At 39.5% G+C, this 288,358-nt stretch overlaps 6 protein-coding genes across 24 annotated transcripts; 2 read left to right on the plus strand and 4 right to left on the minus strand.

Annotated features, from left to right (window-relative positions):
- Positions 1 to 4,068: 4,068 nt before the first annotated feature.
- Positions 4,069 to 50,469, minus strand: PTPN21 (protein tyrosine phosphatase non-receptor type 21). 5 transcript variants are annotated; one of them, XM_083836489.1, is made up of 20 exons: positions 49,690 to 50,469; positions 45,897 to 46,151; positions 42,274 to 42,646; positions 33,306 to 33,475; positions 31,091 to 31,188; positions 28,370 to 28,437; positions 27,830 to 27,900; positions 26,826 to 26,913; positions 26,499 to 26,587; positions 25,839 to 25,926; positions 25,047 to 25,126; positions 23,069 to 23,129; positions 22,520 to 22,604; positions 19,330 to 20,795; positions 16,857 to 16,994; positions 14,104 to 14,325; positions 12,751 to 12,879; positions 12,203 to 12,437; positions 11,511 to 11,671; positions 4,069 to 10,673 (listed from the first exon to the last, which is right to left on the minus strand). In XM_083836489.1, the coding sequence occupies exons 3-20, from the start codon at positions 42,451 to 42,453 to the stop codon at positions 10,545 to 10,547; spliced, it is 3,558 nt and encodes a 1,185-aa protein (XP_083692615.1). In that variant the 5' UTR covers positions 42,454 to 42,646; positions 45,897 to 46,151; positions 49,690 to 50,469; the 3' UTR covers positions 4,069 to 10,544. The 5 variants fall into 5 exon arrangements, with proteins under 5 accessions (XP_083692615.1, XP_083692616.1, XP_083692614.1 ...); XM_083836490.1 differs by lacking the exon at positions 45,897 to 46,151; XM_083836488.1 differs by lacking the exon at positions 49,690 to 50,469 and having other exon boundaries at positions 45,897 to 48,781.
- Positions 50,470 to 50,618: 149 nt separating this feature from the next.
- On the plus strand, positions 50,619 to 75,183 carry ZC3H14 (zinc finger CCCH-type containing 14). Of its 2 annotated transcripts, none has more exons than XM_083836494.1 (17): positions 50,619 to 50,735; positions 51,311 to 51,353; positions 54,201 to 54,315; positions 57,355 to 57,395; positions 57,756 to 57,951; positions 58,255 to 58,675; positions 60,579 to 60,739; positions 61,972 to 62,072; positions 63,926 to 64,081; positions 65,542 to 65,616; positions 66,099 to 66,255; positions 67,933 to 68,156; positions 69,487 to 69,607; positions 70,386 to 70,522; positions 71,561 to 71,655; positions 72,464 to 72,570; positions 73,226 to 75,183. In XM_083836494.1, the coding sequence occupies exons 1-17, from the start codon at positions 50,700 to 50,702 to the stop codon at positions 73,230 to 73,232; spliced, it is 2,193 nt and encodes a 730-aa protein (XP_083692620.1). In that variant the 5' UTR covers positions 50,619 to 50,699; the 3' UTR covers positions 73,233 to 75,183. The 2 variants fall into 2 exon arrangements, with proteins under 2 accessions (XP_083692620.1, XP_083692621.1); XM_083836495.1 differs by lacking the exon at positions 50,619 to 50,735 and adding an exon at positions 50,777 to 51,048.
- EML5 (EMAP like 5) lies at positions 74,057 to 186,841 on the minus strand. Of its 7 annotated transcripts, none has more exons than XM_083836484.1 (42): positions 186,419 to 186,839; positions 164,843 to 165,002; positions 161,903 to 162,001; positions 161,227 to 161,295; positions 159,315 to 159,500; positions 151,645 to 151,780; positions 147,430 to 147,631; positions 146,170 to 146,307; positions 145,523 to 145,779; positions 142,214 to 142,426; positions 140,216 to 140,383; positions 139,465 to 139,571; positions 138,960 to 139,078; positions 131,582 to 131,768; positions 129,746 to 129,851; positions 128,643 to 128,736; positions 126,283 to 126,383; positions 124,217 to 124,419; positions 123,684 to 123,795; positions 122,113 to 122,240; positions 121,095 to 121,236; positions 119,155 to 119,307; positions 118,179 to 118,310; positions 116,947 to 117,035; positions 115,987 to 116,163; positions 114,772 to 114,973; positions 113,929 to 114,055; positions 100,515 to 100,593; positions 99,509 to 99,638; positions 98,897 to 98,995; positions 96,761 to 96,781; positions 93,736 to 93,909; positions 92,065 to 92,273; positions 89,815 to 89,969; positions 89,057 to 89,171; positions 88,397 to 88,585; positions 88,032 to 88,204; positions 86,601 to 86,763; positions 85,747 to 85,850; positions 83,901 to 84,054; positions 82,999 to 83,099; positions 74,057 to 82,686 (listed from the first exon to the last, which is right to left on the minus strand). In XM_083836484.1, the coding sequence occupies exons 1-42, from the start codon at positions 186,613 to 186,615 to the stop codon at positions 82,650 to 82,652; spliced, it is 5,907 nt and encodes a 1,968-aa protein (XP_083692610.1). In that variant the 5' UTR covers positions 186,616 to 186,839; the 3' UTR covers positions 74,057 to 82,649. The 7 variants fall into 7 exon arrangements, 6 of the variants coding, with proteins under 6 accessions (XP_083692610.1, XP_083692609.1, XP_083692608.1 ...); XM_083836483.1 differs by having other exon boundaries at positions 88,032 to 88,201; positions 89,812 to 89,969; XM_083836482.1 differs by having other exon boundaries at positions 89,812 to 89,969.
- A 12,429-nt stretch (positions 186,842 to 199,270) lies between these two features.
- Positions 199,271 to 244,183, plus strand: TTC8 (tetratricopeptide repeat domain 8). Of its 4 annotated transcripts, XM_083836504.1 has the most exons (15): positions 199,272 to 199,451; positions 208,693 to 208,722; positions 212,288 to 212,408; positions 216,752 to 216,815; positions 216,968 to 217,127; positions 217,985 to 218,074; positions 221,853 to 221,897; positions 228,114 to 228,199; positions 230,736 to 230,823; positions 233,901 to 234,011; positions 236,068 to 236,207; positions 237,580 to 237,754; positions 239,059 to 239,181; positions 241,466 to 241,549; positions 243,494 to 244,183. In XM_083836504.1, the coding sequence occupies exons 1-15, from the start codon at positions 199,338 to 199,340 to the stop codon at positions 243,608 to 243,610; spliced, it is 1,548 nt and encodes a 515-aa protein (XP_083692630.1). In that variant the 5' UTR covers positions 199,272 to 199,337; the 3' UTR covers positions 243,611 to 244,183. The 4 variants fall into 4 exon arrangements, with proteins under 4 accessions (XP_083692631.1, XP_083692630.1, XP_083692633.1 ...); XM_083836505.1 differs by lacking the exon at positions 221,853 to 221,897 and having other exon boundaries at positions 199,271 to 199,451; XM_083836506.1 differs by lacking the exon at positions 212,288 to 212,408 and having other exon boundaries at positions 199,309 to 199,451.
- Positions 244,184 to 265,878: 21,695 nt separating this feature from the next.
- Positions 265,879 to 267,528, minus strand: LOC310899838 (uncharacterized protein). Of its 3 annotated transcripts, none has more exons than XM_083836778.1 (3): positions 267,372 to 267,528; positions 267,161 to 267,212; positions 265,879 to 266,958 (listed from the first exon to the last, which is right to left on the minus strand). In XM_083836778.1, exons 1-3 carry the CDS (start codon positions 267,522 to 267,524, stop codon positions 266,123 to 266,125), a joined length of 1,041 nt encoding a protein of 346 aa, XP_083692904.1. In that variant the 5' UTR covers positions 267,525 to 267,528; the 3' UTR covers positions 265,879 to 266,122. The 3 variants fall into 3 exon arrangements, with proteins under 3 accessions (XP_083692904.1, XP_083692903.1, XP_083692902.1); XM_083836777.1 differs by having other exon boundaries at positions 267,161 to 267,215; XM_083836776.1 differs by having other exon boundaries at positions 267,161 to 267,528.
- A 14,462-nt stretch (positions 267,529 to 281,990) lies between these two features.
- LOC310900774 (uncharacterized protein) lies at positions 281,991 to 283,392 on the minus strand (the record flags this gene model as incomplete). 3 transcript variants are annotated; one of them, XM_083839219.1, is made up of 3 exons in its annotated part: positions 281,991 to 282,826; positions 283,029 to 283,080; positions 283,240 to 283,392. In XM_083839219.1, the coding sequence occupies 3 exons, from the start codon at positions 283,390 to 283,392 to the stop codon at positions 281,991 to 281,993; spliced, it is 1,041 nt and encodes a 346-aa protein (XP_083695345.1). The 3 variants fall into 3 exon arrangements, with proteins under 3 accessions (XP_083695345.1, XP_083695344.1, XP_083695343.1); XM_083839218.1 differs by having other exon boundaries at positions 283,029 to 283,083; XM_083839217.1 differs by having other exon boundaries at positions 283,029 to 283,392.
- Positions 283,393 to 288,358: the final 4,966 nt, after the last annotated feature.

The raw sequence follows: 288,358 nt of genomic DNA on the forward strand, positions 1-288,358 counted from the left end.
AGGAGTAGCCTCTACAACCAGAAATTCAGCTTGGAGGCATTTGGCACCCTGCATTTTCCTGATGTTTAGCACAAGCAAGACCAGAGATGACACAGCTTAGGTTTGGGAGCTGACTATGGGGCTTCCCAAACGCTGGACACAATCATCTCAGATAAGAATTGTAAAAGAAAGATTGCAGAGCTCCTCAAGCTCTGATCTGTTTGCCTTTCCTCAGAAACAAATGTGGACGGTGTGTCCTCCCCTCCCAACTTCAGAATCTCCCAGCTTTGCACAAGGGCTTTCCACTCACGTGTAGTCTTCTGAGGGTCCCCACTGTGACTTTCTATGGCATGCATTTTCTTCACGACTCTTCAATATTTGAACTTCTCAGAGCCTCTGGTTCACTTCATAGCACAATCAGATCTCCCCAAAGGGCTCTTGGGCACAACACCCCCTTCATGACCAGCTCCCTGTGGCCAGAGCCTTTACCCAAAGACGCATCTGACAGGTGAGAAACCAGCCCCCGCCACCAAGAAGCACCCACACGGACACCACACTCCAGTCACAAAGCTATGGGGCAGGTCAGAAACGGGCCAGGCTATCTCACAGTCAAAGTCACCTTCACAGGGATCAAGGCAATTCACCCGGTAATATTGGTGCAGTATTTCCAGTTTCCTTCAACAACGTAAATTAGCCTCAGTTCTGCTTATTTGACATTATTTAAATACCAGCGTCGTGCAGAGGGATAAGGCTGACCTTCTGTCCTGAAAACACCCTCAAACAAAGCACTTCCAGCTTGATGGCATAAATGCACTGAAAGTGCTAAAATCACCTTGGCAGCCCTCCTAACAGCAGGGCACTAAGGACAAATTTTGCTCTCAGTGCAGGGAGAGCACACAGTCAGCAATGCTCCTCGTCTTGGGCAGATTGTTTCTTAGCAGAGCACCAGAGCTACCCCCCTCATACCTGCTGTTTGCCCTCCTATTGCTCCTCTGATTAGGGTGGCTGTGCACCAGCTCCTTCTGTCCTTTAAAGCCTAAGAGCAACTTGGGAAGAAGGCAAACCCTTCATCAACCATCTAAGTTTGTTTCTATTTTTGATGAACAACTGTTTTCCTCCTCTTTTCTAATTACACTTTGATTCTGACTACTAATGCAGTGTTTCCCCTCTCCTTATGAAGGAGAAAACAGAGGTCCCCTTTTGGTCAGGGCGCTGCTACTTCTCTTTTTCAAGCCAGAAGTAACCACCAAAGAAAAACCACTCAAATTTGCTGATTATTGTAGCTGCTCTACCTCTCCAAGAGAGCTTTCAGGACCACTAGAATCAGGAAATAAAAATAATTTTGTATTGATAGTATGTCAGTGAAAGGACGGGCTTTCCTTAAACAGGAAAAATGAGGCAGTACAATTCCCTAAGATTCATAGTTTCAAATTAAATTGCCTCCCAAAATTCAGGGAGAGAAGTGAATATTTGGTGACTGATTGAACGTAAAGTGATGGAGACCTACAGCTCCTGGCTTTCCAAAGACAACCTATATTTTTGAAATACAGGGTTAGCACCAGCTACTTATAAAGGCTCAGAGACGGTCAGCTGAGAGCAAATGAAATTATTTTTATATTGTTATGGCGCAGGAAACTCGGATAAATCCTGATAAATCTGTTAAAATAATATCTTAAACATTATCAAAAAAACAAACAACAACAACAACAACAAAATAAAACTGTCTTCAACCTTCCTGAAGTTTTTTTGCTAAAGGTTTTGACAATGGAAAGACATTTTTGGCTTCAATCAGTCATGAATAGCATGGTATGTAGGCAGGAGACATCAGATACACATATGCACACACCGAAGTATGCGGTTCCTTCAAATCACTGATTATCAGCATTAACCAGGCTTGACAGGGGCTTTCTTCATAGGTACTTAACACCAGTGAAAATTCTTCATCTGCCTCTGGGCATGATAATTCCAGGTCTGTTCGTGGAAGGATTTGATGTCCTTCTAAATTTACGTAAGGCACATGATTGTCATTTTAGAAATGGCTAATAATAATAATAATAAACTGAACTAACAATCTTATATTAAGAAACCTCATCTGCAAGCCCTCCAAATATTTTTTGGTTATTTCGTTTATTACAGCAGATACCTAAAATCCACAGAAAAAGCAGGGCAGTAAATAATAATGGTTAGTATGTTGGGGACGGCAAATGTTTGGCTAAAATGTAGGTATCTGTCTGCAGGACTGTCATGCAGATCTTCATGCAGAGCCACTGCTACGTGGCTCTGAAAAGCAAAGGTGTTTTGCGATAAAATAGTCCCAGGGCCACCCATTTCCTACTTACTCTTGGTTTTTCTTTGAATTAACGAGGCTACTTCAAAGCAACTGTAGTAATGACAGAACTAGACTTTCACTATCAGAACAAGCATTTCCCTAAGCACTTACGCTCCCCTGAAACCACAACACTGCCGTCACGTACAAGTGCTGACCACAGAAGGTTCACCTTGCCCAAGAGCCGAGAGAAATTACAGCAACACAGGGTACCTTGCTTCGTTCAGAGCTGATGAACATCCGTCTTTCATCCAGTTCTCACTCAGCTCCAACTCTCCTGCAACAGCTTCCCCCTTTTGGTACCTGCATCACTGACATCATACTTGTGAACTGCGGCCCTCCGCCAGCAGTTCTCTGGCTGCTGTAGGTAAACTGGCAACAACTTCGTGGCGCTGTGCAGCTTCTGTCTTCATGCAGAATCCAGCCTTCTGGGGATGTTCGTAGCAATATTGGAAGAGAGAAAACACAAATTTATATGTTGTCATCGATAACTGAAATGTGTTTAAAAAACAAACCAAAGCCGTATCCTGAATAGAGCAACTGTCCCACACAAAACCTCCAGCTAGTACCTAGCATCACTGAGTTTCGCACAGACTTCACCTATCTACAGCCATGCTAGATTTAAACAGCCCTAACAGCAGAAGGAGAGCTACTTCAGCTCTCCTGAGTCTCACCTGGTTGAGGAACCTCTCCTATTAGCTCCCCGTAGCTCCTCTTGTACCAAGTCCTCAAGCTCCCACCCAAGGAACATGCCAGCTGCCTGTGCCAGACCCCAGAATCGCTATCAGCCAGCTCTGGCCACCATGAGGCTCTGCTGGCAATTTTGCAGTGGCTGGAAAATAACAGCTACAGTCCAAAAGGTTAGAGTAATTTTAGATCTAGGGGAAATTTTGGTTTCTAAGAGACCTTTCCCTCAGGTCCAAAACCAGTACAAATAATAGGTTTGATCAGAATTGCTGAGTGCTTTTTACCATATGCCTAGGACCCTGAGAAGTCATGCTTTCCTCTTGATTTTGGATTCATGCCAAGTAAAAGCATTTTGCACACACTGAACATTGCACAGGACATTCCCCAGGACTTGGGAATTGATCAGACAAGTATATAGATGGTTGGTAAGTTATCTTACCATTAGTGGGTTAATGCCATCAAACTGAGCATGTCTGGAAGACAAATTCTTATTAAAAGACTAGTATTTCCTGAAATAGGTAAGTAGGCAGCGTATTCGGAGTTTAGCAAAGACAAGGGGTATGCAACTGTCCGGTGTGCAATTGCAGCATCCAGCATACAATTCACCCATCATCTTGTGCCTTTTGTATCACCTCCCTTTTTGACTAAATATCAATTACAAAAGGAAGAAACTTCACTATTAAGTATTGCTAGCAGCTCCAATGATACAAAGTATACAGTAGATTGTTTCTTTTCTCACCTGCTTTTGGAATGGGTTTTTCAACTTGTGAAACATTTTTATCCCTCCTCTGCTTAAAGGTAAAAGAGAAATCGAATCTTTAGTACTAAAAAAGTCCTTTGAAAATGCAAAAATATGTAAAATGATGATAGAGTATCAGTCACAAAACCTTCCTGCCGCAAAGATGAGAACCATTAGTATCTGACAGTGTAAGTTTTATCTTCATATTAAAATGCAAGACAGCACTTGCAGAGCTTTGACATCTTTGTGTATGGAAGGTGAAGTCTCAGGCTAGGGCTGCGCATTAAAATTAAGTTCACTGATTTTTCTTTTAATAATGGAACAATAAAAACTCATAGTTGCTTCAAATATTTATTTTCATGGCAAAAATAGACTATTATATATTCATTTCACATATATTACATTCAGTAATACAAGCTTTTCTGTCTATGAAACACAATTTGTACATTGTTTTACAAACCAATTTCAGTTTTACAAGAATTAAAGCTGTTTTGATTATACATTTTTACAGTATTGGTGGCAAGACAGCAAAAATAGACGTGTTAACCACTAGCTTAGTACTAGAAAATAATACTTGAAAATTCATGTAGCTACTGTTTAAATAAAGTCCCATTTAAATCCTCACATATTGGCTCAAACGAAAATGGAAGAAAACAGAGCCAGATCCTGTATTGCTCTGACAGCAAGGACTCAGTCCTACACAACCGCTGAAAGGACTTCAAACACAACTTGCTTTAGGTGAAAGAAGAGATTTCAGCAACATGCAGGAGTGTACATACTGATCTGCAAGTTCAAGTCTCTAAAATTTCCACCTAAGTCTCCCCAGATCATCCATAAAGAGGACACAGGGATTTGGGGTATTTCAAAGCAACTTAAGGAAATATCTTTGTAAAGAGACAGCATGTACACCTTGTCTGCCAGAATTATTCAGGATTAGCAATGTGACAGACTGGAGGATTTTACATGTTATTTTCCTATCAAGTTTCCTATCATTTTAAAAATGAACAGTGTTTGCGAAGTCTTTAAATACTTTAAAATCCCCTATTTTTTTTTTCTTAAATATTTCCACATGGAAAAACAGCATTTAAATTCCCTTTTTAAAGGTGAGGCGCCTTCTGAAACTGTGCTTGTAAAAGTAACAATTTGGTAGTTTTGATTGCCGCCTATCTGAAATAAAACAACATTACGGTGTCTACAGACTTGCTCTCTAACTTGCCACACGCTGGATCAGTTGTAAACTCTGTTAATTCTTTGCACTTTATTTCTGCCTTCGTTCCCCAGTTAGAGCTGAAGAATGGACTTCTAAAGAGCAAATACACTGGAGGTTATTCTTTACCACTAAATGCAGCATCATGTGGAAAACAGCAAAGAACAGAATCAAAGGTCATTTAGCAACTGTTTTTTGAAATGCTCATAGAAATTAAGATTTTTTTTTTTTTTTACAGTCCTTGTAGACCTTAAGGTAACGTATGTGATGCCAGCAAAACGCACCAAGTTAGCTGGTCCCCAATCGGATCTTAGTAAGAAATCTTTTTTACAGACATATTTGCAAAAGCTGTTGAAAGTTTAAGATATTTTCCTATACCCTAGCACAGTATTAGAGATTCTCTGAAGTTTTAATATCAGTGTATGGCAAATGCTGCACTGCAACATATTTGTAAGCACATGTTAAAACTCCACATTTCAAGGACCTGACTTTCAACCCAACCTTAACCAGGTCTAATTCACGCCTGCAGTAAACACCTAAATGCATTCACAAATTACTTAAACTTCCAAACAGTCTAACCTGCATCCATTAGAAATTATCAGTGCAAATTTGCATGTATGCTTATTCACCCTGCAGTTTGCACATGGAAAACCAGAGACCACGGTTCGAAAATCTGACCTTTAATGAGTAAACAGAAACTGAGCTGACAGATTACATTGCATCTATTTGGAAAAGAATATGTTTAAAAATAACACAGCTTCTGAAAAAATATTTGGAGTTTCAAAAATCACATTTTAAAAAGCCTGTAAAAATAACACCTATGACTACATGCTCACTTACCCTACTATGCCATGAAAAACATACCATATGAATCAAACCCTTCTAGCAGTTCTGCTGTGGATACAACATGTTCCAAATCCTCCTCCAAATGCCTTCAGTCACTCCTCAAATCCATGCTCTCTAGTTCCAACATTTTGTACTTTCAAAGGAGAATTTCTTCCAAGCTATCTCAGCTACTTTTCCTTTTAATGCTCTAGTTTCATGTATGCACATTCCTGCTGCATTCTTTTGGTTAATTCTTGTAATCTGTATTTAAATTTAAAGTAGACGTGAATATTCATGCTTTAAGGGCTCAAACTTTCACTGGCAATAAGCATTTTTTAATTCCCACAGTATCAAGAAGAACTGCAGGAATTTTGCGTCTTGCAGGACTGGGCTCTGGTTTTGCATGAGTTTTAAATATTGGGAAAAAAAACAACCACCTAAAGCATGGAATTATTAGCAATTGAACTGTTGTTCCTTTTAAATTAGTAATTTGAGCTAACTACTGCAGTATAGTAATGAGTTCACTATTTTAATTCCAGGGTTTTAGTAACACTACTGGTATTAAAACCGAGGTCCCATTACACAGCTAACTTGTATGATAAACAACCCTGCAGTTCCCAAGTTTGGTCCAAAGGCCATTGAAAACTATGAGCCACTCAACTTTAACAGCTGCTCCAACAAGAAAAATGTACCAGCAGCCTCTGGTAGCCTTAGTTATTGGATTTAAGAAGCTATTTTTGGAGAAAACTGCTCCAAATGTAATCCACTAAAAAAAAATAAAAATACACAAGATTACAAGAGGAGCCAAAAAATACATACTTTCTCAAAATGCCAAGAATTTTTCCATTTTAGCACACATTTTAATCTTAGTTATTATTAATTTACTTTTATATATATATATAAAAATGTTAATGATAATTTAGAACAACTTTTCATCATCCACAGAAATTACAGGAACTCTGCCTTGCTCACCTGCTTTTAGTTACTTACATTTATAAATCTAAACTGTATTGCCCTGCAGTTGTAGTTTTTACCATTCAGTTGTGCACAATGAGAGCAATGCTAAGGCATAAAAGTTGTGCTGCTAGTGGAGACCACATTCCTACGTGCAGCAGAAAAAGGACAGCACTGTTCTGCACACTGCAGCAACGCAACGCAGAACTCCAACTTGTAGCACGGATCTTCTCCATCACAGGACGAGTGAGACGTGCTTTGCAGCCTACAGCAAAGCCTGCTAAGTCAGCGTCACCTTTGCAATCAACAGGGCTTTGAATTTTGTTTTTAGAGAAGAGCTGTGGGCCCAAGAATACAAAGATTCACTGGGCAAACAAATCTCTCCTCACTGCAAGCAAGACAGAAATCAAGTGTCAGAAGCCCTTACTACAGTTCATAGGTTCTTCTCCTGACTTCATAGAATTTGATCCTAAAAGGCATTTTCCACCTAGCCCACAAAAGACAGTCTGTCTCCTGGCAGTACTATAGCACCTGTATTTATCCCTGAGAACTCTGGCATTCCTAGACACCTACATCTTGCTCTTCATCATCTACTTCAGGAATAGCTTCACGGAACTTTTCCACTAAAAAAAGTCAACTCAAATTTTACGTGATAATTATCTGGTTTCCTCCCCATCCAAACAGAAGCATATTTGGCAAAACGGACAGGCTTATAGGGGAATTTTAAGATTTTGACAGAAAGATCCACCTGCAGCTAAGGCTGTGACTAGATTTGGGCAATGAATTTTCTTAAAATGTCCAACACTTTACAAAGCATCCAGCGCAACTACGTGTAAAAAGCATCCCTTTCAAGGCTCAGAACAGCTAAAAACTGAATGTTCTTTTAAAAGAAGTTATCTGAGAATCTAAACAATGCTTTTAAATTAAATTAGTTTTATTACAGGAGGTTGTGGAGTTTCATTTCTTTTGGTGTCTTCAGAAGAGAAACTGCTCATTTTTAATGCTCACTTGGAGACATATGCTTACATATAAAAACAATCCTGCTATCTTCAGTGGGAAAATTCAAATGAAGTCAATGCAGAAATGTACTGCTGATGGACAGATCTGAAAGCTGAAGTGGAGGAGGTAGCAGTGTTATTGCTTAAAAATATCAGAACTGACTACCAGCTTAGAGAGTGACCACCTCTAAAAGTGAACTCAGTTCCTCTCAGCAAGACAGAAGACAGAACCAAAAGAAAAGACTTTCAACCTCAAAGACCTCAACCACCTCAGAAGCCACCACACAAATTTGGAATTAAATTGCTTATTTTAATTGCTCTTTTTAATGCTTTAAATCTGATGTAACGGCTGAATCGATAGAAAGCGTCTCTTGAAGTTGTGGCCATATATAATTTCATTAAAAGCTGCAGGTATCATGTTATGAGCACAGTTCAAACTTTGGAAACGGTACCAGCTACATTCTAGAGTGTACCTTTCCACTCACAAATATTTCTGAAGACTTAGGTGAACTGTGGTAAAAAAGAAAAGAAAAAAAGCAATGTTTTTAAACACAGGGCACAATACAAACAGACCAAATATCTTTGTTTCTTTCACTGATACTTCTCTTACCACAGATGCATCGAATTGGTTTGCTTGCAAGACTATATATAGGAATCAGTCTTCAGTAGCTGGTGTCCTCTGGAATAAGGCAGTGTTCCTTCCAGTTTTACATCTGGTAGTTAATACTTGCTAGGCACTTCATAGTTACAAAAAGAACATTTTCCCCCATCTAAAAATATTCAATCTTATTGCTACTGAGAGTAGAACAATTTGGACTGTCTGAAAGACGACCAAATGCACTAGCTGAATATTATAGTGTATTTTAAACCAGTACATGTCTATAGAACGACATATTAGCACAAAGTCATTTGGACCTTGTGTTTATCTTTATACAAGTAGCTTATTACAAAGGAAATTGAGGCAACCTATTTATGACTATTTTAATTAATGCTTTGAGAGGACAATCATTGCTTTGAAGAGGGGGGTGTGGTGGGGTAATTATTCATAATAGTTTCCAAGCCCTTGAGGCAGGTCAGAAAAAAACAACATCACTTCACCAGTGAAAAAAAATCACTTTCAGTCTCATTTCATTTCGTTAAGCAGGTATCATGAGAAATTGATATTTAAACACACCTGCAGACTGGTCTACTATAAGGTTTTTTGGAATTGTACCAGATACCTAAGAACAAATAGCTCACTTTTGTATAGGGATTTTCAACTCAGCATCTCAAAACACTTGAAAAGGCAGGTAAAACCACACTGTCCCCATTTTAAAAACACAGACAAAAGAGTATTCAGGGATACCATCATTAGACCAGACCCACACTAGTCAGGGACAATACAACTAGCGGAGGCAGGATATCTTCAGATCCATGCCACAAGCACTGACTGCCAGCTGTACAGTTACCAAAATACCCACATCTCCAGTGTTACCTCAAAGAGTTCTTACATTCTGCAGGCATTCTCAAATGGCCCCTGTGAACATTCTTCATCGCAACGCTGCACACCATTAGCAAAACCTGTTCTAGCACTAACAAAATAATCTGAAGGATTCTACAGAAACTTCCAGTGCTTTAAAGGCTCTCCTGACTGGGAACATAAACATTTTTAATGGTCATCTTTGCACTGTGTAAACCAGCAATCATAGCTGCCACACCTCCTCCATTATGTGTTACACGATCATTCCCGCTTCACCACTATGCACCTTCTTACTCCAATTTTGGTTCTCTCACTTCATCAGCTTTAAAGGCTCTTCCTAAAATAACAGGTTAGTAACGGCGTATTACCATATGAAACAATATATGATTATAGTTTCTATGTTTAACTACATAAATAACAGAGCAAAAAAAAGTGCTTAAAACATTTGCATCCACTTTGATTTCAGCCAGTAAAATCAAACTGTCCTCTAAATATATGAATAATACTGTATATGTACTTTCTCTCATCCATTTCTTTCCAAGACGTTTGTAGATAATTATAATATTTTTCCCCTGCTTGTTGCCTACAACTCCATAGGTAAACTTGCTTCTACTTAAATGGAAATTATCAACAGTTAACTTGATTGTTCACCTGTAAGTTTTATTACACAGCACTCTACAACTACCTATTACCCTAGTACTCTCTGCACAATTTTTCAGTTCAAGCATTGTCAATTCTCTCCTCTGAAAATATAACTGTGTTTAAAAAGTTGTTTAAAAAAAAATACAAAAATAACTGCCCTTAAAGCAACCACTTAAAGTATGTAAGAACTGCTAGTTCTGCTAAGTAAACCAGAGGAAACCGAAAGTTCATTTTAAAAAATACAGGTGTACTGCTCTAAATATAAAATTGAAAGCAGAATGAAACTGTATAAGACCTTGACATTCCCAAGGAGCAGGTTTCTCTCCCCATGTGCATCCACATATTTTAGCTTTTGCACAGTTAACTACATTTAAAAAAAAAAAAAAAAAAAAGTTAGTACAATTGTGCCATGTACTTCCATTCTGTAAGATATTTATTTTGCCCAAAGTAACACCACTCTAAAAAACGTTCCCAAGTACTCCAGACCAGTACAAGTAAAATCATTCCCTAATATGGCTGCAGCTGAACATGGGAAGAATTTAGTCCAGCGAAGATCCTGCTTTGCAAGGACTGTTACATTGACTTGCATTTAACAGTCACATACCAGCCCTAAAAGGTAACTGTGTGATTCATCATACAAAGAAAAAAACAGTGGGAGCAGGTCTGCCTGGACAACTGTAATTTTCTTTCTGTAAACTCTTGCAGTGTCCCTTAGGAAGTGGAAGGGATTATATAAGTCTTGAGCTTTTGAGAAATTGAATGAGAACTCCATAGACAAAAGTGTACTGAGAAAGAGTCTGCACCATCATCATTCTCTGCTGCCTCAACATGTCCAGCACTCGTGGGATGTCCAGCATCTGGAGGAAGAGAACAAACGGTTACAAGTAACTGGTAAGCAAGGAGACTCGCTCATCCTCTCTCAGCAGAGAGATTCAAGACAGTATCAGTGATCTGGGGACTGAATCAGCTGCTCTAATTTCAGCTCTGATAATTCAGCCCATACCTACAGTATGGGCTTCATTGCGCTGCTGACCTCGCCTACCTTAGCTTCCTCATCTGTGAAATATTTGCGTATCTCATGGGGTATGTGGGTCCTCACAAATCTAATAACTGCAAAAGTCTGTCACAGCGTTAGGATAAGGAAACAATAGACGGAACAATCAATTTGTTGAGTTTCAGGCAGCACATAATGTTACCAATTGCTTTACAACTGCTCACTTCTAGCTAAAGGCTGATAGGACTAGGTTTTATTTTATTAAACTACCACTTTGTCCTCCACTGAGACTTGTACTGCAAGTACTATTACACTTAGGAAGAAAAATGCTTAATAGCAAGCACAAGAGACTGACTACAAACATGTTTTTGAACATTAACTATTAAAACTAAGGCATGAAGTGGTAAAGCCAAGGCAACATCCTGAAACATGCTCTGTAGCCCAGGGCATACCTTGTTCCACTCAGTGATTCAACATCCTAACTGAGCATTCCAAGTGTGTAAGTGGGCAACCATAGAAGATTATTAACTTCTGTTAAATTGCCAAAAGCGCTTTCAACCATAATTTTAAGGGCTCTTCCAAAGGCCACATCTTGGGAAAGCTCAGATGAACAGCCATAAAATACTTATTAGGCAGATTATTTACTCTTCTACTACCTAACATTATTGAAAACATGAGGAAAAAAAAAAAAAGAGATCACCTCATTGTGTTCCAAGCAGGCAATCATGATCTCTGACAGTATGACCACTCCTGTTCGTCCTACACCTGCACTGCAATGCACCAGCACGGGAGGATTAATGTTTTTAGGATCTGCAGTGCTGTTCGTATGGCGCCGCACTGACTGGATCTCTTCCAAGTATGCTATTAAGTTGAACAACATAAGAATGACAAATTTAGGAAATAAAGTTCCATAAGCCATGCTATTACACTGCACAACCATTGGAAAAGTAGTAATTTAACAAATGACATTCCACAGAAAAATTATACATTATATACATCACAAGTCATAACCCAACCAGAGCAATACAGATATGCGAAAATCATCCAACTTTTCTATGGATTCCCTTGTTCCCCTATCCCCCACCAAAAACAGCTTGTGGCCATCTTGCTATTGCTGGCACATATTCAAATGTGTGACATTTAGTATAATTATGTTTTAACCTAGATGAACTTTAGTAAATTATGTATTTTGCTTTAGATTGAAATAGTCACTTTAACAAACTGGCAGGTGTACTCCCACCAGAAATACAATTCAGCATATCTTACCAGTGTGAAGACACCTTTTGCAGCAGAGTGCTTGGCATAGCTATCAAAAGCTAATTCATGTTTAGCAGACATATTAGGTGGTATAAAAACAACAACAACAACAACAAGCTATTAAATAAAACTTACAGAGAAATCCCTTTAAATCCTCTGGACAGCCATGCTCTGGCCAGTCAGTGTACTGCAAATGCCAAACTGTTCTCTCCTGTCCCGTGAGAAGATGTTTAATCTTCAAACCCGTAGTTGCATAGCAGCCTGAGTCAGTACGGAATCGTGTGGTAATCTTAAATCTTCCATATGTCACAGTGTTGTGCCTTGAGCCAAGACGTGGCCAATATCTGAAGCTTTTTTCTCTCCCGCTTTCCTTAAAAGCAAAACACCTCCTTAACAACAAACATGAAAGCACTCATATAACAAATGTTCCTTTAACAACTGTATTTCTCCTCTATAAACTGCTACTACAGTGTTCTGGCTTTTCACTGAATAAACCTATTTTCCACAGGAAAGAGTCTGCAAATTTAGAGCTTTCTGCCAAGAAAAACAATACAGAGTGGCAAGGGGTCACCAGAAAATTATCTTTAATCTGTTTGTTGGAGCAAAGATCCCCTTACTCTAATGGATCAGAACAAAATCATTGCATAAGTTTCTGGGATAGACCCGACTGGGTCTGTACTCACTTCCTCTGCTGTCACCATAGCTATAATGGCAATTCCTTGTTCCCAGATCATCTGCCAGAAATCCTGGCATGTATTCTGCAAAGGGCCCTGTGTAGCAATGTAATCCCACTCCATGCCACCAACTGAGATCTGTAAGAAGAAATAAACTCGATTACTAATCATTTAAAACCCTTTCTCAGTTCCTACGTCAGCCATTTAAAGATGCACAAACTGAAACAGACAGCAACACTGCAGAAGTAAGACACTGTGATTTGTAACTGCCTCCCATTTTTTAGCTGCACCTTGCCACATCAGATCAAGAGAAACAATGTTTAAAATTATATAAGCACATAGCTAAATAAATGTATTTTACATGATAAGCATAAATTTTCTTTACTTATTTGTACATTATATTTCTTTTTTTTTGTGAATTTAAGGTATCCTGGCCAATTTGGGTTTAAAGAAGCTTTCATACCCTGATGAGGCAAATGCTATTATGCACACCAGGAGAAGTCAGTATTAGCTGAAGTTTCCTCAAAATGTTATTTTACTTCAGAAAGGTCAGAAGAGTTACTCAAAATTTGGAAATGAGTTGAAATATAGAAACTATGGTACCACACCAGGGAAGAATCAGATTTATAAAGAAGATAATAAAACAACTATAACAACTACTCAAGTAATAAAAACTCTCTTAGTTGCACTTTAGTAAGTAGATTGAAAATGAATGAACTGCCTCGTAGGTTCTTGAGGTCACCCTGCAAACTTCTTTTTTTTTTTTTTTTTTAATTCCTGCAAACTGTTTTTAATAAAGTTTAAAGAACTAAAGCTGGGGAAAAGGGTCATCCAAAAATTATGAAAGAGCAGAATTCCCTCTGGCTCCATCTGTTCCTCTAACCATCAAAAAAAAAAAAAAACCTTAAGCAGGGAGCCAGACTACTGCATGTTGTGGATCTAGCCTGAGAACGAGAAGAGGATGAAATAATTAGTATTGTCACTGCAGTTCTAAAATGTCGTAATCATTGCAAAGAATCACAATTTATTTAAAAGTTATCTGCCTTCTTAATTACGGGAAGAATGGACATGCCTTCTATTAGTACCAATCAGGAGAGAGATGGAAGAGATGGGAGAGAGACAATCAATATAAAAGATCTGTTCAGTATAGAAGTGAAAGCCAGAAGACCTCTCCAATAATTAATTAACCCTCTACTATTCTTCTAAGTAGCGGGGAAAAACAGGTTCCCTCTTTCCCCACAGAAACCTCTGGAGAGGGAGGGAAGGATTCTTAGTCATCTGACAGAACCAAAATTAATTGCCAAATCCATTTTTATTTACCATATAAACTGGAAAAAAAATCTCCAACAGTCTTTCTCTCACCTTGATATGAGATGCATTGATGTAACCCGTGTTATTTTCTTTGGTTGGGACTAGTTCTACTCTGGTATCATCATAAGGAAGGACGTCCTGGAAGCGGTTTCTCTCAGCATTTTCAGGAAGCCGAGCTATTGAGCACTCACCATCTATAAGTCTTTTCTTCTGAATGCGCTCATATTCAGTAAACACCATCCCCTGCTCTAACCGTTGTTCCAGAACTTTACACTAAAAGACAGAACAAAGATAACCACACGAAGTCACATTCTCACGCAAGTCTATTTTAACAGAATTCATGAAGGATAAAGTGTATGTATTTTCCTCTCCTATATACTTTTGCAATGCTTTTTGCAAGCTATTAGTGGTTTTACATGCATACCAGAACAAATTAGAAGCAATTCTAACTAGCAGGATTTTTTTTCAAGTGAAAACTATCTAAAAATCCTGTTATCTTTCACTAAGTCACAAAGACTATGGATATTAATGGTAAAAAACAAAAACTACTTAGTTTCTATAAAGACAACCTAGATGGAAAATAAATATTGGATCAAACCAGGTGGTTATACTACAGTACAAACTGCCTCAAATACATTTGAACAAGACATACTCATTAATCATCCTGCTCAATATAGCACATTGGATTAAATCATTTGAAAAATCTCATTTAACTGTATAGCCCAAAAAATGAAGTCAAATTTAATGTTTAGATGGAGGAAGAACTCCACAGACGTAAAACAAAATGTTTGCCTCATTCGATGAATTTATCATTCACCTCCAGTACTCCACATTTTCTTAGGCTGAAGATATTAAACGTTGAAGACAGCTGTAAATCCTTCTTAGAACCTCCTGCTGCAGCTCAGATATAAAACAAGGATTTTTTTCTACTAGTACAATTCAATCTGTTTTATTTAATTAGCCCACCAAAAGATTTATTCTTTCAAAACCAAGTTCTTTCTAAATCATAAGACACTTCTGGAATTTCAACATCTCTTTGCCAACAATAATTAGAGGAAAAATATGTAAGATTTCAGCCAGAAAATTTCATCTATGTCACATGTCCCCAGCCTCTCTCAGCAACTGCTCTGCGGTATCAGATCAGAAAAGTATCCTGTATCAAATAACTCTGATGCCAAATGCTGCAGAGGAAGGTGTAAAACCTCCATCATATGCAATTTACACTTCAGTACATTAATTGTCCAAACTCCTTTAAATCTTTAGGCTAAGTTTCCTCATTTAAACTAATAGCAACATGAAGCTGAGCAATGAAAGAGGCATCGAAGCAACTATAAAGTCTTTGTCTTCTCGAAATATCTGTAGTTTGGACTTTCTTTCATGTCACGTCTGATTTGTATTGCCTCTTCTCCACAGCTTTAGGAATCACTCCCATTTCGTGGTATCTATTCTTCCTCTACATGACTGCCTGAAGAGAAGGTGTAGTGACTTCCGTCCTCCTCATAACTTGACTTTACAGTTTCTGCTTTTCCCTTAGCACTTTGGAAAAAACTAGCTGAATAGTAATATGGCTGAATTAAAGGAAGGTCAGTCAAGGAAGAGATGATAGATACAAGAAAGAGGAAATAACTAACATAGGTACTAAATGTAGAAGAGTATTTCAATAACACAATGTTAATTTCTTTTATCCCTTACCATCTTTAAGGAGTATATACAGTTCAAAAAGCCGTTTCAACATAGCTAAAGTTAACAGTCAAATCTCTCTCCTAGAGATCTCAGTCCAAGCCTTCAAAATCCAAGACTGAATTCCTACTATGTAACTTGAAACTAATTTTCTTGGCCTGTTCCTTAAAACTGCAGCTGGTGAGAGCGTGACCGTTCCCTTCTGGTCCTAATCTTGCTCCGTGACTGTCAGCAAATTGAGGTAGATGGAGGTCTGCAGCTGAGGATGCCCGACCATGCTCAGAACCAGATTCCAGAGAGACCACTGGCTGCAATATATATACAATAATCACCGCAGACCTTGTTGTCTCTAGTTGCTCCCCAGTTTTATGTGTGATGACAGCATTGTTCTAAATAGCCCTTCACAGGCTGGATATTGACTATGTTTCACGCTTTTTTGTGCCCATTTAATGGTATATGAGGCAGGCTGAAGTATGTTTATTGACGTTGGTTACCTGACATAAGTAAATGAAGTCTTACATTTCTCAAAGAATGATCCTGTTCTAGAACCTGACGTCCTCTCAGTGATCTGAGATCATTTAATGGATTTAAAATTTCAGCAGATCACACAAGTTCCATCTATACTTTCAGGCATCCACCTGAGGAAAACATAAAGTCACTCTGCACAAGCTGTACCCTGAGGATGCAATTTAACTGCACAATTTGTTGTAAAAACTGTATAAATTACTAGTCGTTACAATCAAGTTCATGCTCACACTAGGAATTTTAAATTTAATCTATTTGCATTCTGGAAAATAACTCAAAAATTAAAAGAGGAAACAGAAAGACTTGGCATAAAAATGTAACAGTAGATGCTAGTTAATTTGCTCTACTTCCTAAGAACAAACTCTAACTAGAATCACTGTCATCTTAAATCTTAAAGAAAAATCTGAGTTACACCCAATACTTCTAGCAGTGACTTAGCAAGCAAAAGTTTCAGTCTTCGTTTTGTTTCTATTCTCAGTGTTTGAGTTACTCTGAATCTGACACATTTTGAAGTTGACATAAAGCATCACTCATATGCAATTCATTTTGAAAAATTATTAGTGTAAAAGAGAAATCAAGCATGAAAAACTTCACCATACTCGTTCATCATTTGTTGCTCTTGTTGACTCTTCTTTCCCCTCATCTGGCAGAGGCATTCTAGTCAAAGTTAGTCCATTCAGGGCAGCTAGCTTTAGAGGCCCTATTTTTTTTGCATCAGTTTTATTCTTTTTCATACCCTGCAAAAGAAAAGCTAGAACTTACGAATATTCTTAAACAGCTGATGAAGTTACCAACCAGAACCCAGATGAGTCCCATTTAGCAAAGGGTACTTCTTTGACCCCTTCTGCAAACAGCTCTGACCCTTTTTTGATAAGCACTGCAGTGAGAGATTAGGGTGGTGGGACTACATTCCTCCAAGGACACAACACAAGTCTGTCTTCATTCCAGACAGGTTAATGAAACTGCATGAGAATGACAAATATTGTTCCCTACAAAGCTGACAACTGAGGGTGTGAGGCAGTTACTCTGGATAAGTAACATTCTTGGACAGAACTAGAACCACTATCCAACCAATAAATACATAAATAGTTCTTTACTGGACTATACAATTTGCAGACACTTTTTTTCCCTACAAGTGGGCATTAGAATGAGACTACACCTTTAAGATATCTGGATATAATAAAATGTTTGACTACATTTACAACAAGTTGCACATACAAAACATGAACACAGGACTATGGGCACATCTGAACCCTGAAGCAGACTGTGAATCTAAACTACTATAGTGATTACTATAGTGATTACTATAGTGATTATTTGAGAGAAATATAAATGGGAGATTTTTATGAAATAAATTCAGATGATTCTTTCAGAAAGCATAAGTGAGAAAAAAATATCATTCTTGCAGTTGCTCAGCTTGGTTGTTAAAAAAAAAAAAAAAAAACACAACACTGAAAATATGGGTGAATATGCTGCCTGAACAGTGAGCGATGCTTCTGAAAGCCGAATGGAGTAAGGAATACAAAGACAAAGCTAAGAGGATGAGACTGCATTTTAAAGTGAACACAAACACAACACTAAGAGCTCATTGGGAAGCAAAATGCATAAAGAGTGGTAGGAGACACTTCTGTTACCAGGTAATACATCTCAACAGCGAATACAAAATGGCATTTTTATATCCTGCAAGAGCACTCTGAAACATTACTGAAATAGAAAGTAATTTACTGAATAATTACAGTGAAAAAGTTTTAATATCAACTTTGTATCAAAAGATAAGTATTTACATAGCTATCAGAAGGAAAAGGCAGGGTATGATTTTGGTAGACTCAGTGTCTGAAAATAAATCTTTTAGAGAAAAAAATACAGAGTATATCTAAATGTGAATACAAGAAGTTATCACCTTTTTTCTTCCTATATCCACATAACACAGGAGGAAGGAGATTAAAAAAAAAATAAAATTAAATGAATCGAAGCTGATGAAGATTAATTTCATAGTGTTCAGCTCCATATATATAAGAAGTCTGACACAAAAAAATACAAGTACAGTAACTATTTAAATACGTCATTTACTCTACATTAGCTTTTGAAGCATCAGCTCTGGCAGTTACTACAGCAGCACACATTGTGTAGTAGGTCCACTGCAGTCCAATTTGTGCAGAAAACTATTCGACACTAACTCAGGCAGGCAAAGTTAGCCACAATCAAATTTAAAAAAAGGCAAAATAATAATAAAAATGGTCTTCCTCTATTAGGGTGTGAAATATGATACTGTCTGCATAAAACTAAAGAAAGTGAGTAGTAAAGACTGTGAGTGAAATCATACAGTCCCAAATAGGCCTTGGGGTTCCTATGAAGTAGGAATTATAGAAAAAGGGAAAGTTGCAGTTGTTCAATTTATTTTGTTTAATGGCTTCATAAGGTTGTAGTAGGATAAAGGGGCATTACAAGCAAGAAGTAACTTCAGTGAGATAAAACCAGCTTAAAGGCAAAGCAAAAGGGAAAAGACATGAAAAGAGGAAGGAATGAAGGAAAGAAAAGAAGAGAATACCAGGGAAGAATTTACTGCCTGATGTGTCAGATTACACTCTCAGGTCAGAATAAGAGTGTAAACGAATCAAAAATGTAAACATTCAGCTACATCTGATTTTTCAGTGAGGGAAATTCTAATATTAGAAAGCTTGTAGCAGAATGCAAACAGTTGGTTTTGTTCCAGATAAGGATAGGTAGGGCAGAATTTGGGATCTAGAACTGACTTTAAAATAGATAATTCTCCTGTTGCTAGGTAGCTTACGTGTGTCAGAAGGAGGGAGGCTGCACACTTGGATTTGTGTGGGAGGACTCTACCAAACTGAATTCAGGCGTGGCAGAGAAGGAGAAAGATAAAAGATAACTAAACAAAGTTAATGAGAGAAAATAGAAAAATAAAGATAAAGCAGCTTTAATTCACACATTTCAAATACATCTCTCAGGTTGATTAAAAAACAGTAACAAAAACACTTAAACAAAAACCCCACACAACTCTGGTCACAGAACAATTTGAAACACAAACCAAGAGAAATAATATCCACTTACACCTAGCGGGGGAAGGCCTTCCACAATATTCTTCTTCCCAGACAAAAGATCAGACACAGGTCTCTTCTTTATCGAATCCTTCCTGACTCTGTATCTCCCTGACGTTGTAAGGTCAGATTCTGACATAGATGGCATAAGCAGTCCTTCCCCTCTTCTCTGTACCTGGCTTTCTACTAATAAATGAACCGGGCTCATTTCTTTTATTCTCTTTTCTGTCTCTGTAATATGTAATTTAGGCTCAAGAATATGCAAAGGGCCAGCAGACGAAGCAACAGAGCTATAGGGGTAGTTGAGTACAGGATCATGAGAATAACCACCCATTATGGATGAAAGTTGGGTTTGATCTTCAGGGAGAGGAGAGAGACTAGTACTAGCTTTGTTTTCTTCTTCAAATTCTTCTTCTTCTTCACTACTGTGAATCAGCATAGTGGCATCTGAAAGGGTTTTCTTATGGTCACAGCTCACACCTTCATCTTGCTCATTTTCTTTTTGTTTTGTTCTCTCCATCAGAATGTTGGGCTGTGACCCTTCCGAGATAACTCTTGGAAGAGCCACATCCGCTGCAGATGCTGACATGGTCCTCTCTTTTATTCTTATTCCTTCAAAGCTGGGAGTCAAGCCTGCTATTTCAATACTGTTCCTTTTCTGCAGCTGAGCATGGCGTGCCGATGTTAGAGGTTCACTGACTTCCTGTAGAGAATGTGCCACAGGCAGGCTGTCTTCCTGAAATGTCTGGACAGAATGATGCACTCGCCTTGTGATAAGATCCGGGTTGCTGCTGCTAATGTAGATATGTCGGGAAAGGTCCGGAGTACTATTTGCAGGTCTTGGGTATGGGTATGGGGGAGGAGGTCGATAGACTTGGGTCTTCATTATATTTGGTGCTGGATAATCCTGAGCCTGGAGCTGCACGTTTGTCAGCTCAGGCACACTGACTGCCCCAACAACCGGGCGCTTTTCAGCGGGATAGGGATAGGGGGACTGGCTATGGAAACTGTAGTTCAGGTTAAATGGGTAATGGTTAGATTGCGGGGAAGTGAAGTGTGCATGTTCTCTTATTTCAGGTTGACTGTAAACCAAGGCATCAGGCCTGCTGTAGGCATACGTATTGCTGATGTTGAGATTTCTCATTGAATGACTCTGCCTATCTGTGTGCACCATTCCCCTTTTGAGCTGTCTCATCACGGTTTCATAGTCTGGTGTGGGCCGATAAGAAGGTGGTATTAGTGCGCTGTGTCTGTGCGATGGGACATAATCAGTCCTGAGGACATCGCTTCCAGTAATGCTTGGGTTAGAGGACATAGGGGACGGCTGCAAGTAATGCTGTGGATTATTCAGGGAGTTTGTGCTATGTGCACTATAGACACTACCATTGCGGATTCGACCACTGTAGTCATGAGGGGCTCTATCCAAGCTAGTCTGAGAGTGACAGTAGTATCCATTCTGATTGCTCACAAAGAGGTTATCTGAAAGTAAAGTTTAAGAACAAGCTTTATGTCCAACACCTTGAACAATAAAGATATTCTCTATTAAGATGTAGCTGAGGCTTAAGATTTTCAAAATCTCAAGTTGTTCTTAGCTATGTCTTGAATTGGGAAGAGAAAAAAGCAGCTTTTTTGGTGTTGTTGATACTAGAGGTATATACAACAGAATGAACTGGTATGTTCATTTAGATGATGCAAACTCCTACTGGAAAACATTATCTCAGTTTAAGGATGGCTTTCTTCAGTTTAGGATAGGTGTCCTAAGTTTAATTCTAAGTTAAACAAATCTATATCATATTGTAAACCATTCTAATTGAAAGTAAGAACAGACATTTACACCAAGGTTTGTACTAACCCCATGAGATCAGCTTAAATTGAAAGAAAACAAACACACAAACAAACACACAAACACCCCCTCTCCTCTTCAAAACACTCTCAGGTCATAAGTAGATATAGACCTTTAGTATATATTAGCCCAAGACCTTTAAAAAAAATCAATTTAACATTTCTGCAGAAAATTTGGACACAGTTTAAACAACAACTATGTATTGTTTGCACATTAACATGTACCCACTCTGGTGGGTAAAGAAAATGTTTTAATAGTTTATGTACAATATACATTTAATAGTTTAACAATTACTTCATTGGATGTACAATTTGCCAAGCTTCAGAAAAGAACAATTAAGTCATTGTTTAGATGCCTCTCATGACCTAACACCAAGTTCATCATTGCACACTTACGTTACTGAATTGCGTAACAGCCAAAAAATCTTCTGTTTGTTAAAAATAACATTCAGAAGTAGGGTCTGTGCGTTAGAAATTACGAAGCATGACAGCATTCACTGTGTCCAGCAATGATTCCAACACCATATTGGAAACAATTCGGGTACATTCTGAATCTACATATCTGTACCTTTATGAATATTCATGCAACCATTTACATTGAAAATGTGCTCATTCCCTTACCAATGAGTTATTATGAGTATTTTTTGATTTAGCTGACTTGTAGGACTGGAAGGTCCCAATCAAAACTGAGGCAACTTTGCAAAAGATGAGATTAACCTCTCTAGGGAAGCAACTTTGTAAATTACAGACATTATTTGTAACCATCAAAAAAGCAGAGAAAGCAGCCATGATTCCACTGTGAAACGGCTTAGATTAGGAGTGTGCATTCCTTGAAATTTTTTTTTTCCTTTTTTTAAACAAATGTTCTCAGTAAACAGTTCTCAGCCTTTCAATTCCCAACCACCATGTAGTCTAGCAAACTCAGAGAGAAACTCAACTCATCCTACATCCTGTTTTTAAGCAGCTATTAAGATCAATATTGACAAGGATCTCAGAATGCCATATCATACCAGTTTAGTACATAAACCCAAAAAACCTAGTCAGTTAAATTCATGCAAGGGACCACAATCAACAGTTGCTGTATTTGCTGTCATAACTACCTTTTCTCATATCCCACTTTTCGCATCAGCCCACACACAGAGTAGCAGCAAGCACTTTAATGAGTGTTGCCATGCAAACCTGACCCATGGTCAGCCTGTAAATTTTGTCCAGCTCTAGCTAAATAGCTAAAAAACACAAATTACAGCATTCACCCTCTAACGCGGTGGGCTTCATGAAATTTAAATCACAAGATCTGTCTGTTTTCCACCTTGTTTAAAATTATTCAAGAATTAGAAATTTTCAAATCTGCTACAGATTACCTTGGGAGGATGCATATGGTTCAGTATAATGACCGTTGTAATGCAGCTGAGGTGGTGGAGGCATCATGTAAGCTTGAGGCTTGGGCTAAGAGAGAATGTTATTATTATTTAAAGAATTCAAGATTTATTTTAAATACAGAATTCTTGAAATGTACATGCATGCACAGGCACAGAGTCTAAGTCTTAAAACACTTCTCTAAATCTTCAAATAAGTTTCTCCTGAGAGGTCACACAAGAAATATATTTGAAAAAAACACAAAACCAAACAACCCAAGATACCTTGCCATCTGAGATATAGGAGAGTCTCTAAGAGACAAAGCAGTCACTCTAAAAATAGAAGTGTTTAAAATATTTTTCACTGTAATTAGTTTAATTCCATTATTCAGATGTTTTATACCAGCTTTTTCTACAAGTCAGAAACAGTTTCTCACTTAGTAGACACTCGTCTTCTTCACTGCTCATCTTACTTCACTGAAGGAAAGTAATGTCTGTTTCATAGTCAATTTAAATCAATAAAAATGCAAATATGAAACTATTTGCTCTCCTTACCATAGACATCCTGGAGGAAGACCGCCTTCTAACAGGATTCACTGTAACAGGCTGGGTTTGCCTACAGAAGAAATATTATGGTGAGAAATTATTCTTAACAACACCAAGACTTATTTCAAACCTTGGAAAGTGCCTGCAAGGTCACTTAAAATCACTCTGCATTTCTTGGAGCTTTGTTAAACAATCCTTACAACGGTCTGAAAACGGAAGAGCTTGGCGCATAAACCACCATTGCTACTAGCAGAATCCTTTACATGAAGCATAAAAAGAAGGTGGCCCTGAAGCTGTGCAACAGGGCAGAAGGGGCCTAGTTCCAAATTTGAACCCCATGGGTAATCTCATACTAAAAGTTCCCTGTTCTACAAGACCATACATAAAGTTGTTTACAAGGGGTCCTTAATATTTGCAACATTAGAGAAACTAAAAAGCATGACTATAGTGCAATTTATATGCTCTAGTTTAGCTAACGTTAATAACTTTTTATAATTTTTGTAGTGCCTCCATGGTGGACTGTTCAGAAACCTTAAGCTCCTTTTCCCTCATCCTATAATGCACCTGTACTCTGCATCCTGCAGCAAGACAGAGGTCAAAAAAATTGCAGAGTTTCACAAATGCAGGAACTAACAGATTTTGGAAAGAAAGATGGTTTTTCAGCTCACCCTTTGGGAAGTGAAGGACGAGAAAGAATTGGAAAGCGTGGAAGGGAAAGAATGAGGGAAGATTTCTGAGAGCCCTCCTCAGGTGGAGAGTCCAGGGAATCTCTAAAGACAAGGTACATACAGATAAAGAAAAAAAAAAAAGCCTGAACTTAATACAGGCATGCATAAGACAGTTTTCAGCAGCAGGACCAGATGATAGAACGTTATAGAATAGAGATTATCAGAAAGTTTTTTTGAGGACTTTTCCTATTAATAAAACCATGTTGTGGTGAAAGGGTCAAAAGCAGAGAGTCATCATAAAGACTGACATTCAATACAGAACTACAGAACTCTATAGAACTGACATCATTCAGAATGCAATGCACAAGTCCCACAAATGCACCACTTCTACCAACACTTCTCAGTCCTCTCAAAAGGCAGCCAAGCTTACAAGTTTAGAGATACAGGGGCTATTTTACTCCAAATTAATCTTACTCTTCTAAGATGAGCTAGCATTAACCATGCTAGGGAGTCATCTGTGGTGCAAAATATTCCATTATCTTTCCAGCAGCCACAGAAAATTTTGCATCAGCACCTCCATAGATAGGTCGTTGGAGGCCTACGTACAAAGAGGAGGAATGGTGCATTTGGAAATCACTTTTTTCTTTTTATGCCAGGCTGTTCAGTGGGTCTAATTCTCTATTTTTGGCTGAAGTAACTTAACTGAGGGAAATCTGTACCAGTGGAGAAGAGTAGCTCAAATTCCACCCCTTGATTTACAAGTTGGAGACCAGCCCATTTAAATTTAATTTGATGAATTGTATTAAATTTACTTCGCACTAGTGCTACTTGAGCTATACAAATTCCATGGATATCCGAAGGACCACATACCTCTCAGCTGTCAATCCAGCACATTTCAGGAGTGCTTCACATACACTTCCCGCCCTTTTAAAGGCCTTCAGAGTGTCCTTTCAGAGCAGTTCACCCAAACACAGGCCAAACCCAATCCCAGTGATTCCAGCAAACATTCTAGCAATAGTAGCCTCCAAGGCAACTAACGTCTGTCACTGCACTGAGATCCAACAGCAGGGGCCAAACATTACTACTTTTGGTAAGATTTTCAGCGTTTAATATTGTCCTCCACTATGAACCACACTAAAGTGTAAGTTTGAGAAATTGATGACAAAAATTTTCTCAAAAACGATTAGGGAAAAAATACAAGTCATTAATTAGTATAATCTAAAAAGGACAGTATAGACATTACAGAGATTATAATAGACTTCTTTCTCCCCATGGGAGTTTCAAGGGCACCAAGAGTTCTGCTAATGTATTCTACTTACAGGCTGCATTTATTTAGTCTGTAAAATTTGTGTCTAGCTACACACATCCTCCACACATATTTTGCTGTTTCCATATCTTCCTGCCAAAAAAACAAAAACAAAATTTGCACATTAGACAAAATATGCATATCCATCACTTGCTCTCATAGAAGCCACTGAAATCTTTAAGATTAAATTGGTATTATCTGATTTTGTTTAAATTAACTTCATTGAAGTCATCAGATTTTCTCTAAAATCATATTTTGCAGGCCTAAACATACGCTTTAGCCTGACAATTTTATTAGATTTATGAAAGCTGAAAGAAACCTTTTGTTGTAGATATCTACTATAGCACAAACACATTTTGTAGTGTATACATATGATGCCATCAGATTCAACAGCTGCCTTCTTCACAAAGGCAAGTGCTAGATGCTACATGAACTTGATTCTGCAAAGCACATCGTGGCCCATTCCAGCACAGCTCTAAGAACATGCTCATCTTTAAATGCCGCCGACCCAACATTTTAAGAAAACATGCTATAAATTTTACTGGAATGGATGAAAATATTTATGACCACCTGAACAAACCTTGTCAACGTACTACACATAAAAGGTCAGATTTAATGCCTTCTCCTTTCTGAAGCACTTTCCCTTAGAAAGCTAACCAGAGGCCAGATTATTACATTTGACTCACTCATATAATTCAAAGCTGCTAAACATATAAAAATAATTCATAGAACAAAAATTAGCAGTCAATTTGTGGCTTTATTTACTGATGTCTTAATGAAAAAAATCAAAAAAAAATTCACTCACAGTTTGGAATTGGATTGTCTCTTCTTTGTTTGCCAGCTCTAATGCGAAAAAGGATTTGTTGTGAGACATGTTGGCAATGTCATGCCACCTGCAGACAAAAGGGACAGAACATGACTTGCAAGCCCTGATTTTCAAACCATGGAAAATGCAGCTGAATTACAGAAGCTGTGTCTACAATTTAACTGGCACAACATTAAGTAACAGGCTAACTAAAACAATGTACGAATTCAAAATACTGACACAAATTTTATCATGTAACTCTTCTCTATTTCTTTTCTATATAATATTTGAACGGAATTATTGGATACTTTCCCAAGTGAATATTGCTAAGTAAACTGATGTGTACATCTTAGGACTTAAGATGTTGCGTTCATAGTTGCTCCTTTTGGACTCAATAAGTGTTTTGCAATGGACTGCATATTACACATTCATCTCTTAGAATTACTCCAGTTTAAAGGGATTAATCCTACAGTCAATACATGGAAAAATTTCAATGAAATTCAGTATTAATTGTACTGTAAGGACTACAGGACTATGTCTAGGTTTATCAAATGAATAAGCACACACCATATCTAAGAAACATCCATGCTAGTGAGGCACATACACAAAATGTTATTTATAAAATATTACAAATATATTTTAATAAAGAACAACACCAACCTAAATACAACAGGAGGCCGGCCATTTTTATGCTTCACAAAGATACCATCAAGGCATGCTCCAATGAATATGTCACTTCCTTGGCTGTCCTGTAAGAAGTTGCAAAAAAAAATACACACAAACAGAAAAAAAGTCTTTGAGAGCAAAGCTGCACGAGAAGCAACTAGTTTTACAATTTTGGAGGAGAGGAAGCGTGTGTGTTTTGTTTTGGTGGGGATGAGGAGGACAGGCTTATTGTTTGTTTATTTGCTCTTATTTTTGGCAGTAAGGAACCCTTTTTACATAGGGAAGAAAAGCAACTGAGACAAAAATCAGCGCCCCATTTACCTTTGCAGGGTAGGTCTCTTCACCATAGCCATCCATTCTCTCTACTTCTTGCATATATAACATTTCTGCATCAGGAGGAGTAAGGCCTCTATGAAAATTAAAACAACGAGAACATGATCAGCTAGTACAGTCAATAATCAAAAATCATGCTTGTTTTACTCTGAATGTCACTGTTAAAGCTTCAGAAACACCCCCAAAACACCCAGGCAACCATCTAGACAAACTGCTTCCATCTGTACCAATGGCTGATGTACTTGTCTCAGCCGTTTGATCTCAAAGATGACATTATCTCTACCTGAAAAATCTGTCACTCATTCTTATGTCTCTCAATACTTTTTCAATCATAATTCTCTCCATTCGTTCACTTTCTCTTCATGTCATGCAGACTGTTTTTCCTTTGCTGAGCCTTAACCATTTAATGTGGTTGCCAAAACATTTCAGAGATAAAGGGATTTGAAATTCTCAAACCTCTGTTTTAAAATAATACCAAAAAAAAAAAACAAAAAACACATCAGTATTATTAACATAGTCACAAACACTTTTGACTGATAACTTGACAACAGAGAATTTAACTTTCCTTTGTCTTGGACCATCGAATTTAGATGCCTTTTACTTAGACCATAAGCATTCTGGCATGGTGACTGTCTCTACACTTCTGTTGCTCAAAGTACCTGCCAGCGTTGTTCATTGAGAAACCTCTTTACTGGGGTCAGCAACTTCATGTTGTAAACAAGTTTCAGAAACATTATACTGGTTAAGTCACAAAATTTACTTCTGTCCCATATTTTTAATTTTCAAGCAAAATCTTCTCCTTCATTTTAGCAGTTGTTAGTTCTGTTGTCTTTTCACTTTCATTCAGCAAAAATTTGTATTTTAACACAACTGTATCAGTGCAAAGCTCATTTAAATGAGAGGTGAAATTAGTTCAACTGCCTCCTGAGATACCCAACTTACTGAGCAATCATATTAAAAAATTAAGCAATAAAGAGTTCTGGAAACGTTACCTGTATTTCTGATGTAGCAAGGCAACTTTCTGTGTCGCTTCTTCCAATATTTTTTCTTCTTGTAGCCAACCCTTAATGTAAGATAGCATTTATAGAATGAACTACAAAATGTTCTATAAAATAAAGAAACTAGAGCCATTTTACACAGAGAAACCAACCCTTCACTCTAATTTTGGAGCTTAGATGCTGGATATTAGCCCAAATAAAGCCAAAAAGTACAAACTGTTTTGAAGTGGTTTTACTCACTTTCCTGTCTCTATTCCAACCTTCTTTTCAGTATAATATACAATAAAACTGAAAAGATCCTGCAACATCTTTGCTTCTGTACAATATACTATACCACATCTCACTCCAGCCTCAGAGAAAACTTCTTCTGAATTTGACTATCTTGGGAGCAGTAAACTAGATGGATCACGGCATCTTTAATAATGATTTGTATATATCAGTCTGGTATTGGGCTTCAGTACATAGGAGGGCTCTTCATAACACAGTGTATATGTGTTCAGCAATGCCAAAAAAGAATTTAAAGGAAGTACTTACCACTGGAAACAAAGCAAATCTTTGAAGAAACTCCTGAGATTCATACTGATCATAGTCTCCAAAATCAGCTAGGAAAAAAAAAAGTCTTGGATTCACACATTTGTAACAAAATAATTCAATACCCAATTAATTGCAGAAGGATCTCCAAGTAGCAAATCCCCATCCTATTGAACTATGATCTGAAAGTAAAGCAATGGAAGACACTAACCAGTAATGTTTATGAAGAGGAAAAGTAAAAATACACTCCATCTTTTTACCAGAAAAAATGATGAGACTCCTCATGGATACAAAAGGAGAAGAAATGATAAAACAAATACTGCTGCTCCAAGTTCCTTAGCTCCTTGGGTTTTTATTTGGTTGTTTTTTAATCACAGAACAGTTGAGGTTGGAAAGGGCCTTGAGACTACTCTCTCCCCCTGCCCAAGCAAGTCAGCTCCAGCAGACTGTCTCAGGGCCTTCTCCAGTCAGAGTCTGAATACAGAGGACGGAGACTTCACAGCTTCTCTGGGCAACCTGTTCCCATGTCTCACCTCTCTCACAGAACTAAACATTATGTTTAGATGAAAATGCATGTATTTCAATTTGTGCCCATTGCCTCTTATCCTGTCCATGAGTACCACTGAAAAGAGCCTGGCTCTATCTTCCTTACTCTCTCTTGTCTGATACTTGATTATAGACAACTGCACTCGCAGCACAGAGCTGACAAGCTGTTCTCACCACTGGGTCCTGAGTGGCTGGAGCACCCTGGACACTGCAGTTTCTGCTCACCAGCCTTGAACAGCTCCCTGCACAAAGACATGCAGAAAGTGGGACATAGAAGCTTTGACTTTCCTGATTCAAAGGTATGCTCAGAAAGGACGTACTAAAAGCGCTGATTTTATGTCACGCCAAAGGGCATTCCAAAGAATTTGTTGTTACGTTTCCAAGAAAAAAGGAGCCAACATTTCAAAGAAAGTAGTTTAAACCAGAAAAGTTATGTACAGTCTCAAAAGAGAAACTGTTCTAAGGAATAACAGTCTGCAGGGAACAGTTTTTCCAAACCATATAAACATAATTTCCAAGTACACGGACCTTATTTACATTATCACAGATTCTCCCCTATAATGGTATAACTATAGTGACATTTAGGAATCTAATTTTTATTATGCATTAATGATTACTATGCAAGTTATTCATGATCAAAGGGGAGAACTTGTGACACACTAGACCAACTAAGCACTTGAGATAAAGCAATGCTTAGAAGCAGCCTATTGTAATTATTTCAAACAAATCATTCTTGAAATCAGTTCACTTAAAACAGCAAACAACTGCTTCTGTTAGTTCACTAGCTAAAATTAACTGACCTACCTTGTATAAGCTACTTCAGTCATTGGAGTGCATTAATTTAGAACCTGCACTTTTTCTAAGTTGTTTTTTTCATCACATTATCAACACATGCAGTTCTCTACCCAAGACTGAAAGAGGAACGTGTAAGCTAAAAGGATAAATATTTTCCATCTGGAAAGAGGATTATATCGAAAGATTTCTGTAAACAACTTACTGAGCAGAGAGACATTTACACTGTCCAAAGATATGAAAATAATGAAGTAAGATTTTGCCAGTTGAAGACTATTAAATCCTGGCGTGGATTAAACAGATTCACTGTTATATAAACAAGGCACTAACATTATTAATACTACTCCGCTGGTAACTATATTTTCAGAAAAACATCCTCACAATCTTTAATATGACACTACCAAAACACATAATTAAAACAAAACAACACAACAACAAAAAACCACCACTAAGTTGCGTGTACTGGCAGTGACTAAGTCCTCCTCAATTTTGGCAGTTTTATAATTGCTCCTAGATATACTGAAGTGGCATCCACATCATGTCCGCTGGAGTGAAGCAATATACAAACACAACAAAGCTGCTGCCATTAAAACCTGTTAACATGAGAGATTTAAGATTGAACAAGTAGGTTAGCAGGGAACACCAGACATGATCAGAACTCACAGACTGAGGACTGCTGATTTTTTATGTACTTTATCCCCTTAGACCCTAATGAGGAAAAGTAGCCATTTTCACGGAGGTATCAGAGAAAGGGATCTTCAGGAAAGATTTGAACATAGGAATTGTTAACAGCCTGGTGTACTAACTTGAAATAATCTTTGGTGTTGGGATACTTGGGACAAGAAGTGGAGATACTAGCACTACTCTACATTCAGATTTGCTTATTCATTAAAATATGTCCCTTTCTCTTGTGACAATGTCAGAATAAAGAGTCTTCAGTAACACAGATGAAAGCTCTGCTGGTGTTAGCAGACAGGTAGAGCTCTTGCTCCCAAAGGAATTCAGATGTCCAGGTTAAACCCAACTCCTGAAAATACATGTCAGATACCCAGGTACACTTCCGAGGGCTGTGCAGAAATACCAGCAAGTGCTGGGCCACTGATCCCACTGTTCCCCTCCCCAGCCCACACTTTGGGTGATGAAGTTCTAAGGAGCAAACCTTTCTTACCCTACTGAATGGAACTGCTGCTGTGTTTGTAAGGCTGCCGACTGAAAACAAAAATGTGCTTCATAGAAATGGAACGTATACTGGAAGCAACTACCTCTTGCATTTTTATTACAGCAAGGAAAGAGCTCTATAAGCAATAAACAGAAAGCGTGCAATAGAAAATACACCACCACATTTCCAAAGTAACACTAGCTAATTGGCATAATTGCCTTACTTACCTTGAACAGCTAAACCAGCCAAATGTATTGCTTGTTCTAGTGTGCAAGGAATGTTACCCTCCAAGATATCTTTCTTTAATTGCAAATAATACTGATACCTACATGGAAAAAAAAGAAAAAAAGAAAAAGCTAACATCGGCTTCTTAATTTCAAGAGACTACAGATTAACATGCCTTCATTTCCAGTTCCTCTCTGCATTCACTAGTCTGTGCAGAGGACTGTCTTCCTCATCATTCAGACCCAGTATTTTATGGTCTTTATCAACTTTTCCCTTCACTTACCTGCTGCAGAATCCAATCCTGCTCTGTCTTAAATCAAAGAATGTCCACAATTTCTGTCTACTAGCATAACCTCAAAATTGTTTATTTTTGTCTTGCCTCCTTAATATCCTTACCATCTCTTCTTTACAACGTCCAGTGCACTGTTGCTGCATTTCTGCATTCCCTTCGAATAAATCAAATATGCACATCCCTTCCATCACAATAGTTACTTCCATTTCTGCATTACAACTCCTGGGTACTCACTTGCGAGGCACCACACTTTTTTTTCCTTTAATCTGACCTTTTCCTGGGTCATCTCTTGAACATGCAAGCACTACTAGGTGTACCATTTGTCCACAGCCTGAACCACTATTTTCTTTAATTATTCTGGCGCTTTCGGCCAACCATGGTGCACCCTATCTTAGCTAATATACGTTACCCCCAAACACCCCAAGACTTTCAAATGCCAGTACAGCCACACAGACTTGGCCAAGAAGGACATTTGTCTTCTGTAAGTCTAGTTTCAAAAGCTTCTTAACTTCTTCATATTGTATGTTAACTGTTGCGAAGTAAAGCTTTAACACTGAGAACACAGAAGCACATGCCACTCACATGCCAAAAGACAGATCTCTTCCTTCACTAAACTGTTAAATTCTGTGACGTTTTATAAATATTGTTTAGACTTTTCCTCGCTCCTACTTCAAAAAAAAGCACTATGCCACATGACACCAGATAATATCCTTATATAAAACACACAAAAATAGCTGGAACCAAACCCGAGCCTTAAAAAAAAAAAAAAAAAAAAAAAAGGAAGGAAAAAGTCACAGCACATCGAGGCACTTGGGAAAAGAAATCTTCACCAGGCAAAATATAGAACATAGGCTCTTTCCATAGGACAGCTATTGAAAGCAGACATACAGACCAAGGATCATGACACTACCTGACAAGAGGGCAAATACTATCTCTTTTGTTTGTGATGCTCCTCTTCCTGGTACACACTAAACGTACCATTTGCTTAAAGATGCTCAATTTCATTTATATTGAAAAGGCCTGGAAAAAATCCTCCAACACACAGATTTCTCTGAAACTAATCCAGACTCTCACTATTGTAAATTAAAGCAAGTGCCATCCTCTAGGACATGAGTGCAAGGCTGCCATGTAAACTCTTGCAAACACACTGCAAAATTGCTGTTAAAGCTCCAGCATAATCACCACATTCTTTGAATAAGTGCCAGAGAAGAATAATAAACGTTTTTTCAGGCAATGTTTGTAATCTAGTTACTGGTTTAATACTCACTTGTCTGTTAATAATGAAATCAGAACAACTAGAGACTTTAAGACACCAGGCATCCATGTATGGGCCCATAGGACTACTTGGCTAGTACACATGCTCAGCTTGATACTTCCTCTGCAGTTAGCACCATTGGTGGGATGTTCTCCAGATTCACAGTACGAATGGATACATGATAGCAAAGCTAATATCCATCTTTGTTGCCCAGTGAAAGTCAAAAACGATAAATTCAGGCTTAGCCAGAAGTTTGCCAATACAGCTGGTAAGTACCAGAAAGTACTGAGAGCAAAATAGGGAAAAGATCTGCATGTCCTTTCCACGGGTTGGACTTCCCCCAAAGCAATCTATTGCTCTTCAAAACAAAGTAAGAGACTGACATGAAGAGACTAAAACAGTTAAAAATCTGACCATGCCGAGTATTCCTATTATCAAGAACAGGTTTGAATAGATTCCTAAGACCACTGAAAAGTTCATTCTTTGCTTAGTTTATAACGTATTTTAAATAATCAAAAGGGAAATAAATATGCAATTGGAACATAAATTCTGCCTAAAGTAATAATTTCAGTATCTAGAAAGGTTGGGGAGGGGAAGCAGACAATTTGTACATGAACTATACATTTTAGAATGCTGAAAACAAAATTACAGGCACGTGTAAGAAGTTTACCTGGTAATCTCCTGCTGAAGCTGAGAGACAGTAGGCACATAGAACACTACTCCAAAATACACAGTGGGCTCCAAGGCATATTTGTCCAGCTGCTTTTTCAGAGGCTTGTCCAAATCTACCCATCTGCGCTGGTTCTGCTTGTTGTAATACCACAGGCTGAAATACGTAATCTGAAAGAGAGGCATTTCAGTGATGAAACAAAGCTAAATAGATAAATGTGTTAGATAAAATACACTGCTACCTAGAAATGAAAACTTGAAAACACTAAAGCTGTAGGTTATTCAAAACCTAGAGAACCAGAGAGACATTTAATATCAAAACCAGGCGTCACTTCCAGATAAACAATCCATGTATGCACAGGCCCATCCCTAAAATGCTACTAAAACTGGTCTTTCATTTGCAAGCAGTCCCTGCCCCAGCTGGGGCAGCTCACAGATGTTAGCAGTAAGCATTCACGTGTAACGGGGAAATTGAGGGAAGCGAGGAAGACAAACAGAATAAACACACAGGACTGGGAAGAGCAGAGTAAGGCGTGTCTGACGAACCAGATGCTGAAGGACAAAAGGGCACAGGACAAGTGGTCAATCAAAGACAAGCTCATTAAAGCACACCTATGGCTATGGTTCATCCCACTGAGCACGAAAACGAGCAGCTAAAGCAGCAATCTACCTTGCTTGAACAGACAACTCTTGCCCACACAAAGACATGACGCAAATTGAAGCACGAGCTGGAACAGACTGCCCCGAGCAGCTGAGGGATGTCCTTCCCTGGGATGTGAGCAGGCAACTTCCTGAGCACCACAATCTACCTTTGATTAGACAACACAATTTGCTTTGAAAGGGAGTTGGACCAGACTATTTAAGTGATTTTTGTTTTCTCAATGCTTAAAAAACTGAATTAAAATGATCATTGCAGTCTAATTGGAGAATCAATATGAAGAAGATAAAAAAAAAAATGCTAGAATGAAGGCTCCTGTGTAACCTTAGTTGAGATTCCTTCTGCAAGTTGTAAGACAGCTCTGGTCCCACTTGATAAATACACAGGCCGTAATACAAGCATTGAGTTAGGTTAGAACTGTTCACAGAAGAGTGGCAGTTTTTCAGTCCAGTGAAAGATGTGTGGAGCAAAGGTAGTTTGATAGACAGGAAACAGCTTCATGGTTAGGAAAGTTTAAAAACCTCCACAGAGCAGCAGATTCCATTCCCATGTCATAAACAGTTCTCTTGTAAAGCTGATTCCTTAAGATCCCTTAAGATGTTAAAATTGTAACAGTAGTGCCACAGAAACTCCACTCCAGAAAGGAATGCTTGTAAAAAAGGTGTATTTCTCTTTCATTACAAGACTTCTCACACTGCAGACACACACAGGAGCCAAAGTGAGGCTGTAATTCTGATGCTGTGTAAACCCCAAGTGCTAAGGATGTAATTTAAACACAAAGCAAGAGGGTCAGTGAACAAGAGGACCACCAATAAAACCAGCTAAAGCTGAACCATCCACCACGAGGTGCTGGACCTCCCTGGCTACAAAGAGGTGAGAAAAAGCAAGCCCACTGCATGGGCCCGGTCAGCAGGTAACTGAGTGCCAGACCCAAAACCTCGACCGCAGCCTCCGGGTGTGAGCAGAAGCCGAGCAGACACCGAAGCCAAACAGCAACAGGACCTACAGAAGTACGCCATCAAAGCTGAAAGATTTCTATAAAAGCTACCAGGTAAACACTTCTGGAAACCAGCTAAACATTTGTAAGCAACCCTCGGAGTAAGTTTCAGCTGCAGCCCTGGTGTATTTAAGCCTCAAAGAAACACCGAGTTGTAACAGAAAGGAAAAGAGAGAATGAGCACAAAGGCTGGTAACAGCACTGCTGTTTCATACTCTCCAAATTAAGATACTCCTGCTTCTACAACCTCAAGTTTAAACTTATTTTTAAGCCATGACGATCGCTTGTGCTGGTCCATTTCTGTAAAATACTGACCTTACCTACACGCAGAACTGAGTTGTTACTGGCACCGGACTAAGGAAAATGTTTCCCCATTTTAAAATCATACTCTGGAATCCAGCATATCTTTAAACAAGATTTTTCTGTCATGGTATTTTCCCTTAAAAACTCCTCCAGTTTGGATTATCAAAAATAAATAAAATACAAGCCAAGGTAAACACCGTGGCCCAAAACCCGTCCTATGACTTGTATGCAAATCTTTCATTTGACTTCAAGGGCAGAACTTGATCCTGTGAATTTTCAGAAGAACTCAGGCACCCTGGAATACTTGCACTGATTAAAATAGAATCCATTTTTATTCATTGCTAAAACATTTTATTAGTAGTAGCACAGGACAACACCCAATTCTAGAAAAGAATGTAATGACACAATTCCTAAAATATGTTAAGCTGTTAAGATTAACACTATTTCAAGGTTCATTTATTTTAGCGACTTATTCATCACCCAACCCCTTTGAAGAAAGTCAAATATAAATAAAAGGGACTTACCATTTCTGCTGTTGCTTTCTACCTAGCTGCCTTCTGCCACTACAGACAGCAACGTTAAGCCTTTTTGTATAATATTTCAGGAGTTACCAAGAACACAAAACTGTGAGAAGCCCGACATGGTGGCACAGCGGGCAGGGCTGCGGGTTGGTGGTGGGGGACAGGTGCCCCCATGGGCTACGAGCAGCTCCATCAGCCACGCTGCCACACAACGGCACCGCTGCAGGAGACCATTCGGTCTTTCTGCTCCATGTCTGAGGGGAGCCCGACAAATGGGGACGATGAGTCTCAGGAAGAGACTAGGGTAAAATCTTACTGTTATCTCCAGTGGCCGGATCGTGGGGTAGAGGGGAGGCAGAGCCAGGCTCTTCTGGGGAAGGGTTTCCAGCGAGGGGCACTGCAGTGGTGGGATGCAGCGGGCACAAGGTGCAGTGTGGGACATCCCCATCAGATCAGGGAAGAAATTTCACAATGAGATAGCCGAGCACTCCAAGAGGTAGCCCAAAGACATGTCCAATCTCCATCCTCAGAGAACTCAAACTCGCCCCGAGCCACCCAGTCCAAGCCGGCCCCTCTGTGAGCAGAGGGTAGGACACGCAGCCCTCCGAGGTGCCTCCTGACCCGAGCCTTTATGGGATTCTGTCAGTACAGAACCAGTGCGGAGAAAGGAACAACCTACTGAACACATCTTGCATGTAAATAACATATTTCTTTAGAATTGTATGTTATCCTTCAGCAACACTTTAAGAAAAGAGCTTTAGATCTTTATATTCTCACGTTTCCACATCAGTATTGAGCACGCCTTGTTACTGCTCAACCATTTTATAATTTGAAATGGAATCAGTGACAGAGCCCTTCTTCCCTGCACCGACAGCCTGGTATTAGTTAGCTATAATTAGCTGCTGTATTTCATTTTATTTTCCTTAAAATGGACTGGTCTCATCCCTAACATAATTCCACTCCATTTGGCTGTAATCTAAACATCATTTATACCTATCAGTTATTCTCTTCAGCACCTTCGCAAAGTTTTAATATAGAATCTCAGCATCTATTTCGGTCACAACTTACAATATCTAGAAAAGAAATCTGAATGACAAATGCGTATGTCAGATATCAAGTGTGGAATAATCTCACTTGAACTTAACAGCACCTGTTATCATCCCCAGATCTGATTGTGCCTCCTGCCTGCAGCAGCACAACGCATCAGGAAAAGTTATATTCTCTAGGATTTTGAGATAAAACTACTACTGCCATCTTTTACACTATTATTCTCTATAGATCCTCACATTAAGAAAAAAAATACTTTTTTTTAGGTGTTTTTCCTTCTTTACATGGGTACAAACAAATAAAACAAGCCCTAAGACTTTCCTGAAGAGAATGCTGAAAACACTGTCTCATTACTGAACATAAGCACTGCAGCCAGAGTTAAAAATCCCGGTTAGCCCACGGACTCCACTGCGTCTCGCTTTATCGTATGCTTAGATACAAAACAGCCCCTGCCATCAGAATATCGCAGTTTAAATGAACTGCTTTCAGAAGAGCTGGGTCAATAATCTTGTACTGTGCACCACGGCCAGATGCCAAGTGAGAGCTTTACTCTATGTCCAACGTTAAGACCTGCAGGAGACAAAAGGCCCCGAAAAATCTCCAGAAACTTTCCTCTTATCACAGCAGACAACGCCCTCCATAAATCTGCCCAATCCTTAGTGGAGAAAGGTTTTGGAGCAGCCTGCACTGTCCAGCGCACAAGATGCAAGACTTCTTGGAAGCAGTGGAAAAAGAAACCTCCAAGTCTTGCCACGTACCTGCCACCGAACGGAAAGTCGCACCCCTTGCATACCTGCTCACTGGCCTCATTAAAATAAATAAATAAATAAATAAATAAATAAACTCGTTTTCCCATCTTGAAGCTACTCACTTCAGGGCACTTTGGCTTATCCTATCTTTGTTGTCCTGACAGGATTTTCAACTGGAGCTGCCCGTAGGGAGGATTCAGCAGGAGAACGCAGGGAGAAGTCCACCTGAAGCCTTTGCTCTCTCACACAGCAAACCTCTTCTCCAGCACAGCCTGCCCCAGCCCTCGCAACGACTGCTCCAAACCATATAGGAGTAGTCAGGAGAAAATCACAAATGCTATTTAAACAAAGCAGCTGCAAATTACAGCTTAAATCAATATTGCAGGGATAAGAAATAAATAAAAAAAATTGTTTTGATTTGAAAAAATCATCATTGATTTTTTAAAATCAATAGTTTGCAAGGTAATCTGGCATTTTAATTTACTCAAATTAAAACACTGCAAAAATCACAACAATGCGTTTTTACCCCTTTCAAATATCCTGAATAAACGGATTTCCTCTGACAGGCAAGGCAGATTTTACTCATCAGTATGTTAGACAAAAATAAATTGGCTAATCTACAAGCTAAAGAGCAATACCTACCTAGCGCATACAAGAACTTATATCCCATCAAGACACATTTTCATCTCTTGCAGAAACAGGCCAGCTTTCAATCAACACGGTCCGAAAACTTAGAAACGTACTTTTTTTCTGTAAATCATGTTACTTTTTTCCACCTCTGAGAAGGATGGACTCACATACGTGCTGTTGACTCACACCTCATACAGCATAGATGTTAGAGCAAGTGTCACATTCACACGCACTGGACTCTGAAATCCTGATTCCTTTACAAGTGGGAAAATCAAAATCTCAAAGTAGTGTAAAAATACTAAACAACAAACCAACATGCCTGCTTCAGAAATAACAAAATCCTTTACTATCAAAATTAGTATAAAACTATACTGCTAATCACAGGGATTCAGACAGGGAAAAAATACATATAAGTGGTTTATGCAAATTCTGACCCCACTTTATTAAAAAAGCTACAGAAGTCAGGGGTAACATTTCCTAATTGCCACTAAGGCTTTCATGGAAAAAAAAATAATTTTGTGGTGCTCAGAGTAATAAGCTAGACTGAACATAAATGATATACCTTAATGCATGGGTTTTTTTCCTTCAGAAAAAGGAAGAGCTAAAGTAATTGGACTGAAGGCAAGTGCTGTTGTTTTTTTTTTAGCAATCTGACTGCTCATCCTTCTTTGCCCCTAAATTATGATTTCAGCACATTTAAAATTAATATATGTTTTAGATGGAGTCAATTTTGTTTTTCAAGTAATTTGTGCTTTTTTATATTAATGAGATTACACACTGAAGACTTGTGTTTTATATGCATTCCTCCACGATCATTTCTTTTCCTTTCCTAACGTTCCTAAGCAAAATTTCATTCCGAGAGTCAGCCATTAACAGTTCAACGATCAGCCCTTCTTGCTTTATTTCTCTAAGCACTAGCCAAAATTTTGTCAGCCTTAGATACAAGGCATAAACATTATTATGTCAGTGACCCCTCCGTCACTACTTGGCCCAACTTTTATTTGCCAGTCAATATGCTTACTAATACATACACATGCAAGAGTGTTTATGGCTGCATTTGGTTTTATTTTGAAAACACCGTTTACCTAAGTAAACACACATTTAATAAACCACCACACTGAATTAAAGGTATTTTTATGTGTTTTCTCCAAACAAGAGCTGATACTTTGGACTTCAGAGCAAAGTGTTACAGAACACTGCAGCACTGTTTCAGAACTTCCAAGTTCTTCAGAGTCTGGATAACCTTGATTCAGTCTTTGCCATTCATGTCCAAAACAAACACAGGAATTTGCATAGACACCACGCATACTTCACAAAGAAGTTCCCTATCTTCTTTTTATATCATTAATTCTTGTACTGGTGTACTCTCTACCACACATCTGCACTTAAGTCAGGTTCTGCTTCCACACACTAGCAGAGTTTGCCCCTTTATTCTGGTATAGAAGTGTTATTAGAAAACAGAATTAAAAGAAGATCCAGCAAGAGAGGTAAATCAGTTGTAACATCTCCTGCCAAATATCTATAGATGCCTACCTGTATTAACGTTTAAAACACATTTTTATATTTTCAAGTACCTGATTTGTGTACTCATGCCCTAAATGCAACATGTGCAGTGTTATACATACTTTTCAAGTTGGTTAACAATCAGAGCTCTCAGCACTTTTTCAAAACTTGCAATTCCAGAATGGTTTTCTGCAACAAATACACAGCTTTTTGTATAAATAGAGTTTGGTTGCGGTCCTCTCACAGGATAAAGGACAGGCTGTACTACAAAGGGTCAGTAACTTATGTTCCCTCACCCTCTGTCTTCTTTCCCCAGTTCCTCAGTTTGAGAGGGCTGGATTACATACCCATTGCTGATGAGTCACATTCTGGGAATACCAGATATTCTTCTTAGTTTAATACAGTCACTTCACTTTTTTGCAAAGCTTGCCATTCAGTAACAAAACTGACAACATGCTTAGACTTTCTGAACTTGGAAATGAAGAAGTATTAATTGGAAAACAGAAAGAAAAAAGTGTTTAGCTACACACAGCATAATTTGAAGACCACTATTTAAAATAAAGTGAGATCTGTTAAAACAAATATCTTGAAAGGTGGCACAGCACTAAGAATAAGCCATTCAGTTCACCACCTAAACTCAGTGACTACAGACTACACCACAGAGAAAGAGACTTCTGTAAATTTTACCATTCAATGTCTAAATAGGTACAGACTCCACTCATACCTCCTGCAATAAACTGCTCTGAGGGTGCATGGGAACTGCAGAGCCCGTATACAGTAATCTGAAACTGATGCCTTGATTTTCTTAACTGAGTTAAATCTCAGTGCTTAAATGAACAGTCATATTCTCTTGTTTACCACTTTCAAGTCACATGTTAAAAGGTGTGTAGTGCATTAACAATACAGAGCATTTTATAGAAAGTTCTTTGTATTTCACAGCATCGATAATACTGTTTTTGCAGTTAGAAGTAAATGCTAAGCAATTTTTTCTTCCTGAAAACTTCGTACTAAGCAAGTGGTCAGAAATGCTCCCGGTATCTGCTTGGCAAATCCGACTAAAGGCAAAACAACATTTCTTGAATGCAAGCTATGGAAAGTAATTTATATCCCTACTTTCCATTCCCTTTTATTGCAACACATTTTCCTGCCAAAATAATCCATGCAAGAATGCATGACCAAAAGAATCTGCTCAGAGTTCAGTAGTGTAGTGTCAACTCCCTTAGTCTGATATATGACCCTTAATTGAGAGAACTGCCAGCCCTTTTTTTTTTTTTTTTTTTTAAATCAGATTTTAGGAGTAGCTCCAGAGAAAGAGATAATGAAGAACTGTTGAAAAAAGCATGCATCTCCAATGCTTTGTAAATAGTTCAGTAAAAGCTGGCAGTCATTGTTCAGGAAGACAAAGCCTTCGCATTTTGCAAACCAAATATAGTCAAGGTCTTTACCTTCTGTTGACTTACCAGCGACATCCAAAAATCGATAGATAAAATTGACATACTCCACTCAAACACAACTACTGAATTCTAGATACACGATACCCGATGTGTTCTAAGTAAATGCTAAGGCTATGAGAGTAGTTAGATTTTTCTTTTTCTAGAAAGAGCAAGAAAACAAAAGTGAAGTCACGCTGCCCTACAGAACTTTTCCTCAATAATTGTACAATTAAAGAATATTTGGACAATCTAGAAGAAACCATACTGGAACTGAGAACATACACAGTAAACAAACAGAGATGAATGGATTCGCACCTTTTTCATTTATTTATTATTCTCCAAACGGGAAAAAAAAAATCTGAAAACAACTGACTGTACGGAGCATTTCCTACCAAGGAATTCTACAGTAACACATGCTGTGTACAGTAATAAATGCTTGCAGAATAATCACTGTATGTGTGGGAGAAGAGTAAATTTCAGTTGCAAAAGCATCCTTCAAAATACCTAGCAAGAAATTGGAGGGGGGGGAAGCTGTTATACAGATACATACGGATACAGATGGTGCAGACCATGTTTCTCCATGGGGACAGACATCAATAAATGATTATATGCTTGCTCAAAGGCATGGCCTGCAAACGAGTTTGCGGTAGGTATGTGAACTAACAACATAAGTAGTTTGTCACTGGTACGCACTTCACACTTGTGCTTCAGGTTCTATTCACAGTACTAATCCATCAGAAATATATGCACACAAATAGCAGTCTCTTTCATATCCTAATCTAAAAGTTGCTTAGGCAGAAATTAGGTGCTGATATTTTTTTAAATGACATTTTCAGCATTGTCACATTGAAAAACAACCACAACTGTGGCTTTGTTTATCTTTCTAAGCTGTTCACTGCCACTTCTCACATGTTGTTCCCTTGGGACCTACTCTAGCTCTGTAACGTAAGTTTTGCAACTGTTCTAGACCAATCCATGTCCCTCTCAAGACCAGAATGTGAAGAAACAAGGGGTACAAGGAATAGCTGTTCCAGTAAACAAACTGATTGCCCCAAAGGGTAAGGATTCACCACACAGGTCATCTAACACCAGAGACAAAGGTATACCTTAACTTGACAGTTCTCTTACCTCCCGCAATTCAAGCCTCTGAGCCACTGCTTCGAGACTTTCCTGGCCCGTGCTTTCCACAGATAGTGTGAACTCCACAAATTCATTGTTGAGCAGCTGGATCCGAGCCACCAAGCAACTCTTGCTGGATACTGTGTAACGTCGAGTTCGTTTCAATTTTAACCCAAAAGGTAGAGGCATCTTCTTCTTCCACACCGATGGTTAGAGATAAAAAGCTACCACCACCACGGACTTGAGAGAGGAAAAGTAGCGATCTCCTCTCAAAAAGTAAGGAGCTGTAAAGTCTCCAAAAATCAACCAGCAGCAGCAGTATCCATTAAAGACAAGCGAGTTTTCCACCAGGATAAAAGTAGAGGGGGCATCCACTGGAATCCTAGTAAGGAGCAAAGGAGAAAGAAAACATACATGAATCAGAAAAAAAAAATTTGACTGAAAGTGGAATGGAAACGAGGGAAAACAACATGTATATATGTTTTTTAAATCTAAATAGTCAGTCTACTTCTCCAAAATGCGGAGCTGTTATGTATTCAAATAATCAAATAAACACCAGAGTTTCTGGTTTTTCCACAGACTACAGCAGTCTTTGGCAAGTTTTGTTTTGTTTTGAACTTGCAAGTAAATAATGAGTGTCGATTAAATGCGGATTAAATGCCTTAAAATAGGAAGTATTTCTAAGCGGAATTGATATTTAAATGAAAGACCTCTAGAAAGTCCAAGTTGCCAAAGGTACTTGTAACGTTGAAGAAAAAAAAACAGCAGCCCAGCATTATTTTCCGAGGAGCATGCAGCCTCAGCCCCTATCTGTTGGATTAAGCACAAAACCAAGCCCCATAAAAGATTACAGGGAAAAAAAAAAAAAGAGAGAGAGAGAGAGAGAAGAAAGGCAGGAAGAGAGGTATTAAACCTCACACCTTAGCCATTTCCTACCAGACAATTAAAATCCAATTCCTCTAATTTTCCCTGAATTACAGCTAGTTGAACCATTACTGCTTATGCTAAACTGCTGTACCACGTTTGAGGTTACGGTTTGCCTCACCAACAGAGTACGCCAACTCTGAAAACAAATTATTTTCTAGTTTTTCCCTAAAAAAACAAACCGGCAACGCACTTCTTCCAAGTGGAAAGGTTCCCCGCCTTTTGCAAACACCCTCACACCTGCTCTCCTGTCAGCTCCGCGCTGTGCACGGACCTCGCCTTTCCCCTCTCTCAAGCGTTTACTTTTCACTCGCACCCCCGATTAAGAAACACGTCGCTCTTACAGGTTTACACACCACGTGCACAGGAAAAACACGGGCTAAAAAAAGCTTTTTCCTCAGAAGTAGGCACGTTCAGGGCGGCTGCCGCGGCCCGCCTGGGCGCTGGGGCTGCTACCGCACCGCGCCAAGGCGCTCCAGCCAGGCGGGGGGAGCCACGGCCGCCTTGGGGCGGGGGGGGGGGGGGGGGGGGACGACGGGGAATGCTCCCACAGCGACGAGCCCCGGGGCTCGGGGCGATGGCCCCATCGGGAAGATGGCCCACCCGGCCCCGGCCACCGGGACCCAGAGGCTTTCAGCCCCGGCAGCCTTGCCCGGTGCCGGGCTGGGGCCGGTGCCGGGCTGACGGCGCCCCCGCCGCGCATTGCCAGGGCTCCGTGGCGGGAGGGCCGCCTCTGGTGGCAGCGCCGCCTCGGAGATAAAAGCCGTTGTAATTAGAAAAAAAACACAAAACAAAACGCTTTTTTTTTTTTTTCTTCAGGCTGGTATGTTCGTAAGGCATTTTAAAAGGCGTAGTTTGATTTCTGAGGACTTTTCTCAGGTAAGGATAACGTGAATATATCCATTTGTTTGGGATGGGGGGTTCACTAATCTTCCTAGCACACCTGGTTTTAAACTCAAAGGTATAAACAGCTAGATAGTCCCACAATGTTTGCATATTTATGTGCATACCTAGAAATTTAATGGTATTCAACACAACCGCAGGCTCTCTGGGTTGAAACTTTCTTTCCAGACCCCATCCTCCCTTCTTTTAAGCACCACGGCCAAGAGGAAGGCGCTGGAGTAGGAGGCAGCATGGCATTTGTCCTCGGTGACACCTTTGCAGCTCTACTACTTCAAAGGATGACCAGAAGCAGACTTCATGACCATGCTTCTAACAATCTGGAGGCACTTTTACCACTGCACACAGTCCCTAACCTCAACAGATACTATCTAAAATCTTAATTACAACTGATTGAATGATGAAAAAAGAAATAATCCAAACACCACTGGATTTATTTTTAGTTGAGGCTACAGAACACATAACAACTGACAGCAACAAGTTTCCCTGAAAAAATTAGGGATACGCACGGCTCCTCACTTGATTACTTGCTCTGCACGTTGATCCTCCAAATCCAGCCCCCGAGAGCAGCATGTGGGAAATGCTCCACAGACAGAAGCTTTTAGTTTCCTGCCCACTGCCAGCAGAATCTCGCACTGGGTTTATTCCTGGCAGTGAAACTTTTGGCTGACTGACCTTAGCTCACTTCCCCAGGGCCCATTTTCCAATACATTCTGTGCACAATTACGCACATTTTCTTTGGTGCTACAGCGATGTGCAAAATCGACTTATTCATCTTTTTGAAAGCTGCAGTCACAAGTGCAGTGCTGTTTTAACCTCAGTTTTACGTACTGAACATAAAAGACTTTGAAACTCTTATATCCCTATCAGGCCTTTAGAAAAGTACCCAAAGACCATGGAAAAAATATCAGGAAGCAGTGGCTGACCTGACAGGTGAAATTCACAAGCCACCTAAACACTGACTTTAGGCAATCTGAGACTTTCAGTTATTTCTCTGTGCACACAGGTAGCAATGCAAGCATAGGGAGAAAGTTTAGATCAGAATTTTCAGAACATGCAAAGCACGCTCGGCAATACTAGGTGCTCTCGTACTTGCGTTCTGTAATGTTTTAAGTTAGGATACATCTGCATTGTTATAAAGCTACTTTAGCAAACAGGAACTACAGTCTGCCAGAAGTTGCAAGCCCAGTTGACTCTCTAAAATAACAAGCCTTTTTTTAGCAAGCCTGGAATTTTCATGCAACAAGTAAAAATGTCTTTCATGGCCAAACTGTACATTTATATTTCAGCACAAATGTAGTTTTAAAAATGCTATATTAGAATTTCAGCAACATGCTCATGACTGAAGCACAATTACTGAGCGCTGTGGTATCTTCCCCTTTACCTACATCTCCCACTTCCCATTTTCCCCTCAATAACTGGCATTTTACTCTACAAGAATTTTCAAACAGCCTGCATGAATGACAGCATGTGAAATAAAACTGCAACATATGATGATAAAATAGGGTTCCTATTATTTCAAATGCTCAAAATACGTATATTTAGTTCAGAGATATTTGAGGAGCCAAAAAAAAAAAATCAGAATACTCCACCCTCCCCTTGTTTTACCAGTTAATCTTTGACATGACTTTTGGACTAAAAGAGCAGCAATAAGTGCAGCAGATCTCAAACTTCCCCTGCCTCCAGAAGCACAGAGCTCTACAGCCTTCACTTTCCCAAAAGTAAATGCTTGAAACTCCTCAATCTTACAGTACACAGCACAGAAGATCGCCCGCTATGTTTTACTGTGCCTGCTGTTTTCCCATTACCTTTTGCTGCGATCCAAAGACACCGAGTCTCCTTTCACATACGTGTAGCTGAAGAAAAACCAGAGCGCTCTGAGACTTCTTCTTGCGGAGCCATCTCATCTGTGTTCCTTGGGGACTGACTTACTGTGTTCCTCTCGTACAAAACAGCTGCTATCTCGGCTAACCCACCTTCTTCTCAGATCACTCATAGTGAAAACATTCCTCACTTCCTGTCTCAAAAAACTTGCTCTGGATATCATTCCACTGGGTAAAGAGCTGGGGGTGGAAGAAAATATTGCAACAAAATAAACCTGTGCCAGCCAGCGCCTCGGACAGCCTCTTTCATGTAATGCTGTGCTGCGGGAGCACAAAATCGCGTTCTCTGGAATATTTTCAAATCGCCTGTCTCTGTGTGCCTGTGTGTGTGTGCATTTAATTTCTTTTCCTGGAGGCGTTCCCCTCGCTCTATCCATGCGGAAGGATACGCTGAAAGAATTAAAGCGAAGGCCCGTATGCTTGCAGCCCATTACCTCAGAGAGTTGGAATGCCTGGCAGGGAGAATGTCAGCAATGAACAGCTGCTTCGCTGGCTACAGGGGCATTACAGAAATAGGGGTTACAACAAATAGCAGGCAATCCTTGCTTTTTTAATCATATGATCATTTATTTTAAGCCTTTCCAATTAAGGCAAATGTCTTCCAAAAAAAATCCATTGGTCTGTTGTTGTTGTTGTTGTTTGTTTTTGTTTTTTTGTCTTTTTATTTTTATTTTTTTACACAGCTTGGAAATATTTTCAGGGTTTAATCCACATGTGCCATACTAAGTGACCTATGCACATACATTTATGTCTGCAGCTAAAAACAGAAGTCCTTGCAAAGTTTCAGCTGTTTGCAATATACACAGCAAGAATATGCAGACTAAAAGGCTAACCTCTCAGCCCTTGCTCAGACACAAAAACTCCCAAAGGCACCAGTAGAAATTATTAATAATAACTGCCTTATCAAGCATTAAGTGCATATTAATTCAGTAATATTTATAGTGTTTAACGAATGGAATCATCATGTAGGGGGCTGTACCCTGGTCCTACAAATCTATGTGGACCTGAAAATAAATCAGCAATTGTATGCCATCTAGAATTTTAAGGTTCTTCACTTTGTGTGAGCCAGGCAAAAGTATATACAAACTTGAAACAGGTGAGGGATGAGGAAAAAGATAAAACGAGTATGTGAATGCTGATTCACAACTGTAAAACTTAGAAAGTATTTTGGTAATGTAAAGCGAACAAACATGCTACTCTCTGAGCAAGTCTAACTTGCAGATCTACTATGCAAACTATGTTAGTACTGTGTTACTTGGGAGGACACTAATCTGAGCTGAAATATGTAGGCAATTTTGTACTATGATGAATTCTTTCAAGTTATTTCTCTTAAACACAGCAGTTTTCTCTTAGAGATGACTCTGATCAGGGAAATAGCTCTTTTTCCTCTCATACACAAACCATAGTTACAATGAACAGTCCAAGCCAAAAAAAGAACTCATTCAGAGGAATCTTATACTGAGTAAAAGAAACTAACTTTGAGCTAAACTAAATGGACACCCTTTTCTAAAGTTATCCACTACAGGCCAGAAATGTAGCTACTTGCCTGAGAAAACTGGCCAGTACAATGCATAACAAATTCAAGCCATGAAAATTCAGTGTAACAGAGGTGACTCCTATTTCTAAACAATTCACACTGGAAACAATGTCTCAATGCTCTTATCTGTTCCATTTCCTATTCTAAATCTTGATCACACCCATTTCCTGCCTGATTCTCTGCCTGGAAGTTACATTTATTAGAGTTTTCTAGCTTGGCATAGTTACTTCTTGCTGTATTTTCTCTTTTGCATTTACGTTGAAGACACACCATCTTAAAGACAGGTAGGATATTGCCAATATGTTCCTCTAGAGCTTACATTTTCTGTTTTTGAAGCTCATCAAAACTTTATTCCTGAGCTCCATTTTTAAATTCTGCTTTCTATAACCCCAATTTGTACAGAAAAACACAAAGTTAGGATACTTTCTCCATTTTGCCCTTTCTGTCTCATGTTTTGCCCCATCAACTCTCTATTACCTGCTTTGCTCCACCTTTTGAGACAAATGTGTCCATGAAAACACGATGATCTTTTATACAGACACATCAATGAGACAGAGCCTGATTGTCTCAGGGCACTATACTGTGTTTCTGCTTCTCCCTTTCAATCCCTCGTCAACTTCCATGATGTGCATGGCTAGAAACACCTACGTTCTTTGCTGTACTCATTTCTTTGCTCTCTTGTTGAACCTATGGGAGAAAGAGACTAATGCCCTACAGATGAATACTGCAGCCCTTCTAAAAGGAGATGGAAAAGTTTCTGCCTACTGGATTGAGTAACACCTGCCCATAGTGGAACAGGGATAATCCCAGTTTGAGCTTATTGACATCTTCCCTTTTGGACAGTTCTGATTTTTTTTCCATTCTGGTTCGAAGCTGTGATTGCAGTTGAGCATATCAGTCAACAGGGTGAAGGTTGATGCAAATATTCACCTTGGTCTGATTCTGGGAACTTTGCCCTAACTAAAAAGAAAGAGAGAAACTTGGAAGTGAGCCCAATAGGAAGCAGCATCAGCCGCTCTCCAGGCAGAAAAGTGGTATGCATGTATGTTTTCCTCAGCCTAGTGGAGAATTATCCATTTGTGATAAAAGTACAAGATAGTCCAGAAACAGTTCCCAGGAGCTAAACTATTCCCAAGGGCTATTCCCAGGATGCTAAAACAATGAAGAATTCATGTAGAAAAATATCTTAATTTACTCACTAGCCATGCAAAACAGTGACTTCATGAACTGCAAAGACAGAATACGTCTGACTCTACATGTGATTCTTAAAGGTATTCTCTAAACAAATTCACTTTATTTATCACTTCTATGTTTTGGCTCTGTGAAAGTTCCCTGTTTTTCATCATTCCTTTTATTATTTGTAAAAAACTGAAGAGAGAGCTGGGCCTTGATACATCATTACATGCTTCTTGAAGGTAAAAAGAAACAAGGTGGAACAAATAGAAAAATAAGCATACAAGTTCTAGAAAAATAAGCATACAACAGGTCTACTGCATGCTTGAAGCCTGAAATTTCATGCTTGCAAGGTTTATTTTTACATATAAGGCACTGTAAAATGTTCTACCAAATAACTAATTAATAAAAGTGGACAGTTTTCCTACACATTATACAGTGCTGAACTTGAAGCAGTGAGCTTCTGTTATTAGTCAGAAAAGATGCTTTTTTTGAACATATTTTTGTGAATTTATAAATAAATCTATTAATTAGTTGATGAATATATTTAATCCATATTTATGTCATTCAGTAATTTTCCATTCCAATAATAAAGTAATGCAACATATTTGAAATCTTAACAGAGCAAAATGTATCTGTTAAAGGTTAAAATGGAATGTCATAATTAGGCTATTCTGTTACTCATTGTACCTCACTGTAATACCAGTATGTTTTAAGTATGGTCAGGCAAACAGCTCAGATCATTAGCATTAACTAGTATAGGGTGCCTCTGTATTATGCTTGGTTTGTATTGGGAGCAGTGATGCAGAAAGAGATTAATACAGTTGTTACCACAGGGTAAAATAAGCTCTAAGCATTTGTACTGTTTTAAAAGACCCTGTATATGTGCATGCTGGGCTTTCTGTATCGGTGCTGCCCACTAAATCAGCGCTCCTGGATGAAGTGAAGCTGCAACACTGGTGCAGGAGATAAAGGATATGACTTGAGCATGACTTCTTTTCTACTTACTGTGACCTGCCTTGTAGGGTTTCCTCTGCATAGCTCCTCCTTCCTCAGCAAGTGATCCTTTGTGGAAAGAAGACTAGGAGATGATGAAGCCTCTTTGTGTTTAAGACAAACTTTACCTTTGTCAGCGAAGCTGTGAAGAACAGCGTGTTATTTTAAGGCTTCTTATTGATCATTACATTACATTACATACATATTCTTATTGATCATTAGAATCATAAAGGTTGGAAAAGACCTCCAAGATCATCTCGTCCAACCATCACCCTACTACCAATGCCACCCACTAAACCATGTCCCTAAGCACCACGTCCAGCTTTTCCTTGGACACCCCCAGGGACGGTGACTCCACCACCTCCCTGGGCAACCTGTCCCAATGCCTGACCGCTTTTTCTGAGAAGAAATGTCTCCTAATTTCCAGTCTAAACCTCCCCTGGCGCAACTTGAGGCCATCCCCTCTAGTCCTATCACTAGCTATCTGTGAGAAGAGGCCGACCCCCAGCTCCCCACACCTTCCTTTCAGGTTGCTGTAGAGAGCAATAAGGTCTCCCTTGAGCCTCTTCTCCAGACTAAACAACCCCAGTTCCCTCAGCCGCTCCCCATAGGACTTGTGTGCCAGGCCCTTCACCAGCTTCATAGCCCTTCTCCGGACACGCTCCAGGGCCTCTTGTGGTGAGGGGCCCAGAGCTGACCCCAGTACGCTACAAAGCAGGAGGCGGCTGCAGGCCTCCCTCGGGCACTGGCAGAGGAAGGGAACAAGGACGGGCGGGAGGTGAGCGGGGCCCGCTGCGGGGCGGCCGAGCGAGCTGGGGCAGCTCCGGCCCGTGGCTCAGCGCAGCCCGGGGCTCGCCGCCCTCTCGGGGCCGGCAGCGGGGCCGGGCCGGGCCGGGTGAGGGGAGGCGGCGCGGAGGCCGGGCCGCGTCCCGCCAGGGGGCGCCGCAGGCGGAGGCCGGGCGCTGTGCGGCGCTGCCGGGCCGACGGGGCCTGGGCGGGAGGCGAGCGGGGAGGCCGCGGCCATGGAGATCGGCACCGAGATCAGCCGCAAGATCCGGGTGAGAGGCGCCGCGGCGAGGGGCCGGGACCCCCCCCGGCGGGGCGAGCCCGGCCGGGGTAACCGGCGGCTGCGGGAGGCAGCCGGGAGGGGGTCCGCTGCCGCTCCCCCTGCCCCTACTCTGCCCCGGGGCATTGCGGCCCGAGCCCCCCCGCCGCCCCCCGGCGGGCAGGGGCTGCCAGCCGCTGCCACCGGGCGCTCACACGCCGCAGACCCCGGCAGGGTGCCGGTGCCGAGCCGGGGATGACCTTTTCCGAGCCTTGCGGGGCTGTTTTCGTTTATTATTTGTTTGTTCGTCGGCCTCTGCGCTCCCCGTGAGACCGGGTGGTCCCTGCTGAAGAAGGGGGCGGCCGGGTGTGGGGGATGGAAATAGGGCGGGGGGCGAGGCTGCCGCGGGCCTCACCGCCCTGCTGCTGGCAGCCCTCTGCTGCGACCTGGGGGCGGGCACGGGGCCTCTGCTAAGCCAAAGCCTTCAGTAGGCAACGAGGAAAACTTCACTGAGGGAACCTCGCGCTGTTTTGCAGTTAAAGGTACCTTGTTGTGCCATCCCTCACATGCTGTTTCATTGTGTTTTAGGGGGCTATAAAAGGAAAGTTGCAGGAGCTGGGGGCTTATGTTGGTAAGTTTTACTTCGTGGTCAGCCCACGTTTGTTGTTGTTCAACAGGAAACAAGGAGCTAGTTAATGCCATTCTCTGGATCAGCGAATTTACCCATAGTTAATCGTGTTACTGCACACAGAAGCCTCAAGCATGAGGTGAATTACCTGAAGTGCTGGACTAGTATGAAAACAAAAATACTTCACAAAATGTGTAGTCTAAGCATAAGAGGACACTGCATCTGGACATTGGCGGATGAAGAGCTAAAAGGAAATAAGAAGGCTAACAGTCTCTCCCCCTTCAGTGAGATATGGCTGCAAGGGATTTGAAAGAAAGAAGCAATGACATGTCTTTGTGAATATTTAAGGAAGGTTCTATGAGGTGCAGGAAGGAACGTTACATAAAGTAAAGTGCTTGCATATGACAGCAGTTACCTGTGGCCACTCGGAGATGGAGTTATTCTTTCTTAGGTGTCTTTTCAACAGTGTTTTGGATTTCAAGCATTTGTCAGAATTAGGAGGAAGGATATTACAGTGAGGCAGAGTCAGGCTGACTGTTTTAGGAGTTGGAATGGCCATGTCAGAAACAATATGTAGCACAACTCTGCAAAATGTAAGATCTTGACTGTTAAGGAGAAAACTAAGAGCTACCTTACGCTAACGTTGATGAAATAACATGTTATGAAATCATAGAGATAGGATCAAGATTTTGTTTTGAATGTGAAGGGATGTGTATGAGCAGTGTGGAGTGCCTGGAGTAGATTTTCTGAGCTCAGCAGGTTCCAAGGAACCCTGTTTAGAATTTTTTCATTGTGAGGTCTTCTTTGTCACCATCTCAAGTTGTCTTTTTCAGTGACCAATTTTTTAATCATCATTTCAGGTTTCATTTGATTCTTTGTCTGCTTTTTCCTGCATTTTTGAAAAAAATCTTTCTTATATCTCATACAAAGATGCAAGTAGAACACTAGTGATCTCTGCTTCCAATTATGGATAATTATTCCTTCTCTGGTTTTCTTTTTTTCCTGTTTGTTATTTTCAGAAGGCAGTTCCCAAGATCATCATCCACTGTCTGCCTTTTCTTCTCGGTCAGCTTCTGAACTTCTTCAAATAACTGTATTCTTTATCGCCAAGTCTGGCCTCCCTTGGCCTCTTTTTTGTTTTTAATCCACTGTTTCCTAATTTCTGTTATCTTACAGCGTTTTTTTCTCGACTGGAGGATTAGGGACAACTTTCCAAATAATGCTTTTCAAGAATCCTCTATTTGTTCTTGTACGAAACTGGTAAAAATCTTTTCTTCCTCATTCCAACCCGTGTGAGCAAGAACCATGCTTTTGTTTCTGTAACTGCTCATACTTTTTTTTCAGAAAGTCTTCTAGACAAAGACGTGCTGAAAATTGTTGTCTAGAACTCACAAAAGAAAAGTTCACATTTGTCAAAGTAAAGGTAGTTAAATACTCATCAACTATGAAAATTATCAGAAGGCTGTGGTTTTACATACAATTTAAGTTGACATTAGCCAACACAATCACAGAGAGCAGTAGTCATTTTCTTTCTGTCCTTCTGTTGTCCTGTTGCAAGTAATTGTGCTAACTCATGTTTTGATCTGTAATTAAAATTACTTTATATATTGAACCACCTGAGGAGCAGGTCAAGTTTAAAAGTAGCTTGGCCAAAAAATAAAATTAATTTTAATATCAGTGAGTTCCTTGATCTGGGTGCACGTCCAGCTTGTGCAACTTGTAGCATACATTAAAAAAATAAAATAAAGAAAAGGTAGGGTTTAGGCTAGAAGTGTATTGTGCTGGAACACCTGAGTAGTGACAGTGGAGTGCAGGTGCAATGTATGGATGTTGTTTCTGTGCTCTAGGGTACAGAGATATAGAATAAATGCAATTCATTTGATTTATAGTTTGATTTCTATTTAAGATTTTTAATTTTTAGGTCTTCATAATACTGTGTACAGGTTTAACTTGATGAATTGAGAACAAGTATATTAGGGCCTTAGTGCAAGTTCACTATTTGAAGTGGATTTCCAACTGTTTTCACATTCTGTATTTAGGTTCATGCCATGGAGCAGTATTGGAGAGCATGAGGTGTTTGATTAAATAAATCGAAATACGTGCTCAAGAAGCATACCTAATGCCCTCAAGCAACAATTGTCTGTTCAGTCTTTCAGAGTAGACCAGAGCTAGGGTAAAGTAAAACACCAAACACCAACATCCCCAAACCTTTAATGTATTAACGTTAGATTCCCAACACTTTGCTACCAATTCTGATTGGTAGGGGAACCCTGTGTCAGGCAGTGGGAGTGGATTTCACGTGGTGTATGAAACTGCATGCAGTGGGGAGATAGAGAATCAGACTCAGGGTTGCTGTTTTTTGTTTGTTTGTTTTATGGCCTGATATTCAGCGTTTTTGTAGATGGAAAATCTGGAAGTTGCTATGGCTTTGATTTGTTCAAAGGAATATTTATTAGTTTGGCCTTTCATAAGGCTAAGGTGCTGTGTTTGGCAATATTTGAAGGCGTGAAAATCGTAGACGCTTGTTAGTGTTCCAATAAAAGGATTCCAGCAACAGAGTGGCTTTCTTTTATCTTGTCCTTTTCCTATTTTATTTACTTTTTAAATGCTTTGATCTTATTTTCAGCTTCTGCTCTACTGAAGTTGACGATCTTTTATTTTTCACTTGTGGCTGAAAGTCCTATTAAACCTCAGATGAAGTGGAAGCCTTGTTAATTTCCTTATCTAACAATCTGCCTACAGAGGCTTTGTAGAAAACCTGGAAAAAAAGCTCTGATAACTTGTTTAAGGATCTGTTTAATCTTTTATGTTTTCTTATACTTTATAACAACATATTTCTCTTTCTATTAGATGAAGAACTCCCTGATTATATTATGGTTATGGTGGCCAACAAGAAGAGCCAGGAGCAGATGACAGAGGACCTTTCCCTTTTCCTTGGAAACAATACTGTCAGGTTTACTGTATGGTATGTTTGTAAGCTACTTGTCACAGATCTTACCAGTAATTGGGACTCTTTTCTATAAATGAGCCGTGAGAATATAAACAGTTATTTATCCCCCATTGTGTAATTTACATTAATAAAACCTTTTTACTTCAATAAATCATTTTTATTCTGTCAGTCGTTAGGCTATTGCAGTGGTTATTAAGTGTCACAGGAGGCTGGAGGGCTTATGTTCTTTGTTTGCTCATAAGTGCAGTCAAATTTTTGAATGAAGTTTGAAATGCTCATTTAAGTGAGGGCCAAATGTTGACTGAAAAAAAAATCCTGCAAAGCCCACTCTGAGAGTTTTATATACTTCAGTTAGTTCTTTAAAGGTAGTTCTTTAAAAAACAACTTACTTGCTTTTATGCTAATAGTGCTTCAGATTGCTGTAGTACAGAGGAATTAGAGGACAGATGAGCAGTGACTCTAATTCTGTATACCGTCTTTGACAAGGCTTAGCACCAAATGTTTAGGTATTCCCACCTCTCAGGCTGTTTATTTATCGCCAGCACCCAGCTATACAAAACAAAAGTAGAACCCCAGAATTGTTGTGAAGAGGAGAAATGAGCAACAGATGAACTTTTTTTCCCCCCCTAAACTCCTGACAGTTGTGAATTAATTCTAATGCTATGCTGCACGAGAGCTTTCGCCAGTACAGTATTTCTCATACATTTTCTACTACTTTAACCTCCAGGTTTCAAAGTAGCCAGGCAGACTCTTCAAACAGATGTCACTCCAGAGATTTTTTTCAGGCTTTCAGAGTTGTGTATTTTTTCAAGTTAATCTTATTTTTGAGTCTTTAATCTAATACAGTCTTAAGGAATATTGCTTTGATTTGTATAGATGAGAGAAGTATTGCATATTTCTTGCTTTTTCTGATTGCTTCCTTCATAATTTTCATACTGAGGGATTACAGTCATTTCCAGTACGTCTGTGTGATTAGTCAGGTTCTCCTTTATTTGGTTAGGAGCTTTTATGCAATTAAATAGCAAAGAGGAAACATTTTAGAAGTTGGGTATGTTATTAAGCTATAAACATTGACAAAGAGTAAAAATTAGTTCCAGTTATAACAATTAACAGTATTAATTATTTAAACCAAAATATTTCTATGTGACATGGGTATAATTTAAGTTTGCTTTCAAAGTTTTCATTTTTTTTGGCATTTGTCAAAAATATAAGAAAGGTGAGTGCAACTAACAGTGTACCCCCTTTTTTTCAATTTAAAGTTACAGTGTATATACCTGCTTTATTCCCTCTTTTGACCCACCTAGATAAAATTTTTGGAATTTACTGTGGCAGTAAGTCATGCAGTTGTCTTGTAGTAATGTTGGGGATTGGTTAGACAAATTAACAGACTGATGAGTTTAACTCTAGTACTAGGGTTTTCTCTGAATCTCTGCATGCTAAGAAATAACGCGATAATATGTAGCAGAAAACAGTTATGGCTTTGTAGATTAAACCAAAGCTTCATTAAAAAATAATAATGACATAGAGAAAACGAATTTTGACAGAAGAGAGAAATCAAATTTTTTTTTTTTTTGTATTTGGAAGTGGATATCAACTATACGTAGATGTTATACCTTCCACTGGTTTTGATGATTCCTGTATAAATTCCACATGTAATGAGTCTTGTCATTCAGTTCAGTATCTGCATTTGTTAATAAATACAATTCTGTTTCAGAATGCTTTATTAGATAATGAAGTAGGTATTGGTTAAAAGAAAGAAAAGAGAACAAGATGAAATGTATGCAGTAAGCTATATAAGGACTGGTGGAGAAAAAAGTTTTATAGTGGTGTAATTGGGAGATTTCTATGTTTTTTGTTTATTTGTTTTTTGTTTATTTGTTTGGTTTTGTTTTTCCTTTTAAAGGCAACACAGAACTATTACATTCTTAAGCACTCAGTCTTGGCTAAGTTAAATACTCAACAAGGTCCTCCCTCCTTGGTAGCTCTCTGTAGCTGGTAATTCTGGGTCATCTAGCAAAAGTTTCACAGCAGCTCTGTGGCAGAGCTGACATTCCTGCTGGTTGGCCGGCACTTCATACTCTGAACCAAGTGTCAGGTCAGATATCCACAGATCTGCGTGAAAGCTGATACACCGTGGTCACAGCAGCAGAGTTCAGCTGACAACATTTTTAACAGCCTTCTAGTGAAAAGCCTTCCATATATTGCCATGCAGTTTAACTTTTTCCAGTTTTCAATATGATTTTGTTCCTTGCCACCTTTCTAACACTCAGCCTAAATTATGGAGCTGCCTATGATCAGATTTGAATTCTAACTAGGATGTGCACTTAAATGTGTTTTTTTGTTTTTAATTTTTTCTCTCTGTAATGAGTGTGTATTTTTAAAGGATTATTTTCTAGCCTTTTTATTTTCTGTATTGCTTCAGCTTGGTGCCTTTTTCACAGGCGAACAGCAAATTTGGCACCTCACTGAAAAGTATTTGCTCAGCAATATGTCTCGAAGAATATTGTTAATATACACAAAGCATGTTGGAAGAATCCTGAGTAAATTAAGTACTTTGAATTGTACATTTTTTAGGTTTCTGTTTAGAATTCTCTTTAACTTTGCTGTGTAATTAAAGTTTCATATATGAAGTAAAATCCTAGCCTATACCCTAGGATTCTATATTAATTTGAGTCAATCCTTTTGAAGACATTTAATTCACACTGTTGATTGTAGTGGAACAGTAGAAAGTACTGGCTTTAATTTGGTAAATGAACAAAATGCCAAAAGTAGCTGATGTGATGAATACCCTACCTGCATCTGTGAAGTTTGCTCACTGGAGGCAATTTATTTAAACCCTTCCTTAAATCCAACGTTATCAGTTGATGGAAAGTGAAGCTCTGGATAAATGAGATGCTTATTGGGCGGGGAAATGCTTATTGGTGGGGAAATGCTTGGGTGGGGATGTTTATTGGTGGGGAAAGGTTGTTTCTGAAAGATTATCGTTTTGAATTAAAGTTCTTCTGTTTCTCCTTTTTCTCTTTTGCTTCCTTCTCTGTCCCCCATCTATTTCAGGCTCCATGGTGTTTTGGATAAGCTGCGGTCTGTAACTACTGGTAAGTAAGAAAATGAATTTTGAGTGAAACTGGATTTATCTTTTGATGTAGTGTTGCTCTAAGTTAGTTTCCACTAAGATCTTAGATGACTGTTTTGTTAATTTTAAATTTCAATGGTATTTTTGGGTCCTCACTTTTTAGAAGATGGGTTTTTATTTTTCTTTTGAGATAAAGAATTTATTTCAGAGTCCAAAATTTAATCCTGAGTGTTTCTTCCTAATGTTTTGAGCTGAAAACTCTGTAAGATTGTAGTGTTTTCATCTGGGAAATGTCCTGTTTATTACATTTACCTTGATACATTTATTGCAAAATCTGTATTGCTGTGCTTTGATATAAAATGAAAGGTACCTGTTTCTGCAGAACCAACAAGCGTAAAATCTTCAGAATCTAATATCTTTGAGAGCAACCTTCCTTCCAGCAAAAGCAGTTCATGTGTGAGTGATGAGAGGAGGCGTGAGGATGTCTTGCCACCTCTTGCAGTTTCCAGCACTCGGACAGAAAGAAATGACTCCAGAGTTTCCACCAGTTCACAGGAACAAAGAAACGCTGCTTCACGGTAAAGCTACTGATCGTTTCCTGGCACAGATTAAGACTTTAGGAGTTGTGTGACCGTGGTAGTCATTGTGAAGCATTCCTATAATTTGTTAAATAAAAACATTAAATCAAGAACTCAGTTCTATTTCTTTAAGTAACAGATGTGCTTAGATTAATTAACCAAACTAAAAATAGGGATCAGTGTGTTAGATATGTATGAGAAATAATACCTTCATGATTCTTCCCATCTGGCTTTGTTTAGAAGCCAGAATTTTCTAGAACTTTATTTGTAGAGGTAATATTTGGCAATTTCTCATTTTAACAGGCAGTCTTCTGAAGATGGCTCTGCATCCCGCTTAATGTCTACAGTCAAGCCTTTGAGGGAACTGTCACCTTCTGAAGCTGTAATTGACATCAAACCTGAGCCAGATGATCTAATTGATGAAGACCTAAACTTTGTGCAGGAGAACCCTTTGTCGCGGAAAAAAACTACCGTAACTGTAACTTACGGTTCTTCTCGTCCTACCGCTGAAATCTACCGGCCACCAGGCAGCAGGAGTGCAGATGGCAGTGTGCACGTGCACAGATTGTCCCAGCAGGGCACCTTGCAGGGGAGCCGGCAGTTAGACACGCAAAGCTGCAGGTCCTTGGAAACTGTCCAGCTGTGCAATCCAGAAGCATTTGGCAGCTTAGCAGAGAGCTACAGGCCCACCTCCAAACTTAGTGCTGATAAAGTAGGCAGCGAGGTTAGTACGATCTAAACTGTTGCTGTATTTCACGCTTGCTAGGAGCCTAAATTTCTGTATACACTTCCCATAAAGTCTTCACTTTGGGGAAATCAGAGGATTTCTGGTACTGGTACGAGGAGGTTTGGGATTTCATTCTCTAGGTCCAACGTTAAGTAGAGATTGCATAGCTTAGTGTCATCACTTCACAGATTGCTGTAGAGCTGAGTTAATTAGCTTGTACATCTTCATGCCATATTGAGCTGGACTAATGAGCTGGCACATTGTTATGATGCGTGTGACGAATCAAAGGGAATCATTTTGATCTCTAGCTCATTGGAGTAGTGTGGTGTTTTGTAAGTGCTGTGTAAATCTCCAGTTCTGTAAATCTGTATTTTCGGGGTGCTGTTTATTCGTAACTATGCTAGGTACACCTTAGTCTCCATCAGCCGGATATGTTGCTTTTTAGTATTGTTTTACAATTTAGAGCCATGACATTTAAACACTTCTTGGGATGGGTTTTGTACAACCACAAACTAAAAGCTGATTGCTGCCATACTGACTGGAGGAGCCAGGCTAACCCAGGCAGGATGACAGTCCCAGCTGATGGTTTTAAGACTACCCATATGAAACAGTTAAGAGCCCTTTTGTGAGTGGAATGAAGATTGTTACGGCTGCTAATTTTGTGATGAAGCAGAAATTTGACTTACATTGTACTCCAACTGCATTTGTGTTTCCTACTGTGTATATTGTTCTCTGCTACTACTTTCATAGTTCTTTCAGAAAGAGCAGTGATTTTTATTCGGAAATGTAGAATGCAAAGATGTGTGCGGATGTCCTTAACTTTTTAAGCTGTGGAAGTGGGAATGAGAATACAGTGACTTATCTAAGGCTGTATGTATGTTCTCCACAAATGAGTCACATCTCTCCTTGACAATGCTAGAAAAAGGACTTGTGACAATTTTCTTCAGTCACTATTTCATTAATAATGTCTAGAAGAGGGCTCTTTCAGAAGCATTTCTTAGAACTGTGGAGAGAACTGTGGACAGAACTGTGGACCTTTGATGTACTCTGCTGACTCTTCAGACAAGTGCTTGTGGTTTGGAAAGTTTTTTCTTTAAAAAGGTCTTTATTTGTTTATTTATTTTAATTGCATGTATCTTTATGTATCAGTGTAGTCCAGGTCTATTCCTTAGGATGTTTTTTGCTCTTTGGGGGTACCAAAGGATACCGTGTGCAAACCTAGCAGCCAGGTGCCTCGTTGTGCTCCTGTGTAGGTCAGTGCTGAGTGATGGTTCCTTTAGGAAGCATTGATATGTGTTTGCTCCAGTGCTTTTGCATGGGCTAGCATTCAAATTTGTCACCCCTGCATGCATTGTAGCGGTGGTGAGTGGCTCTCAGAAAAGGGAACTTGCACTTCCTGAGCTGGACCATGCTGGCTCCTCCGCAAAGCAGCTAGCATCCTTTGGAATGTGTCAGCTTGCTAGAAATTAATCTTTATACCAATCTAAGAATTAGAGTTACTACAGAGGAGAAAGTCATTCTCAGTTATTTCACTTTTCTCCATAAAACTTTTAATAGTTGCGCCTCGAAGGCTGTTGCGAGTTGCTTTGAAAATCCCTCCTTTTTCTTTAGATGTTTGATAAATTGTCTTCTTTAGTCTTTCTTCTCCTTTTCTAGGTGTTGTTTTACTTTCACATTTTACTGTTACATTTTTAATGAGATTTCAGTGTAAGTGTATTTGATTTTCATGCTCTCTAAGTGCCCTCACTTGTTTCTGCACCTAACATACTAGTCTTAGACTCATGCAATTTGAATGGAAGTTCTCCATCTTCTGGTTGTAAGTAGAATAGCAATGTTTTCTTTGCTGTCTTACTAATGTTTTATGCTAAATGAAATGTTTTGTCTGTTCTGTTTGTTGTAGGAAGAAAGCTCCAGGAAGAGAAGGTTGCCTGTTGTAAGCTCAGTAGTCAAAGTGAAAAAATTCTGTAATGATGGTGAAGAGGAGGAGGAGGAAGAAGAATATGGGTCGCGAACAGGAAGCATCTCCAGCAGTGTGTCTGTACCTGCAAAGCCAGAAAGAAGGTAGTTAAGATTTCAGGGATTCCGTGCTGCTTCCAGAAAAAAATAGTGAACAAAAACTTTGAAAGAGAAAGTTGATGAAAACTGTTTGCAGTTTTGAAAATTGACAGAAAAAAATCAGTAAGCTGTTGTTATATTTCATACTGTCTCACAACTCTGTGGGTGAGATGTCTCGTCACACTGCCTTTTTTCCACTAACTCTAAAACCTGTTTTTATTGTTGTGCATAAGCTGCAACTTGAGTGTGAAATTTTACACTATTTGGGAAAAGTTTAATGTCAAAAGAATGTTAATGTTGGCAAGTTTCGGACCAGGTATTTAACATGGTATCATAATTTTCCTAGGAGTTTTGATTATCTTCTCTTACTTCAGGAATAGTTTTCAAACCAAATGTCTCTGATCAGACAAATCTGATTCTCTTGTACACTGAGCCTTTTGACATGGTTTCATTCTCTGTTACTGAAAAACGACAAACAAGTGGGATTCGTGGATCTGTTTCAGTGAAATTTCCTTCTTTATGTTGCTCTATTCTTTAAGATTATTTTATCTTTTCCTAAAAATTGAGATTTTTTTTCTTTTTTTCTTCTTTTTCTCCCTTTCCAATTCTGTCTGAATGTCAGGTGTCAGTCAAGGTCCATCAGTGGTGTGTATCTGACTTCCAACAGTAAGAGGAAGAATGTTTAAGCTAGGAAAGATTTGGTTCTACTGATCTGCAAGGCTAGCTTGTATAAGAGTTGTTTGAAGCTGATACACTTTATTGAATTTATCTTCAACACCACAGCATGTTGGTTTGATTTGAACTTCCTTAGTGTTCAAAGAGAAACAGAAAGCCTTTTTTACAACTAACATGTTTTTGGTAGTTAGTTTTCCTCCAGATCCTGCTGCCTGACACGGCTGCATAATTATCTAGTGCCAACACAGACTTGGTAACGGGAATGTGGGGGGCAGAGGCAGAAGTTGTGCCTTTCAGGTGTTGCATGTTTATACAGCAGCTTACATGTGAGATAAAATCAGGCCTCTGGACTTCCATTCTTGGGAGCATTTTGTAGATCCCAGTCCATTCAGAGAACAGATTAACAAGTTGAAAACAAACATCCAAAAAGTGAGGTTTTAGACGCTGATTTCTGTTTGTATTATGTGTAACTTGTTAATGTGTTGAAATATCTGTGTTTAGCACAGATGCGGTTGCTGTTGCAGTTCATTTACGGTTACTTTTCTTTTTTTCATCTCCCTTAGACCTTCACTTCCACCTTCCAAACAAGCCAATAAGAACTTAATACTGAAAGCAATCTCCGAAGCACAGGAATCGGTTACAAAAACAACTAATTATTCCACAGGTAATTAGCATCGTTTTTGTTTGTGCTGAGCTTTAATACTTCCAAGCCCTGTTTTATGAATCCAAGCTAAACATAGCACTTAGAGATGAAACAGAATGTTAAATAGTGCATGTCAGTGATACACATAAAGCATTTTCCATGTCCTGTGTACATTACAGTAAAGTTCAGTGATGAATTATGAAAGCATGAACAAGGGAGGAAAGAGGTTTTTTAAATATATTAATCAAGATAATAAGTCTGTAAAGTGCACAGAGGCAAATCGGAAGCACCAGAAGTTTTCTAAAATGTGAATAGTTGCTGAGGAGAAAGTGCTCAGTGTTAGTCAAGTTGTTGGAGCTAATTGTTTGCTGCTGTTTCTCTTTCTTTCTGAGAGGGGAGGAGAAAAAAGCCAAACAGCAAAAAATCAAAATGCCCTGGATATAGGTAATTAAAATAACTACTGAATGGTATGTCAGCCTGTATCCTTTTTAAGCAAGGAGGTTGCAGTTTCAGTTCAGTGGTTTTAGATACAGAATTGCACTTGGTACAGCAACTGAGCAGTTAGCTGCCTGTGTGATGGCTTTCAGCTTTCCTAGCTAGGAAGGACTTCAACTGAAGAAGGGCAAATCTAGGCGTTAACCTCGTGTGCTGTCATTTCATGGGGTGTTAATAAATCCAGTGCCGTCAGCATGAAGCATTGCATGTTGTTGGCAAGGGAAACTGCACTGAACTACCCAAACCATGACTTTTATGCTATCTGAAGGAAGCCTGAGTGCTGTCCAAAATCTTTTGCCTGCTCCCTCTCAAAACCTGCAAACTAACTGTAAGAAACACGTATCTTCCTTCCACGTTAACAAATTGACAAAATGTCATTGTGAACTTGTTCCTTGTTTTATTGTAGTTGTATTTTCAAGGTTGTGTGAGTGCTGGTAAGTTGATTTAGAGGCATGAGGTATGTGATAGAGTCGTCAGTGTTCAAAAGCTCTTGAATTGGAAGAGATGTCAGTGCATGTTAGACACTGGATATAGTGAGCTGGGTTTAAATCAGAGTAAATTGTATAGTTGAGTAGTAAAGCTTGTTGCCAAGCTTAGAACTGAAGAAAAATTAACGAAGGATTGTTCTAATGAATGTGATTTAACGTAGCGATATTTCATATCTGTTTATTTTGAATGGAATGTAGAAATTAACTGATTTGCAATCTGTGGGGAAAACAAAACAGTAAGATCATAAATGATAAACCCAGTACTGAGCAATATCTTAATTATACGTGTCAGAGGTTATGATGTGATATTCAGCCAAGAAAAGAATATGCTTAGCTTTTTACAACCAGTTCTAACAATCTTGGCAGAAGCCAGGCAAAGATGCCAACCTGTCATCCTGTCATACCCCCAAATTCCGTGCTACTGTCATCAAGTTTTATATTCTGTTTGCAAGCAACTTAGCACAGCATTTCTGGGACAGTGTGAGAAGTACATGTTGACAATCCAAGATTGCTCATATGGAAGAAGGTGGAATAAAAAGTGATTTCAGTACCAGAAGAAAGTTTTTAGCAAATTAGTTCTGTGTAGAAGTGATGAATGAATAGGTGAGGTCACCCTAATCCTTCTTATGCTGCATCTCAGCTTTTAGTAGCAGATTTTGTTTTGTCTTACAACTAGACAAGATACAGCTCACTGAGTGTTCTGTGCACATTCACATGTGTGCTTTCACAGTGAGGATCTTACAGGTAGCTAAAGACCCTTTTTGTCTAAACAGATACTTAAGGGAATTTTTTTGGTGTGTGTGTGTAACTTAGAGTGATTTTATCATCATAGGTAAAAATAGTACTGTTGGGTGATAGGGTTATATATAAATGATTTACCTTTATTTAAAGTTCCACAGAAACAAACTGTTCCAGTTGCACCAAGAGCTCGAATTAGCACAGAAGAATCTCAGTTAGAAGTAATCCATGTGCAAAGCAGGATCCCTACTCTGAATTCTCAGCTTCAAGTAGAAGAGCCAAAGGAGCAGACAGCAGAAGGCATACAAGGTCATCTGATAATATTCTTTAAAAATTTATCCCAGCAAATGTCACTTTACAGCAGGCTGAGAAGAGAAAAGAAATGCTTTTAATTTTTAACTCAGCATCAAGAGTTGCATGTGGAAATGGCCTGAAAACCAGGAAACTTCCTGAAGTGTGGCTGCAGGGAGTATCTATATGCATGGATAACCTCAGATGAGTTACTTAGTGAGCAAAGGGTGATGCAGCATTCTGCATGTCACTGAGGAATAATTTTGCAATAAGTGAATTTATCTATTTATGTTGGGGTGACTTCTCTTTTCTCAGTCCTTTGCACTTTTTCCTTGATACGTTGTAGGAGTAATGCTATCGTAAAGCTTGTGTGAGACAGTTAAGATACTGTATGTTTGGAACAATTTGCAGCATTTGAAGTATCAGAAGATTCTTTCCAAAGTGGTGTTATCACAAAATTAGTTTGTTTTACTTCGTTGTGTTAGTATTAGAGTACTGTAATTGCTGTTACAGGATGGCTGGTATCAGGGTAACTGTGTGAACGGTGAGCTATATTTTACTTCTGTTATGAAACTCCTGGAAGGAAAATGGCATAATATCTGAAGGTAATCAAAGTATCTTTTCAGCATGAAAGAAACCTCCGCGTGGGTGTTAACAGGGAATTGCAGAAGTAAAGTGGTAGGACAAGGCTTCTGTAAGGAGTTAGTTTACTCTTACCAAGTATTTAGATTGAGCAAAATTTGGTTTAAGAACTTTGTTACATCAGCTCACATAAACATTCCTTATTGAAACAAAAGGACCTATTTTTTCAGTCTGTGATTTTTCTTATGGATGTATGTGGAATCTTTCTGCCAACAAAATATTTGGAATTGTATCTGTAAAATATGTAAGAAGAAGCTTTCTCAGTTTTTGAAAGAACTTATAGAAAATATATAGCATAAATATTTTGGCTTTTTTCCAACTGAAATGGAAATGGCAGCTTACTTAAGAAACTTAGAGTAAGCAAAATATTTTTTCTCAAACCATCAGTCAAATGTAGGATGTTCCTATTATGATTTGTTTCTCCTCTTTCTGAGAAGACCATAAAGTAGTCCCTTGTAGTTAGCTGCTTTCCTATGTGTGTGTCAACACCTCCACAAAGGAGGAGGGAAGAACTTGGCCTCTGTAAGTTTCCATATCCACAGACCAAGTTTTCACTGAGTCGTAATAGTGGGAAAGAGTCATTCAGTATTGGGATTTTGCCATGCCATCTGTCTGGAGAAAACTTGTTATTTCTGAAACACTGTGGAGAGGGGTTCTTAACTCTGAGAATGGTGGATTTTTTGTGGGAGTTGTAAAAGGGTTTTGATCTTTTTTAATCAGAAGAACTAGGGGAGAGTATGTTTCAGTTTTGTAGTTTCATTTATAGTGTTATTCATTAATCTAGAGTTTTGTTTTGACATGTAGTAAAATACGCTCCTAATTTCTGCTTATTTTAGGAGCTGAACAAAAGGAGCTCTCTTCTCGGCTCCAGGTTGATCCTGTGATTGAGGATACCTTGCAAGTAACTCCAGGTTAAGTCTTGTGATCTTTTTATTCCTAAAAAAAAAATTGCTCGTTCTCAAATTGAAAGGCACTGGCCAGGCAATGCTAAAATAAAATTTCATTTTCAGTTAATTTTACTGTTTTTAGTATTTTCCCAGTCTCTACATGTCTAAGGAAAACAAGTGTTACATCAGTATGTGTTCAAAGCCTGGGAGGTGTTGTGTGTATGGGTCTTTAATGCTGTTTCAGCACAGCGTTGTTACAGGCCAGTACAAAGTTTCCCGATCAGGCCTAATACGGGCTATGGCTCCTGCTTTTGTAGAATACGCAAGGAAGTAAAAATGTTTTCTGGAAGTTGCTGATAAGAATCTAAAACAAAAGAGAATTAGCGCATTGGCCATGTAAATTTTAATTTACATACTTTAATTTTTAATTATGCCAAAAGGTAGAGTACAATTACATGATTATTTTTCTCTGGTTTATTTTCTATGTAATTTTTCTCCCATTTCAGACTACTATGATGCAGAATCTATGGTCCATACAGACACTAGGTCATTTATCCTGAAGAAGCCCAAGCTATCTGAGGAAATAGTGCCACAGAATCAGCAACTGGGAAAGAGGGCCACAGAGGCAATACGAGTACTCTCAGGGCGTCTAATACAGACACGGTAAAAAGTTTTTTTTTTTTGTTTTTTTTTTAGGACTCTTACTAGTCAGAATGCTTGCTTGAGATTTAATGGAATAATTGATCCATTCTTGTGATTTGTAGGTTAGGTCAAGATCTGTGTAATCATGGAAAATGGATCAACATTGAATACTGGAGTGAGGGGAAGCAGGGGCAAAGCCCCAGAAGTCCTTTTAAATTGAAAAGAATTCCCAGGGCCAGCTGTAATTTGAGCTTGTCTTTGATTTTCAGAAAACAGAAGAAAGAACTGAATAGGCTTCTGCTTCTCTTTTTTATCATAGCTGTTCAGATTTTTGAAATTTTAGTTACATACTTGTTTTGCATAAATAACCTTTAGTTTAGATCTGTTTCACCTTGGGATTACCTTTCTTCATGAAGTGCCTTTCTGGGGGGAAAACAGCACATTCTCTGCATAGCTCAGTACCATAAGCCAAGAAACAGTTAAGTAGCATGGGGACAAGTGATTAAAGGCACCTTACAAGTTCAGCCAAGAGAAGTTTAAAGTTCTCTTCAGCTGCAAAGGATGTGTTGTGGATGTTTTTTCATTTACTTGAAGGAATGAACAGTGCATACTTTTCTAATTTCTTAAAGGACTTGGTATTCCTGCTTCCAGATAATTTTATCTGTGTGTGTATGCACCTTACCTGTTAAGTGAAAACCACCCAGAGCGATGTGAGGTACATCACTGTGGGCTGCTGTGCTCCCTCATTGTGTTAGAGAAACTTACACTTCATTCCTGTGGTTGGCTTTAAACAGCCTGTGTTAACTAAAAATGAAAACGATGAACAAACCAAAAGGATAACTAACAGTTGGCAGCTGGGACTTCGTGCTACAAGACAGGAGTGAATTTTTGCTTCTGAACAGAACTGTTTCTGGCTGTTTAACTTCAAAGTTCTGGCTAGTCATGCTGTTAGTGTTGTTTTTCTCTCTTTTTAGAGGCATTATAGACTGTAGTTGCTTTTAGCCCGATTTCATGGAGAAGCAAGGTTTATAGTTACCAAATGTGTAGAATCACCCCATTCAGGAAATCACTTGGGTGAAATGTGTGGGACAGTGGAAGAGTGGAGAAAACGTGTGCATCTCCTGTTTTGTTTTTCTTTTTACTCTTTATCCCCTTTGACTGCTGTCAGATACAGGATAACAGGCTAGACTGATCTTTTGATCAGGCTGAGCATTAAAGTTCTTAGTGTCTGTATTTCAAGACTCTCTTTTCACCCAAAAAACTTTTATACCCACTGTTTTGTAACATGCTGACCTGTGTTTTTGAGGAGACACCTGTTTTTTGTGTTAAAAAGTTCATGATTGCAGGAATGTTTTTACTCTCACTTTTTTGGTCTCAAAAGTGTAAATTCCTTAAAAGGCTAATCGCTTTCCTTTATTCAAGCGTGTCAGTAAATGAGCTTTCTGATCAATCTGTTAAGCAGAATGCAACAACCAGAAATATACCTGCCAAAGTCTCTGCTGTGTGCCACTGTATGCTGTGTTACTTCCCAGTGCTTCAGAGACACCAGAAGGCAAACTTTTAATCCAAGTCATTTATTGTTAGTCTTAAAAGAAAGTTTGTTGCCGTGTTACTCTCTAGCTTGTACTTCTAGTTGCTGGTACAACTCACTTTTTGGCTAAGGAGGCTTGAATAAAAATCTGTTTCTTTGTTTGATAGAGACCAGCTTGCACAGCCAGAGAAACCTGCTAGTCCCAAGTTCATCGTGACACTGGATGGTGTGCCCAGTCCACCAGGATACCTTTCAGATCAAGAAGAGGAAGATATGTGCATAACTGAAGGATTAAAGCCAGTTACCCAAAATATTTGTGCAGGCAAAGGATTAAAAGGCCTTCGAGCACAGCAGATGCAGATTGTAACCAGGCAGCTAGAGAGCTCTGATGGTAATTACTTGTTCCAGCAGGATCTGGTAGTAATGTGGTGGTTTGATTGTGGGTAGAACTCCTGGGTACTATAATTCTTCACAAATCAAAGTGATGGTATTTATTCTTTATATGAAAACGTCCTTTAGGGAAATGAAAGGGCGTGGTTCAGTGGCCTCACATTGTTAGAGGCCTTTGTCTTGGTAAAGGAGAGCAGTCCCCCCGCACATAGGTAACTCTCCACACTGCTCAGTACTGGTAGTTTTTGTTTTCTTTTGAAAATGTAGTTTGTCTTCATTGACAGAAATCTGCACTTCTGGGTAACCCAGTATCACTTGTCCCCGTGCTGATGGACAGATTTTATGATGTTTTGTTGTGCCTTGAACTTTAACAGATATGTCAGTTGGCATTAACCTTAATGCTTCTGTCTGGATTCGTGATACCAAGAGGTGCCTTTCGAGTATAAGGTCTTGGCAGAGTTCAGTTGCCGGAATCTCTAAAAGTAGAACTGAAGTAGCACGCGATTATATGTGAACATCATTTATTTGGGATACCTTTTGAATACTGTGGGAAACTGTTTACTGAAGCATGTGTTTCAGTTGCTTAGAACTCTGTTTTGAAACAATGATGAAAAATATAGAGGATATTGTTTTATTGTACGCCTGTCGAATACTTGCCTTAAGGTTATGCTTTTCTAGTTTTCTTATGAAGACCTTCATTTTCCACAGTAGCAGTGCCTCCAACTTTTCTGAACTAAATTAAGAGTAATTGACATTCTGTAGAGAACTCTACAGCTGGATCCATGTATCTTCAAGTGTGTAATGCAATTATGGGAGACCTGTGGGGGAGATTAAGTCTTAATACTGTAGGTGTTTTAAGTCCACGTCCCTTCCATTCCACTGGCTTGGAGAAAGGAAGCAGGGCTATGTTAACACATGGCTTGGCAGAGCAGCGTAACTGAAGTTCAGCTGAAGAATGTTTTTCTTAGTCTTGTCTTATTGAGACCTGGTCTCTTTGACTCGCACCTCAATTTGGATTTGTGAATAAATTGAATTAAGTTGCTTTTAAACAGCTGAAGTTTAATCTTTTGTCAGTTAAAAGGAAGCTGTAAGTCCAAGATTAGGGCTTTTTTAACTTTGTAGTTTTGGAAATACTCATCAGACTGTATGATCATACAACAATTTTTACTGTCATGACCTTTTTTGTTTTAATTAATAGAGACTTATCAACAATTGAGCTAAAGGGGGAGAGCAGGACATATTTTAGTTTTAATTATGCTGTACTGTGTAAGTCAAAATGTATGTGCAGCCACAAAAGTCTCAGCTTGACTGTTTTCTTCTTTCCTTTGTAGTGGAAATGGAACAATTGAACATGCTGCAGAAACAGGAGAAGGTGCTTGAGCGCTGCAAGTACTGGCCTGCTTGTAAAAATGGAGACGAGTGTGTGTACCACCACCCCACGCTACCTTGCAAGTGAGTAGTACAAAGCTCATCCACTTGGCGTTGTATTATTCTTTTTACTTCAGTGCTCCAAATTTGCCTTCTTTGTTAGTAAATATTCCCAGGCAGTGTGAATCTGTTACGGTAGTGACAGCAACCAGGTAACGGGCACTCTTCTTGCAGACCTCACGATGCTTTTTGGTGTGTTAGGGTTCCGTTATTTGGTGATGCAGTAATTTTTGGTTTGAAAGCAAAGGCTAACTTGGGAATGTGCACTATGCATTGGACTTCTCTTCCACAGGCTGCAATGATCTAGAAAAATCAGTTCTGCTTTGAAATAAGTGTTACCAGATTGGGTGTCTCCATTTACTCAAAAATTAGAAATTTCTTTTTAAATCCAACATACCTAAATTCATTAACATTTTCTCTTCATAAATGAGCCGTATTACTTTGGGATTCTGTGCCCTCCTCTCTCCCCATGCAAATGTCTGAATTTACTGTGCCTTTGCTGCTCTGCCCTGCACAGTAAGAATAAAGTCTTAGCTTGCAACAAGCAGCTTGCCACCAAACTCCACCGAGTGTGAAGTAGTTCACTTATTTACTGCATGTAGAGCGTATGCAGGGGAGGTGAATGCAGGTCAGGTAGTGTATGTCACATGTCCACACGTCTGGCTTTGGGAGTAACTTAACGTGCACATGCAAGCCCTGCTGTAATTCTCAATGTTGTGTGATGTTCTGGCCTTCACGTGCAACAGCTGCTTGGGGATTTTGCTCCGAGTATGAGCTGACATCTGAATTTCTTTTCCCTCAGAGTTTTTCCTAACTGCAAGTTTGCTGATAAATGCTTGTTCATCCATCCGAATTGTAAATACGATGCAAAGTGCACCAAGCCAGACTGCCCGTACACTCATGCCAGTCGAAGGAACCCGCTCCCGCCTCCCAAGCCAGGTGAGCACCTCTTGTTTGTCTGAGCCTTACGTGAACGTGCTGATGGGAGAATAGCGTGCTGGAAGCAGAAACTGACATCAGTGAAAAAATTTTTTTTTGCTTGATTTCACTTAATTTTCTTTGAAGTCTTAATGTTAGATGAATCCAGTGTAACAACAAAACCTGTGTTTGCATTCAGAAAACCCCCTGAATGCCGTTGGGCAAGATTCTGTATGGAACCTTACCCTCTATGCAAGGCACGAGTAGTCCCTTTTGGTGGAGGGACTAGCCAGTGTTGCAGTTCTATCCAAATTTGTTTCTCAGACTGGATTCGTGTGTTACCAAGAGCTTATGACACAAAGCGAAAGCAGAAGTTTCTGCCTTTGAAATACGTGAACATTTTTTTTCTTTACTCACACTGTAGGAGTTAACTTTATGTAATGATGAGATGACTTTCAGAGATTGAGGTTGCCCAGTGAATGCAACTGCTGTGCTTGCAATGTCGGTTGGTATTCCTGAGTTCTTGAGCAGTGCCAAGGCAGAGGGCCTCTACACCGCTCAAGTCGTGCTCTTTTGGAAGTGGTGTAGCCCTGACTCACAGTACGGCACGGTTTTGTTCCTGGGCCAGAAGGCAGAGCACAAGGTGCTTATCTCCCGTGTCAGTTCCAGCAGCTCCTGTGTATTCCTGGAAAGTGCACTGCCTGCGCTTTTCGCTCCTGTTAGCTTAAACTAGCAGGCTTCTTGCTGTCTGAATTCAACATAGGAATTCTTCTGCCTACCAGAACCACCACTTAAGCACCAAGCATTACCCATGACCATGTTATGCAGTAGTGAAGAGCCGAGGCTAACAATTACCTCATAGCCCTGTTGTACCACAGGATGAGATCTACTTGTTATGCTGTGACAGAGGCTCCCCATATTTTTTGCAGAGCTTTGTTGTATTATAAAATGCAATTTCTTGTGAAAGGGTTGATATACTTACTTTTTTCTGGAATCGTATTTTAAAAAAACCACAACAGTTTATTCTGATTAAGGCCCTGTTCTTTTCTTTTCTGTTAGCACCACTACCCACACAGTCTTTATCCTCCAGTAGTCCGCTGTGCAAGTTTTTTCCTGCCTGTAAGAAAATGGAATGTCCATTTTACCACCCAAAAGTAAGTTCTCTCCCATGTCTTTCCTTCTTTTCTACAGAGATACTTGAAATATGCTACTAAGTCAGGAAATGTCATTAGCATGGCCTTTTGCTTTTACTTTTCACATTTTAACTTTAGCTTAGAAACAGAATATACGAAGGCAGTTACAGTTTTCCAGATTCTTTTAAGTATTTCTGTATAATCTGCTTTGTGGGGGAACGGTGACTTACATGGAAGGAGTATGTTTCAGACCCCGACTTATCCTTCGGGTATGTTGCAGTATCCAAGAACTTGAAAGGTTGTCCAGTTACCCAAGTGTATCAACATGACTTCAATATAGTGCAGGAGTTTATAACTCAGGTATTTCTGTACAGGACAATTGTGCCTGTGCATATTTTTAAACCAGTAAGTTTAGTGCTTTTTTTTTTTTTAAAAAAAAATCTCTAGCGACGCTGAATTGGACTGGGTGCCCAGGACTCTGTTCAGAGATATTAGCCAGATAGTTTTTCCCTCTCTCTTTCAGGTAACGCCGTGGAGTGCCCATACCTTGTATGCATGGGTCACTGCTCTGTAAACCCCTAAAGCAAGGGAGTTTCGCCTGTCAGTTCAGCTGGGGGTACAGAGCATTTAACTCACGGTTCATATTTGTGAAAAAGGATTCCCTCCTGGCACTGGGTTGAGCTGACGGCAGTAGCCTACGAAGCTGGTGATTCAGTTATCAGAGAGATCATACAGTAAAACAGATTTTCATGTAATGTTTGAGGTTAGCTTGTTCAGGAGTGCAGAAGGCAACTTTGAGTAACCGCTTTTAAAATGCTTCCATTTTTAGCATTGTAGGTTTAATACCCAGTGCACAAGACCAGACTGCACTTTCTACCATCCAACTATTACTGTACCTCCACGCCATGCCTTGAAATGGACTCGAACCCAAACCAGGTAAGTGTTGTTTTTTTTAAAATTATTTTTCTTGCTTAAGTCTAGGGGCTCCAGCCTTACAAATACTTAAGTCACAAATGTAATCTTACAGAAGTAAAGTGTGGGTAATCAACAGCCAAGACTGTGTGAAGAAAGATACCTGTTACAGCCATTTTGTTTAAGCTCTGTACCGGCTGTTTTTAGTATCTCAAACATTTCCTAATGTTATGCAACAGTGGAAAACAAGTGCCCTGAAGTTAGGATTTGGAGAGGTACTGGAATCCTGACCTAAACATGTTGTGTTTACCAGAAGTTTTAGTGGAATAAGACTGAAAATCCAACACCAGTTACTCTTTACCATGACTTTATCTTCTGTCCAACCTGTCTTTACCGCAAAATGTTCCGATGCTTCTCTGGAGTGTTTGTGAACAGGGCAGGTCTCTGTTCAGGCCAGGAGGTTTTCTTCCTGTCATCTATCCACAATTTCATAAATAAGCGTCAAAATTCTCAAATCTGCAGTCATTGGCCTATAAGATACTCAAATTGCCTAAGCCTTTTACTCCACCTAATCTCATTTGCAAAGGTCTTAATTGCCGCAGGGGTAACGGTTCTCAAACCACCGTTACAGAATGGTGGGATGGTTACTTACAGGAATTGTTTCTCTCTTTCCCCTCAGTGAATGATAAGGATACAACTGGGGACTGAACTTTGCTTCCTTCGGCCGGTAGCAGAAAGGACAATTAACTGCCAGGGGCAAAGGATGTAAGAAAAATTCATGCATTTTGAACTTTTAATATACATTGTTTTCATAAAACAAAGTTGATTGCATACTTGAAATGTCTCTAATTTTCCAAGTTTGTAAGTTTGAGCAGTTTTACATTTTTTTTACACTGTAAGATGTCTGTGTAAGAATAGATTTACTTTAAATTCCATTAAAAACTTTCAAAGCACAGCCTGTGTTCTATTTGAGTAATGCTTCTCATTTAAGATTAGGTGTGTTGAAGTTGTTAGGAAGTTTATTCCTGTATTCAGGTCATACTATGATTTTATTTTTTTAAGCAGCTGTTTGGTATGATGTATACAATTGTCCTGGCAAACATTGATTGAACTCCTTAGCTATCTTTTCCTTGTGAGTGAGTAATGGGGTATTATTTCCATGTAATGGTCATCATACCTCCGCTACTTTCTTAAACAGGGGCAAGCAAGGGCACAAAAATGTTTCGTAAGTGAGAACAGTTAAACAGTGATGGTGTGCTCTGTTCAGAAACCCTAGGAAATTAAATACCACTTCACTTGAAAGTAAATGGTTTCAGGTATCTTCATTTATAATTGGAAGACAAAGGCTCTCTCTGAATCTGTTGCTGAACGCTTTTTTCCTTCCAACACTTCTTCCTACTGGACACACTTTGTAAATAACTCATTTGAAGAAGCTCCTGTGAAAATTCCCAGTGGGCTACCACATGTATATCAACGGCTATTTGTAATAATGGAAAATGTTGAGCAGTAAGATGAACGCACTTTTTTATTAAATGTTTTCTATCTTTTGGGGAACTACATTTTCACAAAAATATACAAAAGAATTTTTTTTACAAATATTTACATTAGATATCAGGAAACAATAAGAGCTACATATTTTTAAATTAAATTTGACAAATATAGTCTTGAATTCTGAAACTTAACGCTCCAGGAAAGCATTTTTAAAATTCTGTTTGTGAAATAAAGTACTCAAGGCTTATATTCAAATTTAAAAAAAGCTTAATGAAAAAATCTGACATTTAATTTATATATATATATATATATATACCTTAAATAAACATACAACATTGTTAGAGGGGATAGATGTTCATGGTGGAAACCAAAATGGAGTACACTTAAAACCATGATCCTTATTACAGTAATACATGACCATACCTTTGGACTAGTTCAAAATATATATATTTTTTGGTTAAAGCAAAAGGGATTATCTGACACACTCCATAATGAAACACAACAAATCTAAACAGACAACTGGATTTTAAGCTTAAAGTACTACAGTAAAATATTTTCCTAAGGTGACCTGATGGGAGTAGAGTAGCAGAGGACAGGCTCCTGCTTTGTAAGGAATAATGCTGAAATGGTTTTTTTCCAGATGAAAGACTGCAATTGTGTTGTTTTTCTATAGGATTTTCCAATGCCTTCATTAGCTGCCCTTGCAGAAATAGCTGCCACCATGAAGCTATTTTTCCTTTTCAGTGTGAGATGAGAAGATAATTTGTAAGGGCAGCAGCGAACTACTGCTACCTCCATTGCTGAATTTCAACAGCTTTGATGTCTTATAACCTACTGTACAATGTTTAGCATAAGGCAAGCTGCTGATTCTGATTTCTCTCTGGAAAAAAAAAAGGTGATTAAACCCACCCACAAAGCTAAAAGTATATATATTTTTAAAGGGAATACTTCTAATGTATTTACTTAGATTATGTTATTTTAAGTGATCATTGTGGTCTTGTGTGTTCTTACATGAAATTTTACCTTAAAAACGCATTAACTTTCTTCAAAAATTAGTAATGCAGCATTTCCGTTACTTATTATAATATGCTGTATACCCATAACTGAACTAAAAAGCATAAACCAAGCTCATAATATACCAGAAAATGGTGTTGGTTGTTTTGTGTTTTTTTTTTTTTAAAAAGAGACTAGCTACTTTGAGCCTGAAAACACAATACAACGCTAAGTAGCAGCAAGTAAAGAGGAAAAACAGACCAGAAATAGGGAAGGTACTACCCAACAGCACCAACATTTCACAGAAGTACAGAAAACCTTTTTTTTTTTTTTCATGCAATTTGTGCCTGTTTTCATGCCTGGAGTTTCTTTAGAAAGTATGTTTATTATATTCCCAAAGAACACTCTATAGTGCATGTCCCGGGTATGACTAGTGCTTGGAAAAATCATAGAACTAATGGAAGTACCATTTACAGCTCCAGAGCGGAGTATTACGTATTCAGATGGTTAAGTAATGTGCTGGAAGAAGATATTTAATTGCTCTGTTTCTTGGGAAGAATAAATGCCCTCTTTTTACCCAGTGGGCACGAAAAGATGCTCCCCTCCAATCTCAAGAATTTGCAACTAAATACATTAATGTAAAATTCATTTTCAGCAGCATAATGCTTTGTATCGCATGTCACTGTAGTAACAGCACAGCTGTGGTTAGAGCTGACTGACCTCTCACAGCCACTGCATACAAAGAAATATTTATTTGGGGTTTTGGTGGGTGGGGGGAGTGGAAGTTGGCTCCTGTGGGAGGGAAAAAAAAAAAATCAAGAATAATGGCAAAAGCTACCAAATACATGGAAAACTCTTCCCCTCCCAAACAGCTTATAATTGTACAGAGGACTGAAAGTACATACACTCTTAATAAATCCCTTTTTCAGAACCCACCAATGCAATACTTACTTCAGTAATCTACATCTGTATCCTTAATCATTCATCTCCTGCCCCAGGCCCACTGTGGGAACAGCTGACGGCGGCACTAGCCTTATGAAATTTGCAGTTACATGAGATAACTGGGATATTTGTCCCCTGTGAAAGAATTCACGTTACGAAGAACAGGTAAAGCATGAGCAACGTTAATCCTCTAGTTTAAAATACCGGTTGTTAGGCCCAACTAAAAGTTAGGTGGGTACAACAAGCTTTTAAGAATGTAGTAAAGTCAGAGAGAACATTGAATCCTAGGCAAGTTATAGGGGCTGCAGTGCCATGGAGTTCCTGTCAGTATTTGAGCATAAAGAATAGCATATTATGGTGTGAATCAGACATCTTTAAAACAATGGAACTAAAATGGCAATAAATTTTTTTGCTATCACAAAAAAAGCCAAGTTTTGTTTTTTGATTCTTGTTCCTCTTCCTTTCAAGTAAGCCTCCATATGACATCTGTGCCCAAAGCAAGAGAGACAACTACAAGTAAATAAAAGGCGAAATTGCTTTGCAGGGTCTTGAGGTTATCCCACAACAAGCAATAGAAACAGAAAACTCCGTATTTTGGCTTTTGGAAGAGGAATCCAAACACAAACGCGCGTTCCACCTGTCACATCCCAAACTCAGCTGTCCTCTAGCAGGTACCCAGGAAGCAGTTCAGAGACCTGTGCACAGATGTTGTGCTTCTTACCAACAGTCACTACACATAAAAGTCAAGTTTAGTTATCTAAGCAGCACCTGTAATGAGTTCAGATTTTTAATGTGAAGTTTTCCTTAATGTAGTATTTCCTTACTTTGTAATGATTTACTTCACTGATTTCTACTGCTGTGCATTCATAGGCCTGTATTACATTCCTCTCCCCTGAATTACGACACATACATCTGGGGGCCTAAGACAAGGAACCACGGCAGGAAAACTCAGCCCACATCTATCTGACATTGCCCCCTGCAGATACACGGCCGTCCCCATCAGCTGGCCGCACCTGGAGCTCAGGGACAGACCAAAGACAGCTGTAGCCACGTGTCTGTCATCTGCAGAGCTGCGCATGTCCGGGAGCAGAACCAAGAACTGGTGAATAAAGTTTCAATAGCCAAGAAATGGAAGAGGCAGTAAATGAAAGAGGCTGGTTGGGAAGAGATTTCCAAAGTATAACGTTTCTTTGGTTTAATACTTGTTTGCTTAAAGACAGCATTTAAGCCCATTTGCACAGGAAACTAAAATAAGGATAAAAAGCAGAAAAGGCCTATTAAAACAAATCCATGCTTGGTTTAGGTGGGAAAGATAAATAGCATTTAAAAGAAAACAACTACCTTTAAATTCTTTTATGTGAGCTCTCAAAGTTACATAGTATTTTTCTATTTACCCTTCTCTCTGTTACCAAACATGCATGCACTGCAACAGTGGCTGCTGGTGTCAGCCCTTGTACTCCAGCACTAAGTCGCTGCCCCAGCGGCATGGGCGTGGAAGGAACAACACAGGGGAGCACCTGCACCTTCCCAAGAACGAGCCAACAACGCTGCCTGCAGCCTTTCCTCGAGCACTGTGTGACCGACACGCTACTACTGCTCACCAGTCCTTACCCCCACAAGCAGCCACTGAAGAGCCTCCATCTGCAAGGAGATGTTTGCCCTTTGCTGCCAAGCGATGCGACTCCCCGCCCACCACCCGTGCCAGTCCTTTGGCCTTGCCCTTGCCTAGTTATGAGCTCTCCTTCCTCTGTTTTCCCTTGTTTTCCTCTTTCTCTGGGTTTATATTTCCTGGTTTTCTATCCCTGTTTCCTCCATCCTGTCTTCCATTGTTTAAAAGGTAGCAGACATTACAATTACCTATCGTCACCATGCTCAGCCTTTTTTTCCCGCTCCACATTGTGAGGGAAAAGAACACTTTCTGTGTCTTTTTTTCTTAAGGTGATTTGGTTAGATTACTCATTTAACAGAGTTAACAAAAAATAGATTAATGTCATGACTGTAATGCTGCAGGTAATCTAAGAAAGGAGTGGTGAGCTGTGACCTGTCCTAGCATCAAGCAGACTGGGAAAAAATCAAAATCACCAAAGCCACCCACTAATTTTTACTTACTTATAAATGATTTTGGCAAGGTAACCTTATTGTGGCTCTTACACATATTATACACCTAAAACTATTATTTTTTTTCTGAAATTTTTAAGTCTGACATCAAAGTTAATTGAAGATCAGCAGCTGCAGAGGACCAAAGAAACAGGCTGGGTCTGACCACGCCACAGTGACTGGTACAGAGAATGCATAGCGGGCTTTGGCAAGTTCACGTATCTAGCTACATAAGCAAAAACTGAATGGTGCCAGAAACTTTAGGAAAACAGAGCAGACTGCATAGAAGCATAAGAAAGCCCATGAGAACATGGGTATGCAAACGCAAAGGAGTTACTGGTGCTAAAATCACTGATGTAGCAATTTGTGTTGTGGCCTGCAATCTACTTCCCTTTCTGCAGAGCCTCCAGGATGATTTGCTTTGTCCAAAATACTGAAAAGACATCATTTGTCTAGAGTTTACACTAGCAGAATAAAAAGAATCTGTAAAGATTAAGGCTTGTCACATCTGAGACACTGATAATGGCAGAGGGAAATACATCGCACCTTGCCTGGGTAAGAACTGTATTTGAAACCAAGATCCTTGGCTTGTCCCACTATTACACCCCATGGAGCGAGGAGTAACGGGAGGACTCCCCATTCCAGATCCAGGAGATAACTTATCTTGCTTCTGATGGTGCAGTCAGTTCCAAGTCAGCATTAAGTTGACTGGGATAAAGTTCAGAGTTTCTCTGAAACGAGCACCTTGCTAAAACTGAAACCCCGATATCGAGCAAAATTGAAATTACTGTGAATGCGTGCTTTCCTTCAAGTGTCAAAACCAGTCGTGAAATGCTTCCTTGTATCTCTCATTTTATACCATCTCTTGCCTTCCCTATTAAAACCTGAAAGGTATATGCAACGAATTCTCATCTTAAGGATGAGAAATTTAAGATTTCAAGTCTAAATGATTCAATTCATTTGGCTTATTAGTTCTCTAACCTAAATGGTGTTCCTCAGTTCCTAAACTATCATAATTTGCAGTTCTAAATACATTTATTTTAAATTTTTGTTTGTTCTTAGGAGCTGGATTTTCTTTCACTCATTTTTTCTTTTCTAAGCATATTTAAATAGCTTTCAAGAGCACGTTTATTTTTAAAGTGAAATGACATTTTGTTTTTCTTGAATCAGTTCTCTGTTTCTTTTTCTTTTCAACGGGTATTTGCATGATGCCCTCAATAACGTGCTTGAACCTCTGGTTAGCCCTGAAGTGGTCAGGCTGTTGGACCAGGTGATCTTTGGAGATCCCTTCCAACTGAGCTGTTCTCTTCTATTCTTATTACAAAACAAAAACACTGCTGACTTTTAAGAACCCAAAGATACATGTTTGCTGCTCACCAGGAAGAGAAAAACAATTCAACCAGAAAGTAAAATCATCCATTATGAGTAAAGAAATTATGCAAAGAACTTTTGCTTCCATCTCAGCACTGCGTAATCACAGAAAAGACTTTCTCCAGTTTGAGCCTTTCAGCCCACCTTTCCCTGCAAGGCTTCCAAACACGAGGCTGTCACCAGTCCCTCCACATTCCAGATTTTTCCCCACCCCGTCATACCGGGTCACGGCAGGCAGCCCGTTCCACTCCTCACACACTTCAAGCACTGATCCGGGTGGCCACAATGAGCAAGGTACTGCAGTAGCACTTAATGTAAACAGCGAATGAGGCACAATGATGAGCACCACAGACAAAAAGACCACAACGCTGCCATCTCGAACCATGGCTGCAGCCAGCCGCTCTCTTCAGCAGAGAATCCCAACTTGTCACCCAAACCACGCTCCGAGTTGTCCTCAGGAAGAAAGCTGCACCTGAGGCCGCTCGCATTTCACCTGGCAAACCACTGAGCAGTTTCTCATGGAAAATACCAGCTGCCCAACTGGCCGCAACAGGAGGAACAAGGCTGGTAGTTCTGTTTCTAAGCGCTCCCCAGCTTCCAGCTCCCGCCCCAGCCCTTTACAGCTGCAGTGAGGTTTAGGAGAACGAAGCAGCAGGGAGAGCTGGCAGCTCAGACCGTCACACCATCGCCATCAGGCTCGCCCTGCTGCAGCTTGCCTGGCAGCCTCTCACTGGTACTCCACCACCAAAGTGGCATTTGAGATTCCTCAGAAAAAAAGCACCAATGACAAACTATCAATGGACAGGCACAGCTAGATCAACAGAATTAATAAGGGGGCCCGGGGTGGAGGAGAAGAGGACATGACCAGTAACGATACTGCAGGGACAGGGACCAAACCTCTTGGTAGCCCACATAGCGCTAACACTGGATGAAGGTCTACAGAAGATCAGGAGGATGGGGGATACCAAGCCTAGGATTTGAGGGGAAAACTTGAAGAGAAGAAAAAGGACTCTGATCTGGCAGTCTGCGTAGGACGAACTAGGAAGGAGCAAGTAACAGCCATCCATCTTGAAATGATGAAGGGCAACCTTAAAATAGAGGCAGGAAAAATTTTACTTCATGTCAAGAAGCCCTGCACAGATGTGTTTAACAGGGGATAGAATCACAGCTATAGAAAAGCACACTACTACGGATTTCTCTGGCTGAGATTTAAATGTCAGGTACTAATTTTCACATAAAACAGGCATGCAGGCAATAAGGTCACAAAACAGATCAGATCTGATTGCAATTCTCAGACGCAATTCCCCTAAAATCAAAACCATTACTGCTAAGATTTCCCTGTACACTCACGGACCAAATCCAGAGTACTTTTCCCTGCAGAATAGCAGCTGCACGACTGGCAAGATTTTGCTAAAAATACTTGCCAAGAAATTTGATAATAGTCTAGTTCATCAATTTCTTTAAAATAAATATTTGTTATAACTTGATATATAAAATATATTATCTAAGACTGTGGGGTAACTATCTTTTTAGAGTACATAATAAGCATTTTTGGACCTAGGAGAGCACAAAAGTCTGTCTGATTAACTTTTTTTCGCCCTCTTATAAGCAAACGCTCCCAATCCCTCTATAACCACCATGCACACAAGATGCTTACAAGAACAGGTGAGATTTATTTCATTTTTACTTTTATCTGGCATAAGAGAATGCAAGAGGTGAATAATATCAAGTCTACTGACTGACCTAAACAAATGGCATCGTTAAAGTAATGCTGACTTACATAGACAGAGATCTTTATGTTCACAGCAGAATGTCATTGTGAGTAGTGCTGATAATTTGTTACTTTTGTTCCCTTCTATGTTGTATGGAAGATAACTGCACTGATTAAAAAAACAAGTTCAGTCTGTAATGCATCTCTATGACATGATTTAGACAAATAGCTGATGAAATCTTCCTCGCTAATACCCAAAACGTAGTTTTGTTCAGGTTTTCACCATCACTGAAATGTTTTTTCAACTCAGTTACGTTGCAGGATGGAATAAATGCACTTATGCTAGGAGGTGACAGCAGGTCCATTTAAAGAAGCATTATGAGTGGACATTTTTATTTTTATTTTTTTACATCAGGAGAGAAATCTGAGTAGACACCTCTCCCAGCTAGTCCCAACTCTGTTAAAAAGTTCAAATGTACAAAATATAATGTTTGGAAAGTTTATATTCTCTCTGAATTCCCCCTATGATGCTGAGAAAATAAATCAATTCATATTGCTATGAAATTGTATTTTTGCAACTGGTGACATTCCAAGCCTTATCAATTATGAAGACTATAAAATCCTCACCTTAGTCCACATTTCCAGCATAGAGGCTATCAGCCCATTCAAGTAACACAGCAATAATCTCTCTTCCACTGAGAATAACTTTTATTTAAAAGGCAAAAATTGGAGTTAGACTTTTAGGTTGTGGGCAAGGCACTCGCAAAGTGAGCAAATCTATTTTTGCTCACAGAACTAATTTAATGTTTAAGTGCAACAAAAACACTAAATTAGCCATGAAGATCATGCATATCCAGCAGCTTTCACCAGACATGATTGTGACCCAGGCCTCTAAATACAGAAATATTTAAGTCCTAAGAAACCAACTGTCTTATTTTCTGCTTCACCAGATGATGTTTCCTTTTGATCAATCATAGAAATATCATTTGCCATTATAATAAACATTTATTAAAATACTATATATTTAAGAGATAATATATGGTTTCTTTCAGTAATAAAATATGGAATACTCTTTTTTCAATGATATTCAGACCCCAAAACTTAAAGAAGAAACATTCATGCTCAAAATAGATCAATGTACAGCACTAGGTCAGAAATAACATCTCTTGATTAAAAACCCAGGATCTTACTGTGAAACTGTACATTGACCAACAATTCCCTTTTCCCTTTTATCCATGTATTTCATTTTCAACATCTGGCAGTGAGTGAAATACAAACCCGGATTACTGAAGCAAATCTAATGGCCTCAGCGTATTTGTTACAGTCTATCCTTCTGACAGACTCTAGATACTTGTCTTTCAGAGACGGATCGCTCTGTGTCTTGGATCAGCACCATTTCTTAAGCATGCAGGGCACAGTAGAATATCACGTTGCAATCCTGGGTATTTCATGCCTGGTACTTCATGCAGCATCCTCTTTGCAAGTCTCCATGTCTCCCTCAATGAGGCATATGCACACACTTCCAAACAAATAAGCTGTGTTTTCAAGAAGACATTAAAAATGAGACATAAGACTGCAATACGGTTAAAAGAAAGGTCCAAAGAAAAATATCAGTTAAATATATGATATGCTCTGAATACAGAAGTGTACTTCTTTTAATTTAGTAAATCTGAACTGTTCATATTAACATCTGAACTATTTATTTTGTTGCAAATAACCACTTCGTTATATACAAACAGAAAAACAGAGATAAAAAGATTCAAATTATGAACCTGAGCTTTGTACCATTAAGGACTGTTCCTGACCACTCCTATGTACTTTCGGACAATAACAGAAAGGAAACATACCTGCAGTCATCCCCTCCTGCACTAACCACGTATCTATCTCCACTTGTAAATCGAATATTAGTTAAGTGGGCAGAGTGACCTAAAAATCGTTTGTGTTTTGCCTGGAAAACAAAAACAACAACAAAAAAACACACAATAAAATAAGAGTGTAAACAATCTGTGTCCTTGTAAATCAGACCAAGTATGCATGTTTATCTACTTTTTTATTCCATCTTATATTTATATCGTTCAGAATGTTACACAGGTTTTCAGATGTGAAAGATCTCCTGAAGAACTCCCATTGAATAGTCTCCAAATGAGACAGTACCTGCAAACTGGGAACAATGCTCAAGCTAACACAACAATCCAAAATATATTTTGTCACACGATTAATGTCTAGAGACTTTGTATAAAATCCCTAACACTGAAAAAATGATTTTCATTAGATGTGTGCATGTTGTTTATGCAGTGCAGTCTCAAATTGTCAAAATGAACCATGCCAGTATTAGTGAAAAATCTGTAATCTCTTCATCCATGGAAACGCACTGATGGGACTAAAATTACCAGCTGTCTTCCTCGTCTATCAGATGGAGATTGGAGATGTGGATAAATAAAACAAAGGCCTTTGAGATTTTCAGTACAAGGCACCACACTAATGCCGCCTGGCACACAATATTGACACCTATCAGAGTTTACAGAAAGAGCCATTGCACAAAAAAAAAATATGAAAAATTTGAGATGAAGCATTCCTATGAGACTACAGAGCTAAATTACACAGATGCATTAAAAAGCCACAAATTTAGAGAAGGAAATATTCTACGGCATGTCCTCTAGAGAAACAATACAAGACCATAATATCAACAGATATCAACAGCACTTTTTTTTTTTTTTTCTAAATAACTATGCAAAAAACAAGTTCTTACAAATTTTTCAGGACATGGGAAGTCAAACAGTTTGACCATGCCAAAATCATCGCCTGTTACAAGATTGATTCCCGAGTGAGAGACACAGGCACAGTTAACATCAGCTTTTTCAGCATGCCTGGACCAGATTCCAATTACTTCATCCCCTAGAACACTGAAACAGAAGAGCAAGAGATTCTTTTGAAAACTTCACGAAAACAGCAAACAGCTCTTACTAATGTAAGAGGTTTCAGAAAAATGTCATTTTTACATTTTATTCTTAGACATAAAAATCTTTTTTTTTTGTAATTAATGCTTATAATATTCTATAATTGCTTCTGAAATTTATTCAGTCTTACAATTCCCAGAATATGGTGGCCCATGACAACACTAACAAGTCGAAGAACTATTAATACATTAATACAAAGTACTAAGAACAGCGCAGAGAGGCATTTGCCAAAAATGAAGAAAGACGATTAAAAAAAGAATGCCATAGCACAAGAGTTGGATGAATCAGGTTAAGCTATCAGAAAATAATAATAAAAAATAGAATTAACAGGAACATGAAGAGAATATAACATTTTCATATCAATTAGATGAAAAAGTTGCTTGAGTCCAATTCATTAATGGGGGAGGGGGGGGGGGAGGAGGAAGAGAAAGAACTGTTCTAGACAGATTTAATTATGATTCCAAAACAGACATTTATAGAAAACTTCATTTACAAAACCTTTTGAAAAAGTTGCTTTTTATTCAGCTGTGCTTACAATGTATGGGCTTACTTACAAGAACACACAGAAATGAGCACTCTATCACTTGTTAGTAGGTGTATAATTTAGCATTTTTTTTCTGTGATTTTTCCCCACAGATCAGAGCACAGTATATTACACTCAAGAAAGAATTTGGTACTTCGAACACATAGAATTGGGTCAAAAAAACACAGGTTTCTTGTTTTCACGTCAAAAAGGTGACAAAAATGGATTACCCACGGAAAAAAAATAAATTAAAAGCTAGCAAAATGGTTCAGAGCACTCTGAAAAATTCATAGTTCTAGCAACAAAATATTCAGAATTACTACTGTGTAAAGTGATCCATATGTGTATTTATTCTTGAATTTTGCCTGAGGTATTATTGCTTTGCCTGCAAACAATTGAAAGCAGGCAAGGAGCCCAAAATTAGGCAAAGGAAATCAGATTTGCACAAAGTGTAAAATAATAAATATAAAATGTATATATTTAAGTATACAATAAAATATAATATGTTATCATTCTTCATGAAATTTCTAAATCCATTTTTAATTAAATGTAGTAACTTTAAGGTATTTTGAAGTACTTTTGTACAACTTTTAACATGCAAATGTTAATAGTAATTTTAGTATACACATAGCATTAATGATATACTGTAAATAAAACTCAAATTATCAGTCTTGTGCTGTCTTTTCTTGTTTTAACATATTTTAGTTTTCCCTGCACTCCCATCATTATTTTGCATTATGTTACCCCCCAAATCATTATTCTGAAGCAAAAAATGCAATTGGTCCAGGCAACTTGCACAGCAGAATTAAAAAATACTGAGGCTGCTACAGATATGATCAAAGGAAGCTAGAGATACATAATGAACAGAAAGGCACACTTTAGAGAGATCAGTTTTTATCTGATACCTTGACCAGTCAAGCAGCTCATGTTCTACCAAGCGAACATGCTGTGCACTTTGTTTTGCTGCACAGTACTTACCTGGTGTGTTGTCAGAGTACATGGGTGCATTTAAAGAAGGTATCTGACTGGGTGAAGGGATGAAATAAACTTTTAAACAGTAGGTGCTTCTGGAAGTTACAAGTGTTTTAACAGGTGTGAACCTGTGAATTGTTTACCTTGTCCATGTAGCCCATGTTATTCTGTCAATCACAGCCTGGTCCACAAGCTGTTTTCCTGAAGGCACTTCATAGACTTGCCTTTTGTAAGACCCAGTAGAGACCTTTGAGATGAGCAGAGACAACAGTTTATACAAATTTAAAATAAATGAACTTGTTTGAAATGATGAGGTTATAATTTTAAAGGACTTTGAAAAGTATTTTCTTGATAGTATCTATTCATAAAGCATCTTGCTCAATGAGTTGAAAATCCTCCAAAATCTATGCAAGTATAAAGCATCAGCAAGAAAGAGTAAGACATACTCATTTTTAAAATGTCTATCAATAAAATATAGTTGAAACATCTCACATTCTGCACATAATACTCTCTATACATTGTGTATTTTGTGATGTGTATGTGAACATAAATAAAAAAGGCAGAAGGCTGGGAATTCTAACACCATGGTTTTGATGCTGCTCTGAGAAGGCTAGAACTGAAAAGAAGCGTAATGCTACCATTCTTGTCAGGGATACGAAGTATTCACAGTTCCCTGAGACATACTGAATAACAGACTGTACTCCTTCCTTGTTTAAGATATCCCATCTGCATCTGGGAGATAAAAAGGCAGGGGAAACTCATTACAGTGATTTTGAAATCTGTTTCTTCTTTCTATGCTTATTTCTTGTACTTAGTTTCCACAGTAACTATTTTTGTCATCCACTTACCACTAAAATAAAGTAACAGTCTAGTGACAGTAACCTACTGCTCTGACACTTCGTTACAAAATTGAGTAGTTGTCAAAGGAGAATAGTTGCACACTATCTGTCATGAGTACATTTGCTATTCAGTATCTTGAACAATTAATGACTGATACCTGGAGATAACAGCTATCTGCAGAAAAGTCCATCTGGATCACAAAACTTGGGATATCTTTGCAGTAGCTGACTCGATTTAGTGTGGGACCCAACGTCAGATCATAAAAATCCACTGCATTCTCACTGGAACCGACTGCTAAGTAACGAGAATCTGGGCTAAACCTGAACAGATGAAAGAGTTTATGAACATATAAACTTGCAGTAAATTGTAATATAGGTTGGTACTTACAATAGGTGTAATATAGGATTTGAGAAGCACAGGTAAATTTGCATTTCAAGTTTATGCTAACCAGACCTGAAGAGAAAGGTGGAGTATTTTTTGTCTGTTAAGTAAAATAACTTTTGAAACAAAATTTTGGGGAATGTATATGCATTAGAAGGTATATCTGATTTCATCACCACCTCAGTGGAGTAACAACTGTGACATGCTCCTGATGACCCTGGCTCTCTAAAGCTATACTTCAAAGGGTGCAAAGTTTAAAAACAAACAAACAAAAAAACTTTAAATGAAGAAAACTCAGACCTTCTAGATGAAATATACCAAATAAAAAGACCTGAAAATCAAATCTTTCATCTGTCCAATGTATGTTTGCACAGTGGTTTGTTTCCACCAGCTTTCCTTTTCAGTCTTGAAATTCAGTAGCTTCCTGGGCAGAAAAAATTCCTCATAGCTTCTTTTGTGTTACTAGGGAAGTTCTTTATTTCTGTCATCTCTGAGACACTCCTGGGACAGCTTTTCTGATTCCAGCAAGCCCTAACTCCTAGTGGGGCTCTCCTGCCTCCCACTGCAAGATGCCAGTTTGCTCATATTCTTCCCCCTTCTAGACTCCAGCAGTTACCCTGAGCTGATCACGATTCATTTAACTCACAGAAGGAACAGTCTTTTTCCTCCTTTAAGTAAGCTTTTACCTGACTCAGGAAACATAAGCAAAGTTTTCCTTCTGCTGAATAAATTCCTTCTAATAAACCATAACTAAGCAAGCTGACAGAAGAGGCATTTCTATTTCTGTGATGACATCCAGTCACCTTCTGTAAACCACTGATCTCACTTTACCTCCTACGCATCATCTTACCCTGTTCCTTTTTACACCTACTGATATGCCCCCTGATTAGGATGGTCTCTTCCTATTTTTCCATTTACTTTCCCCTCCCCTTTCATTTTATCTAATCCTTGTCAGTATCACCTGAGACTCCCCCTACTGCAGAGGGCCTGTTTTTTGACTGATGGCTGTTTCTTAACTTCAAGTAGCTCCTCCTTTCTTTTTATTCCTGGTAGAGGAGAAATCAAACAAACTCTAATTCACTCACTGATTCCAGCTCTCTGAAATGTCATTGTAATGCTCCTCAGAAATACAAAAACTGTATTTTTAAAAATCAAAATATAAATTTCTAGAATACTACGAACATACAAAGCCATTATGTTTTCTGACCTGATATCTTGGATAGCTGATCTTCTGTCCCTTTTTTTTCCCCAAATTTTCAGAGATGTCACAAGCAAGATAATAAATTCTCCATTTTTCATGCCAATGGCTACCATATCACCTTCTGGGCTGTAACAGACAGTACGAGCTGCATGCCCTAAGCTGACTTTGTTCAGCATCTTCTGTGAAGAAATAAAAATCCAGAAAAGTAAATGTCTCTATATGTTCATATTTCAAAAGTATCTTATGCTTATAGTATCAGATGAATTATTTTCAGAATACATTAAATAGCAAGCTTTGAATCCTCAACACCACCACAAGTCTAGGATATTTTTTGCTTTTTTCCAAAACAAGAACCGTTCTTCAACACCTACCTTTTCAGCAATATCCCAGAGTCTTACTGTGCCATCTTCTGCAGCAGAAAGGAAAAAATCTCTGGAAGGATGTGTTGCTAGGCCCCAGATTGGTCCATCCATATGACCATTAATTAGAATGTTACATGCAGCATTTTTCTCTCCAACTTCAATTATTTCAGCATTTCTTGTGCCAACAAGAATTTTTCCCTTGAACAACAGTGGAAGAATTATCTATGATATAATACATTAGCTACTCATGATTAGCAGTAATAAAGATATAAACCAAAGCTATAGTTAAGTCAAGAAAGTTTGCTTAAGTCAAATCAAAGCTAATTTACTTCTTAAAATCATCTATGATCTCCTAGAGTACAAAGAAGTATCACGGCACCAGTGGAATTATTGCTTGCAATATTTGAAATGTGGAAAATAATACAAAATAGAAAAGAAATCCTTAGTCTTTAATCAAATATGTAAAGAATATTAACCTAATTAAGAATAAGATCTCCTGAAACAGATTTTTTTTTAATTGTAAAAAGTCAAATGTAGACACCTTGCAGCTCAACATTTAATTTCAAATACTAAAAGAAAGAGGAAGCAAACGATTTGTCATATTTTTAATGCCACAGATCAACCCATGGATTATAAACTTTTTTTTTAAAGTCATGATGATTCCTTTACCTTGCCTCTACAAACAGAGCGAACACAGTCAGTCATTTGTCCTGTCTCCAGTCTGAAGGCACGACATCGCTTCAGCTCTTGATCCCACAGTTTAACTGCTCCTCCTTCCTTTGATCTATTAAGAAAGCAGGAACAACAACAAATGTAACAGCTGGCACAAAAAACTCAATGAATACATGAAAGAGCTATATAATTTAATGTAATTTATTATAACTGAGGCATTTAAATCTGTTTTAAATCATTAAAGAACCATTAGTTTTTACTGAACAGGTGATGTTTATATGCTGAGCCTCTTAGCTAAGCAAGAACTACTGATTCAAAGTCCTCACCGTACTGCTTTACAGAACAAGCTCTAAGATGGTCACTGCTAAGCTTAGTCTGAATTAGTATCTCCTTGGGATTTTGTCTAGTCAAAGGAGCAGTGAAGTATGTGAACGAATTGACATATTATTAGGACAGGCAGCAATTACCAAAATACAGTCGAGGGAAACAGGACATATATGTCTTTTAACACATTTGCTGTGAAATAAATTGCAAAAGATACAGGAGGAAAATCACAAGTCTCTTCCAGTCAGTGGAAAAAATAAGTACAAGAAGCTCATGTGGGATGACTTGCACTTTGGCTACTATTCAGGGATCCAAAGGTGACTACTGACAGCTTTGACATCTCAGTCAACTACTCCACATTAGAAAGTATGAACCAAAACAATTTTTAGAGAATACATGTGCTTGCAGAAAAAAAAAAAAAGACTCACGGCCTTTCCTTGCCTCCTGTAACAATCAAGCCATCTCTTAATGTGGTATACATTGTGAAAACTGGTCCATTGTGAGCTTTGGCCACAATTCGTATCAAGACATGATCTTTCCAAACGCAAACATCTCCACTGATAGTACCCGTAAATGTCAAGTTATTCTGAAAAGAGGAAAAATATACTCATCAACTGATTCTGAGTAAGGCAGAAGAAAAACATTCAGAAACAAAGATCATCACCATTTCTTTTAGGCTAGATTGCTTTTTTGTATGCCTGCGTAGGAGAATTAAGACATGTAGGGTCAGAACAAGCTGCTATACGCTTTGTTGAAGTCTGAAACACATGGTTTCTTGCAGCTAATAGGCTCTAAACTGCAGAAAGAAATGCAGTGACTTAAAATTCAGCTATAGTGTTACCTGTTTTCAGCCTATTAGGTGTGCACAAATGTTGTGAAAGATGAAGAAAACCAGGAACAGTTTTGACATTCCACACAAACAGGCAATTTGTACCATCTTGCCATGTGCATTATGATTACAGTAACTAGTAGTTTATGAAGAAAACAGCCTGCTATTAACTCAGACTGTAATTGTCTGGTTTCCTTTTTCTCTGCCTCCTGTTTTTGGAAGGCAATAAAAATAATAACCTCTTCTATTTAAGGATAACTTGTTAGGATACACTGAAAACCAACAGGAACCGAGGAAGAATCCTCAAATACAGTGTCCTGTATAGTATTTTATATAATATGCATGTGTTTGGCAAGAACACTTTCCTTGAATTGGGTGATGCTGACGGCCTACATCCTTATTTAAAGGGGGTGATGGTGGTGCCCCTGATGAATGAATAAATAAAAGAGGACTGGAAATAAACATGGGGGCAGATCCTCTGACCATCCTCACGGCATAACTGCTGGGCTGATTTTAACCTGTTTCCGAGCACCTGAACCAGCTCCTCCTGAGATAAAAGTCAAGGAATAGCAGCGCTTCCAGAACTGTTCCCTACAAGCAGTATGAAAAACACACCAGGTGTCGCTTCATTCAGGTTGCGTATCTTTTTACAAAATCCCTGCAAGTTTTGCATCCTCAGACAACCTCATATTGTTTGACAATCTCCAGGACATTCAACACGAAGCCCAATTTACATGGTACGAAGCATCCCTCCATAAGAAAGTTCACTGAGGGTTCCAAAACACCAACTAATGCCTAGGCTGTGCATCTCTAGCACCTAGCATTTGGAAGATAACCTCACTTTGAAGGAAGACATGACTCTCTGAAATCTCTTAGATTAGATATTAAGAAATTCTTTACTCAGAGGGTGGTGAGGCACTGGCACAGGTTGCCCAGAAAAGCTGTGGATGCCCCATCCCTGGAGGTGTTCAAGGCCAGGCTGGATGGGGCTTTGGACAACCTGGTCTGGTGGGAGGTGTCCCTGCCCATGGCAGGGGATTGGAATCAGATAATCTTTAAGCTCCCTTCCAACCCAAAACAAAGGTACCTAAATCAAAGGTACCTAAAGAGACACCACTGTGAAAAACAGGTAGTCTTACCAAAACATGAAACCTCTGGCCATTTACAGTTTCAGAAGTCTAAATTAATAGTACAAATTCAGTCTGGACCTAATAGGCAGGCCAGAAAGGAAACACATGCAATAAAAGAGAAAGACCACTTCAAAAGATAACTATGGCCATCTGCCCAGCTGAAGATACGAATACTACACATTCAAAACAAGTCCTGAAATGGCAAGGATGTGGAACTTGTTGCTAAGTTCCCAACAAGACCTACATTTGTCAAAAACAAAAAGCAAAACAAAACCCTACTGAGGTCATCTAACAGTCATAGATGTTAATGAATGCCCCAGGTCAGTGCTGCTCTCAGATCACTCATGAGTAATAATGCATGCAGAACAGAATATAATCACCCCTAGGTGGGCATAAAATTAGCCTCAGTTCTACTGTTGGGTTCCCACAGCCTACGTAGTCAGCTTTGTTACATTTGGATTAAATACCAACCAGTGTCTTATCAACCCAAAGCACCTATAGCTTGTTTCTTCTGAAAACATAAAATTACACAAGCCTTTCTCTTTCCATTAGCTGGTATTAGTTCTAACTAAAAGTATTAGAAATGCTAAACTGAGTGTATAAAACAACTGACATACTTATTAACAGGTTAAAAAAAGTCCCAGTTAAAACTAATAAAGGCAGAGAAGAGTCAAGAATTTTTTGTATGTATACATTTTTAAACAGTTTGTTAAGGTACGTACAGCTCCAAAAGCTACAGACAGCATTGTTTGCATTCGGGCATCTTCTATGGAACTCAGCAGCCCTTTTTTACTGAGAAGAGCTCTTCCAGCCAGTGTCCAGAACCTCACGTGTTTTACTCCCACAGAAACAAACTGGGTATCCGAGTCTGGTCTGAATTCTGCTACAAATATACGCTGGTTATGACCAGCTCGGCTGGCAATTTTGGCACCTGGCAAAAAAAGAAAATGGACTTTTTTAATGCGCTAGGAAAAATATACATTTATGGCAATATTTATTTGTTTATTCATTCTGGAGAATGATGATCCATACAAGACCACACAAGTTATAAGTAAAAGTAAAAACTGCTCCTAAGTTATCATGTAAATTAAAAAAAATAATTTAATAAGAGCCAGTAGCAAGCACCTAATGAAGGTGCCATCTACTTACAATTTTCCTACTTATAATTTTCTAGTTTATAATTTTCTTATAATTACTTATAAGAGGGTTAGGAGCTCAGATCCAAGTAAGTATCCGTCTCCTCTTAAATTCCTAGAAATCCTTTGAAAATCACAAACTGGACAAATTACAAGAAACTAATGAATGACTTCTCTGGAAATTTTGTCTGAAGATGTTTTATTTCTTTCTGTAGAAAATGCAGGAACTGACTTTGTTACATATAGTCTTAGATTCAAAGGTAATGCTCTTCCAGTCTTTTCAGAGTTATTAAAATCAGACATTTTGACCCATAAATATCAAGGTTCCTCAATAATTTCATTACCTGACCTCCTGTGGTATTTAGCCCTTTCTAGGGAATACACATCTTAGCTGCCATGCTGAAGCTGTATCAGCTTTCAATGATGAACACAGGTATATTCTGACTGAAATGGCAGTGAATTGCTGCACAGGCTTTTACCACACATTTTCACATTACCTAAGATTGCAAAAATGCACATTTGATCCTGAATCCAGCTACACAAGCTGTGAAGGATCATTTAAATTGATTTGGTAGTTTATTTATAAACTTCTGAGAGATATTAGTCAATGAACAGAAATCTCAAAAGAGAGAGCAAATAAACCAGTATGACTAAAGAACCAATATTAAAATCTGGGTGTGGCTTTGACGGATAGGAAAGAGACAACCAAATTGCTTTATCCTAAATCCTGAACTTGGTTCAAAGCCAACCTGAATAACTGTAGTATAACTTAATACACAAATAACATAGTGGCACAGATGAGCTGTACTGGCACATTTCTGCAATTTGCAACTTTGGGAGCATTATTTTAGTAGTAAAACAAGTAATCAGACTTTAGAAGATAAAAGAACAGAAAAGAACAGAAAATTTCAACTGTGAGCAAAAAAGACATTTATAAAGGGTTTTTAACCGAGCAGCAAAGAAATGGCTGAAAGATATATATTTTTTAAGAATACAATTTTCCTTCATTATTCTAATTATAAATCAGAGAACTATCCTCATCTTTATGTAACAGTTCCAAAGGAGGTATTTTTAGCAGTTATTGAAACAGGTAAGTACCTGGTAAGTAAGCTTACCTCTTCTTGCACAGTGCATAGTGCACACCATTTACTGTAATAATTTTCTATCTGCTGATACTTTTATGTTATAACTGTCTTTGACTCAGCCCAATATGCTTCTAACATGAATGCATTCTACAAAAAACAATCACTTTCCTACCTTCCTGCCACTTCCAAATGGTAATGGTATGTTCGGGATCCAGCCCTACGGAGAGCAGCAGTTTGCCAGTGGCACTGAAACTGACTGAGCAAACTCCCTTTGAATGGTAGCACCGCAGTACTGATAATGTCTGTTTGTTCATTGCATCCCACACATGAATAGAAGGAGCTGTAGCTACACAAATATACATTAAAAGAAAAGTTAATTAGCATATGTATTGAAAGTGTCTAATGATTTGCTTACTGAAGCAATTATTATTTGTTATTAATACGACAAAATTATTCTGGTCAGATGAAAAGAAAGAAAAGAAAGGAGATTTTGGCCTGTTTGGAAACCAATTTCCTGCAAATAGCATCATTAAGCCAGGACTAAGAATTTGGCCTCATTATACTACTGGAGATGTAAATGTTGCTTAATGTGTTACTGGTCTTCTGAAGCACAGCAAAAACTATGAAACATGGCAAAAGCTCTGAAAGCAAGCTGTTTTCTCCTGTTTTTTTCTTTGAGTAAAACTTGTCTCAGCATGCTAACTCAAACCTCTACAAACAGTGAGTAAACCATCAAAACATAATTTCTAAGTGGGGCTTTTGGACAGCTGATAGCTTCTGAGAAATCAGGTTACAGTACAAGACCAGAATCTCCTTTTCTATGAAATGGTCATCTGTCTGAAATGTATGCTCTCCTAGGAAAACGTCAGTTGAATAATCAGCCTGCTTACTAGTGTAGGAGAACTAGGGTATTTAATTTAGTCTGTATCATTTGGACTGTAAGCTGAACCATCTTTCCCTGCTATTTATGTATGCAATTATTCCTACTATGATGATATCTGAGGTCTTCTTCAGAATGCAATGCCTTCTCCAAAGATCTTACAATCCAAGTTTGCAATCTCTGAGTAGCATCTAGGGCATCTCCAGGACAGTAACAGTCTCCCTCAAACGTCCTTCCTTCTGATCTCAAGCAAATGTGACTGCCAAGTCAGGAGGTTACTGGCTGCTGTCTTAGACCCAGATTCACGTAAACTAAAATCCATTTCAGCTCCATGCTTTGTGTTTCTAATTAGCTAAATCTAACCCCTCAAAGGCACCCCTACAATGGGAAACAGTATGCACAGGGACTTAGGTAAAATTTTAGCCACATGAAACTAAACTTTCAAGTATAATTCCACAGCTGTTGCCAAACAGTCTTCGGAACAATCTCTTAATTTCTTCTGTTCCCCACAATTTTCTCACATGGCATCAACATTTTTTGATCATTGCTATTTGAGAGGTAATACAGCACAGTATATACATGCCATTAAAACAGAAAGGGTTGTCAATTAGTGGTATGCCTCAAAACTTTCAACAAGCTCCCTGCTGTCCTTACAGAACGTTGAGGGAATGCAGAGCTTTGAACTGTTTGTTCTTCTCTTTGGTAAAACACTCCGTGGCCCTTGGCTTGTGTACCTCTCATATAACCTCAACTGAAAATATCCTCTTGGGTGATAGACAGAAACCTTCCTCTAGGTATAACTAAGTGAATAACTGAGCAAATTTTTCAAATCAGGACTTGAAGGATAGAGAGCACTGATTCTTGAGTCCTCCTACTTGACTGTGCTCTTCTGAAAGTCTCTGTCTTGACCTGGTATCCTGCTTGTGGAATACTACAGCTGCTGAACATCTCTCCAAAGAGAGATTTTCTAAGAGATTTTCCTTCTGAGAGAAGTGAAATAAAGCTACCATGGGCTGTCAGGACAAAAAATATCTTCAGTAAGATGAAGCAAATCTATACCATGTCATTATGAAACTTAATTTGCCATTCCAGCCTATGACCAATATCACTGTTTCAAGAACCTGTGCATCACTGCAGAAAACAGAAAATGGGAACTAAAAAAAGAGTTATTGGTAAAAGGGGTGCCAAATATCCATCAATAAATTTAAAGTGAAACTATCTGCATCTTTATAATGAAGGCAGGCAGCAGCTTGGATTCCAGACTAATGGTTCCACGAAGACGAAAAAATCAAGAGTGCTGGTTTCAGGCAGTGACAACAGAATTTAGTAACGTACAAAGGCTCAAACTAAAGTTGCAATCAGAAAAGGGCAAGTGAAAGAGGGAAAATCTCCAGGCATTATATACAGTAACAGTGATTTTTTTTTTTAAATATATAAACAACCATATCATCACTGATTCTTTTACATAGTTTGTGTGGGAAGGGGTACCTATATTCTTCCTCCCATCCTTATAGCAAGCACAATTTGGCATATTTGAAAGAAGTCAACACACATTAAAATGCCATTGTACATCTGATCTTCACAGAACAATCTTTAGATGCATATGAAGATTATTATATTTTCTAGGTATACATGAACACACATTTATGCATCTCTGAAGATGTGTCACAAGACAATTATGGCTGCCCAACAATGAACTCAGTCACACATGATGGTGATGAACTTTTTAGGTTACAGTTGAAATAAGACTTATTAATAAAAATAGCTCAATCAAGACTGTCAAACCGTCAAAGACCAAAAATGATACATAAATAATTAAACTGACACCATAACAAGCATTTTAGATCAGTGGTAATAACTGCATGACAATCATACAAAAATGTGAAAGTGCTTTATTCACTCAGTCACCTAGGCCTCCTCAATGGAATATACTTTGAAAATGCATATTTAAAAACTATTTTCAATTAAGTATCTGAAACAATTGTTAATTGTCAGCCCCAATACGTCTATAAAACCTGCAAGCATACAGAGCAATGCTATAGTCATAGTATGTATTAGAACTCACTAGTGACTGGGCAGCAAGAAGGGAGTATGTTACAACAGAATAGTTTTAAAGTGTATTCTAACATTTTAATTGTTTCTACATTTAAGATTTGCTGAGCTACTGTGGTTTATATTCAGTGCTAAAAGTAATAGGACTGATCCCAGGTTTGAATAAACTAAAAATGAATTCATGTCACTTATTGTTCTATAAAGTCATAATGGCTACTAGATAGGCTAACTTCACCTGAAGATGTTAAAATTTTATTTCCCTTACCTGACATATCTGCTGAGTCTCCTGTAATGGAAAAGCAGCAGAAAAATAATTAGACCAGAAATAAGATAAATGCTAAAAAAAATATATGCCACATTTAGTGTAATTTCTTAACACACACCTTGATGTCATCTCCTTGCATTGCAGCAGCAGCAATACTGCATTTAGTGTTAAATATGATCAATTACTGATAAATGGTGGTCACATCAGAACTACGAATTACCAGAATTAATATATTTTGATTTCCATTTTGAGTTACAACATGAAACTTTCATTTTGGTGTATGTTAGGTCTCTCTTTGCCCAACTCTAAATAATAATAATAGAATTTAACATGTTACTGATGTCTTAACAAATTAAGTAGAAAAATGCCATTTATTATTCTGCTGAGAAATAACGTTTGAATCTGATTCTGGCAAGTAGCAAATACACTCAATGATCCTCTACAGGAGTGATAAGAAATCAGGATTATAGTTTCAGCTATTGGGAAATATTACTGAGACTCTATGAAAGAGCACTGTAGTTTAAAAATATTTGAAGCTAATGTTTCTGTAAATCTTTTGAAGATTTGAATTACGGTAGTGAAGATGCATTTGTGCAAGTCATATCAAAAAGACAAATAGAATCAGTTTAGTATGTTCTTTATGAAGTATTTGCTTGTTAATGTCTCTTTGGAATCTAACAACCAAATGTTGTTCAAAGACATTTTGATTCCAGTTCGTTTTTTAAAGTGTAATTCTTTCAATTATAAAGTGTTTTTGCAGTTCAATTTTTTTAGTGTCATCTGCTCCTGATTTGTATCCCTTAATCCACATTATGAAAGAATTTATATTGTTCTACTGCTAGTTGGTGTAGAAATGATTATGAAATTAAAAAGAGTTAAGGGTCCACGTGTTTCTTCTTGAGTAAACTGAACACTGAAGAAAATGATCCATGCAAAGAACAGATTTCTACATTGTGACTACATTCTTCCCATATATTCTATCTTAAGAAATTAAGACAGATTAAGAAATATGCTGCAAAAGCAAATGATTTCCTATAACAATAAAAGGCATATATTCCTGCAAATATCCTTTGCAATGAAACCACAGGTAAAAATCTGCAGATATTTTTTTCTGTTTAAATTATTTCCATTTCTTTAAATTGATGTGAGGCAGGAAACTCACCAAGAAATTCAGCTAGTTTACCTAAGTAGTTACTACTATCGATGAGTCAGTTTTAATGAAACATGCACTTAAAAATCCAAAAGACACCGGAAAGCAGGTAATAAAAAACTCTGACCATATTTAGATGAAACACCTGAAAAAAAATCTACAAAAAAAGTTATTCTGACTAAAACGAACAATCATTTTCTTTGTGTTCTATGCACTCAGGAAAACAACGTATGCTTCCATCTGCTAAGAAACAACTGAAAGTATGGAAACTGCTCTTGGGTTGCAGGACTATAAAAAAAATTATGTTCATCTGAGAAATTTAGAAACAGTGGTACTCGTTGAGCTACGCAGATACGGTGGTTTTTTTTAAAATTATTATTATTATTTTTAATTTGGTGAGTTCACAGATCAATTGTAACGTTGCTATGAAACATCTCTTTTTTCCCCAGAAATCTATATTTATCTGTAGGGTAACACCCTTAGGGTTTGGGTTCTGTCTAGAATCTTACAGCTACATATTAACAAAACACTAAGTAGGTATTTTAAACCTTCCTGATGCGACAGAACTACATCAAGTGACAACTATTTAAAGTATTCTGATTCTAATCTATTAAAAAAAATCAGGGATAGCTTAATTAAGTCTCTTTGGAAGGTCTATGATTGCTTGGAAGGCCTAACACAAGCTGTTAGTTAAATAAACACAGACTAATTTCATGGGGCTTAAAATTTCTTTAAAAATATATTTTTCATAACACTGCAAACAAAAGATAAGCTTTCTTTCATACCTGAATGTTTTTTTTGTCTTTTTTTTTTTTTTAACTTCATTAAATTACATTCATATAAACATATAAAGAGGACAGGTAACTGAGTAACACTCATACAAACGGAGATAGCATAATCAAATACTTTTGTGATTTATCATGAACTCACAAGGCCCTAATTGCATGCTCTTACGTTAATTTCTTTTTACAAAAATACAAACATACCTACTTGGCCAGTTGCCACTATGTTGGTAAACTTGGGGTGCTGATTTACAGTGAGGCACAAAATATCATCATTGTGTTCTTGGTAAAAAGACTGAGAACCTAAGATAAAAAACATTAAAATCCAACTTTAATTAAAACATTTATACACACATAGACATGTTTATAAACTTATAAGACACGTATATAAACTTTATAATATTTGTTAGAGAAAAATATTATGATGGTATTACAGTTTGGAGCTTAAAACCAGCATACAGAAATCCTTAATTTTTTATCTTGATTTTAATATGTAATACTCAATAACTCTGAACTGTTCCCTAAACAAAGTTTTACATCTACATTTCATTTTAGCAGGCAAGTTCCAGAAAGCTAATGCCAAAATAATCAAATCTTTACTTCCTTCAAAATTCAGTTAGCAGAAAGATTTAAATATATAAAGCTTGCTCATGCAGATATTAGGAATTATCTCTACAGACTGCATCTTCAGCAACAGCAAATAAAAATATTACTTTTCCCATCTAATTTTATTAGATTTAAAGCATACCAGTAACTTCATAAACTATTACTCCATATGTGATAAGAAACATTTTCCTCAAGTAGGTTTTCTCTTACCTGTTGCCACGTTATACAAGATCCCAATAGATGCAGTATGATATATTACATCGGCACCATCGTTCAAATAGTGCACATTGTTTCTGCAGTCCTTGCCTCGGTACCCAAATACCAGCTCCAAAATTAGGTCCTAAGAAAGATATTTAAATCTATTAGATAATCAAAAACTTAAAGGAATTATGAATTTTGCAGACTTTTCCAGGATTTTATTTTTCAAATATGTCCTTATGAAGTAATGAAAGAGGAGTTTAATGATGTCTCAAACCAACAGAAACTGAGATCTTGCCTATTTTGTCAGCTTAGAAACTCTGGCCCACAATCTAATTCCACTTGGCAGTTAGGAATGTTGCGTTACCACCTAAAAATTCTGGAACATTGCTGACAAAAGATTGGTTTTTTATCCTAAAAGAAGCATTTTGTTAAGTCATAAAAAATATTTTAGTTCATATAAAAAACTGCATTTTTCAAGGTTAGGTGAAATTTCCACTTCAGATTAATCACAAGTGAGTATATTTATTTGCATTGGCTATATACTAGGAAAAGTGCTGGAGCCAAAGACATTATGAATATATATACACATATATATATATATATATATATAAAATTAAACTTAACTGTTAATAGTGAGTTTAAAAATTTTAAAAGAAAATTCAATAATTTTTACAATAACAGATGTTTTATTAGTGACAATACACCCACTAAGAATAAAAAGTTATCTGAACAAGACATACTGTTGTCTACATATTGCATTTAAAGGGTTTTATTCTTAATAAGAATGAAGCCATGCTCCATTTAGTTTGTGGGAGATGTAACATTATTTTGAGGATTTACCAAAATGAAAAAAAAATCCTCTCCCACTTTTTTGTTATTTACTCACTATTCACTATTTCAATCTTTGATAAATTTAAAATGAAACAATCATTTAGCATGTCCACAAACGTGTCAATTTCTGGCAAAAAAAAAATCTAAAAGGAGAGGGAGGAGAGATCAGTGTGCCTTTTCTTACCTCTATAGGTCTCTTTTTTTTCCCAACATTATTTGTCTGAAGTTTCTCTGGCTGTGGCAACGCCCTACTAACTGGTGGTCTGAAATAAAGAACTGTGAATAAGAGAAGGCTGTCCGTCACCCATTCCATACTAACACAGTACCTTCTAACCTGCTACTGTACAAGAAAAACTCCTAGCACCAGCCTGCTTAACTGATATTTCCATCCATCTTTAAAAGAAATGCCTCTGTCAACGGAAAAAGCAAACGCCCTTGATTTCAGAAATGTTAAATATGCTAAGTTTTCTGACAATTCTTCCAACAACAATCCATGAGGTTAATGAAAAAGCTTGTTTTTCAATGAATTACAATTGATCTAATATTCTTGGTTTTTAATGCTGTATTCTTAAGGTATTTCTTTCTTTTCCATACCTGATTGTTCTAAATACTTGAGATCATCATTCCTGCTTCCCACAATCCTTCAGTAGGCTCTACCTTTTCCTGTTGTAACACTTGGTAAAGAACCCCAGGTACACCTTTCTATTCATTCTTACATCGATAGAAGCAAGTTATTGAAGAACACTCAGCTGAAAATAAATCATCACCATGCAAATGCATGACTATTAGCCATAACATATGTTCCACTGTTCTGAATACTCCAGATTTAAGAAATCTAAAATAGATATGACTGATAAGATACCTGTAGCATCTTTCAGATGATGTTCAAGTTTATACAGAAAGAAACATAGAAACAAATTTTATTGATCAAAATTAGACAATTATTTCTAGTACTCTGCAGGAGCAAATTGATTCTAAATATGCAACACATGTAGCCATGGGAAAAAAAAAAGTAAGAAAGACACTTGAGAGGAACGATTCATTTAAAAATAAACTATATATAGATTCAGTGAAATTCAGATTACTTAATCCAGGGGGTAGTGTAGCAAACTAATATCACATACATAAATCAACACATTGGCTCTCTCTCATACTCCCTTTTAGTATGAAGTAATTTATCTTTTAATTAGATCTTTGTTCAAGCAATGACTTTGATGCAATTAAGCACCATGCTATTTCTAAGAAAAATACATAATGATTTGCTTATATACTGTATGTTTTGAACTACAAAGTTATTTCAGTTATTCAAATAAGACACCATTTTCTGAGCTTTATTACATTCTTCCACTTTCCCTGTCCAATTTGAATACAATTCATAGGTTTATCTCATATGACAAATAAAAAACATCTGTATGTATTTTAATGCAAATTATACCGCAAATATAAACTGTGCTCTGAGATACTTTAGTTACTTCCTCTATACCTGAAAACCTGTAAATACTTATGAAAAAATGTACAAAAGAAAACCGTATGATTACAAATCTGTCTGCTAAAAAAAGTCAGATTGCCTGATCACCCAAACATGATTAAGTTCAATAAAACCGTCTATGTAAGACATAGCCAGAAAGAGGTCCTTGAAATATTTCATTCAGCAACATAAATCCAGATTCTATAAAATATAAAATCTTAACATTAGAAAACACAAATCCAGATGTAAAAATAAATATTATTATTTTACACTGGATAGTTAACACAATGCATCTTTTCACAGGGAAGAAATATAAGGTGTATTAAACTAATTTTTATGTATTTCAAAGGATTAAATAATTAAAGAAAAGACTGAAAATTCAGGTCATGAAAGAAAATAACTAAAGTTCATATTTCATATTTATAAATAAGTACAAATTTTATTAATAGCAAACAACACTAATTGAAAAGATTTATAGAGAAATACTTCTATAATTTCAAACAGAATGATAGGCTAACACTTGTGTGGTTTTTTTTTTGCTACTCCAAAATTCTTACTCTTGCAGAACAGACTTCTAAGATAAACCTGCAGTCAAAGCAAAAGCTACGACATCTACCATATATAAGAACGCAGGTCTGAAAACAAGTCCAGTGTGGACATGCACAAAAGGTCTCCTCACTCGGAAACAAATATTAAGAGATGACAATTATATTCATTCTTTCTGTTCTGCTTTAAACATGCTTGGTGGGAATGTAACCACAGACTTCATTCTCAGAGATCCTCAGTTAAAGATCTCTTTTTCCTCTCTGAAGACGCCAGTTAGAAGGAATTCATACACATGAATCGTATTCACAATATTCATATATAGAGATCAATGTCTGCCCTGCTTCCATCCCCTCGTGAGGAAACTGCAGGCTGCCATGAGGCCTCCCCTCCTCTGCTCTGGGCTGAAGAAACCAAGGGACCTCAGCCTCTACTCATACATCTTACCCTCTAGACCCTTCACGATCTTTGTAGCCCTCCTTTGGACACTCTCTAATAGTTTTATATCCTTCTTATGGGTGGCGCCCAAAACTGCACACAGTACTTGAGGTGAGGCCATACCAGCGCAGAGAAGAGCGAGACAATCCCTTCCCTTGACCAGCTAGCCATGCCGTGCTTGATGCACACCAAGATATGGTTGGTCCTTTTGGCTGCTAGGGCACACTGTTGACTCACATTCAATTTCTGTTCACCACAGCCCCCAGATCCCTTTCTGTGGGGCTGCTCTCCACCCTCTCCTCTCCCAGTCTGTATGTGTATCCAGGGTTGCCCCGTCCTAGCTGCAGAATCCGGCACTTTCTCTTGTTAAACTTCATATTGTTGGTGATTGTCCAGCCCTCAAATTTGTCAAGATCTCTCTGCAAGGCTTCTCTACCCTCGAGGGCGTCAACAGCTCATCCCAACTTAGTATTGTCTGCAAAATAACTCAGTAGACCTTTAAGTCCTACACCCAAGTCATTTATGAAAATATTGAAGAGAACTGGCCCTAAAATGGAGCCCTGCAGAAATGCACTGGTACCTGGCCACCACCCTGACGTAACCTCATTTACTATAACCCTTTGAGCCTGAACCGTCAGCCAATTGTTCACCCACTGCAATATGCATTTATCTAGCTACATGCTGGACATTTTGTCCAGAAGGATACTGTGAGAAACAGTATTGAAAGCCTTGCTGAAATCCAAAAAGATTATATCAACCTGCTTCCATTCTACCAACTTTTGGAGCTGAGGGAAAAAAAGCAAAACCACGCATGTACTGGGCTACATCTACATAAGCTTGTTGGCCGGTACAGAAACTAAGGAACACATCTGATTTCTGTCAGTAATCCCAACGTACAATTTCACGAACACTCTTGAATCATTACTGGCTCTTGAACATCTCTTTTCAGGTCTTATACTGGATGTGAAATTCCCAGCATCCTCAGCTATTTTTCAGATTCTTTCTCCTGTTCTGTCTTATCACCACTGACTCCTAGCATCTTTTCATCAAGTCTGTCATATTACAATGGTATTACCACTACGCGTGATCAAAATTCACTTTTTTTTTTAATAAAGAAACTACATTTTTATTTATAGGTTTCTAAATCATCTATAGAAAGCATTCCCAATTGATCATAATGTTTATCATATTAGGCAAATATAGAAATAGGTCATCAGGAAAAATATTTGATCATATCACAGTAGATAAGCAATTTCACTTGCAAATACTCTGATCACGATCTCCCACACATAATACAGATCTCCTAGTGTCACATGGAAGCCCTCTTAACATTGCGTGCTAATGAAATCCAGTAACTATCCAATCAAATCAAACTACTGAAATGCATGAACAAAATTCAAGGACACATTCTTTATGGGGAATGGGTTCTCTGAAAGCACTTCAGTGATACAGAGAATAAAAAATTGCCCTTATTCATTCAAGTAAATGAAGACAGAGAGAGGGAAAAAAAGAGGAACTAATACAGCCCAGGTCCAATTAAAAAGCTAACTAAATCTAACAGCTTCATTAAACTTCTTCTTTAAAAGAGGTAAATTTGCATTAAAATTCCCCTTTCTTTCATAAAGAACTCTTTTTTTTTTGATATCTGTTTGGAAATGTCACAATGTTTGATATAGAATATATATATCCCAGAATATTATCAAATAACTTTTTTTTTTTAAACGTATGTATGTAAGAAGTACTGCTTAACACTGAACAAACTCTAGCGTCTATGATTTCTGAAGCTAAATAGAAAAATAATAAATAGTTCTCTGAATATCAAAAGTATTTGAAAAATGCATAGAGTTAAAAAGTTAAATGAACTGCACGTACCCAATATTTATCCTGTTATTTTACAGCTAGGAATTCTATTTACTGAAGTATATCTAATGACTACTTACTGAAGTATATCTAATCAAAAAGGTTTCTAGCCAAAGACAAATCCAGCTGTCAAAGACATATCAAGGACTAAAGAAAATCACACTGCCACCTTATTCCACTGTGAAGTATCAATATCTAAGCCCACAAAAACACCAGCACAAATGTTTGGGCAAAAATCCAAACATTACTGAAGAAAAGAAAGTAGAAAAAGATACACTACTCTTGCAGTTCCAGAAAGTCTTCATAGCTGAGAGAGAAGCATAATTTCTAATACTTGTCAGACAGCAAGGAAATCTTTAGATGTGTCTTCCTTTAGATTACATTTCAGGCAGTACATGGAACAAGAATGTCAGATTCTAGATCTAAGTCATCTTGCAGAAATTTCTCTTATTACCTTGAACAGCAGACTAAAAGAAGCATATCATTAACTAAAATCACTTTTTAAATTATTAAAAATTTAGTAGCAAAAAAGCAAATTAAGATTTCAGATCAAAGGCAAGAGACGACCTTACCATCAAAAAAAAAATCTGAAGCAAGAAGTTCAAATTCTAGAGAACTGAGTCCTATTCTCTTAGGACAATTCCTAACTAGACGGCTATAAAAATAGTTTTATTCCCATCTCTGTTTAGACCTACCAAAAAGAAAAAACACATTAATTCACAGAAACACTATTTTTTTTTTAGGAGGAGCTACGCACATTCATCATTAGTCAGAGGTCAGTGCTATTTGACTACTGTTGCAAAGGAATATAAATATCAGAGACTAAGAGAGGACTGCACAGGTCTGGAGAGATTCAAAGAAATGGAAAGGATGCAGCTAGAACAGCAGAGGAAATCCCTGTAATGATGTGCTTTTGAAATAAAGAAAATGAGAAGTAGGTTCAACAGGTTTTTCCCTAAAAAAACAACAACAAAAATAAACTAAGCTTTATAGTAATAGGGAAGTTGACAGCCCCGCAGTACAAGTGAGTGAAGAGACTGCTGCTGAGCAGGCAGGCTCCATGCAAAGGCTGTGTGTAGCCTCTATCAGTTTCACGGATGGGGGAAAGGGAAGATGGAGCAAAACTGATCAATCCACTTCCTGCTCACTCTAGCACACTCCCAAATATTTTATATTTTTGATTTCTGGGTGATGATTGCCAACCCAGCAAAACAGTCTTACTACTATTACTGTTGTTATAGGAATTCATAAAAAAAAATAGCATAAGGAGACCTTCTTCAACTCATCATCCTCACATGTGACAAAGAGCACTCAAGCCTCACTTCTTTCCCTTCCTTTTTCCCCCTCTTTTTTATTTTCTTTTCCCTTCATTTATGACCCTGCAAGATAGGGGAAAGTGAAAAAGCAGAAAAATAAAATACAGTAAAAGAGTGTAAGAAAAAGCTTAAGAAAAATTTCATGTTTGTTTTTTTTTTTTTTTCCCCAGAAAAAATAAGCAGTAAAAACTGAAAATACATGGTTCTGGCACAGGTTTATGTTACTGGAACCAAAATGACTGGAACTGAAGATTTCTCTCCTGCTTGGATCTAGAACATGGCCTTCTTCTAACATTGCTGTCTGCTAATTCCTTTTGATGGAATGGGAGAAGTAAAACAACTTCATGTTATGCAACTGATTGTAAAGACCATCTGTACTTAAAGTCTGTACAGACAGACAGACATGGATACAGGTTGATGCTTATCCTTAGCCAATCAGAGCTGACACATTATCATACAGAAGAATCAAATGAATAAAGTTACTAAGAGGACTTGACAATTTACACTCAGTTACATACATAAATTTTTAGATGACCTGTGAGTTAAGTACCCATCTACGAAACACAAACTATAGTGATTCAGAGCAGTGGAACTTGAATGCAAACTACAGGCACATATGTATTTTTTTCCCCAGTTAAGTTTCAGGGTGCATTTAAAAGCAGGAATGTTGAAGAATACCAGAATGTATTTTCCAAGTGCTTTTCTAAAGTTTCAAAAGATGAAGGTATTTTTTACCTGCTAGTTATGTGCAGAAAAATGACTAATACAGCACACAGTGGTCATATATTTGCAAGTACAAGATTGGCTGCATGCTCATACAATACATGCAAAAGATGGGTGGGAGAACATGAATAACATTTTGGGGTGAAGGCACTCATGAATGGGGTCAGTTTGAACATGTGGAAGAAGAGGTCCAGCCATCTATCACAGGGGAAAACAAATACCTCAATTATGGCACTTCACTTTCAACATGACAATAGAATCAGTATTTATACATTATTATTTCTTGTTAGGAGACCATGAAAAAAAGGAATAATAGAAGCAATTTGAAGTAGTTTACGAACAAGAAGAAATCCCTTTTTCATGCTTTTTGATATAATTTCAATATTATCAATATTGCTACCCACTTAACTTGCATGGTGATATTGCACCTCACTCCCTGTATTCATTATTGATATCAAGTATCTAAAGTCATTAACTGAACAAAGGATGGTCAGCTGGATTTTCCTTTTCTGTGGTTAACAAACTACCACTGGTTCTTTGAGTTCCATGACAACTCACGATAATGTCAATTACAACATTTATTTCTGTCTTGAAAGTTAATGTTACTGTGAGCATGATTTCCTAGAGCAAATTGCAGTTGCTAGTACAAATGAAAAGCTCCTTCCTGTGAGGGTAACCAGAGACACACTTTGTACTTTGGGTGGCTTGCACAGAACTTAACAATTGATTTTGCAGTAGTCGTCAGCATAAAGTGACTTTCACTGTCCTCCCCAAAAGGTGTCAACAAGTATGAAGGAGAGAATGAATTTAAAAAGTAAAGAGCTTTTGCATTAACTTTTGGTAATATTTTCAAAGTCACTTGTGAAACTTTAGACATCTGATTTCCATTAGAAGATAAGGAAACCTGGTAGTTTTAAAATAAGGTCCCTGACAATGTTTAGTCATCATGATTTCCACGTGTCCTGTGAGTAGGAAGTTGCATTTTGTATACACTACTGCAGATGTAAGTAATTTAATACTTCAACACTTAAGCGACATGTACACCTTGACACATCAGGTGAATCTGTTGAAACAAGTGTAAAACCTTCCACAACTGAGGTGGAAAGCCGTCAGCTAGGAATTGGACTGAGTGTTAATTTATACATTTCAATAACTAGTATTAGAAATTATTATTTGTAAAACTTAGACACGTTTAACAGTCCCTATAGTTACTTTTATATTGGTAGGTAAAGAAATACCTAGCTTAATATATTGAACAGAACAATAACACATATATACACAGTTTGTAAGTAGTACAGTAATATTCTGAAGAGTAGTAGGTGCATGGTATAGCACCCAACATGACAGATGGCTTTTCAAGGAAAACAAAAGATGACAGTAAAATATGGAGCAGAGAGCAAAATAAGAGCATTACCTGGAACCTCTTTTCAGCAGCAGATAAGAAAGAGAAAAGAATTAGTTACACAAGTCTATATGAAAGCTAAGTGTCAGTGAATTATTCATAGAAAATTATTATTAACCTTCAGATTTGTTTACTTCTTTTTAAACACAGGAATTACAACTTCATAGGCAGTGTAGATCTATTATTAGTACAGGTAACTCCAATTCATTTAAATGGGAATTATGAACAGGTACTGACATGAGAGTATAATTCTAGGAATAGTTCCTACTGTAAACAAAAAAAGAAAGCAGAAAGAGACCCCAAAAACCTTTGAAGTGTATCAAGTGTTTAAAGAGTTGGCAAATACAACACTCAAATAACTTAAAGAAGGGTTTAGCAGGTTTAACTTCCTTAAAAGAGCTCATGGATAGAAAACTCAACTCACTACTGAAAACAGATGTTCAAGTACACTTATAAAGATATATTCAGTTATAATAAATTACTATTATCTCAGCTAATAAAAGTAGGGGGTACTAAGCACTTCTGATATATAATTACTGTGTTTTTTCATGATTATATAATTTGGTTTATGTTGACTGAAGATATTTGGACATGTATTTTACAAATTTGTTGCACTGGATGGTTTTTCTCAGTCATGCATGAGGCATACTCCTGTAATTGACTAGCAAAAAGTCACTATTAAGTATCAGAATATATGGGTACGTACAAATTATTCTTCAACATTCGTACTATGCATAGGAACTTTTCATTAGTCTGATTAGCAGGTATACTTTGTTTTGATTTGCTTTGCTTTTAAGAGCTATCAAGCAATTTGGCTGCTGTGAGAAGGACACAGGCACTAAGTTTAGTGTTTTTAACCTCAAGGTTAATGCCTGGCACTAATACACATTTCAATGTGCAGAAACAGATACTAAACAGAAAAGTTAGCTTCAAGAAGTTCTGCTTTTCTAAAACCTTTTTTAAAAAAGTTAATGTAAGTCTTCAACTTCCTTGTTATTTAATTTACTGTGCAAACAGGGTGAATAGAACGAGGGAAGCTGCTACATGAAGGTCCATTGTTATTGTTTTTCCATTGGTATTGTTTTCCATTCTGATTCCCAGCTTCTCCCCTCTCTTGAATCATACAAGTTGACAGAGGAAAGGAGAGGATAAAAAAAGATATATTTTTTAAAATAAAAAGAAATTTGGACTTTGTACTGTTTACATTCATATTACAAGCCACTACACTGGCAAGCAGAATTGTCTAATTGCATTCCATATATTTATTCAAAACAATAAAGATATTTGTATAGAAGAGCTGAATTTCTCTTGCAATGATGATTAGAAGGTGGTACATGTGAGGTGACTGACCTAAGTTCAGATAAAATTATCCTTATTTCAAAAGCTTCCTCCCCCCCCCTCATTCCCTTGAAAAGTACAGTTTAAGTTTATTTACTGTGTATGTCGGGTCAAAAGAAATTATTCACTTCTGGGTCACTAAAGGACTAGTTTGTGAATACTTTGCTAGTTCCCTTCCCATTATGAATACACAAAGATTTAAAATAGTTTATGTATTTTTCATAAATCATAGAATCATTCAGGTTAGAAAAGACCTCCAACATCATCTAGTCCAACCTTTAACCTAGTACTCAAGTCCACCACTAAAACATGCTACTAAGTTCTACATCTACACATTTCTTGAAGACCTGCAAGGACGGTGACTCAAACACTTCCCTGGGCAGCCTATTCCAATGTCACACAACCTCCTCAGAAAATAAATTTCTCCTAAGATACAACCCAACCCCCCTCTCATCCCCACTCCCCAGTTCAAATTCAGGTCATTTCCCCTCATCATATCACTTGGTGCTTTGGAGAAGAGCCTGATCCCCACCTCACTACAACCTCCTTTAAGGTAATTGTAGAGCACAATCAGGTCTTCCCTGAGCCTCCTTTTCTCCAGGCTAAACAACCCCAGCTCCCCCAGCTGCTCCTCATAGGACTTGTTCTTTAGACCCTTCACCAGTTTTGTTGCTCTTCTCTGGACACGCTCCAACACCTCGATGTCCTTCTTGTAGTGAGGGGCCCAAAACTGAACACAGTATTTGAGGTGTGGCCTCACCAGAGCTGAGTACAGAGGGACAATCACTTCCCTAGTCCTGCTGGCCACGCTATTTCCAATACAATCCAGGATGCTGTTGGCCTTCTTGGCCACCTGAGCACACTGCTGGCTCATATTCAGCCGGCTATCGACCACTACCCATTTTTGCATGCATTCTTCACATACAAAAAAGACCTGAAGACAAAAAATAAAAATTGGAAGCAATATTGCCACAATGCCTGGTTTTGAATTGCATGTGGGAGTAGATGCAGAGCATCTAAAGAAATTTCAAAATATGTATAATACACAGAGATCTTCCCATACAAGAGATCTTAGCCCATGTACTGAGTAATAACACCTATTAAGAACACATGATAGGGATAACTATGAGAGAGAAATGCTTATTTATTTTGAAAAATTAAACTGGAATTCTCTGTTGGCACAGCTGTTCCTATATAAGGTATATTAATCATAGTATCCTCCCATTAACAGTGACAGATAGTGAACACTTCAGGGAGTATGAGAGCAGGCTAAGAATGCAGTGATATCCTCCAGATTAATTTCCCAACCTCCAGAGGTTTGCAGTTCAGGGAGTAGTTGAGCCAGAAGTGTTTTCAGAATTAACCATCCGTGATGTATTTTTCTTCTGAGCAATTTAACCAGCATAAAAACATACTAGGACAGAACGTTAAGTAAAGGATAGAGATGGTTTTCTGACTTATTTTGTGATGTTGAATATCCATAAGGCTATTACATAACTTTATACATACACTAGGCATCTTTTCACATAAAAATGCATCTTCTAATATTATTATTCAGCAAATATAAATAATTTGAATTACAGACACATATAATTGCTGCCTCAAAGCCCACACAATTTTGTGCATTTGATAAAAGTTAAAACAAATATTCCCGTGTCAGTGATATATTATGATAATTCTATTTCATGTGGGAATGATATATCATTACTAAAGCAAAATGAATTGACATTGTTTTTGCCCACCTGATGATATGTATTTGTATTTTTGATAGACTAAATGGCCTAAAAATCTGATTTTTGTATGCCATCCCACTACTTACAAGTAGGACATTACATAAAAGGTGAGATGGTGAGATCACCTTAACTCTAATAAATCAAACTAATTCTACTGAATCAATTTTTGGTACCCTGTGGTATCATTTATGGCTCAGAATTCATGCTACAGTCCTGGACTACATCACCTGGCCTCACAGATGTGCTTTTGTAAGAAGCAGGAGACCGGGAAGATTTCAGGTATGCATCTTCCTTTAGTGTTCTCGTTTGACTTAGCTCATTTAATACTCTGGATACTAAAAAGCATAGTCGTAGCACTCCTTCAGTCTTCCTTCTATGTAGAGGGAACTTCACCAGGAGTTTATGAATTCACTTCAGCTATCAGAAATCTCAAAACTAGGTGTAACAATCCTAACTAGTAACTACACTTTTGGTATTAGAGATCAATTACCTTTTCCCCCACAGAGAATTAAACTCTTCCTACACCCAACAGTAAGAAAAAAAAAGTTCAGATAATTTCTGAAAAGTACTTGAAAGACATTCTCAGAAGCACATGCTACAGTGGAATATACCTGTGTTTCTAAATACTAGGATTTAAATAATGCTACCACAAGGAAAGAATCTCTCCTAATGTAAGGCAGTCAATACAACAAGCCTACATGTAACGTGAAATGTCTCTGCCCACATTCTAAACAGCATACCGAAATATCCTGTAAATAAACACCAAAGAAACACATACTGTATGGCTTATACACAAACACTGACTTTCTTCTCTCTATGCCAGCTTAGGTCCAAGCATTCTTTCAGCTCAGCCTACAGTTCTGAGGAAAGGTGCCCTGCAGCCTAAAGATTCATTATTGTGTTATAAATGTAAGAGCACGTTTTTGACTACGCATCATGCTATGTGGATGTAGGAGCTCAGATCCTTAAGTACTATACGTGCATTAGCACAATGCTGCAGAGGCAAGCTAACACCACCTCTCTTCTCCCTGAAGCTTTATTAGCTCCAACAGAGTGGTGCAGACTTGGGGATACCTCTTGTATAGCTATTTCAGGCATCTCTGCAACTTGTATCCTTCGGTTTTTATTCCTTGTTGGACCTCTACAACACTGTCATACGATCATAAAGAATTTCACAGGAAGCTAGTTGAGCTGTTAGCCACTCCAGAGTACTGAAGAAGAAAGGATGAGATTTGATGACCTCCTCCCAGTTATTTTATCTTACCTACTCAGACTGGGTTCTCTTTGTCCCTTATACCTTTTCTAATCAGCGACAAGCAACTATTTAATAAAAAAGTGTGAAAGCTTTCATGTCTGTTTCAAAGTATAAACAGCTTGGAAAAATATAGTTAAGTTATTAAAATGTGTTTGATCCTGCACTTTGTGTAAATTAACTTACCTCACTACCCCCTGCCTTCATAGGAAGCAAAAGGGAAAGGAAATAAAGTAAAATGAAAATTAGCATTTATGAAAATAGACCTACTAAAAGATTTACCAGTCTTAAACAATGTTAACTTCGGTAGACCCAAAACTTTTGAACACTGAAGGCAATTGAATCCTTTCATCAACTTTGACACATTTTGAAGCCTAGTCACCTTACTACAGAATTAATTTTCTTTAATATTCTATTTGAAAATGAAAACCACAACTCCATCAGTTTCAAGAAAGTTGTTGAATGAAATACAAGAGTTTCATTAAAAAAAATTAACCACAGCTTCCAAAGGAAAGAGTATATATAAATCCAAAATATTTATACCATGCACATTTTTTTCTTTTCTATTTCATAGAACCAAAGAATTTTCATATCACATGTGTCCAATTAATCAACAGAAAGACAATTTTCATTTTAAACAAGACTGGGAACCACAGCTTTATATGCACACGTTCTTTCCATACTTCAGGGAAAAGATGACACTAAAATCCCCACAAACATGAGACTCAAGGAGGGTACCACAGATCTGCCAGCTTCACTGAGGAAAGCAGGCGCACACTGTAACCTCACATTCCTGCAATAAGTTTCTGATCTGCTGCTTCTTGATACACTTCCTCCTAGTTAAACTGTGTTGTATTTTCCTCACTTCTCTCTTTAGTACTAGTGTTCCTTAATTGCTTTATTTCACATCTACTTTATCTGCTGGTCTAATTCTACTCTGCTCCCCAACATCTCTCTCTTCTAAAGCATATGCCAGTGAACCAGGAAATACAACTAACTCCAAATCATGCAAAGAAATCGACTTCATTTTCGAAGACTCATGAATAGAAACTGCAGAACCACTGCGGACAGAATTTTTCAAAGAAAGGAAGAAGTTATCTGGAGACAGAAACCATGCACAGAGAAATTAGACAAATTTGTCAAATCAGTTTGTTGGAAAAGACGATTGAAAGCTGTCTTACAATAAACAGTTGGGTAGGTTCATACCTACAGTGACACCACTAGCTATTTCTTGGTGCATAAAAAGTTTCAAAAGCAGTAGATTATTAAACAGCAGCAAATATTTCAAGAAACTCCCCAAACATAGTAAAATACATACATCGTTTGGAGTCTCTTGTTCTCTCTGAAGAAGAGGTACAGCCTAGTCCTTAATCATGACAACTGGTAAGCATTTTTTTTCCAGAAAGTATTTCCACTCTTTTTATATATCATTTTTAGACATGTATGCACATCAATATAATTATATTTTACTGTTAATCATCTTTTCAGATTGCTTTCTTGGCTAGAATTGTAATTTAGCAATTACCTTTCATCTAAGGTTGGCTCCTTTTGTTGCAGATGAGGCTTAATTCCAAACATTGGTCTAATGTTTGTTGATAAGGCTTTGATGGTGTAATTAATTTCATTTTCCCTCGTCACATCGCTGTCATAACCTAAAAAAAATAAATCAAACCAAGTAGTATAAAAACAAAATAAGATACAAAAAAAGAATCAATTTGTGCATCTTTCAGTGAAATACTGGACTACAAGAACAACTACGATAGATCAATAACAAAAGCACAAACAAGAGAAAGTAGCTGAGAATCATGAACATTTGTAATTAGAACTTTTTAAGAAATAAAACTCCCTAAAACATCCTTGGAGAAAGAACTATTAACAAAGATTGAAGGGACATTCAAAGCTACCCTATTTCTGCTTGCTTGCCATTAACTCAGGGTCACTCCAAAGCATCTTGCTACATGACACCTGCCCTTAAGTTCTGGAAGATTTAGCACCAGGCTGTCCTCTACTTCCGGATCCATCCATGAGGCTCTAACAAATAGTGTCCAAGTCTAAACTGCTATAAATTTACTTTTCTATATAGATTTTTTAAAGTTAACTACAATAAGAACATTTTTCATTTTAAGGATGTCAAGAGACTTTTTATGAACTCTGTCTCAAAACAGCAAATCAAATAGTTCATCATCATTTTCTTCACAACAGCTTATCAGTCTTTTCCTCAAAGAGAAATTTTAGTGTATTTGAAGTGTCTTCTCTATTTAAGATTACAGTAAACACATATAAAACTTGATTAATTAGCAATTTTCTAAGTAATAAGCAATTTTCTTGAAACAGCATAATCCAGCCAGTTTTATAAATTATTACTGACCTCCATCTTCTTCAGAATCTAGATCAGACTCTTCACTGTCACACTGCCTGGTATCCCGATGTCCTTCCATCTCATAAGTCCATAGCATTAAAGAGGTGTCTGCTCCTCCAACAGTGACCAACAAACTGTCATCATAGGTCCAACGGACATTTGTTACATGGGTACTGTGAGCAACATACCTCTTAAATTTTCCAAACTTTCCCTAAGGGAGAAGAAAGGGCACAGATCAAAAATTAAGCAATCTTCTTGATAAAACCAAAATGAGTTGCCAGTATACCTCTGTTCAGTAACACATTCTTAACTTTTTTTAGTTTATGCTTTACCTATTTTGCATTTGCACGTATCTTATGATTTACTGAGTTCCTCTTCTATAGCAAAGCTATGAAGTGTAACCAAATTTCTACACCAAGCATGTAAGAATTTTTTTATAAAGAGAATCCAGCAATAAACACTGCATCGTGTTTCCAAGGAGAGAATATAATCTAGCAGATTAAGAATAAAATGCACAGGGAATATTTTGGGCCAATGCCTGTGCACTGTTGACATCCCTAGCATGGTAACATATTCAAAACTGAAGAAATATTTACTGACAAACATACAGAAACAATAGAAAGCTTCTAGAAGAACAATAAAAATAATATGCTTCCGGAATGGCTATGCTACGGTGCATGATTAAATAATGTTACAGCTCTTCATTTTAGGAAAAAAAGACTGATGTGGGACAGAATGAAGATTTATAAAATCATGAATGACATGTAGATAATTTGGGGAAGATTTGTTCATTGTCTTCCAAAACAAGAGCTTAAGGGGCTAAAAATACACTGATAAAACCACATGGTGGATACTAATGTCAAAGTTATTATCAGAAAGAGCCTGACCCGCAAAGTATTATAATCTGGGAGAGAATCACTACATGCCTGTCCTATTCTTATACTGTCCCCTACACATTTGCCACTGTCAGTGACAGGACACTATGCGAGATGTCTCTTTAGTCTGACCTGGAATGGTCATTCTCAGTAACTTACAGTTTAACGCATTGCAAATTTGTAACATTGAATGCCTTCCTTCAATTGTAAGGACAAAAGTTTAAAAGTACTATTTAGTTCTTAATTAAAATTTCTTAATTAAAAGTTCTTAAAAGTACACTTTTACAAATAGTTTGGAAAGGCAGTTTTATTAACCAATCTTCAACATGCACAGCTGAGAACTACTTACTTTAGCAGGGTATCGAAATAGCTTCACAAATCCAAAATCATCTCCCGTGGCTAATACTTTACTATCACTAGTGAGGCATGAAGCAGTTACATCTGTGACTTCACCAATTATTGGCCAGATTCCTTCACAGCAAGAGCCCAGAACACTTGTCCATGATGCCCAGCCAATCTTTTCTACCTACAAAAACAACCTGTTTGAGTCAGAGCATGCTTCTTCCTATGCAGTTTCCTTTCATATCTGATTTCAAGAAAAAATGCTTGCACTGAAAAATATGCCATCTAAAAGATAATAATTTAATATCAACTGCTAATTTTCTTCAGGATTTCATGTGAGAGCCTTAACTTTATTTCTACTAACTTCCACAATCGCTAGACACATATAAAACTTACCTGTCCTTTCAGGCTAGAGAAAACAAATTACATTTTTCAGTGCTGTTTTTCAATCTCATAGAAACCATTATTTTGAAAGTTACTCATTTTCACTCTCTGCCCTCTGATAATGCTCTATGTCTGAGAAAACAAACAAATATTATAGCTACAATATACTACACTTGCCTATGCATATTATGCATACTACACTACATTGTTATATAAAGACAGACATGAGGTCTTCCAAAGCAAGGTTAAGGGCTAGGTAATCTGCAGTAGGTTTTCCAAGGTGTTTAGGTACCAGAAGAAGCACACAGAAGTCCAGTGAGATTTTCACAAGAGCACAAGTCAGACACGTCTATTTCTCAAAAGAAGAGACAAATGCAATACCCCCTATGTAGTTTCTCATTCCAATCACATTACCTAATTGAACAGGCTGTGAAAAAGGGCAAAGGACAGAAAATGCTCCAATAAAAGTTTTTTTTCAATAGAATGGTTGTGGTTTTATACATCATTCTCCCCTATGTAGCATAGACTGCTGCATCATAACTATAAGTTGCAAACAAGGTAAGACGACATTTTATTTCCTCACCTCCAAAGTAGGAATGGTCTGTTTTTTTCCACGAGGAGCTTCAAAAAACAGCTGCTCTTTAGCACCAGTGTTAACTTGCAGGAGCTTCCCTATAAAATATATTACATATTGTACATTAACATTCATTAGAACATTCCATTTACATATTTATTAATTTAATATATATTTATATACACAAATATATATTTATTATATTATTATAATATTATTATAATAAATATATAATATAATATTATAATTAATATTATACTATTATAATATTATTTATTATATATGTATATATTTAATATTCCATTTATATATTTATATATATATCTAACATCATTACACAGTTATTTGTTTCTGTTCCTAAGTTGCATGCATAAAGACTGGAACTAGAAGAATGGTCTTCTGAGGATCTGAGTCAGTCCACCCCTTATACACACGGTCTCTCTGAAAACTGCACTAATACATCACTTTACCCAATTCTTTATGGTTATCCCATCAGATGGCAGACAGAATGAACTGTGTATGATTCAGAGCTCATTTGTGACAACCGGCTGACTATCATGCATGTGCTTCATGGGCTTGAGGAACACACATGCTGCTTGGCCAATGGCTGTTTCCAAGCAGCTGAATTCTGCTGACCCTTATACTTGTTTTCTGAGGGAAATTCTCAGTAACGTTCCTGTCCTCCTTCTGTTTTCACATATCTCAAAAGATGCTAACTTCTACCACTTTTTCAAATTAATTTTAAATTGGACAGTTACAAAGGTGGTTATGTGGAGGAATAGGAGCAGGAACTGACAGACTATACAATTGCACTGCTATGTTTCTGTATGAAATGGAACTGAAATTAGTACTTAAATTAATCATGTATAAAGATCCAGGAATAAGGCAGAAACAACAGTCTTTGTTATTTTTGACAATATTCAAGAACACATATTCCTGAGCTACATATGTATTTTTGCAGTGCACCATTCAAGAGGCAGAAGTCAAACAATAAATCCAGAAGATGTAATAAATAAATAAAATCTTTAGAGACAATCTGTATTACTTCAAGTTGCACAGCTTCTAAATAGCAGTAAAAAATCATGTTTTTGTATTTATTCACATGCTGTATCTTCATAAACTGAAGAATCAAACCTGTCAGTGACATCATAAATTCATGCTGTTGATGTAATTTACCATTTTAGTCTGTAATATATTCCACCTTCTAGGACGTTTTTACAGTTCAGATGAATGCTACTTACCTCTTACGTCCCAGTCCATGTGCGTTATGTAACTGGACGCTCCCTTGCAGATTCCTACTCGTTTACTGCTCATTACATTGTAAATATCTACAAAGTTGTCACAGGATGCCACAGCTAAGTACTTTCCAGCCCCTAAAACACATCAGTAGAAACACGACAAATTTTAAAAAACTTAAATGGTCTGAATATTAAAAACAAGTGTTTTCTGGAATTCAGCTATATTCATCTCAGATGTCTTTCAAGTAAATTTGCTAATTTATACATCATTCCCAAGAGACTAATGCTGGTATCACAATCAAAATTTCAGTATAAAATATATAACCATTACATTGGTACATCTTTAAACAATAAACTATTGGATGAAATTTTAAACATTTCTTGCACTCAAGAGTGGAAAGGCTGAAGTAACCAGAAGGCAATATTGTGTCAGAACTTGTATCAGTTATTTGCATCAAATTTTGCCTATTTGCCTAAAATTTGCCTATTATTTTCACTGAAACAGTATTAATACTTTAGGCCATAAATTTCAGTGCCTAAATATGAGCTGTACTGTTTAAAAAAAAATATGGCTTCACTGGGATCGTTAAGGGAGGAAGAAGGGCTAGGGAAGGAGAAAAAGGCACCACAACTTTCCAACATATCAGTTTCAAGCCCTCTGATTAGCTAAAAGTAACCTAAGTGTAGAGCCAAATTTACACAGCTTAAAGTAGAACTTTTTTCAGTCCCTAGGGAGGCTGCTGGATGCTCATGATTTAAAATCTGACTGTTGCATTTAGGAGGTTACTATGAGCAAACCTGTTCCAATAATCTCATCCTTAAATGATATTTTTGTGTCCAAACATTAACATTAGTCTTCCTTACTTTTATTTGTTACATGTAAAAGAGTACCGTAGATCTCTACTTCTTTTATCTTTTAAAGGTTGTAAAGCTTGTTTGAAGAATTTGTACATAAAAATTCCCATTTAAAGTCACTTACCAGGAGAAAACCGGATCTCTGAAATAACATCTTTCCTGTGCTGGAAGGAGACGAGATCCTCCAGGGTATCTGCATTAACTATTAAAAAACTCCCATCGTTGAGACCAACAGCTAATGCTTTTCCATCAGGAGAAAAGCAGCAACATCGGCCTCCTGTGATGAACACAGACATGTCATTCAGGTATGTTAATAATCCCTCTTTTTGATTTATTTTTCCAGTAAAGAAAATAAAATAAAGCTGTTCTTCTAGTATATAGTCTAATGGAATATTATAGATGCTGCCAAGATCATTTCCAAGCTCTACCCCTGTGACAGTACACAGAAGCCATAGGTAAACAAGTACACAACTTCAGAATCTCTGATTAGATTTATTTGCATATTGATCAACATTTAACCTAAATAATAAGATTAACCACTGTCATCTATCTATCTATCTATATATTTAATTTTGCTCTTATTCTCGGGAGATCTGATGCCAGTTGTCTGTTACCATTTGCTCTACTAGGGAGAACACAGTTGGAAAAGACCTCTTGGACTCACAGAATCCAGTTGTTTGCTTCCAAGGTCACTGTATCATATAATCTTTCCACTAAACACGTCAACATTCATTTGACAAACAGTTTAATTTCCAATCTAAATGCATTTATGATCAGCTTATTATATATTTGTTTCCATGCCAGAATTTTCCATTGGTATAAATATTTTTCCCTTCTCCCCATGGAAAAACTTGTCGTCGGTAATCTTTTTTTTAGCTAAACTGACTCTATCAGACAAAGCTTCATATTCACTACCCTGTGGCTCCTCTTTGTCCAAGCTCAACTTTCAGTTCGGTTCAACTCATCTGAACATAGATGAGAGGTGTACATCAAAAATACTCTGATTAGTCTCTTGTAAATTACATAGATACTTCAATATGTCCTGAGAAAAATAACTATTACACGTAGACTTCATCCTGTGTTCAGCTAGAACATTCTGATCTTCTGCACCTCAGTTACTCCTCAGCTAAACAGACATTTTTCTTACAGTCATCAAGTCTTGCCTTTTTTAATTACCAAACATTATGCCACTTCTATTACTGCAGTCTGCAAGAGTATCCAGCTCTTTCTGTACAATAAACAGGTGCTTTTTAAGATTGCCAAAGCATTTCAAAATTTGTTTTATCATCAAATTAGGTCATCACAGTCCTTACTTTTCTGCCAAAACTACTATTAAAAATATTAAGATTACTGGCTTTATGAGTCCAGCAGACTCCACCAACTTGAAACTTTTTTTCCTAATCATTACCACCTCTGCTTGTGCCAGTTTATGGATTTTCTTACAATTAGTTCATTGATCCAGATCATTTTCAGCTAGGCTTCCCAGAAGGTATGGTTCAAAGTGCTTTACTGAACTGCAAACAGATGAAGCCTTTGTCTAGCAAAGCATACATATTATTAAACCCTAGTTAAGGACAGTGTGGTCTAATGCTAAAAAGAGTCTCTATATGGTGTCATTTACAGAAGATTTTTCATCCAAAATAAAATTGTATTATAGGGTATACAATAAGAATTTTATGACTGTTCTCTTTCCTTGTCATTCCAGACTCTTGTAACATTCACAAAGAAGTACATGACTTCTGAGATTTCTTCAAAAAGTCGAATTCCTCAAATGTCCCAATATGCTTGCAGTATTATTGACAATATGGCAGATTCAAGTCACTGGCTCAACTTTTATTGTAAATTTATTGCCTTAAAGCTTATTTGCAAATGTAATGTATTAAGAACAGTATTACAAAGAAATCTCTTACACAGATTCATTAGCTTAAGGGCTACATAACTTGTGAATACAGCAGCAATAAAGTAATCAAAGAAAGGAATTTACTTGGTCTTGCTTTTACAAGAATCATAATGCTAGTAAATAACTGAATTCAGTTAGATCTTTCTTCATACTAAGCATCTTACCCTTCTTCAATTTGCGAACAGCTAACATACAATGGCTAGGAGATAAATCCCATATTCTTAAGGTTTTGTCATCACTTACAGTGGCACAAATGGGTAAATGAGGATGAGTAGCTAGACCCCAAACTTCCCCCTCCATGTGACCCTGAAAAAAACACAGTGAATCAGATGATTTTATATTTAAAACTGAAATAAGAAACAAAACATTTAAGGGGTTTTAAAAAAAAAAAAATCACAAACACAACAGAATGAGAACATTCATACATTTACAGGATAATAAAGAAATGTCTAAATAGAACAGAACACCTGAAAAAAACTCCACCTTCCTACTTAAGTGCAAATTATAGTAATTTATACCAGTGAAAACCTCTCTCTGAGATATTATCTACACACACACACCTAGAGTTTTCCTTTTCCTAGATTAGGGCATCAGGTTCTAATACATTCTTTAAAAACTCCAGTTGTTTACATATTGCATTGAACACTCACAAACATGACTTGACGATACAGAGACTTGTATTTAAGTATGAAAGGAAACCATATGATGACATAGTTTGTAAAAAACAAAACAAAACAAAAAAAACGTTTTGTAGACAGGTTTAAGAAATGCTGTCTGCTTGGTATAGCAAAGAGAAAAATGTTTTTTATGTAATTACAATGAGAAACTAAAAATAAACCTCAAAAGAGAATTTTAAAAAAATAATGAGTAATTAATAGTCAAAACAAGTTAGTAAGAAATTTGGTGGAGGATCCATTGACTTACTTTATTTTTAAACTGAAACATAGTTTTAGTCTGTTTGACAGAATGAACTCAATGAACAAATTTCTACATGAAATTCTGTGATATGTTTTGCTCACTAAAGAGTCACAGTGCTCTATCCTAGCCTTAACAATGTATGAAATGACAGTAACTTGTTAACTTTGTTAGTTACTAAAATGCTTCTTATTTCACAACAGTCTTTATTTGAAAAAAGAAACAGTATTTGTGATATGGAATATCTAACTGATATCTAACATGTACCTGAACCAGAAGAGTTATTGGTCCACTTTTATCCACCTCCAATATTTCACCGTTCTTTGTGCCCACTAAAATATGACCATGTCCTAAAGATATGGCACGTATAGAAGGATTATCTTCTAAGAGGAGACCTAGAACATTAAAATATTTTAAGACAGAAGATTCTCAATTATGCCTTAAAGAGGATTTTTCACAAGTACACATTACATTCTGATTGTAGAAAAGGATACTCAGTAGGAAACAAGTAAGAATGTAGTCCTGCATGGAAGAATTTATATGTTTGGACTCATTTAGGAATATTTAGCAATTGCCCAACCAATGAAAGAACACACGCTAGTCACTCTTCCAAACTTCTAGTTTGAGATTTTTTTTCCATAATAAAACTACTACATAAAGCAACTGCCACTAACCTTTCTTCTCAGAGTATTTCTGAAGTTTAATCAGCCTGACTCACTGACAATCCTACTGAAAAAATATGCATGTGAAATATCAGCTATATCACTATCTTTACGTACAGCATTTATGGTACTTTTAAACATGGCATTTTATTGAACAGATACGAGAATGAGAAAAGCAGTAACAGAATGTTTTAGTTATCGTGTTCCATTCATGATTTCTGAAAATTAAATCATATACTTTAAAATGCAGAAAATAAAAATTTAATAGATTAGTGGAGGGGGGACATGGGACACACAATGGGACACGACCTTATTTCCAGAACATCAAGTAGGGAAAACCATAAATCAACACTAAGAGCAAGAACAAATTAAAGAAATAGGAATTAAAGAATTCTTAAATCATTTCAACACACATATGCAATTACAGAAAATTAAGTCATAAAATTCATAAAATGTACTAATCCCTTACCAAACTAACCACAATTCTAAATTCCATTCCTTTTGTAGACTCCTCCAAAACAAAAAAGATCAGAAAAGATTACTTCATAATTAGAAACATAATAACATAATAGGCTTTATGGTCATCACTTAAAAAAAAAAGTTGCCTGGGAGGTAACAGACTCAAAGTTAAATCAATTAATTCACGCAGATAGTAAGGTAAATAGGACATAAGGAAGCAGACTTTAGACATGAGGAAATGGTCTCAAATTATTCCAGTGGAGATTTAGATTGGATATCATGAAGGTCTTCACAGAAATGGTGGTTAGGCATTGGAATGGGCTGCCCTGGGAAGTGATGAAAACACCATTCCTGGAGGTATTTAAGAGATACGTGGATGTGACGCTTGGGGACATGGTTTAGTGGTGGACTTGGTATAACTAGGTTGATGGTTGGACGTCATGATCTTAAGTCTTTTCCAACCTAAATGATTCTATCATTCTAAATATTAAGATCTGTCCCCACCAAATATGAAACCAAACACTACAGCACGCCATGCCTCTCACAAAAGAAATATGACTTTCTCAGAATCAGTAAAGCTCTAAAAATATTGTTTTTTAGTATTTGTTATGTTAAATGTGGATCTTACCTGACTGGGGAAAGCAATTCCACAGAAAAAGTTTTCTAAAGAAAGTATTTTAAATAAAATCAAAATGAGGAAAAAGTCTGCTGTGTTACCTTTAGACCCAGGGGCCAAAGCAGCCCTTTTGATGGCATACGTTTTGAGACAGCGTTCAAAGGTATCGTCCCAGAGAGCTACTACCCCGTCCTTTCCTCCAGTGACAAATCCCTGGGAAAAAAAAATCCACAAGTTAGAGTCACTGATCATCTTTCCTTAATATTTCAGAACCAACAGATTACTACAGCATACTAACTCAAGTTGTTACGCAAATTCTGAAGGTTTCATTGTAAAAAAGTTTCATGATTTTCTAGTTAGTCTCACTCTCCTGAGTTACCAACTGAGCATAAGACAACTAAGCCTCTAAACTTCTGCTATGCAAACTTAACTTCACACAAATCATCACATAATAACAAATATGGCAGGTCAACATAGTCTGACAGAACAATCCCCCCTTCATTCAGATGGTGAACTTGGAATTCTTTCTAGCTTGACAAAGAGGTAGCTGGAACAGGAAAATGAAATTATATCATAGCAAAACACTTTTATTTGGGTCTATATTAGTTATGTTGTATGCTAGCAGTTAACTTACTTTTTCTAATGCATGCATGCTGAACACAGGACCATCATGTGCTTTGACAGTTTTTATAAGAAACACATCTCTCCAGATACAGACATCCCCTGTGGAAGTTCCAGAGAATGCCATCTCTTCAGTCCAGCCATATACTGCACACATCATTGTATCGGTTCTTCCCATTGCACCTATGCAGCCCTTTCTCCCAATTAGTCCTCCCCCTGGTTTAAAAGAAAAACAAGTCATCAAGAGTTTGCTTGTTATTGTATTTCCCCAAAACTATGTAACTTTACCCAGAGCAACAGATCTTTCTCATCTAGGTAACCATATCCTCTATAAAGCAAGCCTCACAAAATAGACTTTTTGTACTATTTGATAAAACATTACTTCTAACTTACTACTTGAATCTGGTTTTGAATACATACATACACAAACAGAGACATAGAACAAAGAGAAAGTACATTTGGAAACCTCACCTATAAACAAAAAAAATAGTATCTACCACAGTTCAAAGAACTTCCTCATAAAACGCACTTCAAAAAAATTGTTTACATCTTGATATCTCATCCTTTTCATGGTATGTTTTCGGGAGTTGTAATTTTGAGGTTTGATGTATTGACCTCTGTATGACTGAAACATTGCAGTTATATGAATTTTAAAATTCTATAAAATACAATCATCTCAAGTAATGATATGTATGATACCTAGTAACTTCTGGCTAGAAGGCTGGATTCAGATTTTCATAATCCTCCAAGAAACTTCATGTGGTATAAAAACAGAAGCTGCTCAGGATCTGACGCTTTGCACCATTCTCATGCTTACAGAGGCAAGGTCTCAAACTCTTTGCTATCACTTTGCACTGATGAAATTTAGTCCTAAGTATACAATTTGGTGTCACTTCTCACATCAAGTGCACCTGTTATAGAGCAGACTTCAGAGACTTTGCATTTGTTAAGGTGCACTGATCCTCTACTCCACACATTAATGCTGTTAAGTGTGTTTCACAGTGACTGCCTTGCCAGTGGTTCACACAGATGGATGGTACTATTCAAGAAATTTGTTTCCTGCTGACTGAGCAATGCCCTAAAAACAAGCGGGCATTTTAATTAATTTCACTTTTTTATTCAAAAGAACCATCTCTGCTTTTATTATCTTAATTAAGATTTCTTTCTGCAAGAATTATAGTAATACAACACGTTAATATATAGTAATTTGCCCAGTAAATATTCTCTTATGCACTTTGTTCTTTCTTTAGATAGCAAGCAATAGTCTTAAAATTAGCAATTTATATAGACTTCAACAGCCTGCTCTCAGACAATCTTGACCAATTTATCTTGGAGCCAGAACTGAGAAAACTAGTATAATTTTTCTTATCACAGACTTTTATCTCTAAAATTAAACTTTAGCAGGGATGCAGGTGAGTTGATGAGATTCTGCTTGAATAGTCAGAGGATTCCTAGCATGTAAGCTAGTTTTTAGTCCATGTGTGTACATACACTTTTTGAGGTTCAGTACAATGACATTCACACTAACATCAGGGAATGGCTTTTTTCACTGTGAAAAATTTTTCAAGCAGATAAAGAAAGCTGCTTATCTTGGTTTTTATTTGTCAAGCTCAATAGAGGTATCTAAAGAAAGAGATCTCAACTAGCAGATGTGTCCACTTCAAGTACTTTGTCTGAAATTTTGTATGTGGTTTTTATCACCTTAGATTTATTTATATTTGTGTCTCTTTATAACATACATGCTCAAACTGTCCTTCTTCCAAAAACTGTTCTATTATTTTAGAGCTCTGGACCATTTTGAGATGTGATATATTATTATTGTATATACAAGGAGTCAATAGAATATCCATTTTTTTTTCTACTTGTGTAGCTCTAGCAACATGGAAAATTGATCTTGAATAGAATCACCACTACTGCTATCATGCCAATTAGTGTTATTTCTACAAAGACTAGGGCAAGGCTAACTTAGAGATATACAAAGAAGATATCTCCCTTTCATGCAAGAAACACACTTTAAGAGAGATTATTTATATTTCAAATCACAGAACATACTGTAATAAAAAATAAAAGTTACCTTACCTGCTCTACGCCAGAATTTCAAGTGTTTAATGCCAACTGTAATCAACTTTTCAGGCATATAAGGATTAATCTTAACAACAAAAATCTTATCTTTGCTTCCCCTGAAATATAAAGCAAAATATTTTCCTGTTTTAAATTAAATTATAGCTGTTCATCATATTTTAAAATATTTTTTGCAGTGTATACCTTCTTTATCTTGCTAACATTTACTTCCAAATCGCTTACAGTTATTTTATTATAAGGATGAAAGCCAAGGAATGAACATACTGAGTCCTGCTCTATTTGCCATTCGCCTTCACTTTCCAAAGGTGAGTGATTACATTACTTCAGAAATCCACTAGGTGGCCTTTTCTTTACAAAAGAATATGCTGAAAATTGATCCATATATATATATTGCATTTAGACCTCGCACAGCTTATCATGAAGTTTAAAGATGTACAGTTGTATACCTTATTTATATCAATCTTTCAGTCTGAAAAAAAAAGCCATTCTCATCCACCCTTTAGTTGATTTTTCTGTTTTTCTTGTTAGAATGAAAAATATGTTGCCCTAGCAATTTTACACGGAAATTTCATTTTGCTTTTAGAAGCACTGAAACCTGTTGTGTGTTTTAGATATCTTAGTGTGCTCCTAAGTATGTAAAGCCCATGCTTTGCTTCATTCCCAGAGTCTGAAAGACAGCTGCCGACTATTTTTGCTATCTATGCAAGAAGTGCTCGCTAATAGATTTATTTCTTTAAAATGCAGAAGAGCCACTAACTTTTCCTCCCTGGACAACAGCAGCAGAGCTCTTACCTTCTGTGGTTTTCTGACCACTGAATGAACCAGCAGCAAAGAGCTACCAGTTCCTTTCCAAATTCACACTGTACTCTGCAAAGTAGAGATGCTGCTCTCAAAAATTCTATTCAATTCCTCTGACTAGGTAGCATAAAAAAAAAAAAAGAAATGAAATCCAATCTAAACTGATTAAAGTTCGATTAGAAAAATTGAGATTTGTGGGTTCAGGAAGTAGAGGGATTAAAAAAATGAAGAAAATTTCCAAAAGGCCTACGTGAAAGGTCATGTGAAAGGCAATAAAAAAAATGAAAGGACAAAACCAGCATCATCACAGAAGCCAAGCTAACCGGGCTTCTAGTAAATTACTAGAAGGGAAGTACTCTCTTTTCTCTGCATCATCTCAGTTTCTTTCACATGAAACTCAAATCATGTTCAAAATTAAAAAATAAGTGTAACTGTCACTGAAGAGCAATAAAGAAATTAATAGATAAACATGAAGCTGATACATTTAATTGTATCAGGAGCGAATAACAAATCCTTTTCAAACAGTATGCAATGCAGAGTGGGGAAAAGCATTCACATTATTGCTCTGTTAAAAACAATACTTAGCAAATTCAAAGGTTTCAAAAATGCTTCTCAATATTAGAAATAAGATTCTATCTTGTAGTTCAAAACTCTATTTAATAAATATATATGCAATAATCTGTGCTGAATCAAATAAACTTCCAGAATGTTTAATGTTTTGAGGTTATTTAGTCCACTCTCTTGTTCAAAGCAGGGCTAACTTCAAAGTTAGATCAGGCTCATCAGGATTCAGAAAGGAAAAGTAAAGAACCTTGAAGAAAAGAGAACTGAGCAAAACAGCTACAAACTACCATCCCAAGAACATGACATTTGATGCAAAAGATCTGAAAAGCAAAGCATATACCACCATCTCTTGGAGGGCCAAAAAAACAACCAGATTAAAATCATTTCCTTTACTAGAGGTAATCTGAGGTCTGGAAATGACATCTCTTCATCAGCCAAGGTCAGAGACTTGCGAAGTGCCGCAATCGTATAAAGGTGACATGAATATGAGATTCATGGAAACGAAAACAGGTTATGTGAACATTGGTAGTGAGTAAAGAACAAAGGGTGCGTATATCTATGTGCAGAAATATTGTAGAGGTCCATAGAAGCTAGGATTATTAGGGAGAAAAAACGACAAGTTTACAAATTTCAACTAGACAGTTGACATGTACAGAACTTTCGTGTAAATACGTAAGTTTTTTTAGCATAAGAAGTTATAGAAGCGAGGAATGGAAACGCATGGAGTGAATTTTAAAGAAATTATTTCAAAACACAAACATGTAAGTAAACATTCTTTTGTCTTCCTCAGCATTTGAACTGCCACAGAAGTAGTTCTTGTAGATTCTATCACAGCTTCCATTTTAATTACAAAGAAAATATTAAGGCTGTGCTAAATCATCTGTATAACTGAAGTGAAACTTTAGAGGACTGTTATTCTTTAATTAATATATTTTGCTTAGTGTCATTTGAGATTAAATCTAGGTATAAATTTTAAAATGAAGTTAAATTCCTACCTTACTGCTGAAAGCTTTTCTCCTTTCTTCCAGTCCCAGAGTACAATAGTGTGATTGTCATCTATTCCAACAGAAGCCAAACGTTTCCCATCCGCTAGAAAAATAAATTTATAATTGAGAGAGTAGATAGATAACCTTATGCTGCAATAATAAGAAACTATACTAAAGAACACTGTACCTTCAGAAATATCATAAGAATGTAGAAACAGGTAAATAAACACAGCTATGTTATACTTAGAGGTACATTTGACATCAGTATGTTTTTAAACTTGAGTGGTAAGTTGAATGGAGTTTAGGACTAAGTTAGGAACTGTACATTTGATTTAACAATTAGGAATTGTGAACTCAGCAAAACACAGACTTCATTGTTAAAAATTAAAACCATAGTTCTTAGTTTTTAAAATTATCCTGTCTAAAGCCTGCACTTAGATACCCTGTGTTTTTGTACCATTCCTTTGTTCAGCTAGTTGCTGATGTAGCTGCCAAAAATCTTCATCACAGACTGCATAGTATTTCCTGTTCACTCTGAAAATCCCTGTTCATTTTTAAACTTTTCTGTTAATATCACTGAAACAACACTAGGAAGTTCATGAAACATTCCTAAGCTTACTACTGGTGTCATGTCTTTCAGCAACTCTGACACATATCCCACATTAACTCCTAAGAAAAAAAAGTTATTTATGCTTAAGCAAAATCAACATATTGCTAACGTGTACCCGTCTTTGAAATTGCTAAGCATACATGCCATAATTTGTGAAATGAGATTGATGTCTTGAAAAAGGATAGCCAAAGAAAGTTAAGCATCAAAGACCCCACACTACTCAAAGTGATTAGCTTGTCTACTAAATGGCACAGAACCCATTCTTGGACTTCCTGACATTCCAAGACACCACAGGAGGGTTTTTTTTTTAATTATTATTTATTTTTTTAAATAAATTATCACTCTAAAATAGCCTCTCTCATTTGACATTGATCACTGGAGAGTATTTTTCATACAAAATCTTCAATGTAAATGAATTCCCAATAGTTCATTAGGATTAATTAGCTTGCATTTTCATAGAGAAGGAAAATTGTAAATAAATAACTAAACAAATACTTATTACCTGAAAAATCAACAGCACAAACACCATACTGGTGATAGCCCTTTAATACTGAGAGTGGTCTTATTGTTTCTGTATCCCAAATGTGTATTGAGGAATCTCGACCAACCTGAAAATAAACATATTTATAAACCATTTTTCATTTCTCTTTCACATCAGTTATTTGACATAGGTGTCTGAAAGCATAATATTGACAAATACCTCAAGAAGTATTTGAAATAATTTAGAGTGATAAAAATTTTCATGGTATTATTTCAGTCTGGCTTGCAAAATATTATTCCTTCAGCATCACAACTACTATTCTCACATCTAGCTCTCTAAAGTCCTCCAAAGAACCTAGACATATTAATGACAATTAACCAACCTTACAATAGATTCCTCTTGTGGGGAAGGAGAAAAAAACAAAAACAAACAAAACCCCTTAATAGATTGCATTGTGGCATATTTATTCCATCAATTACTACTCTTTCAATCATTCCCTGTCTAAAAATAACAGGTTATTTTTATGGTTAGTATGTAAACTACTTAATGTTTGAGAAATCAAGGTGACTTCTATTACTTTCTGATGTCACTACAAGTAATAAAACGCCTACGAGTCAGGTTCTACTCATTGATATCTGTGGGGTAACCTTCACTACAATAGCACTAAAGCAGATAAATGGGACTTGGTAAGAAGAAAAAGCGTAGCTTATTCTTTTCAGCTATGTAGAAGCATTATTAGTCAGTATTTACAAAATTATTTGCTATTCCAAATGTTTTGTACCTCAGTACACAAAAAGGTCTGCAAAACCAGAATATTCTCCTGTGTTTAAGACCAGGAGCAGGTCTCAAGAAAACTAAGCTCTATTTCTGATTTCGGCACAAAGTTATTATACAACGTTTGTTTATAAGGTCCACTTTCAGGAAAATCTGAACCAATTCTGCATGGGTAATTTGATTACTGTATTACCTAATTTCTACAGGTAATGTAGTATATAATGTGTATATATGGAACACTGATATAAGGTAGTATATAATGTAGTTTATCACTTACTTGATAACATAAGGTATTTTAAAATAAAGTTAATCCAGGCATATTTTTATTTAGCCTTCAATACTCAAAAGTGAGACAGAATTAATTTCCACATTTTGGTATTTAATCTCTAAGCTGACCTGCAAATTTATGTTCCTCTCAAGCATTTTTTTTTCTTTTACACAAATTAAGGGCATCATAAGCAAAACTTCGTTAACAATTTTAAGTTTGACGATTCAATAATAGTAATAATAATAGTAGCAATAATCACAGAGCCTGAAATGTTTGTTGTACAAACCTTTATGGGAAGAGATGTTTTTTAGAAAAAAAGTGAAAAGATTTACCTAAAATTACTATCTGGAGAAAGCTAAAATGAACTATTATAAGTACTGTGTTGCAGGTACAAAGAACAGCTTGATTAGAAGTGATAACCAAAACCATAATGCATGAAACTGAGAGGCCAGAATATAGCAACTGCTTTTCAGAGTTAATTTCACAACTAAGATATATTAAAAAAACAACACTAATTGCACATTTCTTCCATTTGTTATCATGCAAAAGCAACATAAATTAATGCTGAAAAAAATCTATTCATAAAAAAAGGTTTTAAAAAAAGTAATCATCTAAAGACTTTTGCCAAAATTAGTAGAAAGAACCAGGAGGAAAAAAAAAAATACACCTATGATGCAGCTTTTAACATTAATCGTCAACAGAAATGCAGTCTGCCACCTGAATAAATGTAGGCTGGACTTCCTTTCTCCAAAACAGGCTTTTCAAAATTCAGTGGTAACAACTTCAGTCTTATTGCAGATAAACGCACTTCCTACCTGGCCTGTTGCGACATAGTCCTTTAAGGGATGAATAGCAAGGCAAAGAATGTCATCATCATGACCTAGATAAAAGCGCTGTGTGTTCTGCTGTCGATTGTACACCACTCCCACCGCTGCAACATGGTATACAATTTCACCGGTCTGAGTGTAAAATAAATTGCTTCGACAGTCGTAACCTCTGTAACTAAAGAAAAAATATTTGTGCATCAAGGTCATAACCATACATGTTGAAACTTTATGACATAAAATTAGGCTAAATGCATTTCATAGATGTAAAAGTTCAGATTACTTACCAATTAATATTTTGGTGTTTTAAGATTAACTTTTTTTCCCCCCCAAAGGAACACCAATTTACCAATTTCATTTACTATTCAGACATCAGTACTACTAGCACTAGTTTGAAAGTGGCTGCTATTTAACAGCCACAGCAGAAGAGGAAGTTATCATAGCTAATAATTTTTCCAAACCACATGGAGAATTTAGGCATGCGACAAAATTAAATGAAATAGAAAGTGTCCAGAGAACTAGTTTTGGCTATCTCTTACTGCTCAGAAATCAAACAGCAGAACTTTCTACAAGAATGTGGACAACATAGACACCATAAAATCTAAAGTTTATTGAAACTTTCTAGCTGTAAATAAATACATAATTTTTCTTTCAGGTCAGTTTTTTTTTTTGAAGGGTAACTTTTTTTTTTTTTTTTTTAAGGAAAACCTGTCTCCTTTTAGTACTGACACCACAACTGGCATGAGTAGGCCAATTCCCAGTGGATGTATACCGTGGTTGACACGTTTCTTCCTAGGTGTGATTCAATATTCCATAACAAAAAAATGGCATTTTCAAAATGGTTATAGTCCTACTTTCAAAAGCAATGTAAGAGGCTCAGAAACCTAAGAAATCATTAATCAAACAAGTGAGTTTTAAAGTAATATTTTTAATAATGCTATCCTTGTTAGTGAATGGAAGAAACATTTACAAACACCAACTTAAATCAATTCCTTTCTTTCTTCTGATATAAACGACAGCCCATCAATTCCTGTTTTTACACTGTTAATTCCTTGGTTAATCTGTTTCTGTTCCTGCTCCAGTTCCTACAGATCCTCACTAAATCAACTTTCCAGTTATTTTAGAAAGATACGTTTCTGGTTACATTTCTATACCTACAGTTAAATTTATAGGAAGGGTGTGATGCTTGAATGTGATTGAATTGGCAGTGAATTATTTTGGTTTAGGGATCATTAAACTCTAGCCAAGTATTTTTTCAGTCAACTTCTAACTGAAATAGTTAAAAAAAAAAAGTTCTAAAATGACTAGGAAATCACTCATGACAAACAAAACAACTGAGCATTCACCATCAGCAGCTACAAAATAACAGAAATCTTTAGTATCTATGTTATACTTCACATGCTGTTATTTTCTTTGGGTAATTAAAAGCAAATATAATCAGAACAAGTTACATTATTTTTAAGCAGAAAAAAAGGATCTTTTTGCAACAGCGCGTCTTTAAAGTGTCACATAGACAAAGATGCATCTGTACACATACCAATATGGTATACACAACATGAATGGGATAGTATTTAAGACAACTACTAGATGCAAGACACTTAAAAGGTTTAAATGACAGAAATTACACAGCCAGGGTAGAATAGCCTTTCGTAAATTTATATATATATAAATAACTACAGCTTTCCTTGTGTGTATGGTGTAAGAATATGCACTGGTCAAGTAATAAATCTTTAAGCTGGTTGACCAATTTAGAGCTTAACGCACACTGTTCTGAGAACTCCAGTTATGGATCCATGTTCAGTCATACCAAATCAATACCTTACTGGATAACGGTTTAAACACAGATGTACTAACTTGTCTAACCAGGACCATGGTGAACTAGCAAGTAAGAAACAGACTAACATAAAGGATAACACTTTGCAGAAGATTTCTCACAGTAGGCTTACTAGTCTAGTCTCAAAGAGTGAAAGAGATGGTGATTATTTGAAAATATGTGTTTGCTTATTTGCAGCCTATTTGCACAAACTAATTGGTAGGAAAATACAAAAGAAGTCATTCCCAAAGGAATTTACACACACAATGCCAGGCCACAGACCTTCTGAAATATCAGCTGAGGAATTTTCATTGAAAGATTTCTATGCTTCCTGCAGCGTTCCCAGAGATGTTGTAAGTAATAGTCATAGATTAACTCTGGAAGAGCATACAATTTTATGTTCATGCTGAGGAGACACACTGTCGTTTGAATTGTCTGGAGAATTCTCATCTAAACTGTCACTGACTTTTTTTTTTTTTCCTAAACAGTTAAATACAGAGTGTGATTCCTAAGCTTCAAATCCCCTTCTATCCTTTCTCTTATCCATGTATTTTGGGTTTAGGAAAGTACATCCCCTCCCAGTTAGAAGAGTTTCAACAAAAAGTACAAGTAACAGGACTCCAAGTCAGCTATCTTTAGGCCCAGCTCTATCAGCCTTTCTCGATAAGAGAGATGCTCAAGTTTCTTCATCATCCTAGCAGCCCTACTTGTTCCAGTATGTCATGTCCATGTCTCTCTTGTACTGGGAGCCCAGGACAGGACACAGTGCTCCAGGTATCGCCAGTCCTGAATAGAAGGGAAGTATCATCTCCCTTGAGTTGCTCCAAAGCTCTTCCTCATTCAGCGCAGGATATTGCTGGCCTTTTTTGCCACAAGGGTGCATTGCTAAATCATGGTCAGGTTGCTCTCTACCAGGACCTCAAGGTCCTTCTCTATAGAGCTTGCTTTCCAGCCATGGCCCCCAGCCCCCCAGCACGTACTGCAGCATGGGGTTATTCCTCCTTAGATGCTGAACTTTGCATTTCCTCATTTTCAAGTTCTTGAGATTCCTCTCTGCCCTGTTCTCTGCCTGTCCAGGTCCATCTGAATGGCAGTAAAGCCATCTGGTGTGCCAGCCACACCTCACAGTTTTGTATCATCTGTGATACTGTGAACTCTCAAGCTGGGTTTCATTAAACCACAAACACAGTGAGCTTCTGAAAACAGCAAAAATGTGGTAGTACAGAAATAAAAGCTTGTAAACAAGCCTTCCTCCTACCCACGGTTTAGATTGGTACTCACAAGCAGATTTCTAACTTCAGGGTTTCTCCCAGTCCAGCGACCTTTCAGTGTCTGCTGAGTTACTGCCCCTTCAATGTTTCTAGAAAAATTTGTTTCCATCAGCTCTGGGGCTGTTTTATGTCTGCTCCCTGTTCTTGTCAATGTGACCTATTTAGACTTACAATATAGGTGCAGTTTTCAGACAGGCTTCAGTCTCCCCCCACCCATACCCTTCACTAAAAAATTCCCCCAACAGCAACGTGTGGTTATTTTGAAGTGGAATGATTTCTGCCTGACCCAAAGCACAAGAGTCAGTCAAGACAAGCAGGCACGTTTCTCTGATGCCCACACCATATACAATTACCTACCTACCTATGAAGAAATGAAACAAAAATAACCTATCATGGTATGCAACAAAACCATCTTAAGGACATGACAACATTCAGTGAGGGGTAGGGATTATGGTGGTGGTGCCAAAAAAGATATCTGGACCTATTCTTGCTCAGACATCATTTTCCTGTGCTTCACTGTGCACTCAACTTTGTTAACAATCTTCTTTGCAAGCACAGAATAATAAAATCTGTGATGAAAATACAACCCATATGAGACTATTTTAAAAAGCAGTTATGAAAGCAAGAAATACAGATTTTTCTTATCTCTTGTTAAAACAATTGGCTATATACCCTTACGTTAGGCATAGTGAAACTAAGAACATTAATGTCATATATCACAGGAGTACCCAAAACATCCAAAATTTATCTAGGATGCAGAAAAACAGTTCTTTATATTTTTAACTTACTCTAATCAGAAATTTGGGTTTTAGTTCACTTCTTCCATTTAGTTTTTTTTAAAAAAATTGTTCAATCATTTACAATTAAAGTAAAGCATAATTTTGCCAAAACATTGAGAAGCACAAAGAAATTTTGCATCCCAGTTAAACACATCTGATCCTTCTTATGTGGCAGTTTATTAAATCCCTGACTACATATGCACTTTTCACTGAAAGGATAAAGTGGTGGACTCCAAGTCCAAGCAGATGTGAAAAAGATCACTCCCTCAGAATACGCTACACAGTTCCAAAATACTTACATCTACATATTAGAACTGAGGTTATTAACTAAGCTCAGAGAAAGCACAAACAATTTTTTCACATGCAGAAAGCAAACCACAGAAGTCATTTACAAGACATGTAAATTAGTGACTAAAAACTAAACAGTAATGAAAGAAAACTCTGGATCATGTTTCTTGGATAATGTATAACAAGGCACAATAAAAACAGTACTGCATTCTGTGGTAGTTGATGTTTTCAGGTAGTCTTCAGTAACATCTAATCATCCAGGATTGATTCAAGTTATCATGATAGTAACTTTCAGAAAAGATAGCTATCTCAATAATATTCAGAAAAAAAAAAAAAGGAAAAAAAACCACACCTTTTGCCATTATCAAAGTCACAAATAGCCAGGACTGAATTCAGTTTGAGATTTAAGACATGTAAGCATAGTTGGGTTAGATATATATTTTGACCAACAGTGTTCTGTCAATACAGTCAATGGAGCCTGCAGAGCTACTCAGGTGACCAGAAGTCAACATTTAGTTTCACCGCCTAAGCTCCACTAACTACTGAATGGATCTCCACTGACTGTAACTAAAGTTGAGATACACAGATAAGAACACCTACTTTTAGTAAATAATTGTAAATTCCTTTAGTCTGAAGCTGGATCCCACCCACAATTTCAAGTTCCACATCTATAGCCAATCAGGGACAACTTCGTAAGTGGTGTGATACCTGGGAAAGAAGTAAATTCTCTGATGCTGTAAATGTTTCAAAATTTGTACATAATTCTTTGAAATATTTATGGGGAAAATTTAGAATACAGTACAATGCTCCCCTGAAAACCTCCAAAAGAACTGAATGTCAAAATAGACATGCCTGAGACAAGTCTTCAGCACAAAGGTAGAGAGAAAAAAAGGGAAAAAGGGGGGAAATATTGCCTTATGGCAGTAATCATTTTCTCAGAAGTGATCACTTATAGCCTTCTCCCTTCAGATGCTATTTGTAACTATTTGCTTTGGCAAGAATCCATGCAAGGTGTCATAAGACTCATTTCTGAGCATGAGAAATCTCATGCCATCTTCAAACCGTAACCAAATTTCACCTTATAATCAGGGCAGTTTAATGAATATAATGAAACAAACTAAATCTTGCTTAAAGCCTTTGAACAATTTTATTTATTTCAAATCTTGTTCTTGTTAGATCAGCAACATAGCTTTCAGATAATACAGGACACAAGTATTATATCTGCATCCTTATTCCTTATACCAAAAAGAAGGCATTATAAATGTTGGGTCTGTGAAAACGTTCTTCTGAATACCTCAAAAGATGTATCCTTTCTATGTTTCTGAACCACCATTGTCACACATGGTGGAAGGAAAATAGAGGATTAGTTAAGAAGAGGCCAAACTAGTTAGCATACCATTTTAATAACCTGCTTCTGATGATGATTGCATCAGATCTCTTAGAGAAGAATGCACTTAAAGACTAGCAGTTAACAGAAGTTGCTTCCTCATCTGTATTAGTCAGTGGCTGGCTCACATACAATAAGCATTATTGTTCTTATCCCTTTCCAAAATAGGAAGTAACCAGAGGTTTAAAAGATTTCTTATAGGATATTAAAATATTTTAAAACTTCATCTTTCAATGCAGTTGACGAATTCAAAACACAAAAACACCTCAAAAACAAAAGGAAAAAGAGTTTCCTATTTCCCTAGTTTGAAAAAGCACCACTTTTTACACTTTCAAGGAAAATCCAAGACATTTCCATTGCATCTAAAGAAAGGTGAAGCAAAGCAGACTTCCTGAATCAGAGAATATGCCTATTACTCACTTGGATGTGGGTCACTTTAAAGTTAACAGCCTGGACTTTGAGAAAAATCTGTTGTTCAGCATGGATTCTTCATTAGTTTCCTTGATGCACATTGGGTAACCAGACAGAACTCAACTGGACATTCTACTTCTGGTCATTCCTGGATATTCTGGTCAAGCTTCACTTCTGTTGTGAAGGAAATAACAATAATCCCAAAGATCCAGGGCCCTTGCTCGTACTACATCTTCCTCAGGATCATTTGGTTTGATTTCTTAGATCAACTTTTAAAGACTATGTACAGCTACCCATCTTAATGCATTTCCTACATAGATATAAAAATCTTCAACTAAGAATTCTGGGCCACCAAAAAATAGAAATTAAAAAGAAAACAAAAAAATAACTTTGTATTAAGTTTCTTTTTTGTCATTATTTCCCAAACTGTTCCTTAAACTTCATGTCTGCTACAGACAGAATCAGAGTTGAATGATTAACTATTCTTAACCAATTAATTCATTAAGCCTTCCATGTGGAGCTCTTTTAATACTAAGGGTCATTACAGACAGTAAAGATAGACAGCATCAGAACTTATTGTTCATTTAGTTACTTCTAAGAAGTAACTTGCATTCCTGCAAAGAGGTATCTTTTGAAAAGAAAACACAGTATTACCCAACTTCCAATGCCTTAATTTAACAAAGGCTTTGGTTTTGCTTTGTATGAAGGGAATTTATGTTTCTGTACATTATTCTCATGTAGTAACATCTATCAGTTTGCTTTAAAACACCACATCTTTGTTCTGATGAAAAAATCTTCAGTTATGAAGAATTATGGAAAACTACCAATCCCAAAGATGAAATCATAGGATTTCAAGGATGCATCAGAAAGTTATTTTGTTACTCAATTATTAGCACCAAAAAGAGAATGAAACTGAATTCTAACACACTTACAGGATCTAGTAAGAAATTAAATTTAATTCCTAAGCTAACAGAGGTACTTTTAAATTCTTTCAGATTAAGTATAGAAAAGTGAGTTTAGAAATATATATTTAATAAAATACTGATAAAACACCAGTTATTATAAAACCCAGGAGTCTTCAGCTAAACAAAAATTTCTATTGTACCTTCCATACCAAAAAGATAACTATTACTTTTCAGGGACTGAAAAATATGGGTGATAGTCAAATATTTTATTTAGTCACCTCTATTCAAATAACAAACATCAGCTAAATTTTCAGTGTAAATTCACTTCAGAATTCACATTCAGAACAATTCTAGCTTAGCATTAAATGCTACCATTAATTTAATGCAAATTTACTTTCAGAGAAATAAATAAAAACACTAAATTGCAAAGCCTTTCATTATGTTTTTAAACCACAAATACCAATCTCAAAAACAGTAGTCTGCTTGTATATTTTAAAGAAACCTATTTTTCATACCCATGAACAAAATGTAATCTTATACTGTTCCCTGGTGCTCTCTCTCGTCTCTTAGAAGCTGCACTTTTTCTTTTTTCTTTGCATTGCTCTTTAAGTTGAGGTAGATCTTCTTTGTAAACCTTTAAGAAAAAGTACACTTGTAAATTAATAGATTTATAAGAAAAGCGTGTTTCTGAGAATTCACCCACAATTATCACCCACAAAAATGTTACACGGACACTTGAAAAAAAGTCTCCAGTAACTGTAGTTGGTGATTTTACGTTGCGACTTGGTTTTAAGCTACAACCAAAATTCTTAAAAACATGCTAGGAACAAGTGAAATCACTTTCTGTGTGTGTTTGACTTAATATTTTGAATGCATCAGATAGTAATAATTCTCATGATCTTGCTCAATTTCTGCTGAGTTCTCTGAGTCCTAATTTCTCACGTTTCAGTAGGTCCTGATAAAAGACCTTACTTAAACCCCAGGAAGCATTCCAACTCCCATCAAAACTAAAATTATTACCTGTCGACGATAGGTGATCTGTGTCTCTTGCTCAATTTCAGAGTCCAGCTCTGGAACATCAGACTGATCTGAATCTGATTCATCGCTATTAGAATCAACCAGACTCTCTGTCACCAAGAAAACAGAAAATGAAGCAACCTAAATTACAAAACAGGAAACGTTTGAAGTAGCTGCTTAATGTTTCTGATTTGATAGTCAATAAAAATATTAAAAATATTAATATAGTTGATTAACATGTTGATATAACTCATCATGACTCCAGTCCTCCAGACAATTTCAAATGTATTTTACTTCATACACTGTGAGTAACATACAAGATTTAAACACCAGTTTACAGACCAAAGATCTTAATAACAGCTGTATCAGTCAGTGGTAGAACATGATTTTTTTTTTTCCAAATATTAAACGCCTATAGATTGTTTTTTAAAACAATCCAAAATACCTTAACAATTACAGCTTTTAAATTATCATCTAAATACTTCAAAACTTTGATCAGATGACAGAATTTTTAAATTTTTCCATTGCACAGGGAACACAATAGTGGTATGTGTTTTTTTTTTTTTAAACAATGTTGATAAGACTGATCATACATATAATGGTATGTGCAAGTATGAGGTCATGCAACCAAGTACTTCAGGCAGCTGCAAAGTTTAAAGAATAACAATTTCATTCAATGGCAATTTTGAATAGCTGTTTCTATATTGGCATTAAACAATTTTACTTAACACCCCCTACATTATAAATTACTTACCTTGGGGTGCTATATGAAGAGAATCTTTCAACTTCCGATCAGGGACAAATTTCCACTGAAAGACAGAATGATCAGCTCCCCCAATGGAAACAACCCACTGGTGATCGTGCGACCATCTGACATTTGTCACATGAGCAGAATGACCAAGATATTTTTTAAACTTTGCTCCTAGAACAAGAACAAAAATCCCTTCCAATACACATGGAATAAATGTTCCAGAAGCACAACAGAAAAAAAACAAACAAACACATATAAAGTACAACTATAAAAAGTCAGAGATTAGTTATGACACTCTAATTACTAGTAATTAAGCTAATTAATAATAATAATGCTGATTAATAGCAGTAACATTTTGCACTGTCTTCAATATTTAGTCTTTTTCTAAAAAAAAAAAAACAAACAAAAAACTTGGATTCCATAATATGTCCCTAACAAGTTAAACAGAGAAAATACAATAGTCCTGTATGAGGTATACTAAGGAATATTTTTTTCATTTAATGCAATTTATTCGTGTTATTTATTTACCCCACTAACCAAGATTTTCCCAGTTACTATTTCTACACTGAAAAGATGTCATTATTTAAATCTTTAAATTTAAATGTAAATGTTATATCATTTATATACAGCTTAGTGAAAATACCCCCATCTGTGCTCACAGTACTGGTTCCTGCTTCTATTTTTGTGGGATTTGAGTGCTAAGCACTTCCAGCAATTTGTATCATCACACCTTTAGAAGCTTTAGTAATGGTAGTATAACTGTATCACATTTTCACTGGCTCCTGCATAATTACAACACAATGATTACATCAGTTAGTAAAAGGAAGGTATTAACAGCACTCTTCAGATTTATAACTCTAGTACAAAATAGGGGATAAAAAGGGAACAAATTCAATTTCCTTCAAATTGACAGATTTTTTTTTCAAGAACATGTTTTTGGATTATCTCAGGTACTGCCTTAGGAGTCTCAGGTTTAAAAATAAAATTGGGAAGATTGAAATTATCATTATCACCTTTTACACATAGAGTTGAGAAAATTATGGAGGAATATCAGTTGCTTAAAAAAATTTTCTTTAATAGCATATATTGCTTAAAGACATATCCTAAGACCCAGCAAGATCATCATATGGCTGTAGTCAGCATTAAATATGCAGTGCTGCAAAATTGCAATGATGCAACTATAATACTATACTAGAATACTATAATTTCTTCTTTCAAAAGATAGATATTTGAACTAGTCCCCAGGCAAACTTTTTTTGGTTAAGATAACACTTATTAAAAACTAAGGCTTGAAGACAGAAATTTACCTCTGGGATCAATGCTTTGTTTCAGTTCAATTGTAATAGTGTCTAGAATGGAGTTCTTCAAACAGCTCTAAAAAAATGAAGTCCTTCTCATCAAACATATGTCATAAAAGATACATGTTTCTCTCTTTTCACTTAGTCATGAACAATAAAACTAAAAATGATAGACCTTGCTTTAGGCTTTAGTTTTAAAAATTTCACTTGAGATTTGTCATTACCCTTCTTAAAAATTTGAGGGAAAATGGGATTTAAACTTCAAATAACATACTGTGGAACAGTCTGATAACAGACTACATAGTCTGATCTTTGTAGGTCCCTTCCAACTGAACTGTTCTGTTCTATTCTAAAACTACTCGAAGACCAAGGTAAAAATGATTAAAAATATAGATCTTATTAAAAGGTGGACACTGTATCGCCTCATGAAATTCTATCCAAAAAAAAAGAAACATTTTGCAAAATAAAAGACGCATAAAACTTTTGATTATTCTATGCAAAATAAAATAAAACACTGTTACAGTTACTATTGCGGTTGCCAATACACCATCCTGTCACTGTCTGTCACCTCTGAGCTCAAACTAAACTACTAAGAATAAATTGGCCATTTATACAATTTCTTATAATATAAATCCAGTTTTCTAAAGCTTTTTCTTGAGTAACCAAAATTCATAAATATGCATTTAGGAACTCAAGGTACTACCTTTTCTTAGACATGGGTATCGAAAGAGCTTTACTATTCCATAATCGTCAGCTGTAACCATAACTTGTCCAATAAAATTTGCATCCACAGAATTTATATCATTTATATCTGAATATTTGGGCCAAATTCCATTAACTTCAACACCAGAAACACAAGTCCACGATGCCCACTGAACACCTTTCAATTCCTCCTTGCTTGATACTTCCTTTCCACCTAAGAGCAAAATAAAAATAGTGAGTTACTTACAGTTTTAAAAAATGTAAAATTCTGAAAAAAATATTTGAAATAAAATCCAACAGAGATTTAAAACCTGGCATTCTAATACTATCCTGATCTAACTCTATTATGACCAACATTAGTTGTAAGGCTTGTCAAAGCTACTTAGCAGAAAATCATGGACTTGGTACTTTACAGTTTTATTATTTCTTGTTATCTGCTTGACACTGTGTTATTTTCAAATGTTTGCTAAAAATAATACATACAGCCATTCTGAGATAAAGTATAGAAAAGTGGTCTCCTTGAACTATTCTAGAAACCTAGGTTATTTGGAGCAAACATTGAAGAACTCATTTAGATTTGGCCCCATTAAGTTATTGACAACAACTTGTCCATGCAAACCTCATGACGTTCAACAAGGCCAAGTGCAAGGTGCTGCACCCAGGTCAGAGCAATCCCAAGAACAAATAAAGGCTGGATGGAGAATGGAGCGAGAACAGCCCAGAGGAGAAGGACCTGGGGTGTTGGTTGATGAGAAGCTCAACATGAGCCAGAAATGCGCGCTTGCAGCCCAGAAACGAACCGTATCCTGTGCTGCATCGAAAGCAGCGTGGCCAGCAGGGTGAGGGAGGTGATTCTCCCCTTCTACTGTGCTCTCGTGAGACCCCACCTGGAGTGCTGCATCCAGCTCTGGGGCCCCCAGCGCAAGAAGGACATAGACCAGTTGGAGCAAGTCAAGGAAGGCCATGAGGATAATTGTGGGGGGCTGGAGCACTTCTCCTGTGACAACAGGAAGAGGGAGTTGGGGTTGTTCAGCCTGGAGAATAGAAGGCTCCAGGGAGACTTCACTGTGGCCTTCCAGTATTTCAAGAGGGCCTACGGGAAAGCTGGGGAGGGACGCTTTGTCTGTAAGTGCAGCGATAGGACAAGGCATTGACTTTGAACTGAAAGAAAGGAGATGTAGATTAGATATAAGGAAGAAATTTTTTACTATGCACATGGTGAAGCATTGGTACCGACTGCCCAGAGAAGCTGTGGATGCCCCATCCGTGGAAGTGTTCAAGGCCAGGCTTTGAGCAACCTGGTCTGTTGGAAGGTGTCCCTGCCTGTGATGGAGGTTGTAATTAGATGATCTTTAAGGTCCCTTCTAACCCAAACCATTCCTTGATAATACCAATTTTATGCTTATATCCTTGTTATTTTACACTATCTCTGTCTGTACGATTGTTTCAATCCCACAGAGCTTCATGAGGAATATTAGTACTGAGTCAGACCACAGGCCCATTTAATAAATACTATCTTAAAAGAGGAGAGGAAGGGAAAAAAGAGAAGAAAAAAATAGGAAAAGTTCAACTGCTATGTGCTCCTCCAGAAACTGGAGAACTCCAGTGCACCCCTTTGAACATCCTTCAGCCCTAATGAAATAACTGCATTCTTTGACAAGGTTTACCTTGTAAGCTCTTCCCATTACTAATCCATGTAAATGATGACTATTAATACTGGTTATATCCATGATTAATTCCTACAGATCTCGTATTAGGCAACTCTACGTTTCTTATTCATTTACAATGGAATTTCAAGTGTTTCAGGATTCTGATCATTGTTTTAAAATATTTAGGAGATTCTTTTAACACCCCCCATGCCAAAATATTTTATCTATTTACATTAACAGGCTTTCAAAATCACATGTTCTAATTATATCAAGAAATTTCAGTCTGAAAGCTGCCTGTATAACTCCAACTTGTTCCTCCTGTATGTACATATTTGATACAGTCTAATTAAGTTCTCACTTACTATCCTTTCATGTTAGTTTTCTGTCTCATTCAGTGCACAAAATATAAGTTGCATATAGAATGAATTAGATGCTTCAACAAAAAGTCAGAAAAGGCTCCATGGAACTATGAATAATGTACAGTGCAAAGTAAATATTGTATAATAAATGAAGAGGCAATGCAGTAAGCAATAGTAATAAAAATCACAAATTATTAAATACAAAAAGCTTGAGTGGGAAAAATATAGAATGGAATTACATAAGTGTACAATGCACAGAAAAAAAAACAACAAGTCAAACCTTTTGGCAAATACTGCCCTTGGCTTATTACAACTATTATCTACTTAAATTTGAAGATTTAAGACATACTATGCGCACATCCTCTGCAAAAGGAATTGTCTTGATCAAAACTGTTTCAAGTTCAGTCAAGTTCAGACAGCATTGTCTTGAAGATACTTACAATAGTGGGGTTGTTACATATTTTGAATCTGAAAACTATATTTTAGTATACTATTTAACATTGCAATTTTCTTTAATAGTCCCCCGCCATGAAACAGGAAAAAAAGAGACATTTGAACTTACATTATCAGAAGACTAGCCGGCTAAATATCACTGTGATTATTTTATTCATTTTGAAGGCTATATGACTGAATCATACACGTATCACAGCTTTGATATTTCTTTTGCTTCCACTGAAGAATTCCTAGCATTGCAGTATCCTTACATTAGGTACTCTTATTTTCTCCAGAGTAACCTACTCCTGTTATGTTTCCAAGTTAATTTGCATTTGGTTTCTACCTACTACAAATTTTTCACTGCAAAAACTGTTTTAAACTAAATTCCTCAACTCGACCACAAATATAGTCCTAGAAAATGAGATGACTCTTCCGAGACAATATATTGATTTTTCCATATATTTTAAAAAACACACAGTGCAAGCAAAAGATAATCCATTTAATACACAAGTTTAATAAGTGCAATGGTATTAACCTATTGCAAAATTTAATTTGAATGTAAGGCATTATTTATCTTATTTTTCTAAGAAAGTAAGAGCAAAGATTTACTTTGGAGAAATAAAATGAATTTTAAGTCAGCATCTTTACCATGCAGCATTGATAAAAAAGAGTAAACATTTAAGGATAAAAATATTTAAGTAACTTTGGCAGAAAATGCTATCTTTATTCAAATAAAGCAAATCCTTTTATAGATTTAAAAAAATCTTAATAATCCAATGCTTTGAACCAGGATTAAGCTCTCTTTATCAAACTACTATACATTCTGTAATTTGCAACAAATATCATAAAGGCAACTTGAAATCTTACTTGGCATCCTGTAAAAAAGCCTCTTCCCATTGCCATCATTGGTCTGTAAGTATTTGCTGTCTGAAGACCAATCCATATGGGTGATGAAACTTAAAGATCCAATACATTCTCCAATTTTCTTGTATCGCTGAACAACACCATATATATCCACAGAGCTGTCATTGGAACCAACAGCTAGGAAATTCCCATCTGGTGAATATTTCAGTTCATGAATAGCTTCTTTCCTGTCTTTGATATGAACAACCTCAGTCATATCTCTGTAGTATGAAAGAAAGCATGTCATAAGTATAGAAGAGCCTTATCATACTGTCAAGATCCCAGTTGTAAAAAAATAAAAATTTAAAACGATAAAGTGAACTATCATATGTGCGAACACAGCACTAAAAAAACTTCCTAGAACATTGCCATTCTTTCCAAAATACCAGTGTACTCTTACAAACGTGTTGTTACAGAAAGCCTCTGCCATATTTGTACATATATATTTAAATAATCTGAGCACTCTTAGGATCAGTAATTTAAAAACAAATTTAAGTGGTCTCCTTGGGTGTGGCTGCTACGTTATTAATATATATACAATTTATAAAAGCAATTAGATAACATACTTGAAAGAGTTTATAAGATATCTATTCTCAATTTTTGTAACCTACCTGACTCGAAGCACTGTGAAAGAGCCATCCTTCATTCCAAGAGCAAGATGGATTCCATCAGTACTAACTGCTGCACACCGAATGGGTTCCTCCATATTGCACCGAGCGATCAGAGCATGATCTATTAAACTCCAGATTCTAAAATAATGATTACAAATACAAAGAGCGGTTTGTAACTGTGTGATAGATAGCATGAAGCCTGCAATTTCAGCAGAACACTGGACGTGGTAGTGTCCCATTTTATAAATATATCCATTAATAAATATCCACAAGGAACACCCAGGACAGATGAATGAGTTTTGCATATAAAAAAGAATAATCTTACATTTAATGGTGAGAGATTCTATAATGACAAGATGCAGGAACAGGTTAATTTTGTCATTCTGAATATAAAAATAATGACGTCATATGATAAGACATACTTGTAGATGATTTTGAAAGTTCAACTATTTTGTTAATTATTTTAGCTAAAAAAGATAAAGAACAGTTAAAGACTTTACAGGCTAAACATAGCCTTTCCTATTAGCAAACCATCACTCGTAAGTCCCTACATATAACTAGGTATTATTATAAAATCAAAGTTGTTATTACAAAATACACTACATCTACCATTTACAAGATATATCTGGCACCCTAGAGTAGAATTTTAGTATTCCTGATTCAAGTATTATTTTGATTAACCATGTTAAATTTAAATACTTACTAGAAATGTCACAACATTTAATTTGTAAGAAAGAAGGAAAAAAGGCATTTTTGACAAAAAAAGGTAAACTTGCAAATGAGTAATTTACTGTTTGTTTTTTCCAGAAAATGGATTCTATTTAATATGTATGTATTAGCTTGATGCAACTCTCAGGCTAAAAGTTAATTCTCATCATTTTAAGAGTGAAAATTGTAAGTTTCTACTGTAGTTTTTTATCCAAGTGTAACTTGCGAATGCCTAAGATAATTCCTGGGGGGAAAAAAAAAAAAAAAAAAAAAACCACCAAAAAACACTTAATGGGATGCTTGTGTACAAGGAGGAGTACATTACATTAAGCTAAATGGAATTTGTTAAAATTTTGTACATTTCATAATTTTTGTTAGCTATAAATTCTGACTTTATTATTATTAGAGGGCTCTAATTTCATGCTTCATAACTTCACTGGTTTAGATGCACTTCAGTGCCAATGATATTAAAATACATCACAATTACATTATCTAGAAAATGAGTTGTTTGCATCAAAGTGCATGCAGATAAAAAAAATAACAAAAATCAACCTGACTGATCGATCATCGCTTCCAGTCATTGCTAATGGTTTTGTAGGATGGACAGCCAAAGCCCACAGCTCTCCTTCACAGTGCCCCTGCATTATCAGGAAGGGCTTATTACGCTCATGCACCACAATTTCAAAAATCTCACTGTCTTGCGTCCCAACAAGTATATGGTCTCCTCTCCAGCAAACACTTCTTACAGACAGACCTGTAGAAGGAAGAGATTGTTACTGAGAGGAACGTCCTGTGATTCTGTGAAAATAGGTAACATAACACAATAAAACATGGAGAAATATAAAACCAAGAAAATGTCAAGAAGTATCCATACTTCTCTTACTCCCCCATTTACTCCCTTTATCTATTCCACATCACATACCACTGCTGTTGGAACATTAATTTTTCAACACCAGTATTTAAGAAAATCTAAAGTCAATCATAAGCCTTTTCTTTTTTTTTAATAAAGTAAAGAAAATGTAGCCAATTCTTGTATAACAAGTTCTCTGAGAGAGGAAGACAATACTGACCTTTGCATCTCAAAGTCTGAATTTAATACCATTAAATTTCAAAAATAGGTAACAAAAAATAGAAATTACAATTTCTGATCAAACCTTGGATCTATATAAGTAGCTGAATGAATTTCAATTACGTAAGTGCAAAAGCATCAGTATATCATATATTAGATATGATAACCAAAGAGCCCAATACTTTCCAGCTTGTTTCTAAGATGCTACCCCTAAAGCAAATCCTTGTAACATCTTAGTGTCTGATTTCTGACACCCCTCCCACCAAAATAATAAAAACAGAACTCAATGGAACAATATATAAAAGAGTTGAAAAAGGGTTTATGATGGAATTTAACATGCATTTTTGAACAACTGAATTACTTTCCAGGTTTACAGTGGAGCTGAGCACTCACAAACCGCACTTACTGTGGATAAGGTTGTGAATAACAAAATGAAAGTTAGGATAGTTCTATGTGGAGAACTCAATCTTAGACCCCCCCAATATGTACCTTTTAAAACAGGTTGTAATTATTACAATCTGAGAGTGCAAGTCAATTTTGCCAATTTCAGCTCTAGATAAATAGATGGAAGAGAGAATTACATTAGGCATTGCTACGAAAACACTGACTTTTGTGAAGGGCGGGTCAAGAATGGCCTTTGATAAATTACTCTGGAGTAATAAGGGTGAGAAAATTTTACCCATCAAATGAGAGAAGTGAATACTGTATGAGTTGATGTCCTTCTGAAAAAATATTTTTGATTGCGTAGAGGGAAAAGAAGAGCCTTATGTTTTTAAAATTATGTAGAAGAAAAATTGCAAGGCTCAGAAACAGTTTATGTGTGGTTCAGCAATTCAGTTTGTTTTAACTGCATCGGTGTTTTAATTCTGACAAAGTAAGCTTTCAAAGCAAGGCTCCTGATCATGCCTACTTACCATGCATTGCATCACAGGACAGCCCTCAAATGCACAGTAAGAGTACTTCCATATGAAACAGAACTGAAAGGTGTTCAAGGAGTGTCCTCAGTGCACTCCAACTGCTATGTAATATTTAGTCCACTGAATCAGACTAGAGATAATGCCCTTCAAACACTCATCAAAATGAATATATATTATGCTAATCAAGCCCTCTGCACCAACTGTTTTGGTTTACAAACCTGTTCATATTGTGCTGCACTGGTGAATATAGCACCCTACCATTCAGCCTTAAGATCTAAACATTTTATATTGACATTTTATTTCTATATTGCCCTACAGTGTTCAAAAAAAAAAAAAAAAACAAGAAAGAAATAACCAGAATCTTTGATGAAGAATGATTAAGAGATCTGTTTTAGTAATCTGGAACTTTTCTGGTGGAAGGAGATATTTTGAAATACAATTTGACTATTTGGAGATATATCTAGAGTCAATTAATTACTCTGAGCCATTCAGAGAGATATGGAACTTGAGGTAGCATTCACAGATGAAATTACCAACAGATAAGAGTATAGGAGCAGCAGAAAATGCAAGTAAGAAAATGTGTAGAATGACAGATCATAAAGGCAGTCCTCAAAAGGATATAAGTAAGAAAAATCATATATGCAAAAGACCAAAGGAAAAGATTAAGGAAATTGAAATTATGAAAGATACGATTTTAGAACAAGTTATTAGCTGTGCTATGTGCATTTCACAAGTAAAGAAAAATGAAAGTGGAGTTCTCATAATTGATGAATCAAAGGAATCAAGAGAGTTCATAGCAAATGACTGCTCCATGGAAAGCAGAAGAAATGATGTGGAGTGGAGAACAAGTTTGAAAGAATGAAATGAAACGTAACTTTCAACTACGTGCAATAGATTTGAGAAACAGCAGCCGAGCAAGTTTAAAAGCCAAAATTTCTGACATATCTGAACAGGTCTCTCTCTTCCTCCTGCTCCAATAGTATTTTCCCAAATCTGAACCTTTTTTTTTTTTTTTAGCACAATAGCAAGTGACAATTTTTGGTCTTGGGATAATTTCCTTGGCAAATATCAAGTTACTGATATGTTTTATGGTTCCTCAAATTACAGGAAATTTTATGCACGCAAAGGTTCACAAGTGTACCACCAGACTTATCACTGAAGATAGACACACTTTTAGAGAATTGAAAATTTAACAGATGTTTCACGATTTCCTAATAGCAGTCACTGCTATACTAGGTATTCATTCCTGTTGTTAAAGCAAATAGATACCTGTTTCTGTTACAGACCTAAAGGAGTTACAATTAAATAGAACACTGTAAGAAAGAAAGTATCTACAAATAGATTGTTTTGAAGGGAAAATATAAATTAAAAATAACAGAAATGAGAGATGCATCTATATTAGTAGCATTTTGAATGAGACACAAAAGCAGAAAACTTTCATGTCAAAATGCATTGAATAATGTACAAATTCTCTTAAGAGATACTCCAGATCTGCTAAGTTGATTTTAAAAATGTTAAATTAATTGGGTGATAGAATACAGAAAGACAGAAATGCAGGTGAAGGCAAACATATTTTTCCTTTACTTTTGACAAATGTATTAATGTACTAAATATATTATAAACCAGATTAACCTGTCTAATTCAAAGGGGTGAGCCAATTTATAAACACATTACTGTGAAACATTAGACTTTAATAGAAACTGAATACAATAGAAACAACAAATTCTGATTTACTTCTTTGAAATAAGTCTGTCAGACTAGACAGAAACTGAAATGACTATCCAAAATTGTCAGTTAAGCACTGATTAAAAAAAAATACTGCACAGAAAAAAAATAAATTTATCTTTCTATGAAGTAAGAGAAGAATAAATGAACACATTTGTCTCTTGATTTGAGACTGAAGAGATTATTTCTCTCAAATTGTCTCAGTCATGACAAAGTCACTGTACCCGAGGACATTTAAAATGGAATGTACTTCATCTTGCTGGAAGATTTCACAATCTCAGTGGGAATGTCAAATGAATTACAGAATACAAGCATTTAACTCTGCTTGTAATCAGTTATTTATTGCCAATGATGTATCTGATTGTCATGAGACATTCTACTGCATCATCAAATACTCAGCAAGATGTTAGAAAACAGCAAAGTGACTGGGGGAAAAGAAAACCAAATGCCTATGTAAGCAGTATTATACATGACACTAGTGCTTCAGAGCAAGCAATTCCCAAGCTAAAAGTTAATTATATTGTTTTCCTTCTTACTAAAGCACTGATTCTAGAACACCACTAACAAAACATACTTTGGACTGCTAGATATGAAATTTTAGCATGACATACTGTAAATTGAAGTTATAGGTATATGTTAGCAGAGTTCTAAGTACTACAAAGCTGTAGATTACTTCCAAATAGTTTTTTTCTGAAAATATGGATAAATAGGCAATTTCTACATTCTGCTGTTTTTCATTGCAGCATCTTTTCTAAATTTTCTCGCTTCATTACTGTTCCTTGTTAAAACTGCTGTGCTATAGAACCAATATGCATTTTATTGGCTTATTTACAACTTCATAGCATGCAGCATGCTGTAGAGTAACTTTGAAGGGCTATGTGATCTTCATATTAACAGGCAACATCAAAACAAAGCATTTCTTATCTTGAAAACAGTACACAGCAACATCTATGACCCACCCCCCCCCCTTTTTTTTTTTTTTAAAGTCTTTTCTTGTTCAAAACACTGGAAAATTTCCAGCCTATGTAACACTGAAAGTGACAACATTCTTCTTACCTTTATATCCCTGGTCTGTTTCCCTGAGATCAATCACAGTAATTGGTTTAAAATTTAAATCCCACAAGCGAACACAGCCATCCCTGCCACCAGTGGCAAACCCCTCTTCACATGCATTCATGCTGAAAATTCCTGCCTGAAGAGAGAAGAAAATTATTTCTAATATATACAGATCAGAATGACCAATATGGAAAGTGGAACTCTTCTCCTATTGTCCTCCTACCTGTTATGCTATTGAAAATTGCATAAAAATATGCAACTAATACAAGTTTTAAATATGAAAGAGCCAGAATTGGAAACACAAACCTTAAAAGAATTTTTAATAGCATGGGTTTTCATGAAAGCTGCGAAGGAGCTAAAAATGACACAAAGGAATTTAGGTTCTGATTCGTGGCAACTTAAGTAGCCATTTTTGTCTATTTCTATTCAAGACAATAAGTAAGGAACCTATACAAAACAATTCTCAGATTACATTAATTCAGCTGAGGGTTGAACAGATGCTAACGTACTGTCAGAAACTGAGTTACTTGTCAAAATGAGAGCTCTAACACAAGAGAAAAATACACTAGTTTAACTGTACAGCCAGAATTAAACTGAAGGAAAGCACTTCAAAAGTCTGACAGTTTGCAAATCTGTCTTAATTTCTTTTTGTCATAAGCTAGGTAATTAAATACAGGCAATAATAAGAAAAATTAGGTGTCTGTACAGAATTTTAATAGTTTAAAGATCATATCTTTTTTCTTTAAAAATTGATAGTCTAATTTCATAGACTGGACTTCTCAAACATTATCATGATTCACCACTACAAACTCCTACAACAACCATTTACCACTTCAAGTTAATTCCTTTTATGGTAAATCTGTGCAATTTTATCATGCACACAAATGCTTCACTTCTGAAGATACAGACTACAGTACTGAACTGATCAAGTACTCTTTGTCCACCTTACTCAAAACCCACACAATTCTTGGTTTGCAACAAACAGTAAGTTAAGAGAATTGTTTCAATACTGCTTTCATTCTGATAATGATGACAGCGATGATCATAGTGATGCTGCTTCTTATCTCTAGAAAGTTTAGTTTCATTCCTCTTTCCTTAAGGCAGGATCCAACTCTCCCAAATGTCGGATTTCCACCAATCTCCAATAGGAAACAACATTAGGAATGTTGAATAGTCAGGAACATGTATTCTACATACTATTAAAATAAAGTTACCATATTCCATATATGCACTAATAACAAATGTAACTGCAATGTATTATCCAAATAGCAAATACAAATTGTTTTTGTTTATGTACATACACAATACACCACCAGTCTAACTTGTTTTTGTAAGTATTTAATGCATTGCATTAAGCAAGATTACTGCTAGGACAACTTTGGCTAATAAACCTATAAAAAATTTTAAAATAGTTCTGCATTTATTAAAAGTATTTAATATTCAGCTACGACAAATGCAAATATGAAAGCACTGAAAATTATGGAAGGAAAATCTGTCTCCATAACTACTGCCCAAAAGAAGATAAAACAACTAATAATAGACATAAATTCGCTATAATATAGTTCTGAATTTTCAATTCTGTAAAGGAATAAAAGCAAACTTCCAATAGCTTCCTTGGTTGGGGTCTACATTTTACAGCAATGAAGTACAGCATCCTCAAAAGTGAAAGCAATTTTCAAAGGAGAGATGCTTCTGAAGCCAAGTAAAGTGAAACACTTACAAAACTAATTAGAATCCAGTGTTGTGGCTTCTGATAATTTCCAGGTTCTTGTAACTATTCTCTCCTACCAAGCTGTGCTTTCTTCACCAATTATAATTAAACAAAATATCAGAATGCGCCATAGTGAAATATGGACTGTTTGCTTCTCTAGCATTAGGTAACAAGCATATCACTGTTTCAGAAGTTGAGAAAAACTGAAAATATAAATCTTCCTCAGTTTTCACAAGGAAAGCTTATTATTGTTAATGTTAAATGACAATCAAGACTGAAAGACCAGAGTGACAGAACTCAATTTTTTGACATGTAACATCCATCCTCAAGACACTGACTTGTAAGAGAAGATGTATTTTCAGAAGTAGCATGTGCCTAAAGAGAAATGTAGTGCAATTTTTAAGTCATAAGCAGATTAGAAGGCTAACTCCCATATCTCTAATGTTCTGTAAATCCTCTTTCTTTCTTTAGGAGCCTAAAGATTTTTCAAAATACAACCCAAACTCTATTTGTTTCTCTGTGTCTCTGTCTGTGTTTTACTGCATTAACCTTTTAGCATCATTGAGCAAATATAAGGCTGGAGGAATTTGGGCTTATTTTGTATCATATAATGAATTTTGCCCACGTTTTGGCATATTTAAATCTTTTAAAGCTCTATTTGGAATGCAATCTTGATAATAGAATTATTCTTTTTTCTAATTATCTCCTTCCAAAATCCATGGCTTAATTAGTCCATATTAAAAAAAGAATCAGACATTTGGCAATGTGGGAAGCTGGCTAAATGTTCTGAAGATAAGATCAAGTGGATCCAGGATTAATCTGTTTTCCATTTCACAGAACATCCTTATCTTGAAAAGGACATACTGGTTGCCAAGGAGACTTGGCAGATGTTGTGCTTGCTCAATCTCTTGAAATGCAATAGGACATCCTCATTTCAGTGTATGTGCCACTGAAATAGTAGAATTTGATGGAAACTAGAAAAAAGGTCCCTTATTGTGGGAACTGTAAATATCTAATGGAGGAAGCTAAGCTTAGCTACTTAGCTATTTAATTGTTAGGCCCACACTTAGGGGAGAAAAGACAGATTCTGGTAGCTCAGCCAGTCATCATTCTTCCACTATATCTTTCCTTTTAGGAACTGTCAGGATTATTAATGCAAAGCAACTTTGGAGTCTTCAAGTTTCTCTTTATCTTTCAATCCGTAATTGTCATTAACGTAATTTGGGTCTTGATGGCCACTAGTCTCCCAGCAGTAATGAGGCAAACAATTGCACTGACTTTGTTTGATCTTAGTAAATAATGTGAGCAAATGGGATCGCTTGTGCTTCCAAATCAAAATAAAAGTCATCCATCTTAAAAAATTACAAAATTTGCCATACGGATCATCATCTTCTGTTACTGATTTTTCATTACACTTCCTAAAGAATGGGAAATTTCTGGAAATAAATTAATCAGCAGTCTTCTCAGAATGCAAAATATTTCCAACTGTTCCAACATAACCTGCTGGTATTACATCTGTGTTCCCTCAAATTGGAAAAGAGAAATTAATGAGAGCAAACAAAAAAATAAATCCCCAGATAGACCAGAAATGATAATTGAAAGACGGAGAAGTACAACAAGAACTTGTCAAAAATTTGATCTCTACTGCATGAATATTTTCCCACTGCTTGTATCCAAGAAATTTGCAACAGTGAGGTGCCCTGAGGCTTCCTACTGCTTCTGGACCTGTCTTGCCTCCAAGAGACAAAAATCAATTGTTAATTTATCTAAACTCAGTCATTTATATAAAATCCACCACACTAGTTCTAACTACGCAATTCCTAAAAACAAGTAACTGCAGTTAGCTGTAATTAGGACCAAGCATTCATATGGAAAACAAGTGATTAGTACAAGCGATCACATGGAACCTTCAAGCATGCTCAAAAAGTAATTGGCTTCTGAGCAATACGGAAAACAGAAACATTTTGCCTGTTCAGCGCTTCCTTTTTAGTCCTAAATACAATTCAGGACACATACGCTAACATATAAAGCAAGACATATATTGGGCACTTATTCTAAGACATAGCCTCACCCACTATATACTGCACAACAAGCAGATGGATTGCAAATATTTAAAATTAGCATCTATACATTTACAAAGGAGAGCCACTACTGGAACTGAATCTTCGTATCTAACAAATTATCCATACAACAGTTGAAGAATGGGCGTATTACTCTAAGAAAAAATAAATAGTTGTCTATATGCCTTTCATTAGCTGAAATGATAAGTGGACAGTTACTTTCAAATTCATGACCAGCCTAAGCAGTAGGAGAAAAATACTGCATGACTTAATGTGTTGGTACATGATACCAGCTTAAAACCATTCATTTAAGTTCATTATATTGTTTCCATCTATATTTAATCAGTGTTCAGCCAGCTGACATAGGTGTGCAATAGTTCTAACAGGGTGCCTGTTATTTAACCTCAAGCCTGTTATTTAACCTCAGTTTCTGACATCAATCCACACAACTTTAATGTGTACCTCTGAAACACTATCTCAAAATAAATTATTCAGCTGCTGAGAAAGCATCTTATGTACATTTACTATGCAAGGCAAAAGCATAGCACACAAGAAACTTTAAAGCATGTGGTGTTTTTAAACAAGCATAATATCTTAATACTTGAGTAACATCTTGAGTCTGTTTCAGGTACTTAATAATCATGGACTACCTTGAATTTAGAACCTCTAAAATGAATTAAAAATAGCAGATTCTATAGTCTGTTGGTTGCACTGGTATAAAAATATAACATCTGATAAAAGATTTTTTTTTTTAGAGGCAGAGTATATATTGTTAACTTTCCAGAATCAGATGCACTGTCTACAAATAACCTCCTGCAGTCCCAAACGGCACACCAGTGCCAATGAATTTTCATATATTTTCATGTTGCCTTGTTTTTTCACTCCCTTTTAAAACTTTCACTATTATTATTATTTAGGGGAGATCTGCAAAACAACGATTCCACAATTTCCCACTGCGATACAGTGCTCCCCACACATCCATTTTGTGCCTCTTCATCCCTGCTCATTTCTATCTTTTCCTACCTTTCACTCCTACTTCTACATTCAGTGAACTCTGCAGTCCTTTTCCAACTAATTATCCAGTCATTCAAACATGTTCTTTGCATGTTACAGTTCTTAGTATTGCTGTAACAGAAGACAGATAATCTGGCTTAGCTGTGAGTTCTTACTTTGCCTGCTAAAGTTGCTATTTCCTCAGTTGCTTTTACTGGAACACACTGAACCACTCTTAAAATTAAGGATGTCTGTTCAGCTAGGGTAACTATAACAGTGGCAGTCAAACTGAATAGTACCCGTTTGCTATATTAATGCAGACCACTGCCAGCTGGATGGATTGTGTCCCCACATCAGTAATATTCTTTAGAAAGTATTTTCCTGTATCCAAGATACCTACCATTTATGTTGCAAGACAGGAATACACAGTACTTTATGCAAATAATGAGACATATTTTCCTTGAATACATTTTCAGTCTAATTCAAGCCTGTTGAGGAGCAATGATGAGGCATGATAAACAAGCACACAGGGATAACAATTCCAATAATAGCACACTGAATGTAAACTTTTATAGATTCCCTACTATGTACACTCTGTGCTTTTAACAGCATATGCCCATCACAAATGTTATCATTTACACCTGCATTTTCTTTTTAAGAGAATGGACAAGTTAGACGTGACTTTAACTGTAAAATATGATGGTTATAGTTTGGTATGTCTGAAAAGGCACTCTTATTCCAAGCTGTTATACTTTGTGCTTACAATAATCTGACAATTATCCCTTTAACTAATATTTTATTAAGAAACAAGGTTTCATTTTGTTGGAAAGTAAGCTTCCAGAAAAGATTTTACTGTTTTTTTTTTTTTTTTCTGAAATTGGTGAGATTTGTAGTGACTCTAATCTCTGGTGAAAATGAATTCCAAAGCCACGGCCTAGTGAACCTACTTAATTTTCAGCACTGCAAACTACAATTCCATTGAGCCGAAACAACACAGCCAAAAATAGAAGGTTAGATAAGACTTACTCCAAGGTCACCTGAGCTCTGTCCGCTGACTCTACTGAAGATAAGGAGCACAGCACTTCAAATTTGATCTTGCGTTCAAGAAAGAACTGATGCAGCACATATGGTAATGGAGCAACAAGCTCTCATCATCTTGTGTTTATCGGTTGGGTCATTTCAAATGTGATCCCACATTTATATTCTTCATAACTAGATTTTTATTCATAATCAGATACACTATATTATACAGCTGTCTGAAAAAAAAAGTAGTCCAAACCCTTTCAAATTTTAAGTATATTCAACAAGCTGCAACCATTCCTAAACATACATTTCTCAATCATCAGTAAATTAAGTCTCCTTACTACTGACTGACTCATTGCAACCTTTCCCACATATGTATCATTCATCACCTTTTGTCCACTCCGTTCCACCTAATCAAGTTATGGAGTGGTTGCAACTTCAGTCACATGCATCATCCCATCGAGTCCAAAACACTTTCTCATGGGAAAGAACAATTACCTATTATCCATTTTTATCCAGAATTTCAAAGCAGAAATATAGGAAATCATATGTTTGTATTTTCACATTATTTTAAATTGTTAATAAGTGAACTACTTCAAATATTATCTAGAAAGTACAATACTTTCCAAAACTAAAATCTACCTCCAACTAGCAAATAATATAGCTTCACAAAGCTACTTTAGCAGTTTCACATCTCATAGGTTTAAAACAAACAGAAATTGATTACCTTTCTTTTTCATGATACTTTGACACGTTAGAAGTTGAATCTTGCATTAAATATTACTGTATTTGACTTACCAACATGAGAGAAAATGAGGACTCTCATAGTTTGACACACACAAATGAAACCGCAAAATCCTGATTTTTTTTTTTGCTGCATGCCTTTATTACAAAACCATATACTTTGAAAGAATACTGAAAATATACGAATGAATACTTATGCAACAAAAATACAATCAGCTCATAGCTGCATTAAACTTTTGGATTAAGAGAAAATCTTACCATGCACTTCTGAAAAAATAAATTAAACTTTGTGAGATGTCTTTACTTTTAAAAGCTGTATACTGTTCTAAAAAGCTGAAGTAATACGGTAAAAGAGAGCAACATAGGACAAGTAAGAATGATTGACTCAAGCTAAAATGACTAAGCACATGTCTCGACAAACAAGGTACGTGTTTGGGCTTAGGTAGTCTGTAGAATCAATGGACTTTAGAGAGCTATCACTTGATTAGCCAGTAGGACTCAATTCACAAGATCACAGAATAGCTGAAGTTGGCCAGAAACTCTGGAGGGCATCCAGTCCAAACTCTGCTCAAAGCAGGGTCAGCTAATAGCAGATTGCCCAGGGCTGCATCCAGTTGTATCTGGATTATTGCCAATGAAGATACATGGATAGACACTCCACAGGCTCTCTGGGTACCTATTTCTTTGTTTCATCACCCACTGACTAAACATAGGAGTCCAAGCCACCTGATATGCTTCTGGATAAATTAGATATCCACAAAATACAGTTAGATGAAGTAGACCCATATTCAACTCTGGTATCTAAAAATGTCACTTGACACATGGGCATATGAACAGAGCAGTAGGTGTCTATTTAAGGGAAAATATAAATGCATTGTTTACAGACTAAATCCCCATTGACTACAATGGGAAAAATACACAAATGGACATCTAAATGCATTTCTCAGTCTAACACTCCCTTTCTACTATAACAGAAATCTTAAGCAAGGGAAAGAAAAAGCAAAAAAGAAAGATTAGACATCATTAGTCTCTACCATGGGAATTGCTTAGGAGCATAGACCAGGTGATCTTGCACCATCCCTTCTGGCTCTCAAGAAATATGTTTAGCATTTTATATTAATTTAAAGAGATATACTTACAGCATGTGCTCCCTGTATTGTCCGTACAAGGTTTATTCCTTTCCACACATAAATATCACCATTCAGTGCACCAGAATACGTCACCTCATCTCTTGCACAAGCTAGGCACAATATAGTTTGGAGATCACCAGTTTTGCCAAAAACACCACGTTTTGGTGTCAACGAATTGCCACACAAGCTCCAGAACTGCAAGATAAAGTGATTTAGAGAGATGGATATTTTGCTAATCTCCTATAATTTAACATGTTCTTCTGAGAGAGAAATACTACACTTCCAAAGTACATCTTCCATCTCCTTCTCCCAGCTTTAGTTCTCCACTTGGTTAACAACCTTTTGTTTAGTTAACTGAGTTTACCTTTCCACAAAATCTGCACTGTGGACTATGTAGGGAGGAAGGAATTTCCGCGTATCAGTATTAAAAATCAAATTGTAATTCTTTGACCAAATTATAATTTGTAAATCAGCTGTATTTTCAGTTATTTTGGAAAAGGGTTTCATAATAGAATTATCTGATTTTTCTCTGATGCAAGACACAAGTGATGCATTTTCACTTTGTAAATGTTGCATTTATACTTTACACATTTAAAGACACAATCTGATCTCAGAAATTTCTGATAAAGTTGTGACTTGCTCTGTTTACAAGTGGCCGGTCTTATTACAGGCTTAACCACTTAGGGTCATACAAAGTAGCCGTCTTTCATATTCCCATCAAACCCTGATGTTCAAACACATAAGTGTGTACTGTAAAGCCAACAAGCTGTATCTCTACACCATTAGGATTCAGATTTTTATTTAAAAGTTTTCTCTAAGGAAACATCAATTATTTTTAAAATGCCTTTTTTGATTAAAAAAAAAGGCTTTGTAGATGTTTTTAAAAAGCTTAGAAGTTGCTCAAATAAGCTTTTCTTATATAGATGGATAGGTTTTGACATGATAAAGCCACTGTAAATATATTAAATTGCAGCTGGCAAATGTTAGCATATTATTGGCACAGTCCTTTTAGATCTTGAATCAGAAAAAAATATATCAATCAAGCTCTTGGAAATCTGTAAATGACGCAATAAACACTATGCTCAAAGAGCTATGCAATCTAGCCAAGATACTAAAGACTTTTTCCAATAAACCATCAATATATCTTAATCTAAAAGTTCCTTTTAAGAAAAAAGCAATATTTTTTTCCCCACCATAGGACCCTACACATAAGAGCAATACAGAACTTTCAAGCTGCCATCTACTGCTGTTATGTGGTAACACAGAAGGCAGTGCATGGGATAAGGGAGTGACATCCTTTAAGAAACACATCTGATGGCAGCCAAGCATTGATAATCCTGCTGACACAATTAAACCTGAAAAAGCAGCTGTTTCTGCATGTCAGTTGGCACACGCATCAAACGAAGCAGAGTGTTTTTACAGAATACTCTATTTGAAGAAGACGTGGCCTGCGTAAATCATGAATCCTGTTGTTTTGAACACTCCTTGCCCATTACAAAAGCAGGAATAGCATGCAGAGAAAAAGGAATTAAACAAAAAGTTTTTCCTTTCTCTTTCCATTATATTTCTGTATTCTCGCAAACTGTAAGAAATGCATTCTCAACTCATTTCACCTCAGTTAGGTGCATATTTTTATGACACCATCATCCCATATGATACTATTGACAACTCTTTTATTCTTTCTGCATTTTTGTCTGCCAGACCACAAACTCTTTTGAGCAGAGATTGTCTGCTTTTCCACTGTATATATCGTAACATGCCTAGTGCAGTCATCTGTGATCCATGCCTGCAGTCCTTAAATAGTAGTAGTAATCCTATGAAGGACCTGTCATATTATATTCCTTTCAGATACATACTCCTTTTAGATTCCATTTTAATCCATGAAATAATTATTTGTATTTTGTATCATTTCTTACATTACCTTGATGTGTTTGACACCACAGCTGACAAGCTTGTTTGGCTGGTACAAGTCCCAAGAAATATCAAATATCTGCATGAAAACAAAACAAAAACAAAACAAAAAGAAAAACCACACCAATATTAGCAGAGATGGTCTTCCCAAGGGACAGTGAAAACAGTAAAAACTTGTACCAAATTAACAGACCATCTAAAATGCTTTAAATAGAACTACCAGAATGACTTCTTTATCCCTTCATTCAACAGTGAAGTTGAAAAAATGTAATTCATATTATTTGTTGGTGGTTTTTTTTTCTCCTACAGTAATTACAACACATGAAAATAACAACAAAAAGGTTCATTTATGAAAATCTAAGAGACTAGAGAAATCTAAGAGATAACTTGCATTTTGATTTTCCATACTGGGAAAGGTCTAAGAAGTGCCTTAATTTTGCAATTCTTCTACATGCTCACAGTCTCAACAAAGCATACACAAATATATGAGCTACACATTTTATTTCAGAAATAAATTTATGTATCTTTCATATCTTTATATATCTTAATACAAATCCAGGCTTTATGCAAATTCAGTTTCTATAATGTAAAATATTTTTTGTTTAGACAAAGCTCTAGTACGTACACACAGACATGGTTTAACAAGTTAAAACTACATTGACACTCAAATTCGTAGTAATACTTACTCTGTCTGTATGACCAGGAGCCATTGATAACAATTTTCCTTTTCTCCAGTCCCATACACAAACTGTGTTTTTTGAATCCAAACCAACTGAGACCAACCGCTAAAAATAGCCAAATTAAATAAATAAATAAAAATAACTCAATATATTAGTGAAGGCTAGAGAAAGAACAACTTGCAAGAAGAAATTCACAACAAAGTTGAGTAAGAAACAATATCTACACTTTGATGTAGAAGAAAACAAAAAATGTACCATCTTATTCCAAATGACGAGAGCTTTCTCTCTTCAATCATGACATGATCATAAAGTAAGGTTTTCTCAGATAACAACATATTTTCTGATTCGTAATACATCATCGTATATAATATACATGGCAAGCAATAAACAGGAGACATTTGCAAAAACAGATAACCTCTCTAAAGTTAACGAAATTACTTGCATTTACTTTGAATTTCATATAACTTGCAGAATTCAAGTTATTTATTTAAAAAGTTCAAGAGATACAAAGAAACAAAAAAAGATTTTCTTCAAACTTCTCAGAAACAAGAGATTTAGAACAGTTAGAAGAAGCCAAAAGTTTTTTGCTTCATTCTTCAAAACAAGTACGAGTAAATATTCCTTTTAGAATCTTTTACGAAACCAGAATCCAACAAGGTCCCAGACACACTGGATTCATTAAGTACATTCAGAAAGAGTTTGACGAGAGTTAAACTATAAAACCAGAAAAGACAAGAGATTGTACCAAGAAAGCATAGAAAACTAAAAGTTTAAGATCCTCCTGTACTCTGCAGCCTGACTTGTTTTCAACTGTGAAGACGCTTTGTGCGGATTTCTTGACAAACATCGCAGACCTTTTAGCCAGTAGCCCACTTACTATACTTGACAATCAGTGAAAATTTTATTTTCACTATAGAAATTCTCAGCAGAGATATTTTAACAGTATTAAAGAACAGAAAAAATGAAGTTTTATTTTTATATTTTTATTATTATTTTTAAAGGAAGTGAAGTCTTCTTCAGTTTATGCAGAAATTGTGATAATTTTTACAGATGAAAGCTTTGCAAATCTTTTCGACAAAGTTTTTTCTCAGTGTTCGGTAGCTAATACATACACATTCAAGACAAATTTAGTTTCAATTTTTATGTAGATTGTCAAAGTGAGTTTGTAACAAGCAAAAGCAAACCACAAATGTAAACTTTTTTTCCCCCAAATACAGAAACTTATTTCCAATAACGTCATTTCTTTTCTGTCTCTAAAGTTCCAAAATTATGGGAAGGAAAAAAAAGAAAGTTAAATATAAGTGATCTTCATGCTCCTTAATTATTAATGCCAACTTCAATTTTTCAGATACTCCAAAATACATTCTTGGAAGGAACATCACTTTCAGTTCCAGCTACACTTCTAACAATGTCAATTCCAGACCTACTGCACAAAAAGAAGTGTAAAAGTAGACTGGCTTTACAAATGATAAATAGCCAGCTCACACACAAACAACAAAAAAATGGCTAATGCCTTACCAGATATGAACTGATATATTTATCTTTCAAAGGCATTTGAAAGATTTATTAAATGATGCTTTCAGTTCTCTTAAGAACCTGAAAATCTTGTTACCAATCAGCATATCTCCACGGTGAAGGAGAGCTCAAAGGAGAAGGTCAAAAAACCCCCACCAACTAATGATCTCATGGAAGAATGTATTGTAAAGGAAGCTGAACTTATCTCAACACTAGGGAAACTGAAGAATAACCTTGGCGTTAGATGAAAAAGCTGCACCAGCATATCACTAGATTGTCTGAGACAAATAACAAAGAATAATGTCTTCCTGAGCTAACCAGACAAGCAGGAGTGGAGAATGTACATTGCCCAACAAAAGTATAAAAACTGGACCACTAATAAAACGAACTTTGAAGAGCTGGCTTCAATCCATGTATTCCTTCCTGGGATCTGGGGATGCCCAGAAATGCAATGGTGAGCATTTAAGACTGGTAATAGGAGTGGAGTCATGTTTTCAATGCAATTCATCTGTACGCTGCAATTGCTACATAATGCTTATTTTGTGATTTCAGTACATTGCTGTACCACTCCAATAAATCAAAATCCCATGTAATGTCAAATATTTCAAATAATTAAAATCACTATCAAACATTAAACTCTCCTCATGGGGAGTATCTAGAAGAACCTCATCAGAGAGTACTGCAGTCTGACAAGTCTGGATGTAAAAGGAGAGGGAAGATGCAAACAAACATTTTGCATATGGAGACATTTCCAGAGGGAGACGATTCTGGAGATCCAGATCTCAAAAAAACCTGTATCCAGCTTCCCTTTCAGACCATAAAATTTAAAGAAGTGCCAAGAAAAAGGTGATCATACGCAAACGCTAAGAAAATCATAGTCTAAATTCCGACCATTTATGGCTTCTAACATAAAAATCAGCTCTGAACGTTCCTAGAACAAATCACAGATATACATTCAAATCTCTCAAATACTCACAGGGAATGCATAACTGCACACACACACAAAAAAAAAGAGTACTCCAACAAAACAGTCTGGTAAATTCTGACCTTAAATTATTAATGCTGTCCAAGTGAGGAATTGACACACGAGTTTACACTGACAAGAACAACACAGAGAAAAGACATCACTGTCAACTAGAAATGATGTTGTAGAAAGCAGCTGACTCTAGAAAGCTGCAAACAAGTGAGAAATGAAAATGATAAAATCTGTAGATCAATCTGACAAACTCAAAGCCTCCCTACAATAATTTCAGTATGTTTTAACAGAAACAAGTTACAACTAGGCTTTCCTCCATTCGTGTTCAGTAGAGCCCCATCTGGTATCAATCATCTTAATAAGGACAGCCTCCAATCTCTGCAACAATACAAGAGCTCTCACAGATGCAGAGTTTCTTTACATGTTTGAAAAAAAAAGAATAATGAATTACATACCTGACCATCTAAATCAAAAGCCAAGCAAGCTATACCATGTGTATGAACGTCTTTCAGAACGGATACAGTTTGCACAGTGTACGAGTCCCACACACAGATATACGGTTCTTTTCCGACTTGACCTGTTGCCACCAGCACACGTTCAGGATGCAAAGCAAGGCTGCCAAAGAAAAAAAAGATACAAAATATTTTTGCATAAAACTTCTACATTTGCCTAAGTTGTTTGCATTAGTGTTTTTCGATAGAAGTGATTTTATAGTATTTTACCATTTATAGTAGATTTTATATCATTTTGAATCAGATTCCATAATTGCTGAAACGTTTCCTTGAATACAGTTAATGCCCCCAACTTTCTTCAATTTGAACCTTCAAGCATTTCTCCAATTAAACTGATTGCAGAAGTTATTAATCTGCTGTTCTAAAACACTCGGTTTACCAAATTAAGTCAGATTTCCATACACTAAAAATACTTATTTTTCCTTTCTCTTTCTTGAAATTAAAATATACAAAGGACCAAGAAAAAAAGTCAGTGTTTATCTATCAACACATCTATAATCAACGGAGACACATATGCATATCCAGAAGTATTTCATCCTGTGTACTCTTTGGTGTCCTTCACATGAAAGGATATGAGGTATCTTCTTAAGATACCTCTCAACTGATTGCACACTAAGCCAAAGCTTAAACTAGATGCTATGACCAGACTAGACTTCAAATGACTGAACTGACTTGATTATGTTTGCATTAGAACAGATGCAAAGAGTTCATTTTGAATAACTGTTAACTTTTCACATTGCTAACATTGCAGAGAATTTTCTTAAAGTTCATGTTTCAGAGTCTTCCGAAGTCTACAGAGCATCTTCATAACTGTGTTGTCAAATTAAAGATCATGCTAGAAAGTATGATAGTCAGCAAAGTATGGGTTTTGTTTTGTTTATGGCAGCAACTTGCAAGGGAAGACGTGACATCTGTTGATTTATATTTCATAAAATAAAGTAAGAGCACACTGCAATAGAAAACCAACTATGTTACTTGATGAGATTCTACACAGACTAGATAGAGCAGGCCAAAGTGATCTGAAAAATATCATGAGTCAGGGAGATAAACTTTCAAAAGCCAGCTACTTAATTTGGCTAAAATTTTTCCTCCCCCTACTAATCAGAGGAACGATCTTTGGAGAGTGGTGGGCAGAACCACCGCCAACATATACTTAACGTATTTATCTTCTCAACATTACTTGGGAAGGAGGAAGGTTGAGCACTTTACAGTGATAAGATCTTACACCTGAAATTTGATTTTGATGAATGAAGTTCAAAGGGTTGAGACAAGGGGAGTCTCTCTCTCTCTCCCCCCCCCCCCCCCCTTCTCTCTCTCTATATATATATTTTAGAAAGAGCCAGGATAAAGATAAGTTTTAATCAGGAAATGACCAGAGGATCGAACTCTGAAGATGTATATATTTCTTACATGTAAAAAGAGAAAGAGACAATTGTGTTAGAAGCTGTTTCATATTTCATGAGGCCATGCTGCACCATGTTCTATCCTTTGTATTTTTTCTCTTATCATATAGCATTTCAGATAGTTGCCAAATTTCACAAGCAAAATGCTAAGAGAGGAACCATTTAATCTTCAAAAGTTTCCACAAAAGATAAAAAAGACTGTGGGCCTTGCAAAGTTTCTTTGGGAATTTCTTTCTCACCATTCTGCATTACAGATCCTCAGTACAAGGATCAAGCAACCAATATTTCCCCACTTTGCTTCTCCTCCACTCCACAGGTATTTCTTCGGTTCTCTGCTTCCTTCTTTATTTGACAGAGCAACCTCATAATTAAAAAGCAATGCATGAAGGAACTGGCAAGCAAAACTTACCACATTTCACTTCAGTTCTGCCACCTAATCCTGACCAACACCTGCACATCTCCCAGAGCACACAGGCAGATGGCGTACACATGGGGAAATAAGAAAAGCATGTGGAGGGCGAGAAAATGTTGCATTTGAAATGATCTAATTTTTACAAAGACACTGTGAAGAGGGAGAGAGAAGACCAGATGGACAATAAAGAAATTCAAGAAGGGAAAGGAACTGAGAAGACTGACTTTTTTTTTTTTTTGTACTTGGAGACAAACTAAGAGGAAAAAGTAAAAATACAGCAGTCTTATGACTGATTCATGAAACATGACGTCAGGACTTTTCAATCCCATACTTAGCTCTGCTACTTTCGGTTGGTGCAACTTCAGGCAAGTGAATCACTGGAACACAGAAATACAAGTAGGGGCAATCAGATGAGGGTCACCACTCCATGACTGCAATTCTGATAGCCCTTATGTTTGAAAAACACTCATGGATTGCTCTGGACATGCACACACTTGCAGAAACAGCCCCACACCACACCCTGCATTAACACTGCCTGCACCCCAACATTGGCTTACCATGTCCTGACCAGGAGCAAAAAGCGCAACAAGTTGCATCCGTGGTGTTCCCCAGGCTTGATTCAGGGCCAGCTCTGTTCAACGTTTTTGTCAATGATCTGGGTGCAGGACTTGACGGCACAGAGCTGCTCCAGGAGAGGGTCAGACTGGGCATTTGGGAAAATGCCTTGACCGTGAGGGTGGTCAGAGACTGGGACAGGCTTCCTAGAGAGGTGGTTGGTGCCCCGTGCCTGTCAGTGCTCAAGGGGCATTTGGACAGTGCCCTCAGTAATGTGCTTGAGCTTTTGGTTAGCCCTGGAGTGAGTGGTCAGGCCGTTGGACCAGATGATCTTTGAAGGTCTCTTCCTGTTGTATTCTAATTTGACTCTATTCTGCATAAAATACTGGCTTAAACGAAACTCAAATATGGGATCATGGAGAAGAAATTAAGATCCAAAGCCTGTCTTTTAATCACAACAGATAATACCACAGAATTAACTGCCTTTTATCTATCATTTCAGTCTCTACACTAAAATTCAGTCTCTACAGTAAAATCACTAACCACCTTTTTAGATGGTCACTGAAAGAAAATAAATACGTGATAACTATTTTAAATCAGCAAGCTTTTCTGAAAAAAATCCACTGTGGAGGGATTTCAGGAAAACTGAACAGCAGAGGTGTGGGCAGCAGCTGAAGAGAGGGTTACCTGCAAGCAACTTTCCTCGCTATTTCTTCCAACCCAAGGAGTGAAGGATTGGTTAAAGTACTACTTCCAACTTTTTTAGCTCTAGCTTTTCTGGACAGGTTGAAGAGGGAATGAGTCAAGGGACTGCTACTTCTATTACCTACACTGAAAAAAAGAAAATTGCCACAATTATTTATGTGACTTTCTTATGAACTACAAATGATAAGATGCTATTCCTTCAATATTCAAGTCTTGACTACTTTTACATCAACATGGCAAGTTCCAGGTCTGAAATTTTGAGCTCTGACCAAACCTGAAGGATCAGACTCCAGTTTTCAGAGACCTGAAGATCCTTTACCAGGTCTTTTGTTGGACTATGAGTGATTGAGCAATCCTTACAGATATCACAATAAATACCAGATATATGGTACCTTGGTCTAACCCCCTGAGTAAAAGCACAGCTACAATTCACACATTCAGAAATTTTCATTATTAAAGCAGCCCTGAGCAATGCACTGCATGCAACTTATTAATGCAGAAAGAAAAAAAAAAATCTAACTAGAATAGGTGCCTAGCATGGACAAACATTTGCTATCCAGGGACTACTTCACTCATGTACATGATGCATTTAACAGAAACAAACAAGCACAAGATCTCTCTGGATATTCCCAGAGGAGATCTTGCAGACAGCTCTGCAGAGGTGTCCAACTACAACGCTCCAAGTGCTGGAGTGGTGGCTTACTGCCCATGGTCAGTCCCTGCAGAAAGGCAGAAAACCATGATTGGGGCTCAGCTCTCAAGACAGCAGCCAGTGCTGTTGGTGTAGGCTCCACAGGCTTCAGGTACGCTGATCTCTCACAAGGATTTTCTTGTGATTTTTTTTCTCCCTCCTGTGTAGGGGTAGGAGAATGCTTAGTGCAAATGAGAAGCTCTGCACCCAGAAAGAAAGAACTCATGTTCCTTTTACTGTCTTGATAGTGAAAGCTGGGATGACCTCTCCAGGTTAGACTGCGGAAACTGTGCTTGCAGCTAGCCTACATAGACAGGCTGGAAAATAGTGCCTGATATTTTTTCCTCTTCGTTGAGGGATGACTAACCTGAGGAATGAGATATCACTGCCTGTCCAAAAAAGGAAACTGATATTCCTCATAAGACAAGTTTTTCAGGCCTTCCTGCTTACCTCTGGCCTCTCTGACCTGGACTTTTCCAGAGCAGATGATAGTTCTAACACAGTGTCTCCAAAGAGGCAAATCTGAAGGAAAATGTCCAAAAACGCATATATGACCATAAAATAAAGCAGAAATTAGGCTAACAAACTGCTTAGTAAAAATAATTTTGCAATTGGATATAAAATTTGATGCTTCTAGGAAAAGTTAAGTAGAAAATCCAAAAATCTGCCTGTCACTACTGCAACAAAACCGAATAGCCAGATCTGCAGAGAACAGAAATCCACTGATATCGCTGACTGAGATGCCTTTTTCCAGATAGATATTCCAAGCAGACTGAAATACAGTATTGCAATTTTAACAGTGTACTGAAAAGGGATGTGTCTCTCAACTCAGTGCATTCAAGCTCCTCGCTTACAGTCCTGTCACAAAAGGTTCTCCCTCCCTTTCAGAACCGCACCCAAGCATTCCCCACCATTCTGACCAGACCCATACACTGTAAAATACCCAGGGTAGATTAATGATGTCAATTATTAATGCCAGCCTCTTGAAGAAACATAAAAGTTGTCCATTGTATGTGTTTGGGATGACACCAGAGACACAGACGTGACCCTCCAATTTGTCTGAGGTTTGTACTGGCAAGGGATCCTGCAGGAGAATAGTCTGCAAAAACCCTACTTTATTATAAAACAAATCAAGATTTTTTCCATCTTCCCTTGTTTTGTTCTGAGCATTAGCAGGCATTGATTAATACAGACAAGCTGCAGACAAGGATACAGTATTAAAGATGATGTTTCCTTAGCAACAATATTGGATGAAAATCCAAGAATATACTCACGTGACTACTCCTGAGCTTCATAAAACTAGGACACCAGTAAAAACGAACAAAAAGTACTGCTGCAAAATAACACTCCCAGATATCTATTAATGAAGAGTTAATTTCAAGTGTCAAATTGTTTCTATGAGTAAAAAGAGAAAAATATCTTCATCGTAAGTTTAGAGATATTTTATGTATAGTAGTAGATAATCTCTTATTTGCTGTCACTTACCCGTATTTCTCCAGAAAAAAATAATAGGAGAAACTACATTTATGTCATACTGCCTCAACTGTCATAGCAGGAAGAGCTATAAGCAGAAAACATTTCTCATAACAGTTTACATAGATCAAATCTGGGCAGGCTTATTTCCCATAGACAAAGCAAACCACTACTCTTCATGAAGCATCATTACTAGGTCTTCCATATACCTGTTGTCACAGCACCAAGATCATGTAAAGCTTTTTCAAGATTCCTTAAAGTGTGCAGGCATAAAACTTCAAAGTAAGAGAGTCTGTAATGTGGATCGGGCAATGGGATAGTATAATAATATTACAATAATAGTGATTATTCCCAGATGCAGTTTCTCTTATTACTGTTCTGTATTCTCAGACACATCCAAACGTTTTTAGATTAGCAAGAAGTAAGAGTTGAAGCTAACATAAAACTTGTCAAAAGAGGCTAGTAAGTCCATTATCAACAGACTCTACTTGTCATTCACTGAAAAACACATTATCATCAGGCATAAGAAAAGACACATATCACAATTTCTGTTGTGAAGTTTATTCTTAAAACCAAAATAATTTTACAAGGTTAGTAAACTACAGTTCAAATAATTTGTACTTCCCATTCTCATCTAAAAACAAAGGTCTCCAAATAAGTAACCTTGATGATGCAGCATTCTTGCTCAGATGAGCTGAGAAGAATGCACAGAAGATCCAGGACAGACAACTGGAAAGCTGGCAAGAATCTTGTAAAATTCACCATTGCAAAGCCCTAAGTTTTAATTTTCTTTTGTCCTTTTTGTAAAAAGGTGTCAAATCTTTTTTGTTGTTGCAACAGTATTTTTTCTACTTTAAAAAAAAACACAAAACTTTTATTATAGCACAACTTTTTTTGTTGAACAAACTGAATTCCAAACAGCTCTGGTTAAAAATCTGCATGCTTCTGAGCAACAACAACAAAAAGTTGGAGGTCTTTTCTTTATTAATACTGATTGCCAAAATCTTTTCTAAAATCTGATTTAGTATTTTGATTATTTTGCATTTTCAAAGAATAAAAGTATTATGCTCTTGCTGAAGTGTCTTTTCTAGACTGATAAAATTACTGATTCTCTGAAAGCACCAGAAAAATTGTTCCCAAAACATAATCCATCAGCTGGAGTTTATCCAAGTCTTGAAATTTTTATATGAATCTATGCAGGTATGTATGTAGGTATTCCTAAGGACAAATATATTTTATTTACATTTTATTTAAATATGGACACTATTGAAACATCCAACTCCAACACTGTGCAGGGTGATGTTAGTCATACTCAGAATTCTTTTTGCAAAGGAATTCTCTTCTGTCCCATTTCTAACTGCTTTCAAAATACTGATTATGGCCGTTCATTTCCAGAACATCCAAACAAGCAATGCAACAGAACTCAAAAGCCTAGACTCATGACGGTAAGAACTATACTGCAAGAGTAGTACAGAAAAGCATCTAAGATGCTCTAGATGAGCATCCAGAAAATGTTCATCTCACTGATCTGTGCTATCATTTATAGGCACAGCTAGACATCATCATATCTTAACAAAGCGGTGGGAACAAAATCTCATTTACTTTATCCAAAGGCTTGTTTGTAAGAGATTCTGAATGAGAACCGTTTAGTCTTTTCCCTGTTCCAAAACTCAGGAGAAGAGAAAAAAGAGACAAGATGATCTTCAAAGAGAAGGAAAGGGTTAGAGTGAGTGTAGTAACACTGATGCAAAGTTTCCAACTGAACAGTTACGAAAATTGAGGAAAAAACATTCTTGGAGCTATATGCCACTTCACGCCGATAGATGCCTGGTTTTGCCTCGTGTAGACACCTTCTCCACTGCTGAGGGTGCAGTTGGCTTAAGCATTCTAGTAAGAGAGTTAACACCTCCAGAAAAGATTTTTTTTTTCTGGAAAATTTTTCTTTTCCAGAAAAGATTTTTTTTTTCCCTTCTTTTCAAATATAAATGATTTTGCCAGTGCCAATAGGAACCCTCTTTGTTTCTGATTAAATACAGGGAGAAAAGGAAACAATGTCAAAAATCCACATCGCAATTATACTTCCTCTCAGTCAGTGCACAAAATCCCATTGCAGTGTTTGCAGAATTAGAAATATAAACACTAAAACATTTAAGGTCAAAGTGTTTACTACAAATTTTCGAGCCAGGAAAGATGCAAAAATTTCTTTCCAGAAAAAGATTATTTTTGATGTGCCTAACTTCACAAGCTAACTAAATAGGCTTGTTTGAGGCACAAAATATATATATTTGTAAACCTTCACTATTATGGTAAAGGTCTTAAAACAACATTTTCTCGGGGTATCGCTGTAACAAGACTGTTACAAATTTCATCCAGTCATTACCATTTGCTTCTTCTCCAGTGCAGACCTACAACACTTTTTAAGCTACTAGACTAATCTTCCCTTTGTTATTTTTGAAATTTATACAAGATGTTTCAGTATTTTATAGGGAAAAAAATAAACCACAGATTATACAATTTTCTTTCATATTTCTGAACAAGTCATGTAGATTAAACAGCGATTCATTCTTCTCTCCTAGGGGACATATTATGAATAACTTATCAGAATATGTGAGAACCTATCATTTGAATATTCAAGAATGGAGTCATGGAATAATTAGTGACAATTTTTGAAAGGTTTTTCTTTTGTACAGAAAGGTCACTGTGATAAAATTAGCGATTGGCTTAAAATAAGGAATGGTGGGAAGAAAGCAGTGACAGAGCTGCTAGTGAGATAAGCTGAGACAAGCACAATATCCTGTGCTTCAGTGGGCTCTGTTTCATTACAAACCCAAAAAGGGTTAGAGTAGAAGGGAACATGAAGACAACCTGCGTTTTGCCAGCCCTGGAGACCAAAGATCTGCTAGATATCTTCGTGAGCTCCTGAGAGCACCAGGTGTTCTGCAGGTGTTAGTCACACGTTTTCCTACAGAAAAGTAAAGTCAAGGACATTTACCATCCCAGCATCTCACTTGATGCCCAGAAAGGTGAAATGAGCCAGGGCACCACTTAAAGTTGGGACAACACCTGAAGCATCATTTAGGAACACCATGCAAATGTGATGGGGGCCAGAATGCTTTAAAGAAAGTAGCTGAAATTCTCATTTTGCTTGCTGTCTTGATAACCACAAAGCAACAGCATAGACATATAACAGGAATATTTACATGAAATACTGTCTGCTAAAACAAACAAACAAGTCCCCATGTGTACCAGAAGCAGAACTGGAAGGCACGGGAAAATGCAATACTGAAAGGACTCCAAGGTCAGTGGGCATTTGGTAGGCAACGGAAACTGTTGCACATCTGGATCCACTAGCTTCATTACTAAAAACCACTACAAAGGAGATGATAGATAAATAGCATTCATGAGCAATACTTTCAAGAAAATACAAGTATTCTGTTCTAAAATTATGTTTATCTCTAGGATAAGGATCCAGCTATGTATTCCCAATAAGGTAACATAACATATTCTCATTACCGTAAGTAAATACTGTAACCTGCAAGAGACAAATATCAGTTATTTATAATTGAACTTACTGCTGGAATGTCTCATAGGTTATTCATTTTTAGAGCATTAATTTCTATGATAGAAGCAGCAATTAATAAAGCATAAAGTAAAAAAGGAACCTGTGACTAAAAATACAAATATCTAAAAATGCAACCTCAATCAAAAAGCAAAACGGAAAAAAAAAAAAAGAAAAACACTAAACCAAACATTTACCACTTCCTTACATTATTCTGTTATTCCTCTAAGTACTCTGGAAGAAAAAATTAGCTTCAAATGTCACATTCAGCACAATAAATCCTCAGGCAACCACGAGATGCTGTCAGATGCCTTGTCCTGATCTAAGATAAAGCATCATTCACCTTGCTTGCTCTTGTGGAGGGATTATAAACAGGGAACGAGGATTAACACAGTTCTAAAAGTCAGGAGCAGGTTTATACAGTTGTCAGCTAACCAAAACACAGAACTAATCCACTCATTCTGTATGCATGCTGCCTAGATAAGATGGAGACATCTCACCACCACTCACCCTCAAACAACTAAAATGCATATAGCTTTCTAAGTGACTTCTACCCCTAATCATATCTTTGCCCTATAATTTTAGAAAATTATATAGGGGTGTGTGCATAACGTTTGCACGCATCTACACAACAGTGATATTTTAGGAGCTTTTTTTTATTAAAACATTACCCTGTAATTCAGAGAACTGAAGAATTGCTATTTTTATAACATATCCAACTAGATCTAGTCACAAAAAGTGTTCCACGTAAATAGAAAGAGGCAAAGCAGTGAAAATTCTTTTCCATCTAGTCCTTTAGAGCATCATTATAAGACTCTCATATCCACAAACTTTGTTCTCCAATTCCACTAAAGAAAAATTCAATATGCAATCAAGACTGAAAAGTATGAGCTGGAGATGAGAACACAATGTCTTTACTAGAACTATGGGCACTTTATAAACACCATTTTCAGCCTGGACACATTTGCTTTACTATTAAGTCTCATCCTTTGCCTCAGTTTTGCTTCTCTTCTCTTTAGTTGAATCCTTCACACGAACTGCACATTTTATTTACATGTAATTTTGTCAAATATCCAGTACAAAATATCTTGTATAAAGACAAAGTTTAAACCATATATACCCTACAGACAACACAACATTGATGGAAAAAATTCCCTGCATGTCATCTGTCACAGACCTGGCTAAACCACCAGTAGTACCACTTATGGTATCTGTGAAATCAAACAATTTGTTGAAATGACATTATTCTCTGCAAAGTTATGGCACTTACTCTTTGGACACATTTCCCCTGTTTCTTGGAAGCAGGAGGGAATTTCAAACAAGTCTGCTGATATGAAATAAAATTTGAGTACTGTTCACAGAAGAAATCTAATGCGGCATATTTTCGTCCTAAAGTGAATAGCATCGCTAACCAAGTTATCTTCACTGAGATATATTTAGACATGTGCATAAGCATTCTAAAATGCATGTTAGCTTGACATTACTCTCATGCAAATTCAGCAATGTAAACATCAACTTTGCATGTTCCTAGCAAACATGGGTGTATAATACCTTAGCAAACAGACTAATCCCCTCTAAGTAATATTGCTCATCAATTTTTCTATATTTTGATGATTTTAACTAATTTCACAGTATTACTTTAGAGCAAATAAACCTCTTCCTTCCTATTTAAATCCTGGTTTAGTTTGTTGTTTTTGTTTTTTTCCCCTCGCACTATGATCTCCAAAGGTTACCACAACATTAAAATGCCATATAAAGCATTTATCAAGATACCCAAGTCTTCTGTAAGAGACTAGTTTATTCAACATTATTTTTTAAGCCAAACTGATCTTGATTGAAGATTGCAAGAACGTAATAGAGCTGGAATTTCTGAGTGTGGGATCCTGGGCCTGAGACCTGAGATCCTGGTGTATGTTTGTTTCCTTTATTACTACATACCTATCTTAAATTCTAGTAGTTCTGTTAATATTTGGACTATCTAAAGTAAATAAACCCCGTGAACAAAATGGCTTACCTCTGTTCAGAAAAAGAGGCACTTCAATTCCCAACTCAGGAGGAGTTATTACTGCTTTTGTATGAATCCATTGCTCTTTAGCATGGGAATATCACTCTGATGCAAAAACAATGCTAAGAGGTGAACCCCCCAAAATATTTGTCAAAGATGATCCCACGCTTATTCAAGCAATGTAAAGCTGGATATCATTGTTAGGATGGGAGTTAAAATAAGGGATTTCTTGACTTAAATGAGAGGAAGTAATGTGTGTTTTAGGGCAAAAGAACCAGACTGATCAGGGGTATACAGATCTTGATCCATCCTGTGTGCAGACCAAAGCAATAGGCGCTATAAAGAAAAGCTCCTGTGGAAGAGCAAGCAGTGACATGAAATTCAGAAAAATGGCTGAAAGGATTGTCCCCTGCATCTTCTGAAGTAATATCTGAATACCCAGGGCTTTGATAGGAGGACAGGCGTCAGGCACCACCTTACAGATCGTATTAGAAAAAGGAGTCTACCTCTCAACAGCGACAAGGACTTCCTGTCAATAGAAAGTCTTTTTCAACTAAGCCCAAGAAAGTCACTCTGCAGAAGACATCTAACATTTCTCTGAAGATTTAATAATACAGACGTTCTCTAACAGCTAGGTAAAATACCAAGAAAAAAACACTTTTCTAATGGAAATGGTCAAAGACATCTTGCTTTAAATGCACTGTAGCAGTGCAATATCTCGCCTATCACCAAAATAATAGATGTGCCAGGATGTGGTCTTCAAAAAGACGTAATTTCTTCATGTTCACAGGCTGATGACAATGTCTCTAAGAATGATTTACTCAAAGCATGTATCAGTTACTACTGAATAATATTATCTGTCCTCTGTAATGCTGCAATCACTTTGCTATTTTCATGACCAAACAGCAAATTGAAGCAAAATACAAAAAGCTTCAAATGAAAGTAAAGGTAGTAAACAGGGAAAAAAAGTTCCAGGGATTTATTATCAGATTGTAATTCTTTGTGGGTTCTATCTTCTGCAATGTATGACTGATAGGTGTCAAAAGCCTGGCTTAAAAATTCAATCTTATCTTTTGCTACGAAGTATTAAGGTAACTTGTGCCTGTTTCTCATCTTCGTGGTGCAAATCAAGCACTGTATTTTGAAGAATAATGTCTCTTTCTATTGTAGCAACTACAACAGCAATCCAAATGGTAATACTGGTGTAGAAAGGAAAGTCTTTTTAGTCACTAGAGTAACCAGAGTGATCTGAGCCCTAATGCAAGAGTTATACACACCTGTAACCTTACTTTCCGCAAGGTATTTATTTTGCTGGTGTAGCAGGGGAAATTCAGACTAAACCAGATTCTGGTGCGAGTGCTGTCTTACCATGCAGAAAATCCCGATTGTATTTATTTTGAAGAGAATTTGACAGCATCTAGGTTAAACATTCAGATGAATTATTAAGATGGCCTGGGGAACTTTTACTCTCTGCCACATCACTTGAAAAGAAAATTAAAATTACAAAGTTACTTGAAATTATTTCAAGTGCTCAGTAACTCTGTTTACCACATGAAAGTACCAAAAGCAAAAGATTATTCCAACCTAAATAAATATCTTATGAATGAAACAATTTCACTGATATTACGGTAACAGCATCATAATTCTAAATGTATCTTAAGATATCTACATTTTAAACTGAGTGTATGACTGATCCTTATCAATGTGAACTAGACAACTTTGCCACGTTTCTGAGTAGTACTTTACTTCTCTTAATTTCCTTGACACCAGATAAAAGTGCTGTCCTAAATCAAAAACTTAACTGTCTGTAAGTGATGTAATAATAATTTAAAAAAATGTGTAAATTATATTTTGAAGTAAAATAAAAACACAAACACCTAGAGATACTACAAAATGTTAAACTAAATTCTCCAGCTTTTTAGCTTCATGCCAATATAAGCTTAAACTTTAAAAACAACAACATCAAAAAAAGATGATGTAAAACTAGAGTTTTTAAATATTTTTATATAGTTTTGGGGACATTTTATAATCATTTCTTTTTTATTTCAAGTTATGTACATTTCAGAAAAATACAGTGGTTGGGTTAATAATTACAGTAAAATCTAAACTCAGTTTTTGATGTGTCAGATAAAATAGCATGCTATGTTTTATTAATCTAAAACTCAGAAAAAAAGATGAACTCAACTTTAAAAGCTGAAGTTTATTTCATTGCCTTAACTGAAGCTTTAAATTTTTAACAAAAACCAAACATTTCACTTCAGAGAAACCCTTCAAAAGAATTATTTTATTCAAACATATTAAGCGACTGCCTATTGCTGTGTATGCTATCATAATAACATTGTAAACGCAATAATAAGATAACTTCATAATGCCGTTACGAAATCAGCCAGGTACATAATCTACTTTCCTATCTATATCAAGAGGATAACTAGTGAATTAAACATCTAAAAAGCAGGTAAGCAGAATTATAATTGCTTTGATTGCAATTTGGAAAAATGTAAAGAATAGGGCAGACCCCAACATTTCTGCACACAATTCTTTTAATTTTTTAACGATCAAATGCTATTAAGCCATTGGTTGCATTTCCTATCCTTCCGTGACATGTTGTCCTAGAGCCTCACGTTGTCACATTAGTTCAGAGAAAAACAGCCAACTACTGATTCAAGAAAAGCGTTTCCTACAGCGCCAAGATGTTTTGACCTGATCTGCCCCTGCCTCGCACGCTGACAGAATCAGACCAGAAGGTGATGTGACTGCTGGCTACGAAAAGCGCGATGCATGAAGGCAAGCTTGCAAGCCCGTAGCCCCTTGCTGTGTAGGTCTACTTGAATTAACTTCTGGTGTGTTTTAGATGTTCACTTCTGGTTAGATGTCTTTTGGATTTGCATTTATGCAGTTTTAACTAGAAAAAAAAGTCATTTAATATGCATGCATACCACAAACAACAGGCACATTCTAGTCCCATTCAAAATTGAAAAGGAAATGTTTTATTCTGTATTCTTAAAATATTTTCATTTCATCAGATTAATCCACACAGAAGATACTTTAAAAAGATAACACACAAAGCTCTGGGCAAAAAAAAATATCTTGAAACAAGGATTCGACAACGACGCCCTCAGCCAACATCTACCAGCCTGGTACAACACAGACATCACCTCGCAGTACTTAAACCACTCAGAAAACTTGCTTTTCTCAAGGAAAAAACAGAACATTCTCTCTCACTTCTTTAAGACATGAAAACAAGTCTTCCCTCTGGAGTTTTACACACCTGATGGTCTGAGAGCACTTACCACGAAAAGCTGGACAGAGCGTAATTGGGACTTTGGCAATTACTTCTGCTGTAAGCATTGCCATTTTGACTGACAGACAGTCAAAAGATACTTGAGCTAGAGGCTCAGAGGAGGACTGATTAGTATAATTATGACATAATTTAGGTCCCATTAAGTCAGGAGTTCTTTAATGGAGGGAAATAAACTGATTATGCCTTTAAAGAACATCTGGAGATAAGAAAGTGAGAGGCATTGGATTTCTCATTTGTATAAACACAACCAACACGGCACCACATAGGCCTAAGAATTAGTTAAGGAGAAGACTTGATTTTAAGGTGAAAATCCAAACTTTCTGGAAAAAAATCAGTCTCTCAAAATACTGTATTCAGAAGTGCAAAAGCTATATTGACAAACAGTCTTGGTGAATCAACCTCGCCAAGTGATTTGGGTTGCCGTAGTGGAACTGCACACGTTGCATGATTTCACCATTACCTTGCATCCTTTGAAGCAAGAACCCGATTTCCTCACCAAGCTCCTCATCAAACGAACCCCACTTAAAATGTCAGAGCAGGGACTGGTTGACATGGGAAGAGACCCCTGGAAGTCATCTTACCCAACCTCTCCTACTTAAGCAGGGCTGCCTAGAGCCAGTTGCCCAGCACTATGTCCAGACATCTTCCAAATGTCTCCAAGGATGGAGGCTCCGCAACCCCTCTGTTCCAGTGTTTGATAACCCTCACAGTAAAAGTTGTTTCCTGACGCTCAGAGCCTCTCGTATTTCAGCTTGTGCCCATCGTCTCTTGTCCTGGCCCCGAGTGCCACCGAAAAGAGCCTTACTCCATCTTCTTTACACCTGCCCTTCAGGTATTTTTATACATCAGTGAGATCCCCCTCCGAGGCTTCTCTTTCTGGGCTAAGAAGTCCCAGCTCTCTCAGCCCTTCCTCGTAGGAGAGATGCTCCAGTCCCTTCACCACCTTAGTGGCCTTCCACTGTACTCTCCAGTACGTCCTCATCTCTCATGTTCTGGGGGTCGCAGGAATGGACGCATTGCTCCAGCTGTGGCCTCACCAACGCTGAGTCAAGCAGATGGATCACCTCTCTTGACCTGCAGGCAATACCTTGCCTGATGCAGCCAAGAATAGCGTTCACCCTCTCTGCAGCAAGAGCACACTGCTGACTTAGGTTCAATGCAGTGTCCACTAGGACCCCCTGGGGCTTTTTCTGCAAAGCTGCTTTCCAGCCACCCAGCCCCAGCACGTACTGGTGGTGGTGGGGTTATTCCTACCAAAGACTTTCCTTGGGACTTCACAACAAGACTGCCTGACCAAGACAACCCCAGTAAATGGGGATGTATGCACCTCATAGTTTCCAATGCAGATTTGAGGTTTAGGTTGGAAATTAGGAGACATTTCTTCGCAGAAAGAGCAGTCAGGCATTGGAACAGGTTGCCCAGGGAGGTGGTGGGGTCACCATCCCTAGGGGTGTTCAAGGAAAGATTGGATGTGGTGCTTAGGGACATGGTTTAGTGGGTGACATTGGTGGTAGGGTGATGGTTGGACCAGATGATCTTGGAGGTCTTTCCCAACCCTAAGGATTCTGTGATTCTGTGATAACCGTAATATGGATTTTACTCCTGTTTTCTTCCAGTAACGTTATTCAAGGATACAAAGCAGGATGACCGGACTTCTTCAAAGACTATGACTGTTGAAATAATTTAGGGTTTCTATTTCCACAAATAAATAAACAACAGAGTTCCCTTCTAGAAAGGAAGATCTGGACTACCCAGAGCTCAGCTATGTCCAAAAAATTCCTCCCGAGAACACGCTGACGCACAATTTTCCTCTATCATATTAGTAATGCAAAAGAACAGAAGAGGTTGCCTCTCACCACTACGTAGTGGATTACTAAGAAAAGTTCTCCTGATGCCACAGCTGTGGTATTCACTCAGTTACATTCCCCAGCATCTGAAATACACAACTAACTGTGAAATTCCTGGTGAAAATGCATACATTTCCTGCCAAACCAACCGACGGAATTCTATATGATAATTTTTTGTAGCTGCACATATCTGCTGCTCAACATTTGTGCTTGATTGTTACCTGGTGCTAGGTCAGACCCACATACCATTTATTCCAGGCAAGAACAAGACAATAAACCTGACAGCAAATACCCTAGCTTTCAATTACTTGAATTATTTACTGAAGTTTTTGAGAACTAGGACGGATCTTAGGGTGTCAGTCTACTGGAGGATTAGAAATGATGGAAATAAAGTAAATTCCCTCTACGCTAGACCTTATAATGGAAGGTGTCCCTGCCCACGGAATGGGTGTTGGAAACAGGTGATCTGTAAGGTCCTTTCTGACTCAAACCATTCTATGATTCTGGGATACATTGTTATTAAACCTTTTTTTTTTGCTCTTTTTCTTAGAAAACAATTTCTCTTCTTTTATAGGGTTTTCTTGTGAAATGCATCAAAAGAAAAGGGCACAAACAGGGGCAGAATGATACAAGGTGGCAGTGGAAATACACAGCATCTTCACAGAAGTCCAACAGATAGGTATCCAAAGTGATAACAATGCATAATTAACAAAAAGAGGATGAAGAAAAGACCCGAGGCATCATTCAAAACTAGAACGCGACCAATCACTGCGCTGAATTTCTGTCTGCAAACCACAGCTGAAAGCCATGGAGGAAGCCTGGACCTGCCTCCAGGAGAGCATTTACTGGTAGCAGACTGAGACAGCAGCTGCCAGAGTCCAGCTTCTTAGATAGTGACATCTGGACTAACTTTGAGAGCAACAACAGATAGAAAAATCTGCTTCAAACTGAGCTGGTGGACAGCACCAACGCCAGGGAGCAGACACGATTGCTGAGGTTTTGATTCCCACCAGAACTTCAGAAATGTTGATACTAGGGGGAAAAAAAAAAAAAAAAAGATTATTTTGCCTTGGAATCCAAGGGCAAGGTCAAGGTGACAGAATCTCAAGCAGGATAATCTCTTGTAGATTGAGGCAAATTATTAGATATAAGAAGATGACAGTGTGCCCAAAAAGACCACGTTTCAGAGTGGCCAGAGTTTTGGTTACTTCTTGTTCCTTAGGAAATAGAGCCCAAAAGAATTCCTACATATCTCACAGCAACAAACAAGAAAAACCATATTAATGAAAGCTGTGATTTGTAAAATTAACTGTTTTGCTAAAAACAGTGAAATTCCCTCTCTGTCAGAACACAGAGAAGTGTTTGCCATTCATTCAACCTGTCTTGGGTACACATCTGCTTTCTGTAAGCATGCAGCCCCTATGGTCTTGAATACAGAGAGCCATGAAGGGAAGACAGAACCAGATATTTTTTAACCAAACCAAAAAGGCAGTAGCTGAAGGTAGTGCCAATTACCTTCTCCTCTAACAGAGAATCTGGTAGTTTCTGGTAATAGAACTTCTAGCAAAAAAAATTAACATTTTTTAGAGATCAGCACAAATTCAAGAGGTTTTTTTTAGCATGAGATGTGCTGGCATTAGTAGTAAAATCCAAATGTATCACAGGCATCTGAATCAAGTAGTCCCAATTTACTAGCGATAGAAGTTCTAGGAAGAATGTACACCAGCACTACTATTTGCCAGTTAACTGATGTGATGGATGTTACACACGGAGGAGAGGGGTAACTCTTCCTCAGTCCTCCTAATTTGTGTCTCTGTTTTGAGAGAAATGCCCTTCCTCTTCTTTCTTCAAAACTGTACAGCCTGGATGTTTACGCAGATGTTTTGCGACACTGTAGAGATAACAATGTGAAAGGACAGACTCACAGACCAGTGCTTTGTTCAAAGTGAACAACAGATGCCATGGAAAGCGAAATGTGCATTTTGTTAAGCCTGTTAAAAATCTCCAAAAGAAACACTGACTTGATCTTAGGCTTTGCTTTTCCTTTTAACTAGAATCATCAATTCCAAGTAAAAAGATAACTCCCGGTAAAATTCCAATTCCACAAAGCTCACAAAAAAGTGACAGTCACAAAGTAAAAAAAAAAAAGGAATCTAAAAGTTTGCTTGGAGCACACCAGCATACAGAGTAGCCCTGGTAATATCAAACGCTCTTGCCAGCAGACAGTCATTTTAAAAGGTGGATGAGTTCAGAATTCCCAATTTTCTCACCTTCCACGAGAGAAAGCAAAGTACAGAAACACACTTCAGCTATCCCAGACAAACAAGGAGCCTCAACATGAGCATCACGTTACGCTGTGCCCCAAGGGGGCATCTTCTGAAACCTTTATACAGATCAGGATTAAGTATGATCCCTCTAAGTTCTCTCAGATGAGGGAATGACGATCTACGTGAAATAACTCATTATTCTCTAAATAACTACAGTTATGGAGAGAGAACAAAGATCTAACTTGAAGACATTGTTTCTTGCTCCTCTACTGTAAAGCACACCAACATACAACTCACAAGCTAGCTTTGTTGTTTATGAAATCCTACAGAAGACACAGTTTAAATCATTAACTTTGCAGGGGTTATTCCCTTGCCTTCCAAAATGACTATCTCCTCCATACACACAGCCCAGGCTGCAGAGGAGATCTCATCCTCTGCAAACTCAGCAGACATTCATCAGGTTATGCTGCTGGCAATGGACAGCACTAGCAAAGTAAGGCAGCTGAGATTTCATGGAGACGATTTACTCCCTCATGTAAAAAACCTTCAAGAAAGTCTCAGCTACCAGCATTCTCTAAAGGTGCAAACTTCCAGAGTACTTCTGCAGCTGGGCAATGTCTTCCACAAGTGTCCACGCACATGCAGGAATCAACAACAAAAAGAAGTGCTGATGCACAAAAGAAGGAATAGAAATAAAAACAAAACCATGATACTCTCTGCGCTCCAGAATACTGGTTTGATTTCTGGACACTAATTCTCAGAAGAGATAAAAACCAAAAGATCACCACAAGCAATAAAAGTTATCTTAGAAATAGATCACAGCTGAATGACTGAGACATTGAATTCAAATAAAACCAGAAAAATAGACGAGGCCCTAAGTGATCCTAATTCCTCTCTCCTAATACAAAAGACCGTTCAACAGAACTAAGACACAAAACACAGAAAGAAAGCTCTCCTCTTTTAGGTACACAGTGAACTCACAGGGTTAAACCAAAGCCAGAGGTGAAATTGTAATCAAAATTGAGATGAGACATTTATACTGGAAATAAATTACATGTAAACATCTAATCATATCTAAAAAATCTTACAGCAGGTTTATAGGTTTTTGTTTAATAAAAAGACTTTAAAGTCCTCAGCAGATAGAAGCCAATCTAACTGCCAGAGCTAGACAGAAATTTTCCCCAGGACAACATTGTCTAGCTGTCCATTCATCTAATACGACTGTCTACTATTAAAGATAAGAACTGGTCTCTGGCTTAAGAATTGCAATTCCTCTCTTCCTGACTGCTGCTTAAAATTAGAATGTCATTCAGTGCATGCTAATGATACAGAAGTTCTCATAATGAGGAGTACTAATAATACCACCATGAAGCATGCAATCCATCCTGCTCTGTCTTCATAGCTGCAGAGCTATGCTCAATGAAGTTTGATTCTCTAAATACCCAAGTTTTTCAGACAGCAGATCTGCTTTCACAAGTGAGATTCTACACTCGCAAAAAGACTACCAAACCTCCAGTCGCTTCTGCTAAAACATCACAAATGTCTCAGCGTTAGGACGGTACCTGCTGAGCACATTAAAACACAACACATTAATTTTTTTGTGCTATGATAGTTGAATGTAAGTAATGTTGATTGTTGTATTATATAATCCCACTTTTGTATCCATTTTCTGGTATTTAAAAAAAACAATACTTTTCTGCAACAATTGTTTTAAAAATTGTGAACTAACATGTTTTGGTACCCAAGTTTAACCAAGAGAATTATGCGATGTTGACATTAGAGTGGTACAATGTTGCTTTTCCATAAAGTCAAGTGAAACACAGATCACTGACTGCAAGGCTGATCTTACTATCAGAATCAGCCATGCGGCTTTTAAACTGATTATTCTTCTTTAAGCATACAAACATTTCTGCAGAGCTTCTGTATTTAAGAAGTGTGCAATTCTAACCGCATAAAACTGAAATGCTTTAACATATTTACAATTATTTTTCAACCTCAGTACAAGTCAAAGCAGGAGAAACTCCAGCATGCTGGATTCCATACAAACCAAAGTACATCCTCTAAAAGCATCAGATAAGGTCATCGTAACATTCTCTCTGATTTTCTGTCTCTTGACAGATTTTCTTAGTTTTAGTACTAATCTGAGTAATGAGCTCGGTCACATTTTTGGCCAGATACGGCACGCTGTATCAAAACGCAGAGAGGGGGAGGCAAGAAGGGAGGGAAAAACTGTTACCAGAGGATACCAGTCCCTCCTTGGGGCTGAAACCACACCAGTCTCACAGCAAATCCTCCTGAAACAAACAGGGTTACCCAGAGGCGCCGTGGAGACACAGAATTAAAAAAATTACACCACGGCAACCTCGGATCTTAGATTATAGCTGCTGCTCCCTCAGCACGATGGAAGTTGTGCTTCTGGACTTCCCACACCTACAGATGGCTAACAGTGCTTAAGAAATACATTTTCCTGGACTAAGAGGAGAACGTTGAAGCATTAAAAGATGCAAATAGCAGTGATTCAAACTTCTGATTCAACACCCAACACCTCAAGTAGAGCTGTCTGTAATGGTGCACTGTCTTCCCAGTTTTTTCTTCTCATTTTCAGCACCGAGAAGAAATGCACTATAGGCTTGACAGTCTTGTAGGGGACATTCACAGCCACACTTCAAAAGTACTGAAAGTCCCTCGTGAGGGCATAAACCAAGAAAAAAGTGGCTGTTACGGCCAATTTCTGGTGCGTACAAATCACTGAATGAAAGACCCGGCATCTGCTCTGCTCTCTGCACGCCATACCTGTTACTTACGAGTGACACACAGAGAAGGCACGGCTCGGAGCACTGAGTATCGAAATAAAACAAATTCTGCGCTGCACATGACTGACAACCTCGGCTGCTTCTAACTCTCGCCCGCACAGGGCAAGCAGAGGAGCCCCAACGGGCGATCCACCCGCAACGACACCTACCGGGGGGGGCGGCCGGATGACTCAGTCTCACATCTGCCCTTCACGCTCCTCGGCAGCCCTCGCCGACCCCACGGCACCCCCGGGGCCACGACGCGCTCCGGGACCCACAGTAAGAAACCCTGTGGGGGCTTTTCTCGGCTTTATTTCGTTGTTGTTTTCATGCCCTTTAGGAAACCAACTTCGGCAGCCGGTCCCTCTGCCTCGCACGGCCGGTCCCGCCGCCCTCCCCTGCCCACCTGCAGGTCCCCCCCTCACCATCTCCTTCCTCCTCCTCCTCCTCCTCGCCCCCCCGGTCCCCCCCCGCCGCCCCGGGAGCCTCGGCCGGGCGCCGGGCGGTACCTGATGATGTCGTCCTGGTGCCCCAGGTAGAATTTCTGCCGGTGCTCGCGGGGGCTGTAGACGACGCCGACCCCCGCCACGAAGTAGACGATCTCCTTGGCCGCCGTGTAGTACAGGTTGTTGCGGCACTGGTGGCCCCGGTAACCGTAGACCCACTCCAGCCGCAGGTGGCAGCCGGGCGCGCTGCGGTCAGCCATGGCCCCGCCGGGCACGCCCCGGCGCCCCCCCGGGCTCGGCTCGCCTCGGCCGTCCCTGCCTTAATCCCTGGCGGCCGACATGGAGGCCCGCCGCCGCCGCTCGTCCGCAGCCGCCGCCTCACAGAGGGCGCCGCCGCCGCCCGAGCCCGCCCCGCCGCCTGCCGCCGCCTGACATGGCTGCAGCGCGGCACGCGCCCACGGGGCGCCGCGCGAGCCGGCCCCCCCCCGCCGGGCCCCGGCCTCGCAGTGCGCCTGCGCGGGGACAGCGCCGCCAGGCGGGAGAGCGCGGAGGGGAGGGGAAGGGAGGAGAGGGGGCAGTGCCTGAGGAGATGGCGGCGCGAGGAGGGGATGAGCGGCTGCCGGGCAGGGGGAGGAAAGGAGGCGCTTCCCCATCGCACCTTCTTGGTTCTTTTCTTATCTTTCCCTGAACTTTTTATTTACAGTTTTCTTAATTTTCATTTTTTTCTGAGCTTTTTTTTTTTTAATTTTTCCTTTTTTTTTTTTCCTTCCTGACTTGGTGCCCCTCAGGCTACCACAGCTACCTCATCACATTCCCGCCATTCACCCAGCACTCTGGCTGAATACGAAGAAAAGGTCAACCGCAATATTTAAGGGTGAATGTTTAACCCCTTAACCCTGCTGCCTGCCTCATGCAAAACACAGAATCACATCCCCTTCCATGCCTTAAATTCCCCATCTGTGAATGAAGAGCACCCAACTTTTCAGTCATGGCTCTCAAAACCACAGGAAAGTTGCCATTTTTTACATGGAAAAGTTGCCATTTCCCAATTTGTATAGATGGGAGCAACTTCTTTGTGTTGCAGCAGGCAGTCGTGCAGGGTAACCCCCTCGCCACGTCCACAATGTTGATCAGGAGAACATGCTCCCTCACAGCTTTGTCAACCTGTAGAGTACTTAGCTAGCTACCTAAATGTGCATTACATGAGCATACACAAAATTCTGCACTCTAAAGTTGGATACCAGTTCTAAAAATTCCCAGATAACCAGCCTGGTTTGACAATGGAAAATAAACCCAATCATTTTCCTGTTACTTTCAACATAGATTTGACTTCCCAGGTGTTTGTAGGTTGTTGGGATTTATTTCTAAATCTCCATTTCTTTTACTTCTATTCCTCTTGTATTATTTAATTAGTCATATTGACATTTCTTCCACAAAAATTTCTGACTAGTTACTTCATGTTGGAGACATTTTTCTGTGCTACTTTATTTCTGGTTTAATTAGCAGGAGTTTTTCTGATCTTTTATTTTTTTAATCTTTTTGAGTAAATCCATATTCCTTTAATTGTTTAAAAATACATGTAAAAATATGCATGTAAGCATTTTAATCACTTAGCTTTATACTAACACATTTTCAGTGTAGAACACCAAGAGCACTGACAATGAGGATTATGACACCAGGATCAGATGCAGCTTTCCGTCCCACATGTTCACTGAAATCAACACAAAATATATATAACAGAAGTCTGCAGAAAGATTCGTGCAAAACCTGAAACAACTCAAATATACAGCCAAGGAAACTCCCCCTTCCATGAAAAGCTTACATTTTTTAAAAAAAGAATGAAAAAGGCTTTTATTTCTAATCAAGACAAAAAGCCATATGCATTCACCAACAGATAAAGCAAATGTTACTTCCACAGAAGCAGTCCTTTTCCCTTCTATTTGCCTCCTACCCAGCCAGAGCACCTTGGAACTTGGGTAGCCCCAAGGATTTCACAGGATTCCCCAAGATGGGGGATTAGTCAGGGAAACAGGCTGGAAAATTCCCAGCTAGCTCCTCTCAGAAGTAAAAAATGTACTATTATTTCTAATCTGATGTTAACTCTGTGCAGCTCTTCTGTGTTGCTATCCCAGCTCTCTTGATGGGAGAGGTGGTTACAGAAAAAGTGCATAACAACCAGGGTTTGTCTCTTTCTGAAAATAATATGAAAAATAAATGAACACAGGCTTTTTTAAAAAATAAAAATAAAAAATTGTTGCATTGTTTCCCCTTAAATTCCACAGAATATTTTGAATGTCAATATACACTCAGTCAAATTTCTAGTAAGATTTCATGCAGTTCTATAAGGTTACAAGTAAATGGAGATAAAAAAAGTAAGAAATTGCAACCGCAAGACTACTTCATTCATAAGGTGAAGCTGATGAGAAAGTAAGTTTGAAAAATACAGAGCATACATGGTGACTGAAACAACTTGTTACAAGCTTTTAAATGTTAATTGGTTTGATTATAAGCAGACAAAGGCATTTGATGTATATTTGACTTCTGCATTTGCAAGTGGGAGTCTTTTCATGCTGTGAATCAAGAATATATTAATTTTCTCTTTCCTGCTGGCTTATTGCATATTTAAATGTGAATGGACAAAAATATGTAAGTATTGTCTCTATACTTTCTGTTATTTTATATAAATATATACTTTTTTGGCTTATTAAAGTGAAATCGTAGACCTCTTGAGATCAATACTAATTGTGTGGTATTAACTTCAATGGAGCTAACGTTTTAATCTTTGTGTCTTGTTCATGACTCAAATTGGAGCTAGAGAATATCTGGTTATTTAGTGAAAGTGAAAAGGCTGTTTTCAGCCACACATTCCAAAACACTGTTACTGACTGAAATCAAAAAGAGAAAACAGCAGTCAGGAAGAAACTTTAATATGTAATGGCACTGGCTACTAACTGTCAGCTTCAGATCATATTGTCTTTAATGAACAGGAGAGGAGAACCTAAAAACAAAGCTGGAAAAACGTTTACACCATGCAAGGAAGATGGGAGCAGCTGCTGTCAAACACCACATAAACAGCCAATATTTCCATCTGATTATTGCAGAGTTGGCCACCACCTCTTAGATAAGGAAATGCCTGAGAGAAAATTCCCAGAAACAAACTATTCTTGGTCATAGTTTCTAACCTCATGCCTGCACGTAAGGGGTGCGAGTGCAATTTTACACACTCACCGTCTGGTTTCGACAGGAATAAGAAGCAGCATAGCCTCCCGAGTCCTTCCTCTCCCTGTGCTCTGCCCAGCTCACCTCCAGCAGAGCCAACCCCTTTGGCACCCAGCAGCCTGCCCATCTCGCCCCGTCCCCCCGGTGCTGTCCGCGGTGCTGAGCGGCGCTGTCCGCGGTGCTGAGCCGGGCCCGCCGCCGGGGGCAGAAGTTTCCAGCGGGCAGAGAGGGAAACAACCCAGTTCTGGGGCAAAGAAGGCGTTTTACGTGCATCTATCAAGGTATTTTGTAAGCGAAATGAAGTGTCTAGCTGTTTGGTCGCAGCTTCCTCTGTCTGGTGTTATCTCTTTCCTATGATGTTGGACAAATCACAGCACATTCCATTTTTTAAGTAACAACAGAATGACATATAAATATATACACACAATGTATATACAGCTGTATGTATACAGTGACAAAAGTGCATCAGTTCTCCAAATAATAAGCGGTGTTTCAATGTCTCACAACACCTATTTATACAAAGATGTACTTCCTAGCATAGTGTAAACATATTTACAATGTATCTCATTCCACTAAAGGGAACAAGGTTTAAAGAAGTGATTTCTTAAACAAATGCTCTTGCAACAGCTAATTCCAGAGTACACAAAATGAGGGATTATTCTCTGTTAAGCCCTAAGTAATACAGAGTAGCTGGTTCAAGTAGTAATTATAAAATATGAGACAGATGAGAAACAGTGACAACATTAATTTCAACATCCTTGGGGATAAAAAGGTCTCTGTCTGTTATGGGAACACAAAATAAGATTTTGCAAAACTAAGGAACCTGTTTAAGACAAAAAGTCCTTAAGAACTCCGATGAGAATTACCTGCTACCACTTAATAGCACTGAGGCATAAACTAAGGATCACTAAGGCCTGTTTACTACTGGATAGAAGTGAATAAGGCAAGAAAAAAAAGACAGCACGATGAAGTTTAAAATACTGAATTAACTCTCCTTCAGAAAATGGAAAATTTAACAAGAAAATGTATACCGTATCAGCCAATACATAAGATGCAAGTTGTTAGGGAATTTTAAACGATTAAGCTATATTACTAAATTAACAAGACACATAAAATACATATACCTATATATATATATATATATATATAAATAGGAGCAGAAAGCCTTGAAAATGATCAGTAGGTCTACTGCAACATCATGAAACAAAGCAACCAATTAAGGATAAGAAAATGGCACTGAAAAATAGTGATTGATTTCTTCACATCTTTCCTCAACACGGAAGATTCTAGGTGATACAGGTTGGGAGCAAATACAAGGAATAGTCACAGATGGAGATATCATTACAACAATGTGCTGGAGAATGGTAAACTAAAGAGCAACAAGTCCTGAGTATGTAATACTGTGCTTCTAAGAATTCTGTCAATTTCAAAATGTTTTAGGTGACCTGCTCCGAAGAGAAAAACCCAGTTGCTCTTTAAAACCATGTCCTATATTGAAGCATTATCCAACATTGTAGCCATTTTCAAGGCAAGTTCTATTATAAAGTTGGTAACTCTGAATGTATGTGTTTTCTTTTGGTACTGACTGATAAAACAGATACAATGGCTGGAACGAAAAGAGAACAGTTGCATGTGTATGAAAGTGGATATTACAGACATTAATTTTTCTTGTTTCTGCAAAGGTAAATTGCATTTTGATAACCATAGGAACTGTGTTCGTTTAGTAGACTTCCATTCCAGGCACTGGAAGAAATAGACACTCTATTGAAAAGACAATGAGCATGTAATTATCACTACACAGACAGCAACCGGGGTTGCATTACAATTATTCACAGAAATTTGATTTAGAAATGACCTCACATAATAGTTTCCTAAGATAGGGCAGCTAAAGGGAGAGGCAAGATACAAGCATCATTGAAATTAAATTCATCCATCATTAGGATAGAAGGCAACAACTCCTTCTGGACATTCTGCAGCAGAAATAAATCTGTTTAGGACAGGAAGTGACGCACATACAAGTAACAATCAGTAAACAACACCATCTGAAACTGCAGAGGAAACATGACTGTTGAAAACTGTGCCAGATCCCTTAGCCTTAACATTAGTACGAGATCTTGTTTTAGGGCCTCTCCCGTAATCCAAAGATGAAATCCCCTCTCTTCTGAAAGAAAGACAGAAAGAAGGGTTTCTACCATGATTTAAATGGCAGCAATCTCAGCCTAAGAATTTCCATCACAATATGTATTTTTTCCCACATAAATGCAAAAGAACTGCTACATTTATTTACAGATTTTAAGTTGTTCTAGTAAAATGATGTTTAATTTTAGCCTCAGAAGTTAGGCGCCATCACTTGTATTCTTTCTTAAAATATCTATCACAAACTTTAAAAATTGCCCCCAAAATCTATGTTAGCACATGGGAACAGCTCACCCCCAAAATTCCTTTTTAGTCTATAAACAATGAAGAAAGTACTGTGTTTCAGACTGCCAAAAATCTGATGCCAGAATGCATTCTAAGCCACTCAGTGGAGCACTCATTTTTTTTCAGCAATGACATTGTGTTTTCTCAATATGGCTCTACACACCACACACATTTGGATTTAAATAGCTTTTTTCAGCTTGCATTTTATGCACAATCATATGCGTACTGAAGCAATTCATCCAGGTGATTTGAAGAACTTGTATCAGGCACCAGCACTTGATAATAACAGATGACAACCTAAACAGGCTTAAATTAAGTGCATAAAGAGAGGCTGACTAAATCCCAATGCGTTTTCTATCAATAGGCTTCTGATGGAAATCTGTTTCTGAACTCTCAACATGAATTGATTTCAACTGTTGACTAAACTAAATATAGAATGCATTTCATTTTAAATTCTACTTATGTGACAGCCATCTCTGGCTGCATCTTATATGATCTAAAACAATGGGAAGAAACCCTTGCTTGCATGCAGCACTAATTTTTCTACCCCTTTTCAGTTTATTTCTTTACACTTAGGATGGAGTAAGGTGATCAACCCCAAAGCATGTGCTTAATATCTTGTGTGAGGGAAGGACCAATGTTTCAGCTGGCTGATGCAAAGTATTAGGTTAAAAATTGTCAGGCCAAAATGACTTCTTTTTACACAGTAGTTGACAAGGTTTTGAAAAAATAATGCCTATTTTGCAAAAGTTCTCAAAATGCTTAGCTCTCAAAGGGAATCATGAAAGAGCTTTGCTTTAAATCACCACAAAATTAACATACAATAATTAAGGTTTATCAAATATGACACAATTTACCACAGAGCATATAAATATTCAAAAGAAGTGAAGGAAGTGAAATATTTAACCATTAGAAAATGACAGTGTTAACTTTTGTAAAGCTGAGAAACTTATAAAATAGCATAGCACTATTAATCTAGTACTGGAATGCAAACCCTGAAGTAATTCATTTCATTGTACGACTCCACGCTGTCAGATTTGACTAAGCACTTGAACAGACTGGTTAAAGACTGGAACAGGTGGCCCAAAGAGGCTGTGAATTCCCCATCCTCAGAGCTTCTCTCATCTCAGCTGGACAAGGCCCTGAGCAACCTCACGCAACTGTGAGGTTAAGCCTGTTTTGAGCAGGAGGCTGAACTAGACAGCTCCCAAAGATCCGTTCCAACTTAAACCATACTGTGATTCAGATACTAAGTCCTGCAGGTTGGTTCCCTGCAGTCAGACCACACTTAAGCCAGCCTACTGACTGAAAAGTAAGCCTACTTTAAGGACAGCGAATACTTCATTTTAAAGTGATTCTAATTGTAAAAGAAAGTACAGGAGACAGACTGCTACATGCTATAACTTTTTACTGTAACTTACTGTGCACAAGCCGCTATATAAAGTACCCACATTTTTGCCACATTTTCCTCTAAAAAGGATAAATAAATAGATAACAAAAAAGACTAACACTCCTAAAAGGAAGAAATTGGATTTATAGGGTACATACATCATTTTTTGTAGGAATGAACAAGTATTTAACAAATGCTGCTGCTGGAATGGTGCTGTGATTAATACAGCAGACCAAGTACTACCTTCTATATATACATATGTACATGTATCTATATGAGCAAACCCATTTACATCGAGCTTCTCAGATAAGACTATTAACTCATTATTCCAAGGGCTCCTACTTTGATCTTCAGGATTCACTGCAAATAGGATTGTACCCTAGGTGCTCACATGTTTTAAACCTGAAAAGAAAGAAAAAAAGAGTCAAGCCCAGTTATTTTTAAGCTGAGCATCCCATCATAAGAGGATCCTTTGCAAATTTTGCAACCTATGTTTAAATGTAAATGGCATAGCAGCCTTCTTCATAGGCTACTTTTTCTTTTTCTTTTTTTTATAGCTGCATTGATTCCTGCTAGTACAGTGTACAACAATCTATATTCAGCAGAGCATACAGAGTGTCTGCATCAAACAAGAAATAGTGCCTCATATGAAATGCTAAAGATAAAAAGAAAGGTAACTGTCTCGCTTGAAAAGCATCCTGTTCCTGCTGTACACTAAAGGCGGTGCAGATTTGATCACAGAGATTGTATTCAGTCCACGCATAAGTAGAACAGAGTAGATGTAAGGTCATGTGAAGGTTAATGGCTTGGGACCTGAACAGTGCTGCCACCTAAATTCTGTTATCAGCTGCTGGATGATTTCTATTCTGCTAGACCATGGTAACCATGGTTATGATATCACGTATGATCAGCAGGAAGCAGCAGTATTCTTACTGATGACAGCAAGAACTGCCATTGATGGATATTGTTGCATTGGCTGGTCACAGAACGGAACCTCTCACTGCTACTGCAAATTACTTCCCCTGATGCTGAATCTGAGCCTCATCACAGAACTCTGCTCTTCACATAACTTCATTTGCATGACCTCTCGTCACTTCCTAGAATCAGTAACACATGGGTTCTACACACAAAGATTATATGAACTCAAATTCAGGTGGCAAAGTCCTTGCTGAAAACAGCACTTGAAGAAGGAACTTCCTCTTTCTGCTCTTCTGCCACAAGTACGTACCTTCCCATAAAGCAGGCCTCATCTATAATCCTGTTCGGGTTCACTCAAAGCACAAAAGCCAAAACTTGCTCTACATCCTGTTGCTCTCAATTCTCCCAATACCCAATGTATTCTAATGTAATCATTAGAATGAACCCTTTTCGCATGTATCCTTTCGTGATGCCAACTCTTACTTGAAGGCAAGTCAGATTGTTGTTCCTAGCTGAGGCATTCTGCAGGTAGATGTGTGGTAGCATCAATGTTCCTTCTCAAACCCTTGTTAATTGTACTGAGCTGCCAATTACATATTTCTTCCATATTCTTACGTCTGGAGAGAGATGAGTAACTGTCAGAAGCCAAAGACTGCACCTGTATGACTGAGCTACTGTCTGAGGGATAACAGGATTCTTCACCACGGAGTTTCATGAGAAACCAACAGAATTTTGGAAACAACATTTTTCATGCTTTTATCGTAAGAATATGAATTCATGATGAGATACAAGACCTGAGAGTTAGCATTCCTAGTTCAAGAAACAAGTAGGACTGATGGTGCACAGAAGACCTCCATGAGAGACTTAAAAAGGCAAAGTCATCCTATAGCTTCTATGTTTTTAAAATGAAATGGATCTTAGCTATCAGTGGGCCCTGTCCTACTCTTCCATATGCACTTTCTAAGAGGCTACTTCATGTACCTCTTATTCACAGTTTAGAATGTTAAGAGACTTATGCAGAGCAGTCATAAGAACATTTGCAAAATACAAAGCATTTTAGGCATACCAATAGTTTATTCTGTAAGAGCATATAAACGAGAAAAACATAAAATTCATCTATCCTTTCAGAGCCGGTTTTCAGTATCAGTTTAAAGCGCAGCTGTTCATAGGAAGAAAAAAAAATGTATTAAAATAAAAAGGTGAAAATAGGAAGCACATTTGAACCTCCAAGCAACATTTAATTTTGACAAGTAATTGAACAATAAATTGAAACATAACTGAAATCCAGTACACAAAATATATAGGTCAAAAAAACCTAGGTTTTCTAAAAAGCAATTATAAAAGTTCATGTGTTTTATGAATAAAGATAAATAATAACAGATTCCTGATATTTAGTAGAGATTCCAAATATTTTCATTTTGAAATTATTATAATAATACTTCTTATTGTAGCCTGTTTCAGGGACATCCAGTTTTCAAGTGAAAAATAACCCATAGATAGAAGGGGAATTAAACTGTCCCTTACCTCTGATTCCTGAACTTTCTGTTCTTTGACATGGTTCAAATTAAGTGAAGGCAAGGTTCAAATAAACCTTGCAAATAAAACGTGGCAACAAATTACAAGACAATAATATCATCTCGATAAGCTCTAAATAAAGCGTCCCTGCTGAATTTCCTGTCCTTTCACAGAAGATGAGAACAGTCTCTCAAAATGTACTAGCTGAGGTCAGGTCACTTCCAGTCCAACAAAGCCACATAGTTACACAAGGCAAGGACATGACTTTTTAATAAACCTTGGTGTTTTCTATAGTTTTATCACATACCTGTCATTGTCCCGAGACAGCATCAATACAATGACAGTGGAGTGGTTCATTACAGCTGGAGGATATTAGAGTATTAGGACCACCTCACACACTCCTACTAAAAGTAACAGAAGGGACTAACTAGTAGACTACAAAACTTTAGAAAAACGAATGCGAACAGGCCTACATGCCACTCAGTCCAAGCAACTTCCACCTTTCTTAATGTCACACATAAGCACGACTTGTAACTTTTCAAACGGTGAAATCCATCTTGCACCTACACAATCTCTCTATTGATGTTGCTGAATTATCAGTTTTTTTCTATCAATGTGAAACAGGACATTTGTAATTTGTTTTTCTCCCACAAATCAAGCATATCTGAAATATAATTCCCCAAACTTATTTTGTCCAAGTTTCCACAGGACAAATTTTCCTCAGTTTGGGGGAGAGGGTGTAAAAGCAGCAGATAGCTCTAGCAAGCTACCAAAGCAATGTATTAACCCTTAGCTACGGGAAGGAAACTAAGCAGCTTCCACACACATACAAAAGTATTTTTTCCACACGCAATGCACGGGTCTGCTAAAAGTGATCGTTCCTGAAGTACAACACAGAGATTTAAGCACTACTAATTTTACTGAAGCCAAACACTAATTTTCCATAAAGCCACTGGACAGCTATCTTGTGATAACACTTCCCGCTCTCAAATGGGATGGCAGGAACATATTTGAATAAATGGCATCACAAAGTAAATGCTCCAGACCTGAAAACTGCTCCTTAATGCCCTGTAGATATTAATGCCAGAGACTGAAATACACCATATTAAAGCTTTGTAAAGGAGGTCCAAACGTTCAATTTCCCAAGCTGTGAGCATGTACTTTCTACAACAACAACTGCAATCCATTTGTTTGTGAGTGAGAGTTATTTCATGCACTATAGCCTGTGTGAGAAAACTCCTGAGAAGCAAAGCACACTCTCCAGGCTTCTGTCAGCCCAAGGAAGAATACAATCTGATGGCAGGGTAATCTTATTTGTAGGCCAGCATAGCATGGCTACATACAGGGGACACAGGGGCACCTACTTGCTGCCCCATTAGTTGAATTCTTTTCAGATCTAGCATATACAGCTTAAATTACTAACTTTGAAGTCACCAGTGGCTCACTTCATGCACAGAAAGATGTATGCACAAAGGACTAGTGTTGGGACAGCATGTTGGGACATTTGGCCTCAGCTAGTAGCATCAGCAGGTTGTGACAGACAGAATGCTTTTTTATGCCTGCAGCGGGGGTAGGACTGGGTACCGGACACCCAAATAGAGACTGCACAGGGAACTGGCCTTACCTGAAATGTAGGACAAGTTGAATAATGAGTAAGTTTGCCTAAGTGCTCTGCTCATGCAGAAGTCTGTCAATATTGGATTGAGTCTTCTTTGCAATGTTTCTCCAGGATCAGGACATCCTTTTTCCACAGTCAGATATTCCAGCACTGGAGCCAGCCCAATGAGTAAAGCCACTCAAGTTCTCCCTCAAGTGTAAAGATAGCTCCTTTTGTTTTCAAGAATAAAACAGTGCCACAGCTTAGAGCTGATATTCTCTAAGCTTTATGGAGGACAACATTTATTTTATGTTGTCTCTGGCCAATATTCACAATCTCTCTGAACAGCACATCACGCTATGTCTAACCATAAAATATATGCTGAAGGATTTGCCACCTTAAAAGAATTTATAGCAAAATTGGATCCTTAGGCCCCAATAGTCACTCAGCCACAGTACTATAACTGCATAGCAGTACCACAGCAGATGGTCTGACAAGAAGAAGAAATACTGCTCACCCCCCTGACTGACCCGAGGTATAGCATGAGAGTCCTTGTGCAAGTCTCCTACATATTTTACTGGGAATGCAGCACATACTGTCTCCCACAACAACTTAAAAATAGAGAAGGGACAGACACTGTTGTGCTGCTTCCTTTCCACTTTTCACTGGGAATGTCATGCGTCCCAAAAAGACTGCACTCAGAACACTGTTTCCCAGTGCACTTTCCATCGGACAACCAAAAGCCAGCTGTCCTTAGCTGCTACTTCAGTTCAAGTCATTCGTTCCCATGTTAGAACAAACAATAGTGCTGGACTGGCACTTCTATTTCTGCATCTTTCCACCTCACATTGATCCTACTAGCCTAAATATCCATTTCAAGCAGCTTAAATCTTGGACAAACTGATAGTTTAGGTGAGATAAGGATTAAAATCAGAACGATGTGTTAAATGACCAATGACATGATTTTAGCTATCATATTAGTTTTTGTCCATCAGAGATTTTAATGTCAAAAGTTCATTTTTTTTAATTGTTTCTCCAAGCATCCCTAGAGATTTTTTCTTCCTTGGGCTGATGGTTGCAATCAGAATCTTACAATACAAAGTACGAGTTGTATTCCAGCTTTTTTCTCTTCTAAAGATCTGCCTTATTTTACCTTTGCAAAAACTAATGAAGTAAAGGAACCAATGGAGTCTGCAAGACTTATTCACAGCAGTCTGTGCTCTTTTCAGGCAAGACTCCCATAGCTCTATAGGACATTTTACTCAAATGAGGATTAAGGAACTGTATTCTTCTTGTTTAGGCATATATTCCAATTCCAAATGGATCTTACTAGTTTACATTTTGGAAACTATAGCAGCAAACAGTAGGACACAATTTAGAATACTGAGTTTATTTGAAGTCTGCTGATCTCAGCACAACAGATTTAACTCCGCTTTCAGTCATCAATAACAAGCCTATTCCTTCTTTCTTTGAAGGCAGTATGAAATTTACCTCTGGCTTCAGTAAAAATTAGCCTTAAGCCCAGGTTAAGTTCATAGGAGTTTTACTGATTTACACAGTGAGCTTCTTCAGTACTGACTCAACTTCGGCGGCTTCTCCAGCGGCCTGTGAGGAGCTTTGTGCTCGGGCACTGGAACACCACAAAATAATACACAGTAAAAATAGGTCAACGACTGAACCCAAGGCTAAAGCCGCATTCCTGGAAACCCGCAGGCTTAACTTCAGCTGTGGCCACCTACAGAGACTAGATTACCCCCCAGTTTTTGGGGTACCCCCGAGAGGGGGACACAGGGGCTGAGAGAACCCCGCCGCAGGTCGCCTTGGCGGCGCGCAGGCCCGGCGGGCCGAGGCGGAGCCTGCCATTTTCGTAGCCGCAGCTCGGCTCCCCCTCCTGCTCCGCCCCGGCCCGGCCGAGCGGCGGGATGGGGCCCGACATGGAGCCGCTGCTGCGGGCCTGGAGCTGCTTCAGGCGGAGGAAATTCCGGCAGTGTGCCGAGCTCTGCTCGCGGCTGCTGGAGGCGGCGCCCGGCGAGCAGGTAGCGGGGCCGGGCCGGGAGGGGAGGCCAGGCCGGGGGCCGAGGGGCCGGGCCGGGATGGGGGTTCCCTCGGCAGTGCCCCTCTCTGTGCCTGCGGGTGCTGCTGGAGAGACCCGCTGCGAGCCCCCATTAGCGGGCCGGGGGCCTGGCCGGGGCGGCACCGAGCCGCCCTGCCCCTGCCCCTTCCCCGCCCCGGCCCGCCAGGTGAGGGGAGCGCAGCCCTGACAGCAGCGGGGTGCCAACGCTCCTCGCCCTCCCTGAACACTTTGAGCTGGCGAAGGAGGAAAAGCCGAGGCCCAAATCAGTTCTGTTTGCGGATGTTGCTGTTGATTTTACATAGATGTTTGGGTTTCACAGTGACAGCCCTTTTACCTCAGCCTGGCTCCCAGCACTACCGCAGAACAGCCCTCTCTGTTAACTCTCCTCAGTTGCAAAGTTGGAAACACTGGACATCTGTTTTATACCTACATATTTTTTCACTGTTCTGTAAAAAGCAAGGATTTGGGAACATTATGTCTGAATTAATGTTTCTATGTATGGCAAAGTTATTACTGCTAGATTTGAAAAGCAGTAATCAAATTGACTGTCTTCATCACAATTACTTTATAGTAAATTATGTCTCCCAAAGCATTTTATAGGCACAGTTTTTAAGAATCTTGAAGGCAATTCTTTTTATCACTGGGGAAATAAATCTTTGAAGAAAGCTGTAGAGTCACATGATTGTGTAAACGTAAATCACAATAAGTGTTTACATTGGTTTAGGATAGATATTAAAAAGTGCTTTTGTTTATGGTTTATACTCTAAGGCACCAACAAAGAGCCACGAGCAGAAAAACTCTTACTAAAGATGATATTGCAAGAAGGTTGGTCCTGAACACTAAATGGGGTTGAGCGTTACTTCTGTGCATGCCAAAAACTTTAAAACTCAGTGTGTGCATTTCAGCAGTGTATTTCAAACCTAACTGAAAGTTTAGAAGGAAATGGCTTTTGCTTTCTGTAGAGGTAAACTTGAAATATAGTTTGTTTTGCTGTTGCTTTATGTAATTTTCATGAGGAATCCTTATTAAGAGCTCTGCTTAAACAGGAGTTAACGATTAAAAAAATGCTTTAAAATGCATCACCTATCTTGGAAAAACTGGAATATTGGCTACGTCATTTTCAAGAGTGCAACTTGAATCAGACATGTCAACTCAGCATACAAAATCTTGCTCCTGAAATCTATTTAAGTGAAACATTTTCTAATTAAGTTAAAACATAGCTTTAACATTCATGGCAGAGTTAACATAGAATGGAATTTCTCTATTTCAGTCGATTGTTCTCATGATGTTTTAGATGTAGAATTTTATTGTAACCAACACAAAATCTTAATATCTATTGGTTATCTGTCCATGTACGCCTGTATTTTGTTATTCAGCTTCTCATACTTAAAGCCTGGCAGGGCTTTTCCCTAGCTGTGTTGTTGCACTTACAGCTCCTTACTTTCTAATGCCTGTTGCTTTCAGGTACTTCAGGCCTAGAGAAAAGGAAATAGTAATATGCCTCACAAATGTATTTTATATGTAGTTGAAACCTTACAAGCTATTTTGAACCTACTTAATACAACATAATGAAAAAACGGATCATGTTCACGTACTGCAGTGTGTTTACTTTGCATTTAATAGAATTGTTACTTTTATAAATCTTTGAACAATACTAAACTCTAACATTGAGGCAATAAGAACTCAAGTGAGTGGCACATGTTAGAATACTCAAGGCAAGAGAACCAATTTATGTTATCCTTTATTCTAAAGGTAGCCTATTAGTTTTGTTGCTGTGGTTGTGAATACTATAAAAATGATCTAAGATTGCTCTTTTTTTTTTTTTTTAAGTTAATTAAGAATCCAGGACCATACTCAAGCAGATTGACTCTTGATTCCTCAAGTCTGTTTTACTTTTGAAAGTGGAGTTAATGAAATTGGTAGTTGCTATACATTTTGATCAAACTTTATTTCTGTCCCCTATAACTGCCTACCAGGAAAATGGTGCTGTTGTCTGCTCATGTGAACTAAATTATTATTTTAGTATAACCTGGAGAAAGATCTAAAACTAGGTGTGTATATCATTTTCAGTGCCTAACCTGAAATACCCATTTTATTATGCTTAAAAAGCACATAGCAGTTCTAAAACATTTGATGGTGAAATCCTGTCTTCCTTAATGGGAGCATTTCTGCAAATCAGGCCCATGATATATCATGCTGGACACCAGGAAAGCAAACAGACAAATGACAACACTCACGGAAAGTTTGGATTAAGTGAGCTGCTGTGTACCACAAGGCAGTACTCAACTGCTGTAATCACAGTGCCATCTGTTCTCATCCTGTTGTCCTATATTTCACTAAGCATGTGCCTCCCAACCTCTGCAACCAGTTGACAGAAGGATCTTAGAGCAGTAGCTTCCCTCACTGCGCAGGGATTCATTTCTTTGGACAGCATTAGAGGAGATGGTACAAACCAAGCCATAGGAGATGGTATCCTTTAAAGAGATGCCCGCCCAGGAATGGTTGAGTTAAATTGGGACTGTTACAGACCAGAACTTTTTCATTCTCAGGCATCTAGCCTTCTCCCTTGTAAGACATGATATAATAAGTAAAAGAAGAGAATAACAGAACATAATCTGAGTGTTGTCATGCCTGAAAGAGAAGACTGTATGTCTGACAGCCTGTTTTTCCCAGCCGTGTCAGCTGGTCTGCTGAACGGTATCACCACTTCTGCTCTGCTGCAACAGCAACACTGTCACAAAGCTACAAGCAGTTGAAGTCAGCTTTTTACAGTACTCTAGGAAGTAGGTATGTTTGCCAGTTGCACTTGTAAATGAAACAAATTTTCTTGGCTAGTACATCCTGATATGTGTACAGAGAGTGGTAAATTAAGAAATATAGCTTAGTATTCCAAATGTGTCTTCTGTAGAACACAGTAAGAGAAAGATGATTTGAAGACCTGAAAAATAAGTATACTGATGATCTAGTATTTACATTTATGTACGTTTACAAGCTATCTTAATTGGTGTAGAACTCTCTTTGAACTTGGTCATCAGATGTGGTAGGCATCAGAAGCTTTTAGAGGTATGGTGGTGACCTTTTAGCCAACTGGGCTAAAATCAGGAATTTTCTTATGCAGCAATATCAAATCAATTATAAACTTGCATGCTTATAAAACACATCGGTGAAATCAAAACATTTAAAAATCAGTTATGTATTCCTAAAGAGTTCTTGAATAAAGTGTGGTTAACATTGTGACAGAATGATAATTAACTCCTGCTGAGTTCTATTCTGTGGAAAACAAATATTTTTATATAAAATATTTTGTGCATTTCTTCATTTTAAAATAGGAATATTATGTTTATTGATGAAGTTTACTTCTGTGATAATAATCTTATCTGAAGATTGGTAAAACTGCATGTTCTATGACCAGCATTTGGGCATACAAACACTCAGAGCACTGATGTTCAATTCAATTATTCCCTATTGTAACCAAGCAGGCGTTGTCTTCTATGTTTATAGTAATAGAATGACCCAGAGGAAATACAATCCATGGCTGTCTCTGTTGATCATCCTGATTAGTTACCTAATCTGATTACTCTTCTTTGTGTTCCATATGTCAGATTCAAGGCAGTAAACCAGCACCAATGTACGAGGCCTGCTGTAGTTTAACAAAAAATAAATAAATAGCCTAATAAAATTAATGGACATAAAGTGGATGTCCTGCCTTTAACTTGATTAACTGTCTGCTGTGAGAATTTGCTCTTGTTCATTTGTCCTTTTTTCTCCCAGGGTGTACTTTCAACTACTATTACTTGCATACTGTTTTTTGTAAGGTCATAATAAAAGTATCATGTATATGTTCACATACATGGAACTTGATGTGAAAAAGCATCTTTAACTGAAATCAGTTATTGGTTCAAAAGTCTGTAATTACTAAGTTTATGCATAAAAATTGATACATACAGTAATGTCACTGTTCCTGGGTAATGTCTTTTGCATTTCTGCTCCTCTTGAAGAGCCTTTTTGTATATACTGATTTTAATATTCTGCATGTATTAAATCATACTCAACTGAAATAAATTGTAAAGTGAAGCTTTTTTAGAACATAGGGTATGTAATCTTGTTTCATTCTGTTTTCAAGGCTGTAAGCATCAGAAGACTTAGTTTTTCTAAATATTTTTGTTCTTAAAATTAACCGACTCTACACATTAACTTTAATTTTAAAATGCCCTCAGTGGATTTAGAGATCTGGGTTAAATCCTTCCTTTGTTGCTTTTACAATCTTATTAATTTCAAAGGAGATTTATATGTGTAAATGAAGAATAAATTTGACCTTTTGTTTTGAGGTACAAGCTTACTGGGCAATGCTGTTTGTTAATCCTCTCAAAGAAATCTTTACTCTGAATCTAGTTCCAGTGGATTACTTGCACAAGTAGCAGCTACTGGATCCACCTATGTTAAAACACATTTTAATTTTAGTTTCTGTTTTTCCTATCTTGTTTTTAATGAGAGGGTTCTGTCCCCTGCTTGAGGGTTATTTAAGATCTTAGGTTAGTTCTTGTCAAAAACTAAGAAACTATGTTAGGATGTACACCAAATATTAACACCTACAATTAAGACATTACAGTGTTTTTAGTAAGTATAGTTGGTCAGCTTTATGTTTTTCTAAGTGATGAGGGGTGTCCCTTTCTGAATATTTTTAGCAGTATGAATGCTCCTACATAGGCAAAATTGGTTCATTTTCATTTATTTATTTATTTTTTAAATTAATGAACAGTGCCTGAAGTAAGATACACAGCTGTAACATCAAGGCATTTCTGAGTTAGTGTTGACGTGGTATTCCTAACCTTGCCCTCATTAGTTGCTGTAGCACATATGGTATGGAAGATCACCTACTGCTCTTAACCCATTTTCTAGTACACCATATGTGCTGTAACACTCGGACACATTGGGGTGGGTAAAATACAAGCCCAAATATCGCAATGTCCTTTTCTTTATTGCTTAGTTAGATGAGCTTGTTTTGTAGAACACGAACACTATAAATAAAGTGACGTATTAAATGAACTCCGTGTTCTTTCAATAAGACATGATTAAAATGTAAAGGTGATTTAAGTGCCTTGCTCAAGCACAGGTATATCGCAGATAGCTGAGATTAATCCCTCCATTAAAGTTTAGTTCCAGGTACTCAATTCATAAGCTCTTTTATGCACTCAGCACTGATGAACAACTTTATGATTCCAAATATGATGCTTAAAAGCGCATAGGAGTTCCTGGGTGCTACAGAAGGAAGATGGAGATATCACTAGTGTTCCAGGTACCTGCTGTCCTGGAATTTACTGAGTAAAAATGGGAATCTCAAACGGGGATATGTATACCATGTCTCATACTATGCAGGAAAGGAAAGAGCCTGCCCTTGCCATTCTCTTTGTGAAGCATGAACCTGCGGCGTGCCCTGCTTGCAAAGGAGGCTAACAGCATGCTGGGCAGTATTTAAGAGGAACATAACCAGTAGACTGAGTGATTTGACCTCTGTAGTTGACATTTACTAGTTGACATCTAGAATACATCCAGGTTTGAGCTCCCCCTTAAGAGATGCTGCCAAATTGGAGCAGAGGACCACTGAGGTGGTCAGGGGATGGAGCAAGGAGAGGCCGAGGGAACTGGAGTTGTTCACCTTGCTGTCTTGGACTTCCGGAGGGCTGACTTTGAGCTGCTCAGGACGCTGGTTGGCCGAGTCCCTTGGGAGGCGGTTCTGAAGGGCAGAGGAGTCCAGGAAGGCTGGGCGCTCCTCAAGAAGGAAATCGTGATGGCACAGGAGCGGTCCGTCCCCACGTGCCCAAAGATGAGCCGGCGTGGAAGAAGACCGGCCTGGCTCAACAGAGAGTTGCGGCTGGAGCTTAGCAGAAAAAAGAGGGATTATAATCTTTGGAAAAAAGGGCGGGCCACTGAGGAGGACTACAAGGATGTAGCGAGGCTGTGCAGGGAGAAAATTAGAAAGGCCAAAGCTCATCTGGAGCTCAACCTGGCTACTGCCGTTAAAGACAACAAAAAATCCTTTTACAAATATATCAACGCGAAACGGAGGACTAAGGGGAATCTCCATCCTTTACTGGATGCGAGGGGAAACCTAGTTACTAAGGATGAGGAAAAGGCTGAGGTGCTTAATGCCGCCTTTGCCTCAGTCTTTAGCGGCAATACCGGTTGTTCTCTGGACACCCAGTGCCCTGAGCTGGTGGAAGGGGATGGGGAGCAGGATGTGGCCTTCGCTATCCATGAGGAAATGGTTGGCGACCTGCTACGGAGCTTGGATGTGCGCAAGTCGATGGGGCTGGATGGGATTCACCCAAGGGTACTGAGAGAACTGGCGGAGGAGCTGGCCGAGCCGCTTTCCATCATTTATCGGCAGTCCTGGCTATCGGGGGAGGTCCCGGTTGACTGGCGGCTAGCCAATGTGACGCCCATCTATAAGAAGGGCCGCAGGGCAGACCCGGGGAACTATAGGCCTGTCAGTTTGACCTCAGTGCCGGGGAAGCTCATGGAGCAGATTATCTTGAGGGTCATCACGCGGCACTTGCAGGGCAAGCAAGCGATCAGGCCCAGTCAGCATGGGTTTATGAAAGGCAGGTCCTGCTTGACGAACCTGATCTCCTTCTATGACCAAGTGACGCGCTTGGTGGATGAGGGAAAGGCTGTGGACGTGGTCTACCTTGACCTCAGTAAGGCTTTTGACACCGTTCCCCACAACATTCTCCTCAAGAAACTGGCTGCTCGGGGCTTGGACTGGCGTACGCTTCGCTGGGTTAGAAACTGGCTGGATGGCCGGGCCCAGAGAGTTGTGGTGAATGGAGTCAAATCTGGTTGGAGGCCGGTCACTAGTGGAGTCCCCCAGGGCTCGGTACTGGGGCCGGTCCTCTTTAATATCTTTATTGATGATCTGGATGAGGGCGTCCAGTGCACCCTCAGTAAGTTTGCAGATGACACCAAGCTAAGTGCGTGTGTCGATCTGCTCGAGGGCAGGAAGGCTCTGCAGGAGGATCTGGATAGGCTGGAGCGATGGGCTGAGGTCAACTGCATGAAGTTCAACAAGGCCAAGTGCCGGGTCCTGCACCTGGGCTGCAACAACCCCAAGCAGAGCTACAGGCTGGGAGATGAGTGGCTGGAAAGCTGCCTGGCCGAGAAGGACCTGGGAGTATTGGTTGATAGTCGGCTGAATATGAGCCAGCAGTGTGCTCAGGTGGCCAAGAAGGCCAACGGCATCCTGGCCTATATAAGAAGCAGTGTGGCCAGCAGGTCGAGGGAAGTGATTGTGCCCCTGTACTCGGCTCTGGTGAGGCCGCACCTCGAGTACTGTGTTCAGTTTTGGGCCCCTCGCTACAGGAAGGACATGGACGTGCTCGAGCGAGTCCAGAGAAGGGCGACCAAGCTTGTGAGGGGTCTGGAGAACAAGTCTTACGAGGAGCGGCTGAGGGAGCTGGGCTTGTTCAGCCTGGAGAAGAGGAGGCTCAGGGGCGACCTCATCGCTCTCTACAGTTACCTGAAAGGAGGCTGTAGAGAGGTGGGGGTTGGTCTATTCTCCCACGTGCCTAGTGACAGGACGAGGGGGAATGGGCTAAAGTTGCGACAGGGGAGTTTTAGGTTGGATGTTAGGAAGTACTTCTTTACCGAAAGGGTTATTAAGCATTGGAACGGGCTGCCCAGGGAGGTGGTGGAGTCACCATCCCTGGAGGTCTTTAAAAGACGTTTAGATGTAGAGCTTAGCGATATGGTTTAGTGGAGTACTTAGTGTTAGGTCGGAGGTTGGACTCGATGATCTTGAGGTCTCTTCCAACCTAGAGAAATCTGTGAATCTGTGAATCTGTGAAACCTTGGAGAAGACATTGATGTGACCTGATAACAGCCTTCTAGTACAACTCTGAGGGTGCGAAGACAGAGCTAGGCTCTTTGCGGCGGTGGTACACCGAGTGAGAGACCACAGACGTCAACTGAAATGAAAGAGGTTTTGACTTGATATAAGGAAAAACGTTTCTCTGTAAGGATATCCAGGCAGTGGAACAGGTTGCACAGAGGCACTGTGCAATCTCCATCCTTGGAGGGTTTCAAGACCTGGCAGGACAAAGCTTTAAGCAACCTCACGTGACCTCACAGCAGAGATTGCTTTGAGCAGGGCTTTGGACTAAAGAGCTCCTGAAGTGTCTTTCTGCTCTGAATTATCCTGTGATTCTATATTGAATCGAACATAGCTGGCTTAACTGTGGTAGATTTAAACAAGGCCAGATATGTAAGAAATTTGCCAATGTCTCTAGGACCAGAAAAGAAATCATCAGACTCTACAGAAGATTCATGGTGATGTAGAGAAAGTAATGTCTGTCTCCCACCTGCCCTGTATTTCCCCCTACAGCTAAGTAATATGCTGGGGTCCCTGCAATTGAACAGCAGAAGCACCGAAGAAACATATAAATACTATATAAATATGGTAATTGCACAATAAATGATGATAGAACCATGTTTCCTGTTGTTATTATTTACTCAATTTCTCCTCAAGTTTTCAAGTGTATGGAAATTCCAGCTGTTTGAGGTAAACTTCGTTAGGCTGGTGTTTTCTTTAGTTCATTGGATGGTGCAACAGGCCATTCATTTGAAGTTTTCTCTACATAAAGCATTGCTGTCTGATATGCAATAAATACATCACTTCCATCATAAACGTACAAAAAAAAAAAAGGTTTTGTCATGTGAAGAAAATTTCCTTTATGTACTTGAGTGATATCGTTGTCAGCACTGCCAGCAACTAACAAGGGATTTTATTGTGCAGGGATTCTAAAGCGCATGGCTTAATCATCTAGTTAACTGTTGATAAATTTGCTTCCATTTTCCTTTTTTTTTTTTAAATGAAAATAGACCATCTTTCAGTTTAGTAATTCTGTAATGTTAATCTAAGTTTTGGCCAACATGATCCCACAGCAGCAAAAAAGCAAACAGTATCTGAAAAAAGTACTTACTGCAAATCTGCTTTTGTTCGATAAAATATTGCTGAACTCAGAAATGTCTGTAAATTGAGATAATGCAATAAAATGGAAATTTGGATATAAGTGTCAGAAAATGTTTCTGCAAGATAAGGAGGTCACAAAGTATTTTGATTTAATTTCATAATTCTTTGGGTGTTCGTTTTTTACTTTTCGTTACTTACGGTCTCCATTCTTCAGTTTTTCTTCTTTTCTTTTCAGGAGCCTGATACTGGATACTCCGTGTTTGAGGTAAAATTCTTTCCCTAAATACAATCATTAGATGCAATAATTAGGAAGTATTTCTAATATGCTGAATAATACTTGTTTCATTGTTAAGACCTTAATGGCATAAACTTGTTTTTCGTCATTGGTAAGGCACTACTTTTGATAAGGGGTATTTTAAATAGGCAGCTTTTATACGAAATAAACATCTATTTCGCTCATATATTTTTTCAGGTTTATTCAGCGGATCAGTAGCTCAGTGCCTTCTGAAAGCTACAGTGAATCTATCTTGAACAAAACGACCTCCATCAGCTAGCGAGATTAGGAAAAAGCCAGTGTGTATTTCACAGATCGAACAACCTTTATGTTCTTAGGGCTGTTCCATGTTTCATCTAATCCAGTGTAATGGTGGGCTATTACCCATGCCCTTCCTGCTCTTGCAGCTCTTTCTCCCTGCCTACCTTGTGTAGAGTGTGGAATCTTGAAGTTGGGTGATGGTATCCCTTGCTCTAATAAAGGAAGACGGAGAGTAATGCAGTGTTCATTCTGTCCATGTTACTACTAGATTACAGCAATGGGAAGGATAGTAATGTGCAAGTCTTGGCTTCTTTTAGCTCTAGCTAACATATTTTACAAGTCTCCTATTAATTGCAATGAAGTCATGTAAGTTGTTTGCATACAAAATGATTTCAGGGAAATGCTGCTGGATATCTTCTTGACTTTAAAGATTATGTTTCAAGGTAGTTGTTGCAGTCTGATCTTCGTTGTACAGAATAAAATTTGTGGCAGGTCCCTTTGGAGATGGCTGGAACTGGCCCTTATCTAACACGGGGTAACTTGTGGACTTTTCTCACAGAGGCCGCACCTGCAGCTCCCCGCTACCAAAATGTTGCCATGTAAACCCAATACAATCCTGCACAGAGGGAGCAGATGGTACGAATGGAATCTGAGACAACAGTTCAAGTAGACAAACTTGTGCAAAGTAGAGGTCTCAATGATATCCTTATGTGGTTACTCAGAAATGTATGAATTTATTTTCTTGGCTTTTTGTGATCATAAGTCAGCTTTCCTCTTGCTGTTGGCAATGTGGCTCTTCCAGTTTAGTGCTGTTCTTACTCATTTTAATTGACATTTTTCAGCTTCTGCATTAGTTTCAGATTAAAATGTTATAGGTTTTCACAGAGCAAAAGCTGTGCATTGTACTATAGTAACTTACTAAAGCTAACTAAATGTTACTTTTGTTTCAAATGGGCCTTGTTAGTAGTAAAGAATTTTGAAGTTAAGAATTTTGAAGTGGTTTGAAATTTACTTGTCTCCTAAGGTAAGGGTCATCTTTCTGTAGCTAAAGTAACGAATTTGACATTCTTCTCTTTCTTGCTGTTCTGATCAGAAGTCCTATAACAAGCATTGCTACAGGCAATACTATCATCTACAGGCCGATGTCTAATTAACGAGTAATACGTGATATTCAAGATTATTGTTGGCTGTGAAGCCCCAGACTAGGAGCTTAAGACTGGAAGAGCAGCCCAAGGAACCTATTGCTCATGACAGATATGTCTGATAATCACAAAGAAACATTGCTTTTAAAAACATGTTCTCTGATGTTTGTTATTGGAACAGAGCAATGTATCTATGTCTATGTTAAGAACTGTTCTGTTTTAGCAATTAGCTTAGAGAAGTTGCTACTTTCAATTGCCAGAAAAAGATCATTACTATGGGCAGCTTTTCTTATAACCGTTAGGAAATTATTAGCCTGTGTTTGAATATACTGAGAGCTCTAATTGCAGCATGTTCTCAATGTAGACTTGGTTATGTTGACTTCCGACATACATGTCTTTGAAAGAAGCAGAGTACCTTCAAGCTGTTAAAAAATTCAACAAACTAACTACTTGTCTAGAATAATGAAAGACGGTTAAGGATATTGAACATCTAACTGTAAACTTCAATGCTAATTAAAGGTTGTCACCCTACTACATAGGAAGAAACTAAAAGATAATAAAGCAAATCTAGATTATGTCTGTCTGGCCTAGATTCAAATCAACCTTCTCTGCTACTTTCTCTTCTTACTTGAACAAAGGTTTCTAATTGTGGCTGGACTGGCTGCCTAAATGCCTCCTTTATTTCTGCTTGTAAGAAAATGAATGTTAAATATTTCAACATATTTAGGTATACTTTCTTTTTGGTAGGCAGTTATAAAGTTGCATAGAAATATTATATCAGGTAAGGTTAGAGGAAGGCATGGTCTGAGAACTGATGAACAAGAAATGTCCCATTACATAATGACTTAAATTATGAAATCTTCTATCTCTTATTTAAAGAATAGATGTTGCCATGTATTGGGCCTTCAGTTCCATTAAGAGTAGCATCATTCTGTTTCTATTCTGAAATGTTTCCTTAGCAAATATTAGTGATGCTTGGGTTGTGTACCTTGTCAGAAAAGAAGCAAATCTGGTTATTTTGATAGTAATGAGTTTTACCCTGGGTAATGTATGATCTGCTCGATATCTGAAGGAAGATCAGTGATTGATCTTGTGGCTCCCTTTAGCATGCCAGCTCTATGAGTCCATTACAGGCATATTAAATATCAAGGAAGTGATGGGATCTGTGCCTATTTTGTTGGTATTTCAGTACCAACTGGCGTTGTTTGTTTTCTCCCCATTGATTTGCTATCTCTATAGTCTGTATGGGGTTGTCAGGTAGTCTAAGGTTATGTTTGCCTTTCCACACTACTCATATCGCTCCCCAGGACATTTAACGTAGCAGTTTATCATTTCAGGCCACTAGTAAGTACTCCAGTAATCTCACAAACTGAGATGCTTATACATTTACATGTTTTTACAGCTGATGCTCTGAACAAAGGAGTTTGAGATGATCTTTTTAAAGAGTATCACTTCTAGATACTTAATGCTATAGTAATGTATCTTGAACCTCCAGTTTTCTTTCTCTACAGATGCCTGTGAAGGGCATTGCTTTGCATTATAGTGGCTTTACTTAGCTTCCTCTCCCATCCCAATTTAAACAAGATGTCCATCAGCAATGGGTTTTGAATGGCACTTGTAGCTGAGGATTTCTCCAGAAGCAGAAGACCTCAGTTGCCTGTGACATAAATTAGTCATAACTTTGATCAGGCATGAAATTCTGTCCTCCAAACTCAGGGACTTTACCTGTTCTGCTCCAAAGGAGTTGTCTAAGTTCTGGTCCCCTTTCCACCTCTGTCAGGCTACTGTATGGCTGGACCAGCAGGGAACTGCCAGCACGCTGCCTTGATCAATGGGACAAGCAATGCGTGAGCCTGCTGGGCCTACTTGAACGTGTGGGCTCCCCGTATGCTTTCCCAAACATACTGGGGCCACACTTGAAGCTGCACTTACGACCTGCATGTCAGGCAATGGATTTTAAGAGCAGCATTAGGTCCACCTATAGCGTATGCTCAGATATACCCAGTTGTTCGAATCAATAGCTTATTCAAGCTTATTAAAATCGTGAAGGGAGCAATAAAATAAAATAAAAAAAAATAAGGCCAAAATGCTGTTTAGATGATTTAATAGGTGACCTGAAGATATTTATCTTTTTGTACTTTATCCTTATTCAGGCTGCCTGGAGCCTGAAAATGCGAGCTTTGACAGAAATGGTGTATGTGGATGAAATCGATATGGATCAAGAAGGAATTGCAGAGATGATGCTAGATGAAAATGCCATTGCTCAAGTCGCACGTAAGAACGACTTTCTCTTAAGTACACTGATGCAACAGGAGCTGTTTTGGTCAGGATTGTCATCTATCATAAAATAGTACACACTGGGGTGATCCGTTATGGCTTTTAGCTATTGTTACAAGAAGAGCTTTCAGTTGTTTTCTGATTGCATTGACCACATGATCTTGATATACTGCTTAGGCCTGTCTTCCAGGGATTCAGATGAAAAGTGTTTTGCCAGCTTTTCCTCTACATCTCTGTACTCGCTGTCTCTTTTCCATCAGTGCATTGATTTCTGGCTTCTTCTCTAGTGGGAAACAGAAGAAAAAAATGCCCTTGATGTACTATGAATCCCATCCCTATGCCTACACTGTAGGCAACAGTCTGGCCAAATCTGACATGACTGTTTTGTAGCATTTCCCACAAACATTTTCTAAAATGCTTTTGCTCTCTTCTGCTTTTCTCTTTGTTTTTCTCTCTTGCTTTCCAGGACACTTCTTCAGCACTGTTGTTGTTTCCTGCATGAAGCTCTTTTCAGTTTCATCAGTTCCTATCTAAGCAGGCAGTCATTATAGTCTTCCATTACTTTTGTACTTTTTCGCATTATTTCTATTTGCTGTTTTTCTCTATTATGGTCCATATGGGAATTTTTATGCATCTTATTAGATACAGCTCTCAACCACCTACCATGTCAGAGAATTTAAGGGAAGAACTGGACATAGATTAGAACTAGTTTTTGAATCATTAAAAGCTTTTCTTATCTGCATAGAAGTAGGCAACTGCATATTTTTATCTATCTGATTACATTTTTAAAAATTGTCAATACATGCTTGGTCACATACAAACAGTCAAGCAGTACTCAAATTGTGTTTATACATTTTGATAATTTAATTACATGTATTTGTCTCAAAACAGCATAATAATTTCACTTAGACTTTTTGCCTTCTGTGGTAAAGACCATCTGCCAAGAAAAATCATTTGAGGAATATTATTGAGAAATGGGGCATTCTGGAAAAATACATTCATACTACACTTATACTGAAAAAGAGGTGACTTTCTGGATAGCATGTCACAAATTTCAAAGACAAAGAAAATCGTTGTGATAGTATAACCTGCACTCCCAAATCACTGAGATAAATAAGACTTTGCTGTTCATGCTTTAAATCTACCACACATGCCTGAGATAGCATGTAGTTTATTGGAAAGTATAAAATCTTTCCAGAGTGAAAGACTGCAATCTTCAGTAAATTACTAAATTTGGTTGTATCGATGTATACCATATCCTTAGTGGGAATTATCAACTGTGGCTTCAGCTGTTGCTTCTTTGTGTACTTTTTATGCATGATATGAAGTCTTTATTTTCAAAGGTATATTTTTATACCTTTTAATATACCTTTTATATATATGTATAGTTTTTATATTCAAAGGTATATAAATAGCTAAAACTGTGATTAAGTTATTCAGTATCTTTTCTTTGATAAACTAAACGAATGTTTCATTTTGAGGTTTATCTTTTAATTGTTGAATTGAGTCTTGAAACTCACATCTTGACCCTTTCCAATTTATCCACATCCTTTTTCAGTTGTAGTCACCAAACCAAACAACAGTCCACTGACACATGTAGAAAACATGGTTTTCTTCTACAGTTTAATTTTACTTTCTGTGTACCAATGAAGTACTTTTCTGTTAAACTTCTTATATAAAAGGTATGCACAGGTATCACTTCCACTTCTACATGTGACAATAAGAACAGATGCTTGCTGGACGTGGGCTTTTTCTGTTGCTGTTAAAAAGTGTTAGCTGTAGTTGGTCTTGACTCGGGGTCTTTTACTGAGACAAATCTGTCAGGATATCCTCCCCCACTCTCATTATAGCTTACAACATTTTAAGATTTTTAGATGTGTAGTTATACCTACCGCTGTACAACTCCTGTTGTCTGTAGTTTGCTTACTCAGCAGTTCAAGTTCTTCTACATCAGTTACACATGCACTTCAATTTTTCATCTGTCCCTATCTCAGTTTCCCGACAGAACTATCTTAATAATGATTTATCTCTCTCTTGCATCATTAAATAATTAATTATATAGAGCCCACTAGAAACAACTACTTTTCTGTGGCTCCTCTTCATGCATATATACTGAAATTTGTATTCTACACGGTTTTAAAATTCTTGTTGTTTTTGCTGTATTAATTTTCCAACATTCTTGTTTATTAATGAAAATACCCTGTAATACTCTCATATTTTACAGAAAGTTCCTAGTCTCTTACCTTTGAACTCAACACCATCAATTTTATCAGCTAAGGTTGTAGTCTTGTTAAAATGTGTTACCTTGACAACATATTTTTCAGAAACTCATACTAATTGGCATTATAGATAATCACAGCTATTTTATTAACCAGGGAGTTAAAGGAGTCATCTGCAGTCATCACTGACTGCAGAAATTAAGCTCTTAAATTCTGCAGCAGCTTCTAATGAGCACATGAATTGCTGTTTTCTCTTGATGCCTATTCATGGCTAGTTCACTTGCAATTGTCAAAGTAGGGCTCAGAACTGAGTTGCTTAGGGTGAGATCAAGGAAAATAAATCCTGTAAGCATTCTCCAAGTACATGAAAGCACAAAAAAATATCTGGAAAGGGATTTAAATGCCATCTTTTTTGTCGTATTGTGATAATTTTAAAAAGATGCTGAGAAAGTAGAAGACTGGTTCATTGTTTGCTAGCCTGAAAAGTTGAAAGCCCTTTGTCCATTTCTCAGAAGAAAGAAAAATGCCCTAGATACCATCTTAGAAACTCTGCTTGGTGGACTGTCCACCCTTTCTGTTGTGGAGTGAAAAATTCAAGGTTCACAGTATTTCAAAGAGCACATAAGCAACAGAGAGCCTAAGTGTGGCTAGCCAGAAGAGAGAGAATCCTGAGTTCTGGTCCTTATTTCAGCCTCATTAATATATTTTAATGGATTTACCAAGGAGATCATGGTTTATACCTTTTTTTAAATTATTATTATTAATCCTTAAATACAGCTGGTTAGTATCCAGGTGGCTATTAAAATATTAGAGGCAGAGGTGCTTAACATCAGCCTGGTTTAAGAAAACTAGAAATTATTTAGATTGAGTTAGAGGTTATCAATTTGGACAAGTCTATTTGTGTTCTTACTTAAATAGTGGAATGGTAGTGTCTCAGAGATAATTACGTCTTGAGGGTGGGAGAATGAGAGAAGACTGAAGAAAGGGCAAACATGGGGGGTTACACTGTGGGAAAAAAAAGGAGGCAGGAAACTGTCTAGCTGTCAATATAAAACTTCAGTTCTTGGAAATGTTTGGAATAAGGGCTGTTATAGGTACCTAGAAAATAAGCACAGGAGCAACAGAGATTTCTCAAGAACTACCTTTTTCAACTTAAATCTCATTTTCTTCTGTACATAGTAGCAAGTGGTGGACAGACGGGCAGATGTAGATATCATATCTTACTTTTAACCAAATGTTTAAAACCTTATCTTAGATTCTCGTAGAAGGCTAGGAAAAATGATTATAATAAAATGTCAGTAAAAGTGATATATATTCAGGAACTAGTAATTCTTAATGATCCACTGTCAAAACAGAAAGTTGTGAAAAGGGGGACCCTCTATTTGTTTGCTTGGGCCCAAACCAATTCAGTATTTACACTGATTACTTTTAGATATAAATGAGTTTGAAACTTACTATGCTCTAAATTGTGGATGGGGGTCCTACATGATCTAGTGACATGACATATCTGTCCTGTGGCTAAAGATTGTGGCTTACTTGATCAAGCCTGGATAGTATTTGAATCCCAGGTAGAAAATATAGCATTTTAAATTAGCTTGATCTCATTATTCCAATAGCCTTTCTAACTTAAACACTATCCTAAGATGTTCTTGAGAAGACAGTCTGTTGTGGTATGTGCGCAAAGGCAATATTGCTTGCCTTCACTGTAGAGAAGGACTCAAATGATAGCTTAAAATCCAGTGAAATGGGTGTTGTACAGGTTCTAGTGTACAGGTACTAGACATTTGAAATCTGTAGGATATATGAGGGGGAAAAGGAAGGAGAAACAACACATTCTTACCATCTACAGAGAAAGGGTGAAGAGAGAAACAGAACTAGAGGAGTAATCTACAGAAGATTACTTTTTCCCATGTTAATGATGGCATCTTTCTTGCAATAATCTGGCAATTTACCAGTAGTTCAATGCAGTTTTGTTTCTTCTTGTCTTCTTTGTCTACTACAATGTTTCTCCAGTTTGAACCAAGAAATTTCCAGTTTATTGTAAGACACGGGCATTTTTAAAGCCCCTTGGACAAGGGTGTAGTATCTCAAGATGAAGTGAACAATGCTCTTATTTTATAGGACCAGGAACATCTTTGAAAGTCCCTGGAACTAGCCAAGATGCAGGCCCCAGCCCAGCTGTTAGGTACGTGATAATTTATTTTTTTAAAATGTGACTTGCTGCACATAAGCAAATCCTAAATTTAAGTCATAAAAATGAAACTTCCAATATAAGTGTTTAAACTCTCTATGAGTAAATATCATTTGATGTGAGGTTAATGTGCTTACCATCTTCAGGCCAGTAACTCAGTCAGGAAGACCTATTACAGGATTTGTGAGACCCAGTACACAAAGTGGACGGCCAAGTACTATGGAACAGGCTATAAAAACACCTCGAACAGCTCTAACAGCTCGTCCAGTTACTAGTGCTTCTGGGAGATCTGTCAGGATAGGAACGGTAAGTTGCTTGACTCTGTTCTTAGAAAGCATCTCAATCATAGCACAGTGACATTGTACTTAACTTAAAAGCTGCATCTAAACTCAAGTTTGAGGAAGGTCAGTATTTTTAATATTTTGTTTAAACTGTTTTCAAAGTCAAGTTTGAAAATGCTACCTCATTAGTTTGCTAGTCTATTCGCGGATAAAATGTACATGTATCCACAAGTTCACAAAAATTCATATAAGTTTACAAATTCACAAGTTTTTTGAGACTGATTTTTAGTCACTGAAGACCATGAAAAGGCTATGACATGATTTCACCATAAGTATGCCGGAACCTGTAAGATTTTCAGTTTACTGCAAAGCAATTACTAATCTCTCAGTCTCTGTTACTTCAGAAGATAAAGAAAACGAGATGTACTAGTTTTATTCTTCTCTATTGTCAAAATTAATACACTGCAACAGGCATGTATGTGTAATACAGATTAGTAGCACATTATTGGCAAGTTCTCAATATCATGGGTACAAACAGATCTCCCTAAATATTTCTTGAAGATCTTTTATGTATCCCACCTGCCTTCAGTCCATCTAACAGTGTAAGCTACATGCTTAGGCACATTATGGAAGAAGTGGAGAGAGGGAAGAAGGTAGTTGCAGAAGGTAATTCATGCAACCTGTTTCAGGAACTGTATGGGAGTAGGACAGATTCCTCACTTTCAGAAAAGATGAAATTAAGATGAATCCCTATTGTGAAGCAGATGAATGCATCTAAAACTGTATTGTTTCATTTTTTTTCGGCATATTGCTACTATTTTGAAAATTTTCAGGAAAAGTGTAGGGGATCTTCCCACTTAAAAACTTGTTTCTCCCCTTCAGGCTTCAATGATAACAAATCCAGATGGCCCTTTCATAAATCTGTCTCGACTGAATTTAGCAAAATATGCTGAAAAACCCAAACTGGCAAAGGTATGTAATTATTTTGGTTACAATTCTGATATCTGTTTCTAATTTTCTAGCATCATTCTAATGATGTTATACATAAGATTGGGGATAGAAACAATGATGAACTGTGTTCAAGATACAAATTTCATAAAAGTAGTGTGTTACTTATCTTTTGTCCACTAACGGGGGTTACCGGACTTGAAATGGAAAATATGTGTGAAGCAGTCATTTTGAAAGTATAAGGTAGCAAAAACCTATGTATATACTAAAATACTCCAATAGTAAATTGCCTTGAACTGTGTGTATAGGAGTGATGAAGGGCAACTAAAAAAAAAAAAGGGGGTGGGTGGGAACAGCAGAACACATCTGATTGGCCAGAAATGCAAGCAGATGGCAATCCTGACCTAAAAAAGTTCAACTGGTTTGGATTTTTCTCTTTGATTTTATGTCATGAGTTAAAAGTCTTTTTTATACAAAAAGATTTCATCTTTTTTGTTCAGAATTCATTTCATTTTCAGTTAAGGTCTTATGATTGACAGCCATTGAAACTGAGGCCATCTGCCCAACTTGTGTTTTCAGCTCTGAGTGGAAGGGACCTAAAAGTTGGGTAATGATTTCTCTGCGTGACCTTTCAGTTGAATCTTTCCCCAATACGACCAGTTATGTATAGACGAATATGTTTTCAGTGCATATGTTGTTCACAGAAAATTAATGTTGGGTTATGACCAACAACTCATTTTTCATGAGGTATCAAACCACTATTGGACAGACTCTCAGGAGTTTTCTTTAACTGGCAACACAGAAGTGATAGAACCCATGTGTACTCAGTCTGTTTTGAGAAATGTAGCAATGAACACTTTTAGAAGACTGGTAGTACCTCATCTTCTGCTGGTGGAAGTTATCTCCCCCAGTCTAAAACTTTAGTTAATAACTTTGCACAAATGACTAGCAAATTCCTTTTTTTTTTTTTTTTTCAAGATGCTTTTTAAAACCTGATTGGGACTTATGCATTGCTTTTCAATGTGGTTTTCAAAGAAAATAAGTTTTGTGTGATTGCACTTCATTCCTTACTCACTTCTTACATTTCTGTCCCTTGGCCTCTTAACCAAACTAGACAGAAGAATAGATAATCAAATACAGTAAGTTTGAGCCTGGCTAGATAGATAATGAAGGACTATCATCTCCACTGAGGGCAGTTACAAGTCAGTTCTGAAAAAAACTGCACTCCTTTTGTCCAGTTATGTTCTTGTCACCAATACATCACCACACAACTATGCTAAACCAATTAGAGCTTATAAAATAGAGAGAATGTGAGAAACCCAAGGAGGATTAAGGAACACAAGACACATCCCTATGAAACCAGGCTTAGCTCTTCTCCTTAAAGACAGCTAGCTTTCAGTTTTGCTTTTGATAACTCTGTATAGTTTTTAAATAGGTAGGTTTGCTTTCAGGTGAAATATTTATTCTCAGCAACAGCTCTCAGGAATGCAAGACATAGATATTTTAAACATTTTTTTAATTAGAGTTTTCAGGGAAGACAGAGTAGCTCTGTCCTTCAATTTCACATAAAAGAGGCTTAAGCCAAAAAATATAAATCAACAGTCCTCATGGAAACATCCATAGGCAGCAAGTGTACTTGTCAGTATTATGAAGCTAATACGGTATGACATTAATGTTTCATACAGAATGTAAGTTCTAAGTTTAAATTTGGAGCTACATGGATTTATAACTTTTTTTTTTCTTTTTTCTTTTTTTGTAAAACAAGACAGCATTAAGGCTAAAGCCAAAGCAGGAGTTGAGACTACAGACTGCACTTTGTGTTGAGAAGCACTGATTAAAGTTTTAAAACTCTTTGAGCTGTCACCTCTCTGAGGGCACAAGATGATAAATCTTGCTACTATTAAACTCACATAATTAGCCTTTGTATTCATGTTGGTATATAATCCTCCTACCTACTTCTTCCTTATGTTTGAAAAATATACTTATCACGTCTCCTTTTACATTAGATTATCTATTTTTTCATTGTTTGACTATGTTTTCCTAGTTCTTGAAGTATAAAGGAATGGACAAAATAAGTTTGCTAAGTGGCTAGTCTGTGACTGAAGCTAGCATCAGCCATGTTAAGGACTATTGCAGGCAGTGCCACAGCAGACATAAGAGATATAACCTGTCCCCAGAGATAGCCTCTATTAAATCTCAGTTGGCAACTAATTTATGCTATGAAACAGGAAATTTTATCTTCCTTAGCTTGTGGATTTTTAATAGAGTTACTAAGATAACTCTAGATATTTTTGTCCAAGTGAATGTTCAGTAATTTTTGAAGGTCAGGGCCTATAGATAGCCACAGTAAATTCCTCATGCCAGCCATCCAAGAAGATATCTTTTTTAGCACTTTTAGATTTACTCACTTTTAGTGAATGCTTCCTTGTTATTGCACTAGAGGAGACGCTGTACTGCCATTTCTTTATTTTCTGTTATTTTGTTATTTTCACTTCCAAACACCTGATAAATAAATGTCTAGTTCTAATCTTCCTATAAATGCATTTTTATTAATCAGTCTTTATTTTAATACTCTGTGGACATTCTTTTCTGAAAAAAAGTAGAAGAAAAGTAGGTTGTGGTTTACTTCCTCACCAAGCATGACAATTAATTAGTAATTTTCTATTTTTCTTAAGTCTTTTAAGAATTTGCTTGAGAAAAGCTGGCAGAGGAGTCATGGAAGCTTTGCAGGATTGCTGTCTCATTATTTCTTTCTTTCTTTATTCATGGGCCAAAGTTTTCATCTAGGGATGTTTAGTTTTTTTAATAATCAATACTATGAATTAAGGAAAAATATGTTATTTTGCAGCAATTAAGAGCTGGGATATGGTTGCTCAAAAAGTTAGTAACACTTCTTGTTACTAACACCCTTATCCATTTCTGGGGATAGAGGCTTTCAGTCTCCCTTTAAATATGTACTATCTTTCAGCATCATTATATTGACTTAAAATGCTACCTCCATTAGCTGTTATGTACCCTTCTGTATTCCAGTTTAGAACAGTTAGAAGGTGCTATTACTTGCTTAGCTTTATAAAGGAATAATCAAAGATGAAGTTATATTGCCTTGCAGTTGTGGTCTCACTAGCAATTACCATACCACAGCAGATGAATATTACTTCTTGAAGCTTTTCTATGATTATGGTTTGTTATTGGTATTATTATGGCACGGAATTACACAAATGTGATATTGTTAACACTTATCATTTATAAATAAAAAGGCAGTTCTTCCTTTACAGATCTCAAAATTTGGAGGGTTTAGAAAGTTGTTTTTTTTTTTTTTTTTCCTAAGACAGAATTTGCTCATCTTACATGCCTAATAAACGTATGTTTACTGTAATTAGACTTAGTTCTACGTAAGCACCTATCTACACATTGCAAAAGGTCTTTGTTAGATAACTTGTTGATTTTACAGTTGGGAAGTAATGAAAATGGTACCAGGTTTTCAAATTTACATTCACTTTCAAATTATGGTTGTTTTTTTAAGTTGACTTTAAAGACCAACGATTAAAGACAATTCCACTAATCTCTTGCAGCAAATTAAGAATTAAAATGCTTTCCTGTAATGACAATGTAGCAATGTATAGTTTTTGTCTCTTTGGGTCTTAATGAAATGTAAATGTCAGTAGTTCTGACGTGCAAATGTGATTGCTTGCACAAAGAATTACTTTCTGCCTAATGTAATCAAGATTCTGAAGTTCTTTAAGATAATATTTATTAATTTTTATCTTCAAATATGACATTGTTTTAAATATTCTTCTGACAGGCATTGTTCGAATATATTTTTCACCATGAAAATGAAATAAAAATTGTGAGTAATTCATACTTTCCATTACCAGTTTTTATTAAGTATCAGTCTGTTATTTCTGTTAATATTCTGCTAAACTAAGGATCCAAGTAGTACATCACATTTCAGTACAGAAGTGAAGCATTAGAAATTGTGTAAGAGAAAGAAACCCTTTCTACAGGTAAGGTAATGTGCACGTACCTATATGTTCCTTATTGCTTTCTTTTTTGAGAGGAAAAGCATTATAACATTGTTAAGTTAGATCCCTCGTCTGTCAACATGATAAGATCCCCATATTTAATTATTTCACCTTAACAGAATTTACTTTTAATTTATATACTTTACTGGAGTCTGAGCAGTACCATATACTAGTTTGTTGAGTTGTCTTGAAAGTTCAGAGTACCTGAGGCCTAATATAAAGTGATAACATGTGAAAAGATTGTCTATTACGAGAAGAAGGTGAAAATACCTTGCAAAATAGTTAAGTGTTTGACATGATCGTAGTTTGGCATTTGAAACCACTGAGATAATGCTTATGTATTTGAGTGAATAGAAATTAAATGTATTTGGTGAAACTACAAAAATTTTGGTGAAAAATAAAATATCAATAGGAGTTGGACAGTTTTGCTAGAAATTTAATTCCGTAGAGCTGAGGTGTTTTGTGCCCTTAAGGGAGAGAGCGTGTTGTCCCTACCATTGTCTGTAAGATTTATTCTCCAAAAGTTTTCCTAATTATATAGTTTCCCTCTTATCCTGTCTGAAACGTTTCTTCTGCTGATCTTTATGTGATATTGCACTGAACGGGCAAGATCAAATTTGGATGTGTATTGTTTAAACTCTCATAAATAAATAAAGGTTGCAGGAATTTTTTGGCAGCTTACCAAGGGAAATAATTAGTTTACTGAATGAATAAAGAGTCAAAATATTTCATTACTATGTTAGATACATGCATCCAGTTGAAATGGAATCAAAATTTCTGCTTGAAGTTTGTATGAGAGTAGTATCAATAGTAGTGGTGTCAATAGTGCATAGCTGATGAAACAGTTACTTAACTTTGTCCTGCACTACTAACTGGTGTGTGATTAGATCTGAAGTTACACTCTCAAGCTGCTTCTTTGATATCATCATTTTCAGCCAGTTAATAACACACAAAAATATTTTGTTATTGACAACACAGATCAGAACCATTTCCAAATGTTCCGCTATGTGAAGCTTTTAATCTAGTATCAAATGATTATGGTTGTACACTGTCAATTTATTGCACAGCATTCTTCTAAGAGGATTGAATTGCAATGCATTGTTAATCCAAAATGTAGTTGAACCAGTAAGTGCAAGTGTCAAACACGTCAGAGAGAAATAGCAATTATTATTTACATATTCTGATACTGAACATGAAGGGCTTGTTTTTTATGTCTCTAATAACTAGAATGTATGTTGTTTGTTACTGAGAACTCAGTTCACAAGGAATAGGTCACAGCATGCTACCTACACTGTGAGGATATGCAGGATCCCCAGACAGGACAGATCATTACATAAAATGCAAGCAAATTTCCAAGCACTCCAGCAAAAAAATTGTAAAACACTCTTACCCTATACTGCATGTTCTTTGAAATCCCTGCTGCAGAATTCAGGATCACTGTCTTACAGGAAAGTTTTGCTTATGGTTTTATGTGCACCCTAGTCACCTGAATAAATCTCTAAGCAAAGAAATGTCAGCTTAGTCACCACCGTTTATTGAGTAATGAGAGGGAGATCTACATTTTTGGTTAAAGGTAGCATCCTGTAAAAAAAAATAAATCACAGTTCGCAGTGCAATGTGCCTTTATATTGTAATGTGTTTCTCTGAAGAGTGTTTTTTGTGACTCTTCAGTTTGTTGTCTCTTGCTTGCATTTATTCCTCTTTTCCTCCATTTTCAATATATTTCTGTTCTCCAAACTGTCCTTCCTTCCTTTTGAATCTCATCTGCATTAATTTTTCTTAAAGAAAAAAAATGAAAAAATTTTTTGCTTAAACTTGGTTGTGTCAAACCTGTGTATTCACCTTTCCAACCAAAGGCATTTCACTGATTCATTTTCTTCCTTCTCCCTGAAAAGATTTCAGTTGATTTGGATTCAGCAGAGATGTTAACAGTTTAAAAGTTGATCTGGATCTCTCTTGATCATCCAACATTCTGTGACATCTCTTCCGTCTTTGTACGAAACACTTTTCTGCACAAGATGAGATGAAAGAGCTTGGAAGTTATTAGATCAAAGCCTGGGAAATTGACTTAAAGTGACTGTGTAGATGGAAAAGTCTCTACTTGCAGACTTTCTTCATGGGTAGAATTGGAAGACCAGTTCCTGCAGTTTCATAAATAAAACACAAAAGTAGTAGTGAGGTTATTTTCCTTTGTCAATGTACAGATCCGGAGCAGTCTGTACTGTTCTCGTCTGCATTATTATTTAAAAAGCAAAGGCAGTTTTATTATTTTGCTTCTGTTTAGTATTCAGCCAGTCTATAGAAAGAAAAAAAAAAAGCCTTAGCAATTTCAGTTGAGGAATATCATTAATCAGTATGCATTCAGCTGCACAAACAATGCTAGGAACTCAGTTCAAATTAAAAGTAAATATATCTATAATCTATCAATTATCATGAACTTGGAGACAGAAGAAGAAGAGAGAAGCACTGAGCTTATTCAGCATTTGAAAATGCATTCAAAATTCTTTCATCTTACTTAATGAAAAATTAAACACTTCTCTGAAGAAATTCCTATTACCCTATCCATTATTGTTCTTGACTTGTTCTCTTTTGAAGGCATACACTTAATAACTGACTTTCTATGTTCCCTGAGTATTTCTAAATGCTGTTTAACGGGCTACGTGCTGTAAGAGCAGAGCCGTGTAAAAGACTTGTCCAGAAATAGTTCAGCTTCTACTTATTTCAGCAGTAGGCTGTGACATTGTATTCTGCCATTATTCATAGGTGGGTAATGATGACAACACACTTTGTCTTGAGAAAGAGCAAAGAATGTACAGTATATACTTGGGTCAAGAAATCATGACCTGTGATATTCCCGTAGTTCTTTGTAATACTTTGACCTTTATACTCTCTGATAGAAATCCATTTATAATGGAATTATGTTAGATTTACAAACTATCGAAGTCCAGAAGACATTCACCAAAATAAATCGGCTGATGTCATTTATTCAGCTGTTTTATTAACTATCCAATGTCAGTTTGTCTACAAACAAGAATTTAGTCAATAACAATTGCTGAGAGAATTTGATTTTGCAAAATCATAGTAAATTACCACAGCCCTACAAGCTGTTTTATACATACTGAGTTATAGATGGTAGATGATTTGGAAGTCTTAATTTATAGCACAGCTTAGCTAAGGAGAGTAATAATATACATAAAAACAGCTCACAATCATGCTAAATACAGGTTTGATAAATTCTTTGTGAAAGAACATTTTTATTATTACTGTAGGGTTTTTTTGCACAAATATGCACAAGCTTGAGAAGTAGGCCCACGGGAACCTCACAAATTCAACAAGTCCAAGTGCAAGGTGCTGCACTTGGGTCAGGGCAATCCCAGATGGGATATAGACTGGGAGCAGGACACATTGAGAGCAGCCCTGCCGAGAGAGACTTGGAGTTTTGGTGGACGGAAAGCTCGACACGAGCCAGCAGTGCATGCTTGCAGCCCAGAAGGCCAACTGCAACCTGGGCGGCATCAACAGAGGGGTGGCCAGCAGGGCGAGGGAGGTGATGCAGGACAGTTGGAACAGTCACGGACAGTGACAGTCAACGGAGTGCAGAACAGTTGGGACACTTATTACTGTTAGTTTTGGTTGTTTTTCAATTAACTTGCTCTGCACATTGAACATTGCTTTGTACCTAAACTGTGCAATTAAAAAAAATCTTGCACCAAACTGATCTTTAAATATGCTAGCAGTTGGTATTGACATGGCACAGTGAAGGCTTTGACTTTTAAAGGTCTGTTTTAATCAAGTTACTAACATTTCAAAGGCCACATTGTCAGAAGGTTTGTTGTAATGCCAGCAGAAAGTCTGACATGCAGAAATCTGACACTGATATGCACAAAGCCTTTTCAGGCAAACACTTTTTAGAAATGTTGATAACATCTGTAGTATTTCTAGATTAAAAATTTGTATTGCATGTAAAGCATCAGAAACAGGATGTTCCTATTCCTTTTCTATTGCCTTAACAGAAAAGTATAAAACCAGGATTTACTTAATTTCAGAAATTAATTTCAAAATTAAGTTATGTTTTGTTTCTTGATGCTAGTAATAACATCCCAGTAAGATTTCAGGATCTGCACTAACGGCAAAAGTGCTGATGTTACAGTCTACAAAGCCTGAAGCAGTCTTAGTTCCCACGCTCTAAGAGCAGCCAGAATTGTTAGCCTTACATAAAATAGTTTTCATAAATAATTAGGGTACCAGAAAGAAAGCTGAGTGTATAGCTACAGAAGGGATGGCTGTTTGAAATTCAGTCCTTCTCCTTGAATACTTGTCATCAGAGCACTCTAAGGAAGGCTCTTTGAAGTACGTAATTTGCAGTAGGATCCTTACTCATTTTCTATGACTACTTGTGCCCCATTAGAAGCGAGTGTGGTATTTGAGAGATGCACACATTCTTTACAAATTTGAAAATGCAAACAAATTTGAAAACACAACAAAAGTAAGTGATACTTCAATTTCAGCTGTTTTCCAGATTTTTCCCAGTGAACTGTACTGGGACAAAATTGTGTATATACTTTCAGGTGAAAGTGTTTGGAAGGGGAATGTAATTTCTATCTTGAAGCAAGCTTTTTCTGCACGACAGTTGTGGTGTCCAGGGGCCTGGCTGTGCTATTTGCAAAGTTATTAAGAAACAAAAGGCAGCCCAGATAAGCTCTGTCATCTGAGGATTTCAAGGATACCACACACCTGGATCAGATAGTGACTTCAGAGTTGTAAACCTTTCTTGTTTTTTTCTCTCCTGTCTCAGAAGCTGGGATTGCTAATTGTCTCTTTCTTTTGAGGACACCAAAATGCAACTCCTTAAACTGAATTGCTATAGAAAAAATAACTCTTTTCACAAAGCCAAAATAGAACAACTTATGTAAGTTGTTGTAGCTCCGATGACTTTGTGTGCTATATCAGATCTACACCTGTCGATTACTTGCAGCCTCATTTTGCTAGCAGGAAGAAATGGAATCAAGCCCAGAGGTTGATATCACTAAATTGGGCTCTTTGACATATTTCAAGTATTCGTATGATTTTTTTCCTGGAAACTATTGATTCCTATGCCACAGAGTGGCCAGCACACTGAACTCTTCTATACTGTTCCCAATAGACATCAAGTTTCTGATTTCTGTGGTCTGCAAAATGTTCATGAAAATAAAGAAAATGAGTTCTTTGTTATAAGAAAATCTGCTTTAAAGACTCTAAGACTATTTATGTTGATATCCCTGAAGTAGAATTAACATGTAGCATGACTGATATGTTCTGGGAGAAACTGGTATTTTCAAAAAGTAAACACTAACAATTGCTTCTTTGATAGGTTTTGGTACAGAAAACACATCAATTTGTTTTAACAGGAATTTAGAAATTATAGTGAAAGCATGAAAAGCCATAGATTGTGTCTGCAATAGCCAATGGCAGCACATTGATTAGCATGCCTACTTTTCTGATATACCAGATGGAAGAGGTTTTAGACTTCCACCCTCTTAACTATTTCTTAGAATATTTATCTATTTTTACTATCTATTGTAGAATAATTTTTATGTCAGGCTTTTAAAGGAAGAAGTATTTCCCACTGTACACATCTGAGAGTCCCCAGCAGTAGAGGCAGCCTGATACTAGCAATGAGATGACAATTTCTTCAGTATCTCAGACTGGCTGAACTGATTTGTTTATTTTAGTATACTTCTACTTGTTTTCAACAATTTTTAGTGAACAAGGAAGGGTGGCTTGGAAAAAGTGTGTTGGCTCACACAAATGCTCTGTATATTCTGAAGCCACAATTTGTAAGTCTAAGCAAACTAATTTTGTATTTTCTCTTTCATTGCTATAAGCTATAAGGATTACATTTTCTTTTCAACTGTAAAAAGAGTAACCATAAAGCAGTGCACCTTCCTTGAGTTTGCCACGACTGTTTGTTCAGAATTTTCTCTTTACAAAAGTCTTTGCACAAGATTGTTTGCATAAACGTTGAAGGCACTAATGTTAAGGTGATGGCTTTGTTTTGGAAGGCTCTAGATTTGGCAGCCCTTGCCACCGAGCATGCACAATTCAAGGACTGGTGGTGGAAAGTCCAAATTGGGAAGTGCTGCTATAGGTAAGCCATTGTTCATTTTTCCTATGATCGGTGAGTAGAAGTGCAGGACCTGAACTGTGTGTACTGTGCAATGTTGTAGAGTGAAAAATAATTCAGTATGTATTTAGTTGGAGAGGACTGCGATTACAGTTAAATCTCCTTTAATGCAAGGAGATAGATTATGGTCAGCTACTGGAGGTAAAGGCACCAGTATTGAGTACCTTTAAGTAACTAAATTAGTTGCATCTTTATTAAAGTTTTTTTTTTTTTTTGAAAATTCGGTAAATAAACAAAAAGAACTACCATTTAAAAAGAAACACAGAATGAACAGTAGAATATTGGCTCGAGAAATTAACTGGAAATGAGGGCTTCAGATTGATGAAATAATAAAAAATGAGATCTTAATTTTAGCTACTGACTGCCAGAGATGCATTGCCCAAGGAGTACCAAACAGTTGTAAAGATGCCAGGGCATCAGAGCTGGCACCCAAGACACAAGAGTCTGATAGAAATTGTTTGGGAGGACCCCAACACTTTGCACAATTACATTCCTCTCTGGAATAAGAGTGGCAGCAGCAGGGAGGAGAGCTTGTAGCAAGCAGTTCAGAGTGGTTGCTGAGGGGCTAGATGGGACTGTAGCAGCCAGTTCTACCTCATCAGGTAAACCTCCTTCTGATGCAACCCAGATTCCTATAATTCAAGCAAGTACCGAGGCAAATTCCCCTTTGACTTTTTACAGTGTTTGTCCTATGAATGTAAAAAGTGTAGATACTGATTTTTTTTTTTTTTAAATTGAAACATCATCTGCAGTCTTTACGATTGTATAAGCAATGCTTGTGTGAACAGGTTGATTATACTACAAAGCAGTTAACCCTTTATAATTCCACGTTGTATCTTGTCTTGAAACTATTACTTCTTTGTAGATGCCCAGTCTTAACAAAACTCTTCATTATCCTTAACCTTTATTTGACGTTCTTTAGAAGATTAGACTGTTTTTTTTTGAGCTTCGAGGTCATTCATCACTTTCATGATTTTTATGAATAAAGCTATAGAGACTAAAGCATCCAAGCAGGTACATGTACTTTCAGGATCCAAAACTGCATTGTTTCCCCATTGGCCGTGTTTCTTTGTTTTGGCTGGCTTGTTCTGGCTTGGTTTTGTGTTTCTTCACCAAGTATATGTGCTCTTTGGCTGAAGAAAAGAAAAAGCAATTTGTGTTTGGGAAAGTTTAACTTTTTGCTATTGCTGAAACGGTACAATCCTCTTAATTTTGTAGTTTATGCAGCATTTATGTATCACTGCAAAATAGTCTGTTCTACAGTAACACTTGAAAACAAGTGCTTTTAAGATGAAACAGACTTCTGTGAGCTTCATTTTCCATATGCCCCCCACCCCCCCGGAGAGAAAGCAAGTGATTTACCTGAGCTTAAGACTGAGCTGTGGTGTAGTTTACAGTACAGCATTTTTTTCCACACACAATTAAAGATTTTTAATATTAGCAACAGGAGTTTTGTCATTTCTGAGATGAGGCTAAGAGAAAGTGTCTTCTGCTGACGAGGAACTGGGAGAGTAAGGGAACAACCAGGGCAAAGACTCTGTGGTGTTCAGAAGACAAACTGACAAATGTTGTGAAAGGAAAATGGAAGCTTGAGGGGAGCAGGTGTAGATGAGCAATCATGGGCAATGAAGGAAAAAAATGATAAACGGGGCAACTTTGAGCTGGGCAGGGAGGCCTAACAAGTAGAAAAAACAGCATTACAATGAGATGTGGTAGCTTAGAGAGACAGGACTGGGCCTCTGTCATGTCTGTTCCTGAAGATGAAAACCAGAAGCAGCGTTGGGCCAGCCAGAACACATTCCCATCTGGAGACTCGAACAAGGCCCAGAAATTCTTACCTTCCCCTCCAAACCTATCTGAAAACAGCTAACAATGTCCTATTGTTATTTCGAACTATAATCAAAATGGCAGAGGCTTCTACTACTATATATAAAGCAGCAGTTTTCATGTGGAGCCATGGATTACTTATTTACAGAAGTAACTGAGAAGAGAAACCTATTGTTGGTAAGCTTAAACATGTTAAGCCGAGTTCTGTGTCTTCACAGGGAAACATATGGAGACCACGGATGAACAAAGACTGAAAATGGTCTAATGTTAGCGATATCCATTTTTTTTGGCAGGATTTTTGATGGTTGTGTTTTTATGTTTTCAAGAAAGAGTAACAAATGGTTAATACTAAAAGAATGTTAAAATTATGTGGTCAGTCAAAAAGATTTTTTACAGTCAGTCGGGGAGCAACTCTGTTAGACAACCAGAGTTGCTTATTGTTGTCTTATGTAGAATTACGATTTAATGAATTTGATTTTTTCATAATTTTAAATGCTTGTCTTTATAATAATATATTCATGGGTTTTGTTCACATGCACGCAAATAAATGACCTTAAAGTATGCTTTTGGACAGTTCTCTTTGGTTTAGTGTGCCCTGCTTCATTACTTAATTAGCTTTTATTTAAAAAAAATCCAGAAAACAACCTTCTACATCTATCTGTTGTCTCTTTAGGTTAGGATTATATCGTGAAGCTGAAAAACAATTCAAGTCAGCTCTCAAGCAACAGGACATGGTTGATACAATCTTGTATTTGGCAAAAGTAAGTCACCAATTTGCTTATTTCAGAATGAAGTGAAATTCCAGCCTTTTCCAGTGAAGTTCGTACACCAGAATAGTTGAGTATTGAGCTTGATAAGCTCTTGAGTTTAATAGCGTGTGATCTCCACGTGGACCTGAGACAATACCTACTTACAGTTGAAATTGAAGTGTATAGTTCAAAAAAAGATTTTGGAGTTTGCTTATTTCATGAAAAACCCTTCTGCTACCTCAGTATATTCTTTGGTCCAGGTTCCAATGAGGATTACACAGCTAAAGAATTATTGGAGTTTCAGTAGGAAGAAAAGTATAGCTATCTGTGGTCCCCTAGGAAACTAGTGCAATAAATCAGTAAGTGAAGAGTGAAGCTCAAAATCCTAGTTTCACAAGCAAAATCAAAACAAAGTGAGTTAAAGGAAGCAGTCAGAGACCTTGAAGCAGCAAATGTTCTGTCAAAATAAAGGCATTAAAAGCTTTAAAAAAACAAGTGGTACAGGTAAGCCTCAGAATCACTTGTTTGCAGAGATATGTATCAGACTGAACATTTTCAAAGATATTCAAAAAGAGGTTGCCTGAGAAACTAAAACTGCATTTTCCTTCTTCTCATCCTAGAAAGAGATGAAATCAGTTGCTCTGTCAGCTGCCTTCAAGCCACCTGACTCAAGTCAATCCAAAAGATATTCATATTATGATACTTGCTGTACCTTTACATTCCTTGAGCTGTTTACTTTTAGTTATTTAAATTGTCACCATTGATATCTGAAGACTTGTCTTCAGTACAGCACTTTGAGGTAGTTTATTCAATTCAGCTTAGTCATTTTAGATTTCTGTCACTAGCAGGAGTCACTCTGCAAAATTCATGAGCTACACAGAGTGATTAAATTGGCAGAGTAATTGGATTAACGGTGATTTACTATGTGCTCCCCCCCTCAATAGTCTCCCTCCCCCAGTAGCACAAGTAGGAGCTCCTATTTGAACTTCCACCTCCCACTCCATAGACCAGCTGGCTCAAGTATAAGGCATCACACAACACGATTTAGTGACTGTTGGTGGACAGGCAATAGGGTAGGGCACTGAGTTCTAGCTGAATCTGACAATACTGAAAAGAAAAGTCTTGAGTTAAGCAACCATTAAAAAATAATAGGCGTGCATCAAGTTCTGTGTAAACTGACTGATACCAGAGTACCGATTTGTTTTCTGGTTATAGTCTGTATAACAACAGTTATCAGAATCATTTTTTTTATATTTTCCTCAAAGCTAACTCTCCCTTGAAATGTAATTTATGAAAGGATAAAAGATTGAAAGAAAAACAAAAAATAAAAAAAGAATATTGCTGAGGAGTTACAAAATATTTCATGACCCAGCAGGGCTGGAAATGGGATTTTTTATACCACAGATAGAGAGAAAACATACTTCATAAACAAAGATAAAAAGATTTTTAAAAGGAACAGAACTTGTGGAGTTCCCTGACCTCCATTTTTTACCTTTTTTGCCCTAAGAATATGAAGATAGCTGTGCTTCATAGCTAGATCAGGTCGTAAACCAAACAAGCAAACAAAAACCCCAGCTTATTAAAATTCTCAGTTCAAAAAAGAAAAAAGTTATTTGAAGGTATGTCAGTATGCACTGGCTTATAAAGCAGACTTAGGAGTTGTTATACAAGTCACTCGCACTGGTGATAATTAGGAGTAAAATGATCAGCCAAGGTTCTTCCTAATTAAGAAGTAATACCCAAATATCATTTATTCTCTTTCATCTGACTCTGTAAAGAGTAATTTCGTAGTAGTAAACTGTTGCTAAAGGAATATGAAACTTCTACTCTTGATTAAAGGAAGGTGAATGGAGTGACAGTCACAATGGAGATGTTTACTTGAAGTTTAAAATTCAATGCAGACTTTAAATTCATCAGCAGCTGCTGCATAACTTATAAGTGAAAAACTATAGCAAATGATTTGAAGTCTGTTTTAGATACCCAGATATAAAATCCATTACGAATAGATTGATGACTTACAGCATATTAATTGATGATGTCATTGGAGCAGTCCAAGTCTACCAAGTCCCAACTCCCACCCCATCATAAAAAAACCTCCCTGAGGCTTAAGGGCAGAAACAGAAAATGCATTTGGAGGTTTCTTGGGTGTTCAGTTAACGTTGATATTTTTCCTCCATTTCATCACAAGGTTGTTTGTTTGTTTTTTTTCAGAAAGATACCAGTCACAGATTGTTTCCCTTTCTCAGTTACATCAAGTATTATCATTTAATGTAATATTTCACCAACAGGAACACTCAAAACACTTTTCCACTCAGTGGGAGACAGATTAATCACTGTAGTCATCTAGTTTCCCAAAGTAGGTGTGTGGGGATTTTCCCTTTGCTGTAGCTGTTGTTAGCATACCCCACAACAGGAGGGCTTTAGAGTTGTACTCTCAGACGGCTGTACAGGTGGTCTCTGTCAACACATTGATGCCCTCTCTCCAGTTCTCACACAAAATTATCTACATCACATGTTGTCAGAATCAACAAAGAAGCCAAAATCACGAGGAACAAACTGCCTTCTTGCTGCTAAGAGACTTTATTATTTAGGACAGGGAAAGTTGTCAGAGCACTAAGGAGACTTGAAAGCGTCGGTGCCTGGTGCAATGCAGTCTTATTTAACTAAGTAAAATATTTTGTTATTCCAGCACTATCAACCAGAAGATCCAGTTCTTTCAAGCCCAAATGTATAGTTTTAAAAATATATTAATCAGGAAAGTATTCAAGGTAATACCTTCACCTTAGTGTTAAAGTATATTTTTGATATGATAATAGATAACTTCTTTAGTTTATTAGTAATGTCCAGATGAATTAATAATGTCTAGATGACATGCATGCAAATTTAATTATCTTATTTAGCCTATTTTCTCTATATTACAGAGATTTTTTTCAGTATTAACTCCAATATTTTCCTAGTATTATTCGCCATCTCTGCTAATGTTTTACTGCATAAAGTGAGGTGTCATTCCTTCCATTTAACCTCCCTTGTCAAACAGCAGTATGAATATAAAGACATTTGAAATTTATGTACACTCTTTATTTGCATAGGTGTATATGCGCTTGGACCAGCCTGTAACAGCATTAAACCTTTTTAAGCAAGGATTAGAACGATTTCCTGGAGAAGTGACTCTTCTTTGTGGAATTGCCAGAATCTACGAGGTATGCGTGCACTATGCAATTATGGCCAAGGTTAGCTGCTCAAGCAAGAAAAAGAGCCCATAGTTGAATATAAATGTAAGGGCATCAAAAATTAACTACACTGATTTCTAGTATCACTAATGCAAAACAGGTAACATTATCTAAGATACCAAAGTAATGTCAGGGGAGTCTTGCATGCTTGTTTTTTTAAATGGTTAATCACACTACGGAGACCCTTGTTCAGACATACAGAACCATCACCACATTTAGTCAAGTGGTCCAGATATTGTCTGCGTAGCTTGGTCAAGTTCATATATTTTTCATCGGACTGAAATTGCTCAAGTCACCAACAGCCCGCTGGCAGTATTAAACAGCAAGATAGTCGATGGATCAGTGCTGTCTTTATTGTGCTGTAAGCCACTGTTGATTTCTTAAGCCAGTGAGAACAGTTGGAATGTGTGTTTCTTGGTTTTGAAGTAGATGTTATTTTAAGTAGGATTAGTTTTAAAGTAGTCATTTCGTTTTAGCTTGGTAACCATGTACTTTGCATTTTAAAAGTGTATTTTCATGTCAGTGGGCTTAATATTGTGCTACACTAAAAGTTGGTAATGATGCTATTCCAAAACCAATGTTTTAAACATATCATGAAATTTTTTTTGTCTACATTGATCCTTGGCATTCTTTCCTGGTCTCATCATTCTCATCTAACCCCTAAGCATTAATCCATTTTCATATTAAATCCTTTTTGTCCTTCAGCAAGGAACAAAACAGCTGCATAATTTTTGGAGGCTTTTCTTCCTGAATTGCTAAACAGTTTTAAATATGGATATGATTTTGCCGAACCATACATAACATTGCGTAACCCTTTAAGGAATTATAAAAGGCTGCATATACTTGACAGAATATACTTTTGCACTGACACCTGAGTGCAGGATTATAGCTTTATTAGCAAAGATTTGTACTGCAGCACAGGGCTGTTCTTATTACATACACTCACAAGTGAAATGTGCGCATCAGGCATCTTAATCAGAGCTTTTCTTCTCTGTCACTACCTTTTGGCTATGGGAAGAGTTGTAGACCTTACTTGTTTGTTTGTTTTTTTTAAATGTTATTTGTAAATGGTCTGCTTTAATACTGTTTCACTTAATGGAAAAAAATACATATTTTCATGGCTAAATGTGCTGTATAGGTTAAAAAAAAAAAAAGCTTGTTCTTTAGTCAGGTTAAGAGTACAGTACATCTACAGCACATAGGTAGAAATTATTCCTCTCTAACCACAGAAGTGTGTTTAAACCATTTTAGTTTATTTTCTTCTATTATGGGGCAGAGTCCTGTGGTGACTTCTACTTCTCAGAAACAGTGTGACATTTATAGCAAGGAGTCCACCCTAATTCGTCTTCCAACTAGCATACATCCAAGCATATTTTTTGATAAAATATAGTTCTCTTAACTGGTGTATCCTACCCAGTACAAGTTTTGGTAGTAAATCCATGATTTCTGTTTTCAAAGGCACATAATAATTCTTGGTATGCCATTATATTGTCATTTATGTTCGGAGAAATTCATAAGTTGATTTACAAAGCATTGAAAGTAATTGAGACATTGACTGGGGAAATAAATCTTCTGTATGTTACCATACTGGGAAATCAACTGTACAGTACTATATATCACAAGGCATTGTGCAAAACATAGCAAATACCCATTGCACATACTAAGCTTATGACCAATCTTTTTTCCTTAAAAACAAAACCAAACAAAACAACAAGAACAACAACAAAAAACACCTTTTTTTGTACCAATGGCGTAGAGTTAAGACGGGTACAGCTGGCACTGATAAATGAATATGCCTTCTTCTTGTCCATGTGTGTGACGCTTGTGAAGTAGTGATGTTGCATTGTACAACAGTTAGATGCATTGTAACAACAGTTAGAGAACTGCAGGGGCATACATAATTAATCTCAGTTAAGTACTGTACAGGACACAGATAAAGCACTCAATAGATTGACATTTTAGTAAGTTTTAATATAGAAATTGGTGATAAAAAGTAGAATTAATTTGTTTTTTTCCCATTGTATAGGAAATGAACAATATTTCCTCAGCTACAGAGTACTATAAAGAAGTCTTAAAACAAGACAATACTCACGTGGAAGCTATTGCATGCATTGGCAGCAACCGTTTTTATTCAGACCAGCCTGAGATAGCTCTGCGGTTTTACAGGTATTTTTACAGGTTTTACACTTGTGGGGAGGAAGGGGGAACTGGACACATCGGAGGGTAATACAAAGGGTTGATTTTTGTAATGCTGATAGCAAAACAAGAGCACTGGAAGACTAACGTGGGAGGTTGATCAAGCTTTTTGGAGAAATATAACCATAAAATTAGCACACCAACTCACCAACATACATATATTCCCTGCCAGTGATAAGTACATCTCCTTTAAAGATTTGTCATCATTCTGCTTGAAGCTTGTATCAACAGATTATCAAAATAGTTCAGTTAATAAATATATATATTTATAATTGTATATATTATAGATATGTAATTATGTATATAAATATATATAAATAGTTCCGTTAATAAACAAGAAATGATCTTTCACAACATGAGGCAGTTTAAGAATGCTGAGCCTTATTCTCAACTTCATTTGCTTTCAGGAAGCAAATGGACTTCCTATTCAGCCCTTTGGAAAGGAGTCGTTTTTGAAAAACTCCACCTGTAGCCATAGGCAGTTGTGACCACAAAACCTCTTACTTGAATGTGAGCTGGGATTCCCCTATGTTTTACTGAAAGAAATAAAAAGACAGTATTAAATGATGCTGCTTGCTTGTTATTTTGAGACAGGTTGCTAATGAGTCTGACTCACGTTCGTAAGTTTAAGAACAAATGAAGTTAGTCTAAGCACTGCCATGTCATTTCTGTTGTACCTGAGGTTTTTTATGCTTTAGGTTCAGAAACTCAGTGATGCTGAAGACATCATATCTCTTCCCTGGCCCTCTTAGCATACCTATTTTCCCTATTAATGTTAATAAACAGCATTTTTATAAAACATCCATCCTAAAAGACACATAAACAATATCAATTTGAATCAAAATTTGACTTATGCTTCACATGTAAGATTAATGTAGATTCATACACTAGATGTACTAGCACCGATTAAAGCAGTGCTGTGGGACAGGAATCAAGCAAAAATTTGAAGCCTGAAGAGTTATGAAAATTAACTGTAGCATTTACAGCTTGGTTGAGGTCAAGGGTTTGGAAAGAAGAAATGGAGAAAGTCTGTGTACATCTCTGTCTGACAGTAAAGTCAGGTCATATGACAGTCAAAATGCCAGAAGTCATTTAATTTACACAGAGACTGTTTTGCACAGCTCTGATTCTACTAATTAGAAATGCTCTGCACTGCCATTCATAAAACCTTTACGAAGTGTAAAACTGTAACAAAATTGTCAGAGAGCTCAAAATAAAGTTAAGGTACATGGCTATTAAACTCTTGGTATAGGGAGGAAGGAGGAGAGAATTTTGTCATTTAGAATTGAACTCATATTTGAAATTAATATAAAAAAATAAGAAATATTTTCTTTCAATCTAGGCGGCTCCTGCAGATGGGTGTCTATAACTGCCAGCTTTTTAACAATCTGGGCCTCTGTTGCTTCTATGCCCAGCAATATGATATGACACTAACTTCATTTGAACGTGCACTGTTTTTGGCTGAAAATGAGGAAGAGACAGCAGATGTGTGGTACAACTTGGGACATGTGGCTGTGGTATGAAAAATATTAACAATCCTTCTGAATAAGTATGATTTTACAGAAACCGGAAAATAAATATCTAGGAAGGAATCATTGTCCTACTTTGAAATATGAAACCTGCTAGTGTATTGGATAAAGTATAGTAAAGACTTAATTAAGGGTTTATTTGCACTTCAGAGAGAGGAAGGGGAAAAGAAAAAAGCTCTGTACATCATCACAGAATGTAGTTTACTCCTGCTAAAAGATTCTCCCTTTCTAACCATCTTTAACCTTCCTTTCTTTCTGAAAATTTGTAACACATACCAACTCTTGAGGGCCTTTGCTGCAATACAAGCTAATCTGACATAAAATTGAATTCAAGATGTTTTTTCTCTGAGCTGTTATTTATATGACATGGAGCAATAGATTAATTTTGTTGTCATAAAAAGTGCCTATTGAGCATCATGGAACAGACACTAAAATACCCAGTCTTCTGTCTTGTAGGCAGCAACAGGGATATTTTTTAATTGTGTCATCAAATTTGTTAAATTCATACACTAATTTTCATTCATTGCCCATTTTTGCAGATGTTATTCCAGAAGTTATGTTAGATTTCTGTTTATCTGTCCAGAATAAAGTTACCAAATAATGTTTTGCTAGCTTTCTCGCGTGGGTTCTGTCCAAATGCTGATTGCCATTTAAGTCAGAGAGAAACTCAACTGTTCATCTTGATTGTGCATCAGCTAGGATGAACACGTTAATTTATACCACCTAAAACACTGAAATTTGAACTGATATGCATATATTTTTCAGCATTTTTCACTTTTAAGGTTTAACCTGATGCTGTATCAGCGTTGGTCATAAAACTAGAACATTAACGTGGAGACAATGTCTCCATACAAAGAGATTAATCTCCCTTTGTTTTTGTCTTCTAATAAGTAGGCTTATATGTGCTTGTTTTTTTTTTTTTAATCCATTTAAAAACAGAGAAGCAAGATGACTTTTCCCCTGGAGATGTCTCTATTTTTCTTACCCTGCTAAAGGTGTAGTGTATAGAATGGTCTTCAGATGACACGTTAGCCATCTAAGCATTCAGTTATATGAAGAATCTCACTTAAAGCATGTAAATTTGTGCTGGAGAGGAACAATTCTGTCTGGGTAAAGAATGAGAAGCAAATGAGATGGTCTGGGAAGAAAGCACATATGGTTCTGATCAGCATGTTTTTATTGTAATTTGCATTTCATGGTAGTACATATGGATGAAAAGATAACCAAGACAACAAAACAGATGCATGTTGTTTCCAATCTTTTCAGAAATTAAAATACAATCTTACTTTCAGGGGATAGGAGACTTGAATCTGGCTTACCAGTGTTTCAAGCTGACATTAGTCAACAATAACGACTATGCGGAAGCTTACAATAACTTGGCTGTACTGGAAATGCAAAAAGGTCACATCGAGCAGGTTGGTGTTAACCTCAGCCTAAGCAGAATGCTTTCTTTGGCCTGTTTGTACTTGAAGATTACTACTATAGGCACAAAAAATGATAAGTTTTTTGCATGGTTCAGAGTAACCTCCACATTGTCATGCTGTCTCCCATTAAACTGCTTATTCTTAGGCATATCCAAATGATGCATCCAAGATGAACAAGGTTTGCAGTGACTTTGCAGTTGTTGAGATCTTTTTTTCTAAGTTGATGCCTATAACAAACCCTATCACACTATAATCATCACTTAAATTACAACTTTGACTGATATATTCAATTAAAAATGTAGATAATATACTTTTGTTGGGCAACAGAAAACAACAATCAGATCACCTCTTAAAAGATTTTTTCAACAAGGAGACTGCTTTCGAGTTTAGTCCCAAAGCAGCAAGTTCTTGTGAAACACTTTCACATCAGTAACTTTGGTGGTTCATTTTACCTAATGTGAGTATGCTGTGTTGTGTTGCAATTAGCTATATAATTGACATGCACAGTGGATTGAAAGCAGTAATTTTTATACACATGCAATGAAAGTTAATATCTGTTTATTGGTCCGTTAAAACTACTGTGGACTGTTTTAATCTTTCTGAATGGGAGCAAGGCTATTGTGATGGTTTCATGTATACATCAGAGAGCTACAATATTATATAAAGACTTTTTTGAAAATCTTTTTGAAGAGCAAATAATTCTTAGAAGATAACTTTATTCAGGTGGGCTGTCAATTGTCATGGAAACATTGAAATGAACCCAACACTGGATGTTTTTAGTGACAAATGAAGTTAGGTTTTGGTTTCAGTTTGGTTTCAGCCATGCTACTGATATTTAAAACCCGGGTGGAATTTCTATCCAATTTCTATGTAGGTTGTCACTGATAATAGTTAGGATTCCTGAGCTTTTCCATTATAATGAAATGTTTTATGTCCATTTTATATTTCAGCTTTAAAATTTCAAATTTCTTCTTGTATCACATGAATAATAAAAATTCAGGATCACAGCAATAAATGTATGCATACGAAAATAAAAAATACGAAGATACTTAGCTTATCTTTGTTTTTATTTTATTTTACAATGTTATTACATGCATTTACTCAACATTGTCAAATTAAGGGATTTTTATTAAATTCTTTGCTCTGCCTTTCCAAAGAGTTAGTAGATACCAGTGCTGTTAAAAGATCTGATGTATTTTCAGAACTCTCAATTTTTTTGTGAAAGCGTTCACAAGTTGACCTGAATTTTTTATTAAATTTATGGCATGAGAATGCACCTTTTGATTCTTAATTTTTTAGTTAGTTTTTAACACTACTCTTTTGCTGATCATAAAAAAGATTGAATCCAGCAAGTAGACTGTTTAATGTTTAATGTATTGAGTAATGTCAAGTTTTACAGCTTCATATTCCCTCAGTGATTTGTTTAAAAGTCCACCTCAGCCCCAAGGGTCTTTTTTTTTTTTTCTTTTCTTTCTTTCATGGAAGGATCATTTTATTGTATTTCTCCATAAGTCTGGGCAGTTTCGGCTGAGCAAACCAACATGTGTGGTCATTTGAGAGAATGTATGGTCACACACACATCTGTCCATCCCTTCAACTCTCCCTTCATCCCTAAAGAGACAGTGATGAAAGCTCTGCTGTCTAAGCACTGAGGAAAGCACAACTTGGCCATTTCAATTCCACACACAAACAAAGCTGCAGGGACAATAACAGAGGAGCATAATATTAATTATTTACCTGGGTCTGGATGTCTTATAAACCACCTTGATCTCACTTTCTTTTTTTTGTTTTGTTTTTATGCTAATAGGAAGTGTGAAAATAGCATTGAAGGCTTTTATTCAAAATGCTGAATGTGAAAACTGTTTTATTTTTATGATAAAGTTTAGGTTTCTGGGGATGTTTAAGACTGAACCACTATTACACAGTGCTGTCAGAGACAATAGATACATTCAGTGGGACTTTAACTGCCTGTTTTTAAATGACTATATTCAGTATATAGAGCTGAATTGCCTAATTAAATATGGTCCCAACATGGCCTTTCTGACTCCATCAAGAGTCTTATTCATTTCATTACTTTTAAACTGTATTATGCCTAGATGTACTGTTGGTGTAACTTATATGTAGTGTAACCCATATGTAGTGTGGCATTATTAACAAAGGCCTAGTAAAGAGAACTCAGAATGATTTCTTACAAGAAAGATGAAAATTGCTTTAGATTCTTGTTACCCTCCCTCCCTTGCAGATTTCACTACATCTTTTTTCTTTCTCTACACAGGCAAGAGCTTTGCTGCAGACTGCTTCATATTTAGCACCTCATATGTATGAGCCCCATTTTAATTTTGCTATACTCTCAGAAAAGGTAATGTACTGTCCTATTTTAAAATCTAAAAATTGAGCCTTGGTGGGGCAGTTGAGTTTTTATTGTTATTACTCAGAGTTTCAAATAGCTAAGACAAAACAATATTTAGGTTGGATATTAGGAGAAATGTCTTTACTGGAAGGGTTGCACGGCATTGGAATAGGCTGCCCAGGGAAGTGGTTGAGTCACCATCCCTGAAGGTCTTCAAGAAACCTGTATATTTGAAATTTAGTACCATGGTTTAGTTGCAGACTTTAGTACTAGGTTAAAGGTTGGACTAGATGATCTTAGAGGTCTTTTCCAACCTGAATGACTCTATGATTCTATGAGTATGTAGTGCACAAACTCAAGATAAAACTGAAGCTACATTTTAGTACCCAGAAGGTGTATAAAAGTACCATTCAAATGTTTGGTTTTGAGAATGTGAGGCCAACTAGCCATATAGTAACTTTGCAGTTCTCCAAATGCACAGAAGATGGACAGTCCATTAATAATTCCATCTACACTCTTTACAGTCATCAGCTTTTTCAGAATGTGAACTAAAATAGTATCAGATGATTTATCAGTTTCAGATGATTTATCAGTAATTATATAATATATATATATATATATGGAATACCAATCATTCATCCCATGGCCTTAGTAATCTCAAAAGGAGTATCTGTTCTTCAGCTTTATGACCACTGAATTTTGTGTGTTAATATTTTCTTTCATAATGGGTGTCTCAGACATCGAATTAACAGCGTGTCTGACATTACTATTAATAAGGAGAAACTTGTACAAGTCCCAAAATTTTTACAAGAAAAAGAATATTTCTTGGCTTGTGCCTATACCTTCAAGATTCTGTTATGAGTCTGTGTTGTGTGGGCAGCCCAACTCCTACAGATACTAAAGTACGTGCATCGAGGAGTGAACAACCCATTACTTTGTAAGCATATCCTCTTCATTGTGAAACAGAACATGGCTTGGAATAATTGCATTATATACTTACTGATTAAGGAGTAAATCCTAGTCTGCAAATGGCTTGTTATATAGCTTTTGCACAGAGGAACTGCACGGGCTGTGGAAGAAGACAAATGGCAAGGTCAACTAACTGTTTATGCAGTCTGATAATGCAGTTCTTAGATTCAGTGTAATGTCGTGGTTTATAAGGCGTAACTTCTCTGGCCAGGACCCTGGTTTTCTTCTCCTCCAGAGAATTCTTGCTGTACTGAAGTTCTGTGTTGGCAGACACACAGGCAACAAAGGTCTCCTACTGCCACTTTCCGCTGCTTCTCCCTTTCCATCCGGAAGCTGTCGCTTTTTCTAGATGGGGTCCCAAACTTTTGCGTTCTTTTTTTTTCTGAACCCACTTTCTGAGGTGCTCTCCTTACATACACTTCCTTCTTCCAAGAAATGATATCTATTTGCTCCCAACTTTACTTTTTCCTAATGTGGAAACATACTTCTACAAGCAACAGAGGAGCAATATACATCTCATCAGCTCTGTGTGCTATCCTGCCTCTCTGTGAGGTTGCAGATCACATGGAGTTGTGACCTTTGCAGAGGCCTGATTGGCTCTCCCCTTTCTATATTTGTAAGACAACATTTATGGAATTTAAAACCAAGTCTTCCATTTTTTATTCCTCCTAACTTTGAGCACTGAGCATAGGGTACTTTGTCCTTTCTCCAAGAAGTCAGGTAAGATATAAAATTACTGTCTTGATGCATCCCTCCCATTGAAAAAAAAAAAAAACAACAAACGCTTCTTTTTCTTCTCACCCCTTAAAGTAAGAGGGACATAACCCTGAGTCTGAAAAATTGCATACTGTCTGTTTTATTTGTTGCGTCTGAGGACCAGCTATGTTTAAACATTTGTGAGTATCAGAACTGTACTTTACAGAATATATGATGCAAATACTGTAGTGCTTGCATTTCCAAAACTAGTTTGTGTGTTTCTTATAGGTTGGAGATCTTCAGAGGAGTTACACAGCTGCTCAAAAGTCAGCGGAAGTGTTCCCAGGCCATGTTGATACACAACAGCTCATCAAAAGATTAAAAGAGCGCTTTGCTATGCTCTGATGACATATTTTTAACATGTAAAAATAAATTAAAGTTAGCCAGAGTTAATGTCCCATACATTTTATTGTAAGTAGATAAACTATACTTCATCAATTCCTGTTGTAAAACTTATGCTACTTAGAGTAGCAGAAAAGGTTCAAGAGTCCTAAGTAGCGTGTGTCATCTTAAAACTCGTGACTTATCAAAAGGAAGCTAGAACGTGTTGCAACTACATACAACTGAGAATACAAGAGTGGCAGGATATTGCCAATATGCAACTTTCAAGTCCTTGTCTGATATATTAATAAGTAAGTCCTAATTTAAGATTAATGAGGATTTTAAAAGATTTTTTTCTGACTTCTGCAGAAAAAAAAAGTTTTAAAATATTCCTGTGTGACAATCTGTCAAGCAACACAGACTAAGAATACTTCCTAACTGGTCTTCAAACATGCTTTTGATAGTATACTTTCTTACAGAATGTTAAGTTTTAAAATTAAAGTAACCAGAAATGCATTTAAAAACACAGATGCAAAAAGAAGTTCTTATATTTCTTGTTGTACTTTATGAATGAAATAAATTCCAGTTTGTATGGTTTGTCATGTTTCCTTACATAAATTAAAATTGCATCCTTATTGCCTTGAAAATAAGAGTCAGAGGCCATAAAGTATTTTGAAAGACTCAGCAGAAGTGGTACTAAATAGCAGAAATACATGCAGTCCTTTTTGCTGAGAGAGCTTAATCTTCATTTCACTGAGGGAAAAGGATATGTCAGTAAGAAGCTTGCAGAGTTAACTACTAATGACTGAGAATGAAACGGTGACTGGGTGGTTACCTGTGCTGCCAGGTAAGCACTGTTGCTAAATAATTGTTTGGATCATCCTAACTACACAAATGCTGCTAATAACAAGCAAAGACTTTGTCGCTTATCTTTGTGTTGTAACTAAAAGTGATAAATTGGCATGATTTCCCAACTTGACCTTTAAGAAATGCGGGATGTTAAGGCATTCTAACATCCTTTAAAAATCTTTTCATGCTTATGGATTGTATTGGCTTAGGGAGCAACCCTAAACACACATGAATTTATATCTTGCTTTTTACTATTCATTATTTCCAAACCCTTGTATTTGTCTGGTTGTTGCAGCTGATGAAGGTACGTGCTGGGGATCTTAGGGAAGTTAGAAAGAGGTCTGGAGATGACAGTTAGCAACACACTAACAAACTGGTGTCACAGCGTGTTGTGAAATGCAAAAGCATTATCTGTTGAATAGATGCAGCATCTTTAGTGGAAATCTCATTTTTTCCACACTGAACTTCGTATTGTCAAAATTTTGTCACAAGATAATGATGACAGAACCTTAGTTATCAGTCATTTTCATTACCTAAATTAGCTTTTACTTTCTGCTAGAGAGGAAGAATTAATAAGGAACTTCCGTCCTTTGATCTACTCCACTTACATCGTTTCAGTTGACAGTGCTAAACTTACTAAGCTATCAGAAAAAAAAATGCTTGTCTTAGCAGTTTAAACACAACTGTTGAGAATTTTTGAATGTCATATTATTAATTCAAAGTATTTTTAAAGTTGCATAGTAAATAAAATTCTACATGGGCTGAAACTGAAACTTTTAATAGAAATTAAGTTTTTAATCCATTGTGTGGCAGCTCAATTGTTCCTTAGAGGTGTTTTTATAAAATCCCACCTACTGCGATCACTACTCAAGTTGATGAACTGAATAACTTTTTATTTTTAGGAAACCGTACTCCTTAGAACATAGATCTAACACGATTATTCTTTTAAGATTGGGATGTGTGTGGATTTTGAAAGGGAAAAGGCCCATGTATGATAAGGAACCCTTTATACAATATTCTTGTGTAAATTAATTTAAAACACACACACCTCTAAGAAAGGATTAAAACCTTTTTAGCTCCTTAATTTAAAGCAAGCCATTAATCTTACACAGTGTGTTTTGATTGCCCCAAAAGGCAGCAGCTATTTGCTTTGTTGACCTTTCACGCCCCAAAGCAAGGGTATGATGGTAATTTTTATTTTTTTCCATGACTAGCACACGTACAAATTAAATCAAATGTGGTAATGAGAACAGCACCGCAGTGAAACAACAGATGAATGAGCAGGCGGTTTGTCGTGGAAGAATCTTTCGATTTTGTTCTATGTTGATTTGGGGCGAGCTCCAGTGAACAGATGAATTGGCAGGCCCTGGGGCAAACCGCCTTCAGTTAATTCAGTACGACACGGCGTAACAGTGCGCATCACAATCTGTATTCATCTCTGTGGTGGAATCATGTTAGGACAGTGTGACCTTAATATTGCAGGCAGCATTTCTGTAACACGGAAATCATTTTTCCTCTAACCTGTAGCACAGCTCCAGCTGTGTCCAGCCAGCATTCATAAAGCCCCTTGGGAGAAAAAAAATATAATAAAAAAAACAACATGCAGAATTTTTCAATCTACAGGGAGACAGTGTCCACAACAATGTTGTCTGGAATTAAACTCAAATCAGATTGCTGGGAGGTCTTACAGTTCCTACCTCCCTACAGGAAAGGGTTGTATAGTTCATGGCTGCTAACAGCAATGGCAGGCAGTCTTCACACCAGCCCCGTTCCTGGGATCTTTCTGATGGCTGAGTCCATTTAAAAGTTGATAGTGAAGGGGTAGGTTTATTAATGGATTTTGATTGTTTTGCAAGATGTCAGAGCCAAAACACCAGTCACAAAACTAGCTGAAATTCATCAGAATTCACAGTTAGTATTTGTCGATCATTTTAGCTGCGAAAAGCAATGTCAGAGGTCATTTGGACAGGGTAAGAGCAGTTTGCCAGTAGGCGCCAGTTCAGTCACTCTAAAACTTTGGATAATGATCCGATTTTCTTTGCCTTTATCTCTTTCTTTTTCCCTTTGATTGGTGCCTGTCTTTGCAGGCTAGAGACTTTGGGGTCAGTCAGATCTCTGATATCACGTGGGCCAAACTTTTAAAGACAGTTGCTCTTTTTAATGAACCCAGTTTGTGCTTGACAATTGATTATCTGCCAGAGCAGTATCAAGTTTTGAGGTAAAAAAGCTACAGTATCTTCTGTGAAAGATTTTATGTGTAATCACTCTCACTATCTTCTGCTTGTCATCCTTCTAATAGGTGACTGCAAGTTCACTCATGTCCTCCCCTTCGCCTGCCCCTCTCCCAGTGGCTACTCATTGCACTCCCACACCAGTGGAACCGTGGCCGTTTTGCCTCCTCCAATACCCACTTTGTCACCAGTGAAGCTAGAGGGTGTGAATGGCATCCGTGGCAGGTGCTTTTGACCAAACTAATTGTTTCCCAGTCATAGGCGGCAAGAAGTCCAGAGCTTAGAAGAACCTCTCACACCAACCTACTTGCCTAAACTAGGACACGCAGCTTCACCCCAAACAGCAAGGAGTGGCTGCTGAGGAAACTTATCGGCGGCTATCAGCTATGCCTCTTGAGCAGGGGCAGAATTGGACAGTCTAAAATGCGGGTCAAAAATCAGTTCAAGGTAACTGTAGGGGAAAAGCAGCTGCCTGCCAGGACACCAAACAAGCTGAGTAAAAGACCCAGTAAGATGCCATCCTGTTCCGCCCCACCCCAGGAAGTTCTCTGAATTGCCATTTACTATGTTTTCAGATGAGACTGCCCAAGCACACTGCAATATGCAACATGGGGCACAAAGTCACTGTGGAGTCACAGAAAGGGTGAGCTTTCATCAGAGAGAGAGGATGAGAGGCAGCTCACATGATTTTTTCCACTTGCTGGAATTTACTAAAGTTTAGGGCTGCTGCAGATTTACAAAGAGAGTTGTTTCTGTCTTGGAGTACCCCGTGCCTCATGTCGTATCATCACCTGTAACTTCATGATGGTTGGACCAGATGATCTTAAAGGTCTTTTCCAACATTAATGATTCTATGATTCTATATCATGTTATCTTGGTGGACCCTACTGTGCTGCAAAATAAGTCAGTGATGCAATGTCAACTAACACCGGTGATAAGCAAATCCCTTTCTGGCAAAGTACCTTTCATTTCTGGATGAATGGAAAGTAATTCAGGCACAAGTCTATTGAACAAAGAAGAGCATGAGAAAACCTGCAAAGTATTATTTAGACAGGAAACAATATTCTCCTGTGATACTAAGCACCTCTGGGTCTCAGAGATTTTCACCTGGCCACGTAGCAGGCTTTGCCAAGATCGAGTTCTGCTGCAGCACAATGACGTGTTTATCACCATCGGCCAGCAGGCGAGTGTTACCCATACAAGTCTACCCAAGCACCCCAAGGAAACATAACCACTCTTGCTAGATGTGACTCTAAGATGTACGTACTATAAACAAATTCTGCTTCCCCCTTTAGAAGCCCCACTTGAGCTCTGGTTTAAAACACCACAGCAGGTATTTTAACAGTCCTCGAATTGTTTGTGGCGGACCATAAATCTGCTGGCCTCTATGGGCTCCACAGAGCACAGGCAAATGTCATGTCATCACCTTCCTGGGAAAGGCATGGTTCCTCTCATCGCAGCCATGCACGTTTGAAAGCCAGTGCTAGACACGATCATGTCATAATCTTTTTCTGCTGCTTCATCCTATCAGCAGGCACACCGAGTATAACAATTCTGTGTTTAAGTATAACAAAGGAGCTATGTACAGGAAAGATAAGTGCTTTTTTCACTCTTTTCTCCCCCCATACATATCCACAGCAGGTAGATGGAGATGCTTTTCCCATTAGTTGATTACAGCTGTAGTAAAACAACAACTTTTTTTTTTTCCCCAATCCTGATTTCAGGTTGTTTTTGTTTGTTTGTTTGTTTTTTAACTATTTTTGTCTCTACTTCGGTGATGAAACTGCTAACAGCAGAGGAACAGCAGAGGTGATAGCCCCTCATAGTTGCTGAGAAGTGAGAGCACTCACGCTGAACACTTCTCAGTGGGCAAGGAGAAACCACCCTGTGGTGCTCCCAGCTATGCTCAGAGCTGCTCTCTTACATGGACAAGCTTCATTATGAATATAACATCTCCGATGAGGCTTTAGCTAAGCTTTAGCAGCTAAATATACACTTGATAAAAAGCACAATGAACCAAAAACAGCCCAGGCAGTTATTTTAAGACTTGTCTTACCTTTCAAAGAAAGTTGTTAAGAAGATCTTGGAGCCCCAGGGCCTTTCCTGGATCCTGGAGGCTCAGGAGGCTGCTTGCTGCCTCCCTTTGCTGGCATGTGGGATGCCCAGATGTTGGCAGTGCTACCAGTGAGGTTATGACAGGGAGCACCAGCCCCTTCCTGCGAGTTACAGACTGGCTGCACAGCTGGAGCAGGATGGCATATGGCAGCTGAAGTAGGAAATACCTTTAGCTTCTAGAATCAGAGTTGCAAAAATATTTTTTTTTCTTAAGAACAGGCTAGAAATAGAAGTCATTTTTGATCCATGTTACAAAGCAATCTAAGAATCACTAACAAATAGCAAGCGTGGTTTCTCCTCTTCCCTCAGGTTGATGACCTAATTTCATCTTTTCTCTCAAGATGTGTTCATCCTGCCACACTGTTTGTATGCTCGGTGACTTTTTGTCCATGGGACCCCAAAAGCATTTATTTGCCTGTACAGCTGTCGATGGCGTCAACTTTCATTTTCCCAGAGAAATGTGTTCCTCAGACGAGCTTCAACTCCATTCAGGCCAACTTTGCCACGAAGCCCCCAAAACCTTGGAGGTGGTTCAGATTTTCCATTTGCTTGAAGAGAAATAGTCCATTTTGGTGGCGCTTGTCAGCTGGATGCTTTGGACTTGTCCCAGTGCACACATTTGGAAAAGAAATTACCTTCCATTTAATTGATCATTCTGACTGTGGCAAGAATTTCATCCTTTTCCAGCCTGATAACTTGTATTTAACCCGATGTCCTTTTTCTATGCTCTAGAGGTTTAGGAGAACATTACAACAGTAGACACACGCAGCATTTAATTTTATCCATCTCCACCGCCTCCTGCTTTAATACACTGGAATCTCTAGAACATCTTAAGTCTCTGTGATTTCTAAAATTTATGGGGGCAGTAGAGATTGTTTGCAATAATATTCACTGAGATGCTCGCAGCAGCTCACAGAAGCTAAATCGCTCCTGCTAAGCAAGAGACATATTCTTTGGACACCTTCCAGTCCCATTTCCCCTACAGTGCATGTTCGTTGTGCATTCACAGCGTGTGGTTTTCTGCTTTGTGACCCTACATGTAACAAACAGACGGCTGGATTTGTTGGTGGACACGAGTGGCATAGGAGGGCTCTGAAGAGCCACAAGATTGTGTGTTTGTACTGTGCAGGGGTGCTTATGCTGCCTCAAGGGACCCTGTGCTCATATGGCACGAGCTCACGCTGCCTTTCTGGGTCCTGCTGCCCTGGACCCAATACAAAGGGACTCAAAGGAAGCAAAAGGTCTGCACAGGCTGGATCCCAGCAGCAAGATCTTTGCTTGTGTAGCCCTGTAAGACAGCAGACAGTCGATGTAGGCCAGCTGGTGGCTAGGGTGTGCATGACACCACAAAGCAGCTAAGAACCATCTGGGAAGCTGCTCTGGGGAGAAAGCATCACCATCTTAAATGGCACCATGCTGCAGAGGTGCTGGGGGACAGAGACAATAAGCAGTACCAGAAATGACTGAGAGAATAAAGGAAAGGATTGTATTGAAAATAGGATGTAGCACTGCCGAGTTCACTGATACTGTGTCGATAACCATGGTGGGTGTCATTGCCACGAGTCATTTCCATAATCTATCAAATATTCATTTCACTAAGGGAAGTCACAAACACACAAACAGGTATTTTGGGCTCCTGCTGGGGCAGTAGGAGTTGCTGGAGGCCATGTGTGAATGAGCTCCTCTGGAAGGAGGGAGCAGGACGGAGCATGAAAGGGGCGGAGTGTGCTGTGAGCGGTTCCACAAGGGCCGTCTTCTCAGCTGACTGCACAGTGTAGATGAAAGGAAAGTGCAAACCATGGTGTCTAAACTCTTGGTAATGTTGACAAAAGGCAAACTAGCAGACGGATCTGAATCAATGTTAGCTGATACCAACATTGCTCCAACAAGTATCTCCTAGATCAGAGAGAGGGCCAAAAAGTTTCTTTCCAAATTCAGATATGAAAGAATATGTGCTAAATAGCACTGAAGTGGTGCTAATTTAAGTGCTTGGATCTGTGGGAAGTGTGCCCCTCAAGAGCACCAATGAGGGCACAGTGAACAGAAGAGTCCTTGCAGATCCACCTGAAAATCAGCAGCCTCCCCTCCCCACCACCTGCACGCCCTTCCTAGCTGACAAAAAGCAAAGGGGAATAGGAAGCCCTGAAGAGATTACTGAAGACAGATCATCGCTGTGCGGATTCCTGATTTAGCCATGCACTCTCTCCCTGCATGCAGATGCCATCTTGCTGCTGGAGCAGCCCTTTACCCTGGGCTGGTTGTCCCCTGGCACAGGGCACAGGCAGCAGGAGGGCTGGTGGAGCAGCTGCTCGGCCAGGGAGCCCCACAGCCTGCACGAGCCCTGGAGACTGTGTCTTTAACCTGTCCTTCAGCTTTTGTAGCTCTGAGGTGGTATTTTTTCATAGTTCAAATTCACATTTGTGATTTACATAAAAATGTAGGGTTGCCCAGGCTTCTTCCATGGTGCTGGTGAAGCCACAGGGTCCATTCCTCTTTGGCCGCTCTCCTCAAGCCAGCTGAGGAGCACGGACTTGCCTGAGCTCATTAGCAGGGGGATCCTGGTGGGTGCTTCGTGTCCTCTGACAGCAGCTGATGGTCAGTACTCAACATTTCCTATCACCACACAGCAATGTGGCATATTGTTGCTATAAATTTTGTCCTTTTTTCTTGCTTCCCCCCAAGGCTTGGGCTGTCTGGAAGGAATGGGAGCTAAAACGTCTGTGCAAGCTGCGAGTGAACGTGGTAGTCTTCTGTCGTCCTATGGGCAAAACAAGGCTGCCAAGACAGCTGCTGCTGCTGTTATTATTACAAATTAATGCTTTTTGTATGAGCTGACCTGCTTTATGGATGCTTGCACCCCATGAGTTTTTGCTCAGAGTCCTCCCTAACCGACGGTGAGGGGCAGCGTGCAGGGGGGGTCACAGGACAGAAACCTTCACAGATTTTTGCCCCTCAGCAGCGCTCACGGGTGCTTGGTGGACCAGAGCTGTGCAGAGACCTGAGGCACTTGCTGGGTTCACAGCACTTCTCCTCCTCTGGGCCACAGCATCTTCCCTGTCCCGGTGTCACCTCCTGCTCCTGCCACGACAGTCCCCGTGCTGGGACTTCTGTGGGGGGCTGGCATGTGCCTCATGTGCCTCAGGAGGGAGAGGAGGCCACTTGTTTGCACGGTAAGGTAGCACCAGGGCCGCGAATGGCAAACGGCCTTTCACATTACATCGGACCGGAGGTCCTCGCCATTTTGTGTATGCACAGGCCCTGAGCGAAGAGCTGCCCAGACGGAGACATTTAGAGACAGCAAACACAGGGAGGCGGCTCACCCTGGGCTCCAGGTGCAAACAGTGGAGAAAGAAGAAAATGTCAAATCTGCATAAATACTGGATGGCTCCCTGATGGTATTAAATACCTCTTTTGCATACAGTCTTCTAACTACAGAAAAGTTGAGTTAACCTTTTTTTTTTTTTTTTTTTTTTCCAGAAAATCTAATTTTGGAAAATCTAGTTCTAATCCTAATGTCATTTTTACTGGGTAAAAATGCAATCAAAAGCCAAACCTGTACATATTTCTGTTGTTTGGGTTTTACATTCTTTGAGTTTATTCACAAAAACGTAAATGTTTCCTGGCCATATCTTTCTTATGAAATATACAATAAATTGTCTATTGTTCACTCTGCAAATGTGCAATGCACAATGGCAAAATAATTGCTGATAGAGATAGAAAAGTCCTGATGTATAATTATTAATGATGAATTCTGATATCTAAGATTAAAGAAGACTGCTGCTACAAAAGGAGAACTGAGGATAAAAAACCACATTGCCCTGGAACCAAACTGTGCTGCCTCAGGAGCTCCACTGTCAAAGGGTTACAAGATTTTTGTCAAGATACAAAACAGTTTTATGTCAAATAAATTATTCATATGGCCATTTCTCATCACAAGTTTCCTCTCTTCATGCTCTTTCAAATACAGAGGGAAGAGTATGCTGTTCACCGGGTTATTAAAAATATCACAGCAGTCGTTAAATCTTCACATAGCCCATTTTATAAGGCAGCCCCTGTAGCACACTTAAGCTCTATAGCAGTGAGAAAGCCACAGGACACGAATTAGCAAAGTATTTCCCATGAAAAGGATGGTGCTTTGGGGAAGGAAATCTTACGTTTAGTGCAGCTAAAACTCATGGTAACCTTCATGAGAAACAGCTTGTTTGTCCATTCGTCAGCAGCTGGAGTCCTGACAGTGTTTCTGCCATTACACAAATAAAAAATTATCTGTTTTCACAGTTCAGACTTTACCTTCTGGAGGAGGCCTGCTGATCTTTAGAGAAAATAAGCATTGGAGAGGACATGGCCAACCCTTTCCCTGACACTCCCTGGGCCTTTCAGAAGAGCATTTGCCAGGCCCAGCACTGGAGCCACTTGCAGGCACTTCTTGCCAGATGCCAACCCTAAAAGCCCCTGCAAGAGCTTAAATTTAAAGCAAAATGAGAAGGAAGCAACAGTAATTTGCCAGGAGCTTTATTTTCAGAGCTGTGACATGGGACAAGTTCTTCCTACTTATCTCTCTACCAAAGAGAGCCTACTGCTTTCTGGGGAAGTGTTTTAAATGCAGAATTTCATAGTAGCTTTAAAGCATGACTAGATAAAGCACACAATGTTAGGAGGAGCAAGAAAAGATAAGCTTTTAAAGTACAGAACCAAAAATAGCATTTTCTGCCTGCAGGACCTCACTGCTGCTCCCTGTGCGATGCAGTGAGCAGGTACAGAGAGAACCCACCTCAGTGTGCCTTAATCTGGAGAAAAATGACAACTTAAGAAGATATCATTTTGTTTCACAGAAAATTTGCCATTTCCAGATGAGGAACACAGTCAATAAGACACCGCACATACAGTGCAATTAGACTCAGTTGCTGACAAGAAGCAAAATAAGGATGAAAGCTGTGAAAAAGAAACATCTGCCATTTGCAAAGCCAAGCATCGCAGCGGAAACAAGGGCAAGTCACGCTCTCCTGGGTGAGCACAGCTCATACTCTTTCACCGTGCTGTTTCCTGAAATACTGCTTCCCACAGCACTCTGCAGCCCAGCCTACGAAAGTGGAAGTAATCCGAGCTGCACAGTTGACTTAAGCTCTGATACAACACTGTTGTGTTACTGTCAGTATGCCAGTAAATGTCATTGTTTTTTTCTGGAATATACCATATTAGAAAATCTTCTGGGGTAGGGCTTTAATTTCCTCTCTGAGCTCGGCAGCAGGTGAAATCTTCCTGCCCCTCCTGTGCACACATGGCACAGCAGCTCCCACTCTTAGCACTTTCTGTGCCTCTATCCATGAGATAAAGCAGTGGCCGTGCATTGGGGGCTGTTTTATTCCCTTTTCCATGCAGCATTACAATTTCTGAGACTTCAGCAAGAGTAAGTGATGTGACGTGAGACCTCAGCGCACTGTCACGGTGTTGCACCTTGAGACATCTTTTTGGCAACTCGGGATTTCGTGGTGAAGGAGCGGAACAGCCCACGTCCCGTGCAGTTACTGGTGCCGGGTTAGTGCAGGCAAGGCCTAAGACCCCATGGGCCATACTCCAGCCAAATCCAGGACAGACAGAAGGTCCCAGTTCCACTAGCTTAGAATATGGGAAACAAATTGGGATGCCTGCCCACATTATTTACCTGAAGCAGTGCCCTTTGGGAAAAACCACTGGTACTTCTCCAGGGGGGTCTGAATTACCTTAAACACTTCAATTCCTGATATCTCAGCTCTTTGCTCATAAAAACAACGTGGTATAGTTACTTCACCCACCTGCTGTTCTTAAATTAATTATGAATGGCTTTGAGTGCATTATGTGACAGGAGCTATAGAAGTGTGACTATTATTTTTAATAATGCACAAGTAATAATTTATTTAACATTTCTCTGTATTTCTCATCAGGTTCCTGAACCCAATTGCACTTTCCTGCTCTGTCTGCAAGTTCTCTCATGAAAGTTGATGATAAGCTGCGAAGTTTTTTGGTTTTGTTTTTGGTCTTTTTTTTTTTTGAGACTAATGAGATACTGTTTCTCAGGCATTAAAGTTGTGGCATCTGTTCTGTTAAAAAATAGGATGTCAAGTTTAAATGGAATAGGATGTGACATGAAATGAAAAGAATGAAACAGCTTCTTCGTAAACATAATCCGTTAAATCCAGTTACCAGAATTAGTCATAATTCTCTGCAATGAGTTTATTCTGTGGTGTAACACATTCATTTCAAGGCCATGGTGTTTGGGTAGAGCTCAATAGACAGCTTAAACATTGAATGCTATGTGCTGCACTGTCTGCAGAATCGACTTGTGCTTCAGAATGACAGAAAGACAGCAAGCATTCATTTAGATGACATTGAACTACATGAAAGGAAAATATTTTTCCAGGCAGAAAAGAAACAAGTAGCAATGTGTGCTGTGTATAATCTGCACTGTAAAGACACATATATGTCTGGAGTGAAGGAGACTAATGCTCAAGAGGCTGAGGCATGAGGCTGGTGGCTTCTGCCAAGTCAAATGCAGAAAGTCCAGAGCCAGTCCCACCTCCAAAATCAGGCAACTGTAAAAATAATGCACTTGGGATCTATTATTGTGGATGTTCTTGAGCCTTCTGTAGCAGCAACATTCTGTTGGTTTGTTTTGAAGTGAAATCTGTGCTTTTCATAGAGGGTAAATGGCAGATCCAAGGGGAAAACAAGGCACCACCAACCTGTGGCACCACTGCTTGATGTGCCTGGCACAAGAGTAGGAAAGGTGAGGAAAAGCATGGGTGTCCTTCCCTGGGTTTAACTTTCCTCATGAAGATACACTCTTTATATAATAGGAGCAATGCTGGGAAAAAAAAAATAATGCTGCAGTATGCTTGTTATTATTATCCTTCCTGCATCCAGGCCTCTCACATAGGGGCAGCTGAGATGTTCTCAAGAGTTATGGAGTCTTTTCCCTTACATCTCCACAGAGCAATGAAGCCAGCTCTTCCTTCTCAGCAGTGCTGCAGGTACAGGTGGAAAAAGGGGGCATCAAGGCATCCACTTTCAGCACCACCTGAAGGGGGTGGCAAACTATCCCCAGCTCAGCAGCCTGGTGTAGAAGATAGCTGCCTCAACGCAGCTTTTGTCTTGGTAAATGGGACAGGTGCAGATAAGGAAAGTAATAGTTCACGGGGGTGGTGATAGAAGCCACCTGAGTATGCACAGGATACCTGTTGCAAGGAACTGAAAAAAAAAAATAAATCATAACTGATTATAATACTGAATCACAGTACACACACACACACAATACATTTATACATTCATATGTATACATATATGCCATATGAACCATATGTCCTTTCCAGGTTCCCATAACTCCTAGGACACATGGCTGGGTGATTGGTGAGCTCTCGTTAACCAACCTGATGTAACTGAGCACTGCGGTATATGTATGCAACAAATACTTGCAGTTAGAGGGTGGACTGCCCCCTTATTTGTTGAATGCTCACTTGTCATATCCTCAGATTAATCACTTTGCACACCAGTGACAGAGAGACATCTCTCATCTTTTCCAGACCCAAATATCAGCTCCTACGGAGAGCCGGGCCAGCCAGGCTGCCTGCCCGGCAATGCCACGGCTTTTCTCCCACACTAAGGCATTGCCCACCAGCACAGCTGGTCCCAGCAGCCTGCGGGGAGGAGGTGAATCAGGCACATGGGCTCTCGCAGTGACGGAGACCTCACTGCTGCATGTGTGAGGCCAGCAGCACCGACAGCAGGGACTGGAGCCAAAGGAGCAAAGCTCATGCCAAATGCACGCGATATGGCATTTCTGTACAGGAGGGACCTCTCAGGCTGTGCGATTTATTTCCTTCTGAAGAAGAACACAGTGAAACCCAGCTACTTGAATGCTCCCAAAGAACTGCTGAACATTACAAATTGTCTTAAGCAACTAGATATTTCTTCATTTGATAATTTCCATTGGAAGAATAATTCTATTGTCTTTTTGACATTTAACCAACCCTTCTGCAGTGTGATGCAACATTTTTTAGAACACATCATCCTTTCCTTAATTATTTTTCACTTAAATAACATGGACATTGTAAGAGGGAGAAAGAAATGGTGGAATGTAAAGAGCTGGAAACGAGGAGGAAAGCTGAGGCAGATGTAATAAGATAGCATGATCTGAAAAAAAAAAAAAAAGCTGTTATATCACAAACAAATTATGTGAAAAGATAACACGTTTGAAAATGTTTTCTAAGCAAGACCTTGAAGTTTATAAATTGTTTCAGAGTGCAACTGCAGTGGGAGAATGATGTGCGGAAAATAAGCAAAGCAGTGTCTAGAGCAGCGGAGGTTGTGCTGGAGCTCATTGGAAAGTCTGTGGTTTTTTTTTTTTAATTATTTTTTTTTCTAGTAGGAAAAAAGCAATGAGCAGTATCCTGTGCAGACTTTAAGTGGGGAGTGATTTTCCTTCTGTAACCTGGAATCAGGGCAGGCTGCTTGGAAACCAGCTATCGCTGTCTTGAAGTCTCCATCCAGTCCAACCCATGGACCAGCTGCTCCTGCCTCCTCCCAAAAGGCCTGCAGCCACCACCCTCTGTTTCCATCCTCTTCCTCGCCCTCATCTGTAACGGGGACTGCCTGTGTAGCTCAGGGAGCGCTACGATGCATTGCTATGAGGGACAAAGCCTTTCACAGCTGGTTCATGAGCAGCTGCATAAAGACAAATAAGGGAAAAAAAAGAAAAAGAAAAAAAAAAAAGATCACACAGCAGAGAAGAGGAAAAACAGCTTAGAAAACAAATGCAAACAAAAAGAAAATGTCAGCTGCAGCCTTAGGAGTATTCTCCTGCCATGTAAGTGTAATCAGAGCTGTGACGTAGGGTTTCCTTTCAGCCTCTAGCCCGCGGTAACTAAATCTACGTGTACAGCCCCAGGACTGCTCCGGCCAGGGGAGCAGCGCAGTGCTAACGAGGGCCAGAAGCGCGGCAGCGGCTGTGGCGGTGCAGGCAGGCGGAGGGGAGGACGTCTCCATGGCGCGGGCTTGGATGGCGGCTGCAGGCCGTGCGGGCCTGGCGGGGCGAGCGGTGGGCGCCGCGGCCCCACACAGCTGGGCACGGGGCCCGGCCTGGGGTCTGTGTGGGGACGGGAGGGCAGCGGAGGAGGATCAAGGGCTGGGGAGGCAGGAGACTGAGCTGACGCAGGCAGGTGTTAGGTTTGGCAGGGCCGAGCAGGAAACAAAAGGCCTGCCTGGTCTCGCAGGGCTGGGAAAAGGTCGGTAGCGGAGATCGTCCTAACAGCAACGTTGCTGAAGTGGTTGGTCTTCGTGAGCAATTATTTTGGAAAGAGAGCATGAGGCAGGGGAGTCAGCAGCATGCTAGCTGCTGGGATATGAGGGGGGAATCACCGCTCACTGCTCTGACCAGAGAGAAGCACCCCACAGCAAACAATGTCTGGTTAAAAGCTAAGGGCAAATGCAGGCACCAGGCCCAGAGGGTCTGCGGCAAACAGCTGGGTTTGCTCCCCACCCTGCTTCTGCAACAACGTGGGTGCTGCTCCAGCAGCCAAACACTCTCCTTGCACAGAAAGACATGACAAGAAGAGCTTTTGGCATCAGTGGCCATGATGGGAGGATGAAGACAACACCCATTTGGAAAGGCATGCCCTTCTGTAAAGAGAGAGCAGAGGGATGCCTGTTTTTCTTCCTCTCTGAGTTTTACACTCCCTTACTTCCAAACAAACCTGGTGCAAACTCCATTTGCCCCTTCGTTGCACAGACATCATGTTTTGTGCATTTAGTCTTCAGTATGAAAGACAGAAGAAACAGTCTCCACTCTGTTGGAATGAATTTCCTTCTCATCTGTGGCTTTTTCTTTTTCTGTGGTAATAAATAATTCTTCTTATTAATAACAGAGGGGTATTGGAAAGCAGAATCTCCATTAGCTACATCTAAGAGAAGAAAAGGGAGATTATGATCGACCTGATTGATCTGAGTGTTATTGCTGCATAGTGAACAGGCTCCATCAGCGCGTAATTGCCTTCGCTGTGGAAGAGCCCTTGACTCAGCGGAGACTGGTACTGACTGTGCTGGGTACAGACGTCTATTAAGAGGCAGTCCTTGTCCCTGTGAGTCATCTAAGTGGATGAAGCACATTAAAAAATGCAGGGAACAAGACTAGGGAACCAGAACAAGGGAGAACTGATTTCCCAAGGATATTTTGCCTGAGATGATTGTTTTTGTGCATTATAAGGTATAAACATGGAAATTTTATTTGTGATTGGGATGTATAAAGCAACTGTCTCTCTTGCATCCCCAGCTGTCTAATGGTACATAAGTTTCCCACCCTGGCTCCTTCTCTGTCGGCCTCCTCCAGAGAATCACCTCTAGAGAATTTAGGAGAATTGGGAAAGGACTGTCTCTTTTAGGCTGTTACCTCTCTACCAAATGTCACTGAAGCTGGAAGGTGTACAGAGAGACATACAGACAGCACAATCATGCCAAACCTCATTCCCCCAGGAATACAACAGATTTCAGGTAGAACAGAAAGCAAGTGGCTGGAAATATCAAAAGGCTTCTTTTTTTTTTTAAAATATATATATATTTATGTTTGCTTGCCTGTTTGCTTTATCATTTACATTCTTTTTTGACTTGATGTGGCATTGCCTCTTAGTAGAAGCTGCCAGTAAAACATCCAAGAGACTGGAGACCTGGTCTATATAATGTCATAAAAATAAGCCTTTAAAAAGCCTTACACCTCATTGCATAGATATCAGTGTAGTCTTTTCAGACTGGGTGTCCAGGAACAAAAGGCAGGGTACTAAACTCTTTCAGGTATATATCATTAAACTTGAAGGAAAAATGAATTAAAAGAAAAAAACCTTCAAATCCAACTCTATTCTACTCTGAAGAAACTATCATCAAGTGAGCTGTTAGTCATTACTTTGTCCCAGTCTGGAAGAATAATTGTGGAGTTGCTGAGGGTGCAGAAAATACAAAACCAGACTAAGCCAGAAGGACTGGCAGTTGGCTGCTGATAGCTAGGTGCACGCTTGGTCATTTCTATGGGCTTCCTTTACAGGAGGGATGTGGGCTGTACCTGGAAAAGAGAACCACCCCCATGATATATTTTGTAATTTGTTACTAGTACTCCATACCAGGCTGTCTAGCATTTAGTACTTATGTATCACATAGCATAATGCTTGAAAACATGTTTGTGGTTTGCATTACCACTGAATATCACTTTCAGGTGATGGACTTCTCAGTTTTGAGATCAGGTTTGGTGTTCCGAAGATTCTCCATTACCACAGCAAGCACTGTACAAGTGCTTAAAATAAGTTCAGGAATCTAGATGAAAGAAGAGAAAAAGAAAGGCTTAACTACAGCAGCACTTTGCAGACCTGCTTGCTAAAGCAAGCACAAGCTTTAGCACATGCTGGCAGTGCTGCACACTGATCCAGCAAATTCAGCAGGGTGGAGAGACGAGAAAACTTTCTAAGAAGCTTTGGGAAACTAACAATGAAGCCCCTAGAGACAGGAGAGTATATTCCACACAGCAGAGAAAACCACTGGGGTCTTCCACAAATGTAGCATTCATGGTGAGAGTATAATATAGTATATATTATATATATATACTATATATATATGTATATATATAGTATATACAGAGAGTATATAGCAGGGTGAGTGCACAGTAAATTTTCTTGGCCATTACTACATATCTAAACACAAAGAACATCTGATTTGTGATGTTTTTTACACCAGGAAGGTGCCTTTCTTAAGATATTTTAAGGTTTTTCCACGATGAAAATGATTAAATATCTCTTCCTGGATCTTATAATAACCAAAGGCACAGCCTTTAGTTCACCAGTCCCATGACCTTAAAGTCTTAGTGATCTTTTGCGTATCTCAATTTCTCTGTCTGTGAAACTGCGCTACAATGTTTGTCTCTTTTTGGAGACTTACTGTCTTAAAAGTGTAAGCACTTGGAGATTTTTCAGGCAAGCTTGAAGTATGAAATTTTAATAAAACAAAATAAACCAAATCCTCAGCTTCCTTTTGTCAGCATGTCAAGTTTAAGCATCAGAAGCATTTTGCCACACTTAACATAACGACGTGTATATTAATTTATCCAGTGGGCTAGCTCGTGTTCTCACTGAGGAATACATAAATCCTCGGCTATTATTTAGAACCTTTCATCCACAGATGTCAAAACACATCGCAAGTTCTGTAGTACCTCTTGTCAGCGCAAAGCTTTCATTAACGTCAGGGGAAGGAGGATTAAGCCCAATATGTTTCCTGGAAATAAATATTTATTAAGAAATTACCTTGTTTGTTCCACCTCGCTGTCTTTCAATTGCGAGTGTCATCGCAGCGCTCGCTGTCCCCCAGGGGCAGTGACTCATGGCTGCTTTGAAGGAGGCGCTGGCAGGCCAGCAGTCACCTCCGTCAGGGGACAGCTCACCGTGGCAGTGACCTGCCGCATTACGCTGCCCGTCCCCACCGAGCGCAGCGTTCGGAGCAAGCAAAAGCCCAGACGAGAATTAATCGCACAATTGCATTAGTGCCCTCTGAACCAGCACACTCAGCTAGTCCTCCAGTGAACCCTGCTGTACTGAGAAGACCTCCGGATGGGTTGTGCTGAACCAGAAGCATTGGTGCTGCCCGCAGAACGTGCCCGGCTCCCTCCCACGCAGACGCCTGTTAGTGTAAGATCACCGCAAAGCCCTGGCTGTGATGGCAGCGTCTGTGAATGCTTGGCCATGAAGCAGTGTGTGTTACCTACGGCTTCTTTTAGATCATATTTGATAGCCACAAGGGCAGCCCGGTGTCTGGGCTGCAATGCCAGGTGGCACGCTGAGCAGCTAACCCAATCCTCTTCTCTTGAGCATCGCTGCTCTACTGTCACTCTGTGCTGCTTCTTCTGCCCAGAGGTGAAAATGCACCTCCTCGCCTCATGTAGCACTGAGGATTATCCTCTTGACCTCTCAGTGTCAGGGTGAGGGCAGCTGGCACTCAGGCACGCTGTCGGGAAACTCCATCTAACATTTTTGCTGCCAGATGATCCATCTGGGGGCAGGGCCAATGTGGATGGGCTCTGCTGAGGTACACCGGGGCCATGACCGACCTCCACGTAGGGTTTCTGTCCGACAGCAGGCTGGGGAGGGCAGCTCTGAAACAGAAATGTTGACAGTAGCTGTCAGAAATCATGTCTCCACCCCTGAATGCAGGCGTTTCTCTGTAACGTGAGACCGGTGCCTGTATAAGGCTGGTGTTCATAGCTCAGTTCCCACTCCAGACTTAAACATCTGAGCCTTATCTTTCAAATAATGCACAGGCACTAGTGCATCCGTCATTACAGTCTCTTGAAAAAGTGGATGCTCTCTCCCCATTCCTTCCTCAGCAACAGCATTACTGCTTTGAAATGAAATTACATTGAAATTTTACCCTGAATTCAGGACAGTGGTTATCTGTGCTATGCCCAAATACACTTATTTGGTGCATGGAGGATTAACGGGAAGAGATTTGGATTTCTAACCTAAGTGTAGATGTGCAGGAAGTGTGGAGATGTCCTGCCAAACAACAAGGAAAGTATTTGAGGCACAGCGTGAACTTAGGGACTTGCAACTTTTTGAATGTGTAGGACATAGGCAATGGTTCCGGGGCTGTGCTCTTGAACCTAAATGCTGCCTTCATTCCTTCATGGATCCGGGCCTCGGGCAGTAGCTCAGTAGAGAAGTTCAGCTCAGGTGTGAAACATTGGGCTGCTTCTCTGGGCCAGACCAAAGCTGCTCTGTAGGCTTATTGGATGGATCAAGGAACCTGATTAACAATCACATGAAAGGAAGGACCTTCTCCTCCATCCTCCAGTGACTGGGATGTCTGGTGTCAGCCCCAGAGGAGTGAGATTTCAGTAAATTCTTAAACTTTCTTTGCACTGCTGATGTGGGAGATGCAGTGCACAAGTAGATCCCGTATCAGTCCGTTTATGCAAATGCTTTAAATCCCCATTTCAGTGCGGTTTCAGCTTAAATCAATATTGATCTAAGAAAGGTGGCTTATCTCAGCAGCACTTTAATAGATAAATTAACAACTAGGGTAAGCAGACGTAACTCCAGGGGGACCGACACCATTGATTGTACCCCTGATAGTCAGTGTGGCCTCTGAAAGATTTTAAAGCAATCAGTGTAACCGGACCCCTGGAGCGTGCCAGCTCTTATTAACCTTGATAAGCAGGCGGGCGGGCAGGCAGAACTAAGAGGCCCTCATGATTCAACGTGGCAGAGGCTGACCTCTGTGTTTGCCTCCTGTGCAAGCTCAAGCAGAACAAATTAATGCTTAAACACTGCCATCTCCACCGGAGACATGGAAATCCAAACACAGCCAAGTCCATCTGAGCTATTCTGAATCCCAGCCTGGGAACATAGCTGCTGATAAAATCACACAGCCCACTTGAACCAGAATCCCTGGATCCGTATGAAACTTGAGGTCAGTGAAAAATGATTGATTCCACTGGGAAAGCCTGAACGGATCTGGAAGTGATGGGAATTTCTTATGCTGACACAGAGCAGCGGGTGGGAGAAGCTACTGCTTGTCCCCAGGCCAGTGTGGGGGCTTGGACGGGACAGCACCTGCGAGACAGAGAAGACCCCCAAGGAGGGCAAAACCAAGTCCAAATCAAGTCCTGCCACCCTGCCGCCTTCCCCCTCCCCGTGCACATCTCCCCTCTCTGCCCACCCTTCTCCAAGGCCAGGGGAGAGAGCAGCAGCAGGATGAGGAGCGTTTTGGCAGCCCCAGCTCCCTCCTAGCAGCTCCTCGCCTCCCTCCCTTGCAGGAGGTCAGGGGGCCGTGAGCCAGGCACCAGCACCGCCACTGCAAGACACCCGGAGGAGTCTCATGAAATGGCGGGCGTCCGGGAACGAGCACTCAAGGCATTTAAGGAGCATGAATTATTTAGGAGGTCCGGTTAAACATGCCGCTCCCCCCAACTGCTGCAGTGCCTGATGCCTTAGACTTTGGGGCTGGGACTGGGTTATGCAGAAGGGGAAATAATCAGCGAGCAGCAGCAGCAGCGAGCAGACAGGAGTCCTGCAGGTCCTGGCAGTGGTCCAGAAAGAAGTGAAGTAAAATAAGATAAAAAGTGACTCCCCAATTCAGTCCTTGGCTTGCCCTAAAATAAACTGTTCTCTGAGGTTCCTAATTATGCGTATGCAAAGCCACCCCCCAACAGAAAAAATAGGCACGTATTTGTCTTTCCCGAATTCTCTGCAGTGCTTTTAACAGCTAAAAGCTGTTGTATATTTTCACATATATATTTTCGTAGTCTTTCCTTTGTGAACAGTAAGTCCCTCTCTAAAAATATATATAAGCATGGAACAGGCAGCACGTCTTAGAAAAGGGTTTTTATTTTCTATTATTGACATGCTTTTGCATTGTATTTCATGTTAGTATCATCCTAAATTCGGTCTTGTATGAAACTGTGACATTTCGTATGTACCTCTAGGGCGTGCCTGCTTATTTTATGTCAACATATTGTATTTTAGTTTTTAATGTTAAGCTAGGAGCTAAGGTTTGCTTTGATCAACTGAATTTTCTGACTGAGCACATTAGTGCTCCAGATTGACCTGAAGATTAAGAAAAAATATGTAATTGTAATTATTTCTGGAACTGTGAAACTTCTTTGCTGTTTGCATATTTTTTTTATACTGAAATGCATAAAAATGTGTTATTTTCTAATGAAGCCTTTTTATTTATTTATTTATTTTATTAAATTAACTTAAATATCCAGAATGTGAGAGATCTGATCTTTGGATATGATCAGAGGGAGACACAATCTTGTTCCTCCTAAATCAAGAACATATTTAATGGCATTTATACAATGGTGATGCAAGGATTCCACACTCGTATTTGGTAATACAAGATGCTGTACACATAACAAGGTAGAATCAGTCCCTGGAGAGAAAAGGGTTTTTAAAAAGAGGGCTTATAAGAAACAAGAGGGACAGGGAATTATTTTACAAACCCTGACCTTACCACGTCTGCCATGCCCCACTTTTTGCATCACTAGCACATGACTGTGACTCCCTACCAGCTCAGGTTTTGTGGGGAATAACACCTGTACTGGGAGTCTCTGCAAATGGAGGAATATGTGTAGGAAACATACACAGTCACAGCTAAAAACTGGGACAAGCTGGATAATGTATTCACCATCTGTGATACGAATAGAAAAGGCTGAAGACCACACCTAAATTTTCTGCCTGAAAATGACTGTGGGCGAGCATTTGGCTCACATTTAAATGCAATAGCATGATTTTTCTTTCTCCTCCTCCTCAGGTAGAAGCTATCAGCCTGTGCCTGCTGGTTATCATTTGCCCTGCCCACACGTGTCAAGCATTGACCTGCATTTTATCATGCTGTCCTTCACTGTTCATCACGAGCTCGCATCTCAGCTCCCATCCTCACAGGCAGCCAGGGAAGGCGGTGCTGGTGGGCTGGAGATGGGCAGACCCCGGGCTCTGTGTCCTGGTGGGGACCAGCAGTGCATGAAGCAAGGAGCACTGCTCTCATTGCAGCCCACTCACTACAGCCACAGACAAAAACACAGTGAGATCTTCCCAAAACAAATCCAGACTTGAAGGGAAGAGGACCTTATGTTTACAAAGCAGCCACAAACTTAGGGGTGATGGTGGCTCCTATAAACGAATGGTAGGCAAGAGCATCTCTGAGTACTCTCATGCATTCCTGCCATCTGTAGCACTGCCAGCAAGGTTGGAGAAGTCTCCTACTCTTGTAGAGAGCTTGGGAAGAGGGGTTTATCCTGGGACTCTCCAGGCAACCAGACTGGTAATCACAGAATCACAGAATTGTAGGGGTTGGAAGGGACCTGCAGAGATAAACGGGTCCAACCCATTAGGTCCAATGCCTAATAAAGCACCTTCATATAATCACTTTGTGGATTATGTGTTTTCATGAATGCCAACACCATGAGCCCTGCGTAGGGGCTGCTCTCTGGAAGTCCCACTCTGCTGAGGTGGGCGGCATGGTTAGAGGTACCATGTTCCTCATCCCGCAGCCCTGGTTCGTTGGCGCCATGGGGAGCCTCAGAGCCCTCCCAGACATCTGTGCTCATATCAGTGCAGCCCAGAACAGGTGGAGATTTAATAGGAATGGGTTTAATGGATTAAATGGGTTAAAACAGGGGTAGGAAGAGGTAGTGACGGGGAGGCTTCCACGTTCCCTCGCAGCTTCTGTCCCTCGCAGCACAGGCAGCAGGGGATGTTTTCCATGGGACACCCGCTTTCCTGGTGCCCAGCCCTGGATCTTGAGGGTGGCGCTGAACGTGGAGCCCTGCGCGCTGCTGTTAGGGGACTGATGGCAGTGCCTGGGGTCCTCCCAGCGACCCTGCAGGCAAGCCCCATTGGTGGCACAGCTTCTTCTCACGGATGTGCATCTCCAGGAACTCCCGCACGTCCTCCGGCAGGAACAGGGCCTCCGCTGAGCAGAAGTAGGAGGGGGCAGGACGGGAGTGCAGCGGCGCGGGAGCTGTGCGGCGTGCCATCCTGTATGTGTACCTCCTGTGGGACTGCTGCACCGTGGTGGGGAGGGCTCCCAGCTTCATCTCTATGGACTTCCTCAGGGTGTGCATCCGCAGCAGCTTCCAGAAGCCCAGTCCTTGCTCCAGCCTTTTCATGGGACGAGGATCCACACCAGCGGGCAGGTTGCCGTCCTTGTCAGCTGCGTCAGAGCCTGTGGTGAGAGGCAAGCCAGCCTCGTGGTGCCTGGGAGCCATCTTGGCAAGCTCCTCGGCCTGTCTGAGAGGCCCAGCATCGCAGGGAAGTGTGGTTGCCCCATAGATTTTCAGTGTTGTCTGGGGCATCGCTGCACGCTGGGGAGAGGGTCTCCTCCGCTTCCTGTTCCGCAGCACTGGCTGCCACCAGGATCTGACGGATGTTAGCTTGGCCGGGTGGAATGATCTGGCCGGGGCCCTGTGCTGGCTGGAGTCGCTGGCGTCCGAAGAGGAAGAGGAGCGTGGATAGCAGGAGGCTCTGGCCTGCCTGGCAAGGAGCCGCTGCTGCCTCTCCCTGACAGCCTGGCTGCAGCGTTCACAGTCGAGGTCGTAACACAGAAGCTGGCCTAAGGGTCTGCTGCCGATCCAGATCGGGCTGCTCCCGCAGCCGTGAGCGCGCGCCTCAGCATCTGCAAGAGATGGGGGACACGGAGCGCCGTGAGCAAGTGTCTGCTGGGACGGGCCCTGCGCCTGGCCCAGGTGGCCGGCTGGCCTCTGAAGGTGGGGCCCGGCTGCCCGCGGCTTGGATGTGGCCCAGCCCTGGGCGGCAGCGGGGCCCTAGGGGACCCCGGCGCCTGCAGGAGCCAGCGCCAGGGCCGAGGAGAGCTCTACCTGTTTCATGAACCTTGCTGCGCCTTCCCCTGCCTCGGCTCCCGTCACAGACCTGCTGGCAGAGAGCAGAACCCCAGTGAGCCTGGCCCCAGCTGAGCCCCCCGAGAGGCCTCGTGTCCCATCCCCCGGTGCAGTGGGACCCCCCCGAATCCCCAGCCCCCCTGCCCTGCCAGGCTTCCTGAGAAAGGCTGGCCTGGAGCCTCCCTCCTACCTGGTGGCGTTTGCCTGAAGTGCTGCGGCAGCAGCGCAGGGTGGCCCAGGCCACCAGGAGCAGGACGAGGCCGGGGCCGAGGCAGAGGCAGCCGTGAAGTGCCAGCCCCAGGGTATCCAGCATGCTGGGACCAGAGACAAGTGTCTGTGCCATCCTCTGGAGACGCTGCTCCGTGCGACACAGGCCTCGGTGGCTGCTGCCACCGGGGGATAAGGGCAGGAGTGAGACTGTGAGGTCACCGCCAGCTCTGTGACACCGCTGAGCGCATCAGAGAGCCCAGGCGGAGGGCGCAGACGCAGGACCAGAGAGGGGCACCCAGCAGGGCCAGGGGCTGGGGGCTCTGCAGGGAGCCCCTGGGCAGGAGGCTGGGGTAGGCCAGGCCCTGCTGGCTGGGGAGGGCCGTTCGTAGCTGTCAGGAGAGGGCGGTAAGACCGAGGAAGCAGTGCGTTTCACCGGCCTGAAGGTTCCAGGAGCCTCAGGGCAGTAGTTTCAAACACTTCCTCAAACTGAAGCAGCTCTCTGCCTGGCAATACCTACTTGACTTGCCGAGGCGACCGGCTCCGGGGCAGACGCGTGCTGCAGCGGAGCGCGGGATCGGGACAGCCAGGGCTATTTTTCGGGCATCGAGCCTACGTGAGGGAGCCGCCAGGCACCGGCAGCCCTCGTGAGGGAGGCTGACGAGGCGTAGGCGGAGCCAGTAGCGTCAGCGACAGCTCCTCCCCCCGGCCGTTCAAAGGCAGCCCTCAGGGAGCGCGAGCGACCAGGAGCGCAGCGACCAGGGCCGGCAAACAGGGAGTGACACGGGGGGAGTGACGCGGCAGTTAGCGAGGCAGTGAGTGCAGGCAGGGCGGGCAGGAAGGGCGGACGCTCACACCCGCCCATAGGGACAACTCCTCTAACGGCACTCTCCCGTCAGCTGGGCTGCGATGGTCTCCACCAGGCACGGTGCTTTCTCTAGGAAGTCAGTACACACCCAGACCGACTGCCCGTCCAAACACGCGGCAGTTCAGGTCTCCGGATGCGGGGAGTGTCTGAGCCTCTTGCTGCCATCGGCGGGAGGCAGAGAGACTGCTTGCGTGAGGTGCGAGCAGGTGGACGACCTGGTCCGCATGGTGGTGGAACTCAAGGAGGAGGTGCAGAGGGTAAAAAGGGGGACGGGGCTCAAACAAGGCTTGTTGGAGCTGTGCCGGGGGAAACAATGGCTAGGCCGGGGAAGAAGGCGATGGCCCAGCTGAAGTGCATCTACACTAATGCACGCAGCATGGGTAACAAACAGGAAGAGCTGGAAGCCATCGTGCAGCAGGCAGGCTACGACTTGGTTGCCATCACGGAGACGTGGTGGGACCGCTCCCACGACTGGAGTGCTGCAATGCCTGGCTATCGGCTCTTCAGGAGGGACAGGCAGCACAGAGGGGGTGGTGGCGTGGCTCTCTACGTTAGAGAATCTTTTGATGTTGTGGAACTCCAGGCTGGGAATGATAAGGTTGAATCCCTGTGGGTTAGGATCCGCGGGAAGGCCGGCAAGGCTAGCATCCTGGTCGGGGTCTGTTATAGACCGCCGAACCAGGATGAGGAGACGGATGAGGAGTTTTATAGGCAACTGACAGAAGTTGCAAAATCGTCGGCGCTTGTCCTCGTGGGGGACTTCAACTTCCCGGACATATCCTGGAAACACAACACGGCACAGAGAAAGCAGTCTAGGAGGTTTCTGGAGAGCGTGGGAGGTAGCTTCCTGACGCAGCTGGTCAGTGAACCTACCGGGGTGGTGCCCCGCTAGACCTTCTCTTCACTAACAGAGAAGGACTGGTGGGAGATGTGGTGCTCGGAAGCTGTCTTGGGCAGAGTGACCATGAAATGGTAGAGTTCTCTATTCTTGGCGAGGCCAGGAAGGGGACCAGTAAAACTGCTGTATTGGACTTCCGGAGGGCTGACTTTGAGCTGCTCAGGACGCTGGTTGGCCAAGTCCCTTGGGAGGCGGTTCTGAAGGGCAGAGGAGTCCAGGAAGGCTGGGCGCTCCTCAAGAAGGAAATCGTGATGGCACAGGAGCGGTCCGTCCCCACGTGCCCAAAGACGAGCCGGCGTGGAAGAAGACCGGCCTGGCTCAACAGAGAGTTGCGGCTTGTGCTTAGCAGAAAAAAGAGGGTTTATAATCTTTGGAAAAAAGGGCGGGCCACTGAGGAGGACTACAAGGATGTAGCGAGGCTGTGCAGGGAGAAAATTAGAAAGGCCAAAGCTCATCTGGAGCTCAACCTGGCTACTGCCGTTAAAGACAACAAAAAATCCTTTTACAAATATATCAACGCGAAACGGAGGACTAAGGGGAATCTCCATCCTTTACTGGATGCGAGGGGAAACCTAGTTACTAAGGATGAGGAAAAGGCTGAGGTGCTTAATGCCGCCTTTGCCTCAGTCTTTAGCGGCAATACCGGTTGTTCTCCGGACACCCAGTGCCCTGAGCTGGTGGAAGGGGATGGGGAGCAGGACGTGGCCTTCGCTATCCATGAGGAAATGGTTGGCGACCTGCTACGGAGCTTGGATGTGCGCAAGTCGATGGGGCCGGATGGGATGCACCCGAGGGTACTGAAAGAACTGGCGGAGGAGCTGGCCGAGCCGCTTTCCATCATTTATCGGCAGTCCTGGCTATCGGGGGAGGTCCCAGTTGACTGGCGGCTAGCCAATGTGATGCCCATCTATAAGAAGGGCCGCAGGGCAGACCCGGGGAACTATAGGCCTGTCAGTTTGACCTCAGTGCCAGGAAAGCTCATGGAGCAGATTATCTTGAGGGTCATCACGCGGCACTTGCAGGGCAAGCAGGCGATCAGGCCCAGTCAGCATGGGTTTATGAAAGGCAGGTCCTGCTTGACGAACCTGATCTCCTTCTATGACCAAGTGACGCGCTTGGTGGATGAGGGAAAGGCTGTGGATGTGGTTTACCTTGACCTCAGTAAGGCTTTTGACACCGTTCCCCACAACATTCTCCTCAAGAAACTGGCTGCTCGGGGCTTGGACTGGCGTACGCTTCGCTGGGTTAGAAACTGACTGGATAGCCGGGCCCAGAGAGTTGTGGTGAATGGAGTCAAATCTGGTTGGAGGCTGGTCACTGGTGGTGTCCCCCAGGGCTCGGTACTGGGGCCGGTCCTCTTTAATATCTTTATCGATGATCTGGATGAGGGCGTCCAGTGCACCCTCAGTAAGTTTGCAGGTGACACCAAGCTAAGTGCGTGTGTCGATCTGCTCGAGGGCAGGAAGGCTCTGCAGGAGGATCTGGATAGGCTGGAGCGATGGGCTGAGGTCAACTGTATGAAGTTCAACAAGGCCAAGTGCCGGGTCCTGCACTTGGGGAGCAACAACCCCAAGCAGAGCTACAGGCTGGGAGATGAGTGGCTGGAAAGCTGCCTGGCCGAGAAGGACCTGGGAGTGTTGGTTGATAGTCGGCTGAATATGAGCCAGCAGTGTGCTCAGGTGGCCAAGAAGGCCAACAGCATCCTGGCCTGTATAAGAAGCAGTGTGGCCAGCAGGTCTAGGGAAGTGATTGTGCCCCTGTACTCGGCTCTGGTGAGGCCGCACCTTGGGTACTGTGTTCAGTTTTGGGCCCCTCGCTACAGGAAGGACATGGACGTGCTCGAGCGAGTCCAGAGAAGGGCGACCAAGCTGGTGAGGGGTCTGGAGAACAAGTCTTACGAGGAGCGGCTGAGGGAGCTGGGCTTGTTCAGCCTGGAGAAGAGGAGGCTCAGGGGCGACCTTATCGCTCTCTACAGTTACCTTAAAGGAGGCTGTAGAGAGGTGGGGGTTGGTCTGTTCTCCCGCGTGCCTGGTGACAGGACGAGGGGGAATGGGCGAAAGTTGCGACAGGGGAGTTTTAGGTTGGATGTTAGGAAGTACTTCTTTACCGAAAGGGTTATTAAGCATTGGAACGGGCTGCCCAGGGAGGTGGTGGAGTCACCATCCCTGGAGGTCTTTAAAAGACGTTTAGATGTAGAGCTTAGCGATATGGTTTAGTGGAGTACTTAGTGTTAGGTCGGAGGTTGGACTCGATGATCTTGAGGTCTCTTCCAACCTAGAAATCTGTGATACTGTGTGATACTCCTGACTTTGATAGCGCTGCTTTTCCTGGCCACGGCTGGGAGGTTCTGCTGAGTTTATGGCAGTTGCTTGACCGGTGGCTTATTGCTCTAGTTTTGCCTTTGCCTTTTTGGCCGTGGTTGACGATGCTGAAGGATTTCTCTGGAAAGGGTTGTGGTGGCGTGAGTCTTGGGGCACAACATCCTCGGTGTGCAAGTACCTTCACAGCTGCATTCCAGGGCTTCGGAAGTGTTGTTTCTGCCTGTTTATTTCCCGTGTTTATTTTTGTTTACTGTTTTATATTGTTGTTATTTTTATTTTGTTTATTTTTGTTCATTTTGTCTACTGTTTCTGTTTTGTTTGTTTGTTTATTTCCCATGCCATGCGCATTGGTATACAGGCAGTTTAGGGAAGCAGCAGGCGCAGTTGCCCCTAGGGGGATGCAAGAAGATTCCGGGTGGGGTATCGGAAACATTACCTTCTCTGAGGAGCCCTCGGACAATCCGATGGGATCCTTTTGATGCAGTGCCCTGACCGGTCCCGCTCCCTGTGCTTGCTACTTCCCTCTACCTCGATGTGCTTCTTGGGGCCTGAGTTCCAACTACTCTCCAGACCCTCATCCCTTTCCTGCCCGAGAGCCTCGAACCTATTACCCAGGGACACCGTGGGGGTTGGTGGCACCATGGGTGTTGGGGGCAGACGCCTCCTTCTGCTTTGAGCAGAGACGAGGGTCCGGCCCCTTTCCTCTCGCGGGCTGTCAAGCTCTCTGTCCTGCAGGTGACCAGCTGGCTCAGCTGCTACCCTTTGCAGGGACTTAGGAGGGGGCTGCTGGGCTTCAGTAGGGGTAGGTTCACACCTCCTACCCGTCTCCCTCAGAGACTCCCAGGAGCCCCTCAGGCTGCCGATTTCTCGCTGCAGCCCACCCATCTGCTCAAGCAGCTCCTTGAGCAGGGCACACCTGCACCCACGACAGCCCTCTCTTCCCTCAGGACCCAGGGGAGCCTCCAGATTCCGGAGCTCCCCACAGTCACCACTCTGGACTGCCACTTCACCTCCCAGGGGATCCAGCTGGGTGCCCACATGAGCCCAGAGAGGCCGTGTCCCCTCAGTTTGGGTTGCTGCCTCAGCCCGGCGGCTATGCCGGGTGCCCACCAGGGTGAATTATAAGTCATAAGAGGCAGAGTTCCCAAAGGAGAGGAGAGCAAGAGCAAGTGAAGTGGGAAAGAGAGGAGAGGATCCTCCCCGCACTCCTCCCTGCCCCGCTTGAACTGTCCCGCACAAACTGCCTGTGCTAACTGCCAAGCCGGTCCTGTTTGTGCGTCGTGTTCGCGGTGCTCCTGGCACTTTTTTTTAGCCCCTTTATGACTGGCCTGTGCCGCATCAAGGCATGAGGGAACGGTGTGATATGGCCCAGGGTGGACATTGACCAAGAGAGGCACGTCCAATGTGAGTGTGATCCCCCCTTCATTTGCTTGCCCCCATCAGGACTTCCCCTCCCCTTTGGCACCCTGAGGTGGCCTCACCTAATGAGGATGGGGACAGCTAAGACTTTGCTCTCCCAGAGCCATCCTGCGCCTGCTTTCACTTCCCTGCTGGCGCTCCCAGGCCCTCGCAACAGTGCAAGAGCCCAAAGAGGGACATCAAAATGGTCCCATTGTTGGTAATAGAAGATGAAATATACAATATTGCTTAATATGTGTTACATTTGCGATGTACTGTTCCGGGGCTGCGCTTGGAAGACACAAAATATATGTGCAAAGATAGCATGAGGGAACGCACCAGTTCATGATGAGGAATAAGGAGGACTAAAAGAATGCCAAATTTGCAAGACATCTAGATAACTGGGGCCTCTCGGACCCCGAGAACTGGATCAAACCAACCTTGCGGTTTGGACTGAGACCAAGGGCTCAGAGAGCATGCGTAAGAAGAAAAGGTTAAAAGGTTCAACTCTGATGAAGACATCTTACTTCATCCTGACGACCACCCGGACGACCACCAGAGAGTGATACGCAAGCGCAGAAGGACTGATAAGATAATTAGCATACGAAGTGGGGCTAGGCGGAGCTAGGAAATGAGTATGCGTAGATGTGTTGTGAAACTAAATGCATATGTAATATTTTAGGAGATAAAAGAGAACTGAGTGAACAAATCGGACGAAGTTAGATTTGGGCAGGCATGCCCCTAACTTCCGGTGCCTAATAAAGCACCTTCATATAATCACTTTGTGGATTATGTGTTTTCATGAATGCCAACACCATGAGCCCTGCGTAGGGGCTGCTCTCTGGAAGTCCCAGTCTGCTGAGGTGGGCGGCATGGTTAGAGGTACCATGTTCCTCATCCCGCAGCCCTGGTTCGTTGGCGCCATGGGGAGCCTCAGAGCCCTCCCAGACATCTGTGCTCATATCAGTGCAGCCCAGAACAGGTGGAGATTTAATAGGAATGGGTTTAATGGATTTAACAGGGGTAGGAAGAGGTAGTGACGGGGAGGCTTCCACGTTCCCTCGCAGCTTCTGTCCCTCGCAGCACAGGCAGCAGGGGATGTTTTCCATGGGACACCCGCTTTCCTGGTGCCCAGCCCTGGATCTTGAGGGTGGCGCTGAACGTGGAGCCCTGCGCGCTGCTGTTAGGGGACTGATGGCAGTGCCTGGGGTCCTCCCAGCGACCCTGCAGGCAAGCCCCATTGGTGGCACAGCTTCTTCTCACGGATGTGCATCTCCAGGAACTCCCGCACGTCCTCCGGCAGGAACAGGGCCTCCGCTGAGCAGAAGTAGGAGGGGGCAGGACGGGAGTGCAGCGGCGAGGGAGCTGTGCGGCGTGCCATCCTGTATGTGTATCTCCTGTGGGACTGCTGCACCGTGGTGGGGAGGGCTCCCAGCTGCATCTCTATGGACTTCCTCAGGGTGTGCATCCGCAGGAGCTTCCAGAAGCCCAGTCCTTGCTCCAGCCTTTTCATGGGACGAGGATCCACACCAGCGGGCAGGTTGCCGTCCTTGTCAGCTGCGTCAGAGCCTGTGGTGAGAGGCAAGCCAGCCTCGTGGTGCCTGGGAGCCATCTTGGCAAGCTCCTCGGCCTGTCTGAGAGGCCCAGCATCGCAGGGAAGTGTGGTTGCCCCATAGATTTTCAGTGTTGTCTGGGGCATCGCTGCACGCTGGGGAGAGGGTCTCCTCCGCTTCCTGTTCCGCAGCACTGGCTGCCACCAGGATCTGACGGATGTTAGCTTGGCCGGGTGGAATGATCTGGCCGGGGCCCTGTGCTGGCTGGAGTCGCTGGCGTCCGAAGAGGAAGAGGAGCGTGGATAGCAGGAGGCTCTGGCCTGCCTGGCAAGGAGCCGCTGCTGCCTCTCCCTGACAGCCTGGCTGCAGCGTTCACAGTCGAGGTCGTAACACAGAAGCTGGCCTAAGGGTCTGCTGCCGATCCAGATCGGGCTGCTCCCGCAGCCGTGAGCGCGCGCCTCAGCATCTGCAAGAGATGGGGGACACGGAGCGCCGTGAGCAAGTGTCTGCTGGGACGGGCCCTGCGCCTGGCCCAGGTGGCCGGCTGGCCTCTGAAGGTGGGGCCCGGCTGCCCGCGGCTTGGATGTGGCCCAGCCCTGGGCGGCAGCGGGGCCCTAGGGGACCCCGGCGCCTGCAGGAGCCAGCGCCAGGGCCGAGGAGAGCTCTACCTGTTTCATGAACCTTGCTGCGCCTTCCCCTGCCTCGGCTCCCGTCACAGACCTGCTGGCAGAGAGCAGAACCCCAGTGAGCCTGGCCCCAGCTGAGCCCCCCGAGAGGCCTCGTGTCCCATCCCCCGGTGCAGTGGGACCCCCCCGAATCCCCAGCCCCCCTGCCCTGCCAGGCTTCCTGAGAAAGGCTGGCCTGGAGCCTCCCTCCTACCTGGTGGCGTTTGCCTGAAGTGCTGCGGCAGCAGCGCAGGGTGGCCCAGGCCACCAGGAGCAGGACGAGGCCGGGGCCGAGGCAGAGGCAGCCGTGAAGTGCCAGCCCCAGGGTATCCAGCATGCTGGGACCAGAGACGAGTGTCTGTGCCATCCTCTGGAGACGCTGCTCCGTGCGACACAGGCCTCGGTGGCTGCTGCCACCGGGGGATAAGGGCAGGAGTGAGACTGTGAGGTCACCGCCAGCTCTGTGACACCGCTGAGCGCATCAGAGAGCCCAGGCGGAGGGCGCAGACGCAGGACCAGAGAGGGGCACCCAGCAGGGCCAGGGGCTGGGGGCTCTGCAGGGAGCCCCTGGGCAGGAGGCTGGGGTAGGCCAGGCCCTGCTGGCTGGGGAGGGCCGTTCGTAGCTGTCAGGAGAGGGCGGTAAGACCGAGGAAGCAGTGCGTTTCACCGGCCTGAAGGTTCCAGGAGCCTCAGGGCAGTAGTTTCAAACACTTCCTCAAACTGAAGCAGCTCTCTGCCTGGCAATACCTACTTGACTTGCCGAGGCGACCGGCTCCGGGGCAGACGCGTGCTGCAGCGGAGCGCGGGATCGGGACAGCCAGGGCTATTTTTCGGGCATCGAGCCTACGTGAGGGAGCCGCCAGGCACCGGCAGCCCTCGTGAGGGAGGCTGACGAGGCGTAGGCGGAGCCAGTAGCGTCAGCGACAGCTCCTCCCCCCGGCCGTTCAAAGGCAGCCCTCAGGGAGCGCGAGCGACCAGGAGCGCAGCGACCAGGGCCGGCAAACAGGGAGTGACACGGGGGGAGTGACGCGGCAGTTAGCGAGGCAGTGAGTGCAGGCAGGGCGGGCAGGAAGGGCGGACGCTCACACCCGCCCATAGGGACAACTCCTCTAACGGCACTCTCCCGTCAGCTGGGCTGCGATGGTCTCCACCAGGCACGGTGCTTTCTCTAGGAAGTCAGTACACACCCAGACCGACTGCCCGTCCAAACACGCGGCAGTTCAGGTCTCCGGATGCGGGGAGTGTCTGAGCCTCTTGCTGCCATCGGCGGGAGGCAGAGAGACTGCTTGCGTGAGGTGCGAGCAGGTGGACGACCTGGTCCGCATGGTGGTGGAACTCAAGGAGGAGGTGCAGAGGGTAAAAAGGGGGACGGGGCTCAAACAAGGCTTGTTGGAGCTGTGCCGGGGGAAACAATGGCTAGGCCGGGGAAGAAGGCGATGGCCCAGCTGAAGTGCATCTACACTAATGCACGCAGCATGGGTAACAAACAGGAAGAGCTGGAAGCCATCGTGCAGCAGGCAGGCTACGACTTGGTTGCCATCACGGAGACGTGGTGGGACCGCTCCCACGACTGGAGTGCTGCAATGCCTGGCTATCGGCTCTTCAGGAGGGACAGGCAGCACAGAGGGGGTGGTGGCGTGGCTCTCTACGTTAGAGAATCTTTTGATGTTGTGGAACTCCAGGCTGGGAATGATAAGGTTGAATCCCTGTGGGTTAGGATCCGCGGGAAGGCCGGCAAGGCTAGCATCCTGGTCGGGGTCTGTTATAGACCGCCGAACCAGGATGAGGAGACGGATGAGGAGTTTTATAGGCAACTGACAGAAGTTGCAAAATCGTCGGCGCTTGTCCTCGTGGGGGACTTCAACTTCCCGGACATATCCTGGAAACACAACACGGCACAGAGAAAGCAGTCTAGGAGGTTTCTGGAGAGCGTGGGAGGTAGCTTCCTGACGCAGCTGGTCAGTGAACCTACCGGGGTGGTGCCCCGCTAGACCTTCTCTTCACTAACAGAGAAGGACTGGTGGGAGATGTGGTGCTCGGAAGCTGTCTTGGGCAGAGTGACCATGAAATGGTAGAGTTCTCTATTCTTGGCGAGGCCAGGAAGGGGACCAGTAAAACTGCTGTATTGGACTTCCGGAGGGCTGACTTTGAGCTGCTCAGGACGCTGGTTGGCCAAGTCCCTTGGGAGGCGGTTCTGAAGGGCAGAGGAGTCCAGGAAGGCTGGGCGCTCCTCAAGAAGGAAATCGTGATGGCACAGGAGCGGTCCGTCCCCACGTGCCCAAAGACGAGCCGGCGTGGAAGAAGACCGGCCTGGCTCAACAGAGAGTTGCGGCTTGTGCTTAGCAGAAAAAAGAGGGTTTATAATCTTTGGAAAAAAGGGCGGGCCACTGAGGAGGACTACAAGGATGTAGCGAGGCTGTGCAGGGAGAAAATTAGAAAGGCCAAAGCTCATCTGGAGCTCAACCTGGCTACTGCCGTTAAAGACAACAAAAAATCCTTTTACAAATATATCAACGCGAAACGGAGGACTAAGGGGAATCTCCATCCTTTACTGGATGCGAGGGGAAACCTAGTTACTAAGGATGAGGAAAAGGCTGAGGTGCTTAATGCCGCCTTTGCCTCAGTCTTTAGCGGCAATACCGGTTGTTCTCCGGACACCCAGTGCCCTGAGCTGGTGGAAGGGGATGGGGAGCAGGACGTGGCCTTCGCTATCCATGAGGAAATGGTTGGCGACCTGCTACGGAGCTTGGATGTGCGCAAGTCGATGGGGCCGGATGGGATGCACCCGAGGGTACTGAAAGAACTGGCGGAGGAGCTGGCCGAGCCGCTTTCCATCATTTATCGGCAGTCCTGGCTATCGGGGGAGGTCCCAGTTGACTGGCGGCTAGCCAATGTGATGCCCATCTATAAGAAGGGCCGCAGGGCAGACCCGGGGAACTATAGGCCTGTCAGTCTGACCTCAGTGCCAGGAAAGCTCATGGAGCAGATTATCTTGAGGGTCATCACGCGGCACTTGCAGGGCAAGCAGGCGATCAGGCCCAGTCAGCATGGGTTTATGAAAGGCAGGTCCTGCTTGACGAACCTGATCTCCTTCTATGACCAAGTGACGCGCTTGGTGGATGAGGGAAAGGCTGTGGATGTGGTTTACCTTGACCTCAGTAAGGCTTTTGACACCGTTCCCCACAACATTCTCCTCAAGAAACTGGCTGCTCGGGGCTTGGACTGGCGTACGCTTCGCTGGGTTAGAAACTGACTGGATAGCCGGGCCCAGAGAGTTGTGGTGAATGGAGTCAAATCTGGTTGGAGGCTGGTCACTGGTGGTGTCCCCCAGGGCTCGGTACTGGGGCCGGTCCTCTTTAATATCTTTATCGATGATCTGGATGAGGGCGTCCAGTGCACCCTCAGTAAGTTTGCAGGTGACACCAAGCTAAGTGCGTGTGTCGATCTGCTCGAGGGCAGGAAGGCTCTGCAGGAGGATCTGGATAGGCTGGAGCGATGGGCTGAGGTCAACTGTATGAAGTTCAACAAGGCCAAGTGCCGGGTCCTGCACTTGGGGAGCAACAACCCCAAGCAGAGCTACAGGCTGGGAGATGAGTGGCTGGAAAGCTGCCTGGCCGAGAAGGACCTGGGAGTGTTGGTTGATAGTCGGCTGAATATGAGCCAGCAGTGTGCTCAGGTGGCCAAGAAGGCCAACAGCATCCTGGCCTGTATAAGAAGCAGTGTGGCCAGCAGGTCTAGGGAAGTGATTGTGCCCCTGTACTCGGCTCTGGTGAGGCCGCACCTTGGGTACTGTGTTCAGTTTTGGGCCCCTCGCTACAGGAAGGACATGGACGTGCTCGAGCGAGTCCAGAGAAGGGCGACCAAGCTGGTGAGGGGTCTGGAGAACAAGTCTTACGAGGAGCGGCTGAGGGAGCTGGGCTTGTTCAGCCTGGAGAAGAGGAGGCTCAGGGGCGACCTTATCGCTCTCTACAGTTACCTTAAAGGAGGCTGTAGAGAGGTGGGGGTTGGTCTGTTCTCCCGCGTGCCTGGTGACAGGACGAGGGGGAATGGGCGAAAGTTGCGACAGGGGAGTTTTAGGTTGGATGTTAGGAAGTACTTCTTTACCGAAAGGGTTATTAAGCATTGGAACGGGCTGCCCAGGGAGGTGGTGGAGTCACCATCCCTGGAGGTCTTTAAAAGACGTTTAGATGTAGAGCTTAGCGATATGGTTTAGTGGAGTACTTAGTGTTAGGTCGGAGGTTGGACTCGATGATCTTGAGGTCTCTTCCAACCTAGAAATCTGTGATACTGTGTGATACTCCTGACTTTGATAGCGCTGCTTTTCCTGGCCACGGCTGGGAGGTTCTGCTGAGTTTATGGCAGTTGCTTGACCGGTGGCTTATTGCTCTAGTTTTGCCTTTGCCTTTTTGGCCGTGGTTGACGATGCTGAAGGATTTCTCTGGAAAGGGTTGTGGTGGCGTGAGTCTTGGGGCACAACATCCTCGGTGTGCAAGTACCTTCACAGCTGCATTCCAGGGCTTCGGAAGTGTTGTTTCTGCCTGTTTATTTCCCGTGTTTATTTTTGTTTACTGTTTTATATTGTTGTTATTTTTATTTTGTTTATTTTTGTTCATTTTGTCTACTGTTTCTGTTTTGTTTGTTTGTTTATTTCCCATGCCATGCGCATTGGTATACAGGCAGTTTAGGGAAGCAGCAGGCGCAGTTGCCCCTAGGGGGATGCAAGAAGATTCCGGGTGGGGTATCGGAAACATTACCTTCTCTGAGGAGCCCTCGGACAATCCGATGGGATCCTTTTGATGCAGTGCCCTGACCGGTCCCGCTCCCTGTGCTTGCTACTTCCCTCTACCTCGATGTGCTTCTTGGGGCCTGAGTTCCAACTACTCTCCAGACCCTCATCCCTTTCCTGCCCGAGAGCCTCGAACCTATTACCCAGGGACACCGTGGGGGTTGGTGGCACCATGGGTGTTGGGGGCAGACGCCTCCTTCTGCTTTGAGCAGAGACGAGGGTCCGGCCCCTTTCCTCTCGCGGGCTGTCAAGCTCTCTGTCCTGCAGGTGACCAGCTGGCTCAGCTGCTACCCTTTGCAGGGACTTAGGAGGGGGCTGCTGGGCTTCAGTAGGGGTAGGTTCACACCTCCTACCCGTCTCCCTCAGAGACTCCCAGGAGCCCCTCAGGCTGCCGATTTCTCGCTGCAGCCCACCCATCTGCTCAAGCAGCTCCTTGAGCAGGGCACACCTGCACCCACGACAGCCCTCTCTTCCCTCAGGACCCAGGGGAGCCTCCAGATTCCGGAGCTCCCCACAGTCACCACTCTGGACTGCCACTTCACCTCCCAGGGGATCCAGCTGGGTGCCCACATGAGCCCAGAGAGGCCGTGTCCCCTCAGTTTGGGTTGCTGCCTCAGCCCGGCGGCTATGCCGGGTGCCCACCAGGGTGAATTATAAGTCATAAGAGGCAGAGTTCCCAAAGGAGAGGAGAGCAAGAGCAAGTGAAGTGGGAAAGAGAGGAGAGGATCCTCCCCGCACTCCTCCCTGCCCCGCTTGAACTGTCCCGCACAAACTGCCTGTGCTAACTGCCAAGCCGGTCCTGTTTGTGCGTCGTGTTCGCGGTGCTCCTGGCACTTTTTTTTAGCCCCTTTATGACTGGCCTGTGCCGCATCAAGGCATGAGGGAACGGTGTGATATGGCCCAGGGTGGACATTGACCAAGAGAGGCACGTCCAATGTGAGTGTGATCCCCCCTTCATTTGCTTGCCCCCATCAGGACTTCCCCTCCCCTTTGGCACCCTGAGGTGGCCTCACCTAATGAGGATGGGGACAGCTAAGACTTTGCTCTCCCAGAGCCATCCTGCGCCTGCTTTCACTTCCCTGCTGGCGCTCCCAGGCCCTCGCAACAGTGCAAGAGCCCAAAGAGGGACATCAAAATGGTCCCATTGTTGGTAATAGAAGATGAAATATACAATATTGCTTAATATGTGTTACATTTGCGATGTACTGTTCCGGGGCTGCGCTTGGAAGACACAAAATATATGTGCAAAGATAGCATGAGGGAACGCACCAGTTCATGATGAGGAATAAGGAGGACTAAAAGAATGCCAAATTTGCAAGACATCTAGATAACTGGGGCCTCTCGGACCCCGAGAACTGGATCAAACCAACCTTGCGGTTTGGACTGAGACCAAGGGCTCAGAGAGCATGCGTAAGAAGAAAAGGTTAAAAGGTTCAACTCTGATGAAGACATCTTACTTCATCCTGACGACCACCCGGACGACCACCAGAGAGTGATACGCAAGCGCAGAAGGACTGATAAGATAATTAGCATACGAAGTGGGGCTAGGCGGAGCTAGGAAATGAGTATGCGTAGATGTGTTGTGAAACTAAATGCATATGTAATATTTTAGGAGATAAAAGAGAACTGAGTGAACAAATCGGACGAAGTTAGATTTGGGCAGGCATGCCCCTAACTTCCGGTGCCTAATAAAGCACCTTCATATAATCACTTTGTGGATTATGTGTTTTCATGAATGCCAACACCATGAGCCCTGCGTAGGGGCTGCTCTCTGGAAGTCCCAGTCTGCTGAGGTGGGCGGCATGGTTAGAGGTACCATGTTCCTCATCCCGCAGCCCTGGTTCGTTGGCGCCATGGGGAGCCTCAGAGCCCTCCCAGACATCTGTGCTCATATCAGTGCAGCCCAGAACAGGTGGAGATTTAATAGGAATGGGTTTAATGGATTTAACAGGGGTAGGAAGAGGTAGTGACGGGGAGGCTTCCACGTTCCCTCGCAGCTTCTGTCCCTCGCAGCACAGGCAGCAGGGGATGTTTTCCATGGGACACCCGCTTTCCTGGTGCCCAGCCCTGGATCTTGAGGGTGGCGCTGAACGTGGAGCCCTGCGCGCTGCTGTTAGGGGACTGATGGCAGTGCCTGGGGTCCTCCCAGCGACCCTGCAGGCAAGCCCCATTGGTGGCACAGCTTCTTCTCACGGATGTGCATCTCCAGGAACTCCCGCACGTCCTCCGGCAGGAACAGGGCCTCCGCTGAGCAGAAGTAGGAGGGGGCAGGACGGGAGTGCAGCGGCGCGGGAGCTGTGCGGCGTGCCATCCTGTATGTGTATCTCCTGTGGGACTGCTGCACCGTGGTGGGGAGGGCTCCCAGCTGCATCTCTATGGACTTCCTCAGGGTGTGCATCTGCAGGAGCTTCCAGAAGCCCAGTCCTTGCTCCAGCCTTTTCATGGGACGAGGATCCACACCAGCGGGCAGGTTGCCGTCCTTGTCAGCTGCGTCAGAGCCTGTGGTGAGAGGCAAGCCAGCCTCGTGGTGCCTGGGAGCCATCTTGGCAAGCTCCTCGGCCTGTCTGAGAGGCCCAGCATCGCAGGGAAGTGTGGTTGCCCCATAGATTTTCAGTGTTGTCTGGGGCATCGCTGCACGCTGGGGAGAGGGTCTCCTCCGCTTCCTGTTCCGCAGCACTGGCTGCCACCAGGATCTGACGGATGTTAGCTTGGCCGGGTGGAATGATCTGGCCGGGGCCCTGTGCTGGCTGGAGTCGCTGGCGTCCGAAGAGGAAGAGGAGCGTGGATAGCAGGAGGCTCTGGCCTGCCTGGCAAGGAGCCGCTGCTGCCTCTCCCTGACAGCCTGGCTGCAGCGTTCACAGTCGAGGTCGTAACACAGAAGCTGGCCTAAGGGTCTGCTGCCGATCCAGATCGGGCTGCTCCCGCAGCCGTGAGCGCGCGCCTCAGCATCTGCAAGAGATGGGGGACACGGAGCGCCGTGAGCAAGTGTCTGCTGGGACGGGCCCTGCGCCTGGCCCAGGTGGCCGGCTGGCCTCTGAAGGTGGGGCCCGGCTGCCCGCGGCTTGGATGTGGCCCAGCCCTGGGCGGCAGCGGGGCCCTAGGGGACCCCGGCGCCTGCAGGAGCCAGCGCCAGGGCCGAGGAGAGCTCTACCTGTTTCATGAACCTTGCTGCGCCTTCCCCTGCCTCGGCTCCCGTCACAGACCTGCTGGCAGAGAGCAGAACCCCAGTGAGCCTGGCCCCAGCTGAGCCCCCCGAGAGGCCTCGTGTCCCATCCCCCGGTGCAGTGGGACCCCCCCGAATCCCCAGCCCCCCTGCCCTGCCAGGCTTCCTGAGAAAGGCTGGCCTGGAGCCTCCCTCCTACCTGGTGGCGTTTGCCTGAAGTGCTGCGGCAGCAGCGCAGGGTGGCCCAGGCCACCAGGAGCAGGACGAGGCCGGGGCCGAGGCAGAGGCAGCCGTGAAGTGCCAGCCCCAGGGTATCCAGCATGCTGGGACCAGAGACGAGTGTCTGTGCCATCCTCTGGAGACGCTGCTCCGTGCGACACAGGCCTCGGTGGCTGCTGCCACCGGGGGATAAGGGCAGGAGTGAGACTGTGAGGTCACCGCCAGCTCTGTGACACCGCTGAGCGCATCAGAGAGCCCAGGCGGAGGGCGCAGACGCAGGACCAGAGAGGGGCACCCAGCAGGGCCAGGGGCTGGGGGCTCTGCAGGGAGCCCCTGGGCAGGAGGCTGGGGTAGGCCAGGCCCTGCTGGCTGGGGAGGGCCGTTCGTAGCTGTCAGGAGAGGGCGGTAAGACCGAGGAAGCAGTGCGTTTCACCGGCCTGAAGGTTCCAGGAGCCTCAGGGCAGTAGTTTCAAACACTTCCTCAAACTGAAGCAGCTCTCTGCCTGGCAATACCTACTTGACTTGCCGAGGCGACCGGCTCCGGGGCAGACGCGTGCTGCAGCGGAGCGCGGGATCGGGACAGCCAGGGCTATTTTTCGGGCATCGAGCCTACGTGAGGGAGCCGCCAGGCACCGGCAGCCCTCGTGAGGGAGGCTGACGAGGCGTAGGCGGAGCCAGTAGCGTCAGCGACAGCTCCTCCCCCCGGCCGTTCAAAGGCAGCCCTCAGGGAGCGCGAGCGACCAGGAGCGCAGCGACCAGGGCCGGCAAACAGGGAGTGACACGGGGGGAGTGACGCGGCAGTTAGCGAGGCAGTGAGTGCAGGCAGGGCGGGCAGGAAGGGCGGACGCTCACACCCGCCCATAGGGACAACTCCTCTAACGGCACTCTCCCGTCAGCTGGGCTGCGATGGTCTCCACCAGGCACGGTGCTTTCTCTAGGAAGTCAGTACACACCCAGACCGACTGCCCGTCCAAACACGCGGCAGTTCAGGTCTCCGGATGCGGGGAGTGTCTGAGCCTCTTGCTGCCATCGGCGGGAGGCAGAGAGACTGCTTGCGTGAGGTGCGAGCAGGTGGACGACCTGGTCCGCATGGTGGTGGAACTCAAGGAGGAGGTGCAGAGGGTAAAAAGGGGGACGGGGCTCAAACAAGGCTTGTTGGAGCTGTGCCGGGGGAAACAATGGCTAGGCCGGGGAAGAAGGCGATGGCCCAGCTGAAGTGCATCTACACTAATGCACGCAGCATGGGTAACAAACAGGAAGAGCTGGAAGCCATCGTGCAGCAGGCAGGCTACGACTTGGTTGCCATCACGGAGACGTGGTGGGACCGCTCCCACGACTGGAGTGCTGCAATGCCTGGCTATCGGCTCTTCAGGAGGGACAGGCAGCACAGAGGGGGTGGTGGCGTGGCTCTCTACGTTAGAGAATCTTTTGATGTTGTGGAACTCCAGGCTGGGAATGATAAGGTTGAATCCCTGTGGGTTAGGATCCGCGGGAAGGCCGGCAAGGCTAGCATCCTGGTCGGGGTCTGTTATAGACCGCCGAACCAGGATGAGGAGACGGATGAGGAGTTTTATAGGCAACTGACAGAAGTTGCAAAATCGTCGGCGCTTGTCCTCGTGGGGGACTTCAACTTCCCGGACATATCCTGGAAACACAACACGGCACAGAGAAAGCAGTCTAGGAGGTTTCTGGAGAGCGTGGGAGGTAGCTTCCTGACGCAGCTGGTCAGTGAACCTACCGGGGTGGTGCCCCGCTAGACCTTCTCTTCACTAACAGAGAAGGACTGGTGGGAGATGTGGTGCTCGGAAGCTGTCTTGGGCAGAGTGACCATGAAATGGTAGAGTTCTCTATTCTTGGCGAGGCCAGGAAGGGGACCAGTAAAACTGCTGTATTGGACTTCCGGAGGGCTGACTTTGAGCTGCTCAGGACGCTGGTTGGCCAAGTCCCTTGGGAGGCGGTTCTGAAGGGCAGAGGAGTCCAGGAAGGCTGGGCGCTCCTCAAGAAGGAAATCGTGATGGCACAGGAGCGGTCCGTCCCCACGTGCCCAAAGACGAGCCGGCGTGGAAGAAGACCGGCCTGGCTCAACAGAGAGTTGCGGCTTGTGCTTAGCAGAAAAAAGAGGGTTTATAATCTTTGGAAAAAAGGGCGGGCCACTGAGGAGGACTACAAGGATGTAGCGAGGCTGTGCAGGGAGAAAATTAGAAAGGCCAAAGCTCATCTGGAGCTCAACCTGGCTACTGCCGTTAAAGACAACAAAAAATCCTTTTACAAATATATCAACGCGAAACGGAGGACTAAGGGGAATCTCCATCCTTTACTGGATGCGAGGGGAAACCTAGTTACTAAGGATGAGGAAAAGGCTGAGGTGCTTAATGCCGCCTTTGCCTCAGTCTTTAGCGGCAATACCGGTTGTTCTCCGGACACCCAGTGCCCTGAGCTGGTGGAAGGGGATGGGGAGCAGGACGTGGCCTTCGCTATCCATGAGGAAATGGTTGGCGACCTGCTACGGAGCTTGGATGTGCGCAAGTCGATGGGGCCGGATGGGATGCACCCGAGGGTACTGAAAGAACTGGCGGAGGAGCTGGCCGAGCCGCTTTCCATCATTTATCGGCAGTCCTGGCTATCGGGGGAGGTCCCAGTTGACTGGCGGCTAGCCAATGTGATGCCCATCTATAAGAAGGGCCGCAGGGCAGACCCGGGGAACTATAGGCCTGTCAGTCTGACCTCAGTGCCAGGAAAGCTCATGGAGCAGATTATCTTGAGGGTCATCACGCGGCACTTGCAGGGCAAGCAGGCGATCAGGCCCAGTCAGCATGGGTTTATGAAAGGCAGGTCCTGCTTGACGAACCTGATCTCCTTCTATGACCAAGTGACGCGCTTGGTGGATGAGGGAAAGGCTGTGGATGTGGTTTACCTTGACCTCAGTAAGGCTTTTGACACCGTTCCCCACAACATTCTCCTCAAGAAACTGGCTGCTCGGGGCTTGGACTGGCGTACGCTTCGCTGGGTTAGAAACTGACTGGATAGCCGGGCCCAGAGAGTTGTGGTGAATGGAGTCAAATCTGGTTGGAGGCTGGTCACTGGTGGTGTCCCCCAGGGCTCGGTACTGGGGCCGGTCCTCTTTAATATCTTTATCGATGATCTGGATGAGGGCGTCCAGTGCACCCTCAGTAAGTTTGCAGGTGACACCAAGCTAAGTGCGTGTGTCGATCTGCTCGAGGGCAGGAAGGCTCTGCAGGAGGATCTGGATAGGCTGGAGCGATGGGCTGAGGTCAACTGTATGAAGTTCAACAAGGCCAAGTGCCGGGTCCTGCACTTGGGGAGCAACAACCCCAAGCAGAGCTACAGGCTGGGAGATGAGTGGCTGGAAAGCTGCCTGGCCGAGAAGGACCTGGGAGTGTTGGTTGATAGTCGGCTGAATATGAGCCAGCAGTGTGCTCAGGTGGCCAAGAAGGCCAACAGCATCCTGGCCTGTATAAGAAGCAGTGTGGCCAGCAGGTCTAGGGAAGTGATTGTGCCCCTGTACTCGGCTCTGGTGAGGCCGCACCTTGGGTACTGTGTTCAGTTTTGGGCCCCTCGCTACAGGAAGGACATGGACGTGCTCGAGCGAGTCCAGAGAAGGGCGACCAAGCTGGTGAGGGGTCTGGAGAACAAGTCTTACGAGGAGCGGCTGAGGGAGCTGGGCTTGTTCAGCCTGGAGAAGAGGAGGCTCAGGGGCGACCTTATCGCTCTCTACAGTTACCTTAAAGGAGGCTGTAGAGAGGTGGGGGTTGGTCTGTTCTCCCGCGTGCCTGGTGACAGGACGAGGGGGAATGGGCGAAAGTTGCGACAGGGGAGTTTTAGGTTGGATGTTAGGAAGTACTTCTTTACCGAAAGGGTTATTAAGCATTGGAACGGGCTGCCCAGGGAGGTGGTGGAGTCACCATCCCTGGAGGTCTTTAAAAGACGTTTAGATGTAGAGCTTAGCGATATGGTTTAGTGGAGTACTTAGTGTTAGGTCGGAGGTTGGACTCGATGATCTTGAGGTCTCTTCCAACCTAGAAATCTGTGATACTGTGTGATACTCCTGACTTTGATAGCGCTGCTTTTCCTGGCCACGGCTGGGAGGTTCTGCTGAGTTTATGGCAGTTGCTTGACCGGTGGCTTATTGCTCTAGTTTTGCCTTTGCCTTTTTGGCCGTGGTTGACGATGCTGAAGGATTTCTCTGGAAAGGGTTGTGGTGGCGTGAGTCTTGGGGCACAACATCCTCGGTGTGCAAGTACCTTCACAGCTGCATTCCAGGGCTTCGGAAGTGTTGTTTCTGCCTGTTTATTTCCCGTGTTTATTTTTGTTTACTGTTTTATATTGTTGTTATTTTTATTTTGTTTATTTTTGTTCATTTTGTCTACTGTTTCTGTTTTGTTTGTTTGTTTATTTCCCATGCCATGCGCATTGGTATACAGGCAGTTTAGGGAAGCAGCAGGCGCAGTTGCCCCTAGGGGGATGCAAGAAGATTCCGGGTGGGGTATCGGAAACATTACCTTCTCTGAGGAGCCCTCGGACAATCCGATGGGATCCTTTTGATGCAGTGCCCTGACCGGTCCCGCTCCCTGTGCTTGCTACTTCCCTCTACCTCGATGTGCTTCTTGGGGCCTGAGTTCCAACTACTCTCCAGACCCTCATCCCTTTCCTGCCCGAGAGCCTCGAACCTATTACCCAGGGACACCGTGGGGGTTGGTGGCACCATGGGTGTTGGGGGCAGACGCCTCCTTCTGCTTTGAGCAGAGACGAGGGTCCGGCCCCTTTCCTCTCGCGGGCTGTCAAGCTCTCTGTCCTGCAGGTGACCAGCTGGCTCAGCTGCTACCCTTTGCAGGGACTTAGGAGGGGGCTGCTGGGCTTCAGTAGGGGTAGGTTCACACCTCCTACCCGTCTCCCTCAGAGACTCCCAGGAGCCCCTCAGGCTGCCGATTTCTCGCTGCAGCCCACCCATCTGCTCAAGCAGCTCCTTGAGCAGGGCACACCTGCACCCACGACAGCCCTCTCTTCCCTCAGGACCCAGGGGAGCCTCCAGATTCCGGAGCTCCCCACAGTCACCACTCTGGACTGCCACTTCACCTCCC

The sequence above is a fragment of the Anser anser genome (assembly GCF_964211835.1).
Source record: "Anser anser genome assembly, chromosome: 5".
Taxonomy (NCBI): domain Eukaryota; kingdom Metazoa; phylum Chordata; class Aves; order Anseriformes; family Anatidae; genus Anser; species Anser anser.

Coding starts and splice junctions, on each gene's coding strand:
- EML5 (XM_083836482.1), bottom strand. CDS start 186,615: ATGGCTGACCGCAGCGCGCCCGGCTGCCACCTGCGGCTGGAGTGGGTC. Junction 147,632..151,644: donor AACAGACCAGGGATATAAAG/GTAAGAAGAATG, acceptor TTCCTTCTACAG/GTCTGTCTGTAAGAAGTGTT. Junction 92,274..93,735: donor CATTTGGAAGTGGCAGGAAG/GTAGGAAAGTGA, acceptor TTTTTTTGCCAG/GTGCCAAAATTGCCAGCCGA.
- PTPN21 (XM_083836490.1), bottom strand. CDS start 42,453: ATGCCTCTACCTTTTGGGTTAAAATTGAAACGAACTCGACGTTACACA. Junction 25,127..25,838: donor AGACAATCCAATTCCAAACT/GTGAGTGAATTT, acceptor TTTTTTTGGCAG/GAAGATATGGAAACAGCAAA. Junction 11,672..12,202: donor GGATTTAAAGGGATTTCTCT/GTAAGTTTTATT, acceptor TCAACTTAATAG/CATACTTGGAAGAGATCCAG.
- LOC310899838 (XM_083836776.1), bottom strand. CDS start 267,524: ATGGCACAGACACTTGTCTCTGGTCCCAGCATGCTGGATACCCTGGGG. Junction 266,959..267,160: donor CAGCAAGGTTCATGAAACAG/GTAGAGCTCTCC, acceptor CATCTCTTGCAG/ATGCTGAGGCGCGCGCTCAC.
- ZC3H14 (XM_083836494.1), top strand. CDS start 50,700: ATGGAGATCGGCACCGAGATCAGCCGCAAGATCCGG. Junction 62,073..63,925: donor AACAACTAATTATTCCACAG/GTAATTAGCATC, acceptor CTTTATTTAAAG/TTCCACAGAAACAAACTGTT. Junction 71,656..72,463: donor GTCCATTTTACCACCCAAAA/GTAAGTTCTCTC, acceptor TTCCATTTTTAG/CATTGTAGGTTTAATACCCA.
- TTC8 (XM_083836504.1), top strand. CDS start 199,338: ATGGGGCCCGACATGGAGCCGCTGCTGCGGGCCTGGAGCTGCTTCAGG. Junction 216,816..216,967: donor GGCCCCAGCCCAGCTGTTAG/GTACGTGATAAT, acceptor TACCATCTTCAG/GCCAGTAACTCAGTCAGGAA. Junction 237,755..239,058: donor ACTTGGGACATGTGGCTGTG/GTATGAAAAATA, acceptor TCTTACTTTCAG/GGGATAGGAGACTTGAATCT.